At 46.7% G+C, this 232,969-nt stretch overlaps 5 protein-coding genes and 1 pseudogene across 16 annotated transcripts; 2 read left to right on the top strand and 4 right to left on the bottom strand.

Annotated features, from left to right (window-relative positions):
- Nucleotides 1-1,240: 1,240 nt before the first annotated feature.
- Nucleotides 1,241-5,486, bottom strand: Ghdc (GH3 domain containing). Its single transcript, XM_013126199.3, has 9 exons — nucleotides 5,364-5,486; nucleotides 4,898-5,232; nucleotides 4,510-4,631; nucleotides 3,887-4,388; nucleotides 3,250-3,442; nucleotides 3,090-3,161; nucleotides 2,881-3,014; nucleotides 2,431-2,516; nucleotides 1,241-2,195 (listed from the first exon to the last, which is right to left on the bottom strand). Exons 2-9 carry the CDS (start codon nucleotides 5,214-5,216, stop codon nucleotides 1,977-1,979), a joined length of 1,647 nt encoding a protein of 548 aa, XP_012981653.2. The 5' UTR covers nucleotides 5,217-5,232; nucleotides 5,364-5,486; the 3' UTR covers nucleotides 1,241-1,976.
- Nucleotides 5,487-13,090: 7,604 nt separating this feature from the next.
- Stat5b (signal transducer and activator of transcription 5B) lies at nucleotides 13,091-83,488 on the bottom strand. Of its 4 annotated transcripts, none has more exons than XM_040749709.1 (20): nucleotides 83,314-83,488; nucleotides 54,232-54,361; nucleotides 41,411-41,548; nucleotides 37,911-38,067; nucleotides 35,972-36,061; nucleotides 35,043-35,217; nucleotides 32,951-33,081; nucleotides 32,606-32,757; nucleotides 32,035-32,190; nucleotides 31,488-31,667; nucleotides 31,109-31,196; nucleotides 30,910-31,032; nucleotides 29,014-29,106; nucleotides 24,179-24,385; nucleotides 22,572-22,666; nucleotides 22,249-22,379; nucleotides 21,064-21,234; nucleotides 16,303-16,354; nucleotides 15,944-16,048; nucleotides 13,091-15,477 (listed from the first exon to the last, which is right to left on the bottom strand). In XM_040749709.1, exons 3-20 carry the CDS (start codon nucleotides 41,536-41,538, stop codon nucleotides 15,351-15,353), a joined length of 2,361 nt encoding a protein of 786 aa, XP_040605643.1. In that variant the 5' UTR covers nucleotides 41,539-41,548; nucleotides 54,232-54,361; nucleotides 83,314-83,488; the 3' UTR covers nucleotides 13,091-15,350. The 4 variants fall into 4 exon arrangements, with proteins under 4 accessions (XP_040605643.1, XP_040605642.1, XP_040605641.1 ...); XM_040749708.1 differs by lacking the exon at nucleotides 83,314-83,488 and adding an exon at nucleotides 54,476-54,688; XM_040749707.1 differs by lacking the exon at nucleotides 54,232-54,361.
- On the top strand, nucleotides 56,857-57,152 carry LOC101833818 (annotated as a pseudogene).
- Nucleotides 83,489-85,360: 1,872 nt separating the features above from the next.
- On the top strand, nucleotides 85,361-116,647 carry LOC101842510 (signal transducer and activator of transcription 5A). Its single transcript, XM_040749711.1, has 21 exons — nucleotides 85,361-86,087; nucleotides 87,898-87,944; nucleotides 93,294-93,434; nucleotides 94,179-94,316; nucleotides 94,606-94,762; nucleotides 95,895-95,984; nucleotides 98,653-98,827; nucleotides 105,569-105,699; nucleotides 105,893-106,044; nucleotides 106,457-106,612; nucleotides 107,003-107,182; nucleotides 108,316-108,403; nucleotides 108,496-108,618; nucleotides 109,969-110,061; nucleotides 110,592-110,798; nucleotides 111,375-111,469; nucleotides 111,566-111,696; nucleotides 112,124-112,279; nucleotides 112,851-112,902; nucleotides 113,138-113,242; nucleotides 115,221-116,647. The coding sequence occupies exons 4-21, from the start codon at nucleotides 94,189-94,191 to the stop codon at nucleotides 115,381-115,383; spliced, it is 2,382 nt and encodes a 793-aa protein (XP_040605645.1). The 5' UTR covers nucleotides 85,361-86,087; nucleotides 87,898-87,944; nucleotides 93,294-93,434; nucleotides 94,179-94,188; the 3' UTR covers nucleotides 115,384-116,647.
- A 1,432-nt stretch (nucleotides 116,648-118,079) lies between these two features.
- On the bottom strand, nucleotides 118,080-169,319 carry Stat3 (signal transducer and activator of transcription 3). Of its 8 annotated transcripts, none has more exons than XM_040749717.1 (24): nucleotides 169,107-169,319; nucleotides 142,322-142,472; nucleotides 140,254-140,398; nucleotides 139,577-139,675; nucleotides 137,156-137,251; nucleotides 136,942-137,023; nucleotides 136,544-136,638; nucleotides 136,243-136,394; nucleotides 133,941-134,099; nucleotides 133,757-133,849; nucleotides 133,113-133,172; nucleotides 128,854-128,883; nucleotides 128,669-128,762; nucleotides 128,520-128,567; nucleotides 126,884-126,967; nucleotides 126,108-126,281; nucleotides 125,885-126,020; nucleotides 125,511-125,563; nucleotides 125,177-125,271; nucleotides 124,928-125,067; nucleotides 124,183-124,392; nucleotides 121,285-121,327; nucleotides 120,887-120,949; nucleotides 118,080-120,322 (listed from the first exon to the last, which is right to left on the bottom strand). In XM_040749717.1, exons 2-23 carry the CDS (start codon nucleotides 142,447-142,449, stop codon nucleotides 120,925-120,927), a joined length of 2,241 nt encoding a protein of 746 aa, XP_040605651.1. In that variant the 5' UTR covers nucleotides 142,450-142,472; nucleotides 169,107-169,319; the 3' UTR covers nucleotides 118,080-120,322; nucleotides 120,887-120,924. The 8 variants fall into 8 exon arrangements, with proteins under 8 accessions (XP_040605651.1, XP_040605647.1, XP_040605650.1 ...); XM_040749713.1 differs by having other exon boundaries at nucleotides 120,887-120,999; XM_040749716.1 differs by having other exon boundaries at nucleotides 124,180-124,392; nucleotides 169,107-169,318.
- A 17,864-nt stretch (nucleotides 169,320-187,183) lies between these two features.
- Nucleotides 187,184-201,393, bottom strand: Cavin1 (caveolae associated protein 1). Of its 2 annotated transcripts, none has more exons than XM_005070165.4 (2): nucleotides 200,736-201,383; nucleotides 187,184-189,798 (listed from the first exon to the last, which is right to left on the bottom strand). In XM_005070165.4, exons 1-2 carry the CDS (start codon nucleotides 201,210-201,212, stop codon nucleotides 189,100-189,102), a joined length of 1,176 nt encoding a protein of 391 aa, XP_005070222.1. In that variant the 5' UTR covers nucleotides 201,213-201,383; the 3' UTR covers nucleotides 187,184-189,099. The 2 variants fall into 2 exon arrangements, with proteins under 2 accessions (XP_005070222.1, XP_040605654.1); XM_040749720.1 differs by lacking the exon at nucleotides 187,184-189,798 and adding an exon at nucleotides 193,002-195,029 and having other exon boundaries at nucleotides 200,736-201,393.
- Between the last annotated feature and the right edge of the window lie 31,576 nt (nucleotides 201,394-232,969).

A 232,969-nucleotide genomic window follows, 5' to 3' on the forward strand; every position in this document is an offset into this window, starting at 1 on the left:
CATGCTGCTCAGGACTAGCACAGCCTTGGCTTGGGAGGAGCTACAGGTCTTGGCCTCCTAGCCTTGAGACTTAGTTCCCTCACTGCCATGGGCACTTTCTGCAGGGAGCTTTGAGGCTCCTTCCTGCTGTGACACTTGGTGACTTGGAGCCTAGCTTCCTCCTTTCTCATCGTGGAAGTGATTTGTGTAGGCGAGGCCAGGAAAGAGCCCAGTGCTGAGGCAGGATGGAGAAACTGGGAACAAACAGCCCCTTCACCTTCAGACTGTGCCTGGATGGGAGGGCAAAGGGCATCTGTCTGCTTGGTCGTGTTAAGTCACAGTGGGAGCCTCCAGAAGCTCCTGTGTGCTCACACTCTTGGGACTAACCTAAGCCAGTGTACAGAGGAGGTAAAAGCTATGGATCTCAGGGCAGTGGGGCGGGGTGGCTGGCTGGGCTCCAGAGGGGAGGCCAGGCTATGACTGAAGTAGGGTGCCTGGGAACCCACATAGCATTCTCAAAGCAGCGGTGTCCAGAATCTGAGTATGAGAATTTTATTTGAAGGCCCAGAGAAATGACTCAACAGCCAAGAGTCCTTGATATTTTCATAGAGGACCTGCATTTGGTTCTCAGCACCCACATAGCAGCTCTCAACTGCCTATTGCTGTGGATTATGCTCGTTGTTAATAATAAAGCTGATTGCCGATAGGAAAGAGATTGGGCAAGACAGCCTGACACAGAGAGAATGCTGGGAGAGAAGGGCGGAGTCAGGGCAGTCAGAGCTGTCAAGGGAGACACCAGCCAGCAGCTGAGCAAGCAGGACATGTAGAAAATGAGGTAACAACACTTGGGAGGCAGAGGCAGGCGGATCTCTGTGAGTTCGAGGCCAGCCTGGTCTACAGAGTGAGTTCCAGGACAGCCTCCAAAACAATACAGAGAAACCCTGTCTTGGAAAACCAAGAAAAAAAAAAAAAAAAGAGGTAACAAACCACAAGTCACATGGCAGAATGTAGATTAATAGAAATGGGTTAATTTAAATATAAGAACTAGTTAGTAATAAGCCTGAGTTATTGGAAGAACATTCATAAGTAATATAAGCCTCTAAGTGGTAATTTGGAAGCAGCTCCCAGGACAGGCGAACTCTGCCTTCAGCCTGTAACTCCAATTCCAATGAATTCACTATTTTCCTCTGGCCTCTGGAGGTATTTGCATACACATGGTGCACACACACACAGGCACACACAGATAAAATAAATACATAAATATTTTTAAGAGTTTTATTTGGGAGTCGATCCAGGGAGCCCAGTGGTAAAATGGGCAAGGGAGGGACGGATGGAGGAGCTGGTAGGAAGAATATTAAACACTGGATCCCTCCCGTGGGCCAGCCTCATGCTTTCAGGAGACTGTGCAAGATATACCTCCAACCAGGAGACAATGATGCTGAGGTCTTTATTCATTTGCTCCTGCTCCTCAAGGAGCCACTCTGGGAGCATCACCCACACGTTCAGCCCATGCTGTTACTCTGGCCAAGCACATGAAAGGGGCTGAGATACAGGAAGCCACCAGGGTGCATCAGAGCTCCTCATCAGTGTCACAGAGTGTAGGCTGAGGGGGAAAGTTGTAGGGCACTTCTGGGTTCTGTTGTATGCCCAAAGCCTCCACCTTAAAACCGGCCAATGAGCCGGGCGGTGGTGGCGCACGCCTTTAATCCCAGCACTTGGGAGGCAGAGGTAGTCGGGTCTCTGTGAGTTCAAGGCCAGCCTGGTCTACAGAGTGAGTTCCAGGACAGCCTCCAAAACAATACAGAGAAACCCTGTCTTGAAAAAAACAAAAAACAAAAACATACAAAAAAACTAGCCAATGAGCCAAAGGCCTCCCTAAGGCCCAGTGGCTCTGATGGGCCAGTATTCTGTGATGTCTGGTCCAGGACTGAACATCTGGAGATGCCCCAGAGGAAAGGGCGAGGTGGCAGAGAGAAGCCTGGCAACAGCTGCCTTGGTTAAGTTATCACCCTCTTCTGCAGGATCTGCACCAAGTGACGAAGCCTGAGGACCCGAGGCATTTCAGGAGGGAAGGAGGAGGAGGGGCAGGCTGCTAGTGCTTCCCGGAGTATTCTGAAGCTCCCTGGTCTCACCAGATGGACTTTGGCAGGACCCACACTGCCCCGGAGCCGCAAGGACTTGTAGTGAGGGGAGGTTTCCTTCAGGCAGTTGTCAAGCTAGGGCAGAACAGTGGGGTGAGGCTACTCTGAGGTGTGAGATGTGTACAACCATGCCCGAGGCTACCCGCACCTAGGGCTTTGGTGTGGAGGACCTGCTCCCTTCCCAGATTCCCTGAAGAGGGGCCCCCCCTCCCTGGTACCCCTTTCTCTGCACTCCCTCATCTCCATGACAACCGGGGAGGGCTTGCAGAACAAAAGAGACTTAGAATCAGACCCTGGTCTCATCTTTTACCTTGTCTCGATTTTCCTCGGACAGATTCCTCAATCCTCTCAGCTCCACGAACACCTCGTAGTGCGGGGCAGAACCGTCATAGGAGTCTGAGGACAAAGCCACACACACACACTTCCTGAGGACAAGGCGGCTGCCAGAGCCAACAGCCTCTGCCTTTACTTCTTCCCTATTCTAAGGTTCACGGGGGAGGGGGAGAAACAATTCTTGGTGGCAATTAGCAAATAGAGGGAAAGCTAGAACCGACCCGTGGATCTGAGACTAGTCAGGAATGAAAATGCATGGAGACTGCAGTGGGTGGGATGGGAGTTACATAGAGGGAGGGACTTCTGTTAGCAACAGTGGAGAAGACTGAGCTGAATCTCCTTTCTGGAAGTCTCCGGTCAGGATGAACATGGGTTGGGGGATAGACAGACCCAAGACATGAGGTCAGGAGCAGCTAGGAAGGCTTACCCAGAATGCTGCTCTCTACACAGGCATGGTCCAACAGCTTGGCCCCTGGCCACTGCCCTACTGCTTGGGCCAAGGCAGCGGAGAACATCTTCTCATCAGTAACTTCTCCTCGAACACACAGAGTCTGTCCCAGCCTGAGGGAAAAAGGAGGAGAAGTGTACCCGAGGCACAGGGATGGCCCCTCCCTCGGCATCCCCAGGGTCGCCTACCTGCTGGTGAAGCTGACAACAGGACACTGATTGTAGGCACCAACCACCCGCACCACATCTCCCAGACGGCACCTGATGGGTGGGTTGGGATAGAGGAGTGAGCTCGTGTCCCCTCCCAAGGGCAGGGCACCAGAGGTGACAGAGGCCAGCAGGGGATCACCTGGTCAGGCCAGCGTGGTCGGTCAGCACTAGTTCATACTCTTCCTCCCTTTGGGCATCAGTGAGAAGGAGCGTGGAGGCTGCCTCCTCTTGGGTTCCTTCCTTGACTGGAAGCAGCTCAATAAAGGGGACCCCAGGGGGCAGAAGATAGAATCCTTGGGGTTGCTCCGGCCACAGGTTTAGGGCCATCACCCCTATAGGGAGCAAAAAAATCTTCTTGTTAACTTCGTGGTACATTCCTCTCTGCCAAGCAACAGCAGAAACCAATGCCTCACTGTGGACCATAAGCCCAGCCCCTCTGAGCATCTGGTCCTCCTGCTCCAGCTTTTCTGGATACCCCTAGGGCCAGCCTGCTCCCTCCTGGTCTTGACTGGGTAGAGGCAAGCAGAGATGCTGTGGTTCCACAGGGTCAGAGAAGAAAACAAATCCTGGTACCCCATGAGTCTATGGGGGATGCTATGTCTCAATGAACCTTGGCATACTCAGCTGTCAGGCAGAGCTCGTAACCCGTACCATCCTGGCTGGGCATTGAGAAGGATTCAAGATAAATGTGTATGCTGCTCAATGCGTGGTAGCTAGCTGGCTGCATGACCTCTGCCCCCAACCCCGCCTGCATCCAATCCCTGCTTCAAGCTGACCTCCAGAAGCAGCATAAGCAGGAGAAAAGAAGGCTAGCCCTTGGCACCACAAGGCCCTGAGGGCAGCGACAGCTTCTGCTTGGCCTCCTGCATCCAGGGTCACCACCACCTGCAGTTTTGGCCACAGCCGCAGGGCTAATCCCCGGGGCCCCTGCTCCAGGGCTTCCTGTAGTTCAGATGCTCGGCTAGGGAGAGGCCTTCCTAGGTTCCCGGCTGCTATGGCCTCAGCCAGTTCATTGCCCTCTGCCTCCAGGCCCACAAAGACATCCAGGAGCTCCACTGCAGTCCTTGCCTCCAGGGCCCTCAGCCCTGGGGATATCAGTGCCTCCAGCAGCAGGGTCCGAGAGTCCTTGGCTCCAAGGGGGCTTACCCGGCCCAGGGCATGCCTGAGCCAGGGGACAGAGTTGGGCCATGGGGATGTAGGGGTCACACAGGCCGTACTTCCTGGCGTCAGTACTTCTGGGTAGGCCTTGTTTAGGGTGACTAGACCCAGCAGGGTGGCCTGGAAGGATATAAAAAGGACTGGCATTCAGACTTCAGAATCTGACCCCAGATACTACTGTGGGTCTTTGCCTATCTTTCGAAAGGGTTTGTTGCTGTGGAGTAGGGGTGCCTCTGTTTACCTGCAGAGAAGCCTCTCCATGATACTGGGGTGAGGCAGGGGGCGGGAGCTTCTCTTCACTCTCTTCCTCCTTGGCTTGGCTGGTTTTGGTCAGTGGGCGATGACTCCGGAAGGTGCTCAGGTCTGTAACCCCCAAAATACCAGAAACTCTCAGGAAGTGAGAAGAATGTGGAGATCCTTGAGGAAGGAACCCAGAAAGGGCCTGGGAAATGGGGTGAAGGCTAGGACAGGGGAGGGCTCTGGGCCAGGCCACAGAGTACTGGTGGTAAATGAAGGGGCCGTAGGGGTCTAGAATCTGTGTGTGTGTGTGTGTGTGTGCACGTGCGTGCATGCGCGTGTGTGTTTTCTTCCTCTTTGGGTCACTTCCCCTAGGTGTCACAAACACACACCTGTGCTCCCCTTGGGGGGACAGCAGGGACCCTGGGCTTTCTTCAGACACCACTCGAGGGCCTGCTGCTGGCTCTGGCCCACGTGCAGTGTGCTCTGTCCCAGTTTCCGATGGTGCCAGGCGGCTGCCAAGCCCAGTGCCCCCCAGGCCACCTGGTGTTGGAGGCGGGTCAGCCAGGATGGCCTGGCATCCCAAGACCTCTGCTGCCGCAGCATGGCCAGTGGGGGTAGCAACAGCAACAGCAGTAGCAGCAGCAGCAGCAGCGGCAGCGGCCATTGCAGCAGCATTCTCCAAGTAGCTCCCGGGAGAAGAACCGCCATCCTCCCGTCCCTAGTCCTGTATGGGAAAAAACAGCCCAAACAGCTCCCCCTCAAACTTTACTTTCTCTTGGGATGTTCCCTGCCCTGGTCCCCTCCCCTCTAGAGCCCTGGATCTATGTGCACCCCACACAGCCCACTTCTGCCTACTTTCAGCACCCCAGATCCCTCGGGATCCCTCAGTGTCTCTGGTTTCTGTACACAGCAGGTCAGAAAGTTGGAGTGATAACTTTAAAGGGCAGGGTTTAGACAGGAAATCCGGCCTGACTGGGCGGGTCTGAGGGGGGGTGCTCTTAAAGGAACAGGTCACCTAAAATGTGACAAGTTGAACACAGGCTCAAGTTGGCAGATGAGGGAGTTAGGGCCAGAGTAGCATGATCATCAAGAAAGAGAAAGAAGCCGGGGTTGGTGGCGCACGCCTTTAATCCCAGCACTCGGGAGGCAGAGGCAGGCGGATCTCTGTGAGTTCGAGCCAGCCTGGTCTACAAAGTGAGTTCCAGGACAGCTTCCAAAGCCACAGAGAAACCCTGTCTAGAAAAACCAAAAAAAAAAAAAAAAAAAAAAAAAAAAAAAAAAGAGAGAGAGAAAGAGAAAGGAAGGTGTGTGGAAAGAGTGTTTGCACTCTGCTCTGGAACAGGTTCAGACTTGAGAACAACTGAAAACCAGAGCTGTGGAGGTGTGGTTGTGCACACTTGTCATTCCAGTCCTCAGGAATGTGGCAGCGAGAGGGTTGGGAGCTAAAGGTCATCCTCAGTTATGTAACAAGTTCAAGGCCAGCCAGAGCTACTTGGAGGTCTTGTCTTTAACAGGAAAAAAAAAAAAAAAAAGGAAATTCTCCAGGGTGCAGTGGGCACAAAGTGTTTGGGAGGCTGGGGAAGAATGGTTCAAGTACAGTCCTGGCTAGTCTGGGTCACACAGCCAGATCCTGCCTTAAAGAGTAAATAGCCAGACATCAGGTACGTACTTTTAATCCCAGCACTCGGGAGGCAGAGTCAGGTGGATCTCTGTGAGTTCAAGGTCAACCTGGTCTAACCGAGAGAGTTTTAGGACAGCTAGGCTACACAAAGAAATCCTGTGTTGAAAATTAAAAAAGAAAGAAAGAAAGAAGAAAGGAAGGAAGGAAGAAAGAGACTTTCATCTTTGCAATTTTGTTGTTGTTTGTTTGAGACAGGGTTTCTCTGTAGCTCTTGTAGACTAGGCTGGTTTTGAACTCACAGAAATCCGCCTGCCTTTGCCTCCCAAGTGCCGGGATTAAAGGCATGCACCACCACTGCCCGGTTCATCTTTGCAATTGCTAAACCCGAATGTAATATAGTTTCGTCAAATTTACCAGTGACTGAGTATACTCACTGACTTTATCTCAAGGAAAACATTTATTTAGCTTATATTTTATTTCATGTGCATTGGTGTTTTGCCTGCATGTGTGTCTGTGTGAGAGTACTGGATTCCCCGGACCTGAAGTTGTGAGGTGCCTTTTGGGGGATGGGAATTGAACCCTGGTCCTTTGGTACTGTGTGCAGTTTTTTGTTTTCTTAACTTTATCTATGTTCAGAAATGATAAGGACTTTTTCAAGGTTAGGCTAAGAAGTATTGTAATTTAATTTAGTTTTAATTTTAGTATTACTTTAAAGAAAATTAAAAGTTGTTTTTTTGTTTGTTTGTTTTTTGGTTTTTTTGAGACAGGGTTTCTCTGTGGCTTTGGAGGCTGTCCTGGAACTCAGTGGTCCAGGCTGGTCTCGAACTTAGAGAGATCCACCTGCCTCTGCCTCCCGAGTGCTGGGATTAAAAGCGTGCGCCACCAACGCCCGGCTAAAAGTTGTTTTTAAGATACCTAAAGGGTTGTTAAAAGTCAAAAAGGGGATCAATTTCCAGGCAAGTTTCCCACAAGGTGACCTGATGGCCTAGGGTAATCTAGTGCATAGTAAAGCTGGCTGGTTAGAGTAGTTACACTTCTGCACAGGACTAACAGGGTGAGGGGCAGTGGCCCAGAGGGGCTAGAAGGGTCAGTGTTCTAGTGGCTGGCTCACCAGCTAGGGACAGAGGGAACCCTGGTCCTTTGGAAGAGCAGTCAGTACTCTTAACCATTAAGCCATCCCTCCAGCCCCCAAATATTTATTTCTATTATGTGTTTCTGTGTCTCCAAGTGTGCAGGTTACTGTGGGACCCAGAAGGGTTTAGATCTGCTGGAGCTTGAGTCACAGGCGCTGTAAGCCACCCAACAGCGGCGACAGAAATACAGGTCTTTTGGAATGGCAACAGTTAAGTGGTGTTGACTGTTGGGCCATCTCTCCACGCTCCCCCTCCTGCCACTCCTCAAGTAGCCCAGACTGACTTTGAACTTGATAGTATCTAAGAATGACTTTGAGCCCTTGATCCCCCTGCTAATATCTCCAGAGTGCTACAGGAGAGAGAAAGGAATTTATTAGAATGTCTTACAGGCTGTGGTTCAGGTAGTCCAGCAATGACTGTCTACCAACAGAAGGCCACAGAATCCAGTGAGGCTGGATGTCTCTTCAATATACACTGGAGTCCCACAGAAGTAGACTCTAACATCAGTAACTTGCTAACGAGATGCTTTCCCACCAGGAGCGTCACGATCGCTTCCATGTTTTGTTCCTGATCTTAGGTGAGAGCATGAAGTTTTTCCCCAATGTGAGGGAACTGTCAGATTTTTGCATCTTTTGAAATGGCCATACTTTTTGTCCCCTCTCTCTCCCCCTCTCTCTCCAGGGCTTCTCAGTGTAAGCCTGGTTGTCCAGCAACTCAGTCTGTAGCCTCTGCCTCACAAGAGCTGTGATTAAAGGTGTACACCACCACACCAGCTTTTCTTCTTTTTTAAAAGGTGTTGGAGACAGCTCACACTGACCTTGAATTCAGTCTTTCTGTCTCAGTCTCCTGAATGTTAGGATTACAGGTGTGCACCATCATAGTCAACTCTTCCTATCTTTGTTCATTTGCTCGTTCCTTCCTTCCCTCTTTTCTTCCTTCCTTCCTGTCTCTCTTCCTTTGGGATTACAGATGTGCACCACCAAAGAGGCTCAAGTGTGTATGTTTGTGTGTTCATGAGTATGTGGTTCAGATGTGTGTAGTGGCCGGAGACCAATGTGGGGTGTTGTTCACCTATTATTCTCCGTGTGTGTGTGTGTGTGTGTGTGTGTGTGTGTGTGTGTGTGTGTGTGTGTGTGTGTGTATTGTCGGGGGGGGGGGGGGGTATGTAATATCTCAGAAATATGCTTGGTCCAGCCACAAATTCTAAGAGTTCAGAACTTCTATTATCTTTTAGATGCCAGCTGATTACCTCCAGTATCTGGCCCCAGGGGTGAATGGCTCCTATTTTGTGTAACAAAAGACCTAGGCCTGGGCAAGCCTATTCCCACCCTCTCACCCTGAAGGCTAGAGAACACGCTGATATGGAGGGCCTGAGGGCTAGAGTACTTGCTGCTCAGGAGTGTCTCTAAGGTTAGAGGAATATTTCCAATCAGTCCTATATGCATGATAATAGATGTCTTCATGTTTGTTTGGTTTTGGTTTTTTGCAACAGGGTTTCTCTGGGTAACAACCTTAGCTGTCCTGGAACTTGCTTCGAAGACTAGGCTGACCTCCAACTGAGATCTTCCTGCCTTTGCCTTCCAAGTGCTGGGATCAAAGGTGTGCACCACCACCCACCACCCACCCAGTCATCTCCCCCCCCTCCCTCCCCCCCGAGACAGGGTTTCTCTGTGGCTTTGGAGACTGTCCTGGAACTAGCTCTTGTAGGCCAGGCTCGAACCCACAGAGATCCACCTGTCTCTGCCTCCCTAGTGCTGGGATTAAAGGCATGCACCACCAACGCCCGGCTAAGATTTCTTTTTTTTTAAAGATAGTATCTGTCACTGAACCTGGAGCCCATAGATTGGACTCAGTTGTCTGTCCAGCTAACCCCATAGACCCTGTCTCTACCTTCCCAACTGTTGTTAAAATGTTTAGGTTTATCCAGTAAGGAGACACAGACTGCGACTCAACGATCCCACTTAGAGAGAGAGGGAGGGAGGGAGGGAGGGAGGGAGGGAGGGAGGGAGGGAGAGAGAAAGAGAGAGAGAGAGAGAGTATAAACGGGTAGGGGTCAGTCCTTTAAAGGGGTCCTTTGTACCTGCCTGGTTCTCATGGAACTCTGGGCTGGCCAGAGTGTTGCCTGAGCGCATCCTGCCAGGTAACAGGGCAGGCCAGAGTAATGCCTGAACCTTTCACCAACCATGGAAGCACAGCCAAGTGCACTATACCCATCATTTTGCATGGGTGCTGGGCTTCCAGACTCTGGCCCTATGCTTCTGCAGTAAACATTTTGCCAACTGACCCACTTCTTTAGCCTCTCCATCTTTTATTTCTAATTCTATTGATTCTCAAATAGACTTTCATACGTCAAGCTCATTCCAAATCACAGAGATAAATCTGACTTTGTGGTTGGTGATGTGCAGTTCTTTTTATATGTTGATGAATTCCATCTGCTAGCATGTGTGCAGGGTGTTTGTGTCCGTATTCATGAGTCATGTTGGTCTTGTGATGTCTTAGTCTGGTTTTGGCATTAGGACAACATTGGTTCCGTGGCATGAAAACTGTGTGGGGGTTGCAGAGGTGACTCAGTGGTTAAGAGCACTTGCTGCTCTTGCAGAGGGCCTGAATTCAGTTTCCTTTCGGTTCCAGGGGATCGGGCGCCTTCTTCTGGTTGCTACAGGTACGAAGCACGCTGTGCACTTAGACACATGCAGGCAAAACACTGCACACATAAGATTAAATAAATATTTAGAAAACAATGTTTTGATTATTATGAGGAGTGTATGTGTGTGCATGATGTGTCCTCCAAGCCCCCATGTCCTGGGGCAGGTTGGTCGGTGCCCTTGCTCTAGAATGGAGAGACTGAAAAACAACAAAACAGCCCCAAACTAGAAACAATATGTCCTTGAGAACAGCTACAGGGAGAAACCATTTCCAATAGAGGCTACTATAGCTCATCCCATGGTTAAAAAAAATGAAACTGGGCAGTGGTGGTGCACTCCTTTAATCCCAGCACTCGAGAGGCAGAGGCAGGCGATCTCTCTGATTTCGAGACCAGCCTGGTCTACAAGAGCGAGTTCCAGGACAGCCTCCAAAGCCACAGAGAAACCCTGCCTCGAAAAACCCAAAAAAGAAAGACTTTATTTTTGAGCAGAAGTTCATTGATGGAGAGAATAGGGTCAATCAGAATCTCATTTGACTGCCCGGACTTCCCCACTCCATCTCTGCTGGGTGTTTTTAAGCCTCCAGTTTGATGACATCCCCTCTCAATCAGGCTACTCTCATCATCTCTTCTAGATGCTATAAACTCCTGATTCGGTGTTTGCTACGTATCTGCTACTTGCTATTCATTCATTTACTTTCCCGTGCTCATTCAAACCTCCAAGTACAGCTGTTGTAGCTGAATAGTACAAAACACGGGGTCTCTATCCCAGGATGGACTCAAACATGTTAGTTCTGATCCTCCTGCCTCCACCTCCCAAATGCTGGCATTAGTAGCATATACCACCACCACACCTGGTTAGGTACTGCTGGGAATGAAACGCAGAGCCTCGTGAATAACAGGCAAGCACTCAGTCAATGTAGCTACAGCCTCAGTACACACTGAGTGTTTTTAAATGTATCCATACTCAGATCTATGCTCTGAGGCTTTTTGGTCACTTGTTCCCTTTCTACCTTGCCATGCTTTCCCATCACCCCATGAGAAACATCTGTCTAAGACAAGAAGTTTTTGTTTTTTTCTAATTCTTGTCACGGGGCTCGAACCCAGAGCCTTCAGCACAAGTTCTACCATTGAACCACAGTACCAACCCTTAGAGGAGCATAGAACTTGATTTCCAAGCCTCGAACTTAGAATGAGTCTAGATTTCAACCATCCTGCATGTTGGTTATTAAGTTTATGACTATGCTTCAGACCCATGGCCATGGGTCCCCGATAACACCATCTTCTCTTGCTTGAACTATTGAAATGGTCTCCCAGCTTTTCCTCACTACTTGTTCCATCTCCCTTCAAGCTACACATGCTGAAGCTGCAATAGGATTCTTTCTTTTAAAAGATGCATTTGTTTTTATTGTTTGTGTATGAGTGTTTGCCTACATGGATGTACACGTACCATGTGTGTATCTGGTGTCCATGGCGGTCTGAAGAAGGTATTGAATCTCCTGGGCCTGGAGTAATGGATGGTTGTAAGTCACCATGTGGCTGCTGGGGATTGAATCCAGGCCTTCTGCAAGAGAATAAGTGCTTGTTTTTTCTTTTCTTTTCTCCCTTCTCCCCCCCATCTCTTTTTCTTTCTCTTCCTTTCTTTCTTCCTTCCTTTCTTTCTTCCTTCCTTTCTTTCTTCCTTCCTTCCTTCCTTCCTTCCTTCCTTCCTTCCTTCCTTCCTTCCTTCCTTTCTTTCTTTCTTTCTTTCTTTCTTTCTTTCTTTCTTTCTTTCTTTCTTTCTTTCTTTCTTTCTCTTTTTGACTTCTCAAGACAGGGTTTCTCTGTGTAACCCTGGTTGTCCTGGAACTCACTCTGTAACACTCTAGCCTCAAATTCACAGAGACCCACCTGCTTCTGTCTCCCAAGTGCTGGGACTAAAGGTGTGTGCCACCACCATCTAGTCTTCCCCTGTTCTTTTTTTAAGATAAGGTCTCAAATTGCCTAGGCTGGCCTTGTCATTACCCAGTCAAGGATGGCCTTGAAGCTGGGCGTTGGTGGCGCACACCTTTAATCCCAGTATTTGGGAGGCAGAGGTATTGGATCTCTGTGAGTTCGAGGCCAGCCTCGTCTACAGAGCAAGTTCCAGGACAGCCTCCAAAGCAATACAGAGAAACCCTGTCTTGAAAAACCAAAAAAGTCACTGGAGAGGAGAAAGCCTCAACTGAGAAAATGCCTCAGTGAGATCAGGCTATAGGCATGCTTGAGGTATATTTTCTTGATTCATGATTGATGTGGGAGGACCCAGCCCATCCCTGGGTTGATGGTTCTGGGTACTATAAGACTGTAGGCTTGCCGGGCGCTGGTGGCGCACGCCTTTAATCCCAGCACTTGGGAGGCAGAGGCAGGTGGATCTCTGTGAGTTCGAGGCCAGCCTGGTCTACAAGAGCTAGTTCCAGGACAAGCCTCCAAAGCCACAGAGAAACCCTGTCTCAAAAAACCAAAAAAAAAAAAAAAAAAAAAAAAAAAAAAGACTGTAGGCTTTGCTGGGCGGTGGTAGTGCACACCGTTAATCCCAGAACTCAGGAGGCAGAGGCAGGTGGATCTCTGTGAGTTCGAGGCCAGCCTCGTCTACAGAGCGAGTTCTAGGACAGCTTCCAAAACAATACAGAGAAACCCTGTCTCGAAAAACCAAAAAAAAAAAAAAAAAAAGAAAAAAAAAAAGAAAAAGAAAAAAAAAGTAAGTGGTAGAGAGCTCCCTTAGCATGCATGAGGCCTTAGGTTCAAGCCCCAGTGGCATAGAAAAAAGGTGAAGAAAGGCAACCGGACTTACCACGACTTTCTGTTCATGTTCTTTTGTATTTGATAACGACCTGGGGTGGCAGGAACCAAAGTCTTGCCATCACCAGTTTCCCGACATGGTGCGAAGGCTCAGGGGAGGAATCTGAACACATTCAATTAGGGCTGGTTTTTCCATCAGGAAGAGTTACATGGAGAGTCTGAGCTGGCTATGGGTTCAGTTTCCCAAACATTTCCTAGCAGGAAGGTGGGAGATGCCCCGTCTGCCATCAAAGCCCATGACACATCATTTCAGGCCGTTGGCTCCCAACTAGTTCCCCTTAGGGTCACGCTGATGATTGAAAACGTTTTCCTGTTAAAGCCACCCTCCCTTGACACGTGATGGAAAGGAAACAGGACTCAACACTGCCCTTCAGAAGATGCCTTTATTGTAACATAAAATACACAATTTTCTGGCTGCCCCAATTTATACACAATACTTTTTGGTGGCTATATACTAATCTGACACTAAAATATGTATCTGAAATAAAATGTTAAAAAGAAAAATTATAAAAGAAAAATTTCACTGTAAGAGATAGCCACATTGAATCTCCTTCTACCCCTACGAAGCCCCACACACGCCACACCCTAAGCTGAGATCTCTCAGGACTCACGAGTGGGTCTGTGAGCAGGCAAGAGGCGGGCAGAGACCTGCTCTTGCTTGTCTCTGTGTGCAGGAGTGGGGAAGGAGAGAGACCAGCATGCAGATAGGGGAAACAGCTTCCAGTTAAAAGCCTGTCCCATCTCCAGACACAGCCTCAGGAAAACCCAGGATAGTGAAGCAACCATGAGGAAGCCTTACTCTTTGGTACCTTCTGCTCCAACCCAACTTGAGAGGAAGATTGGAACCTTCCAGGTGTGCCAGGCTGCTCTAATATCCCTATGCCCTGGGGCCATGTCCACAATAAATCGAGAAGTGTGTCAACTCCACGCCCTTGTGAGGATTACTGGGACAAACAGGCCACATGACAGGTGGGAAGAGTCCCTTAAGCCTGGATTCCTCAAGCACTTCCAGCTTTCTCCTGAGGGGGCAGGGAGGGGACTCACGCCTCCTCCAGCCAGAGAGCACCTGAGGCAGAGAGGCTACCACCAGGCGTAGAAAAATCAGTGTACAAAACCCAGCCAAGGCAAGCAGCAGCTTTTAAAAAGTCATCTTCCAATAAATAATTTACGACACAGGAGTATGTTCCTTTAACAGCAAAACACTGATAAATTCAGAAGTTATTTTTGTAAAAAAAATATGTTTATTTACTTGCATGTATAAAAATAAGGTTTTGGGGCCCTCCTCTCCTGGGTGTGGCTCTGCCCTTGCTTGGAGAGGAAGCCGAAGAGGGCTTTGCAGGCCTGAGTGGTACCGGTTTCTGCTTGCCCCTCTCCCTGCCTGCCCACTGCAGCCCCTTCCTTCCCTCTGGTGACACTACAGAGACTGTGGAAGAAAATTACACTGAGGCTTGTTTTGTTTCTACCAAACTTTCTAGCAAACCTGCCGACTGCATTTCCCCAACTCCCAACAGCACCCAGCACCCCATAGTGGTGGCTGCTGGCTGGCCCCAGGTGCAGGTCACAATTCCCACCAACTATTCCTCGGAATACTTTGTGACACTGAAGGGAAAAGAGGTGACCTGGGTACAGAGGACCCAGACCTGATGCAGGAAGAGAGAAATTTGATGTCAAATTAGGGTGCAAATGGGAAAAACATAAAAGACCTTGTTTAGAGACAATAACACCATTGGACATTTACAGAGAGCCATTATCAACAAACTTCTAGAAAAGCCTTGGGTAATGCAGGCACAGCCTTGCCACAGCACAGAGTGGGGGAGGGCCATGGCCAGTGTCTGGGGCCAGGACTGGGTACACCACACCATGCTGGCAGAGCACAGGGCATCACCTGTCAGCTCTGAGCTGGGTGGCCCCTTCGTCCTTTCCACATGAGTACATACACGTAAGCTGCGTGGCAATTCTAGAAACGAGATTGAGGGAGCAGAGGACAAGGAGCCAATGTTAAGATGGGTTCAGTGGTGGAAACGGCCACCACCCATCCAAAAACCTTTGCCCCAACAGTCTTTATACAGCTCCTCTTTCCACCCGCATGTGCAAAGGGGGCAGGGACATGTGAGGCACTGGCCTTCTTCATCAACAGACAGTCACCTACATTTCAGGAGACAGGCGGAGACAATGGTAATTTGCTTGGACTATGGACTGCCTGGCAGAGGAATGAAGGCTCCGTAGAGAGGAGGTGCCTTTTCCTCTCTCTGTCCTTCTTTTACTTGAACAGTCACGTGTCAGAGTTCAGCCACCCCTAAGACACATGGCCAGGTTCCAGGGTTCAGGGAACCAACTGCCTTTTTGTACAAGGTAAAAATAAGCCTGGCCCCTGCCCTGGCATTGCAGCTTAGACTGGACAGCAAGGGGTGGGAAAAACACAACGTGCAAACACACACACACACACAAACACACACACACTCTCTCTTCACTGGTGCCACTATGCACAGAAACACTAAAGTCACAACTAGTATTAACACTTCACATTATGAGTATTGTTTCCAAAGAGAAGCGATTCATGGAATTAAAACATCCACGAGAAGTTCCTCCACGAGGATGATGAAGCTGCAGGTGGTGAGGTCTGGTCATGATTGTGCGTGAGGGATCCACTGACTGTCCATGGGCCGGCCTAAGAGTTCCTCCACACGCCGTGCAACATCCATCGTGTCTTCCAGATCAAAGTCTCCATCGGTGTCAAGGACAGGGTCGGGGCTTCAGAGGGAAAGACAGATGATGAAGGGGAGGACAAAAGGTTATCAGAGGTCACTGGAAACCCCACGACCAATCAGGTGAGAGATCCGGGCTGTCCCTTCAACCTAGGCCCTCACTGGAAAGATCACCTGATATAATCAGAGGCCTTTGCTGGCTAGGTCTGCAGAGACTCAGCTCTCAGTACCCATCCTAGCTGCCCATACCCAAACTCCACCTAGTACTTAAACACAGCGTGGCAAATCTCCATCTTCAGAGAACACAAGTGGCCATTTGTTCATGGCCGCTTGAGGCTTTAAACATCGGATGGACTCTCCCTTTCCCACAGGTCACAGCCTGGGCCTAGGCAGGGTGAGGTCAGGTCCAGAGAACCTGCAGGTTCCTTTGATCTCCACTCCATGCCTGAGGAGGTCCAGCCCGAGGCCAAGGCCCTAGTCCCTCCCCATTTGTCCCTGGGAACATGACCTACTTCTGTGAGTACATGTTGTAGTGAGCCTGGGGGCACACTACTGGAGAGGGTGCCTGGTCCATATAGGTAGCGCCACTACCCGCATCTGTGGATGCGTTAGCAAATCTGCAGAAGGAAGAGGAACACAGTCTCAGCCATGTGGACTGAAGGAGGGGTTTGAGGACATAGGAGGTTGTTGGTTGGACCCCAGGGGCCTGGCCACAGCATGATGGAACTCAGTTCCTTCTCAAAGACTAAGTTGGGTTTACCAGGGGTTTAGGGATGTTGGACTCAGCAGCAGGGAGTTCTGGGTGCTGGGGGAAGGACACACAGTGGAGAGAGATGACCCAGGAGAACAGAGCTGGGCCCTGGACACTTACTCGGGGACCACTTGCTTGATCTGTGGCTTCACGTATCCATCAGCTGCTTTTGCTGCCGGGGAGAAGAGCAATGAAAACCAGAGTCCACAGAGACAGCTCCCTCATTCTTTTGGATTAGGACACAGCCACCTAATCATAACTCAGGACATGACATAGCATGTAGTATCTCTATCTGCTATGGAGGCCTGCTGGAGATGCGCAGCACTGAAACCGAAGATCAGTTGCCTTCAAGGTCAGCTGGCGAGACTTACAGCCCGCCCAGAAGAGACAGATACTTCCATGCACATCTAGTCAACGGCTAGTGCTGTTTATTTGTGAAAATACTGGTATTCTTTTTTTCCTGTGAGACAGGATCTCACTATGTAGGGCAGGCTGGCTGGGAACTCCCCATGTAGGATTCAGACTGGATTCAGACTCTTGCCTCTACCTTAGGGGTCCGTGACTATGTCTGACTCTTTTTGTCTGGTATCGGGGACTGAACCTAGGGCATACCATGTATTAGGCAAAAGCTCTATCACTAGGCTGTTTCCCCAGCCCTCTTTTCACTTTTGGTTTTGAAACAGTATCTCACTAAATTGCACAAGATGGCTTTGAGCTCACTCTCTGCCCCAGGCAGGTGCTGTACTTTGGATCCTCCTGCCTCAGCCTCCCAAACTGAGATTACAGGCCTGATTGAAAAATAAAAACTTCAAAATTTTATAGTTGGGCCAGGCAGTGGTGGTGCACACCTTTAATCCCAGCACTCGGGAGGCAGAGGCAGGCGGATCTCTGTGAGTTTGAGACCAGCCTGGTCTACAAGAGTTAGTTCCAGGACAGCCTCCAAAGCCACAGAGAAATCCTGTCTTGAAAAACCAAAAAAAAAAAAAATTCATAGTTGGAACTGACAAGATAGCTCAGTGAGTAAAGGCTTGTCATCAAGCTGGATAACACAAGTTCCATCCCCAAGATCTGCACAGTAGAAGGAGAGCGGTGACTCCTGTAAGATGTTCTCTTACTTCCACATCCCAACCATGGCATAGGTATGCATCTCACACACCACCCACCCACCCACACGCACGCACGCACGCACGCACGCACGCACGCACGCGCGCGCGCGCACGCACGCACCCACCCACCCACCCACCCACGCACGCACGCACGCATGCACGCACGCACACGCACACACACAGGAAAAAGGCAGATAGATTAGGTTTCTATAGAAATCACAAGTCTTTTCACTTGAGAAAACAAAAAAAAAAAACAGAGAAAATACTTTCTATATAAATATATGAATAAAGAATTACGTATTTTCTTGCGTGTGTAGACATGTTCATGTGTGTGCCTGTGACTGTGCATATGTGTGTGCCCATGTATGTGGAGTGAGGACAGAAGACGCCTTGGGTGTCATTCCTTGGGCACCACACACCTTTTTTTTTTATTTTTTGACACAGGGTCTCTCTTTGGCCTGGAACCCAGTGAGTCAGTGTGTAGGCTAGGCTGACTGGCCAACAAGCCTTGGGGATCCACCTGTTTCTGTCTCCTCGACACCAGGATTATGAATGTGTGCCACATTGCTGGGCTTTTTTTTTTTTTTTTGTAAGAGTGGGCTCTAGGTATCAAACTCACAGCAAGTACTCTACTTACTGAATGATTTCCTCAGCCTCAGGTAAGTATATTTTCTCTATAAAAATATATATCTCCAAAAGGAAAATAAGAAAGACACACAAACACGTTTTTCACGGGAAAAAAAAATCACAAATGCTAGTGGAAGAATCTAGGTTTAGGAGCTAAGGCAAGCTGAAAGCTTGTCTTGGCCATGTCCCAGTTCATGTGACCTTTGGCAAATTATTTTATTTCTCTGTGCCTCAGTTTCCTTTTACGTAAAACAAGAGTAACAGTCACACTTCACAGAGCTGGTCCAAGGATTAAATGAGATACTGTGGTGGTTTGAATAAGAATGTCCCTCGCAGGCTCATATATCTGAATACTTAGAAACCAAGAGTGAACTGTTTGATAGGACTGGAAGGGTTAGGAGGTGTGGGGGTCTGAAGAAAAAGGGCCCCCACAGGCCCACAGGTAGTGGCACTATCAGGTGGTGTGACCTTGTTGGAGTAGGTGTGGTCTTGTAGTAGGGAGCGTGTCGCTGGGGGTGGGCTTTGAGGTCCAGGGTGGCATTCTCTTCCTGCTGCCTGAGGATCCAGATGTAGAACTCTCAGCTCCTTCTCCAGCATCATGTCTGCTTATGTGCTGTCGTGTCCCCCCATGGTGATAATGGTCTAAGCCCCTGAACTGTAAGCCACCCAATTACATACTTTGCTGTGTAAGAGCTGCCACAGAAACCCTAAGACAGGAGATGTGGGCTCTGAGGTTTCAGAATTCCATACCAGGCCCCGTCTCTCTCAGCTCCTGCTCCAGTGCCACACATGCCCCCCCCCTTGTTCCTCGCCAGGATGACAATGGACTAAGCATCTCTGAAACTGCAAGTCAGCCCCCAAGTAAATGCTTTGCTTTATAATCATTGCCTTGGGCATGGTGCCTCTTCACAGCCATAGAAGAGTGGCTAAGACAGATACTATAGGAAACATGTTTAGGAAGATTCCTGGTACAACAAAGCATTCAGCAAATGCTAGCTGCTGCTACTATACATTACTCTGAAATTATTATCATCATATGTAAAAGTTACCTAGAATCAGAGAGATACACACAAGACCTATGATGTTGTTTCTGATTTTTGTTTGTTTTTTAAGACAGGGTTTCTGTGTGTAGTCCTGGCTGTCCTCAAACTCCCAGAGACCCACCTACCTCTGCCTCCCAAGGGCTGGGATTAAAGGTGTACGCCACCACTGTCTAGTTACTAGGTAGCATTTTTATGCCAACCAGACTGGCAGACATGAAATGGATGGCTATCCTGTGGTTGGCAAGAGGACAGAGAAGCAGCAGGTGCCCATCAGATATCTGTGGGGAAAGTGAGTTTGGCCTTAAAGGCAATTTTGGAAGGTGTGTCAAAAAGCTTAAAATGCATATGCCCTTTAGCCTAATTTTGCTTAGGAATATATTCTAAGGAAATAGCTGAACAAGATACTTGTGCTAGGTTATCTCAATATCAGTCATAAGTGAAAATGAAACAATTAAATAATAAGAATCTTAAGAAAAACAAACAAAAAGAATCTTCCTTACCTAACCCTGGATACAGCACAGAGTCTGTAACAGAATCCTGTGCAATCATGAAGATGATGGTGTGGACTGAATGCATTACTGACTTGTAACTTCTTTTTTTGTTCTTTTTGTTTTTGTTTTTCCAGACAAGGCTTCACTGTGTAACAGTCCTGGCTGTCCTGGAACTCACTGTAGACCAGGTTGGCCTGGAACTCACATTGATCAACCTGCTTCTGCCTCCCAAGTGCTGGGATTAAAATTGTGCACCACCGCCTTTAATCCCAGCACTCGGGAGGCAGAGGCAGGCGGATCTCTGTGAGTTCGAGACCAGCCTGGACTACCAAGTGAGTTCCAGGACAGCCTCCAAAGCCACAGAGAAACCCTGTCTCGAAAAACCAAAAAAAAAAAAAAAATGTGCACCACCCCCACCTGGCTCTGATCTGTAATGCTTGAGAGAGAGACAGAGAGACAGAGAGAGACAGAGACAGAGTGTGTCTTTGTGTGTGTGTGTGTGTGTGCGCGCGCGTGCGTGCGTGCGTGCGCGTGTGTGTGAAATCATTGTACACAGGACTATGTATGGTCTGACCTTTATCCCTGGCCTCTACTGCTAAGGTGAAGTGTGCTGGCCTCAGCTCCTGCCACCAGCTTCCTGCTTGGCTGGAAGCAGCCTCCTGGCTCTGGGGAGCTCTTTGGCCACCCCAGCTGTACTTATTCTCTCAGCCAAGGATGTTTGCTCTCCAGCTCTTTGCAAAGCCAGCTTCCTCACTTTGTTCAAGTCCATTCACACGTCACTTCCTCAGAACCTCCCCTAGCACTCTAGAGAAATGATGCCCCTTCCCCACACGTCTCCATCCCTTCTCTCTTGCTTTATTGCTCTTCAGTATCCACGGCTAAGCAAACACATGTTACTGTTGACTCTCCTGCTGTTGTCTTTCTCTGACCAGACTGCAGCCTCCACATAAGTTCCCAAGTACAGAGAGAGAACAGAACACACTGTTGCAGACCGTTGAAGACTGCCACTGAGTTGTCTACAGAGGCTAATTTCTAGATGTGTGTGATGCATTTCTTTCTGACAAATTTGTGTATTTCCTAACATTTTTTTTACAATAATATGGAATATTTTGGCCAGGAGTGATGCTGTACAACTTTAACGTGAGGCATCCAAGAGACAGAGGCATTTCCTTTCTCTTTCTTTCTTTCTTTCTTTCTTTCTTTCTTTCTTTCTTTCTTTCTTTCTTTCTTTCTTTGGTTTTTCAAGACAGGGTTTCTCTGTATTGTTTTGGATGGAGGCTGTCCTGGAACTCGCTCTGTAGACCAGGCTGGCCTGGAACTCACAGAGATCCGCCTGCCTCTGCCTCCTGAGTGCTGGGACTAAAGGCGTGCACCACAACCACCCAGCAGAGGCGTTTTCATTGACAAACACTGCATAGAGCTCACATCTGCACTGGGTATTTCTTGAACACCAGTGGAGTGCTGTTTGGGTCTCAAGCATGAAAGAGATCTGCACATCCACACATACATACATGTACACATACATGCACATGTATGCACACATACATACTATCAAAATTTCAAACAAAACCAAAAGTGAAGTCAGTACAAAATCCACCACAGATGGACACTCACCGGTGGCAGGCTCACATGGCACTGGCGTGTAGTACTTAGAATATACTTCATCCTTTGGCCGATCCGGAAACACATATATGAGGTAATTCAAGTCCCCCAAGCGGTCAGCCAGGGACCGGATGGAGAAGTCTCTAGTGGTAAAAGGCATCAGATTCCAAAACATTCTTTCCTCTAGAGCAATAAACAGAACAGTCATATTCTAACCATGATTTCTGAATGTGAGATCTTAAAATTCATAGGCCTAAAGTCCAAGCCCCTTATTAAAATCACAACAACAGAAATGCTCATCCCCATATAGCCACGGTTGTAGATGGGGACTTCTTAGATGTCTGGGTACATAAGCAGATATATACATCGCTTCCCTAGAGAGCCGGACATCTCAAGGGGTGCAAGTTCAAGTAGAGTTCTCCCCTGTCTAAAAGAAACAGCTCTGAGGCTGGAGAGATGGCTCAGCAGTTAAGAGCACTTATTCTTGCAGAGTACTGGGGTTTGATTCCCAGCACCCACATGATGGCTCACAACCGTCCACAACTCCAGGTTCAGGGGATCCTATGGCCTCTTCTAGCCTCTCGGCACTGAACACATGCAGTGCACAGACTTACATGCAGGCAAAACACCCACATACAAAATAATAAAATAGAATAAAGAAAAGAAGTAGCTCTTATGGACTCCAATTTTATTCTCTATGAAGCACACCCAGAGCCAAAGAATGCCTGAGAGTCAGTCGAGCTGGTAGAATCTTCAAACCACAAAATCCGTAAATTAGCAAGCTACCCTTCTTCACTGTAAGGGTTAGACTAAAGAAGGGACATTCTTGGGTGGCAATGCTCAGTGGCAATACCTTACATTAATTAGGGAATCATGGAGCTAGGGTATTGTTACTGTTCAGGGTGACTGGAATGAGCTCCAGGCTAGTAACAATGAAGCAAACATCTCAAAAGGGAAGTGGCTGCGACTGCCCGCTGCCCATTCTAAGGCTATACTTCAGCATTTCCCATAATAAGATTGCTCACAGATGGCCTTACGAGCAGCTGTGTCAGGGTTATGCTAGTGATTCCTGTAATTAGGACTGGCCCCAACAAACAATATGTTCTCAACAAGATGTATTAAAATCATTATTCAACCAAAGCAGCTAACTTAGGACATAAAGTCAAAAATGTGTCACAAAAAGGGAGAGGCACTCACGAGAGTCAAACTTCCAGGCAATGGTGATGCCTCCGATTTCGGAATCACTGAATCTCAGCAGGAAGGTCCCATCTGGCTTGTTAATGAGTAGGTCATGGGCCTGTTGCTTGTTCACGAAACCCAAGATGGCCCTGGATGAAGGAGTCAGAGGGACAGAGGCAGAGGGTAACAATGCTGGAGAGAAAACTCTTGTATTCTAGTACTGACTTAATAGATGACTGCAGTCCCAGCTACTTGGGGGACTGAGGCAGGAGGATTGCTTGAGCTCAAGAGCAGTCTTGGCAACACATAATAAAAAAAGCAACAGTGAGGATGATTCTCACCCATCGTTCCAGTGAGGCTTGAGATGCTTTTTTAACACTTCCATCACACCGTCAAACCACTGCCAGAAAGTGTAATTCCGTCCTGGCAAGTTCTCCTGGTTGGAGACACAACACGGAACAGGAAGAAAGCCAGGGTGAGCATTGGAACATCAGCGGCATGTATGACAGAGGCACTTCACAGACTGCTGTGAAGACACCGGTCCTGTACTCTGTAGAAGGGTCCTTCACATGCAGCCTGCTAAGGATCGGCTTGTTCTGAATTCACATCAACTCTAGATGTCACCCAGGAGGTATACAGACTCGGTGGCCTTGGTGTATGGGAACCCATCCTCTGTCACATAGAAGAGCGAGATGGCAAGGAGGGGAACAGGAGTCTCAGGGACAAGGCCAAGATGCTGGAAGCATAAGGCTGATCTCTGAGGACCCAAGTGCCAGAGGCTAGGACTGAATTCTGGGGACCAGAAGACTAAAACTGAACTTTGAGTTGGTTTAGTGCCTCTGTTCGGGTTCTCTATAAACATATGCGAGGGAGAGATGGGGAAGGCAGATTAAGCTCCAGTTTCCTAGACTGTCAGTCCTCTGAAGAAACGGAAAAGCTTTGAGTCCTGAGCTTATGGACAGGCAGCAAGGATGGAATACGGACAAACCTCTCCACTTCCAGAAGCAGGCAATGTCCCTGCCTTTCGCCAAGCGCTCTTACAGCCCCAAAGACAGACCAGAGCAAAGGGAGAGGCGAGGAGGGAAAGCCACGGCGCTGGTACCAACCCTCAGGGAACCTGCTACATCTCCAGCTACATTGGGCTATTTCTGATGTGCAGTGTGTGACAAACAGCATCAGTATTCCCTGGGAGATTCTGAGAAATGCACATTTTCCCAGACCCACCTCGGCCCTGCCATGAGTCACAGCCTACGCTCTAGCAAGACACAGGATAGGTTCATAGGGCTGACCTGAATTAGATCACACGAAGCCACAGAGATGCTGACGTCACACACACATTCCCAGTAATTATCAGCCAAGTACAGTAACCAGGTTCTGTGGGAGGCAGGGGGCTTCACCACAATGGTAAAGATAGGCCACTGAGGTCTGTTTCCCCAACCTCTGCTGATCAGCAGCTGCCAGCACAGGACCATTCATTCATTCATTCATTCATTCATTCAGAAGGCTTAGAAGCCACGAGCTCTCTGAATTAAGGGCATCTGAAAGTCTGGGGTGAGGACATACTGGGGGAGAAGTTTAACTGAAAAATCAAAGCTCTGACCCAGCCACAGATTTGACAGATGCCAGAGGAAATGTTCCCTTTAGCCATATCCCCGGAAGCCTGAGCCGGCATTCCATATCAGAGCTGCTGGGACAGAGCTGGGAAGGAGTCTGGCCCACATCTGCTGCACTGCCTCCTTCATAAAGGAAGAAATGCGCCAACCGCACGCAAGGTCTGGCTTGCCCACACCCTGACGAGACATGACTCCACGTGAGGCCCAGTTAACTTTCAAGCTGTCCGTCTACACAGATGTTTCTGTGACTTGGGGTAGAGTTTATGAGAACTATGAAGAACAGAGGCCCAGGGCAGACAAACACTGGGAAAGCCTGGAGTAAGCTGGCCACTCACCCGGTTGAACTGGGACCAGGACACGGACATGCTGTTGTAGTCCTCCAGGTGGCTGCTGCTGCTGTTGAACAGCTTCTGTGCCAGGAACACGAGGTTCTCCTTGGTCAGGCCCCGGTTGCTCTGCACTTCTGCCTTGAATTTCATGTTGAGCGCCTCACACAGCTGTGGCCACAGCACCTTGTCAGGCACGGCAAATGGCACCCTGCCCTGAGAGGGAGAGAAGCCAGCACGTAAGAGAACAGCTGCATGACTGAGTGTCTCGAGTGGCAGCAGTGGCTGGAAGGGGCCGGCAAGATCCGTCTCGGGCACATTCAGACTGTCACAGGCTGCCCCGTTCTGAGAGACACACAAGGTTCCGCTGTGTCGTCCTCATACACAACACAGCTAGAGGGCCACCTCGTGCTCAGGGCGCTGGCTTGGGAGCTGCTGACCCTTCAGTCTGATTCTAGTTCTGATAAATATCGTCAGAACAGAGTATAGTCACGTCGTGGGTCCTGGTCTAGATTCACTGGATGTTTAGATATTGAAAACATTGCCAGGCATAGCACTCGGGAGGGTCAGGAGCTCAAGGTCATTTTCTGCTACAGAGAGTTTGAGATCAACCTGAGCTACATGAGACCCCTTTAAAAAAAGAAAAGAAAGAAAGGGAGAGAAACAGACCAACCAGGCTGGCTTTCTAAATGAGTGCAGACAGAGAAAGGACAAACAACATGTGTGTCCACAAGTGTGACACCTGCCCTTGATCTCTGCCAAGAAAGCCAGCTCAGAGTAAAGCAACCTGGCATGGAAGAGTGGACATTTTCTAGTTGGCAACTTTATTGATAAATAGGTTAGCATATGAACTTTTAATAAATTGCTTCTGATTCCAGCCAGCCAGCTGGTCAATGGATTACAAAGGTGCAATTAGGCTGGAGGAATGCGGTCTGGTGCTCATAACACAGTATGTGACTGTAGCTGCATGTTTCTAAATGGCCAGAAGAGGGGACTTTCTAAACTCTTTCCCTTCCTCCTTTCTCCCTTCCCCCTCCCTTTTCTGTGGGAGTGGGTGGGGGTGGTACACATATATGGAGGCCAGAGGTCAACCTCAGGTGTCATCCCTGGTGAGATTCAAGATACTGTTTATCTGCAGGCAAGCTGTCCAGCTATGAATTTGTGAATGTAGTTATCTGCTTCTAAGATATGTGGATGGGACAGGGATAGATCTACTCCCAAAAGATGAGAAATAGAAAAAAAGAAGGGGATTGTAGACCTTGCATAAATCAAAACCGACAACCTAAGCAGTGTATTTTTTTTTTTTTTTGGCTTTTCAAGAGGCTGTCCTGGAACTTGCTCTGTAGACCAGGCTGGCCTCGAACTCACAGAGATCCGTCTGCCTCTGCCTCCCGAGTGCTGGGATTAAAGGTGTGCACCACCACCGCCCAGCTGTAAACAGTGTATCTTAAGGCTCAAGCGTAACTGGTTTTATTTCACATCTTGCCTTTCCTCATGAGCTTTCTACTTTTTTTTTTTTATTTATTACTGGGGCTGGATAGCTCAAGTGATTAAGAGCACTGGCTGTTCTTGCAGAGGACCTGGGTATGAGTTCCAGCACCCACATGGCAGCTCACAACCATCTGTAACTCCAGTTCCAGCGGATCTGATGCCCTCTTCTGGCTTCCACTGGCAACAGGCACAACATGGTACACATATATACATTCGGACAAAACACTCATACACATACAATAAAATATAAAAACTCAGGCCTCCATACTTACATGTCAAGCATTTTACTAAGCCACCTCCCAGCTCCCCTTTTAGTTTATTTGAAATAGGGTCTCATGGAGCCCAATTTGGTCTTGAACTTAATAGTAATACAAATTTAAGGATAACCTTGAACCTCTGATCCTTCTGACTCTACCTTCCAAGTATTAGGATTACAAGAGTGAGTTACCATGCCTGGTTGAGGGGACTGTCAATGTTCTTTTCTTTCTTTTTAAAAAGATACTTACTTTACTTTTAGCTATGTGTCTCTGTGTGTGCATGTACATGTATGTGTGTGTAGGTGATCACGAAGGCCAGAAAAGGGTTTCAGAGTCTCTGGAGCTGGAGTTAAAGGTGGTTGTGAGCCACCTGACATGGGCACTGCTAACTGAATTCTGGTACTCTGCAAGAGCAGTAACCACTGTTAACCTGTGAGCTGTCTCTCCAGCCCCTCAACCCTCAATGTTCTTTTTTTTTTTTTTGCTTTTTTGAGACAGGATTTTTCTGTATTGTTTTGGAGGCTGTCCTGGAGCTCTCTCTGTAGACCAGGCTGGCCTCGAACTCACAGAAATCTGCCTGCCTCTGCCTCCCAAGTGCTGGGATTAAGGGCGTACACCACCAACGCCTGGTGCCCCTCAATGTTCTTAACACAAGAAAATGATATATGTTCAGGAGATGGACATGCTAGTTACTCTGATCTGATTATTACACAATATATGTGTAAATAAAAAATGTAACAGTGTTCCCAGCACTCGTGAGGCAGAGGCAGGCAGATCTCTGTGAGTAGGAAGCCGGGCTGGACCGACAGCCTCCAAAACAATACAGAGCAACCCTGTCTCGTAAAAACCAAAACAAACAAACAAAAAAGTAACAGTGTATGCCATAAATATGTAATCTTAATGTGCCAATTAAACACTAAAAGGAAGTCCTTCCTCTTCCTTTCCTTTTCCTCCTTTTTGAAGAGAGGGTCTTGCTCTGTATCCTAGGCTGGCCTGGAATTCATTATCCTCTTGTCTGGGCCTCCCAGGCTCTGAGAGTGCAGGGATACACCACTTCCTGGCAAATTCCTCACTTTCTTCTATGGTTGCTAAACATTCTGCAACAGGGAAGACCAATATTTGCCAAGCCCCACCCATGGGCATCTATTTATCAGTCTCCCGCCCTTAGCTATGACAAACAGGGCCATAATGCACTTGTTACATAACATACACACAATATTTGTCCAGGATAAAATCCCAATAGAAGCCACATATTTTATTGTGTGTAGGTGTTCTGGTGTGCAGATGATGCACATTTATGAAGCCAGAGGTTGACATACAGTGTCTTCCCTATTTTTCTCACTGAATCTGGAGCCCTGTGATATGGTAACACTATCTGGCCAGAGCGAGCCATAGAGATCCTCATGTCCCTGCCTCCCCAGAGCTGTGATTACAATCGGGGCAGCCACACTGTTTTTTTTTTTTTTAACACAGTTTTTAGGAAATATGCATAGAAAAGAAGCACTACTGACTGAGCCATTCCTTAAATCCCTGTATTTATTTATTAATTTTTTTTGAGACAGGGTCTCATCATGTAACCCTGAATTGTCTGGAACTCATTATGTAGACCAGGCTGGCCTCTGCCTTCCAGGATTTAAGGTGTACAACCATGTCAAGCTTTCTGTATTTAATTTTAAATAGCTAGCATTTAAGATACCCTAGTCATTAGCTTAACCAAAACAGGGAGAATTCATATTATTTCGGCAAGATACCCTACTGATTGCACACTGCAGGGCACGTCAAGGTTACAGAGAGCTCTGTGGACAGCAGGGGCAGAAATGAAGCAATCTAATCCAGAAGACTTATGAAGGCAGCGTGCAGCGACCTTTCTTCAAGAGTCTAAACTCCGGGTTTGCAGCACACACACACACACAGGGAAGGATCTCATAAAAACCCTGCCTTTTCCATAAAGCATGGCCCTCTAAAGACGGCAGCTGGAGAGCCAGGAATCTCACGTCACGCACTGGAGAAGGACAGACTTTGATGAGCCGAATACCAGAGGTCCTTTTATCATACTCCTGTAAATTAAGTTCTACAGAAAATATGCAGGACAGACCTCTGCTCATGGGAATGTTTTGAAAATGTTCATTATGGGCTAGGGGTGTAGCTCAATTGGTAGAGTGCCTGCCTGGCTTGCACAAAGCTCTGGGTTCTATTCCCAGTACTTCATTAAAAAAAGATGGGTGTGGTTGGGGAATGCCCAGTGAATCCCAGTACATGGGAGGAGGAGGAGGCAGAAAGTCAGGGGTTCTTTGCCGCATAGTGAATTCAACACCAGCCCGGGATACTACATGAGACCCTGTCTCAAAAAAAAAAAAAAAAAAAAAAAGAAGGGGGGTGAGGGAGAGAGAGAAAGGGAGGGGAGGAGGCAGGCAAGGACAGAGGGGGAAAGACGGGGAGGGGGAGGCAGGCAGGCAGGGAGGGAGGGGAAGAAAGAACGAGCACAAATGCTTGTTAGTATGCTAGCGTAATTCTGTGTTTTGGGGGTGCATAAGCCCACAACATATCTGTCCCTCAGACAAAGTGTGTCATTCTTTTGAGAGCTGGGATGAATCACAGACCATGAGACCTAGAAAGAGCGTTGAATGTCTTCCTCATTTACTGGCAAATGACTGAGGCGTGTTCTCAGCTAAAGTAAACTCTAGAAAGGGCCTAGGGGTCCCCAAACCATCCAGGGTTGGGTTGCTCTAAGGATTCAAGTATTTACTGAGCATTTCCTGTGTTACTGAGCATAGCCTCTGGATGGCGCCATGGAGCAACGCAGTTACCTGGGTTGCAGGTACCAGCTGGAAACGGAAGCTCCTCTGAGCCCCTTCTTGTAGGCCAAATGAACTTCCCATGGTACCACACCCGGAGGAGGCCGAGCTGAGTTCAGATGTTGTCTGGACTTCAAGTCCTTCCTTGATCCACATTTTCTAGTGTCTCCCAAGGAAAACAGACTCCCCCACCCCCCACTCAGGGAGAGAGGGAGAGGGGGAGAGAGGGGGGGGGGAGGGGGGAGGGGGAGAGGGAGAGAGAGAGAGAGAGAGAGAGAGACAGAGAGAGAGATCCACTCACAGGCTCTGCAAAGGCGTTGTCCCAGAGGACAGTGGCTGTGGCATTGTTGTCCTGGCTGCCATGAACAATCACCACCACCGGGAGCGACAAGGTCTGGAAGGCAGAGAAGGATTGAGCATTTCAGTGACTTCCGTCCCCTTTTAGTCTGGTTCCCTCATCAGTACCGCGTTTTTCTCCCCGTTTCAGTGCTGCCTTCTAAGAGCTGGAAAGGTGCTGGCAGCAGCTTCAAAGGCTAAGATATCTAATCTACCCATCTAGCGCTCTAACTCTCTAACTAAGGGGCTAACTCACTTCCTTTTTGGGAAAAGATCTCACTTTGTACCCTCGGCTGACCTTCAAATCATTATATAGCCCAGGTTGGCCTCAACTAAAAAAAATTGTTTTTTGAAACATGAGTTCATGTAGCTTGCAGATACTAACTAACCTCAAATGCCCTATGAAGTGGAGCCTGGCCTTGAACTCCTGATCTCCTGCTTTTACTTCTGACTTTTCAAGTACTAGGATCACAGGCTACACTGCTGCTATACTCAGCTTTGATTTCAAACTCTTTTTTTTAGTTTTTCAAGACAGGGTTTCTCTGTGTCCTGGCACTTGCTCTGTAGGTAAGGCTGACCTTGAACTCACAGAGATCCGTCTGCCTCTGATTTCAAACTCTTGATTCCTGCCAAAGGCTAGAATTACAAGTATGTACCACAGTTCCTAGCTGGATTGTAGATATTTTATAGGTGAAGTTTCTTAGATATTCTGAAGGATGGGCCAACGTTCTCATAATTACATGAAGAATAGGAGAGAAAAACAGATATTTCTATATAGCTCTAATCCCAGCTCTGTACACTGAAGCAAGACTCCAAGCTCAATGCTAGCCTGGGCTCCAGGGTAAGTTTTAGGCTAGTGTGAGTTACACAGTAAGACCATATTTCAAAAAACAAGCAAAACCCCAACCCACTAAACAAGCAAATATAAAACTACAACCACAAAAAGTCCAACTCTAGTCTTTTCTCAAACTCATACTGAGTGGTTTCCCGTGATCATTTTTCGGGCATCTTCCTAGCTATTTCAGTTTGTTATTGAGCCTAAAGTGAATCTGAAAAGATACCAGCTCTAAAAATAAAGGTGTCTCCATTTTTCTTATCAACAATAAAAGGAAGATACTATGTGGTCATAATTCTTTTGGCATATAAACAGCATGCATAGATATGCTGTGTATACACTGCACAAACAAACACACATTGTACATGACACATTACTATATGCACAATACTACACATATATACCACACAAACACTGCACTCACATGCTGCACACTATATACACACTGCATACACAAATACATCTGACACATACTGCACACATGGCACATACACTGCATACTCACTGTAAGCATCCATGCATACCGTGAACATACACTATATGAAAATGAAGTGTAATAACTACACTCACTGTATACACTCACACATACTGTACACATTGTATATACATACACTACAGGAATACAGTGTATATACTGTATACCATATATGCACATATATACACATACACACCATACATACACGTTATACAAACATTGTATACATACATGGTATATACAGACTGCATATATACTGTTTATGTATTATGTAAACATGCATATGATATACATACTACACATATACTATGTATACTTATACACTGTATACATTTTATACACACTGCACATACACACCAAGCACATATGGTCTACATGCTGTGCATATGCATGCATACTGTGTACACACACAGCATTCAGTGGATGCACACTGCACACACGTATACATACACACACACTGCATACAGAAGATACATCTGCACACACACGCTGTGTACCATAGATACACACTGCACGCACACACCTACAGGCTGACGTGGAGAGGGCTTTACCTTGACTTGAAAGACCAGCTCATTTCCACCCACGCTGAACTGTGAGTCAAACAGGATCGTGAACTTCTCTTCCGTCACCGACTCTGCACCACGGCGATCAGACCTCTTGATTCGTTTCAGGGACTGCAAAGGAGAAGCAGGAGATGAAGAGGCCTAAGGCACTGAGGGAGAGTCCGCTGTGCCCCTCTCAAGTCCTCACCATGTTTCTGAAGTGGGCGCTGAGGGTGCCTGTGGCTTGGTGATACTCCATGACGCAGCAGTTGTTCAGGATCTCGCCGCTGTAATCACTGCAAATCGGATAGAAAACAAGCTGCCCACGACACGGGCCCAGAGAGCGAGCTGGAGCTGGGAGACAAAGCGGGCTGCCAGGGGCAGCTGCCACTGAGAGGAACTTAGCCGCTGAAACAAGGCAGCGGAGCACAGAACAGGTCCCTACCTAATGAAATGACACCATATACATGCTCTCAGACCCAGAAGAGCAAGAGGGAGAACAGGGGCCAGACATTAAGAAAGAATTTTTATCTTCCATCTCAGGGACCAAGGAGAGTGCCAAGGAGGGGACACTGAGGCACACTCACTTGCGGGTGTTCTCGTTCTTGAGCAGGGACTTGGCCTGCTGCTCACTGATGATGGTGGCCTTCACCTGCGGGGGGTTCATGTGCACGTTCAGCTTCCCACCCACCAGCAGGCGCACGGTGGCTGCGAACTTGGTCTGGGTCTTCAGGACCTGAGGAGGCTGCTTCTCTATGATGAATGTGCTGCAGGGGACACAAGGGACCAGACAGTTGACCAGATGCTGCTTCAGGGGAGAGAGCTGGGAGGCCAGCTGGGGGGAGGGCCTTCCTGTGGGGCTGCTAGGAAGGAAGACAGGCAGAGGAGGAGGGGCCTGGCCTCTGTTACCAGGGAGGACATGGGGGCTGGAGACAGAAGTGAGGGAGGCTGGACACCATGGTGTTTCCTGCAGTGTCCTCACCACACACTGGGCCAGGACAGCCACAGCAGCAGAGCTACTAGAGCCACAGTGGGCAGGGGAGGGGGAGGAGCAGGACTGGGGCAGAGCCCTCAACATGCCCACCCCCAGGAACAGCCACGTCCCTCTGAGCATGGCCGGGAGGCAGCAGTCACCTGGTGACCAGGGCTGAGATGATGTCTGTGATGGTGGCGTTGACCTCGGCCAGCATCTCCTCCACGGGGCCTGGGATGGGCAGCTGCTGGCAGAGGTGCTCAGCCCTGCGGATCTGCTGCCGGTTCTGCCAGATGATCTCGGCCAGCTTCTCACACCTGCAAGGAGCCCAGGGCCCTCAGAGGGACAGTGGCCTCTGTCCCAGCACAGGCCAGGGGAGGAGGCCGCATGACACTGTTCCTCCCTCCCAACAAAGCCACATCCCCTCCCAAGGAGCTGGTATTGGCCACCACTACTCTGTGCCTGTCCCACTTGCCAAAAGCAGAGGACAGACAGGGTGGCCCCAACTTGGAACCAACCAGCTCAAGAGTAGCCCTGCCCATTCCAAGGCACCACTGTCCCCTGGGGGAGGTGGCAGGGGACTGAGGAGCCAAGTCCCCTCAGGAGCCAAGACATTGATAGAGTGAGAGCCGTCAGACAGTGGGAACCTGCTCCTCAGGCCAACATGGACAGCAGAGGCAGCTGGCACCATTGCCCAAGCCCCCGCCCACCCCACCCACCTCTAGCCCTCACCAGGACTGCAGCACGTCCAGGCTGCCCTCGGGGGGACCCCCGTTCCCCGCCAGCTGCTGCCTCCGCTTCCACTGGATCAGCTCGTCATCCAGGATGATGGTCTGTTGCTTCCTCAGCAGCTGCAGGGTTTTCTGGTGCTTTTCAGCCAGCTCCTGCGTGAGGGAGGGCACAGCGGCCTGCTGGCTCCTGGGGAGCAGCCCACAGGCCCTCTCCACCTGCTCCACCTCACATGCACCCCAGGAAACAGGGGACCTGTTCTCATCTGGCTCTGTCCCCTACCTGGTGCCCTGGATCTCAGGTGACAGAGCTCCCTCCCAGGGGCAGAGGGAGGCAGGACCCACTAACCACACGGTACTGCTGCAGAGTCTGTGCCTCTCGCTGCAGCCAAGCCTCCAGGGACACTTGCTTCTGCTGGAGGGCTGTCTCCCGGCTCATGCGCTCCTGGGGGTTCAGCTGGGCCAGCTGGGCAAACTGAGCTGGAGGAGGGGACAGGGCACCCACCACCATCGTCTCTTGTGTCCAATGGGAAGTCTGGAGGATCTCCCAAACTCAGGGTCAGACACCCCATGGACAGTAAGTCAGGGTTCCTATTGACCAGGGGTGCCTCATGATGAAGGGGCTCTCTCAGAAGATCGTCTCTAGACTCTGACCAGGGGTCTCCTGACAGCCTCTCCTGGGCTGGGAGCAGGTGCTGGATAGGGAAGCAAGTCATTGGTAGTGCCTGCCTCCCACTCACCACCCACAGGGCGTCAGGTTTTACGTCAGACTGTGTGTACCAGTGGCCCTGTGGCTTACCAGCTGGCTGAACTTGGGCCAGTTTTCTACTTTCCTGTGCCCTAGTCTCCCATCTATAAAGAGAACCCTGACACCATCTTAGTGGCCTGCAGTTGAGACTAATACTCCCATGCCTCTTTTTCTGTATACTAGGGATCAAACCCAGGACTTGGTGACTGCCAGGCCAGCACTCTCCCAACTGAGCTACCTCCTCACCCTTCAGTACAGATGAACAGATCCTAAGTCACGATCAGGGGACAGAGACACGCAAGGAGTGCTTGCCCTCAGCCGCTCTGCTCAAGAAAGTATGTCCTGGGTCAAACTACCTGCCCATTACCACCGCTTGCAAACGTTCCTTGTTCCCCACTCCATGCCCAGAAAAAGATCCTGCTGGCATTATTGTTTCTTCCAGTGACCCTTGAGCAGCCCGGCATTCTTACTCAGGCCTTGCCAAGCATTTGTGCACACTGGCAGGTCTCATTTAAGTTCATGGTTGGCCTCGGAGAACCATGTCACACTGACCTGATCCTTGCCCCAGGGACATACAAGCTGGGACAGACAAAAGTAACATTAGACAGCCAGGGCAAGCCCACAACTAGAATTTATGATGGCCTCAGGGTACAGAACAAAAAGCCATGGTTCTTTCTCAATGATTTATAATCTGGGGAGCCTGGGAGTCAGTAAGTAATGTCAACACAGTGATGTGCTGTGTCTCTCACACATGCCCTTAGAAGACACAGGCTATGTGCCTGGCCGAGGGGGAACAAAAGTCTTCTGAGGTTCTTCCTTTTCAAGACTGTTCTTGGATTTATTTTATTTTATGTGTATGAGTGTTTTGCCTACACATGTGTCTGTGTGCCATGTGCACGCCTGGTGCCCACAGAGGTTGGAAGAGGGCATTGGATCCCTTGGAAGTGGGGTTACAGGCGGTTTTGAGCCACCAAGTGGATTCTGGGAATGAAGCCCAAGTCCTCTGCTAGAGCAGCCGGTGCTCTTAATCACTTGAGCCATCGCCCCAGCCCCTCTAAGAGTCTCAAACACACATGCAGGCACGGAGAAGAAAGTGCTAATGCTCCCTGTAGGGTCAGGAGGGAGTGCTGGAGGCTTTCTCAGGTTCTGTGCTCCAGAACCAAGGCTAGGGAACACTGTCTGTAAGGCACACAGGGGCATAGGAGGTCCCTTCTGAAGAACCACACAGAACACTACATGGTGGGCACCACAAATAGAGCTCTTCAGTGGAATGAAGCCAGGGCCTCACATGTACTAGGAAAGCACTCTAGGCCCCTAAATGGGATGTACTTCCCATTGATTAATTCAGCAAGTCTGCAATTATGAAATGCTTATTCTATATAATGTATTATGCCCTCTATATGCTATTTATTAAACTGAATACCTTCTTAAAAGGAAGCATCTTCCACAGCTACCCCAAACCTCCTGAGTGCAGGAAGTCTGAGTGAGAGCCCACACTCTACCTGTCAGGTGCCACGTGCTCTCCCTCCCTAAGCCTCACCCCTCCAATGCCTTCTTCAGTGTGCATGTTCCTATTTCACTCGGACACAGGCAAGGCTCAGAATTGAACCAGGTTCTCTTCTACTTCCTCAGAGCATGCTTCTAGAGCTCGCTCCCACCCCCAGAGCATCCTGGACCGTGATGCGGGCCTCACCTTGGATCCGCAGGCTCTCCTGATACTGGATGATGAAGTACTCTTGGGTCTGTTGCAGCTTCTTCAGCTCGTTCTCCGTGTCCTGTGTGATCAGGCGCAGCTCCTCAAACGTCTGGTTGATCTGAAGGTGCTTCTGGGACATGGCATCAGCAAGACTTCCAGCTGGAGAGCTCCCCTAGGGACAGACGGGGAGACTCAGGGTGTGAGGGCGGGAGGAAGCCTTCGGTCTTATTCCTTAGGTGAAGCTAAGACCCCAAACGTTAACCCTGAGGTCAGAAGAAATCCCAAATGATATGTGTGAGAATCGGGAAAGAAGGGGAAGTGTGGAGAGGGAGGTGACCTGAAGGATACCTTCTCGGTAAAAACTTCTGCTTCAGCTCTGGCCTCCACCAGAGTGTCCCATACAGGATGGGACACTCCTTGAGAGACTAGAACTCCACATGCCTCAGGGTCACCCAGTAGGACCCAGATTGTCCTACTGATGATTATGACCATGATTCCATAGTCATTCATTGTCACAATGCCAGGACTGTGGCTAAGTTGGGGACACACTGGAAACACATGGTGTCTATTGGCTGCCATCATGGATGCAGCCACACCTCTCAAAGGTCTCCTGAAGCCCCTCAGATGAAGTTATGGGGAGGCTCGCTCAAGGCCTCTGTGGATGTGACTGTTTGAGTGACTAGAAATTTCTCCTAAGGAATGTCACCTGAATGTGAGCATGCTTCAATGCAAACATGATTTGCTTGGGGTTAAATTATTTTGCACATGGTCACCTTGATTTATGGCTGGATTCTCACTGAAGTCACAGATCTAAGATCAGCTACCTGAAGAGACACTAGTGCATTTTGAGTCAACTCGACAAAGTGGGGTCCAAAGGGGATTGGATCAAGAAGGGCTCCCCAGCTCCCACACCCACAGGCACTCACGTTGTTGGCTTCCCGGACCAGCCTCTGTTCATTGTACAGAATGTGCCGGATGCAGCGAACCAGCTCCATGGGGCAGCGGTCGTAGGTGTTCTGAAAGAGCACAATGGCAGACATCCCTTGGTTCCACTCCACGCTGTGGGTTAATGCGACTCAGGACAGGGAGCACTCATGGTGGAGATGTGGTACTGGTGGAGGCATGGGCAGTGCTATTCCTCCCACAGGGGCAGGAATGAGAAAAGACATCATGGGAAATGCAATTACCGTAAAAAGGTAAGGCTGTTTTATATTCTGAATCTTAATGCCTAAAGCAGTACAGCAACGTTCTTGAAAATGGGCAAGTTTTTAAAAGGCCATAACAGACAAGAGGCAGGACATTGAGATCTCCTGCCAGTTATAATCAGAATTACTATCACAGTGAAAGGAAGGTGGGTATATTTTTTCCTCTGGATGAGGTACCCCAGAAGGACACAACATCAGTTATTTAGAGTTTGAGACCAGCTTAGACAGCGGTGTGACCCTCCCTCACATCGCTCCTAGAGAAGACTGAAGTTCAATTCCCAGAACCCATGGCAGGTGGCTCACAATCACGCGTAACTCCAACTCCAGGGCACCTGTCAGCCTGTTCTGGCCTCTGAGGACACCTGGGTGCGTGCATGTGTGTATGTGTGCGTGCGTGCGTGCGTGTGTGTGTGTGTGTGTGTGTGTGTGTGTGTGTGTGTGTGTGTGTAGAAGCAGGGCAGAGGAACTTGAGAGAGATGGTTAAAGTAACTGTTAGCAACAGGTGCATCTGAGCATATGTATCTAGGGATGTAGGGTGCTCTTCGTGCCATTGCTGCAGCTTTCTGTAAATTCAAAATTATTTTCAAATAAAAAGCCAAGGGAGAGAGTAAAAGTCATAGCGGGCAGTGGTGCACACCTGCAAGCCACACTGGGCTTGCAGTGAGGCTGATGCAGGAAGAATTTCAGTCAACCTGAACTGAGCAGTGAGGCTTTTTTCCCTTTTTAGAAATATTTTATTGTGCCGGGCGGTAGTGGTGCATGCCTTTAATCCCAGCACTCGGGAAGCAGAGGCAGGTAGCTCTCTGTGAGTTTGAAGCCAGCCCGGTCTACAAAGTGAGTTCCAGGACAGCCTCCAAAGCAATACAGAGAAACCCTGTCTTGAAACCACCCCCAATTTTTTAATTGTCTATTTTTATTCATGTGTATCTGCATGTCACATGTGGGTGGGTAAATGACCTTCTGTAGAGGTCAGAAGAGGGTACCCAAGTCCCTGGAGCTGGAGTTACAGGTAATTGTGAGTCCCCTGATGTGGAAACTGAACTTACGTCTTCTGGAATAGCAGTGTGCTCACTTGTTTTGTATCAACTTGAAATTAGTTGGAGTCATAAAGAGAAGGGAACCTCAATTTAGAAAATGCCACCACAGGCGAGGGTTACAGGCAAGCCTGTAGGGCATTTTCTTAATCAGTGACTGATGGCAGAGGCCCAGCCCTTTGTGGGTGGTCTTGGGAGCTATAAGAAAGCAGGCTGAGCAAGCCAGTAAGCAACTCCTCCATGTCAGCTCCTGCCTTGCTTGGGTTCCTGCCTTGCTTGGGTTCCTGCCTTGCCCTGACTTCCTCCTATGATGTGGAAGTGTAAGTCAAATAAACCCTTTCCCCCCACAAGCTGCTTTTGGTCGTGGTGTGTCATCACAGCGATAATAACCCTACGGCAGGCAGGAAGCACTCTTAACCACAGAACCAACTCTCCAGCCCCACAGTGAGACTCCCGTCTCAGAAGGTAACACCACGACCACAAAACCAATCAGAACCGTGTGCAGGGAACACATGATTTTATGGTGCTGGGTTGGAGATCAGAAAGCACGTGTCTGCAGAAGATTAAATGAAGGGGGAGGTCCCTCCACGGGACAGGGCCCGAGTGTGGGCAGCATTCGCACCCACCTGGAGCTGTGTGGCATAGTGCCCCAGCTTGATCTTCAGCAAAAACCCATCTTCCCCCACCTGGTGTTCTGCTTTCTTCTGCAGCTCCTGTACCAGGCCCTCCAGGAGCTGGGTGGCCTTAATGTTCTCCTGTGGATTATCAAGATCTATTGAGTCCCTAGGGGAAAAAAATTACACAATCTGTATACATACATGCACAGGAGCCTGTACACATGCAGTCTCTACATACTACATTTGTTCTGTGGGCTTTTTTTTTTTTTGAGACAGGGTTCTACACTAAATCATGGACTGGCCATGAACTCAAGTGTCCTGCCTCAACCTCCCAAGTGCTGGGAATATAGGTGTGAGCCCAAATCATGATTTCTTCTTCTTCTTTTTTTTTTTTGTTTTTTTTTTTTTTTGAGATAGGGTTTCTCTGTATTGTTTATTGTTTTGGAGGCTGTCTTGGAACTTGCTTTGTAGATCAAGCTGACCTCGAACTCACAGAGATCCGCCTGCCTCTACCTCCCGAGTGCTGGAATTAAAGGTGTGCGCCACCAACGCCCGGCCTACATGATTTCTTCTTAATATTGGTATGTGTTAAGAAACATCCCAGTATACATTAGCTAAATGTCTACATTGCTCTATTCTAATTACCTTAGCTGAACTGTACATTTCTTCATTTAAATAAAAAAATAACAGCACCCCCCCATTCTCTTTCCTTTCCCCATTCTGGCATTACCCCCACTTACTTCCTCGGAACGAACGGGAAAGGTTTTTTTCCTCCACTCTCAAGGGAATAAGGGGTCTGGTAACTTCTGGTTTATAGTCCCAGCTCCAGGGTGTAAGGGGCCCAAGGTCAAGACTGTTCTGCGTGTCCTTTGCAGCTTCGGGTAGTTCCAGGCCCCTAATTACTTCCCTTGGTAAGGAACCCTGGAAGGGAGGCTTCAAGACAGAAGGTGCCTACAAGTTTTCACACCCATGAGAAATTTCTGTCATCACTGCACACGTGGGGCTTGGAAGCAATGCTAGCTCTTCCAGTGAAGGCGAGAAGCCAGTCTACGGACCTCCTGTCAGGCAGAGCTATTCAACTGGTGACAGGGGTTGGGCGAACTTCCTCCTTATCTTCTTTTTTTTTTTGTACTTTTAAATTTTTTTGTCTACAAGTTAGGCAACAATTGCTACTGGGCAATACTTAAGTGACTTAGCACGCTGAGAAACCAAACAGCTGTCATGCTGAAATAATATCTAATTACTACTGACCAGGTCCCGAGCCAGGGAAGAGAGCCAGGGGCAGCTAAAAGACAGCCACCCGCAAATCCCTGCAGTTAATGAGCTGGTGGCAGACAGAGCTGTGCAGGGTGCACAAAAGCCTGAGGCTGTCATCAGGGACCACCCCACCTGTGTCTGGAGAAGGCCGCGACAAAAGCCAACATTTAGATACGTATGCTCTAAGCGTGGAATAAAAGATGTAGTAAATGATAGTCTAGAAGGACCGGAGGAACAACGATGTACCTCTGTTCTACTGGGAGCCCAGGATCTGTCTCTGAGTAGAACTCAGCAGTCTGGCCCTCAATTTGAACTCAACTATGACCTGTGACCTATGACCTATGAAGACAGACTTCATGACAGCTTTAATACGAAGAGCTGGAGACTCTTCATTGATATTTTTCTTTTTTCTTTCTTTTTCTTTTTTGGGTTTTCAAGACAGGGCTTCTCTGTGTACCCTTGGCTGTCCTGGAACTCACTCTGTAGACCAGGCTGGTGTCGAACTCACAGAGATCCGCCTGGCCCATATCTTTATTTTCTTATGAAAAACAAAAACTACTAAAATCCAGGTTTTCCTTAATGTCAACACAAATCTTTCAAACTTCTTCAGTAAGAAGACTACACAGGAGATCTGCTAGGTGAAAACCTATTTGCCTAGGACCGTCGTAAATTCCTGGGTTCGAGTAATTCTCCTGCCTCAGCCTCTCGAGAAGCTAGAATCACAGACATGCGTCATTGTACTCAAATAAAAACTTTGTTTTGTTTTCCTGTGGTGTTGCCCTTGTGTTTGCTGGACAATTGCTCAAACACTGACCTACATCCCATCTCCAGCCTCTATTTGAGATTTTAAATACACAGAAACTTCCTACTAATGTTTTTCCTAATTCCCCTAAGTCATTAAAACAGAAAAGAAAACGAAAAGGAAAAACACTAACCCAGGTGTGTTTGATGGTCTCATATTTAGCCAGCTTTTTTTCCCTCTTAATTACATGAAGTCGGATTTTTTTAATTGCCTAGAAAATTGCCTTTCTTCGGCATGCTCGTTTTTGAATAGAACCCTGCTAACAAGCTGTTGCAATTACTCTAAGGCAACATCACTGGTGGGTGTGGACAGCTCTCTCTCAACAGCACCGGGACTGGCATCTTCTGGGAGTCGTCAAAGAGGAGACCACAACCTGGTGAAAGCCTGAAATATATCAGACTGACTGACAGCCTGGGGGGGGGCACCCAGCAAGCTCCCTGCCCTGCGCACTGCCAGGCACAGCCGGGCCGAGGGGCAGCTCAGTGGCAGACGGGAAGCACATACTGTTCACTGCCAAGTAAGATGCGTTGTCACTGGACTGTGTTACACCAGTCTAACAATTTTAAAGCTCAAGTATGTAATTCATAATTTGGGAAGTAAAGATAAAATTGTTGGCTAAGCCAGGGTTTCACAGAGAGACCTAGTCTCAACCCACACCCCCAAAGAAAAGCGAGTTCAGGAGCTGGAGAGATGGCTGTGTGCTTAAGAGGGCTTTTTGCTTTCCCAGAGGACCGGAGTTCAGATCCCAGCACCCATACTGGGTGGCTCACAATCACCTGGGACTCCAGGTTACCTGGGATCTGATGCAGTTTTCTGGCCTCTGCAGGTGTACCTGCCTTCATACAGATACATACATATACACATCATTAAAAAAACTACAAAATTTAGCCGGGCGTTGGTGGCGCACGCCTTTAATCCCAGCACTCGGGAGGCAGAGGCAGGCGGATCACTGTGAGTTCGAGACCAGCCTGGTCTACCGAGCGAGTTCCAGGACAGCCTCCAAAGCCACAGGGAAACCCTGTCTCGAAAAACCAAAAAAAAAAAAAAAAACTACAAAATTTAAACTCCAAGAGTTATTTTATCTCCCTAAATCTTAGAGAAGGCCAAACACATTTTTGTGAATTACATAAACAGTTTTCAAACAGCTTTTCTTGGGTTCCGATCCCAAGGACTGACCCCAGAGCTTTGGGCACTCTACCACTGAGTTCCACACCCAAGCCAACACACACAACTTTTCAATTTTTTAAAATGATAGGGACAGGGTCTCACTTTATAGTTTAGGCTTGCCTGAAACTCACAATCCTTCTGCCTTAGTCTTCAAGGTGTTAGGATCATGGAGGTTACAGGTGTGCCCCTTACACAAAGCTTTTAAATTCTCAGAACATCTTTCTAATCAAAATTCAGTATCCTGTGCCTCTGAAAACAAGATGTAAAAACGGTGTTCACCTACCAGGCTTGGCTTTCAATCCACTGGGATAAATAGTGTCGCACCTCGATGGGGAAATGCTGGCCGTACAGGGCCTGCATCTGATGAAGGGCGTCGCCCTGGAGCTGCTGAGCTTGTATCCACATTGCCATGGTTCACAACCTGTTAAACAAAGTCCTTGATTTTCTTCTTTGTTTCTAGGCCCCCCCACACCCCATTTAAAGCCACTGGAGTAAATATGCACAGGTACGCTAAAGGTCAAGTCTTTAAAATTTTCTCCTTTATTATTGTGTGTAACACGTGTGTGTGGGTGCACACGTGCCAGGGTGAATGTGTGGAGATCAGAGGACAACTCTGTGGGGACCGTTCATGTGGGTTCTGGGGATCAAGCTTGGGTTGCCAGGTTGCTCAGCAACCGCCTTACCCCACTAAAACATCTCACCCGTCCAGATCAATATTCTCTAACTGACATAGAGCTTCATAGTGCTTTAAAGATACAGCCACCCAGCACAGCCCCGGGAAGGGGCCCCAGATGGGCCTACAAAACATTGACTATTGTGGTGCAAAAGGCAAAATCGTAAAAGCAGCTTCAGGGACAGCATGGCCAACAGCTTTGCTCTCCTAGTCCTGGTCTTCACTTTTGTCTGAAACTGCCATGGGTGCTAAGCAGGGTTTCCACAGTGGTCAGGAATGATTAGCAGAGTGATCAGAAGCGTAGCTTCAGACTTGCTGTTTGGGCTTTATGAGATGGAAGGACACGCTACTGTTTGAAAAGGAGCTGAAAGAGAGGCGAGAACATGGGCAGCAGACTGGGGCCTGCGTGTTATCTAAGTCAGCTTTGCAGCCAAACCTCTACCCAGAGCACAGGCTTATCTAGGCAAGCTCCCTAACGTTCACCCTTGGAGCTACTGCTAGGGAATTTGCAGAACAGTGTTCTGTTAAATTACAGCAATGTATAGTCCAACGTAACAGTGAGATATGTCAGCTAACAGGAGTAAGAAAGGACTGTTGCATTCTATGGTGAGGAGTGGGCAGGCTTTTGGTGGGGTTTGTTATTAATTTTGTAGTGGAGATCGAAGCTCTGGCCTTGGCCAGGCAAGTGCTCCACAACTGAACTGTATATGCTTAGCCGTCTTTTCACTTTTTATTTGGAGACAGCGTCTCACTCAGTTGTCTAGGCTGACTATGTACTCACTCTGTAGTCGGGGTAGGACTCAAACTTGCCATCTTCTTATCTTATTTTGGTTTATTGAGACAGGGTTTCTCTGTGTAGTCCTGGCTGTCCCATAACTCACTCTGTAGATCAGGCTGGCCTCCAACTCACTGAGATCCACCTGCCTCTGCCTCCCGAGTGCTTCGACTAAAGGTGTGCGCCACCCCCCAGGATGAATTTGCTAACCTAGGATTATAGACTTGAGCCACTAGACTCAGTGACAGGGATTTTTTTGTTAAAAGCAGGCTCTTGTGGTGGTGGAGCAAGCCTGCAATCCTAGAATTTAGGAGGCCAAGGCAGGAGGATCAAGAGTTCAAGGTCAACCTGGGCTTCCTGAGTCTCTGTCATAAAGAAACAACACCAAAACCCAAACAAACACCACCAAGCTTCAGAAAACGGCTTTATGAAACTACAAGGATCCTTTTCAGATAGACCTGAGACTTGAAAGCATTGGCAGTGACCTCCTGGGATGCCCAGATTGGAGAAGCAATATTATATGAGGAAGACACAAAACCCAGATCTTTCTCTAATGCTGCTGTCTGCAATGTGGGACTTGGCAACTTGAGTCCCATCTAAAAATGATTTAGCTACTGATTTGCACGAACCTCCTAAGGACTAGGTGACAGCCGTGGTCAAGCCCACTGGACCTGGGTTCTGTTGACTACCAGAGACTACACACATGTGCCAGGAAACAAGGATCTCTCCCTGTGATCGGTGGCTGTCTGATCAAGTAACACTGAGCTATTTATGGGACAAGTCAGTTAGCCAACAATGGGGAGTGGGGTGGGTGCCGGTTACCTATTTTAGATGTGTGTACTGCTACAGAACACTTGAATGGTGCATGGTTTAATTTGGGGGCTTTTGGGCTTTAGTGCTGGGACAATGGTGAGATTTTCAGTGAGTAAGAGGTCATCAGAAGAGAACTCAAAGAGCAATTCTACTTCCTAGTCAAATGTCTGGATGGCAACTGTCCATCTCCCCGTCAGAACAGCTCACGACTGTGGAGGAAGGGCAAAGGGTTGGGGATGAAGGAGACTGGAGATGGAAGGTTGTGGAAGCACAAGAGAGGAGTGCAGAGCAGGGCTCAGGAAGCAGTCTTTCTCAGTCAAGGACAGGGGCAGGGGTGCTGGAGAATGGCCACGTGGCCAGGAGCACTTGCTCTTGAAGAAGACCTGGGTTTGGCTCTCAGCACCCACATGATGACTCACAACCATCTATATCTCCAGTTCTAAAGGATCTGACGCCCTCTTCTGGCCTACAAGGCACTGCACACATGTAGTGCACAAACATACAAGCCTCCAGAACACGCACACACATAAACACATCTGGGAAAAAACAAAAACAAAAACAAGGACCATGCTAGGGAGATGACTCAGCCAGTAAAGTGCTTGCTGTACAAGCATGAGGAGCCAAGTTGGAATCCTAGGATTCGGGTGAAAATTCAGGCAGGGTGGTACATACTTCTCAATGTGGGAGAGGTAGAAACAGGTAAATCTCCAAGGCTCACTGGCCAGTCAACCTGACCTAGCCGTCCAACTCCAGGCCAATGAGAAACTGTCTTAAAAAGGGGGCGGGGGCTGGAGACATGGGTTAGTGGTTAAGAGCACTGGCTGTTCTTCTAGAGGACCCAGTTCAATTCCCACCACCCACATGGCAGCTCACAACAGTCTGGAACTCCAGTTCCAGGGGACCCGAAACTTCCCAGGGCAAAACACTAATGCGCATACAATTAAAAACTTAAAGTTAATTATGGAACATAACATCAGTATGAAATTCTAAGGTGTAGAAAGAATCTTCTGAAGTTAGCTCATCAACTACAACCGAATGACTTGGGTGAGTCTTGTGTGGGTGACAGCCTTGCTCTCATCACGCAAGCCTGTCATTTTTCTGCTAGTTTTAATTCATCTTTCCCCACTGAACTCCAATAGAAGAGGACACGTCTTACTGTCCTGTCCCCAAAGTACATACGCAGCGGCTCAGCACAGAAAGTGGTAAACAAGTATTGCCAAATCAGTGGTTCTCAGCTTTCCTAACGCTTGGACCCTTTAATAGCAGTTCCCCAAGCTGTGGTGGCCCCCAACCAAATAATTATTTTCGTTCCTATTTTATAACTGTAATTTTGCTACAGTTACGAATTGTCATGTAAAATTTTGTGTTTTCTGATGGGCTGAGGTGACCCCTGAGAAAGGGTCGATGAACCCTCCCCCACCCCAGGTGGTGCAACTCACAGGCTGAGAACCACTGTGCTAAAGGAATGAATATATAAATATTGCACGTGTCCTGTTAGCCAAGCATCTTACAGGAGTCTATTATTGTTTTTAAGAGAAAAATACAGTTCAATGTGGTGGTATGCACCTGTAATCACAGCACCTGATAAACTGAGGCAGGAGGCTGCCAGTTTAAGGCCAACGTGGGCTTACATGAAGTGCTTTATCTCTCAAAAAATCAAACACGTTTCTTGGGTTTTTGAGGAAGTCTCACTATGTAGCCCTGGGTGGTCTGCAACTTAACATGTAGATCAGCTAACCTTGTACTCACAGAGATCCACCTTCCTCTGCCTCCCAAGGGTTGGTATTAAAAGTGTGCCTAGTTTGAAAAATGCAAAACCAAAAACACAAAGATAGATCTGGGCATTGGTTGTGCACACCTTTAGTCCTAGCATTGGGGAGGCAGAGGCAGGTGGATCTCTGAGAGTTCAAAGCCAGCCTGGAGCTAGTTTCAAGACAGAAACCCTGTCTCAAAACAAAACAAAACAAAACACCCCAACAACAACAAAAGAACCCCCTCAGAAACCAAACAAACAAAAAAACCCAAAACCAAAACCACCCTCCCCACAAATATAGAAAACCATGGAGATGTGCCACAACAGGCAGCATGCTGTGTAAGTGCAATACCTATTTTAGGTTTTATGTTGGTTCTTTGTTTTTATTAAAGAGTAAAATGCTGGGCTTTGGCAATCTGTCAGAATATTTTTATGATTCCAATTCTGAGCATGTCATGGCCGTTATTTTTTTTTTAATAGCTTGCTACTTGAAGGGTAATAGCTGGTAAATATCAAGTGGTAATTGCCTTATTTTGATAAATGCAGAATAGTTTCACAACATAAAAGTGCTTTGACAGGGATAGAAAATAGAGCTACCGAGTACATTTTGCTTTCTGCCAATCAAGAATGTAAAGGATATAGGCAATATTAAGGAATCTGAATGCTCCCAGGGCAAATAAGTGATAAATGCTGACAATTAAGACAATTAAGCTGATCTGGTCATTATACATTGCATGTATGAAATAGCATGCCCTTCCCCAAATATGAAAACTTTGTGTCAGTTACAATTTTAAAAAATTATAAAATAAAACCCATAGTAGCCGGGCGTTGGTGGCGCACGCCTTTAATCCCAGCACTCGGGAGGCAGAGGCAGGCGGATCTCTGTGAGTTCGAGACCAGCCTGGTCTACAGAGCGAGTTCCAGGACAGCCTCCAAAGCCACAGAGAAACCCTGTCTCGAACCCCCCCCCCAAAAAAACATAGTAAATAGTAGTCATGTTCATTTTACTTTTTTTTTTTTTTTTTTTTTTTTGGTTTTTTAAGACAGGGTTTCTCTGTATTGTTTTGGAGACTGTCCTGGAACTAGCTCTGTAGACCAGGGCTGGCCTTGAACTCACAGAGATCCGCCTGCCTCTGCCTCCCGAGTGCTGGGATTAAAGGCATGCACCACCACCGCCCGGCTCATTTTACTTTTAAACCATGACTTTTATCTGGAATAGACTACGAGAGGCTGATGGAGATTACCATGTACCCATTATAGCCTCTGACCCTCTTGCCTCCTCTTCCTAAAAGATAAATACTCACTGCAGACAAAACTGCTCCAGCCCCTCATCTCTTTTTTTTTTGTTTGTTTGTTTGTTTTCGAGACAGGGTTTCTTTGTATTGTTTTGGAGCCTGTCCTGGAACTCGGTAGGCCAGGGCTGGCCTCCAACTCACTGAGATCCACCTGCTCTGCCTCCAAAGTGCTGGGATTAAAGGCGTGCACCACCACCGCCTGGCCCCCTCATCTCTTAAAATGCATAAGATCTATAGTCTAATTAGTGCCCTTTCTCATGCTTGTCAGAACACTTCCTTAGCCCCATTGGGAAGCAATGTGCACACGGGTGTAAGCAGGGGCCCTGCCCCTCATACCTACTGTCTATCCCTCCACCAGCCTACCACACGCATGCTCGTCTCTGCTTACTAAAAGGCAGCTCAGTCTTCAGTGCGTGACATCCTGACAAGGGAAGTGGTTTGTATCTCTGGTAAGGCACCACAGGGGCCACTCTAAACACTGGGAAATGGATTCGCCATTGTATTTTTAGGACAGTGTTGACAGCCAGCCGAGCTCTGTTGCAGTCACACTTGGGGAGTTAACAGCCTTCCAGAGCGAGCCTCGGCAGCTAGGCTTGGTTGGACAGAGTGCTATTCCCAGTAAACACACCCAGCACCGATGTTGACCCTTAACACCTGGACTTATCCAAGGGTGGGGAAGGTTAAACACAGGAGCCAGAGGTACCTGTTCATAAAAACCTCAATGGCTAATTGCCCACAATGTTACAGGCTTACTGAAAGCCAAAGGGAGGGATGCCTACTATGCAGGTGACAGGAATTATTTTGTATCAACAATAAATATTCTTTTATCATAAATTTTCCCTTTAGCAAATATATATTTAGATCAGAACATTATGTAGTTCAATGCCAGATCCTCCAACTTCACCCCCTGCATACTGGGATTATAGGTATGTTCTATTACTCCTGCCCTGGGGATCAAACACAGGGTTTTGTGCCTGTTAGACAAGAGCTCTACCAACTGAGATACACTCCCAGTCCAAAATATAAACGTTTGCAAAGAAAACCATTACTCTTTGAAGGATCTCGGAACACTGGAGTCTTGTGTTTTGCTGTAACTACCCTGGGCGGAAGGCAGGCGCTCCAGCTGGAAGCTTCCAGTGAAACTTTGCCAATGGACTGAACAGATTCTGGCTTGAAGAGTGATGAGGGTTTCAAACACATGTAGAGAGATTTGGCTTGTTGGATTAATTTTTATTATTTGGAGTATTTTATTACTGCTGAGTTTTTCTTCTTGTGTAGCACTGGAACTCAAACCAAGGGCCTCGTGTGGACAGTGAGCACGCGACCACGAAGACACATCACCCCAGAGCATCCTATAGTTTCTACTCTCCATACCAGCCCAATCCCAATGGACCCCATCACCCAGCCAAAACCTCTTAGAACGAGATTAATGTTCGCAAGATGACTTGGAACTCAGCTACTCACAGTTCTTTAGAAGATCTGCCCTCTAACGTCTCTATCCGTCAGCTTTCAAACTTACTGAGTGAGAAGACTATGTAGGTGTTTGGAGGGAGGTTGTAACAAACACGAGTTAGTGTGCATAAACGCCAGTGATCCTTTCACACTGAAATACAGAGCTTCCTTCTTCTCAACTCATCTTAACCCAGCAAACTTTTCCAAAGCCTATTCTTCGACAGGTGACCAGCCCTTGCTGTCCTATTGCTTAACTGATATTCCAGAGGATGGAATTAACCTTCTGCTAAAAATAAGCTATTCTTTTCCTTATTTTCATTGCATTTGTGTGTGTGTGTGTGTGTGTGTGTGTGTGTGTGCGCGCGTGCGCGCTCGCGCATGATCATGCCACACCATGCCTTTGGAGGTCAAAGAATAACTTGTAAGGGTTTGTTATTTTCTTCTACTATATGAATTTTGGGGATTGAACTTGGGTTGTCAGGCTTGGTGGCAATCACCATTATCTACTGAACCTTTTTTCTGATGCCTGCTACTCTGATTTTTTTTTTTATCAATTCACTGACACAAGGACTTCTATAGACAAGAATCACTGGCAGGGTGGGGGAGAGGAACTGTGAGTCCTGTTCTCCCAAACTGGAAGGAGAACACTGTGGAGGACAAAGGTAACAAGAGAATAGCTAGGCTCTCTCTCTCTCTCTCTCTCTCTCTCTCTCTCTCTCTCTCTCTCTCTCTCTCTCTCTCCCCCTCCCTCCCTCCATCTGTCTCTGTCTCCCTCTCTCTCTCTCTCACACAATTCCATCCATGGCATGTTCACAGTAGGCAAATTCATAGAGACAGAAATTAGTAAGGTTGGATGTTGAGGAGTGATGAAAGTGTATTAGGGTTGGACAGTAGTTCTGACTGTACGACACCCGAAGACACTAACTCCTGGCCGTCTTAGAAGGGTGACAGGGCCAGCAAAATGGCTGCAGGTAAAAGCACTTGTCATACAAATCTGATGACCTGACTTTGACCCCTGGGACCCAGAGTGGAATGAAGAGCAAATACCCAAAAGTTGTCCTCTGACTCCACAAGTATTCCATGGCACAGACACATCCACAAACACATCGTATCAAACACACAAATCAAAGAAAACAAAAAGGTGAATTTCATGATATGTGATTCTATTTCAATAAAGCTGTTATTGAAACAGAGGCAAAAAACAGACATGGGGGTGCACACCTTTAATCCCAGCACCAAGATGAAGAGGCAGGCAGATCTTTTTGCGTTATAGGCCAGCCTGATCTACATAGCAAGCTCCAGGCCAGCCAGGGCTACATAGTAGGACTTTGTTAAAATAAAATAGAGACAGAAGTATAATAGTGCCATCTCTCAGTGCCAAGAGGCTTGAGCTGTGTCCTGCCACCACTGCTCCACGGTGCCTGTGTCCTCAGGACTTGTGTGTGGTCATGTGACTCTCTGTACTTTTCCACATGTTGTCATACTTCAAAATTTGAAGAGAAAGAAGAAAATAGAATGAGAAACTAATATTGGGAGACTGATTTTGGCAAAGGCTAGGGCCAGCTGGCAGATAACTGGGTGTATAAACATTGTTTCTGATCTGAAAAGTTCAAGGCAAGGAGGAGCCAGCACTGCAAACTGTGAAGCCTCCCAGCACGCGCTGAGGACTGAGGGACCCTGGGAGGAGTACAAAGGGCCAGATCCCTGGTGTGGTTATGGTCTCACTGTCAGTGTCAACATTATTACTGTATTAAGTGGTGAGCGTCAAACAGGAAGGACTCTGAGAGACAGAAAATATTAGATGCAGTAACAGAGGATTAAGTTTGTGTTCATATTGGCCTGACATCAAGCAAAGTTAGAGTAAAATGACCACATCTAAAAGTAGGTCAATACCAGAGCCATCTGCCCTTTAAAAAACATACAAAAAACAAACAAACAAACAAAATCCCCAAAACTAAACACTGGCTTATAAGCAGCCAGGAAGGTGATTCTCTTTTAGAAAAATAAAATCATTAAGCAGATAGGAAGGGAAGGGGTGTAAAAGTGTTTGGTCACAGAGAAACAAACAAGGCAAACGTTACCCAGGCAACACAGATAATAATATTCTGGGAAGGCAATTGGTCATAGATCTTCACATCACTGCGGGTTACTTTGGGAAGTAGACAGTAATGAAGGGAAGGGACAGGAGGAGAAGGAAGGAGGGGGTTACTTGCTAAGTGCAGAAAGTAAGCCCCCACCGGTGGGCTCTTATATATCTCATCTAAATACACCAGGCATTTCTATTACAACATGCACAACCACAAGAATAAAGCAGGTTGAGCTGGGGAGATGGCTCAGCTGGTAAAGCACCTACTATGCTGTCACTAGGTTCTGAGTTCAATCCCCAGGAACCGAGTAAAAAGGCAGCATGTGTTTATAATCCCAGTTCTGGGAAGGAGGTGGTGGTGGTGGGTCCCTGGCGATTGCTGGCCAGTCTAGCCAGCTTGGCAAGCTTCAGCTTCACTGAGATACCCTGTCTCAGAAAGACAGACTGGAGAGCAATTGAGGAAGACACCCAACGTTGACCTCCGGCCTCTATACACACACACACACACACACACACACACACGACAAGGAGCATCACACGCATAGCAGGGCCAGACAAGGAGCATCTCCGCAGCTCACGCCATGGGTGTTGCCAGTCTCTGGAAACGGGATGTTCTGGCAGTTGCATGCTTCTTACTAATTCACAAAATGAAAAGGAGGCTGGAGACAGAGTCCAGTGGTAGAGCGCCAGCCTAGAATTCACAAAGCCCTGCAATCAATTCTCTGAACTTCAAAAACAAAACAAGTTACAAAAAAAAAAAAAGATACATCAGTAGGTAAATCTGGTGGATAATACTCATACACACTGGAGCAACGGAGACGATCCACATGGCCCCTGCACAAACACGAGAGAACGCACACGGAACACGCTGTGTTTCCTCCACGGGAAAGAAGCGGAACGCAGCGTTGGGGATGCTCTGCCGGACAGATGTAAATAAGAACTGAAGCTAAACTAACCCTTAAAGAAAAACGAGGACCAGACAAATCCCCCTCAAATCCAAATTATAAAATCTAAGGAATGGAGGGGGCGGGGACAACAGCAGAACTGGTTTAGAGAGAAAGGAGACAAGCATACAGAGACTAACAGTCAAGAGCTCATTAAAAGTAGACACAGTTGAGCAGTGGTGGCGCACACCTTTAATCCCAGCACTTGGGAGGCAGAGGCAGGCGGATCTCTGTGAGTTCGAGGCCAGCCTGGTCTACAGAGCGAGTTCCAGGACAGCCTCCAAAGCCACAGAGAAACCCTGTCTCGAAAAACCAAAAAAAAAAAAAAAAAAAAAAAAAAAAAAAAAAGACACAGGGTTGAGAGACGGCTCAGCAGGTAACACAATTATAGCCAAGCCTGATGACCTGAGATCAATCCCCATGACCCACATGGCAAAAGAACCAGCTCCTGCAGGTTGTCCTTTGATCTCTGTATGGGGCTCCTTTACACCACACACAGATGACAGATGGATACATAGATAGATTGATAGAGAGACAGAAAATAGATAGATGTAAACAGAAACACAGCTTTAAAAGACATTATTGAGACAATCAAGGAAAGTTACATATAGCCTATATATTGGATATTACTGGGTCTTGTGTGGCCTTAAATTGGCTGCATATAGCAGAAGGATAACCTTGAACTCCTGATTCTCCTACCACTGCTTCCTGTGTTCTGGGTGGGATTACAGATGTGGATCACTATACCTGGTTCATGCCTTGGTGAGGATCCAAGCCAGGGTCTTGTAAGCTAGGCAAGTCTGAGCATATTCCCAGCCCTTGAGTTAGTGTTACATTTCTTGAGAGTGAGGTTGTGCTAGAAGGTGCCCTAGTTCTCAGTGGCATGTACTCCAGCCTCTAAGGCTAGGGGGTCATGAAGCTTGTGTTTTAACCTTCAAAGAAGGGAAGCGTGGGGTGTGGGGGAGTGACAACATAGATGTGACAACTGTTCACAGTTGGTGAAATATGTCTGGAACTTGCTGTTCTGGTTTTTGTTTTGTTTTGTTTTTTAGCTTCTCAGGACAGTAACTTATTTACTTTCAAAATCAGAATTAAGAGCAAAAAATTCAAAAGGGAAAAACAAAGGAACAGACTACCAACTGGTGTCTCCCCTAGAACTGGTCCTGATTGGCACTGAAAGTCTGGACTTTTCAGCTGTGTATGTGGGCAGCAGGATGCCAGCATCCTTGCCTATGAGTTACTATCTCCAAGTCCAAATCTAACAAGCAACTTGAACAGCCATTATAGAAGAATTACCATTGTACCATTTTCCAGATGACTGCAAGCATTTTCTGGAGCCCATAAATAATGACATCTGCACTACAGAAAATAAGAAACATGTTCCCAATATTTTCTTCATTAAAATTCATTGCCTCTCTCTTCCCACTGAGAATTACAGTACTGTTTCCACTTAGCAAAAATTTGCTTTGAAGAGTGTTTTGTTCTAGGTCAACTCTTAGGGACAACCACTACATAAATAGTACAATATATTATGGGAGAAACTGGAAATAACATAAAATAAGGGAATGGGAAAGCTGTAACACATTAGCTGATGGAACGACGCATAGTCATTTAAGCCACGTATAGAGGCAACCATGCTGAAATACAAACAACATGTCGACACATCTTTGAGGATTAAGAAAAGAATGTAGTAAAAGTTTGTACAGAAGGTATACTGAAGAACCACCAGAGAAAGGTCTAAAGGAATATAAGCCCCTGCTACACTTAGGCCAAGGTGTTCCGATCCTTTTGTAGTTATTAAATTGTGTTTAAAACTTGAGAACTTGGGAGTGTGTTCTAGCATGAGTGAGGCCATAGGTCTGATCCCCATCCCATATCACAAACAAAATAAGCTTTTCAAAATATAACATGTGAAATATAAAATTAGTAACAATATACAACCACTGCTGAGCATCCTATGGAAACCAAGTTCAAAAGGATATGCAAACACATAAGAACAGCCGGGTAGAACAGCACAAGCTGTAATACCAACACTTGGAAGTCTGAGGTGACAGGGTTCCAAGTTCAAGTCCAGCCTGAGATGCACAGTGGGCCCCTATGACAAACACACACACACACACACACACACACACACACACACACACACACACCACAGAAGGGGGCTAGAAAAAGGGGCTCAATAGTTAGAAGAGACTGCTGTGAAACAGTGAGAACCAGAGTTGGAATCTCAGCACCTTGTAAAGTCTGTAACTCTTTCAGAGGGATCTAGTGCCTGCTGGTCTCCCACTCAAGCACCTGCACACACATGTGCACATATGAGCATGTACACACACACACACACACACACATGTTAATAATTAGTTTTTTTGTTTGTCTGGAGTTTTTGTTTGTTAGTTTTTATTTTTTTTGAGACAAGGTTTCTCTGTTTAACAGTCCTGACTGTCTTGGAATTCACTCTGTAGACCAAGCTGGCCTCGAACTCACAGAAATCTACCTGCCTCTACCTCTTGAGTGCTGGGATTAAAGGTGTGCGCCACCACACCCAGCTTAATTAACTAGTTTTTTTTTTAAGAAATAGGAAGAGACTATTTCCCAACATGTCAGTGTCCAGGTTATGACATTGCCTTCAAACTAGATAGTCCTGATTTAAGTAGGACATGAAATGGTAGTCATAAAATATTTCTTTAAAGGAATGCAACCCTATCACTTTCAGAAACTTAGCAACTTAATATGTTTTCAAGTAGTGGGTCAAGACTATTAATGGCTAAGATTAAAGTGGAACTGACGTCTATTTATATGTACTGTCAGCTCCCTTTTCACCTTTTGCGTAACCAAGAAACTTATAGCAACTGTAGACGACAAAAACCACAGAAAACCATTGACAACAGTACAAAAAGTCCTTTAAAAAAATCATACTTCTACCACGTGAATCACACACCTGGCCACAACTGACCGGCACGATGGCCCTGGATAGTGCCGATCAACAATCCAAGGCCTCTGGAAAGCTGCTGGGATGACGTGAGGCAAAAGAAGACCTCGGCTGTTAGCTTCCTCTCAAAGGCTGATAGAGCTGGGAGAAACAGGGCTGCTTGAGGTTTGTACCAAGAACCTATGTGTAGTCCAGAGTGGACTGCAACTAACCATGTAGCTCAAGCGGGCCTTCACCTTTCAATCCTCCTGCCTCAGTCGCTAAGTGTTAGCGTTGCAAGAGCGCACCCCCACATCAGCATCGACTCCCACTCAACAATCTTTGCCACCAACAGTCAATCTAGGAAACCAACTGAGAGAGAACACATTGGAAAAGCACACCTACCTACTGAGCCAAAGGCAGCTTCAAGTTGCTGTGTTGCGCACATTGACATGAATTATCATCCATTTTTACTTTGGGTCACAGACATGACATTTGAGTAAGAGCTTCTTGCTTAGGAAATTAAAATGTTTTCCTGCCAGGAAAAAAAAAAGGTTACAGGAAAAAAAAAAGATTATCCAGGTAGAAGAATCAGTGTCGTTGTCAGGACTTGTAATGATGAGATGAGTTGAAATTGTAAGCTGCCCACCTTCACTACCTCCCTAGCACTGGGACACTGCCATCTGCTAAAACTACTTTTCTGGCAACAGATCTCTCACTACGCAGCCACGAACACATCTAAACATAGCTCAGCACCGTGAACAGGGGCTGGGTAGGGGCTCCTGCTCCTGACCGCTTGAGCCTTTGGCAGCCGGGTTAGAGGCACAATTCTGTCTACACTCCTCTACCGTTCTCCGGCTACAATGTTACAGGAAGAAGCAAGAGCAGCGATTTCCTTCCAAAAGGTCAGCTGCTTCAGACAGACCAAACAGAAAGCTGTACCTTCTCGCCAACTTCCCCACTGCAGCTAGTACGCAATCACATTTTGTTTCCAGTAAAGCTCCCAAGAAAAACAAGCAAATAGAGAATCTCTGCCACGGAAGGGTCTCAGCTGCTTAAGTTGAAGGCAGTAAGAACATGAGGCCCCACGCTTTCTAAACAGCAAGGGAACCTTGAGAACTGCCAGCTCCAAAGTGAGATCGTATTTGGGAAGGGGTGGGGGGAAGGTCAGGAACCATCTTAGATTTTAATTGTTTGCTCGTTTTATATGTTTTATGTGTGGTGCGTGCATGGCATTGGGTAGTAGTCTGTTCTCTCCACCCACGATTTGGGTCCCAGCAATCAGACTTGGATCCTCAGGTTTGGTGACAAGTGCCTTTACCTACTGAGCCATTGCGCTGGCCTCCTCATTCCTATATTTTACATGAATATTCCAGAAATCTCTATCTAAAAAAATGACAGGAATCTGGTGATAAGAGTTACAGCGGCATTTAAGACCTCTAAGTAATTGACAAAAACAAAATGTCAGCCTTTTCTCTTCTTAAACTAAAGTTAAAACAGCCATGGGGCCGGAGAGATGGTTCGGTGGTTAACAGCACTGGCTGCTCTTCCAGAGGACCTGGGTTCAGGTCCCAGCACCCACATGACAGCTCATAACTGTTTGTAACTCCAGTTGCAGGGGCTCTGACACCCCCCACATATATGTGCATGTAAAACATTAATGCAGATAAAATAAAAACAAACCATTAAAAATTTCAAACAAAACAAACAACAAAAGCTGAGCCGTTCCTATGCCCAGTGTGCACTCAATGCTAGCACTCCAGAGACCGAACACACATCTTCCTGAGAGTCGAAATGGAGAAAAGACTGGTAAACTGATGAGCAAGAGAGGCGTAAAATCTTCTTCAGACAGTAATTCCAAATGCTTAAAATGACACTGAAGATTTTTGTGCCCCCCCCACCATAACATATCATCCTGGCTCAGACTTCTGTGAATTAAAAGATCGTCAAACTGCAGGAATTCAGCTCGCCTAGAGGCAGCAACACGAGATCCTTGCAAGCACAAGAGAGAAGGAAGAAAAATGAAGGTGTTAAAGGTTTGCTCAGTCAGATCAGTTCCTGACTTATGTCTTGCAAGAGAATGTGATGCACTAGACTGGGGACATAGCTCAGTTGGTAAAGAACTTGTCTAAAAAGCATGAGGACATGAGTTCAAATCCCTAGAGCCCATAGTGGTGAATATTTATAATTCTTGCAATGGCAAGATGGCAGACACAGGGTTGCTGGCAAGATAATATAGCCTACTTGATCCTACTTGATTTGAGGCCAATGAGAGACCCTGCTAAACAAGGAAGGTGTCTGAAGAATGAGACACAAATTGTCTTCTGACTTACACACACACACACACACACACACACACACACACACACACACACACCAGAAAAGAAAAAGAAAAATATGTGATGAGTCCCTCTGATAGGCTCACATACATGCCATCGGCTCCGTGTGGTTTGAAACTACTCTCTTTCAGGTTGTGGTGGCAACAGAGACACCAGGCTCTTTGTGGGAGGCGCTCTTCTACAGAAGCCGGGCTTTGATGATCCAGGGCTTAACCCCAGCCTCAGAACACCCAGCATGAGATAAAGACAACCGAGGGCTCCTGGGGTGAAAAAACTTGTTACATCGGCTAAATTAAGCTACATGCTGGAAACTATTTCATGTTGACACAAAGTAAGCTACTTAATTTCCACTCCTCTGTCTGCTTCACAGCAGCAGGGGGGTGGGGTGGGGTGGCAGGTAGGCGAGAAAGTGAGGCAGGAACACAGTGGTCCAAGTGGCAGAAGGAATAAAAAGTAACAAAGCCATCATCACCACAGCCATACACACCTGGTCACTCTGCATGTGTCCTTAACGACACCAGAGGTGTCTCAAACAGTATGACTCTATTACAGTCGAGGTGATAGGCTTAAGAGTTAGGGACTGTCAAAGACCCTAAGAGGCTTCACACCTAAGAGCTCAGCTATCCCACTTTGCTTATTAAAAGCCTTCACTTGGGCCTTCCTACTGGTGTGGTCTTTTGTGACTTCCACCATGGCGTACCGTGGCCAGGGCCAGGGCCAGAAGGTGATGGTGTAGCCCATCAACCTCATCTTCAGATACTTGAAATAGGTCTCGGATTCAGGTGTGGCTGTATGAGTGAATATGCGGATAGAGGGTTGGATTATTGGCTTTGATGAGTACATGAGCCTCGTATTAGATGATGCAGAAGAGATCCACTCTAAAGCAAAGTCAAGGAAACAACTGGGTTGGATCATGCTGAAAGGAGACAATATTACTCTGCTCCAAAGTGTTTCCAACTAGAAACTCAGGCACTCGAGAAGTTGAAGAGGAAATACGGTGTTTTTAAAGGTGTCTTCTGCTAGGAGCACAGTCCAAAACATTTATTCATATTGTTTTAATGGCCCTTATGCTATTATAAGGTGACAATAAATACTATGAGGTTATTAAAAAAAGAACCTTCGCTTGATTAATGGCCAATGAGATAGTCAGTTCAGTTCCGCCTCTTGCAATAGATCTCTAACATGCACACACACACAGTGGTGTACGTATGCATGCACACACATACAGAAAAATAAAAATTTTAAGTTAAAAATCTTCATTTAGCTGAAGCATACCTTTGTCTTTAGGCTGTCTTGGAATAGAAGCTACAGAATAAATTATCACAGAGTGCAACTTCCAAACAGACACAACCCAAAAGAAAGTTTTTTCCCCCTCTCTCCTCTGCACACTGGGTTTCACTGTGTAGCCCTGGCTGTCCTGGAACTCACTCTGCAGATCAGGTTGGCCTTGAACTCAGATCTGCCTATCTCTGCCTCTGCCACCACCCGGCTAAAAGGAAAGCTTTAAATCAGAGCCCTTCTGGAATCCTTCAAGCACAACCAGAGGAAGCCATGGGAGGACTTGGTGGTTCATCTTCATCCTTCTGAACCAATCAGAAGTTAGCTAAAAGCACAACCAGAGGAAGCCATGGGAGGACTTGGTGGTTCATCTTCATCCTTCTGAACCAATCAGAAGTTAGCTAAAAGCACAACCAGAGGAAGCCATGGGAGGACTTGGTGGTTCATCTTCATCCTTCTGAACCAATCAGAAGTTAGCTAAAAGCCTGAGGTTGTAAAGGGTAACAAGATAAGGACCATCCTGGGAGTAGGTAGCTCTCCGTTAAGAATAAAACCTTGGTCCTGACCACTCATGGTTGGAATGGGTAGTGAGGTGTGTCTTGGAAGAAGCAATTAGGATGAGCCAGAAGAGTGTGTTCAGTGGTTAAGAGCACTGGCTGCTCTTCCAAAGGACCCAGGTTCAATTCTCAGCATCCATATGGCAGCTCACAACTGTCTGTAACTCCAACTCCAGGGGATTCACACCTTCACACAGACATACACGAAGGCCAAACACGAATGCACATGAAATAAGAATAAACAAATCATTAAAAGCAATTAGGAGTCGGGCGTTGGTGGCGCACGCCTTTAATCCCAGCACTCGGGAGGCAGAGGCAGGCAGATCTCTGTGAGTTCGAGGCCGGGCTGGACGACAGCCTCCAAAACAATACAGAGAAACCCTGTTTCGTAAAAAAAAAAAAAAAAAAAAAGCAATTAGGATGCCAGCTGTGCTATTTGCTATTCATCATCAACACTAATCACAGCTCATGCTAAACTCTGGTTTCCTTAAAGGGACAATGTCATTCATACCAATGAGAAAACAACCCACCAACTATCTCAGGGGGCAGGATAGGATGGGCTGGTAGAGGAGGCCGGAGCTGGGCATCACCGGGGAAGCTGTTCACACAACAGCAATAATTTAGCATCCGTTTACCTAATGCAGGTACACCTAAAACCAAAGAGAAGGACTAAGGCAGTCCCTGTGCTAGTAAATACTAATTGGAAGATGTAGAAATAACCATGTTGCTATCTCAGTGTGCTTTAAATGGTAGTTGAGTGCCAGGAATGCTCAGGGTTCACCAAGCCATGTTACAAAGACGTAAATAACAAAAGACAACTTGTGGGTTTTTGCCATATGCATGACTCGTCAAGGGGGAAACTGAGGACAAGGACACCTGGAAATCCAAAGCCCCTAAGAAGGAAAGTCCCTTTCAGACTGTCACACCTTAGTCAGAAGCAGAGCCACAGCAATACTTATACTTGTGTGCTGTGTCTTTCATCATTTTGATCATCTCATTATTAAAGGGCAGATTGCATTACCTCTCCAGAGTTACATCTTAACTTGCACTCTGCTTGGTACATGGCAGGTATTTGATAATTGATTATTACCTGTAATTTCGGTAGATCTCCATGTTACAAAGGGAACCAAATTGGGAGAAATAGATGGTAGGCCAATTATCCCCTTCGATGTGTTATTTTTAACGCATTCTTTGGATCCTTATTACGGGAGTAACGGGAGTGAATCACATTTTATAGAAACCATGACGGAGGTTTCGACTCATCGCTCGTGTTAATCAACAGCTAAGCCATCTATAAATATCGTGACAAGTTTGTAAAATAGAGCTCACACCTCACTGCAGTGACTCCAAAGAGAAGAATGACATGGGCTGTGGCAACACCGATCTGAGGGAAAAAAAATCTCCTTCATCTCCATGTGAACAAAACTGTTTCCTTTAATGACACAGCAAGGAAAAAGCTGAGTATAAATGGAAGGGACAGCGCTCACGGACAGCAACAGCGCACTCCTCCAGTTACCACGCTTGTCACTAAATGCCACCCAGGAAGATTTATTACCATGCCAAAACAACGTGATAAGGTCTGACATCCCAATGCAGGTTAAGGCTAGGAGGGTGACTCAGGGCTTACAGCGTCAGCAACACACACAGAACCTATGTTATTTTTCTAATCTCCCAGGAGTTCTTCAACAATGACAATTCAAGATGACATTTCAGGAGAAACAGCCACTTTTGACTACCTTTGACTAAACAGACGCCTTTTAAATGTGAGATGTATTTCCATGGAGCATGGTAAACTTAGCTATGGATGTCCCCTGTCCCTGCCAAGAATGACAAGCTGCTTGCTCAAAAGCTGTCACTAATTAGCTGCTGCTGTAAAGAACACCAAAGGAAGTGCCAATAAAAGCATATTGAACTGAAGGAAGGCCCCATACCAAGGAGTGGGAAACAGAATCTACTTGTGGCTGGTAAGCTTTATACACACACACACTCAATCTAAATCCGGGAGAAGTGGGGGCGGGGCAATAACGGCTATAGATGCCAGTTCCTCTTTAAACAGGAAGGGTGGGAGGATGCTCCTAGGGTACCAGTGCCACTGAGTTCCACTGCTGCTGTTGCCACCTTTCCAGGATGACCTTAGCTCTGGGTAAGTCTTCACTGTTGGGTTCTCCATCTCTGGCACATTAACATCTGTGTTTAGAATATGGAATTCTAAAAGTGCTTTTCACCTTCTATTGGCTTCAGTTTAAACATTTATGGTTCTGGGGTTGAGCTACTGACTCCATGCTTTACAGGTCGAGAAACGGAGTCTAGGCAAGCAGTAGGGGTCTACCTGATGCCAGTGAAGAGGGCAGGGGAAGGAAGAAGCACCATGGTATGGCTTACGTTCAGGGTTTTGGTTAAGATTCCAGAGCCAGGGGCCCAAAAGGTTAAGAGCGCTCAGTGCTCTTGCAGAGGTCCCGGGTTCAATTCTCAGCATCCACATACTGGCTCACAACCATCTTAACTCCAGTTCCAGGGATCCCGTGCCCAATTCTGATTTCCATGGGCACTAGGCACACATACATATGTTCAGGCAAAAATCAATTGTACACACACAATTAATAAATCTGAAGAAAAAGAGCTCAGAGCTTGAGGCTGAGGAGATAGCTTCCTGCTCAAAAGTGTTCACTGCACAAGCACAAGGACCTGAGTTCGGTTCCCAGCATCCATGTAAAAAGCCATGCTTAGAATGCCAGCCATGGGGGCTGGGGTAGAGACAGGTGGATCCCTGAGGCTTTCTGGCCAGCCAGCCTAAGCTAATCAGTGCAGTAAGAGACTCTGTCTCAATAAATAAGAGGGGAGCTAGGAACTGGATCAATGGCTAGTGTTTGCCACACAAAAGTGAGGACCTGAGTTCACACACACACACATACACACACACACACACACACACCTTGTATACACAGACACATGCATCTGTACATACACATGCACTTATACACACACACCTTGTATACACAGACACATGCATCTGTACATACACATGCACTTACACACACACACCTTGTATACACAGACACATGCATCTGTACATACACATATGCACTTACACACACACACACACACACACACACACACACAGAGTCAGAACCAGAAACTAAGGTGTAGCTCAGTGGTAGAGCAATTGCCTAGCCGGCACAGGTACTGGGGTCCATCTCCAGCACCAAAGAAAACAAGATTCCGTCTGAAAGCTAAATTCAGATTATCATTTTTCTCTTTTTTGAGTCAGGGCCTCATGTAGCACAGGGTGACCTTGAACTTGCTATGTAGCGAAGGCTGGTCTTGAACTTCTGGTCCTCCTACCTCCATCCCTGGGTGCAAAGATTATCACATTTGGCACACAGTTAACTCTTCAAGTCATTCTCCAAGGCCGTCTCTCCTCTCCTTGTTTCTACCAATCATATCAATATATGTATCTTTTGGGTCAACAAGCAATTTCTGTCCTTTAAAAACATTATAGATAGGCCTGCCTTCGTTTTCAGGTTCTGACTTCTCTCTCTCCTTCAAGGTGGGCTCCTAGAGAGCTATGACTAGTTCATTTCTATTTGGACCCAGAGGGTCAAGATTGTCTCTGTATCAGCTACTCTAAAAAAAATGAGAATGAATAAGAAAGAAGAAGAGAAGGAAAGATGGGGGGAGAAGGATGGGAAAGAAGAGGGAAGAGAAGAAAGAAAACAGAGTAAGATGTGGGGAGAAAAAACCAGCAAGCATGGACACATGACTTCATAGTGCAGCCTCACCAAGCCTCTCCCGTTGCCGAGGCCCCCTGTGTGGGGAATGTCTGAATATCTGTATAAGCAATTACATCAATGTACCAGTAATTTTCCAGCCCATAATCAAGTTTAAAGAAGAACAATTTGTTTTCTGAAACATGGGGAAAGACTAATCTCCCACATTACTGTCGGTGCAGGCTTATCAGCAAGACTTGGAGGAGATAAGCCCACAGACACCCTGATTAGAAATTCCATCTTTAAAGGCTTAATACCCCCCTAGTGGTGTGCATTGACTTGTCTCTGGATCCTTGCTGTGTGTGCCTCACTGCCTAGGTCTGCACACAAAACAAGAACTGGATTACAAGGGAGGAGAGGATGGCCAGGTCCTCAGGGAGGACGGGAGAGGGTGCCAGTGACAAAGGGACACTCACTGTGTAAGTCCACTTATGTGAGGTACACAGAAGCGTCCAAGTCATGGAGACAGCAGACTGGTGGTGGCTGGGGTGAGAGGCACATGGGGAGTTATTCTTTAACGAAGTTTTTGTTTCAGATGACAGGGTGATTGCACAATGTGTGTGTCCTTAGTGCCACTGAACTGTACACTTGAAAAATAGTTAAAGTCAGGGCTGGGGGCGTGGAAGCTTGGTGACTGCTAGCCTTGCACATGAGCCCAGTACAGACCATAGTCATCTTGTGTCTGCCCCCAAAAGGGTTTTAAATAGCATGTTTTCTTATGTATTGTTACAACTTTTAAAACAAGGCAACCGTTGTATCTAGTAAACACATACTCCTCCCATCTTTAACTGAGAGGCAAAGGAAGCCAAGTGTATTGCCATCTCTTGCCTTTCTTCCACAGAAAAGGGCAAGCCTTCCTGAGAATTGACGGTCTCCGGACAACCCAGCTGTGCTGAGACTGAAGGGAAATAAATGGAATCAAGATGTCCCGCCACCCATCAGTGGTGTCCCTTCCTAGGTGAGCATCTGCTTGCCATCAATAGACAGAACTGCGGCACACCTCTCACAGAAACAGCAAGCATTTATTGGGCTCCCATTACATGTTAGGCTCAGTTCTAGAGACCAACACAGTGATGACTACAGCATTCCCCAAACTTGGACTCTAGTATCTCATCTCAAATGCTTGGAAGTTGTTATGCATACTTGAATTGTGCCTCTGCTATATTTCCTGCTATTGTTTTCCATTTTCTTCTAGTGGGGAAAAGAGGATACCACCTGATGGTAAATTTTACAGGTGAGCAACATAGTGTGTGTATCCAAACCAGTATTTGAAAAATAGTGTTTAAAGTCTGTCAGAAACATCAGATCAATGGGGATTCCTGACTTTTGTGAAGCCTCAACTGTGTGAAAGCAATTTCTGATAAAATGAGGACATCTGCCCACCAGCCAAAAGATGATCATCTTTACATGCCAAACAAATCAGGGTCAAGCAAGGACAGCCCATGGCAGAAAGAGTCCAGCCCTTTTTCTACGATCCAGTTTTACTGATGGGAGGATTTGTCACAATCAAACCAAATCCTCTTTCAAAGAGGCTCTTCAGATTAATCTCTACAAAGTACTAAAAACACAAAGCATGGAGTTAAATTCCATGGGACTGAAGGTCCTAACCACAGTACGAGGTGGCAGGCATTCCTTCTCCCCACAGAATAAGATGTAGGTCAAACACTAGCAGTACACAGCCAACATCGCCACGCTGAAAACACACATGTTACGAAAGTATGTGAGCTATCTGAGAATGACTGCTTGTTTCTTAATTCAGTTCTGTTGTGGAATCAACATAATAAACCTCAAAGCAAAAGAAGTAGACTACCTTGGTCCATGACAACTTTCACATAGGCTTCTAAATTTCCACCTTTAAGGAAACTTACTATTCTAAATTATGCTGTGATGACATATTTGGAAGGTGTTTTTCCCATTTATGGAAATAATTCCTCATTATTTATTATTTTATTATTATTTTTATCTTTTTGGGGAATGCACATGCCACAGTACCCATGTGGAGGTCTGTGGCCGACTAGAGGGAGTTGGTTGTCTTTCTACCATGCCAGTTCTGGGGATTGAACTCAGGGTGAGAAGCTTGGGGGAAGATGCCTTTGCCAGCAGAGCTGTCTCTCCAGTTTCACCCCTCATTTCTTTTTTCTTTTTTTCTGAGACAGTGTTTCTCTGTGTAGCCCTGGATATCCTGGAACTCAGAGATCTGCCTGCCTCTGCCTCCTGTGTACTGGGACTAAAGGAGCGCATGATCACCACTCTCCCTGCCTATTGCTCATTTCTATGGTGGAATAAATTACATTTACTACATTGCATTAAGATATTTTCAGGGTTACGATGAACTTATTTTGGCACCATACTAAAATAAACATCAGCTTAAAGCTCATCTTGTAGTAAAAGCTAATGAGAATTTTATTTGACATTATAATGTCCAACACATTTGACTTAGGTATGAGGCCACACTCAAAGACACACAGAAGTTTCATCCATTTCTTCAGAGGTTCCTTTCAGAATGAGGGACCTGAAAAGACTGTTAGGATAAATAAAGTAGGTCCAGATTGGGGGGGGGCACATGCTTGCAACCCCAGAACTTGGGCGGCAGAGACAAGACAATCATAAAAGTTCACAGGTTCAGGGTAAGCCTGACCTGTATGGTGAGACTCAGTCTCAAAAACAAAACAAAAACAGATGTGCCAAGTAGGAAGTGGGCTGAGGATGGAGAGGGCAGGGCTCAGGCACCACCTGGAGGTCAGCATCTCTCTGCCGAGGGCCCTGGAGCTCTCTGGTTGGGTCCTCATCCCTGCCTGGAGACACAGTTATCTCAGAGGCCACCACCTAACACCTCATCTGTAGACAACTGAAAATTACAGCTGTCCCTTCAGTAGCTCCCCAGACTAAAGCAACCACGGGGGAAATCTCTAGAGAAAAACAATTCTTCGTTTGTAACTAGATGCCGCATTTCAGACAACAACTTTCTGGGCTTTATTTTTATTATTGGGTATGTTCATGACGTGTGTGAGAATGCATGAGCCACAGCACGCGTGTGGTGGTCAGAGGACAACTTTGTGGGAGTTGGCTCTCTCCTTCCACCTCCACACGGGGTTCAGGGATGGAACTCGGGTCTCCCCGCTTGATCGGCAAGCGCCTTTTACCGACTGAGCCACCTCACCAGCCCCTCAAAGCAACAACTTTTGTCTCTTGTGACTAGAAGTTGAGTTCAAAACACGAGCACAATTTTGTTTTTCTCAGCAAACTCAGTTTCACAAACACAAGCAAGAAACCAAACCAAAACAATGTACAACACACATCCTGTAACGAAACAAAAATAGCAAAACCCCCAGCTGCCTGAAGGTGATTTGACAGCGAGGCCCACCTGAAACAGGGTGGCTGTTTCAGTCTCAGGGTGTGAAGGCTAGCAGATGACTAGACACAACTCAGGCCGAAGGATCACACCCTGCTCAGAGCTTCGACAGAATCACCCGTCCCCCGTGTTTCCCTCCCTGCCCCAGTCTCCTTACGGGTGGAACTGCACTCCAAAATTCACCTGCACACATGCTCTTGGGGACACGGAGCATTTCCCCTGCAGACACGTTATAAACAAAAGGAAGAGTCCTAGAGGAATGTCTGGTGAACCCCTGTTGCTCACAAAGTGACAACACCCCAATTACTCTCCACGCTTGAGGATTTTCTTTTATCTTACATTTTTATCTGGGAAGAGGTGCATCTGTCCCATGGCGTGTGTGTGGAGGCCAGCGGTTAATTTTAGGACTAGGATCACTCCTCCCACTATGTGGGCTCTGGGGATCAAACTCAGGTTGTCAGGTTTGTCGGTGAGGGCCTTTACTTGCTGAATCCTCCTTACCTGCTGCTTATTTATTTGTTTGTTTTTAGACAGGATCTCATATAAATCTCATATTATCCCGTGATTGCCTTAAACTCACAATTCTCTAGTCTGTCTCCCAGAACAGGGACAAGAGGTGTGGGCCCTCATTATCTAACAGTATTGCTTCTGAGGACAGACACTAAGATTGTAGACAGGAATAATGGAAATAGTGTTGGAACACCCACAGCAGTGTGTTCCCCTTCCCCACACTAACTCAGTTTCTCTGCTCCTAAGAAAGGGGAGGGACCCAGAGCTGGGGAAATACTGTGCAGACAGGAGACACTGAGTTCAGTCCCCAGCATCCACAGGAAAAGCTGGGCATGGAGGCACACACACCTGTCATCAGTCCCTGCTCTGGAGAGGCGGAAGCAGGAGGATCCCTGGGGCTCGCTGGCCAGTCAGTCTAGTAAGATCAGTGAGTTCCAGGTTCAGGAGAGACCCTGACCCAAAAAACAAGGTGGAGAGCAACGACCTCTGGCCTACACACACACACACACACACACACACACACACACACACACACACACACACACGCATGCACGCACACACACACCACCCCTACACCACACACACACACACCACCCCTACACCACACACACACATGTATGCACACACCACAGCTCACCTACAACATGCAAAAGGGGGCTGATAGTGGGAACGGGGAGGATGGGCACAGGGCTTCCATGCAATAGAGGCAACAGTTTCCAAACCAGAGTGCAGTTGGGGGTGTGTTTTGGGATGGGAGTCAGTGTCCCTTTGACAGCAGTGGCTCCAGTTTGTAAGCCAGATGCCACAAGACAGGAGGCAATTTGTATTCCATTTCACAGTTAACAGTGGCTTACCCTTGGGAGAGGCATTCTAAGACTCCAGTGGATGCCTAAGATCTCAGATAGAACCAAACCCTATAATGCATATATCCTATTGGGTATTTTCTCTATACACACACCCCTATGGCTACATTTAATTTTGTTTTTTTTTGGTTTTTCGAGACAGGGTTTCTCTGTATTGTTTTGGAGGCTATCGGTCCAGCCCAGCCTCGAACTCACAGAGATCCGCCTGCCTCTGCCTCCCGAGTGCTGGGATTAAAGGCGTGCGCCACCACCGCCCGGCTGGCTACATTTAATTTATATATTAGGCACAATAAGAAATTACCAATTGTCCTTGCTAGTTTACTGTCAAAATAGCATAAGCTCAAGTTACACCCATACGAATAGCCTGTGACCAACTAGGTGTTGTGGCGCACGCCTTTAATACCAGCATTCAGGAGGCAGAGGCAGGTGGATCTCTGAGTTCAACGCCAGCCTGGTCTACAAAGTGAGTTCTGGGACAGCCAAGGCTACATAGAGAAACCCTGTCTCGAAGAAAAAAAAAGTAGCTTGTAGACAAGCTGTGTGGCATTTCTTAATTAGAGACTGATGTGGGAAGGCGATGCCTACTGTGGGTGTGCCACCCTGGGCAGGTGGTCCCGGGCTGTATATGAAAGCAGCTTGAGCAAGCCATGGAGAGCAAGCCAGTGTTCAGTGTTTCTCCACGGCCTCTGCATCAGTGCCTGCCTCCAGGTTCCTGCCTGACTTCCTTCGATGATGGACTGTAATGTAGAACTGTGAGCTGAAATAAACCCTTTGCTCCCTGAGGTGCTTTTGGTCATGGCGTTCTACCGCAGCAACAGAAACCAGTAATAACTGATGAACTAGAATAATCATAACAACACAGTTAGGAAAGTTAGACATATCCTCTCTGAGTTGCTTACTGTACTGTGCTCACCCTTTGCTGCGAGGTCACCCATGGGATGAGAAGATGTGACGGGTGGAGGCACAGGAAACAGCTACGCATGGGTTACTATATGCAAACCCTGAGAGACTTGATCTGACGGTGGAGACTAGTTCACAGTGGCTAGCCTGCAGGGGGCGTGTTGTCATACACACTCTGGGAGAAGGGTGCCTCAGGTCCAGGTGGGACAGGACAGCAGGGTGCGAGACTTCAGGATCTTGAGAACAGTGTGAAGCTCAGGACGTGTGAATTTTTTTTCTGGAATTTTCTAGGTATTATTTTCAGACCACAGTTGATTGTGGGGGAACAGAAATCTCAAGACTTCGGAACCTCAGGTAAAGGTGGACTTCTGAGTTTCTTTGGCAGGCTTTACAGCTGCCCTGCCCACTGGGCAGTCACGAGACACATGTGCTACCAACCAAGCTCGTCAAGCAGAGGTGCTGGCGTTTACACTCTATTTTAATCAGGAAGCGCTGTGTGTAAGTAGTCCTAGTGCCCAAAAGGTAGGAATATCAAGCTTTCAAAGTTATCCTTGGCTACATAGGGAGCTCCAGGCTAGCCTGAGCTACATGAGACCCTATGCTAACATCCTCCCACCCCACCACAATGAACTAAAACAAAACTCATGTCCAGTTTAGTTATTGGAAAAACTTACAATATGTTTGGAACAAATTGGGTGAATATGTGGATCTACTTTACCAAATCAAAGTTTTAATGCCTTTAATCCTACTCAGGAGGCAGAGCTAAGTGGATCTCTGAGTTCAAGGCTATCCTGGTCTACAGAGCCAGTTCCAGGACAGGCAGAGCTACACAGAGTAACTCTGTCTCAAAAAAACTTGAAGAAAAAAAAGTTTAATGAAATCTGAACAGTTTAATCACTTCTGGTAAAAATTTTACATCTCAATTGAGATGTTATATAAGGGTGAAATACAAACCAATTTCTGAACTAAGTACAAAAAATGGAATGTAAAATATCTCACAATAATTTTCATATTGATTACATGTTGAACACGTAATTTTATATTTTGGGTTACACAGTGTGTGTGTGTGTGTGTGTGTGTGTGTGTGTGTGTGTGTGTGTGTGTGTGTGTGTTCTGAGACAAGGTCTCATTCTGTTGTCCTTGCTGCCCTCTCCTGCTTCAGTTCCCTGCGAGCCAGGATTACAGGTGGGCACTACCACGACTAGCTTAAAGTTAATCGTGCTGATTTTGTTGCCTTACTGATTACAATGATGACTACTATACAATCACATTTGCTACATATTAATCATATCATTCTATTTATAGTAGACAGTGCTAGTTTAGAACATAAATACTTAATGTGCTCACACACTTCGTGTTTGTAGTTTTCTAGTTCATAGAAACCTCACCCATAATATTGACACTGCATTTTATATTTTACTTGGAAAAAACCTTCAGAGCAGTTCTGGAGACGTTTTCCTGTATTTACTAAAATGTTAGACTGAAATTACAGTGTTTGAGTTCAAAGTGCAGGCACTATTTTTTAAAATGACTGTTCTGTTACATAGTCCCTGCAGAAAATGTCTAAAGATCTGGCAAAACTAAAAAACAAAACAAAACAAAAAAATCAAACAACTTTTTTGAGATAGAGGCTTGCTATGTAGCCTAGACTAGTCTCAAATAATAATAATTATTGTATATATAATATGTATATATACACATACATTAGTCATACAGTAACTGAGAAAACAGAATAAAATGTTTTAATATTTTTTTATTTCTGATTATGGGGGCATTGCACACCTGGGAGTGCAGCTGTCTGCTGAGACCAGAGGCATCAGATCCCCCTGGAGCTGGAGTTACAGGCAGCCGTGAGTCACCTGACATGGCTGCTGGGAACTGAACTCAGGTTCTCTGCAAGAGCAGTCCTTGCTGTTCATTGCTGATCTCTCCGGCTCCTCAAAAACAACGAAAACTTTTTGTATCATGTGCATGCGTGCTGGCATTGGAATGTGTGTGGGCACAAGCATACTATGGGACATGCGTGCAAGTCAAAGGACAGCATCGGGAATCTGCTCCCCCCTTCCACCTTCATGTGGGGTTTGTGCCAATCACCAGCCCCCCTCCCAATATTTTTTAATGCAAATATAAAGTTTTATTATCTTTTGTAGTGATTTTTTAATACGTATATCTTCACAACTAGACGGAGAATTAAACTACACTATATAATATTTTAGCCTTTTACACAAAGTTAAGTGCCAAAAAACAAAACTATAAGAAAAAATACATAATGCATAAAATAAAAAAGAGCATTGGGAATAATAGTACCATCATTGGATGGTAGATAATAAAAGGAAAACTGCAAAGAAGGAAGAAAACGGCAAAGGACTCTGGGAAGCGAGGACCAGCTTGCCAGAAACCAAAGCAATGCAGACAAATGCTTAAGTTTGGCAGAGGCATCGGCGCTCAGTAATGGAAACGGAGACACCTCGTCCTGTACCAGTTAATGGACTTCGCTAGTTTTTGGAGACATTTGTCACTGTTTATGCAAATGACTCAGCAGCTCCATTCTAGAACTTTCCGTAAAGAGAGTAGTCCAATGGAGGTTGGAAAAAAAAATCCACTTAAGCCAAGTCTCCACCACAACACTCATCAAATTAAAAAACTGGAAACAACCTAACCGTCTATTAATTATTATGTATTGTGTCACTCATTAGTGAGTTAAATATTAACATGATGGAGACACACAACGGAATGCAAACCTTTAAAACTCAGAACACTCATATTTATAGGCTTCTCCAGGGACACAAGTCCCTAAGTAAAACCAAACTGGGCCACTGTCAAACCTTCTTAAATCCCCTTAGCTCTGTTAGCTGCCCCTGTTAGACCCTGAATCTACGAACTCCTTAGACTTCAGGTAAAATTTTTCTGTATATTTCACTGGAACAGACAATTAATAGTTTCAATTAGAACCTTGAAAACATCTCCCTGGATTTTTGGGTTATTTAGTTTAATGGGTCAACTTGTCTACCTTGACCTTGAAAAACAAAGGTGATTGCACAGCCCATTCATTCACTGGTCACAAACATTAACTTGGTTCCGACTAAGTCACACTTTGCCTGATGACACAATTAACAAAAACTTTAGAGATAAATTGCTTACTTTATAAACATTGTAAACACATATACATACACAAATCCCCTCAAAAGGTCCATAGCAAGCAAGAGACAAAAAGTAAACTAAGAGTTCATTAACTTCCCAAATTAAGCTTTGTTTTTTGGACATTATGTATATGTATTAATTTTTTTATGTGTATGGGTGTTTTGCCTGAATGCATGTCTGCACACGAAGGGCATGCAAGTCCCACAGAGGCCAGAAGAGGGCAACAGAGCCCTAGGATCGGGAGTTATAGATCAGTTTGTAAGCTGCCACATGGGTGCCGAGAATCAAACCTGGGTCCTTTGGAAGAGCAGCCATTGCTCCTAACCACTGGGTCAGCTCTTCAGTGCCATCTCCCTCCCCATTCCCATCTTTTCTTTTCTTTTTCTTTTTCTTTTTTTGGTTTTTCGAGACAGGGTTTCTCTGTGGCTTTGGAGGCTGTCCTGGAACTTGCTCTTGTAGACCAGGCTGGTCTTGAACTCACAGAGATCCGCCTGTCTCTGCCTCCCAAGTGCTGGGATTAAAGGCGTGTGCCACCAACGCCCAGCCTTGTCTTCTTTTTGAGACAAGGTTTTACTATGTAGCCTTAGTTGGCCTGGAGCTCGCTATATAGACCAGGATGGACTTGGACTTACATAGATCCTCCTGTATCCATCTCCGATGTGCTGGGATTACAGGTGTGCACTACTTATACCTTGCCTCCAAATGAGGGTTTTTTTTTTTTTGGTTTTTAATTGTCTCTTGAATCTTAGATATACTTGAGCTCCTTTATTGAAGATTAAAAGTACAGAATTGGGAAAAGACTTGCCATTTCAGTTTAAAAAGTCATATAAATACTAGGTCTCAATCAAGTTGTTAGATCTAAATGAAGAAAGTGGCAAATCTGTTTGTTTGTTTTTTGAGATAGGGTTTCTCAGCGTAGCTTTGGCTGCCCTAGAACTCAGTCTATAGATCAGGCTGGCCTCGAACTCACAGAGTGTTTGGATTAAAGGTGTGTGCCACCACTGTCTGACAGCAAATCTTTTTTATATTAATTTTAAACCCTACAATTTACTGGTATCATATTGTAAAATATGTGATTTCAAGCTTGAGGTCCCAAATGTATATGGATTTTTAAAACCTCTCATGGTATTGTGAAAATGAGTCTGATACCTAAAAGGGGTAAATTATTCTAACTGCTTATCAGAGTGTCCTATTGGTAACCAAGAGCCCAACAAAAGCAGCAATAGCCGGGCATTGGTGGTACATGCCTTTAATCCCAGCACTCAGGAGGCAGAGGCAGGCGATCTCTGTGAGTTCGAGGCCAGCCTGGTCTACAGAGTGAGCTCCAGGACAGCCTCCAAAACAATACATAGAAACGCTGTCTTGTAAAACCAAAAAAAACAAAACAAAACAAAAAAAAAAGGCAATATGAGTCTTCAACACATAAAAATACTTGTTTTCATGTATTTTAATAATCATGGATTTAGATTTGAAAAGCACCAAAAGAAATGAATGTGATTTTTTTTATTATTGCCCAAATTGGATTAAAATCAGATTCTAGTATAGCAAATTCCATTACAATAAATTATAAAGCACAACCCAAGGGAAGGCAGTCTCCTAGTTACTTTAAATGAAATAAATAGATCTGCTAGGCTCAAAGGTATTTTCATACAGTTGCCACGGTATTCGGTCCATCGTGATAAGCCTGGGACAGCTGTGCTCCAGAATCCTTTAGCAACATCACCTTGTGAATTATCTTTAGTCTCCTCTGTAGTTCTTCAAAATGTTAAAAAAAAAGTTTTCATGTACAAAGTTACAAAGAAAACAATGTGAGTTTAAGGGAAAACACAAGCCTCAGGTATTGGCAACGACAATTGGCCAAGAGAGGCCCTTCTTGAAGAGGTGTCCCTTAGCAGACATTCCCAAGGGAGTACAGTAAACAGAGATTCCATTAGGCCTGACTGATGGAATGAGAAGAGCTGGCCAGCTCGCCCAGGTGTCATCGTGACAGGGAGAGCAGTCGGAGAGCACATGCAACACAATGCAAACATCACACAAGACATGGTTTCTTGAAAGCTGACAAATACAATACACTCTGCAGCACTAAATGAACCGCAGCGTGGCAAGAGACACGCACAGATAAAACAGTATCATTTATTATATTTACAAAACAGTATGATTCATCACTTTCTACCTAAAAAACGCAGGCCATTTCACCAAGAACAGCAACAAACTCTGTCCTCCGGTTCATGTTCTTATAATTCTGAAGATGTCAAATACAATGAAGATGATTTAAATAGAGCCCTCCACCACCGCCACCACCAACAAAAAGGCACACATTTAGTGGAAGCGCCACTACTCGGTTTTCTGCTCCTTCAAACTGAAAACAAAAACAAGTTTTATATTCTAAGATGAGTCAACATAGAAAAGCCATTTTTAAAAACCACCAACAGGAAAACACTGTTTGCTATGATCTGTCTGTTGCCAAGGGATGGAAGAAACTGGAAAATGCCCTGAAGCCCAAAGCTCTGAAATCCTACACCTCGAAGTCACTTTCAGGACTCTTGTTTGTGGTTGTTTTCTAAGTAAAACTGTATGTATAAAATTGTTTTATATTTTGAGTTTTTCACTTAATAATGTATTATGAAATTTATGTAATCATTAAATATTGTTTTATGACATGATTTGAAATAGCCAAGTGACATTACATTGTGTAAACACAGATGCGAGGGACAATTCTAACTCTCAGACACAAAACACTAAGGGGCCGGGCGTTGGTGGCGCACGCCTTTAACCCCAGCACTCGGGAGGCAGCGACAGGCAGATCTCTCTTGAGTTCAAGGCCAGCCTGGTCTACAGAGTGAGTTCCAGGACAGCCTCCAAAACAATACAGAGAAACCCTGTCTCGAAAAACAAAACAAAAAAACCCACAAAAAATAAAACAAACAAACAAAACCACCAAGGTGCCAGGCCCCCTCACCCCTACACACTATATTTTTGCAGTAATACTAGTCCTTGTAAATCTAACTTGAAAAAGCTTATTTTTTAATTAATTTATTTACTTTACATCCTGACTGCAGTTCCCCTCCCTCCCTCTCCCACCCTTTGTCTGCCCCCCCCATGTGTTTATTTGAATGTCCCATTGGCCATGTTTTTCTTTTGTTCCACTTCTTCATTAGGGCCCATGGTTCCCTTATTATTTATACAAATGATATAGACATCATGAGTATTAGTCTACAACCCTATAACACAGGTATCATTTTGTTCTTCTGCTGTCATTTTGACTTCTGACACTTGGAGTATGTTTTGTTTTACTATTTGTCTTTCTATATGTTTTCCTTTTATAAATTATTTTGTAAAAATCTACATTTGTCTTCTTCAAATGTCACTCGTTTTCACAACTTTTCTAGCTTACTGTCACTACCGACCTACAGCGTATCGCTGAAATGCCTGCCTTATATGCATGGAATCACGGGATCAATCATCAGCATCACACGTAAAGGATTAAAAAATGAAGTAGGACTTAAAACCACAAGCGGCACACTATTGGGGCAAAACACCAAGACCTGTGGTGGTGGTAGACTATTTTACTCACTTGCCCATCCCTTTAACATCACGTGTTCTGCTCTGGTATTACAAAGCCAGAGGGTCACACTTCATCGCCAGCTTAGCTTGTGAATTACAGCCATGTCATTCAGGAAGGCAAATATTTTCTATTTTGTTTTGATGTCTTCAACAGTTAGAAGGAGGGGCAACTGACATGAGCTACAACATAATGGTTATTAGTACCCAGTACTCAAACTCACTGCAAGATCAACTCAGCATGACAATACAAGCACATTCAGATTTTCCAAATACATTAGTTACAGACTAAAACAACAGTCACAGGAAAAAAATCAAAGGGGACATTTGCATCATATGCCTGTATGGAAAGTCTTCCATGTTGTCTGATTTTCACTATAAACAGGATCCTAAAACACTAACCTACAGGGGTAAACTGTTTCATTCTGTTAGACTGTATATTCTGGACACTCTCTAGTTTGCTACATTGCCCAATCCTAAAAAAATGACCTGGCCCTGAGAAAATAGCTCAGTGGTAGAGTACCTGATTTGTCTAACGTGCACTAATCTCTGGATTCAATTTCTAGAAACACACACAAATATATTAAACAAAACCAAAATATATAATTGGCTTGGATTCTAAGAGACGTGTAATAAGTAGCTCACTTACAGGGCTGAGCCTCCTACAAGCTGGAGGCTAGCCTAGGCTACATTAAGAGTATATGGTCAGCCTGGACTACATAGTGAGAACCTCCCTCAAAAAACAAAACAAAACAAAAACAACCAAATAAACAGAAACATTATTCCCGAGAGAACATTTTTGCCTATTTAAAACTGTAGCTCTCCTGCATATATTTTAGGACTGATAAAGTCCAATGTTTAGTAATTTAACAGATGAAGTGTCCCGAGATTACCTTCTGTTGCAAGCACATTGTTGTACTCCAATAGATTGTATTAGTGTAGTTTAAGACATTTGGCCTAGGATGGGATTTTAAAATCCTATACTTCCCCCAAACCATGCTCTATCATCTATAGGCTTTGCATTTTAGACAACATGAAGGAGTTTTCGCAGCGTTTCTAATTTACTCTCACCTAAGATGTTGGAAACCCCCACTGAAGGTTTTACAAACATCAGACACGGGGGGAAAACACACAAAGAGAACAGCTTGAGCTGTAGGGTCTCACTGCAGAGGGCATAAGGAAAGTCTGACTTACAGACATCTCACATTGAGGTTTTTTCCACTGACAATGTAACTTCTATCAACATTCAAAGAAAATTCAGCCCGGTCAAAGGTGCAGTGACAATCACAGGTGCTGACATCCTCTGTTTGTTTGAAGAGGGGCAGACTCTGCCTAGGGAGTTCAGATTTCCTCCACTGTGACTTGAATTCTTTAATTTATGTCACATTATTTCAGGGCTGTGAATTCTGTCTCTAAGATTTAATTTCATACCCAACTCCCAGCTTGGGGAACTTCTAATGGCCTTTGTTTTAGTCTAAATGTACATTAATTGGTTGAGCTCCCTCAAAAGGTGTCCCAAGCCGGGCGGTGGTGGCGCATGCCTTTAATCCCAGCACTTGGGAGGCAGAGGCAGGCAGATCGCTGTGAGTTCAAGGCCGGGCTGGACCGATAGCCTCCAAAACAATACAGAGAAACCCTGTCTTGTAAAACCAAAAAAAAAAAAAAAAAAAAAAAAGTGTCCCAAAAGGCTGGAGAGATGGCTCAGCAGTTGAGAGAGCACACACTGCTCTTGCAGAGGTCCAGGACTCCACCTGGTTCAGTCCCCAGCACTCATTCTTGCACCTCCAACCTCATGGATCCAGTACCTCAGGCCTTGGTACCTGCACTCACCTTTGTATCTCCACACACAGATGCATATATACATACTTTTAAAAAAGTTACCCCATATAAGCAACACTTTTAAATTGCTGTATTTCAGAAATAATTGAAAGCCCTAAAATCCTTTTCAAGAATAGAAGCCTAAGTCCCTTCGAAATAAAATTGTAAATATGAGCCAGACACTCTGTTCTCTGTAAGGAGGCATGTCTTACATAAACTACAGCTACTGCATAGCACAAAGCATCCTTCTGACTGTTTGCAGAGGCCGAGGGGGCAGCTTATAGCCCTTCTCCTATGAAAAGATAAAGAAACACAGGGTTACGGAAACCACCTGTGTCATTCCAAAGCTGCAGGTGTCTGCTGTCCCTGAGTGTAGGGGTGAGGATGGGTCAGGGTTTAGCCCGGGTCCTGTGGTTACTAGCAGTGTGACCTTGGATGAGTTGCTTAACTTCTCTGTGGTCATTTCTTCATTTTTATCTGGAGATAATATCCATTCCTCTGAGGACCATAAAACACAAAGCAACAGGGAGCTGGGGGTGACTCAGTGTGTAAAGCACTTGCCACACATGCAGGAGGCCCTGAGTTCAATCCCTAGTAAGAGAGGTGAGCATGGTGGTGAACATCTGTAATTCCAGCCCTGGGTTGGTGGAGAAGGGATGACCCACCCCTGGGGACCATTGGCCACACATCCAAACCCAGTGAGTAAGCCCGAGGTTCCAGTGAGAAGCCCTGTCTCAAAAGTTAACACCTGAAATTCACTTCTAGCTTATACATGACACCCTTACACACACACACACTTGTAACTGTCTGACTGACACACTGAACATGAACGGTAAGCATTAGAATTATTCTCATGCCAGGCGGTGGTGGCTCACGCCTTTAATCCCAGCACTCGGGAGGCAGAGGCAGGCGGATCTCTGTGAGTTCGAGGACATCCTGGTCTACAAAGCGAGTTCCAGGACAGCTTCCAAAACCATACAGAGAAACCCTGTCTCGAAAAACCAAAAAAAAAAAAAAAAAAAAAAAGAATTATTCTCATAATCTTTCTATAAATTTAAAGGCATTGGAACATTTTATTCAGTTATGAGCTTGGATATAAGTTGAAGTACTTTTTTTATTAATTTTCTGTTTATTTCTTGAAGGATGGCAAATAATTATAATTAGTGCATATACTTGTAAAGCCATGTTATACAATACTGTAACCCACAGTATTTAGTAATAATAATAGTAATAACAACAACAACAACAGTTGAGACAATCTCACTATGTAGCTCTGCTGCTTGGAACTCACAGTATACATCAGGCTGACTTCAAACACACAGAGTTCTCCCTGCCCTGTCTCCCTAATGTTGGAATAACAGATATGGGCCACCACACCTGGCCTTAAACAATTATTTTTTAATACAAATCACACATGTGGCTATGACTGGCAACCTTGGCCTGGTTCCCCAGATGCAAAGAAATCCCCTGTCAGGGAAAAACAAGCAATATCAGAAAACCCTGAGGTTTGTCCTATTATCGCTACAGAGTAGAGCCAAACTCGTATCTACTAGCCCAATGGGCATTGAAAATATTAGTCACCAAATTAATCCCAACAAATAACAATAATTGATTGGCTCATTGATGTATTTCCCCTTGTCTTCCCCAACCTTTCTATAACCAGTCAGAAAGGAAAGTTTTCATATTTTCTGAGAATCTCATTACTGCTCTCAAACCATGCTCTCTATCTTAGTATAATTTTTAAAATGAGTCAGTACAAGTACTTAAAAAAAAACCTAGCAGTACATAGAATATGCAGCTATTTCTCTTCATAATAGAAATGTGCAAAGAATTTTTAAAGGGCTCTTCAGAGTGCCAGAGGCAATGGAAGTATTAATGGAGAGTGAAGTGGTAATAGGTTTTGCAAGAGCACAGATGGAAAGAGACAACCGGTCCCTCAACCAGTACCCGTATTTTTCATCTTCAAGGCACAATACAAGAGGAAATGGGAGTAATTACTGTAATTAAACCCAAAGAAGAAAATACCCTGTGAGACAAATTTAAACCTGTTCTTCCTCGGACACTGGTATGGAGGAGAGAACAGGAGGTCAAGGCACTCCAAGGCTTGACTCTACTCTGTATGCAAATTTCACTATGCATAACCTTGCTTCATGCCAAGGTGCTTATTTCTTTTGGAGCTACGATCCAAAAGAAAAGAAAGAAGAGAGAAACTGCCTTGAAGCCACAGACAGACCAGTCAGTTCCAAGTCCATTTAGTCATTATGCTATTTAGAAAAAAGTTAGTGAAGAGACCGGGAAACAGAAACAACACTGCTTGGGTCCTTCTCCCCAAGGCTCTATGGCTCTCCAGAACCTGACAGCATTTGCATTCCCAGTGACTTGTAGAAAAGCCATTGAGGGCCTGGGGATATGGTGTGATGGGTAGACTATTAGATTCATCAAGCCCTCCAGCACTGTGTCAAACCAGGTCTGGTGGTACCAGCTTGTTAGCCTAGTGCTCCGGAGGTGAACAGAGGATGAGAAGTTCAAAGCCATCCTGAGCTACTTACAGAGTTCAAGGCCAGGCTAGGCTACACAAGGCCCTAGAGCAAGAGGTTCTCAACCTTCCTACTGCTGAGACCCTTTAATACAGTTCCTTATGTTGTGGTGACCCCAACCATAAACTTATTTCATTGCTACTTCAGAACTGTGATTTTGCTACTGTTAGGAACTGTAGTGTAAATATTTGATATGCGACCCCTGTGAAAGGACTGGTTGCCCCAAGGTGGTCTCAATCCACAGGGTGGGACAAGGGGGCAACCATCCTAGAAGACCAACGAAGAGCTTTCAGGCTGAGCGTGATTCCTCTGGAGATCTACTACTAGACCTGTATTTCCCCTGGTTCCTATTTCATCCTCGGTGATACAGCGTATCAGGAAAGCTGCTACAGTTGCTGCACAAGGATCTATGGCTTCCGGCCTGGGCCAGTTCCTCTTTAGCATCAACATCACTCTAACTTCACGACTCCATAACTCCCAGGCACCTGGGAGGGAAGAGCAGGCAACAGCCTCGACTCTTCACTAACTGTGCCTCTGTTGTTGTGGCTGCTCTGCCTTGAACAGAGATGGGAAAGGATTCAAGAATGCCTTGTGTTCCCAAATGGGTCTTGGACTGAGCTCGGTGATGCTGCTCCACGAAGCAGGACAATGAGTCAAAGACAAAGTCCATGAGAGCTGATGCTGGCCTTGTGTGTTTAAAGTAAAATCGTGACCTGACCAGAAGGTTAACATGTGGACCTAATTTTGAAAATATAAACAGGAAACACCCCCACCCCATTATTACCATTTAAAAGAAAAAAAAAAGGAAAGCAAACCTCAAAACTACCTTCCAAGGAAGTCATGGGTGTGACAAACTAACAAAAGTCATAAAATGCCATGTAAGACGCTGCAACCACCAAAGTGAGGGTCTCATAATGTCAGCTGAAGATCTGGTAACTGCAGTGTTCCCTTCTCTGGATGAGTAAAAACAGCATAGATTTTGATACACCAAGTCATCCCCAACACGTCTGGGTTTTTGTTGTTGTTGTTGTTTGTTTGTTTGTTTTTGTTATTGTTTGTTTAAAGTAGTAAAGGGTTATCCTTAATAAAGTATCCATTGTCAATATTTTACTTCAAACAAAGCCAGTATAATTGGGAACAAATTATTTTTTAAAAATTTCACCATGATGCTTATAATTTAAATGTACAAAAAAAATCTGCCTAATCAATGGAAACTAGATTGTTAAATCTGACTTTCCTATTCCCAGAAATAAGCACAGAACTGTTGAGTTCACACCACTCTAGAGGAAAAAGCCTCTTCTGGTTTTAGAACAGTTTTATTCACAAAATTCAAATTAAAGAAAAAAAAAGATGGAGGTAGACCTGTTGATTGGTGCCTCTAATCCCAGTAATTGGGAGACTGAGACAGAAGAATGCCACAAATTCAAGGCAAGATAGTACTACAGAGTAAGACCTTGTCTCAAATTTAAAAAAAAAAGAAAACCTATTCCTTTAAATATGATAGGTTTGGGAACAGCTGTTTGAGGCTGCTGGCACTGGGGATTGGACACAGAGCCACAGACACATACTGAAGTACCCTTCCCCCATTCTTTTTTCTTATATTGAGACAGATTCTTGATTATTAGCCCAGGCTACCCTCAAACCCTGAACCCTCCTGCCTCAGCTTCCCCAGCAGCCAGAATTATAAGCCTGCACCACCATGCCCCGCTTTAAGACACATCCATCCAAAAACCAGAGAAGGTGAGTGGAGGAGGAGGAGGAGGAGAGGAGAAGAAGACAGAAGTGCTTGAGTCAAAGGACTTTGATATTTTATTGCACAGTACGAGAATATTCTTCAGAAGAACTCAGTAATTGGAGGTAACTTGGAATTATTCTCAGGTAGTTAATTTGAGAAAAGTTCTCAAATGCTTAAACAACAACAAAACAACTGGTAGGGGGGTTGTTTTGTGTTCAGTATGCATGCTTTCTTGGTAGGAATTCTATGGTAATCTACACTCCAAAAGAAAGGCATGATGTCATTAACAACAAAGTCCACACATCCGAGGGAGCATGACTTTGCAGATACACACACACCCTGTAGGGTGCTAGGACACTGAGGCCTCCATTGAGCCCACTTCCAACTAATATCAGACTTAAACATGTTATTTACCTTTTTTTTTTAAACCACCTTCCTTTTGCTATAAGGTCACATGTATCACCTGCCTACATAAAAACAAGCCAAAGGAACTGCAGCAAGCAGATTTGTCTGTATAAACATGATACAAACGCAGACTAACTATAACATCATTGGGAGAGAAAAAATTAAATATGTACCAAAAAGCAGTAAGTGATCCTTTCAATCTTGATGTGGTCTTTGTGTATGAGGAGAAGGAAGAAGAGGAAGAAGAGAAATCAGTTGAGACTAAGAAAATGGAGGTGAAATGAGAAGTCAGAGCCAATAGGAAGTGTTGGCCAAAATATTTATGTTGTAATACTTCAAGCATTGATAGCACTTTTCCCTCTGCCTGTATGTATTATGAAGTTCATATTTAAGAAACACATCCATCTTAAACTCAACATAGCATACATTGATAGCTTCTTGGCAGAAACAAGAAATCAGGGAAGGTAAGAATTAGGGAGAAGGTGACATCACAGGGTCTACGGCAAAGATTTGTGGAGAAATTTAGCTCTGAGTTATGCAATCACCAGACTGCTAGTGACAGAAATCAACTCTTGTTTTTTGTTTTCTTCTGATGGGGGAGGGTGGAGAAGAGATGGGGAGACCTTTCCATTCCTTTGCTGTATTTCAACTTGGTGCTTGAAGTTACCATCCTCCAAAACCTACAGAAAACAGGCCATCCTCCAGTGACACTTGGCCAGAGGTATGGTGATGTTTTAACTGATGGACAGATGTCACCAAGGGCTGCGTGGTGAAATTTTTTCTTAAAATCGCCAGCCCCTTTCTCATTTAGCACTGTCAGTTAAGAATTTGTGTTCTTTCACAAGGATGAAAATTGCTACCAAACAAACACATAAACAAGCATAAGCCGAGGCCAATCAACAGAATTCCCCCAACTGAAAAGGTTCAAAACCAATTCAGGGTTCACAAATGAAAGTCAAGAAACAGGAAATAAACAACACACAAACGAAACCCATCCTATGGACAGTGAGCATCAAACAAAAACCACTGAACAATAGCAGCATGCTGAGGGAGGAGGCAAAGTCCTATAGTCTAACTGAACGCTAACATAGTCTAACTGAACGCTAACACAATAACGTAGACTCAACAGCTGAAAGGTTATTATGGCCCCGGCAGTTATCCAACGGATTTGGAAACCCAAGATATAAGCAGATGATAAATGCACTACTACAAGACTGCACAAAGCCAAAAGCCCAGTGACACACTAGGGATACTCTGAGGATACGCTAACAGACAGCCTATAGAATCCTACTTAGGCAAAGATCTGCTTCACCGCACAGGACAGGTCCTTGAGGATAAGTGTGCGTCCCTAAACTACTAAACAGTAACCTGAGCTGGCAACTAATTCCACCTCTCTGGGCCTCAGTTTCCTCATGCTTTGTTTTTTATTTTTTATTTTTACAATAAGAGAATGCAGTATAATCCTGGGGGGGGGTGGAGGCTTCCCAAATCTAAGATTCTATAACCAGTTTGCCACTATTTATGTAATGCAAATTACGACCCACAGCAAGACAAGCAGGAAAAATGGGCACAGGTCCTTGAGAAAGAGAATGGGTGTCTCTTTTTGCCTTTAGAATCCTTGTGGCTTTCGTTAATGCCAGCTTCCTAAGCGCTGGCGCTTGTTTTTCTCCGCCTTTCCCATCACTGCTGGCTACAAGTGTTTGCAAACGCCTCCTGCTCTGCACAAGTTTTTTGATCACCCTGACCATCTTGCCAGATTCCTTTAGCCTCAGACCAGCTTTTGTGATAAGACAGCTCTCCTTCCGACTCCCCCTATCTACCCCCGACACCAGGAGCACTTTTTTTTTCACTCTTCAACCCTGACTGGGGGCGGGGGAGGGGGAGACGAGAGAGAGAGAGAGAGAGAGAGAGAGAGAGAGAGAGAGAGAGAGAGACAGACAGACAGACAGACAGACAGACAGACAGACAGACAGACAGAGACACACAGAGAGACAGAGACTGGGAGGGAGGGAGAGAGACAGAGAGAGAGAGACAGAGACAGAGACAGACAGAGAGAGAGAGAGAGAGAGAGAGAGAGAGAGAGAGAGAGAGAGAGAGAGAGAGAGAGAGAGAGAGAGAGAGAGAACAGCCAGCATCCCACCACCACACGTACAAGCCCAGGCCTGGCAGGTCCTGACGTGGGATCCCGCAGCCCAGAGCCTTATCAAAATGTTTTATTTGTTGTCTTGACTCCTTATAAGGCACTATTTCTTGAAGCTTTGCTAATACCCCCCACCCCAGTGGGCACCTCCGGTTCATCCCTCTCCCCAGAGTCTCCGGAACCCCACTTTGGGGGAGGATGATAATAAGAAGAAGAAAAACTGGGAGAGAGCAGAGACTCCTCAGAATTGCAACAGGAAGGTGTGAGGCTGCCGGCAGCAGTCCCCCTCGCTCCCAGGGGATCGGCCCTGGGGTGTCTCTCACACACCCATCATGACACGCACGCGCCAACACTTTCCACGGCATCTACGGCGCCCCCCCGTCGCGGCCTCCGCGCGCCCCCTTGGCGCCCCCCGCCAGCGCCCTGGGCCCCTCCGCAGCCGCCCGGCGCGCGGCCCCCGCGGCCTCCCCACGGCCCCGGAGCGATGGCGGCAGCGCGGCCCTGCCCAGCTTCAAGGCAGTAAGAGCACGGGGGCCCCGCCCGTGCTCCCCGGCCCGCGGCCCCACGCCGGGTGCAGCTCCTACCTCGTTCTGCCCCACGGGAGCCAGCGGTTCCTCCAGCCCCACACGCTCTCTCGCGTCCGCTCGCTCCCTCCCCGTGCAGGACCTCCGTGCGTCGTCGCCGGCGCTCGGTCCCCGCCCGGGGTGACGGTTTGGGCCGCCGACTCTCCTCCCGCCGGGGCCCACGGGGGCGCGCGCGCCGCTCTCGCGCCCAGGCTCCGGGGACGCGCGCCCGCCCGTAGCCCCGAGCGCGCCCTGCTTCCTGGTTCCTCCCAGCGCGTGCTCCCCAGCCCCGAGGTCCTTTCGCGCCCCCTGCGCGGCCGCCCTGCGGGGCCCCGGAACCCTCTGCGCGCAGCGGGGCGCTGTGGCGCTCTCGCCCGGGGCCTGAGCTGCGCGCTCCCGCTGCTCGCCGAGCCGCGCCCGGACGCCCGGCACTTGCTGCTTTCTTTGGGTGGGGGCGACCACCGCTCGAAGGAACGGGCCGCTGTGATCGTGGCCATTGGACACCCCCTCACCCCCGCCTCCGCGACCCGCCCACCTCCCTCCCGCCGGGAACCAGGCCCGCGTTCCGGGTCCTCTAGCACTCAGGCCGAGGGCAGAAGTCCATGGTAACCCCGATCAATAATTATCCCGGGCTTGTTCCCCGGAGGGTGGCTTAAATCTGAGTCCCTTGTCGCACCACCCCGACGAGCACAAACTGGATCGGGCTGACTGGATCGGTGGACTTCTCCTGGGTAAATCTATGGGTCACAGGGGAGATGCCTTCTTCCCTGGGAATTTTTGCCGGCTACCACTAGTCAAGGTTACATGAGTGACAGGTTTATCCAGGGCCTTCTGTGTCCACTCCAGGAGTAGAGGGTCTCCATGATCTTTTCCCTGATGTTGGGGAGGGGGTGCTGTGTGTGAGAGAAGGCAACCTGAGTCTCCCATTCTCCTGAGCTCCATCTCCGGAGCTGGCCAGTGGTTTCCCTGGCAACCCTCCAAGAGCCAGCCGGGCCAGCCTGGAAGCAAGGCACATCGGAGGTACAGAAACCCAGCTGCAGGGGCAAAAGTGGGAGGACCCCTTCCCAGTCCTACATGAACACCCAGGACACCCGTTCTCTACAATTTGTTCTGCTCAAATTTTCCCTAGCCACGCACGACCAAGAGGCAAGAAAAACACCAGCTACAAAGGTTTTGGGGTCTCCAACTGATCACAAAGCCCTCTGCTCCTGCCCTACAAGATGGGCAGGGAGCCTGGAGCTGGAATAGGAAGCTGGATGGAAGCAGCGGCCGACCCCAACCCCAACCCGGCAGCCAGCTTATGATGTGTTCAAACTTCAGGGCACCTTTCTCCTTTCAGGCTCCATACCTGCATGCCGGCTGTCCCTTCTTCCAGGAACATACTCCTTTCTGTGTGAGGCTTGCTCTAGGGCAGTGGTTCTCAACCTTCCCAACGCTGCCACCCTTTCTACAGTTCCTCATGTTGTGGTGTCCCCCAACCATAGAATTATTTTCGTTGCTACTTTGTAACTGTAATTTTGCTACTGTTATGAATCCTAATGTAAACAACTGTCTTTTCTGATGGTCTTAGGCGACCCCTGTGAAAAGGTCGTTCATCCCCATAAGGGTCGTGACCCACAGATGGTGCTCTAGGGCCTAGACTGTTATTTTCCCATTTCTCACCACATGCCATGCCTTATCACCATACCTCTTGTATTGAAGAACAATTTCTTATTAGCATGTGTCTCCTCCAAGGGCAGACACAATATCCTGTTCACCTTTAAGTCCCCCCACCCACACCCAGCCCAGTGTAGACACCCAGTCAACATGCTATACCTTGGAAAAGGCAACTACAAGGACTATGTACACGTCAAGAGCACAAGGTTCAAAAACAGTCATACCATTGTGAGCATTTTTCTGCCTTATCTCTATTTTCACTACATAGTAATATCAATACTGTCTATTTCATGGCATCCTGAGAATCGAATGAGCTAAGAGGCGTGAGATGCCTCAAACACTGTCAAGCTCTGTATTTCTGTTAACTGTTATTGTTATTAACGAGAGCTAAGGTTTAAAGCCCTTTTTCTAAGACTGGATAAGGTCTAGGACTCAACTCAGCTACCACTCTACTCATGAAAACCATGGCATATCTCTGACTGCTCCCTAGGTAAGCCAGTTATTCCTGTGTTTGGAGACACAAAGGATGGAATGTTCTGTGGCTACCTCAACAAAACAGATGGCTGTCATTCCAGGACAGGAAGAAAAATCCAATGGCTTCCTCCCCGCTTGACAATTCAGATGAGTTTGGATACCTCTTCTTTGGATCATAGGACCACGCTTCTCTAAGTTGTGAGGACATCAATCTTAGGACCCAGAAAGTGCTGGAAGGAAATTGAACAGGAAAGTGGGACCCTGGAAGATTCTGGAAAGATACCTGGGGGTGCAGAGATGACCGCTGCGGGCAGCTCTCAGTCCACTCCAGCCTGAACAAGAGAAGAACCTCAAGGCCTGTGACGACACACCCTTCTGTTCTCGGTGGAGCCTCCTTCCCTCATGCTCAGGCTGCCACAGAGTACAGCTCCTTCATTTCACATCCTCCCTTCATAGCCACAGGGAGATCATGAGACTATCTTCTTGAAACGTAATTGAAACCACAACCATGATCCCCTTCAGCCAGAGACCCATGTTTATGTGGCTTCCCTCTAAAGACGGCTCTGGATCCCAGGAATCAGTCTGGCCCCGGGGAACCACCTGCCACACTCCAGCCAGGGAAGTGCACTCATGGGAATTTCCCTTCTTTGGTATGGGAAGAACAGGTCTGTAGAGCCAGAGAGGTGGCCAGACACTTGGCAGACAGGACACCAGAGACCCCAGAGTTCTAGGGCTGGCAGAAGCTGTCACAGTCGATGGCTCTGGTGGGATTTAGGATTGCTTCCGCTTAAGAGTAACAGTTAGACCCTCATCCAGCTTTGCCAGTTTATCAACCATGTGTCCTTGCTCAAACTACTCAAAGTCTGAGAGCCTCAGTATCCCCTCATGTATAAGTCATAGTTGGAGGGGGTGACGCAAATACAATCTTTCAGGGTACATGCAAGACCCTAATAACAGTGGGTGGGCCCCCAGAAGGTCCATGAAGAGCAGGGAAAGAGAATCAGTTATTCTTTATCCTTTTTTTTTCCCGAGACAGGGTTTCTCTGTATTGCTTTGGAGGCTGTCCTGAAACTCGCTCTGTAGACCAGGCTGGTCTCGAACTCACAGAGATGCACCTGCCTCTGCCTCCCAAGTGCTGGGACTAAAGGCGTGCGCCACCAACACCTGGCTCTATTCTCTGTCCTTTTGGACCTTCTGCCTCTTATTCCTTGAGTAGTTAGATGGATGTTTTTGTTTTTAAAGGAAAAGGTAGGCAATGTGCCTGGGTGTGCTAAGGCAGTCCTGTGATCCTGGTACTTGAGAAGCAGCGGCTGGAGGCTCACTGCAAGGTTAAGCATGGGGGGGGGGTCAGAAAGGCAGAAAGAAAGACAGACAGACGAACATGCTTATGAAACTAGCTAAGCATGTTGTCTGGTTTAAGGACGGCATGCGATAATGACACACTTTCTTTCATTCTCTCAACTTAGTCCCAGCCAGCTTGTGGGGTCAGTAGGGAGCAGTTTGTTTTTGTTTTGTTTTGTTTTGTTTTTTGCTGAGGGGAAGGAGAGGAGTAGGGAGGGGAGCAGAGTGATGGAGGTGTAGATCCAGGCAGGACTCACCACCTGGAGATTCTCAGGCACTCCTGTCTGGCACCTGTGTACCTCACCTATCTGGGCACCCTTCCAGGAATAGTTAAGGGGTGGCTCTCTGGAAATCTCAGGGGCCCCTGTGTCTCCTGGGACAGGGTCACCATGCCCTCTACACCCAGAGTCCTGGGGCAATGGTGCATTAACCAAGGGAGGGCGTGGCTGATGCAGAGGAAACAGTGCCAGCACAGTCAGTATCTTGCTGGCTTGCAGGGCAGGTTAGGAACTCCAAAGTCAGGTCAGCAGCAAGCAAAAATGCTGCTGCTGCTGCTGCTGCTGCTGCTGCTGCTGCTGTTGCCATGGGCTGGAAAGCAGTTCAGTAAGATGTGAGCAGGCATAAGCCAGGACTGTAAAAAGCAGAGCCCTTGTGGAGGCTCTGGGTTGGGGAGAATGATCTGGGATATGCCCTGAACTTGGAGTCTCAGGAAGCCCTGAGCTGTTTTGGGAGGCTTCTTATCCAACAAGTATGTGTAAAGCCCCTGTTCTGAATAAGCAGTAGGGCACAGTCCCCCCAAAAAACTGAGTAGGGCTAGAAGAAGGGTCACACAATCCACATAATGCCAGGCGCTATGGCTGAGTGTCAACTGGTTGGTTGCTGGTTTGAGACAGAGTCAACCCAGGTGGTCCTTGACTTTATTGTGTAGCTGAAGCAATTCAGTCTCAGCCTCCCAGATGCTACCATCCCCAGCCTTGTGACTGAGTCTTAACAGAAATCCTGACAGATGGGTCTTGCTGTCCTCCATTTTTGAAAGGGGGTGCTGGCCTCAGTGAGGTAGAGTGAGTTGCACAGGGCAGAGTCAAGGTGTGTGTCAGGTCTATATGACTCTAAAGATTTTGTGTTTTCTTCTAGATCACCCAGACTCTGTGAACAAATAGAGTTTCAGCAATGAGCTAAAGGTGAGTGGATGGGGGGAGCGGGGGTGGAGAAAGGGCTTTGGGTTGAAAAGGGTTGCAAGGGAACTCGGGTGACTGAAGTCCAGGGAAAACCCATGCTTGGGGCTGAGCTCAGCAGTACCAGGAGGCTGGGCCCAAAGCCAAAGCAGAGGGCTGGGGCTTGGGCTCAGCCTTCTTTTGATGTTATGGTCTCCATTTGCTCCTGGAATGACAGAGCCCTAGTTTGAAGCTTGGAGCACAGGAAGCAGGCAAGGGCCATGTGGGTGAGTTGGAGATTTAAAACACCAGGGAACAATGAGAAGCAGACAGTAAGAAAGCTACCCCTTGGAGTCATGCCGAAGGAAAGTGGCAGCGCGCTGGGGGGTGGCAGGGAAGGGGCCCTCTCTCACATCCCCCCAGAAGACTTGAGGTTGAGTATGGTCAAGGCACAAAAGAGTTCTTGTTGGGCTGGAAGGAGGACAAACTAGCTCAGCGGGAAGAGGGGCTGATAGCCATCAGGTGGAGGACACAAAGCCAGGCTGGACTGGCTGCTCAGAATCATGGCCAAACCCACTCCTGCCCATTCCACTCTCTCCCACCATGTTCCTGGCCTACACCTGCTGCAGGCAGGGTGTGCAAAGAACAGGTATCTTCCTGCCTACCTGGCCAGAGAGGAGATGGGCACCCAGTGTAGTATCTGCGTCCTCCTCTGTCTAAAGTACCGATCTGACTCCCTCTCCTCTGGGTAGGTGGGCATGGCAGCTGGGCAAAAGAAGCAAGATTCCCACTCTCCACCAAACCACCCAGGCTAGTCCCCCACCCCCTTCTATTCCCAGAAACAAAGGACAGTCACTGTGCCTCAGGCAGGGCAGCCTCTGTTCTCTTGGTGAGTTCTCCGTACACTGGCTTCTCTGAAGAATGTTAGAAACCAGGGAACAGAAGCAGAAGGTGGTTCACCCCAATCCCGAGGCCCCTTCCCCTTGTCAGCATCCACAGAGAAAACACACACACACTCCCCAACTCACACTCTGGCTTCATGGTCAGTAACAGAACAGCAATTCTACAGAGATGTGGAGGTGCTGAGCGCTGGTATGTGGCCAGGGCTGGGACTGGCTACAGCAGAACTCAGATGGTATGAAGGAGGATGTTTAAGAGCCCCAGGGGTGTCTGGTCTCCATTTCCAGCTACAGGACACAAACACTTCCTGGGACACCCTAATGTTCTTGGGAACACCCCTCTGGCTCCCAAGCAGCAGAAACTCTCCTTGAAGAGGAGGCTGAGCAGAAGAAACAGTGGTGATTTTGTTCCACCTGCCTACCCTGGGCACAGTGAGGCCAAGGGAGACCTCTACCTCCATCTATTCTCCCTAACTTTGCAAGCCTTTCAGACTACCCTGGGCTCCGAGGACAAGGCAAAAAGGCCACTTAGTATTACCTTTCCCTTCTCTATAAAGTCAAACCTACCTTAACACGACACATGCTAACACCGGCTCATCCTGTGCACTAAGCTCCACTTAGAGTGATGCAGGAGCTACTGTTAATACCATAGAACCATCTGGTAGGCCAGCCAGAGGAGACCTCCTCACTCTACAGGTGTAGCCTGGGCTTGGAGGTGGCACACCTAGGCATGGTCACTGAGACCCTACCCAACAAGCTGTTGGTGGTGGCAACCACATACAATACCAGACATATAGTTTCAGATAGGTCGCTTTCATGGATGAATCACTGGCATGATTCCAGCCCTGCTTTCCTTCCAAAATCATTGGCAGGCTTGGTTGAGCTACCTAGCATGTTAGCACATAATGTGTCATGATTCAGGTCAAGATGGCGTGGAGGGGGATTTGTCTCTGTGTGATATTTTGGGAGTGTGTGCATGTGTATGGTACACACATATATGGGTACATGTGTATATGGGTGCACATGTATGTATGTGAACACACACATGTGGAGGTCAGAGCCTTGCTTGTTGAGATGGAATCTCTCCCTGGGACTTGAGAAAGTTGACTATGCTAGGATGGTTTAGACAGTGAGCCTCAGGGACCCACCTAGCTCCACATCCCTAGTGCTGGGACTGCAAGTGCATGGCACCATATTGAGTTTTCATGTGTGTCTGTGTATTTGATTTATTAATCCCTCCTGACTCCACTGAATATTACAAGCCAGAATTGGGGATGAAGCCCAATCAGAGGGAAGAGGCCAGCCTCTACTTCCAGTTCCATCCACATACCAGTTTCTAACCTTCCTAATCCCTTTCCCCCAGGCCTCAGTTGTCTGCCCTAGAGCTCAGTCCCCGAAAACCACCAGGGTGCTTCATGGTGGGAAATAGCGACCAAACCAAAGGACTGAAAGAAAGAAAAAATGACACTTCTGGGTAGTTGTGTTACCCAGAGTCATAACCACAGTGATCTCTGCCCCCAAAACACTCTTCCCTCCTCGGCTCCCATCTTGGGAAAGTTATAGAAGTGTCCTGTATCCCACGGCCCACTGACAAAACAAGGCATAGAAAAAGTCAGAATCAAGCAGTGAAAGACACAAGCCGAACTGAAAAAATGTCTCAGCAGGTAAAGTCTCTCGCCAAGCAAGCTTGGCAACCCATATAAGGTTGACAGAGAGGCATTATTCCATGATTGTTGTCCCCTAACCTCCACACAAGTGCCACAGCATGTGCACACACAATAATTAAAGAAAAAAAGAGCCAGGCAGCGGTGGCACACACCTTTAATCCCAGCACTTGGGAGACAGAAATAGATAGATGATTCTCTGTAAGTTCGAGGCCAGCCTGGTTCCAGACAGCCAGGACTACACAGAGGAACTCTGTCTCCAAAAAGAAGAAGGAGGAGGAGGAGGAGGAGGAGGAGGAGCAGGAGGAGGAGGAGGAGGAGGAGGAGGAGGAGCAGGAGCAGGAGCAGGAGCAGGAGCAGGAGCTGGGTGTTGATGGCGCATGCCTTTAATCCCAGCACTCGGGAGGCAGAGGCAGGCGGATCTCTGTGAGTTCGAGACCAGCCTGGACTACCAAGTGAGTTCCAGGACAGGCTCCAAAACAATACAGAGAAACCCTGTCTCAAAAAACAAACAAAACAAAACAAACAAACAAAAACAAAAAAAAGAAGAAGAAGGAAAAGGAGGAGGAGGAGGATTTTAAAATAGGATTGTGTGGCTTAGAATGACCCACTGAGGAGAAGGCCAGAGACCAGCCAGGGAATGACCTGTGGGCCTGGGTGGGGTCTGGGGGGACATGAGTAGGCTCTGAAGACTCTTCTACTTGCTTTCCATTCTACTTGCTGGCACTGCCATCCTAGCTTTCTAGGATACAGGCCTAGCCACCATCTTCCCAGGAAGCCAACCCCCCCCCCAAGTCAGATGTTTGGTAGTAGCAGCAGACTTCTCTGCAGGTCCTGGGAGTGGGGTGTGGAGAAGCCGATGCCTGGAAGTGGGTGGGCATCTCCGTACTACCAGCTCCCAGGCGTTCAGATCAAGGGCATGACCGGCGTGGTTCTCTGCCTATAGAGTTAGTTCAGCAGAGAACTTGGGAAAACTAATGAATTAGATGAATCTGCTGTCACTTACTTCCACATTTGCCTGCAGTGAAAAACTGGTGGACACGGGTGCCAAGTGGGGTCCACCAAACATGGGGCAATGGGGTTGGATCTGCTGCTGATGGGTTCAAGACTCTGGCCAAGTCACTTCCTGTATCTGGCCTTTTATTCCCATTGGTAAAACGACCTTACCAGTCACTGCCAGCGTTGCCCGTTGATGTTCATCTGGAGCTGCAGGTATAATTGGCTCCCATCCAACCCATTGGACAGAGAGGAGGAGAAAGAGGGGGAGAAAGGACTGTGTTTCCTCCTCCAGAGCCCCTTCCCTACCTGGTTCCTGCAGAGCATCTGAAAATCAAGGTCCCCTCCCAATCTTCCTTACAACCCCCCCACACAAGTTTTCAATTCCTTTCCTCATGATCCTGCCAAGTAAAGTCACTGTGACCACACACAGAAGGTGGGGAGAACCCAGGCATTTCAACTTCTGCAGAAAAACTTCAGGTTTTCCCCCAACCTAAAGTAAAAAGAATAAAACTGGGGAGGTCTTAAAGGCCAGAAAGAGGGATTAGGAACTAGGAACACAGAGAAAAGATACAAGAAGGAATTAGTGAGAGAGGAAGCCAATGAGAAAGATTCCCCCAAGGCAACTGGGTCTTGGCCCAGATGGGCTGTGAGTAGGCAGTCAGGCTGGCCCCTCCTTTGGTACTGCCCATGCCAGCTGCCCGGCAGAGAGGAGGCCCAGAGGAGAGGGAAGCTGGGCAAAGGGGATGGCAGACTTCCAGCCTGGCCTTGTCCAACCCTTGGGCCTTGAGGGGGAACTCTTAGGGATGGGGACTCTGATCCAGGCAAAGCTCCAGGGAGCAGGTTGGCTGCCATGGCAAAGTCTGCAGGCAGATGTGAAATTGAGAAATGCAAAATACCCCTTCCTGGGCCTTTTATCAAGGTAGAACCAGCCTCAGATGGGCTCCTTCTAGGTGACGGAGGGAATGAATAGTTTATGGGTCACAGTCTGCTGATGAGGCCATGATGTGGCCACAGCGTGGTCCTGGGCAGGCCCCTTCTCTTCTCTGGATTGACATTTCTTACCTGCAAAGGTCGGAAAGGGGGTGGAAGGTTGAAGCATATGATTGCCAAGATCTTTCTTGGTCCTACTTCGAGGGGGAAGGTCACATAGTGGGAGTCATGCAAGGAAAGAAGTGGGGAGACCTTAGAGGTGGGCTTGGCTTTTCTGGAATCCCCAGTTTCTCTAAAGTTTTGACTCTGCAGGGTCATAGAAGCCACACCCACCACACCTGCTCTCTCTCTCTCTCTCTCTCTCTCTCTCTCTCTCTCTCTCTCTCTCTCTCTCTCTCACACACACACACACACACACACACACACACACACACACACACGAGTGCAAGCACACCATACTTTGTAAATCTACAGACAGAGACGATGACGACAGAGGCAGGTGGCATCCACAGGTAGCCTTTTTCTTCCTCCTCGTACTTCCCCCCCCCCAAGTTAACAAGATAGAACTGAGGCCCTAGTTTGGGATTTCCAGAGTTCGGGACTTCCCGGCACCCCTGGCTGCTCCAGCTCAGCTGTCCCCAGGACGCTCCCCCCCCCCTTGGAGCCGCAGGGGAGCACAAACCAGGGCTCCCGAGGGACCCCTTCGTCAAGGCGGTCCTCTGTACGGCGCCGCCCAGTCGGGTGGTCCGTCGGGTCCCCCCACCCCCCGTAACTGCAGCGCACTCGCTGGGGAGCAGGCGATCGAGGGCGGAGGCAAGGAGGGAGCGACGGCCGCTGGGAGGGGTGCTGGCGCGAGCTCGCGCGCTGTGTTTGGTCTATCGCAGGCAGCTGACCTTTGAGGAGGAAATCGCTGCTCTCGGCTCCTTCCTGTAGTAACAGCCGCCACCGCCGCCGCCGTCAAGAGCCGTCAGGAACCGTCAGGAGCCCGACCGGGAGCGACAGCTGCAGGCGTTCCGCAGCACCAGGTGGGTGGGTCGGTGTGGCGTCGCCCTTGGTGCGTGGATAGGGAATTTAGCCTGGGACCTAGCACCCTAGAGTCCCCTCCGGCCTGACACGGGACAAGCATCGGTCTGGGCTTCGAGTGGGAGCTTCAGAGGGATCATGGACAAGGAACCCGTGCAGGGGACAAGCCAGGGGTGGACGCACGCAGTGACACCGATACAGTCAGGCTCCACCTGGAGCGGGTAGACACTGGAGTGAAGCCCAGGGCTACTCTAAAGACAGTCGATCTCTTAGTCCTCTTTCCCTGACAGCCCCAGACACGTGCCTGAGGAGACTTGGACCTCGAGTGGCGGTCGCTGCATTGCCCTAACTTTTGGGTTGGAATAGTTTCCCTTCCCAGAAATTGAGAGTATGGGTCCGAGGCCGGGTGGGGAGAATTTTTGCAGTCGTTTCTAGTCGGGGGGACTGTGGGCTTCTGTCTCTGAAGTTTCTGTTTCGGTTTGTAGACCCCTTTAGTTTGGGGATGACACGATGGGATAAGGGGACAGAAGAGGGGAGGGCATCTGCCTGCCCAGATCCCCACGCCCAGCCTCGAGGGTTCCTTGTTGGAAGGGAAGGGTAGCCATCTCTCTTCCCGCACAGGAAAGCGTGCCTGGGGTGAGGGGAGGAGCCTGACCTCACCGCAGTCCTTAGGTCCTTTGGTGGCACTGCAGGGCACAGGCAGGCTAGAAACCTCTGCGAAACAAATAGCTTACCTTCTCCTTTAGGTGAACAGCCATGGCCGGCTGGATTCAGGCCCAGCAGCTGCAGGGAGATGCGCTGCGCCAGATGCAAGTGCTGTATGGGCAGCACTTCCCCATCGAGGTCCGGCACTACCTGGCCCAGTGGATCGAGAGTCAGCCCTGGTAGGTGTCCCATGCCCTGAACCTTCGCCTTCAGTGTGGGTCCCTGCTATCCAGAACAAAGGGTCTTCTCTTTGTGGTTTGGTATGACTCTGATTCCATCTGTCCTTGTGCGGAAGGGGTGGTGTCCCCGGGAAAGGGGAAGAGGGCAATGGGAGCTACCGAGGGGGAGACTTTTCTAGACTTTGATGCACAGCCGCCAGGAGCAAGCCTTGTGGGACTGCAACACCCTGAATCACTCTTGGTGCTTGATCTCCTTGGTACAGTTTTTCTCTCCTTGTGTTGTCCCAAGGGATGCCATTGATTTGGACAATCCCCAGGACCGAAGCCAGGCCACCCAGCTCCTGGAGGGCCTGGTGCAGGAGCTACAGAAGAAAGCAGAACACCAGGTGGGGGAAGATGGGTTTTTGCTGAAGATCAAGCTGGGGCACTATGCCACACAGCTCCAGGTGGGTGCGAATGCCTTCCTTCTGAAGGAAGGCCCCCTTAAGCTTTCTCTTCCAGCATCAGAACCCCTGGGATTTTTACTGGCTTGGCCACTGAGTCACCATGTGACCAGAAGCTTACTGGCAACTTTTCTTCAATTTCCCCAACCCCCTCTTTCTAAGTCAGACCTGTCAGATTCTTTTAACATTATTACAAAGCAAAAGGTGGGAGTGTGGGGGAGGGAGAAGAGGTTGTTTCAAGAAAGGGAGAGGAATGGGTGGAGCAGCAGTATGGACAGATCAGGCAGTAGAGACGGAAGGCAGAGCCAGGTGGACTTCTTCAACAGAAAGGAAGACTGGCAGAGCCCAGAAACGAGGGGACAAGGCAAACAGACATTCCCCTGGGGCTCATCTAGAGGCAAGAGAACTGCCCTGGAGCAAGAGTGGAACAAAAGGCTTTGAATCGAAGGCTTAGAAAGAAAAAATAAGCCCCCCCCTTTATATGGAGGAGGGCAGGGATTTTATGGAAGCAGGAAAGGGGTGTGGGTGCTATTCATGGTCAAGCATTTATCGGAACTCACTCGTATTTCTTAGAGAACCCCTCTTACATCCAAACAGCAGGATGCTAGGGAAATAAAAGCTCATCCCAGAAAAAGGGAGAAACAGCAGAAACCTGAGGGGAAGCACACTAGGAACCCAGGGCCAGGTGCCTAATGGAAAGTACCTTGATGTAGGCATCAGACACCCCAGTCTTGATCTCTGTCTGTCTGTCTGTCTGTCTGTCTGTCTGTCTGTCTGTCTCTCTCTCTCTCACACACACACACACACACATTTGCCTCAGGACACATACCTATCTGAGCATCAGTTTTCCCATCCATGACCTGGGAACAGTTTGAGTTTCTGTCATAGGCTTTCCATGCTTCAGAGAGTGAAGGCCGGTGGGAGGTTGGATGAGTTTTGTGTTTAGTGAGTTTCTAAGTCACCATAAACCGAGTAAGAAGTTCTGGGAGGGGAAGAAGGGCAAAGGATAGTTGGGGGAAACCAAGGGGTTTCCTGGGAAAAGCTGAGGCTGAAGGAGAGGAAGGGATGGCATTGTAAGGAAGCCAGCGAGGTCAGAACTAGGTGGCCATTGGTGGTTCCCGTTGTCCTCTTTCAGAACACCTACGACCGCTGCCCCATGGAACTGGTTCGCTGCATCCGGCACATTCTGTACAATGAACAGAGGCTGGTCCGGGAAGCCAACAACGTGAGTGTCTGTGGGTGTGGGAGAAAAGCTGGAGAGCAAACCATTTGACTTCCTCTCTAAATTCCACTTTGTTTATGTAACATGGATATGAGGAGAGCACAAAAGAAATAAAACACAGGGGTAGGTGTGAGAGGTGGTATATTTTATGCTGTGGTCAGAGTGAACCCCCCCTTTCGGGGCCAGTCCCTGGCTCCCCAAACCTCTATTTCTTCCTCTTTCATTTCCTTCCCTTTCTCTTCCTTTCTTTTTTTTTAAAGATTTATTTATTTATTACATATACAATGCACGCCTGCACACTAGAAAAGAGTACCAGATCTTGCTATAGATGGTTGTGAGCCACCATGTAGGTGCTAGAAATTGAACTCAGAACCTTTGGCAGAGCAGTCTGTGCTTTTAACCTCTAAGCCATCTCTCCAGCCCCTTTTCCTTTTTTAGAAATAAGGCCTATTTCTTTAACTGTGTGTGTTCAAGTGGGCAGGTGTCCTTGGAAACCAGAGGCATCAGATCCACTGGAGTTCCAGGCAGTTGTGAACATCTGATCTGGGTACTAGGAACCAAATTTGGGTCCTCTGCAAGAACAGTATACATGCTCTTCACCGCTAAACCATCTCTCCAGCCTCTCTTTTTTTCATTTTTCCTTTATATTCTCCCTTCTTTCTTTCCTGGATTCTAACAATGAAACCCGGGGTGGTGAACATGCTAAGCAAGTGTTCTCAAGATACATTCCCAGATCCCACTGCTGTAAAATGGGATAGTAATAATACTTGCATTATAAGATCATCATGAGGGTTAAACGAAACCATATGCAGGATAAGGATGGACAAGAAAATGAAATTTTAAACACACATATACAAAGAAATCTTTAAAATAAAATTTTTGCCAGGGGGTTGTGTCATATACCTTTAGTCCCAGCATTTGGGAGGCAGAGACAGGCAGATTTATGAGTTCAAGGACAGCCTGGTCTACAGAGTTCCCAACAGCCAGGGCTACACAAAGAAATCCTATCTAGAAAAACTAATAAATAAATAAATAAATATTAAAAAATAATAGCCAGTCAGTGGCACACATTTCTAATCCCAGCACTTGAGAATGTTGAAAAAGGGAGGTAGAGGCAGGTGGATCTCTGCGAGTTTGGAGCCAGCATGCTCTACATTGCGAGTGCCAGGACAGGCTCCAAAGCTACACAGAGAAACTCTGTCTCACAAACAAACAAACAAAAAATCAAAATAAATAAATAAATAAATGATATAGAAATAAAATAAAAAATTAAAACAAAGCAGTTTCCACCTAGAAGGAGTCCCAGCAAAGACCAGACTGAGTAAGCTAATTGCTAAAGAGAAGACAGTGCAGCTTAAGGTAGCATGCCCTGAAGGGGCCCAGGAGGAAAGAAGTAGACTTCTGTATCCCAAAGAAACAGCAGCATATGTGGGGGGAAGAAGGAGTTGGTGGTGCCTTATGGTTGGAGACTTGCAAGTACTTAATGGCGCTGGAGAGTGGAGGACCAAATGGGGTGTGCCAATGAACAAGGAGTCAGGAGCCAGGCACTGCATCTTCCAGATGCCCAATATTGCATCCCTGAGTTGTTGAAACTGCCCACATAAAAGACTCGAGCAGGGTTGAGAAACACACATCCACAGTATGGGGTTGAAGTACTTTTTTCAGGAGGATCTGCCACCAGAATGCTGCAGGCTGATGCAGCCTAGGTGCAGAGGCCCTGAGGCCAGCAGGCACCTTTCATGATGAAGGAGCAGATGTAGAAAGTGCATGTGCCTGCTGTGCTTTGGCCACAGGGAAACTAGGAGGACGCAGGCAGAGGCCACCTGTCAGGCTGACTAAAGGAGTTTGGATTTTATTTTAAGAACACTTAGTTGGAAAGTCCCCAACCACATGGTCCCTTCTGGACCAGATGTTCTAGGAATAATGAGATTCAAAAGAGGCATTCCTAAACTGAGCGTTGGTGACGCAGGCCTTTAATCCCAGCACTCGGGAGGCAGAGGCAGGTGGATCTCTGTGAGTTTGAGGCCAGCCTGGTCTACTAAGCTAGTTCCAGGACAGCCTCCAAAACAATACAGAGAAACCCTGTCTCGAAAAACCAAAAAAATAAAAAAAAGAGGCATTCTTGTTGTCTCTCCCATCACTTTATTTTGGACATCTCCAGGATGCCCTCCTCCCATGAGAGAGTTGCCTCTTCCCCTCCCTCCAAGTGTGAGTGAAGACAAAGGCTATGTGGGTCCAAGGGCCCTGCCTCCTACTGTGTCCCCAGCACTTAGCACAATCAGTGACGTTGGGTCAGTCGATAATGGTGGACCGAGGAGGAGGTGCAGCATCCTTGGGAGGAAGATCATCCACGTGACACCTGCCAGCGTTCAGTTCTAGTTTCTCTAAAGGAAATCTGATGGGCTTTTTCAACATTCTCAAGTGTAAAACCAGATCTGAAACAGAAATGTCTGCCTTGGAGTCTCCATTATTTGCCAGGCCACTCATTTCCCTTCTCTCTTCCCTTTCTACTTCAATTCGGGCATTGACTGTCCTGTGAACCTCCTTCTAAGCCTGCATTTGGAGTGTGGGGTGTCTAGTGTTGGCGCTCCCCACAGACTCAGGTTTTCTCCCCTCTTTTCTGTCTGGCACACTGCCCCTGTCACTTCTACTCAATCCATTCTGTCCCCAGTGCAGCTCCCCTGCTGGTGCCCTGGTTGATGCCATGTCCCAGAAGCACCTTCAGATCAACCAGACGTTTGAGGAGCTGCGCCTGATCACACAGGACACGGAGAACGAGCTGAAGAAGCTGCAACAGACCCAAGAGTACTTCATCATCCAGTATCAGGAGAGCCTGCGGATCCAAGGTGAGGCCCGCATCACGGTCCAGGATGCCATGAGCATCTTGTGGGCGGAAGGAAGAAACATTTTGTGATCTCCAGTAGGAAGGGAGGCTCACCATCCCTGGAGCATTTTGCCCAAAGCCTCATAAGAAACATCATGGCTTCCAGGGGGTTTGAGCCTCTGCTGTGGTCTTGGTTCTAGGCTAAGCCTTTGGCTTGCATAATACAAGGCACCCTCATGAGGAACCTGCAGAGGGCATAGCTTGGTGTCCCTGTTTTACAAGGGAAGTTTAAAGCGAACAAATAACTGGACCTAGGTTGCCTGTAAATTGCAGAATCAAACCTTAGCTACAGATAGGTCATAAAACTCCTGCATCTTCCTAAGCAACAGACTCCCCTTAGTCTAAGGCAGTCAGTAAAATGTGAGTGAATAAAAGAACATGGGCCAAGTATGCCCCAACCAGAAGGAGCACTTGGCATGGAGTCCACTGGTTGAGAAGGCTGAGAAGAGCTGGAATACCAGCTTTGCCCCTACTTGGAACTTTAAGGGGACCAGATCCTGGAGGCAAGGTGGCTGTAGAACTTCTGTCTCCTAGCTCTGTAATTTGTTAGTGGCTGCCACAATTAGGGTGTGGGGGAAGAGTTATCTCAGAAGGAATTAGCTCCAGGTACAGTGTGAGTTGTCTGGAGATTGACCCTAGAGATAGGCTGACTCTGATGTTCCATCCAGAACAGGCAGGGCTGTACTGCAGTTTCCTGTGCCCCTATCCTTGTTTCTTAGAGACGTAGTTATCTATTTTAATCCATTTATATGATTGAGATATATAAATGTACACTCAAAAGCCAACTACATATGCTTATATATACTTATCTACATAAAATATTATATCGGTCCCAGAAACTATTGGAAAGAGTGACTTTTATTTTGGTTGAGAGAGGTCTTGCAATGTAGCCCTGACTGACCTGGAACTCATTCTGTAGACCAGGCTGGACTCAAAATCATAGATATCCACCTGCCTCTGCCTCCTAAGTACTGAGATTAAAAGCATGGAAAGAGTACATTTTATTCTGTCTCTATGTATATTTTTCAAAGTTATAAATCTTCCTCTACAAAACTGCTTTATAGTCCCCAGCACACTTTCGGAGATGCTGTGTGTTCGTAGTGTTCACTTTGAAGTAGCCCTAATCTCTCTCATGATTAATCCTATTACCTGTATTTCATTTAGAAATGCATTGTTTGATTTCCATCTGTCTGCTATGTTTAGATATTGCACTTTTACTGGCTTTGATACTAACTTTTCATTGAATTCTACTTTGACTAGAGAACATCTCTTGTATGTTCCTAGAGCTTACAAATTTATTGAGACTTTGTCATGGCCCAGTATATGCTCTGTCATGGTGGATACATCTTGTGTGCTTGAAAAGAATGTGACTTCCATGGTTGTCTCTTTAAATAGCCACTACAAATTCAATAATATTAACATAAAAGGAAAATAAAGAAAAAATACCCTGTAATATATTTTCCAAAGCCAAATTTAGTGAGTAGAACATAAGCAGCTTTCATGTAGTCATGCCTGCATGACAATGTGCTGGTCAACAATGGAACGTGTTTATGATGTTCCATAACACATAGCCTAAAGTATGTAGTAAGCCATGATATCTAGCTTGTGAAGTATTCTGATATCTACACAATGACGAATCCCCCAATGATGCATTTCTCAGAATGTATCCACATCCTTAAGCGACTCCTGACTCTATTTGCGAATGTCTTTCGTGTGAGCCTTGATAAAACATAGCTAGCTGTGTGTTGCTTTCAATCTGGAAAATCCCACTGTACACTTGTAAGCTATCAAGAATGAAGGCTCAGGGCTGGGGGTGTGGCTCGGTTAGTAAGTTGCTTGGTAGTATGATGAGGTCCTGGGTTCAGTTTGTATAAATTGAACACGGTGGCCCATGCCTGTGATTCCAGTAACTGGGTGGTGGAGACAGAATGATCAAAAGTTCAAGGTCATCATCAAAGAAAGTTCAGGGCCAGCCTGGGATAAATCACATCCCGTTTCAAAAGCCAAAGGATAGAAGACTCAGGCTTGGTGGTGCCAACCTATAATCTCAGCACTGGGGTCAGAGAAGGGCTTGAGGCAAGAGGATGGGGAGTTTAAAGCCAGCCTGGTCTACATAGTGAAACCACACCCCCCAATCAAAAGACATGGCAGGGTAAATATGACCAAAATACATTATATACATGTGTAAAATTATTAAAGAGAAAAATCAAAATTATTTTAAGATAATAAAAAGTCATTATTACTCCAAATTAAAAACTTACCAGTTAAAATCTAAGATTTATTGGCAATGATTTTGCCCTTAGAGCAAATGTACAAGGAGAAAACTCAAACATTTTGTGAACAAATTCTTTTTGGCTGTATTGTTACACTTTTAATATACTATGCAAATTGACAAAAATTTCAAACAAAAGACAAAGCAAAAACTATGACAAAGCAATTAAGGTCTTCTGACTTTATGAAAAATGCCTTCCCTTTGTGGGTCTTTTCCGAGGGTCTCAGGCACTTGCCAGGGGTTCCTTGGATCACTTTCTGAGAACCATTGATCTTGGTCTTAAGATTTTTAAAAAAAATTACATTTACTTATTTATTGTGTGTGTTCATGCATGCTATGTACGTGCTTTTGGGTACATGCATATCATTGCAGGTCAGAAAACGGTGGGAGCTGGCTCTCTCCCTCTCTAACGATCCACCTCACCAGACTGATCTTTTTTTTTAGCTGATTGTTTCATCAGCTACTAAAAGAGAGCTATCATACACCCTGCCATGATTATGCAATTCGTTACTTCTATGACGCTTTTTGTAGCATTTCCTTTATGAATTTTGAAATTGTTAATAGGTGTGAGTATGAGCCGGGCGTTGGTGGCGCACGCCTTTAATCCCAGCACTCGGGAGGCAGAGGCAGGTGGATCTCTGTGAGTTCGAGGCCAGGCTGGACCGACAGCCTCCAAAACAGAGAAACCCTGTCTCGCAAAACAAAAAAACAAAACAAAAAAACAAAAAAAAAAAACAAAAAAATAGGTGTGAGTATGATTAGTATGCTTTTCTGATCAATTTATGATTATTCTGAATTTCTGGTCAGTTGCCAATCATTCTGACATTTCTGAAATGTTTTTCTTTTTTTAGGCTTTTGAGACAGAATTGTGCTATATAGCACAGGTTGGCTTTCAACTCATGATCCTCCTATCTTAACCTTCTAAGTGCCTGGATTGCAAATGTGCTTTGTCATGCCCCTTTCTTTCTCTCTCTCTCTCTTTCTTTCTTTTAGTATTTGTTTTAGTTTTATTCATGTATTTGTGCATCTGTGTGATCTGAAAGTACAGGCAGTTGTGAGCTAAGACATGGGTTTTGGCAATCAAACTGGGGTCCTCTGGAAGAACAGTAAGAGCTCTGTGGTGTTTTGTTTTGTTTTGTTTTTGTTTTTTCAAGACAGGGTTTTTCTGTATTGCTTTGGAGCTTGTCCTGGAACTTGCTCTGTAGTCCAGGCTGGCCTCGAACTCACAGAGATCTGCCTGCATCTGCTTCCTGAGTTCTGGAATTAAACGCATGCACCACCAACGCCTGGCCTCAGTAAGAGTTCTTAATTGCCCAGCGTCTATCATGCCTTTAAAAACAAACAAACAAAACAAAACAAACAGGACCTTACTATATAATCTTGACTGTTCTGGAACTAGCTCTGTAGATCAGGCTGGCCTTGAACTCACAGAGATCTGTCTGCCTCTGCCTCCCAAGTGCTGGGATTAAAGGCGAGCACCACTATTTAGGCTCATTCTTAAATTTCCTTTTTTTTTTTTTACTTCATCTTTTCTTTTCTTCTCTATATGTGTGCATGTGAGCCCTGGTGCCCATGTGCATTTCTGCATGTGGAGGCCAGAGGTTGATATCTTGCATCCTTCTCGGGTTTTCTCCACTGTAATTTTGGAGCTCGAAGCTTCAGAAAGAGATCTTCCTTCTCTGCCTCCTGCACCCCCTCCCACTCGATGCAACTAAGGTTTCAGATGAGCACCCTCATTCTGGGCTTTTATTACATGGGTGCTGGGGAAGCAAACTCAAGTCCTTATGTTTGCAAGTAAACACTTGAATCACAGAATGAGCTATTTTACTGGCCCCTTAGCCATGCTTTTAAAAAATTTATAATATATCAAGACTAGTTGTAACAGAGAAAGCTTTTTATCATGTATTGAGTTTTGCTTTGTATTTTTTTCTATTTTATTTTTAAACTCAGGCAGGCTCCAGCTTCACTATGTAACTGACAATGACCTTGAATTCCTGGTTCGCCTGCCTCAACCTCCCAAGTGCTGGGATTGCAGGCATGTGCCGCCAGCTACTGACAATCCATTTTTAATTGAGCTGTTTCCATTACCTGTGTACAGGTCTAGCTTTGGATTTTGGGTGAGGTTTGTATTTATATGTATGTGGTGTCAATTTGTCTTGTTTATCCTGCTCAATACTGCAAACAGAAGGTTGGAGGTGTAGTTCAGGAAAAGAGCATTTGGCCGGCATGCACAGAGTCCTGGACTTGATCTCCAGCGCTACACAAAACACGAAGTACTGGTCTGTTTGCAGAAGGGACGACCAGGTTACTCTACTGGAGCCAATAGTTGTCATGGATCTTTTGGCCTCCATCCCAGAAACCTGTGCAAATGGCCAAGAGAGACCTAAATGGAACTTAGAAGGGGAATCTGGACTAAGGTATTGGCCCTGCTGTCTTCAGCAGGATGTCGTGAGTCTGGACAGTACTCCTCCCACCCACCACACTGCAGGAAGATGGGAGCCGTATTCCTAAATTCTGGTTGGGAACTTGTCCTGGCTGTCTAATGCTGCTCTCGTCTGTCTCAGCTTGTGTGTCCCTGGGGCAAGGACCAGGTCAGTGTGACATGATACTGAGAGGTCAGCCAGGAACTTGAATAAGATCTGACAGTGTGCACAAATGCTTGACCAGACCTGAGTAAGAATTCAGGGAGGCTCAGGGGCCACTAAAGATAGTGATAAATGCCAGCATTCAGTGTCTTTTTAATGTGGGACAAGGGAGGGTTGCCAGCAGTGGGATAGACAGGCAGCTTCAACCCTCTATGTGTTTGATGTTGAGCTGAGCCAAGCTGCTGAGTTTGTTGTGTTCCTTGAATAACTGACCCATCTGTGTCTTGGGATTTCTTCTCAAATATAAGAAAGGTACTGGGCTGAGGGATGAGGATGTAGCTCACCTGGGGGAGTACTTTCCTCACATGAGGAAAGCCACTCAATTCCCAGTGATGGTTCCAGCACTTTCAAAGGCAGAGTCAGGAGAATAAATGCTCAATTATCCCCAGCTACATAGTGAGTTCGAGGCGATCCTCAGGTTCATGATCTGTGCCAACACCCACCCCCGACACACAAGTATACGCATACGAACATACAGACACACACACAGACACACACACAGACACACACACAGACACACAGACAGACACACACACAGACACACACAGATACACACACACAGACACACACACACAGACACACACACACAGACACACACACACAGACACACACACAGACACACACACAGACACACACACACAGACACACACACAGACACACACACAGACACATACACAGACACACACACAGACACACACACAGACACACACACACAGACACACACACACACAGACACACACACACAGACACATACACAGACACACACACAGACACACACACAGACACACACACACACAGACACACACACAGACACAGACACACACACACACAGACAGACACACACACAGACACACAGACACACACACAGACACACACACACAGAGAGTTAACCGTATTAGTACCTCTCTCGTCACCTGTTCCTGCCACTCATGGCCTTCCCAGCAACTGGTGGTGAGACACTGTCACCTCTTGTTCCTTATAAGAATCTTACTGATGGGATTCCAGGGAATCCTGGAAATAATTGTATCTGTCTGTCCATCTGTCTCTCCTTTCTTCTTAGTTGAGTGCTCAGCTGAGCCCAAGGTGACCCACCCTGGTCAGGCATCATGGGGATCATGCAATCCCAACTGCATTCATTCCTCCTGGGAAAACAGCTGAACGGAAGGAATGAATGTTTGAGATGAAAGATCCAAGGCCTCTGGATGGGGCTCCTGCGTCAGGGGTCGTGCTGAGGAAGGCTTGTCTCTGTGACCACTCATTTCTGTCATCTGTCCACCAATTAGGACCAAACTGCATAGAGCTTCCATGCAATAGGCAGTTCTCAGGGGAAAAATTATCATTTTTTCCATCTCCATAATAGCTCACTGAATTAGTGTTAGGATTCTCCCTGTTTTACAAATAGGGAAAGCGAGGCACGGGAAAGCAAGGTATTTGCCCATCTTAAGTCAGCTTTTAAACAGCAGGGCCTTCTGTACCCATCCCCAGTCCCTGTGGGGAGGGCCTGTTGACAGTCATGTGGGGCAGGCAAGGGCCACCAACCACATGGGACCCTCTTCTGTTTCATTCTGGACACCCACTCCCACTGCTCAGGGGAGATTCCCCCAGGAGGCTTGTGAGCAATTCTGAAGGAACATCACCGGGCATTCATGCCTGGTAGGAACCCTCCCTTGCCATCAATGGGATGTCTGACTCCGAGGAGCTCACTCCAGAGCATGAGTGCAGATCCTCCAGACTTCCCACTGGACACAAGAGACGATGGTGGTGGGTGCCCTGTCCCCTCCTCCAGCTCAGTTTGCCCAGCTGGCCCAGCTGAACCCCCAGGAGCGCATGAGCCGGGAGACAGCCCTCCAGCAGAAGCAAGTGTCCCTGGAGGCCTGGCTGCAGCGAGAGGCACAGACTCTGCAGCAGTACCGTGTGGTTAGTGGGTCCTGCCTCCCTCTGCCCCTGGGAGGGAGCTCTGTCACCTGAGATCCAGGGCACCAGGTAGGGGACAGAGCCAGATGAGAACAGGTCCCCTGTTTCCTGGGGTGCATGTGAGGTGGAGCAGGTGGAGAGGGCCTGTGGGCTGCTCCCCAGGAGCCAGCAGGCCGCTGTGCCCTCCCTCACGCAGGAGCTGGCTGAAAAGCACCAGAAAACCCTGCAGCTGCTGAGGAAGCAACAGACCATCATCCTGGATGACGAGCTGATCCAGTGGAAGCGGAGGCAGCAGCTGGCGGGGAACGGGGGTCCCCCCGAGGGCAGCCTGGACGTGCTGCAGTCCTGGTGAGGGCTAGAGGTGGGTGGGGTGGGCGGGGGCTTGGGCAATGGTGCCAGCTGCCTCTGCTGTCCATGTTGGCCTGAGGAGCAGGCTCCCACTGTCTGACGGCTCTCACTCTATCAATGTCTTGGCTCCTGAGGGGACTTGGCTCCTCAGTCCCCTGCCACCTCCCCCAAGGGACAGTGGTGCCTTGGAATGGGCAGGGCTACTCTTGAGCTGGTTGATCCAAGTTGGGGCCACCCTGTCTGTCCTGCTTTTGGAAAGTGGGACAGGCACAGAGTAGTGGGGGCCAATGCCAGCTCCTTGGGAGGGGATGTGGCTTTGTTGGGAGGGAGGAACAGTGTCGTGTGGCCTCCTCCCCTGGCCTGTGCTGGGACAGAGGCCACTGTCCCTCTGAGGGCCCTGGGCTCCTTGCAGGTGTGAGAAGCTGGCCGAGATCATCTGGCAGAACCGGCAGCAGATCCGCAGGGCTGAGCACCTCTGCCAGCAGCTGCCCATCCCAGGCCCCGTGGAGGAGATGCTGGCCGAGGTCAACGCCACCATCACAGACATCATCTCAGCCCTGGTCACCAGGTGACTGCTGCCTCCCGGCCATGCTCAGAGGGACGTGGCTGTTCCTGGGGGTGGGCATGTTGAGGCCCAGGGTCTGTCCAAACCCAGAGCTCTGCCCCAGTCCTGCTCCTCCCCCTCCCCCGCCCACTGTGGCTTTAGTAGCTCTGCTGCTGTGGCTGTCCTGGCCCAGTGTGTGGTGAGGACACTGCAGGAAACACCATGGTGTCCAGCCTCCCTCACTTCTGTCTCCAGCCCCCATGTCCTCCCTGGTAACAGAGGCCAGGCCCCTCCTCCTCTGCCTGTCTTCCTTCCTAGCAGCCCCACAGGAAGGCCCTCCCCCCAGCTGGCCTCCCAGCTCTCTCCCCTGAAGCAGCATCTGGTCAACTGTCTGGTCCCTTGTGTCCCCTGCAGCACATTCATCATAGAGAAGCAGCCTCCTCAGGTCCTGAAGACCCAGACCAAGTTCGCAGCCACCGTGCGCCTGCTGGTGGGTGGGAAGCTGAACGTGCACATGAACCCCCCGCAGGTGAAGGCCACCATCATCAGTGAGCAGCAGGCCAAGTCCCTGCTCAAGAACGAGAACACCCGCAAGTGAGTGTGCCTCAGTGTCCCTCCCTACTGGGTTTGAGTGCCATTTCTTTTGCTCAGGTGGGGTCTGTATGGGGGCATAGCTCAACTTTTATCCCTTCCAGGCATACCCAAGAATGCATTATGGTTCTCCATGATACACTCTTCTCCCTCCATTTGCTTTCCTAGCCTTGCTCATGTCTGACACTTAGTAGGGCAGCAAGATTGAACTGCCACATGGTTCAATCATTTGTGCTCAGCAGTAGGTACACCACTGTGATCCAAAGAGCACTGAGAACTAGCCTCTTCCCTAACCGGACCACTGACCTGCAGAGCACTGCATTCAATGAGCTGTGATTGAAGGCACAGCTGTATCTCTCTCTCTCTCTCTCTCTCTCTCTCTCTCTCTCTCTCTCTCTCTCTCTCTCTCTCTCTCTCTCTCTCTCTCTCACACACACACACACACACACACACGAGCTCATGTTGCTGGTGATTGGTTGATATTGAAAGCCTGGAGTGGGTGGGTTAGCCCACTCTTGTATTCCAGTTTTTTGGATGCAGAGGCAGGAGGATCAAGAGTTCAAAGTCATCCTCAGCTCCATAGTCAGCTGCTTGGATAACAAGAGACTCCATAAAACAAAACAAAACAAAAAACCAAAACCAAACCAAACCTTGACAAAGTCAGCCAGGCATGGTGGTGCACACCTTGATTCCAGTCTTGGGAGGCAGAGAGCAGGTGGATCTCTGTGAGTTTAAGTCCAGCCTGATCTACACAGTTTCAGTCCAGTCAGGGCTATATAGTGAGACTCTGTCTTAACAAATACACAAATAAAAATCCCTGAGGAGTCCTATCAGGTCAGTAGTTGGAAAGAGAGAGGGCTTGTCTGTTTGTTTGTGTTTCAGGCAGAACTCATATGTTGAGCTATAAGAGTGTAGAGAGACACATGAGACCTAGAGACCTGTCCTGAAAAGTTATCCATGAAGCTATGCATGAATGGAGGGATACAGGAGGCTAGTCCCATCTTTGATGCCCCCGTTAAAAACATGTCTCCCAGGCCCATAGACGTCAGCTATTGACGCATGCCTGCCTAGTGTGCAGAGCGCCCTGGGTTTCCACCCTGGCACCACACTGGAGCTGGGCTGCCCTCTTCTTGCAGTGAGTGCAGCGGCGAGATCCTGAACAACTGCTGCGTCATGGAGTATCACCAAGCCACAGGCACCCTCAGCGCCCACTTCAGAAACATGGTGAGGCCAGTCTGCCTTGGAGGGGAGGTCCTCCCAGGGCAGGGGCTCGGTGGCCATTTACCCCTGTCTCATCCTGGTTTCCTGCTTTGCAGTCACTGAAAAGAATCAAGCGTGCTGACAGGCGTGGGGCAGAGTCCGTGACAGAGGAGAAGTTCACGGTCCTATTTGAGTCTCAGTTCAGTGTTGGCAGCAATGAGCTGGTGTTCCAGGTGAAGGTGAGGCTCCAGCTACCATTCATGAGGGCCAGTCGGCTTAGTGAAGGGACCCGCCCAAGTTTACTCGGCTCCTGTAGGAAAGCTGCAGGCCGAGCTGGCTGTGATGGTATACACCTGTAGTCCTGCCCATCCAGAGGACCAGAGTTCGATTCCCAGCACCTACATGGCAGCTCACAACCCTCAGTAACTCCAATTCCAGGGAATCCAATGTCCTCTTCTGACCTCTATGGGCAATGCATGAATGTGGGGCACATACATGCTAATAGGCAAAAACACCCATACAGATAAAAATTTAAAAAAAAGGAGCTGGATGCTTCAGCAGCATGTAAGAGCATTTGCTGTTCTTGCAGATGACCCAGGTTCTGTCCTCAGCACCTACACAGGATGGCTCACAAACAAAATGTGCAGCTTGTAAGATAGTCTAGCTGGTGCAAGCTCTTGCTGTACAAGCCCCGACAACCTGAATCTGAACCCTGGAACCCACAGTAGATGAGGAAAAATAGACTCCTGAAATAGTTGTCCTTTGATATCCCCATGCATGCCGTAGTGCATTCTCTCTCCCTCTCCCTCCCTCCCTCCCTCCCTCTCTCCTTCCTTCCTTCCCTTCCTCTCTCTCTCTCCCTCTCCTGCCCCTCCTTCTCCCTATCCTTATCCCTCTCCCTCTCTCTGATACACACACACACACACACACACACACACACACTTACAATAATGATAAAATACAATTTAGAATGCAGGCTAGGAATCTATCTAATTGGTAAAATGTTTGCCAAGCATGCAGGAAGACCTGGGTTTGATCCCCAGAACCATATAAAACCAAGAATAGTGGTGTGTGCCTGTAACCCAGAGGTATAGGCAGGAGGATCAGAAGTCATCCTCAGGTGCTTTGGGAGTTCAGGGCCAGTCTGGGATACATGAGACCCTGTTTACAAAACAACACAACAACAAAAAGAATATCTGATATAATACAATACAAAATACCACAGGGCTCTAAGTCCTCTTGCCTCAGTCCAGTTGCCCTGCAACTGAGAAACTACTTGGATTCTGCAGGCACCATATTACTTGGGCAACAGGCTAAGCAGAAATATATCCTCAGCTCTGTTTTTGTTTTAGAGCGAAGTCTTGTTATATAGCCTAGACTAGCTTCGGCTTCTCAGTCCTTCTGCCTCCGTCTCCCAAGAACTGGGGTTCAAGTGTGAGCCAGCAAGCCTAGCTTGCTTTGTTTGCTTACACTTAGGACTGCTGGGAAGGCTTGTGGCTGAATGGTGGGTGTGATAAGGGTTAGGAGTCTTGCTTATGCAAAGGACACACTGTTGAAACCCTTCAACTCTTACTCTATGACTTCCATAGACGCTGTCCCTCCCTGTGGTTGTCATCGTTCACGGCAGCCAGGATCACAATGCTACCGCCACTGTGCTGTGGGACAATGCCTTTGCTGAGCCGGTGAGTTCTCTTGGGCCCTCCACCTTGGCCCTTGGGCCCTAGACTTGCCCTTGGGTTAGACCAACTGAGCTGGAGGGCGAGGTGGCAGGGTGAGGTGAGTGCCTGTGTGCTGGTCTGGCTGAAGGCCCTGGGTAGGTTTTGGGACTCAGAATTGACTGGTCTCCCCAAGGAAAGGGACTGGTTTCTGGACCTGGTCTTTGCTTTCCTTTTGTCCTGGGGCTAGGGTTCCTCAGTCCCATGGTCAGGGCCTTTGCCTCTGCTGGATCCCACTGCCTACCTCTTCCCTTCTGCTTTTCTTTCCCCTTTGTGTTTTTATATTCTTTCTGGATGATTCTCAGCCCTTTCTGTCCCTTAGTCTCTGCCTGTCTCGAGTGTGTGTGTGTGTGTGTGTGTGTGTGTGTGAGAGAGAGAGAGAGAGAGAGAGAGAGAGAGAGAGAGAGAGAGAGAGAGAGAGAGAGAGAGAGAGAGAATTTCTAGCATTTCCAGCTCCCTTAGCCTGCCTTTTCTCCTCATTCTTCTCTCCCTCTCAGGGCAGGGTGCCATTCGCCGTGCCTGACAAGGTGCTGTGGCCGCAGCTGTGTGAGGCGCTCAACATGAAATTCAAGGCAGAAGTGCAGAGCAACCGGGGCCTGACCAAGGAGAACCTCGTGTTCCTGGCACAGAAGCTGTTTAACAGCAGCAGCAGCCACCTGGAGGACTACAACAGCATGTCCGTGTCCTGGTCCCAGTTCAACCGGGTTAGTGGCCAGCTTACTCCAGGCTTTCCCAGTGTTTGCCTGCCGGAGTTTCCCAGCTACCTGCCAGACACCATCAGGGTCCAGTCACACTTTCTCTTATCGTGAAGTCAGGCTACCACCCTCTGAGGCTAGCATCCTACCCTCTGCCCCAACCATACTCCCTACAATCAGGAGAGATTGGCTCTCAGACTGCAAGGATGCAAGCAGGGGCCATGAGGCATCATGTCAGTGGTTCAGTCATGCGAGCCAAAGGAGGGTGAGCGGACCCCCGAGCAGCGATCCCCTCATGGGCTTCTCGCTGATTTTTAGGCCTTGTCTGTTCTTTGTGCTTTAGTTTCACCATCTGTCTGTGAAAGGAGAGGGCAAGAACGGCCCTGATGGGCCTTCCCAGCCTAGACGAGTCTTCATAGCCTCTGTCCCCACTCACAGGGTTGGCCCGTGTGCAGAAGCGTGAGAACTTGGGTGGGTGGGTGGTGACAGCACACAGCCTGCTGGGGAGAGCTGGGAGCAGGCATGGTGGGAGCTAAGGGCACTGACTCCTGGACTGCTGTGACTGGGGTGTCCTGGGGTTCACAGGAGAACCTGCCAGGCTGGAACTACACTTTCTGGCAGTGGTTTGATGGGGTGATGGAGGTACTGAAGAAACATCATAAGCCCCACTGGAATGATGGGTGAGGAGCAGGGCCCTGGGGGCAACGGGCGGGCACAGGGTTTCTGGAATGGTGTCATCTTACCCAGCAATGACATGGAATGTACCACACACCCAGGGCCATCTTAGGCTTTGTGAACAAGCAACAGGCCCATGACCTGCTCATCAATAAGCCAGATGGGACCTTCCTATTGCGTTTTAGCGACTCAGAAATCGGAGGCATCACAATTGCCTGGAAGTTTGACTCTCGTGAGTTCCCATCTCCTCATCCTACACCCAACCCCATGAGCTCTGTCTTCCATTTCCTGACTCCCATGTCCAATGAGGCCCCGTGTCCTTAGTAATCACCCACTTCCCGGGGAGGCAGGAACTGAGCTCAAGGTATGGCGGTCATTGGGAGGGGAAATGGCACCTCTTTTGGTCTCCAAGAACCTAAAAACCACTGATTCCACAGGTGTGGGACACCTGGAAAGTTTCTGCAGCTTCCCATGCCCAGTTTGCTGTGTAATGTTCCAGATGAGCTCCCCTGCCTGGAGGAGCAGGAAGGCTGGGCTTGTAGTGCATGGAGGCCAGTGCATGCTGGGAAAGGCCCTGCTCTTTCAGCAATCCTTCCTAAAACCCCACACCACGATCCTCTTGCGAGGGCAGCTCGTGGAATGAATTGTCCCTTTCACAGCCGACCGAAACCTCTGGAATCTGAAGCCATTCACCACGAGAGATTTCTCCATACGGTCCCTGGCTGACCGACTGGGGGACCTGAGCTACCTCATTTACGTGTTCCCAGACCGACCCAAGGATGAGGTCTTTGCCAAGTACTACACTCCTGTACTTGGTGCGTCCTGTTGCCAGGAGGGCTGGGCAGGGGCATCTCCCCTGTGGGCTTTGGGTCTCTGGCATGGAGTATTTCAGGGCTCACACGTGAGGTGAGAAAGTGAAACCTGCCCCCAGCTTGTATCTCTGCTGAGCAGAAAGCGAAGTTCTCAATTCTACATCCGTAGAGAGGAGTGGAGGGGGGGAGGGGACAGCCGGGGTCATTCCCATGAAGAGTTACTTGCCTGTCCCTCTAGTCAACAGCTCTCACCACTTCCCATGCTCTTGCAACCCACCCCAAGTTAAATAGAGGAGCAGAATGGACGGGCTCTCCTTTTCTGTCTGCCTGGTCAGTTAGTGGAGTTCACATCCTATTGATGACATTTGCTTGGCAGGCATGCAAATGGCCAGGGAAGAAACCAGGAGAGGGCATAGGATGGGAGCCAGGGGTCCCAGTGGCCCTCTGGCCGAATCTATCACCAGGGGTTTATCGGAAGTACTGGGGAACTTCCATCCCTGAGACAGCTCCAGGGTGGTGTGAGCAGGGGACTGATGGCGTGCTGTTCTCACTGTGTTTCCCCCCCCCCCCACAGCAAAAGCAGCTGATGGATACGTGAAGCCACAGATCAGACAAGTGGTCCCTGAGTAAGTGTCCAGGGCCCAGCTCTGGGTCTCCTATTGCCTCTTTATCCTTTGTTTGCTCTTCCTTCAATACCGGGAAATGTGGCTTAGCCCCTGAGGAGGAAAGATTCAACTGTCCTGAGATGGTACCCAGGACTCCTAAGCCCCAGACACCAAAGGGAACGCTTTGAGCAGAAGCCCCGTCCTGGTGTCACTGGCCTCTCTGGCCACTGAGGCTGTGCTCTGCTTCCTTTCACAGGTTTATCAGTGCATCTGCTGATGCTGGAGCCAACGCCACCTACATGGACCAGGCCCCTTCCCCGGTGGTGTGCCCCCAGCCTCATTACAACATGTACCCACAGAAGTAGGTCCTGTTTGCATGGGGGTCCATGGGGAGAAACTGGGGCTTGGCCTCAGGCTGGACGCCTGCAGGACTAAGGGACAAAGGAATCCAGAGGTCCCCTGGATTTGACTCCATCCAGCCGAGGCCCAAGGTTTAGCCAGTCAGGAAAACACAGAGCATTACAAAGTTAGACAACTACGGTCCTGTCCTCATTCTGGTACAGTTTGTGTGATCCTGAGAAAATTTCCTTGCATGCACGGTTCCCTCGTGTGTAAATTAGAGGTGACAGGCGCTCCTGCCCCATGGGATTGGGACAGGAATCAAATGAGATGGGGCCATAAACTTTTACACATAGAGTTGTCAGAAGGGCTTGAGACAGTGTCACTATTGTTGGGGTGGCTATAAGGTGGGGGCAGAATGGAGTGTTGAGTCCTTTCTACACTACGGTAGCCTCGGCTGGGTGGCTGGAACTAAGGAGGCACTCTGCAGTTGGACCACCTCGTAGTGGAAATCACAAAGAGATTCTTTTAGTTTTAAAGTGTGTGTGTGTGTGTGTGTGTGTGTGTGTGTGTGTGTACCTGTGGAGGCTAGAACAGGGCATCAGACTTCCTGCAGTTAGAATGACCAGCAATTGTGCACTGCCTAGATTCTTTTTTTGTTTGTTTGTTTGTTTTTTGTTTTCCGAGACAGGGTTTCTCTGTATTGTTTTGGAGGCTGTCCTGAACTGGCTCTGTAGACCCGGCTGGCCTCGAACTCACAGAGATCCACTTGCCTCTGCCTCCCGAGTGCTGGGATTAAAGGCGTGTGCCACCAACGCCCGGCGACTATATTCTTAAGTTTTAAAAATACATGTGTGAGGGGGTGGGGTGGAGGGGTGATAACTTGTGTGAATCAGTTCTCTTCTTCCACCATGTGATTCTGGGACTGAACCCAGATCACCAGGATTGATTTGTTGGCAAGTGTCACTGAGTAGTATCACCAGCTTCTTCCTTTTTTGTTATTGTTATTTATATATATGGTATATATCTATGTGTCTATGTGGCTCTATGCGTATGTGCTTGTGTGAGTGCACGCATGTGCAGGCCAGAGGTCAGCATCAGATACACTTCTCAATTACCTTCCACCTTATTTTCTGATTCTGTCTTTTAGTGAACCCGAAATGCATCTAGTTGTCTAAGCTGGCTGGCCAATGAGTTCCAAAGATCCTCCTGTCTCTGCCTGCCCCACACCCCAGTGCTGGGGTTACAGACACGCGCTGCCACACCCAGCTTTTATGTGGGCGCTGCAGATCTTAACTCGAGCCCTCATGCTTGTGAAGCAGTCTGCTAACTGACTAAGCCAGCCTCTTTTTAAAGTTCTTACTAGCAATATGCATTGTACAAAGTGATATTACATGATGACATTAGCATTCAAGAGCTAGGCTCTGATTCTACAGGGTCTATGTAGCCCTGGCTGGCCTGGAACTCACTAATGTAGTCCAGGCTGGAACTCACAGAGATCCACCTGCCTCCGCCTTACAAGTGAATGCTGGGATTAAAGGCCTGCACCTCCACACCCAGCTAAGACCGAGGGTCTGATTCCAGCTGCAGGTGGCTCAGAACAGGCTTCTTTGCTCCTAATGCTTGTCATAAGGTGATCTGAGGGTTAGCGTTAAGTGACCAAAAGCTACCACGGTGGCTTGGCAGGTGGCGTGGGAGTGTACGGAAGCAAAGGACATCACAGGTGAATGGTAGAGCCTGCCAGCCAATCACAGAAGAGCACAGGTGAGGGAAAATGAACTCCTTGAGATCATGACATGAAGCAAGAGATATGAGTGGCAGTAGACCATCTTCTCAGGAGCCAGTGACTGACTGCCCAGCCTGGTGGGCATTCCAGTCAGAATGCCACTGGGTCCATCCTTAGGAAACTCCAGTATTTGTGGGAAGCAGACTGAGGACTCTCTATGGTGGTTGGGAACCATGAGACCCGCCAGTTTCTCCAACATTCCTCTCTTTGACAGCCCCGACCCTGTCCTCGACCAAGATGGAGAATTTGACCTGGATGAGACCATGGATGTTGCCAGACATGTGGAGGAACTTTTACGACGGCCCATAGACAGTCTTGACTCACGCCTCTCCCCACCTGCTGGCCTCTTCACCTCTGCCAGAGGCTCCCTGTCCTGAACACCGGAATGCCTTGCTTCTCCCTGTCCTGAACACCGGGATGCCTTGCTTCTCTTGGCAAACCGCCTTCGATGTGAAGAGCCCATGTCAGCTGTGACTTATCTCTGTATATACCGACGGCTCTGCACCAGTGTGTGTGTTGGTGCAATAAGCAGTATGCTGCCTTGCCTACACAGTTCTTGGTCTGTGGTTAAATCAGTGGTGGACTTTTTGTTCAGGCCCCAAGGGCCCCCTGGGTCTCTCAAGAAAGAGCTGGACCTATCATTCCAGACAAACCTATTTCCCTGTGTACTTTATCAGTTCAATGGCTACTGAAGTGAAATAATTCTAGAAAAGGAAAGGAGGCAGGGTTAGGCACTAAGCTGGAGTTTTGCTACTGAGCTAGAAACTTCACCTGCATGGGTGTATGCCCGTCCTCTTGCACATGTGGTAGCCTAATTGATGCGCTCCCTCCAGAGGGAGATGGGGGTTCACTCTTAGCAACACAGTGGGCTGCAGACTTTGGAACGCCTCTGAGTGCTTAAGCTGCAGCCATGAACACAGCAGCCCTGGGTTAACCTGAGTCAGGGCTACCACAGCTGAGTATGTCGGTTCTTGGGCTCTTACCTGTGAGCCAGTGTAGACATGGGCTTCAAGTCCGATGGCCTTGTCCACATTCCCAACATCCCTTTCCCCCATCTAATATCCTCATCCTTCCATATGGACTCAGCTTTCTTGCTTTTTGCTTTTGTTTTGTTTTGTGAGATAGGGTCTCCCCATGTAACCCAGGCTGGACATGAATGATTCTCCTGCCTCAGCTTCTGGAATGCTAGGATCACAGGTATGCACGACTATACCTGGCTTCAGCCTTTCTTCATTTCCTGTTTGCAACCTTGCTTATTATCAGAAAGGAGGGGAATAATAAATGTTGGGGAATAGACCTGGGGAGGAAAACCTGTGGTACAAGAAAAGCAACCGACCAGCATTCCTAAAGGCGGCAGTGTGCAAGGTCAGGCAGAGGCACTGCTGGGGAGGTGGGACCTGGAACAGGCCTTGCACTGTTGCATCATGGGTTGTGGTCTAGGAAGGCCTCACCAGCTCCTCCCTCTGAGGCTCTGACAAGGCAACCAGGGCCGGCTGACTAGGAGTCCCTGGTTTTAGCCTCTCTGAAAGGAGCAGAGGTGGAGCAGAAGGATTCTTTTTATACTTTGTACATAGACCTCACATTTATGTAAACAGTGTTTTTGAATAAAAGTTTTGTTTTTGTTGTTGTTTTGTAAATTTACCAGTCGGCCTCCTGTTTTAGTGGACTAGCGATTGGGTAGGGTGGGGTGATGGGCTTCCCCAGTTTATCTTGGAGTCACCTCTACTCCCTTTGCTGTGACCTCAATGATGCTGCTGTCCAAGAACAGTGTCAGAAAGCTAAAGAACTCTGTGTGTGTGAATGAATGTGCGAGTGTGTGAATGTGTGTGAGTATGAATGTGTGTGTCAATGAATGTGTGAGTGTGTGTGAATGTCCGAGTGTGTGAATGTGTGTGAGTATGAATGTGTCAGTGTGTGTGTATGAATGAATGTGTGTCAGTGTGAGAGTATGTGTGTGTGTCAGTGTGTGAGAGTATGAATGTGTGTGTCAGTGTGTGTGAGAGAATGAATGTGTGTGTGAGTGTGTGTGTGTGTGAGTGTGTGTGTGTGTGTAGAGGCATACTCAGGAACGCAGGGGCTCAAGAGTTTGGGGAAAGATGTAAGAACAACTGGGAGGGGCCCAGGGGAAGAGCACAGCTACATCCACTGAAGGGTCACTGAGGACAGCGCCAAAGTGGCGATAACTTTCCTGTGGCCAGGGCCAGCAGAGAGCCTGGACACTAGCCCATCCTTCCCTGGCCTCTTCCCAGAGTCCAGCAGGTGGCACCATCCAACTGCTGTGGTGACCCGAGAGAAAAGGAAGCTGATCTAGTCCTAGCTGGATCTCTGGCACCCAGGACTAATGTCCAGGGCCTGGGGTTGGGGCCTTGGACTCAGAAGCGCAACCCTTTGGGTTGAGAGTTGGAGCACAAGGAACTGTAAGACAGGTTACCTCAGAGCTCAAAGTGAGCTCTCAGTTCACAGCCTGCCCCAGTGAGGCCCAGGGGCCCAGGGTGGCGGTGGGGTGTGTGTGGAGGGTGTCTGCCCCCTCTCCAGCCTCACTAAACACTAATCTCTGCTTCCATCTCTGCAGGGGACGTGCCAGCATCTCTCACAGAGGCTCTATGGGCTGGGTTCCAAGCACCTTGTGTGTGGCCTTTCCCCAAGTTATTACTGCTGACTGCCCAGGGGCCCTGCAGCCACCTGCCAGGGACGTGTCTGCAAGTTGTCCCCACTGATGGAACTGAGAAGAAAGCGATAATGAGACAACTGTGGAAGGAGAGGCCTGGGCCTACACCCCAACCCCCCCCCCCCCCCGCCCTCCATCAGGCAGCTTATCTGACTCTAGAACAAACACAACAGCTTTGCGAGGGTGGAGGGAAGAGGCCACTCTGACACTTTTTTGCCACTGGACTATGATCCTCGGCTCCTGGGCTGCCTCCTCTGAGGATTGCAGCTGATATAAAATTGGGGGGGGCTGGGGGGTGCTGCATCACCTCAGCAATGAGAAGCAAGCAGAACTGGACTGCTATCCCCTTATGAACTCCTAGCTTCCCAGAGCACAAGCGGAGCAAAGGCAGCCCCACTGCCAGCAGACAGTTACTATATAATCTTTATTTCTGGAAGTTAAAGTAGTTACAGCAATATACAAAAAACAAACAAACAACAACAACAAAAAACAACCCACAATAATATAAATTTTTACATTAGAAAGTATACATTGGAATTTGAATGCAGTGGCCAGGACTGAATACAAACCACTGCACAGACAGGCTAAGCAATCTGCAGGCATGGCTGGGCTAGGCTGGGGACAGACATGGTCACGAGGGAAGGTGGGCTGTTTTGAGGACTCCATGGGGAAAGTTTCTGCTCTCCTTGGAGCTGTCATTACAGCTGGTTAGCCCAGGCCAGCCAGGTAACTTCCCAGAACTGGGACCTTTACAACACCTGCCCCAGAGAAGTCTGAGCCCTTGCTCCCTGGGTCCCCAGGCTTTAAAGTCGTCAGTATGCCCTGAGCCTTGCCTTTCTAAATACCCTTTTGGCCTGGGACTTCAGTTTATTGCATACTAAAGAATATTCTGGGGAAGGGAGAGCAATAACTGTCTCAAAGCAGAAGGCCAGGGGTAGCCAAGGCAAGCAGTTGTCTTGGAGACAATGTCCTTACCCCTTTAATTCAGACACTGGTTAATTTGAGTGAAACAAACAGAATTCCAGACACTGGTCAGCTGAGCACGGTGTCTCCGAGTCACTGAATCTAGCCCTGCCTCTGTGTCAGAGGAGGTCTGCCTTGAGCCACTAAGTGTTCAAGCAAGTAGAGTGGCGGAGGCAAGCAGGTGACATGAAGGCCACGGTAGGTGCAGGCACCCTGTTCCACCTCACCCTGGGGCCCCAAAGAGGAGCACACAATCACTAGTCTCAGGGGAAGTCAAGAGTACACCTCTCTTACAAGGGGCCGAGCTGGCGTTTATCAGTCAGCTTTTGCCCTGTGGTTACAGGTACCCCTGGGAACCAAGCAAATAGAATAAGGACCATAATCCCTGAGCTTTGCTGAGGACCTGTAGTCCAACTCAGATTCAAAGCTGTAACTCAGTCTCTCTGATCACAAGGTCCTGAGGCCAGGATTCCCAATGCAAGCAGGATAGGGGCTTTGGGACATAGGAAAGAGACACACCACAGGCAAGGTCAAGTGAGAAAGGAAGCCAGGTTGGGCCTAGGTCCAGTATGGCACCCGCAGGACAGGCTGACCCTGAAACAGGGTCCAGAGTCTTGTGGAGAGGGCAGATGATAGAGGTTTTCAGTGCCCTTGGCCTAGCCTCATGCCTCCAACAGGGGAGAATACGCCTGGGTAAATAAAACCTGGTCTATGAAGAGTCTGGGATATCTAAGGTTCTCTCTAACCTTCGTGTTCAAACCAGAGGCCAAGCCACAGCCTCAGATGTCTTTTCCAGATTTCATCGGAAACCATTTCAGGGTTTTTACACTTAAAGCACCAAAGAGGCTAGGAACCAAATTTTCTTTGCTACAGAAAAGACTATGCTGTCTCAGTGTGTTTTGCCCTTTAATTTTTGGGGGGGGGGGTTCGAGACAGGGTTTCTCTGTGGCTTTGGAGGCTGTCCTGGAACTAGCTCTTATAGACCAGGCTGGTCTCGAACTCACAGATTCGCCTGCCTCTGTCTCCTGAGTGCTGGGATTAAAGGTGTGTGCTGCCACCACTGCCTGGCTGCCCTTTAATTCTTATTACCGTTTTTTTGTTTGTTTGTTTTGGTTTGTCTTGTTTTTAATTTAAAAAGAAACCTATGGACTTAGTCCTATCTTCCATTTGGACATTAGCAAGGTTAAAAGTGCAATGCCAGGAGTCCTCAGCTGCAGGCAGCCTGGGGTATCAGCTCACAGAAATGGGCAGAAGGATGCCGTGGGCACCAGGAGGCACTTGTCTAAACAAAGGACGACGACCATGAGCTGCTGAGGAAGGAGGGCGGGCGGGGCACAGAACACAAGGCGTTTGCTTTTCTCCCTCCAGCCTCCCGTTTCACATCCCCATCGTGGACTCAGAGAGCACTTTCTTCCCTCTTTACATAAAAGCGCATCACCCACACGCACTCATTTCTCTATTTTAAAAAGTGCCCAGATTGCTCAAAGATAGCAGAAGTAGGAGATTAAAAAAAAAAATCTGGAACCACAAAGTCAGGAGTCTCAGAAGAGCTGGGGTTTGACTGCTTAAGGGTGGAACCCGGGGCAGGCAGGGGCCTCAGTCATCTCTGCAGCTCCCATCTGCGGCTCCTCACATGGGGGAGGTAGCGCACTCAGAAGTCAGATCCATCTCGAACGTGAGTGACTCTGCAGGGACAGAGAATATGCCAGTTCAGCCCCCTGATTGCAGCCGCTTCTCACAAGCCCCTGTCCCTCTGCCAGGGGCCTCAGGCCCTACTGTTAGCCAGTCTGCTGTGCTCTCCGGCCTAGGCAAGGTCAGAAAAGCCACACCTCCCTGCTCGTTACAGTGCCTTGCCCTCCAGAAGGGCTCAGTCACCACATCAGGCCCGGCTCTCTATTTCAAAGGTCTGAGGCTGCACTGGCAGTGGCGGCCTTAGCCACACAGAGCCCCTGAGCACCTGAATCAAGATAGTCACAGTGCAAAGGCTCCGTAGTAGGAGCAGAGAAGGGGGAAAAATAGTTGGAGGTCTTTCTCTTCAGGTGCTAATAAAGTGTGCTGCTTATATAAGACATCAATGTCACTTGTCACTACTGTTTCTACTGTGGCTGTTGGGAAATTACACATGTATGGCATCTATTTCCATAGGAGAGCACAACTCCAAGGCAGCCCCCAACCAGTGCAGAGGGCCAGCTCTGGTTCTGTATAGGCAAGCATCAGACAAAAAGGGGGCTCACTCTCCAGACACTCACCAAACTGCCCTCCTGCTGAGGGCTCAGCACCTTCACCGTTATTTCCAAACTGCATCAATGAATCTAAAGTGCGGGGGGACATCGGCAGGTCAATGGTATTGCTGCAGGTCGTTCTGTAGGAAAGGGGGGCGGCAGGAAGGGGAAGGACCAGGTTGACAAGACACAATGGAGGGGGAAAAAAAAGAACAAAACACACACACACAAGCCATCAAACTCTGGTCTCCAACAGAAAAAAAATAAGAACGCAAGCTTTTAAAAACACACAAGGTCACTCTGAGCACTAAACAGCCCAGGGGCACCCAGCCCTTCACAGTGGCTCTCACCCCTTGTCCTCCTACTCCTGGGGACAACTGAGGACACTAGAAATGAGTGCAAAACTGAGAAGGGAAGCCACTTACGGTGTCACACAGATGAACTTGGTCTTCAGGTAAGGGGCAGCACCTGTAGAGAGGAAGCCCAGGCTTTAACTGATTGCAAACTGCTTTGACAACAGTGCAAGAGGAAGCCTCTGCCTCTCCAGATGGCTTGAGCCAACCTTACAGAGACTGCCCAGATACCTGTCTAGCCCTTAGGGCTGGCCTCCCTTGTCACTTGCTACTTGACATCCAAGGTACTCGAAGTTTAAAGTTTTATGCTTTCCACAGCTGCAGAACTTCTGGGAACAACTGTCCCAACACCTAGCCTGCGCCAACTCTTGGGTTTCCTTCCCACCTTGCCTGAGCGTTCAGCCGCCTTGGTGTGGTGTTAGGCTTCTACTGTGACCTGGCCATACTTGTGAATTGACTTCCCTATCTGGTGACCAGTCCAAACACAAACAGGACTGAATGTTTAAGCCAACAAAGACAGCTAATGCTGGAGGCTCCAAAGCCATTTCCAAGTTAGAAAACACATCCTGGTCACAGGGGCAACAGGACACCCAGATTGGAGCACATGTGCAATAGCCAGGGGACCTGGCCAAGGTGCCTTCTCTCTCATGTGTGGGAGGGGCGGGAGAGGCAGGGTTGGCTGTCCTCCATCTCCGCCATTTATGTTGAAAATGTGAGGACTGAAATGTTAGGCAAAGAAATCAGAAAGCCCTGAGGGCGCTGGCATGAACCCTTGGGAGTTCGGTTGAACAAAGCATGTGGCAGGCCTGCAGCAGCGTGGGTAGGCAGAGAAATGCAGAGACTAACACTGGGGCCTAGAAGCGGCAAGAGGGGCACATGACAACCACCTGGGAGAAGCCATTGCAAAGTGGCCATAGATGAAAATCCAGGTTCATTTTTGGCCAAGAAACAGGCTAACTCAGCACGCAGACAAAGGAATAACTGAGGCAATTGTGCTGCCTACAAATCCAACTGTTCTGGTCCAGAAGAGTTCTCTAGCGTGCAAACTCTCCCCCTAGAGAGACAGAGGGGTAAGATAAGATAGTTAAGTAAGATAGCTCGGTGCTAAAGTTGTCTGTCGGCAAGCCTGATGACCTGAGTTCAATCCCAGGACTTACATGGTGGAAGAAAAGAGCTGACTCCCTCAAGATTCTCTGACCTTCAACAAGACTCCCTCCATCTGCAATTCACAAGTATGGCCAGGTCACAGTAGAAGCCTAACACCACACCAAGGTGGCTGAACACTCAGGCAAGGTGGGAAGGAAACCCAAAAGAGACTGCGGGGGGGGGGGGGGGGGAATGAAGGGAGGGAGAGAGGGAGGGAGAGAAAATGAGAATTTGGTTCTCCAGTGATCAAGAGAGTAAGAAATACACATTGGGCCTGAGGTAAGAGTGTGAAACACAGAATTAAGAGGGAGGAAGGAAGGAAGAAATGACCTATGCCTGTCTGAATCTGGACAAGTTATTACTGAACTTGCTCAAATCCCCCCCCCCACCCCCTGGAGGAACACAGTCTGTGGTCTTCTAGCAGGCAAGGAAGACCTGGGTAGACGCTGAGTGATGTCTACACCATAATACTCTTGCAGTAGAGGCAGAGAAGTGGTCACAGCTCACCCCTCTGAGGGGCTCAATCCTCAGTGCACCCTCCTTATGCGCACAGGCAAACCCATCAGGTAACAGGTTCCTTGCTCATGCCCAGTGCCTTGTCCCTGAGGAAGGTGTCTGGGAAGTTACAACAGAGATGGTGATGGAGATGCAGCCTCAGACCAAGGACCTGGATCTTGAAAGCAAAATTGGTCAAAAGGGTCAACACTTGGACTTCAAAGTCCTCTGGGAAAAGAACAAAGAGGAGTGTGAGAGGGGCTGATAAACAGATCTCCCAACTGAAGGCAAGGTGGAGGCAGAGATAAGGGACAGGCAGGAAGCGAGAGCTGAACTCCTCCACAGAATGAAGAGAACTCAATACCAGAACAAAGGGAAAGGAAAATAACTGTCAACAGCCTGACTCCTCCAGCCTGAGAACTGGGCATTCCTCAGAGGACAGAGCCAGGGTGAGTTGGAGTATTTATGCACAGGTGCTTTGTAAACAAAAGCATTTGGTGAAAAGTAGCCAGGGCAAGTAGTCACATTACAGAGCTCAGCATGGCACAATGATTAAGAACAGTCACAGAAAACACCAGCGGACACACCAGCCTCCTCACCAGCATGCACACGGAAGACAGAAACAATGCAGCAAGTACTAACGGCTTCAGACCAGACGGCTCTGACTCTGTGTGCTGGGGACAGCCCCAGAGACTACAGATTTAACTCAACATAATTTCTATCTTCTTGTCTAATGTACACAGTCACAGCACTCCCACAAAATACAATGCATCTCATCTTGACAGCTGTACATTCTAAATGCCAACTCCATATCCCCTCCAGTCATCATCTCCTGCAACTGGGGCATTCCCCACTCTGCTGTGGGCCCTGCCCCAAGCTGCTAACAGCCACTGTCCCAGAAAGCCTTTCCTCAGACTATCTGGCACTGCTAACACATGAAAGAGAAGGATACTGGACTCAAATATGCTGCAAGTCTTCTGGAACCCACCATGTCAGAGAGCTGTCCTCATTTTCTCTTCCTGGTGTTTTGAGGGTGAGAGGGAGGGTGTGTGTGTGTGTGTGTGTGTGTGTGTGTGTGTGTGTGTGTGTGTGTGTGTGTGTGTACTTTTGTCTTCAGACTAACAAGCTCCCTGTGAGACCTGACTCTGCTCTTCTCTCGAATCCCATCAGTCACCCTGTCAAAATACCCAATAAGCAGCTCTTTCCTATAAGCTGGACTCATCAATGCCCCACCAGTCATGTCTTTGTCTCTGCTCCAACACTCCAAGGATCTGCACTTTTCCACTTTCCCTACAAATGAGACCAGAACCATGGAAAATCAACAACTACCTGGGTCAGCTTCAGGATGCTCCTGACTCTCTGGTCGACAATACTTCCCGAATGCCTCCTCCTTAGGAATGTCAGGGTAGAGGTAGACCAGCGGAGACACCAGGATGTTGGTAGCATCCATGATCTTATATCCCATGATGATTTCAGCAAATGACATGTTGTTCAGTTGCTGTTTGGTGTATGGCTCTACAGACTGGATCTGGGTCTTGCCTGTGTTGGGACACAGGAAGGAAAGATTATGCCAGTTCTAGTGCAGTACCCAGTGGCTTGGAACTATGGCAAAGTCCAGGCTGGCTTTTTTTTTTTTTTTCCGAGACAGGGTTTCTCTGTATTGTTTGAGGCTGTCCTGGAACTCATTCTGTAGTCCAGGCTGGCCTCGAACTCACAGAGATCCGCCTGCCTCTGCCTCCCGAGTGCTGGGGCTAAAGGCGTGTGCCACCAACGCCCGGCCAGGCTGGCTTTTAAAGAAGCTGTCGAGCTGGATCACAGGCAAAACACTTGCCTCAGATGTATTAACAGGGTAGGTAGAAAAGAGAATGTGGAAATAAGATTCAAATCACACTTTTCTACACAAGTAGCCAGTGGAGTGAACAAAACAGACCGGCAGGAGGCCATCCCTTTAGAAGGAGGCACAGGCCTCTCTGTCCTCCAGGGGGCAGTGTACACAGAACAAGGAGCAGTCAGGTGTTGGCAGTGGCCACCAGGTGGAGCACATGAGACAGGAGGGGCAAGTGAAAGGCCTCACCACTGATGTCCTTTTCCACCCAAGTGAAAGTGACGCCTCCTTCCTTGCTGCTCTCGCTGAATCTCAGCAGGAAGGTGCCCGGGGGCTTCGTGCTCAGGATGGCCCTCTCCCGCTCCTTGCTAATGAAACCCATGATGTACCTGGAGCCAAGGAAAACGGATGTTGTTTGGGCTCAGAAGGTTGTCCCTGTCACGGGCTTGCTGGGAGCAGGTGACTTAGTTACACAGTACAGCCAAGTTTCAACCTTACCCTTCATTCCAAAGGGCCAAGATATACTTTTTCACAAGGTCAATGATATTGTCTAGCCACACCCAGAAGGAGAAGCCCTTGCCAGCCATGTTTTCCTGGAGAAAAGAATAATGGGAAAGCCAAGTCCACCACCATCCATACCAGCCCTTTCACGCCTGAACCTCCCTACCCTGAAATATCCTTGGGCTCCTTTATCCTCAGGCAGCTCCTATTAGCTGCTGGAGAAAGAGGTCCCAGGCTTTCAGTATTCATGCCACCCCATAACTGCCTTACAAATGAGCATTCCAGACCTGCCTCCCGGGAGATACCCATAGGAATCAACAAGATCACTTACTTTGCAAAATTTAGCCCATGTGATCTGACACCCTGAGTAGTTTACACCAGGTCCTGGAGAAGAGAAAAGGACAACAGAGGAATTTCAACCTTGATTAGAGATTTTATTTCTCAAGCAAAGTTTGCAGACATTTATCCCATGGATTTGCTCTCATGTACTTGCAGGGTGCCAGACCCTGGGTTGGACCAGCACTGATGTCCTACTGGGCTCCTACTCTTCCTTGCCTTGTGTGGTTCTGAGGACCAGGGTCACCCACTAACAAACTGACAGCTGGAGTTAGATGGCACAGTGCCTGGCCCTAGGTAAACCCTGGGAAACCTTGCCTGAGTGGCCAACCCAGACCAGAACCTCATCTGAAGCTGTCAAATTCCCACCTAAGAGCTTCTCAGCCAGCGTAGTCAGCTGCTCAATGCTCAGCCCTCGCTTTGTGGTGGATGAGAACTGCCAGCTGAGCACCTCCGCCACTTGGTCCCAGGTTCCAATCGGTGGCTTCGTGAAGAAGTTCACGTTCTATTGAGAAGAGAGAGAGGAATGCTAATGACACACACCAGGGGCTGAGAAGCCGCAAGAGAGTCGGGGTGAGTTGGGGGCACTCACCTTGGGGTTGTTGGTCAGCATGTTATACCACAGGATTGATGCCCATGCATTTGGCATCTGACAGATGTTGGAGATCACCACAACTGGCAAGGAGTGGGTCTGTAGAGATGGGGGACAGGTGGGAAATGACGTAGCAAGATAGCTGTGCTCTTGCAGCTCCAAAAGCCTCTCCCCCTGTACAGCCACAGGTTAGAATTAGCAATTATAGCATACCAGATGCAAGCTCTAAGCAGGAGGGTGACAGAAGCAGCTGAGCACAGAAAGGAAAAGAATGGCCAGTCTGGGCATCAGGACTGGCTAACTTATGAATATAATCAGTGACTTACAAAATACAACCGATTCAAAGCTAGGCCCCTAGCCTCAGACTTTCCAGAGACCTGGAAGGCAACCTCCAAAACATAAAGTATCTGTATCTTTCCCTGAAACTGAGGTGTTAGAAATCAAACATAAGGAGCCCTGCTTTTCCAGGTCTAACTTTATAAGATCAAGAAGACTGGAAAGCAAAATCTAAATGCCACGATTTCCTGTATACTGAAATGGTGGCTACTAAGATTCACTTGCCCAAACTTCATCAAATTAATTCTAAGCACTCACTAAAGACAGATTTTGAAATCATGTGCTTAAGCAAGACTTTCTTCTCAGTGGGTGGCTGTCAAGAACTTTTCAGAGACAGATAGTGAAAACTAAATACAGGCTTAGCAAACAGTCACCATGCCACCAGACATTTTGTCCTGTCACCTCTGCATGCTCACTGCCTGGTTCTGTGCAGAACTCACCTCTAGATCAATCTTGAGGCCCTGGTGGTACACCTCAGTCTCGAAGGTGATCAGATGCAGCTCCTCAGTCACAATCAAGGAGGCCTACAACAGCAAGGTCATGTCTTCAGACAATGGCACTGAGCTCTCAGCAGCAACAGAGGAAAGCAATGAGCCACGGCCTCACTACACTGAGAAGGTGCTATGGACAGTGTCAGGGACACAGCTGCACCTTCTCTCTTCAGCACAAAGACCCTCCAGGTCAGGACCCCCAAACCTGATCTTTTATTATGTGTTACATAACAAATAATCATATTTTATAATATACAGTTTCAAGGTCCAAAGAAAACCAAAGCAATGCACATCCAAGGATACACCACATGAGTGTCCATATACAAACACAGGGAGGGAGACAAGCAAACTTATTTGAGTTTCTTCTCTTCCTTCTCTCCTTCCTTCCATCCACCCTGGGTTGCAAACTCAGGGTCTCATGCATGCTAAGCGCACTCCACCAGCGAGCTATAGCCCTAGCATTACCATTCCGTTTAAGGACAAGCTATCGCCACTGAAATTCCCCAGGCGATGGTTTTCCCCTCCTGAAATACCTCTGTGTCTTACGGTTCTGCTGTTTCCTAGCTCCTCCCAACCATGTTCATGGTTGTTTCTCCAAGCTTGTGATTTTTACATGGGGAGTCTGTGAACTCCACACATGTGCAGTCCTACTGTTAGTATGTTTTAGATGCTGACCCCGTCCCCCAGTGTGAGGTATGTCTGTGGTCATGTGTAGGTCCCACTTCTTCTGTCACAGATGTAGAGTATTCCACTGTGACTACACCACAGTGTTTGGAGAGTAACCAGTGGCTGTAATCATGTACTTGCCCTTGGTTCACCTATGTTAAATCCTGAAACTGGGACTGCTGGCTTACAGAGCATGCTCATTTTTACAATGCCAAGTTACTTTCCAAAGTGACTTTAACAACCTCTACTGCCACTAGCAGTCAGGAAGTGCATCCATCTGTTTGTACAAGAATTACTTGTATGTGTGTGTGTGCGCTGTGTGTGTAAGTATGTATGTATGGTGTGTGTGTGTGTGTGTGTGTGGTGTGTGTATGTATGTGTATATGGTGTGTGGTGTGTGTGCTGTATGTATGTGTATATGGTGTGTGGTGTGTGTGCTGTATGTATGTGTGTATGGGGTGTGTGTCTATGGCGTGTGCTGTATGTATGGTATGTGTATGGTGTGTGTGTGGTGTGTGTGTTGTTTTCTTAAGTTTAAGTCTGACTTGCTGACTTACCTTCTATCTCACCAAGGCACTGAAAATGGAGCCAACTGGCAGGTGGTGGCAAGGGACTTTGGGAAGCCCCAGGCAAGGTGGAAACTTTTATACCAAATGGGTGTGGGTAACAGCTCAACAAGGGACTTCCCACTTCTGAAAGGGGGGCCAACTCCCCAACTCTCAGGAAAGTTTTCCTCCTTGAGAACTACATGGCACCTGTGACTTCTGAACATGTCCCACTGGCCCAGAGTAACCTTTCTAAATGACAGCAGCTGAAACAGCAGGCTAAGGTCTTTCATTCTGGGCCAGATAGAGAGTTCTCTCTCTCTTTCCCTCAAAGAAAACACTCCCAGATAGTTCTCAGCCTGAACAAAACTTACGTCACAATTGGCACGGCCCCCATTCCCACATCTCTGCTCCCTCAGGGTCTGGAAGAAAGGAAAAAGTGTCATGTGTGGTGTCCCAAGCTCTCCCTCTGCCACTCGCCCTCTGTGCTGAGGAGTCTGCCCACCTCCAGCCTGTAACCTACCAGATGCTTGAACTCCGCAGACAGGCTGCCGTTGTTGGATTCTTCCATGTTCATCACTTTGGTGTTTGTGCCCAGGATGTTAAATTTCCGGGATCTGAATCGTGTGAGGAAACCAACACATGAGTGACTGCTGAGCAGCCAGAGGGTAAAGCTGGATGGAGCGGAACAAAGGAGGCAGAACTCACCCTCTGAGAGCAGCAACATCCCCAGAGTCCCTGTCAAGAACACAGATGAAGGTTAACAAAATGGAAGTCATCAACCCTGCTCCTTTCTAGAACCTACTTTGACGGGAAATGCCGTTAGCTGTCCAGGAATGTTTTAGGGGTGAAATGAAACTCTATATTTACTTAAACAGGAGCCTCAATTGGGCATCTACCCCACAGCTTCTTTGCCCTTTCTAAAAAAAATAAAATAAAACCTCCATTCTGTTCAAATGGGGTGGCAGAGCCCATCCCTACTTCTGGGGGAACCCTGATCACTGCATTCATCGGAACAGAGGAAGCCACAGAGCAGGTGAGGCCGGGGTCTGCCTTGTCTCAATCAAACCAGAGAAGGGACGGTGTCCTAGGCTTTCTACTCCACAGATGTGTGCGAGAAGGCAAATGGCATTTGTTAACTGCTTCTAAAAGACACAGAGCCGTGTGGAAGGGAACCCCAGTCTACAGGTGATACACTAAGGATGAGACGGAAGATTCTGGGTTCCTGAAGACACCTGTGAGTCACTGACCTCATCGTCAGGTACTTGCCCCAACTGCATTTCCAGTTACTCAGGTTGTAAATTTCCTCATTATTTAAGCCACCTGGGTTTTCTGTAAAGGTCTATATTACCAACAACTCACAATTCCTCCCATGATGCAGCGGAAGCGCTATCCCCATGTAATCGCTGCTACCTCTGTCCCTGACTATGCCATCTTTTTATATTATGATATTACTGTTTTTATAGTCTTCCTTTAGAGTACTATTTTAAAAGGTCTTCTCAGCCAGGCATGGTGTCACATGCCTTTAATCCCAGCACTCAGTAGGCAGAGGCCAGCCTGGTCTACAGGGTGAGTTCCAGAACAGCAAGAGTTACCCAGAGGAACTCTGCCTTAGAAAAAACAAACAAACAAATAAATAAAATTGCTTCTCCATTGCTATATATGTGCCTACAAATAGAATGTTCTGGTGGGATTGTAGAAGAAAACTCATCAGCTTTAAAACAATCTTTCCAGGTATTACATTTTCAAGTCAATTATCAGCTCTCCCTCATGTCTGAATTATATCTGTCTTTTTTATATACTCTTTTTGTATTAGTGTTTATTCATAATTCATCATCAATAAATTGTACAATCTAAAATGTAAAGCCTTATAAGTGTTATACACACCTATGAAATTGATCAGCATTATCCAGAACATATCCACCACCCCAAAGTGTCCCTAAGCTCATTTGTAATGCACCCCAATCCCATACTCTACCCCACCCTGAGCCCAGAAAAACCATTACTGTGTTTTCTGTCACTACAGATTTATTTGTATTTTTAGAAATACATACATACAAACAAACATAAAACAGGCGCTCTTTTGGGGGGAGGAGACCTGGTTTCCTTCATTCAATGTAACTACTTTGAAGATTTATTCATGTTTTGCAACTATTAGCAGTTCCTTTAATGGGGCTGGAGAGATAGCTCAAAGGTTAAGAGCACTGGCTGTTCTTCCCGAAAACCCAGGGTCAAATCCCAGCACCCACATGGCAGCTCACAACTTTCTGTGTAATTCCAGCTCCAGAGGACGCAATACCCTTACACAGATATACATACAGGTGAAACACTAATGCACATAAAATAAAAAGAAATAACTAAAAAAATAGTTCCTTTTGTTTTGGTGATGAACAGCATTCCATTGTATGACAGAGTGCAAACTGTGTACTTATTCCTGTTCGTGGGCATGCCATAGGTGTTTTTCATTTCTCTTGTGTTAATACCTATGAGTGAAACGGCTGTGTCATCGAATGGTTTACTTTTCAGAATACTATCAGAATTTCTTTCCAAGTGGTGGTGTCACTTTTCTGAGCCACTGCTACATTATGCACCTGTGTTCTGTGGGTGCTTTTGCTAACATGTAAATATAGTAAATATGCCTAGAGTTTATTCTAATGGTTCATAAAAGAAAACCCTCATTTTTCACTCTGACCCATTTGAAGCTGTCCAGCTGCCATTCACTAAGCAAGTTACCCTCTCTACCAACCTCATGAGACTCATTTTAACATGTACTGATCTCTTACATTAACCTCACATCTATTTCTTGACTTCAGACTTTATTACAATGATCAATCAACACATTCTTGTCCTGGTAGCACACCCATTTAACAACTGGAACTCTGCAATGTGTTTTAATATCTGGCAAGGCAGCTTCCTATACCAATGCCTCCTATTGTTTTTTAGACACTGAGCCATCTCTTCAGCCCCCACCTCCTATCATTTTTATTTGTATAAAAAACTCTTTTGGAAAAAAGGGAAGAAGAGCAGCTGTTCAGGATAATGATTCAGGTTTGCAATGTGACTGCATTCTGGAGACCTGCTGCTTAACAGTGTGACTGTCCAATGCCACTGACCCAAACACTTAGGAATGGATACGGGGATGAGGAGGTGGCTCAGTGGTAAAGTGCTTGTTTCACAGCATGAGAACCCTAGTTCAGATCCTCAGCGTTACAAAAAATCTGGGTGCAGCAGTGAGTGTCTGTATCCCAGCGCTGGGGGCTGCAGAGTCAGCGAGTGAGCTCCAGGTTCAGTGAGAGACCCTGTCTCAAAAACTAAAGTAAATAGTGATAGAGGAAGACACTTCAAGTCTTCTGCTCTATACACACACACACACACACACACACACACACACACACACACACACACACACACACACACACAGAGAGAGAGAGAGAGAGAGAGAGAGAGAGAGAGAGAGAGAGAGAGAGAACTAAATTATCTTGCTATCTTTGCTTATTTTTTTTCAACTGCAATATAACTTGGAAAGTATTATTTATTTATATCTTTCTCTTTTTTTCTCCTTTTGATTTTTCAAGACAGGGTTATTCTGTGTAGCCCTGGCTGTCCTGGAACTCACTCTGTAGACCAGAGTGGCTTTAAACTCACAGAGATCCGCCTGCCTCTGCCTCCCAAGTGCTGGGGTTAAAGATGTGTGCCACCACCGTCCAGCTACATCTTTTTTTGTTTGTTTTTGTTTTTCAAGACAGGGTTTCTCTTTGGCTTTGGAGGCTGTCTTGGAACTCGCTTAGGCTAGCCTCGAATTCACAGAAATCCGCCTGCCTCTGCCTCCTGAGTGCTGGGATTAAAGGTGTGCGCCACCAACGCCCAGCTTACATCTTTATTTATAAGGATGGGGATTCAACCAAGAGTCTTGTACATGCTAGGTAAGTGCTCTAACCTGAGTCTTTTATTTTCATTTTTGAGGCAAATTGATGAGACCCTGAAAGGTTCTCCTGCAGCAGATGGGAACAAATACAGAGACCCACAGCCAGACATCACACAGTGTGAGAAACCTTGACCCTAAATGGGATGGCTCCATCAAATCCCCCCTCCCAGAACTCAGGGAACCCTATGGGAGGGGAAGTGGGAAGAATACAAGAGCCGAGGCGATGGAGGACGCCAAGAAAACAAGGTCTCAAAATCACCATGAGCAAAGCTTGTATGAGCTCACAGTGGCATGCTCAGGCCTGCACGGGTCTGTACCAGGCCCTCTGAGTTTACACCACGGCTTTCCATTTAATGTTTTTAAGGGATTCCTGAGTGTGCAAACAAGTGGGTCTCTGATTCTTGTGCCCTCTCTTGGGTTCTTTTCCTTCTGATGGTTTCCCTTGTTCACCTTTGATGTGATAGTTTTTGTCTTATCTTGTTATATTTGATTTTGTCATATTAAAAAAAAAACCTAGCCACTAGGGTAAAAGATTAACAGTAGATTGTCATTTATACCTATTAGATGAGGGAAATCAGTTTTCTCCAATGGAATGACATGAGGTATATCAATCACTCCAGGGCAGGCCTCATGTTCAGTAACTGACCAACAAATAATGGACTCCACAGTTTTTTTATATGTACTTTAATTTGGTTAGTTTGGTGGGTTTTGGTTTTGTTTTGTTTGTTTCTTTTGAGGTATTGTTGTATTTTGTTTTGTAGGTTTGAGGTTTGTTTCTGAGAAAGAACTTAAAGTTGGGTGGGTGCGGAGAAGGAGCAGCACTGGATGTACTTGGGGGAGGGGAAGACTATGATAAAATTGTGTGAAAATAATAAAGAATACCTTTAATCCCAGCACTCGGGAGGCAGAGACAGGCGGATCTCTGTAAGTTCGAGGCCAGCCTGGTCTACAGAGTGAGTTTCAGGACAGCCTCCAAAACAATACAGAGAAACCCTGTCTCGAAAAACCAAAAAAATAAAATAAAATAATAAAGAATACTTACTTGTCAATGCACACTTTAATTTTAAGCTGATAATTCAACTCAGGAAATTTGACCAGCAACCTATTAAAAACATATAGTCAAGGATAGTTAGTAGAATCCTTTCCATGACCTCTAGTTTATAAAAATAAAAAAACCGTAATGCTTCAATTCCTAAGAAGTAAATATATTGCTGGATGTGGTGGTGAATGCCTTTGATCCCAGCACTCAGGATGCAGAGGCAGGTGGACCTCTAAGTTCATGGCCAGCCTAGTCTACAAAGCCCTCCACCCAGAATCATCTTTGATATTAAAATTGAACACTGACCCTTCAGCCAAGAAGTACTGAAAATATCTAAGAATGTGAACCAAGCTGTAAGAGACTCACAGAAAGGTAATAAAAAGCATTTCATGAGAACTATTGCATAAACATGCTTTATAACTAGTATTCCTTTGGTTAAACCCAAAACCCAACACAGCTATTTCTGAAGGAGATTTCACAGTGCAGGGGCAACCCTCCACCATGGTGATTCAAGGAAAAGAATTTGTGGGCTCCACCTCCAACCTCAGTTAGCCTATCGCTGAGCCTTACTCCACCCCTTAAAATCCTTAAGGAGAGGACTGAACATCTATAAAAGCTCCCCCTAAAGTGTGAAGACCAGGGCCCACCTGACTTTAGTAGTGAACTGGACACCAGTCTTGATGACGAGGGGCCGGTCAGGATGCATGGGCATGCAGGGCTGCCGCTCCACCACGAAGGCACTAGAAGGGGAGGGGATAGCGTGTCGTCACATGATGTGCTGACCAGGCTTCTTTCTGCTCCTGCTTCCAAGCATCAGCTTTATATGGTTACCTTTTCATTAGGTTTCTGAAGAGCTCCACGATCCTCTCCTCCAGCATCGGCCTGTGCTGCACAATAGGGTCTCCCTTGTAGGATACTTTTTGCTGCAACTCCTCCAGCTTCTTGATTTGTTGGCGGGTCTGAAGTTGAGATTCTGCTAATGAAGTTATCCTGCCAATAATGAAAGGCAGTTCCCAGTTACTGGAGTTACTAGGAGGCGGGGGCATTAATGGAGCCGTCACTGGATTGTAAATGAATTCAAGACCAAATATGAAGAATGCTCTAATTCACTTTCCCCATCTTAGGGTGTTGAGTAGGTTTGAGCCAGCACTGCCTTTCACAACCTGCATAAGCATGACCAGGTCCCTTCGCTATGTGATCCTTGAAAGAAGACAAGGGGTTGAGCCTCATCTAGAACCCATTCAATGCTATTCTTCCATGAATCATAAAGATATAACATGATACGTCAGAATGTTGATGATATGTAAACAAAAAAGGCGAGCAGAGGGGCTGGAGAGATAGTCCATGAATTGCTATCAGGGCTCTTGCAGGGGACTGGGCTCTGGTTCCCAGCACCCACACTCAGCAGCTCACAACCACCTGTAACTCCAGTCCCGGGGGTTCTGTTGCCTTCCCCTAGCCAACTTGGGCACTGTATGCCTATACAAAAGAGCAGACAAGCACACACTAATAATTTTTTGTCTTAGAAAAAGAAAACAGTACTTAAAAATTGGAAAAGCTATGCATGGTGGTGCACGCCTTTAATTGCAGCAGTTGGAAGGCAGAAGCAGGCAGATTTCTGTGGGTTCGAGGCCAGTCTGGTCTACATAGTGAATGAGTTCCAGAGCTATATAAAAGCAAACAATTAGAAAAAAGTAAAAAATGGGCAGAGAGGGAGACAATGCTGATTACTTCTGCCTCCAAGAATAGGGAATATCAGTGTCTGTTTTCCTTTTTAAATCTAATGTCTCTCCTTTATGGTTTGTCACTAGTTTGATAAAGGTAGAAAGGGAATGGAGGACAGCTGCAGGTGTCTGAGCTGCTGGCCTGTCCTTTCTGGCATCTGAACGTCTCATTCCCAGAACGTAACTTCTTGGAGCCCTGAACAGGAAATGAACTGCTTTCAGTAAATGAACACAGTGTCGGTGACAATACAGATGGGCTTGTCACATGGACCTGTCCTGAGTGTCCAGCTTCAAGCTCCATGGAGCGGGTTCCGTCCTGCCAAGCTTCTTCTAGTTTAAGGTGGTGAGGCACACTCACTATGGGGCCTTGCTCACAAAAAAGCAGGTAACAGATGAGCACACAGTGAACAAACTGGAGCACAGGGAGAGCTCGGGCTGAGCACTGGCCTTGTGTGCACAAGGCCACGTGGGCCATCCTTCCCATCGTATGGAAGGAAGGAAGAACATGGAGTAGTTGCTTTCTGAAACTGGATTTCTAGATTCACATGTATGGTCATGACAGATGTCTATAGAAATGATCGTCGCAGAGTCTGGTGACTTGCTGCTACCACTCAATAGATTTCAGTTTCTTCTTTCACTTTATTAATTTTACATATTTCAACTTTTTCCTGCTTAACAAAGAACATATGTTGTCTTAGATTAGTAAAATAACTAAAATGGAGAATTTAGTGTTAAATACAACTAAAAGTATTGTTTAAATTTAAAAATTAAATGTTTTTGGTTTTTTTTTTTTCTTTTTGGTGTTTTACGAGACAGGGTTTCTCTGTATTGTTTTGGAGGCTATCCGTCCAGCCCGGCCTCGAACTCACAGAGATCCGCCTGCCTCTGCCTACCAAGTGCCAGGATTAAAGGTGTGCGTCGCCTGGCCCAAAAATTAAATGTTTAAAATGAGTGATATAAGCATTTTTTATTTAAAAATTTGTTAAAACGGTTAACAGTTTTAACTCTTCGACTAAATTTGAGTGTGTAAAAGAAGCCACCTTAAGGCAGGCTTGGTGATTCATGCCTAAAATCCCAGATACTTGGGAAGCTGAGGCAGGAGGATTGCAAGTTCAAGGTCAGCCTGACTAGATAGTGGTTTCGAGGCCAGCCTATGCAGCTCAGTGAGATTCTTTCTCAAAGAGAAACAAAAAAGTGCCCAGCTTAGCAATAGACTATCCAGGGCTAGGAGTATAGTGTATGCAGTTCAATGGCTCTAGAACATTTGTCTGGCACATGTCCAAGGAATGGGGTCCACCCCCAGCAATAAAAAGGAGAAACAAAAGCACGAGCAAGGAAGGCCACTCTGCAGGCCTGTGACTGAACCCAGCTCTCTAGAAGGAGAAAGCAGCCTTCCTTCCAGCTCTTACCAGTTTTCCAGGCGGTCCAGGCAGATGTTGGGAGGGCCTCCAATGCACGCGATCTGCTGCCGCCGTTTCCAGTCAGCCAGTTCTTCGTCTGTGAGTGTTTTCTGCACGTACTCCACTGCCGACAAAAGCCCGGCCAGCTCACTCACAATGCTCTGGTTGGAAAGCACAACAGTCAGAAGACATTTCCCCAGAGCACGTTTAGCCACATTCTCTAGTCAGTTCAGAGAAGGGACCCTCAGGACCCAGTCAGGTCTTCCCACAGGAGGTATGTGGTGCTGGGGAAGCTGTCCAGAACGCTTACCCTGCGCATCTGGTCCAGTGCTGTGAGCATCTGTTCCAGCTGCTGCATCTTCTGCCTGGTCACAGACTGGTTGTTTCCATTCAGATCCTGCATGTCTGATGGGGGAGGAAAGACTCCGTGACCAGGGAGAATACTCAGGGCAGCCTTCTCAATGAGGCTCCAAACCATGTGTGCACACGCAGTCCCTGCTACTTGGAAACCTGAGGGAAGATGGCAGCAGGCTCAAGGTCATCCTGCACTACATGGTCAAATCCCATCTCAAAAACAAACAAAAGGTTGTCCCACTAAGTGCCAGAAGCTCCCCCTTCTCCTACCGTGCAGTCACATGAGTGGAGTCCTGAAACTCAATGGCACAGTCTAGCTTTCAACAAATCTTAACGTCTCTAACATTCACTTGCCTCCTTGACTCTTGAGGGTTTTATAGTTGAAATCAAAGTCATCCTGGAGATTCTCTACCATTTTCATTTTCTGTTCTAGATCCTGTTTAAACAAACAAACCACAAACAGAAGGAAAACAGACTTCTTTCAGGAGAGGGAAAAGAAAGTTTTGAAGACAAGGAGAATGTGCAGGAAGGACCACAGTCTGCAGCCCAGGCATGGTTCCCTGGTCACCTGCACACGCTTCCGGACATCCTGAAGATGCTGCTCCAGCATCTGCTGCTTCTCCGTCACCACAGCAGCTGTCGGGTGGTTGGCCTGGCCCCCTTGCTGCCAAAAAAGGATTAACACACGGTGAATTCATGGAAACCTGTCATCTGATTGTCATCCCAACTATTACCTGCCCTGTTGGGAAATGGGCAGTGATGCAAGAGGGGAGGGTGCTGGGAAAACCCTGTGTTGTTCAGTCTGTCACTGGCTTTTTACCAACAGGAAACACTGTGAACCCGTTCTGCATTAAACTAGGGGCCCATAGACTGAACTAAGACATTGCCTTAGTCTTCAAGTGCTCATGGGTAAATTGTCAAAAATTAATAATAATAATAATCCAGAAAGAATTTGGAGTACAGTTCAGTAGTAGAGATTATGCTAGCTAATAAATAAATAAGTAAATAAATAAATAAATTCAGAATAGCTGATGACAGCACAGTGCAATATAGTTCCATGAAAAAAAAATTCCCAGGGATTTTCAAAATCGTGTTTCCATAGCTTCTGTCAGGGAGGAGAGGTTGCTGCCTTGAGAAGGTCAATTAGGACACGAAATGTAAAATGACAGACTTTGCAAGGGACAGAAAGTGACATCTGATGATAGAAAAGACAAGTGAAAGCTACAAGAACAAGATAGTGCTTTTGACAGTGGCCCAAGGATAAAGATCGCAGTCTTGGAGAATGCAGAGCCGAGAGAGGTATTATCCATCCAGTTTTCCAAGCTAGAAATGTTCACGCCCTCAGTCTCCCAGTCTACACTCTGATGGCTCACATCCATTATACCTGCCAAGGGCTCAAATCAGGCCCCAGCTGCTGGTTTTGGTTTTTCGAGACAGGGTTTTTCTGTATTGTTTTGGAGACTGTCCTGAAACTTGCTCTGTAGACCAGGCTGGCCTCAAACTCACAGAGATCCTCCTGCCTCTGCCTCCCGAGTGCTGGGACTAAAGGCGTGCGCCACCAACGCCCGGCAACTGCTGCTCTTTTTACTTCTATTTTCCTTTGTCTCCTGCTCTTTAGGTTTATTCATTTTGTGTGCATGAGTGACTTGCCAGCATGTATGTACACGCACCTCATATGTGCCTGCTGCCTACAGAAGGATTCCCTGCAACTGGAGTTCTGGGTGATTGTGAGCCACCTCGTAGGTGCTGGGAACTGAACCCAAGTGTGCTTCAAAAGCAGCAAGTGTTCTTAACCACTGAGCCAGATCTCCAGCTCCAGTATCTGCTTCTAAGATCTCTCACTTCCAGCCGGTTCTCTTCACTACTGCCACAAGTCTCCAAGTTAGGACTGAACAGGCCAATTTTAGAGAGATATTCTTCTCAGTTCTCCTGGTTGCTCAAATCACAGAATACAACCCTCTTAGAAGAACTTAGGAAAGCAACCCAGGCCAGACTTTTCTCTCCATTATGGGAGAGACTGACTGATAAGAAGCAGAGAAGTACCATAGACAGAGACTTTGAAAGGGCCCAGCCCTGAAGCTGTGCCTCTCCCATCTCTACTTCCTACACTTGCCTGGGGCAGGAATGAAAGCCCAGTCTCTAGAAGCTTTCTGTGGTCAGCCAGCCTTGGTCCATTCAGATGCCTAAGGAGGCGTGCTCTGCAGACTCCCCAGTTCTACCTCAGGCAGAGGTCCGGCATTAGGAAGTCCCTGTGGATCAGGCATGGCAGCTCACACACTTGGGAGGCTGAGATAGGAGGATCTAGAGTTTCCTACACTGGGCTGTGTGTTGAGACCCTGTCTGTAAGCAAGTAGAGCATGGGGGCCCATGCCTGAAACTCAGTGTCTAGAGAAACTGAAGCAGGATTACCTTGAGTTTGACAGTCCAGCCTACGTAATGAGTTCTAGGTCAGCATGGGATAAAGAATGTGATTCCATATCAAAAAGAAAGAAAAAGAAAAACGAAGACACAGGTGTACGGGGAGAGTGGTGGCACACACCAGCCATCCCAGGACTCGGTGACAGAGACAGGAGGACTGTCTCGAACTGGAAGTCAGCTGTGCTACACAGCAAGACTCTGACTCAACAACAAAAGCCCAAGGGCTGGGGACACAGCTTCCACACTGTCTAACATGCACAGAGTCCTGGTTTTGTCCTGAGCACCACATATACAGGTTGTGGTGGTGTGTACCTCTAATCCCAGCACTCAGGAGGAGGCAGGCAAATCAGAGTTCAAGTTCATCCTCAGTTAGGGAGGGGGGTGGAGAGGCTTGTGTGATGGTTTTTGTGTGTGTGTGTTTATTTTTTTGTGTGTCATTTTCAATGTATATTTAAGGCTTTGATTTAGTTCACTGTTTCTTTCATATTAAGCCATTACTATTTACTACACTACATATACAGTTGCTTGCTCCCTGAGCCCCGCCCTACACATGATTTCTCCTCAGTCTCACCTGGGCTGCCGTGGCTGCTGTCTGGAGGAGGCGAGACTCTTCCCACAGGCATCGGGCCACAATCCGGGCGATTTCCATGGGCTTCTCAAGATACCTGCTCTGTAAGTAAGACAAAAAGAGGTGCGCTGCTGTAGCTGACTAAGGAGGTATGGACCGAACTTGGCTGACTTAGAACTCACTTCTGCAGAACCTCCATGAAACAGCAGACCAAAGGCTTCAGAGTCTGACTGGAGTCCATAGGGGAAGAAAGGGAGGAGAATAGCAGCCACAGTGATGGCAGAACCACACTAGTCCATCCTGAGAGGCATGTCATCTGGTTTCATAGGGAAGTGGTTGACTTCACCCAGGAGTACTCAACTAATGTCCAAACGTTAACACTGAATACTAAGAGTCGTGTGCCTATGATGCGGAGATGTTATTAGCATACTATTATAGCATAGAATAACATTAAGCCCTTGCTTTATTGCTTCAACTGTAACATGAGAAGTGAATTTCCGGTAATGGTACCCCAGGGCCGGAGCACAGGGAATTGAGAAGAAGCTAATGACTTCTCCTTTGATTGAGGCACAAGTCAGGCTCTCATCATTTAGCCAAGTGAGGAAAGAAACACTTCCGGGAAAGAACAATACCGCTCCACTCTGTGGGGCCAGTATCTCCCACTCGGTTTCCCATCGCACCTGCAGGAACTGCTTGATTCTTCGCAGGTTGTGCTGATAGAGGACATTGGACTCTTGAAGGAATCGGCTATACTGCTGGTCAATCTCACCCAAGAGATTATGAAACACCAATGTGGCATGTGACTCTTTGCTGGCGGCATATGCCCTAGGAAAAGGAAGTGTGTGGCATGAGTGATTTGGAGAGTCTGGTGCGATAGCACATATCTGCAATCATGGCTCTCTAGGGAGGTGGAGGCAGGAAGATCAAGAGTTCAAAGCCAGCCTTCCCTGCCTAGGGAGTTCCAAGCCAGTCTGGGAAACCTTGTCTCAAAAGCAGTAACAACAGGAATCTAAAATATACGCATACAAAAACCACCATTAAGGGGTAGCTGGAAGGACATGACAAACTGATGCTATAACCCATTCATTTTTCCTCCTCTGGTTCAGCACAACACCATCAACTGGTGGTGTAGCTCAGTGACACAGGCTTGCCTAGTGTGCTAAAGGCTCTGAGTTTGATACCCAGCACAGGGAGAGGGGAGAGGGGAGAGGGGAGAGGGGAGAGGGAGAGGGGAGAGGGGAGAGGGAGAGGGGAGAGGGGAGAGGGGAGAGGGGAGAGGGGAGAGGGGAGAGGGGAGAGGGAGGGGAGAGAGGGGAGGGAGAGAGGGGAGGGGAGAGAGGGGAGAGGGAGGGGAGAGAGAAAGAGGGGGGGGTCAATTGTCTGTTTGTTTTTCGAGACAGCATTTCTACGTGTAACAGCCCTAGCTGTCCTGGAACTATTTTTGTAGACCAGGCTGGCTTTAAACTCACTAAGATCCACCTGCCTCTGCCTCTGGAATGCTGGGATTAAAGGTGTGCACCACCAACGCCCAGCTTTGGCCCTTTTTTTCTATTGGTTTGTTTGTTTCATCTTATTCCAGTTTGTTTTGGTTTGTCTTGTTTCATTACTGCTTTTTAGTACCTGTTATCTTCTAATGAGAGAGATAAAGGGTGAGGATTTGGGTGGGAGGAGGATTGGGGAGGATCTGAGAGGAGTTGGGGGAAGGGAACCTAGTCAAAATATATTATATTTTTAAAAAATGCTGGACATGTTAGCACATGCTTGTAATTCCAACATTGATTGGGAAAACAGAAATAGAAGGTTCCCTGAGGGCCTTCCCTAATTGGTGAGATCCTATCTCAAAGGACCCAGAAGGCATTCCCAAGGATAAAACCTGAGATTGTCCTCTGCCCTACACCACGCATATACATACATACACACCCCATACACACACACACACACACACTCATGCATACATCTGCATCTATACAAACACATACACAAATACATACATACACACATGAATTTAAAAAAAAAAGAACAGATAAGGTTGTTTTGCCTTAAATTCTCCATCAACCCTGTGGTCAGACTGGTGTATAAGTTTTTTTTTTTTTTTTTTTTTTTTTTTAACTAAACAGGGTTTCTCTGTATTGTTTTGGAGGCTGTTGGACCAGCCCGGCCTCGAACTCACAGAGATCCGCCTGCCTCTGCCTCCCGAGTGCATTATCAGCACTGCCAGGCTGGACTGCTCTGTGTCACCTTTTTGGCCCTTCACTACATCAGCACAGGTATTCCTAGAAGTAGATCACATTAATATAGGCCTGAATACATTAAAGTGAGCTAAATAGCTGGCATCATTTCCTCTATTACTCCATTTCCCTTAACCGGTATTTCTTCTTTAACAGGGGAAAGCCACTTGTGGTGGACTCCAACTTAGCTATCTGAGACAGAATTCTCAGACTAAGAATCTGTATCTCACAGTTAGGGAGTCAAAATGCAGAAATCTCACCAAGTAAGTGAGACACAAATCTGACTTCCAAACAGCTACCAGCAAGCTGTCTCAGTGCACTGAAAGCCAGGATGCATATACTCTTCTGACACACAGAACATTTTAAGGGACTGATGACCTCCGCTCTCCTGATCCACCCCCTAGAGCCTGCACTCACGTCTTTGATGAAAGGGTTAGTAGAGTGTGACACTAGAAAAGGTCCAGTCCCCTGACTCCTCCCCAAACCTCCCAGTTTAGGGAGTTTCCCAAAGAGGATTTACCAATCTTGACTTTCAATCCAAGGCGCCAGGAACTGCCGAAGCTCCATGGGGAAGCTGTCGCTGTAGAGCTGGTGCAGCTGCTCCAGGTACCGAGTGTCCAGCTGCTGGAGCTGGTTCCATTGGGCCATCCTGACACAATCAGGGGGCGTAACTGTAAGCCAGAATATATGTAAGGTCACCACGAGCCCTCACAGAGGATAAAGAATCTGGAAGTAACTCAGTAGCTTTGAGAAGGATCTTGAATGTTGTTTGTAGTCTTTTGAATAATACACACACATTGACAATTCCTACCATCACAGCTCTCTCTGCCCCCAGATGCTGGGGATTGAACCCAGGACCTAGCACATGCTATGTAGTTCTCCACCACTGAGTAAATCCCCAGGCCCTCGATATTTTGCAACAGGGTCTCAGGATAGCCTTGTAACTGCTTGGATTTCAGGCATGAGCTACCACACATGGCTGTATCACAATTCCTTTTAAATTGCAATCAGGCGTGATTCCAAGTTCTAGAACCCATTCTCAAGCCAGGCACAGTGGCTCCTACCTGTAATTCCAGCACTCCAAGGATATTCTCATGGAGAGTTCAATACCAACCTGAGCTCTATATCTACATAGTAAGTTTTTTTTTTTTCAAAATAAAAAACAAAATAAAAAAGAGGGCAGGGGACGGAGCCCTGGCTCAACAGGGTAGCCAGCATACTTGTTACTCTTGCAGAGAACCCAGCTTCAATTTCCAGCACCTACACGGTGGCCAACAACTATCCATAACCCCAGCTCCAAAGGATCTGACACACTCTTCTATCCTCTGAGGGCAGCAGAAAGGCACACAGCACACATACATACATGCCGGGAAACCACTCATACACATAAAATAAAACTAAAAGAATCTTTTAAAAAACTGACCAAACAACAACAAACCTATTATCTACCAGAGGCAAGTGAGGTTAACAAATTGGTATGTGAAGCTGCAGGATTTCTTTCTTCTGGCTTTATATTTCTATTTCCTCATTTATAAAATGCAGATCATTACTTCTACCCCTCAGGGCCACTGAAGTAATATTTCCAAAGCCTTCGTGACTAAGAGCACAGCGCCCAGCAGATGTTCAACATGTGTCAGTTCCTTTCACATCACACTGCAGTCAGGCCATCTGTGAGGCTACACACAGTACCCTGCACTGAAATCAAATGCATTCTGGGTGCTGAGGAAGGACAGAGAGCTGCAGGTTTACGAGAAGTGGCAGGTGCCTGGAATTCGCCCACTTATAAAAGGAATTTTTAAAATAAGGATTCTAAATAGGGTTTAAAAAAAAAAAGGAGAACTAAATGCCATATTAAAAAGTTGATTCAGGACAAGTCCACTGAAATGCTCAGCTATAAGAAAGCAACCCAGCTAACCACTCATGAAAATGTCTCTCTAGAACAAGTAGTCTTACGATCTAAAAATAGCCATGAGTAAGAGCCCAAGATTAGGGAGTGGTATGCGCACAGCAAACACTAGCTGGAATAAAAGCACAGCCTGCCGGAGCCCATGTTCCAGCCTGAAGCTCTGTGACTGTCTGTGTGGTGCCCCGAGTAAGAAACCAAAAGCTATTAGGACTCTCTGACACAAAGACCATGTCAGGATCAGTGTCCTCACAGGTTAAAGGCATCACTGTTGTCCTGTGGTTTTCAGGACACGATTTGCATGCAATCCTCGACAAGCTGGAGCTGGGAAGATGGCTCAGTTGGAAATGTGCTTGCCTCACAAGTGTTGAGGAGCTGAGTTGATTCCCAGAATTCACACATTAATAAAAGCTGGGTGTGGTGGTATACGCCCATAATCCTAGTAATGGCAAGATAGGAGGTGGAGACCAGTGGACCCCTGGAGTTCAATGGCCAGCTAGTCTAGCCTGCTTGGCAAAGTTTCAGGCTAATGAGAGATACTGTCTCAAACCAAAGGCAAAAGAAATGACATCCACAGTTGTCCTCTGACCCAGACAGACAGACAGACAGACAGACAGACAGACAGTGTCCTCTGACCTGCACAGACAGACAGACAGACAGACAGACAGACACACACACACACACACACACACACACACACACACACATGCCTATACATGCATGAGCATGCACACAAAGATAATCTATATGCCAATTATGTCAGCACCACTGCACAGGACTGTCTTGAATCACAAGACTCCACTGTTTGGCATGAGAGATACCAATCACATGTGGCCACTGAGCAATGGAAATGTGGATGATTCACACCCGTATAGGCTACATCTGAAAACATAAGAGGAGCCAGGCGTCGATGGCGCACACCTTTAATCACAGCACTTGGGAGACAGAGGCAGGCAAATCTCTGTGAGTTCGAGGCCAGCCTGGTCTACAGAGCTAGTTCCAGGACAGCCTCCAAAACAATACAGAGAAACCCTGTCTCAAAAAACAAAAACAAACAAACAAACAAAAAAAAACAAACAAAAAACCATAGTAAGAGGAAGAATGTGCAAATATCAATGTTGAAACATTATTTTACCCATTTCTTTTTATGTTTAGTACAGCTACTAGAAAACTTAATAGGCTGTGCATGATAGCACATATCTTTAATCTTAGCATTTGGGGGCACTAATTTTGATGGCCATAGTGACATGCACCTTTTATCCCAGCAATCAGGAGGCAGAGGCAGACGAATATCTGTAAGTTCAAGGTCAGCCTGGTCAATGTAGTGAGTTTCAGGACAGCCAGAGCTGTTATACAGAGAAACCCTCTATCAAGAAAAAAAAAATTTTTGTATTTTTTCTTGGTCCAACCAAGATAGGCAATACTGTCAAACCATTTTACATGAAGGAAAATTATTCTGAATTAAAGGCAAAGAGCAGGTGGTATTTCCAGGGAAAGAAAGCGTGGGTGTGTGTGTGACATGGTTTAGCCCTTAGTGTCCAACAGCTATGACCTTACATGCTGCTTAGTTACAAACTGTGTTAATTAGCAGTCAGCACCGGGCAGTTGGACAGGATGTTCTTCACAAGAGCCACAGATCTGCTAGAGCTAACTAGCCAAACTGTCTAGGAAAACCACTGCCAACTGGCTTCCCTGTAATTGTTTTACTGGAAAACATTTAAAAGAGTCACTTTACAATCTCAATTCTGTTTTTCAAATTACAAACTGATTTAGAGGCTGGGGATGTTGCTTGGTGGCACAGTGCTTACACAGCATGTTCAATCATCAACACCACAAGCACCAACAAAAACAAAACGCCCAGATTAATCCGAATGACCCCACTAAGTTTTTTTTTTTTTTGAGCAGGGTCTGGCTTTGTAGCCTAGACTGGCCTTAAATGCCTGATCTCCCTGCCTCAGTCTCTGAGTACCAGGACTATAAAGGTATACCACACCAAGCCCAGCTTCCACTAAGTTCTGACTAAAGCATTTTTGTCTTTAAAATCACTTGAAGCCTGTACTTTATCAAATGCCAGAACACACAAAGTGATCTGCCCAACAATTTGAATGTCAAATACCATCCCGGATGCCAGAAGAGAAATCGTGTCACTGCTACAGTGGCTGGGTTAAAGCAGTACACAGGGTTCCTGCTCCGCTGGCTTTCATGAAGCTTCGGTGAGTAAATCATCAATGTGAATTACAAAGGAAGGAAAGGTAAGGCGTGTGTGGCACCTTGAATGAAAATGGCCCCCATAGGCTTGGATGTTTGCATGATTGGTTATCAGTTACTAAAACTGTGGGAAGGATTAAGAGGTGTGGCCTTTGAGGCTTTTAAAGCCCACATCAGGTCCAGTCTCTCAGGATATAAAGCTCTCAGCTACTGCCTCAGGGCCATGCCTGTCTACTTCCTGCTATGAGGACCACTGACTGACCCTCTAAAGCTGTAAACAAGCCCCCAATTAAATGCTTTCTTTAGTAAGACTTGTTTGGGTCCTGGTGTCTCTTCACAGCAACAGAACAGTAACTAAGTGTGAGTCTATTTTCTTTTTTAAAAAAGATTTATTTTATGTAGATGAAGATTTTGCTTGCATGTTATGTATCTGCACTGTTTGCATGCCAGCAAGGCCAGACATGAGCATCGGATCCCCTGGAACTGGAGTTAAGATGATTGATGAATGGCAGTGTGGGTGCTAGAAAACAAGCCTACAAGAAGAAGAGCTCTTAACTGCTGAGCCATCTCTCTAGCCCCTAGTGATCCTAGTTTCTATAACAAAAGAGAAAAGGAAAATGAAACATCACGTCACCAAAGACTTTCTAGACTGCTCAAAACAGGAATTTCTTAGCCCCTTGGGGATAACCTACCAATAGTAAGTCATAAGGAAAATAACTTGAGTCTAATGAGGAACTTCTTACCGGAAAGATTACCATTAAAGGAACAGTCTTCATTTGTATAGTTCAGTCAAGAGAAACCAAGGGAACTACAGGGGATTACACACAAATGGGGTTTTATCACACAACCTGGTAAACTTTCTAAATTAAGCCCTGTATTCCACATATAAGGACTTATGGTAGAGGAGATGGAAGATGAAGAGACAGACAAAATCAAATGTATACAAAAACTCAAAATAGAAAAGTGATACAAAGTAATTTCTAAAGGTGGGTGTAATGGGACTTGCCAGTAATCCCAGCACTTGGAAGGCAAAACAGGAGGCTCAGGAGGTTAAGGCCTGCCTCAGCTACAACAGTCATGTTTAGTGCTGGCCTGAGCTACATGGGACCCTGTCTTTTAAAAGAAAGACAATTCCTGCTCCATTTTTCAATGTGTCAAAAAATCTTCTTTAGAGGTCACGTATGTGGCCCTGGCTGGGTTCAACCTCACAAAGACTTGCCTACCTGTGCTTCCTGGGTGCCAGGACTAAAGGTGTGAATCACCATGCCCAACATGTTAAGGGGAAAAAACAAAAACTGATGTGTTATCCATAGCTGGTGTAGATGGAATATGCACTATATATGATCTTAAATATTTCAGATTAAAGGAACAAGAGCATAGAAAACCTTTGGGTTGAAAGTGATACAGTCAGACAAGCTTTGTCAACCACTAAGTCCATGGTTTATGTTCAGAGCCGCCTAAGAGTCTGAGCTCTGGATAAAAAGCAACAGGGGACTAAATTTGCATAGAGGTCACCTTCCCCAGGTTGTGATTCTTCCAGTCCCCCAAGCAGACATATCCCTCCAGTCCATGTGGTAAGAGGCAAAGGACCAGAGGCTTGGGTGTAAACACCATGTATGATCTGCGTGGGGGAACACAACTTGACGACTGAACAGGTCTCTGGCAGCCCTGGAAGGATGGCTCTAAATTTAAGTGACGTCATGGGTGAACAGTAGCCTTCCTACAGCACCAGGTGTTCAGTGTCCCTGTGCTGTTCCTTCTGCCTCTGTGTCCCTGTCATCAGCATTTAATGTGAAATCCATTCCCCAGTGCCCCAGGAAGCCCAGAAACCTACACCCCAGGTCATTCAGTTATCCAGATAATCCAGTTATCCTGAGATAATCACAGAGCTCTCCCTGTGCTCAATGGGAAAGCACATGCATTATATTGGACCCTTTTGTCATATCCTGAGGGAGGGAATTAGTATCTGGTGACCACATCTAAGGACAGGAGGGTTACTTTATCAAATCTCTCCACACATATTTTTCACAGGATAGCTCTAGGCTCTGAAACACACTAAAGATGAAAATGCAGCCGGGCGTTGGTGGCGCACGCCTTTAATCCCAGCCCTCGGGAGGCAGAGGCAGGCGGATCTCTATGAGTTAGAGGTCAGGCTGGACGACAGCCTCCAAAGCAATACAGAGAAACCCTGTCTCGTAAAACCAAAAAAAAAAAAAAAGAAATTGCATGCCTTCAACTCCAGCCCTTGGAATGTAGATGCACGAAGACCAGTTTAAGGTCATCCTCCACTAAATGATGTGTTTGAAGCTAGCCTGGGCTACATGAGACCCTGTCTTAAAATAACAATCACCATTCAAGACGGAAAAACTCACTAAGTACTATTCAAAACAAAAAGATGAAGGTCAGGAACCCTAGTAAAGAAGAATCCAGAAGCTGGAACTGCAGCTGGGTTGATGAAGTGATTGTCTAGCAAGCTCGAGGTACTGGGCTCCATTCCCAACACCACATAAAACTAGGCAAGGAGCACACACAAGCACTCAGGAGGGGGAGGCAGAAGGACCAAAAGGTCAGAGTCATCCTTGTCACACGGTGACTTTGATGGCAGCCCAGGCCACATGAGAAGGAAGGAAGAAAAAGAGGAGCAGTGGCTACAGCTAAATATTATGCTGGGCATTGTCCTGAGCATTGACATACATCTACTAATTCATCTCATCTTTGTGCTGACCTTGTGAGATAGTGTTGTTGGTTTATTACTATTATTATCATTACGTGTGTGTGTGTGTGTGTGTGTGTGTGTGTGTGTGTGTGTGTGTGTGTGTGTCCGTCCAGAAGACAATCTTCAGGGAGTCAGTTCTCTCCTCCCACTATAGCTGGTGGGGACCAAACATAGCCGGCGAGGCTCAGCAGCAAGCATCTTTATCCGCCAAGCTATCTCACTGCTCAGGATGGTATTTTTACCTTCATTTTACAGAGGAGAAATGGAGAAACAGAGTTTTACACAATCTATCCAAGGTCTCACAGGTAGTAAGGGCATGGAGCATCTCCCTAACGCAGTGTGCTGTCAGAAGTGTCGCTGCTCCCCTCCTCGGGGTTGTAGATGGGGATTTTCTAAGGAAGCTATGAGTCCAGCACAGTGCTAAGCCAAAGCAGTTTTCTAGTGTTCCAATAGACATGGTGCCTGAGCTAAAGGGTCTCTTAGTCTTGCTGTGCCTGGACACATCTGGGAGGCCACTGTAGTGGTGTAGATCACAATTTAAATGGAATTCTAAACCTGGCAGTGGTGGTGCAATCCTTTAATCCCAGCACTTGGGAGGCAGAGGCAGGCGAATCTCTGAGTTCGAGGCCAGCCTGGTATACAGAGTGAGTTCCAGGACAGCCAGAGCTACATAGTGAGGCCCTGACTTGAAAAAAACAAACAAGTAAACGTGGTTCCAAAAGAGCAAGCACACAGGGGTGAGCACATCAGTGGGTGAGGGGTACAAGTCTTGGACAAGACCGGGCAATAGCAAATGGCATTAGGAGAGAAAAAATAAGCTGCATCAGGGTGACTCTTCAAATATCTAGACATCTCTACACACAGATTAACTCCAGGGACTGGAAAGACAGGGCAGCACAGGGTAGGATGAGAAAAGAGAGAAGAGAGAGGAGGAGGTGCTGGGGGACTGAGTCAGACACAGGCTAATCTGACCGTGAGGGTGGGATCTGGTATCCAGCAGCAGAGTTCCTCAGAGTGGAGTGATCAGCTGAGACGGAAACCTGAGAACCCAGCAGAGACCCGGACTCTGTGCTGAATGCTCCCAAGAACCTCCAGAGGCAGCTCAGCGGGTAAGAGCGCTGCCAAGCAAGCATGAGACAGAATAGCTGGGCCTTACTGGACTGCAGCCTAAAAGAAATACAATGGTGAGCTCAAGTTCAGTGATAGCCCTGTCTCAAAGGGATAAGATGGAGAGTCACATGACTAGGGATGGGGTCATCATGAAGCAGAACAGAAATTATGACATGAGATGGGGCTTTTAAAAGATTTGGAAAGCCATACCAAGAAACAGGGATGCAGAAGTCTGGAAGGTGGTCCACATGAGTGACAATGTGACTCGCCTTACGGAAGGTCTCTCAGGTATAACCACAGTGAGAGATGGCATGAATGTTTTGAGGTGAACATCTACAGATGATGTAGGGGAGCCCAAGTTCAGAGTCTGAACAGCAAAAGTGACACAAAGAACCAGAGAGTTAAGAGGTAACCCCTTGGTTCCTGTTGCATCTGACACTGAGAAGGAGATGCCCTTCCTGAGAGGTGTCACAGCCATAGTGCAGACTCGGGGAGAGCAAGGGGCTGCATGGCCCTTGAAGTTTATTCAGCTCTACTCCCTCAAGACACTAAGATTGCTTCGGTGAGACAAAGCAAGTTGACATTTAACCAAAAAGTTAACCAAAAAGGGTCAAATGTCCAGAGTGCACGCCAGCTGACAGGAACTCCAATGTCCCCAGGGAGAGTCAAGCTGAAAGAAAAGTCAACCAGAAATCTGGAATTTCTAGAACACTCCCGGGCTTTTACACACAAGAGCTCTCAGCTGTTTCCTCACATCTGCCTGCATCCCCCCCAGGCCCTCTAAAAACCTGCCAGTGGCCTCCTTGAAGGCCCACTCACCACTTTTTGCTCTGAGATTAAAAAACATGTACTATGAAAGCAAGAGATTATAGATCCTGACTCCCCCTCAGAGATGCATGCTAGTTATCTGGCCTCCCAGAGCCTCTGCTTCCCTAAGCATACAATGGAAGTCAATTGTACTCACTCACAGGGTCACCATCAGACTGAAAGCATAAGCTAGGAGGATACAGCAAGCATGCATGGCAAGTATCTCGGAGTATTACTAACGCGATCAATGGCCTAGATGGCCCCCGCTCCTGTCTCAGCTGCACCTGCTTGCTAGCTAAGCTCCAAGCACTCACTCGGCTGTTCTTGCTCCTCAATATCGCCAAGCCCTTCCTTTCACAGATCCTCATGCATGCATGCCTTCCAGTATGTATGCACCCATGCCTTGAAGTCCTGTACTCAAAGGTCTGTGACAAGAAGAGCCTTGGCTTTGACTCACTAATTCAGCGTGCCCCTCCCCAGCATCCAGCACAATATCCAGTTCATAGCAGAGAAACAAAAAGTGTGTGTAATACGATGAATGAATCACGGGAGTGAATTATTTTGCATTATGGGACCAGATTCTCCCAGGTTAGGCCAAGCTCCCAACAAAAAAGTATTCTTTGAGAAATCCAGTTCTTCCTGTTTTGCTGTTTGGAAAACTCGAGAACGATCCTGTGGTGGTTTGGATCAGAATGGTCACATAGACTCATGTGTTTGAGTGCTTGGTCATAGGTAGTGGCATTATTAGGAGGTGTGGCCTTCCTGGAGTAAGTGTGTCACTGGGGGTGGGCTCTGAGGTCTCATATGCTCAAAGCAGGCCTAATGTGTCTCTTCCGGCTGCCTATGGACCAAGATGTAGAACTTTTAGCTACCTCTTCAGCACCATATCTGTCTGGGTGCCACCATGCTTCCCGCCATGATGATAATGGACTAAACCTCTGAAACTGTAAGCCAGCCCTAATGAAATGCTTTCCTTTATAAGAGTTGCATGGTTATGGTGTCTCATTATAGGATTAGAACCCTCACTAACACAGACCTTTTAGGGATCTTTCAACAGGAGAAAAGTTACTCAGTCCAAAAGCAACATTTCAGGCCTGGGGATATGGCTCAGTAATGGGCTGGCCACATGAGAAAAGGACCCATGTTTGGATCCCAGCACCCACAGTGCTTGGGAGGTAGAGACAGAGGGTCTGAAACAACGCTGATAAAGAAAATACAAATTTTGGAGTTTCAAAGTCAGAAGCCTATGATACAGATGAATACTACTTACTGGAGAGAAGACAGAAACTTCCCAAATTTATTCAGGTCACTTTCTCTTTAAGTGACTCTAAGGAAGTCCTAGTCACTCAGGCCAATGTGGGCTGAGAAAGGCAGGCAGGAAGGCCACATGCAGCCTCTTGATCACCCTAGGTCAGGCAATGGCTATGAAATGGAGAAAAGCGCTGCTCTTCAAGGCTTCCCAGCTGATACCCTAGATATCAAATAGCAGAGACAAGTCCCTTCTGCTGTGCCCACCTGAATTCCTCTGGACACAATAAAGCGTTTATCCCTTAAGCCACTAAATTAAGGTGGTTCATTGCATTTGTTGATTCCCATGACATTCTTGCCAACCTAATGACTGAATACGGTCTTTACAGAGTCCAACTTTCATGAGAAAATATTTCACAATTTTACAGAAACAGGTTTTGCTGTGAAAAGTCTTTTAATATAAACCTTCTGGTTTTTTTCTGCAACTCACTTTCTAAATGATTCATCCAGTCTCAGTCTTTCAAAACATGCTCGATATGCCACACTCCCAGCTCCTCACCTCTAGCCCCATCCTCTGTCGTGAACGCCAGACTCTGATGTCCAGCTGCCGCCTCAACACAGAGGTGACTAAGACTTTATGAGTCTGAGAGTAGCTGAGGCTGCTCAGAGGCTATCTCAGAAAAAGAAAAATATAAAAGAGTATAATTGAGGCCTCATAGATCAAAATGCAAAATGCATACCTTTCTCTGCGGTCTCCTAACTAATATATGGTTTTACGCCAGGTATAAAGGTCTCCATTGACTTGATGAACACTTGAGTGACTATTTACCAGGTGCCTTGCTAAGCCCAGAGAAACACAGGTAAAGAATCCAGAACTCTCAGGGGCTAGAGAGATGTCTCAGTGGTAAAGAGTGCTCTTTGGTTTCTCTTCCATAGGACCTGGGTTCAATTCCCAGCCCCCACATGGCCGCTCACAACTATCTGTAACTCAAAGATCTAACACCCTCATCCAGACATACATCCAGGCAAAATAACAATGCAGGTAAAACAAAAAATTAATTAATTAAAAAAAATCCAGAACCCCCACTAGGACAAGAATGAGTGCCTGAGAGGCAGCTTAATGTAGCATCTAATAAGGCAAAGTGTTCCCCCAAGGGGTATGCAACCTGGTTCCTACTGTCTAAGAGGTTCCTACTGTCTGAGATACCCATGGAAAGGCAGTCCTATAAACAAGAGAGCTACCTGAAAATGGGCTCAGTGCTACTTAGAAAGCCTGTTTCACAAAGATAGCAGGGCTCCAAGAGAAATGGCCATTCTGGAGAGGAAGGAGCAGCCAGTCTAAGTGGAGGGAATGACACGTGCAAACAGAAGTGACACATATCTTCTGGGTGATCATGACTCAAAAGCCCACTAACGTGACACATGGGTGAGAGAGAGAGAGAGAGAGAGAGAGAGAGAGAGAGAGAGAGAGAGAATTCTAGGATGCAGACAGTGCAGCGATGGTAACTGATGGGCCTGCACATCTCCTGTTGGATGAGAAGTATGATGTACAACCTCAAACTGCTCAAAGCTGCAGGTGGAAGGTACAGTAGAGGGCAGGATCAAACGTGGGGAAAAGCATCCAAAAGTCCATATAAGCTGGGGGTGCTAATACATGCCTGTCCCAGCACTTGGGAGATTAATACGGGAGAATGGTGAGTTCAGGGCCAGCCTGGGCTATGGGCTACAGTGAAACCAGGTCAAGGTGTGAGGAGATAGGGGGTGAGAGGACAAGGGCAATTCTTGAATCCTAGCATGATGGCCCATGCCTATAATCCAGCAATTAGAAGCAGGGGGATTACAAGGCTGAGGCTAGGCTGGGCAATTTATCAAGACAGGGAAGGAAGGGAAAGAAGGACAAAGGAAGAGAGGAAGGGAGGAAGGGGAGGACAAGAGAGGGAGATGAGAGGTGGTGGAAGGATTGGGTAGGTAAAGGCATTTTTAGGAAGTGGTGTGGCATGAGACACCATCCGCCACTCCAGGCCAGCTTCTGGTCTTTCTTTTGAGGAGACTCTTTGCTTTTGCATCTGAAGGTCTCTCTTTTTACTTGAGAACTTTATTTATCCAGAAGTTCTAGAAGTTTTGTACAGGAGTAATTTTAGCATCTCTACCACAGAAGGGACATGACAATCAACGGGAGTTGAGAAAACATGAATGGAAGCAGAACTATGAGAGAAGACAGGAATGGAGGACACGGCTAGATTTCTGGCTAGTAGCGTGTGGTGGTTTGAATGAGAATGGCCCTCACAGACTCTGTATGTTAGCATACTTGCTCCCTAGTTGGTGGAACTGTTTGGAAAGGATTGGGAGGTGTGGTCTTACTGGAAGAAGTACATAATAGAGGGGACGGTGGGCTTTGAGGTTTCAAAAGATTGGCACTTCCAGGCAGTGGTGGTGCACACCTTTAATCCCAGCACTCGGGAGGCAGAGGCAGGTGGATCTCTGTGAGTTCAAAACCAAGCCTAGTCTACTGAGTGAGTTCCAGGACAGGCTCCAAAACAATACAGAGAAACCTTGTCTGGAAAAAAAAAAAACAAAACAAACAAAAACAAAAGACTGGCATCCTTTCAGTGTGTGTGTGTGTGTGTCTCCATCTCTCTGTCTCTCTGTGTCTCTCTCTCTGTGTATCTCCCCCCTTCTCTCTGCCTTGTGGTCACATCTTGAGATGTGAGCTGTCAGCTACTTCTTCAGTACCCTGCCTGCCTGCCTCATGCTCCCCGTCATGATGGTCTCAAGCCTCTAAAATCATAAGCCCCAAACTAAATGCTTTCTTTTATAAGTCCCCTTGGTCATGGTGTTTTATCAGTAGCAACTAAGACAGTAGACCAAGATGTACCATTTATTTCAATGTTGGACTAAGAGAGAGGCTCGGACTTTCAAAGAGAAAGCCACAGAGTGTTCGACAGGCTGACCAGGAGGCAGGTACACACAAGGTACCCACGGGGAAATGTCAGGAAAGCAGCAGAAGGCAGGTGCTAGGAGCCCACAGGTGTGGAGGCTGCAGATGCCCAACTGGCAGTCATCATCAGGGTCATAGCCAAAGACTAAGTGAGCTGGGAACACAGCTCAGTCTGCAGAGTGCTAGCCTCCGTGAAGAACGCCCTGGGTTTGCTCCCAACACTGTAACATACACATAACACATCAGAGTAGAGTCTGAAATAATCTACAGAGAGCATAGGAAGAGAACCCCACCCAAAGAGGCCTAAGGCATTTGACCCTTTGAGATCAGGGAAAGGATGACAAGGAAGAACACCAGGAAAGGTCTGTAAGACTGGAGGGAAGGGGCTGGAGGGATGGCCCAGTGGTTAGGAGCACCAACTGCTCTTCCAGAGGACCTGGGTTTGATTCCCAGCACCCACGTGGTAGCTCACAACCATGTATAACTCCAGCTCCAAGGAATCCAACGTCCTTTTCTAGCCTCTGAGAAATGCATGCACATGACACAGACATACATACAGGCAAAACAGCCACACACATAAAGTAAAAATAAGTTTAAAATTAATTTAAAAAAAGATCATCCAGGACCCCTTGGAAAGCTATCTCCTCACTTTTCTCCTTTAATCTACCCACCAAAAAAACAGGGATTAAAAGGACTCCAAGAGGGTCAACAAGATGACCCAGCAGGTAAGGGTGCTTGTTGTATAAACCTGGTGACTTGAGTTTAACCCTGGAACCCACATAAAAGTGGAAGGAGAATCAACTCCACAAAGTTGACCTCTGACCTTTATTTGCATCCCCTCAAGGCATACATCATGCATATACAGTAATAATAAGTAATTTAAGTTAAAAGGGGGGAAAAAGGGCCCAAGAAGAACTCTAGAAATGAAAATTCTTCTCTCCCAAAAGATTATTTGTAGGTTGGGGATGTGGCTTACTGTCAAATGCTTGCCCAAGGTTACATCCCAGCACCAATTTAAGGCTAGTTTGTTCTGTATAGCTAGCTGAAAGATACATAACAAAATTCTGTTTCAAGGAAAAAAGCAAAAACAAAAAAACACTCACACAGAGGCAGAGGATTGTTTCAAGTTTAAGCCAGCCTGGTCTACATATTGAGTTCCAGACCATTGGGGCTACATAGAGAACCCTATATTAAGGAACCAAACCAGAACATAACAATGAAAAGTAAAAGTCAGCAAGGCTCAACAAGGTTTGGCAAGGCTCAGCAAGGAGGAGGAGTCAAATATAGGAGGAGCTGATCATAATCTGGGGGCCAGGTGGAGAGCAGAGACACCAGTCTAAACAGAAGTGTCAGCATCAAAGTGCATAGTCTGGACTAAAGCCTTATGCCCAGCCTTATTGAAACACAAGGGAGCTAAAGGTTAAAATTATAATTACCAACACCAATGGTGAGATACAAGTATTTCACTTCCTTGTCCCCAGTTCAGTAATTGCATGCTTCCCAGCATTAGTGTTTGTTTGAGATTGAAGTCCAGAAAAAGAAAAACAAAAAACTGTACAAAATGTTCTGAGGAGAAGGGCTGGGGGGAAAGCTTGGTCTAACATGTGTAAGATCTTGAGTTTTATGAAGAAAAAATTAAATACATACAAGGAGTACTGTGGATACAGGTCAGTGTTGGCACTTGCTTTGCATGTTGTAGCCTTAGCCTGCATGCATACATGCATACACACACACACACACACACACACACACACACACACACACACATGCGTTAGATGTATGTTTGGATATCCAAAATATACTGAGAACATTTTTTAAAACTCTCAACAATTAAAAAAAATACATATCTCAATTTAAAGCTGGTTGAGAGATGGGCCTATAAGTCCAGCTATTGGGGAAACTAAGGCAGGTGCTTCCTAACCAAGGCTATGTTCTGCCTGAGCTACAATGACACTTGCTAGCCTGGCCAACTCAGTGAGACCCCGGTCTCAAAAAGAATTTTGAAAAAGAACTAGGGATGCATCTTAGTGGTAGAGAGCACTTACCAGTATGTGGGACCCCAAATTATTTGTTGTTGTTGTTCGCTTGTTTTTGAGACAGGATTTTTATGTGTATCTCTAGCTATCCTGTAACTCACTGTGTAGACAGGCCGGACTCAAACTCACAGAGGTTCATTTGCCTCTGCCTCTCAAGTGCTGGGATTAAAGGTGTGCACAACCATACCCAGCTGTGGAACCCTGAATCAAATCCCCCTAGCACATCAAAAAGAAACAAAACAACTTAAAGTCTGAACAGACAGCGTATCACAGAGAACACACAGATGGCCAGGCATATGAAAAGAAGCATATCAGATGCCACCAGAAGATTGCAAATCAAAACAGTACAAGTAACTTCACTCATAACAGCCCAAACTAGGAAGATGCCGTTCAGGCAAATGGGTTCATACACCAAGGGAAAGGCCACATAAGACACTGTTACTCAGCAAAGGAGAAATGGGCACCATACCACCAAACACAAGGAGGAACCTGAATCCACAATGCTAAGTGAAAGAAGGCGAACTGGAGAGCCACCATACCTCTATCATTGAAAAGGTTACTATTTGCATGATGACACTTGTACTAATATTCTGGAAGACAAACTATGGAAATAGTATAAAAGATAAGCAATTGGCCAGGGCTGCAGGAGAGGTGGATAGGTAGAATATTTGACTTTGGAGAAGTGTCTACTTTAAATGATACTGTAGTGGTCACATGTTTGTGTCGATCCACAAAGTAGCCTGGCACAGAGGTATACATCTGTAATGCCAGGACTAGGGAATTTGAACTAGACAGATTCCAAATTGACCTTCACAATTGATACCATGTCTCTAACACTAACAAATGCCACAGAACAGGGAACAGAGTAAACTGTGATGGAAACTGTGTTCTTTGTTACTAATGACATACATCTGTTATTATCAGTTTCAACAAATATATCACACTGATTCAAGATGTTAACAACAGAGAAATTGAAGAGGGAAAGTAGGAGGTATTTTCTACCTCATGTCTCTGTCACCCTATCTGTATCCCAGCACTCAGGAAGTGGAGACAGGAGGACTGCCATGAGTCTAAGGCCAGTGTGGATTAAGGACTTTGAGGAACAGGTCCACCAGAGCGTAATAGCAAGACACTGCCTCAAACAAATTGTGTGTGTGTGTGTGTGTGTGTGTGTGTGTGTGTTTGAAATGGATGAATTTAACTTTATGGAAAGCTTAAAAAAGATAAGCTTAGAGTTGGGAATGTAGCACACAAGAGGCCCTAAATTCCGTCTCCAGCACTTGAGAAGTAGAGGTAGACAAATCTATGAGTTCAAAACCAGCTTGGTCTATAAACTGAGTTCCAGACCTTGTCTCCAGAAAACAGAAACAAAATCAAGGTCATCCTCAACTATACAACGAGGCCAGCCTGGGATAAAGACCCTGTCTCAAAACAACAAAACTTGGCATATCAGTCTAACTCCAGAAAGGTTATCTACACAAGATTTTCTATTAGGTCTTCTCAAAATTAAGTGAGAGCAGCTGGTCTCATCCATTAGCTCACACACAGCCATGGAAACGATGTGAAGTTAGGTCCGGCAGGACAGGTGTGGCTGCCAGGCCCACAGACCTACGCTCCTTCCTGGGACCCACACGATAACAGGCAAGAAGTGGCTCTTGATCATTGTCTTCTGAACTCCACATGGGGACACATGCACTCTAAGTAAATTAATTTTAAAAACAGGTTTCTTGTTCCTTTTTAAGAAAGGAATGGGGAAACTAGAAAGAAACACTACCCAGGTTTCTGGGAGAGCCTGTAACCTAAACTCTAAAACTCACACCCACACAGAATGTGGCCTGAAGCAAGAATTCTCAAGGGATCTCCCAGTCAATCACTTAGCCAGAGGGAACCCTGAGGGGACCAAGATAACATCAGCATGCTCCCAGTAAAAGTCATTCCATTTTAAAGAGAGGAACAGAAAAGTGAAGTGACTACAAGCAGATAAGATCTAACAAGCATCTTTTCCAATCTGTACAATCACAAAAAGAAAGAAAGTCTCCCTTTGTTTTAAGCAACAGTGAAAAGTTAACTTGTCTATATATCTGACTTAAGCCAACATATCTTACAACATTGTACTGTGTCAGAATGTGGTGGCACACGCCTTTAATCACAGCACTCAGCAGGCAGGGACGGAATCTGAGTTTGAGGCCAGCCTGGTCTATAGAGAGAGTTCTAGGACAACTAGGGCTATATAGAGACCCTGTCTCAAAAAAAAAAAAAAAAAAAAAAAAGGAAAGTGATCAGAAGCTATTAGTAAATGCTCCTGAACACCTGTTAGCAAAACCAGAGAAAACCCTGATCTGGTGATGGGCCGGTTTTGTCAACCATAACCAGCCCAAGATTCACTCTCAGGGACATAAATACCAGGAAAATCAAGATAAAAAGAAATCTCCAAGCCGGGCAGTGGTGGTGCACGCCTTTAATTCCAGCACTCGGGAGGCAGAGGCAGGCAGATCGATACCATCCTGGTCTATAAGAGCTAGCTCCAGGACAGCTTCTAAAGCCACAGAGAAACCCTGTCTCAAAAAACAAAAAAAAAAAGAAAAAAGAAAAGAGTTCTCAAATGCATTGTTCTTAGGACTATCTATTACCTCAAATTTTGAGGACAAAGTCTTGTTTACAGAGACCAAATATATTAGACATGTCTAAGAACATACTTATAATCCCAGCACTAAGGAGGCTGAGGCAGGAGAATTACTACAAATTTGAAGTCAGCCTAAAATATGTGAGTTATAAAAACAGAAAAACCTACTAGATATTATCTATCAATAGAAATTATATGCCTGACAAAGAGGCCCCACATCTGTAATCACAGCACTCTGGAAGCTCCCTATATTCAAGGCCAGCATAAGTTACAGGTAAACACTGTTTCAAACAAAACAAACAAAATTCATTTAAACAATCAACTCAATGCACATTAACATAAGTAACAGTGATATCTTATGAAATGTAACCACATTTTCTGAAGAGGCAGAAATTAGTGGAAAAAGTAGCATCACTGAAAGTTTCATAAATCTTGGGCTGGAGAGGGCTCAGCAGGGAAAGGTGCTTGCTTGCTGTGCATGTCTGACACCCCAAGTCCCATCCCCAGAACCTGCATAAAAGCGTCAGGAGAGAAACAACTGTACAAAATTGCTCTTTGATCACATATCACGCGCACACACACACACACACACAGAATACCATACTAATAAATAACGCATTTTTAAAAACAGAAGGTTTTAGAAATCTACTTTCTGGTTCAATAGAAAAATGTTAAAGCTGGGTGTGCTGTCTCAAGCTTGTGATCCCAACACTTGAGAGGTGGAGGCAGAAAGATCAGGTGTTTAAGGCTAACCTGGGCTACTACACAGCAAAAAAAGTGTGAAACCAGCCTAAGATGCATGAGATCCAAGGAGGGGAGGATGGGAAGGAGCTATTGGAGTCTCATAACTGCTTGCATATGTCTGTTGCAATATGTTGTTTTTGTTGAAGCATTCCAGTGAAAGCTGGCTTTGCCCAGATATGGCGAATAGCAAAGAGATTATTTATACAATCTTTCAAGGTAATTTGGAGTCTTTAATGCTACTCAAAAAATTGGCAGATGGTAGTTACTCAAAGGTCAAAAGGTATGAACTCTGGGGTCATTCACAGCTACATTAATATCCACTTTATCTTGTATTTTTCATAGACTGTCCCCCTATGTGCTTTTGTAACATACAATAGTTGCTTAGAAAACATTGGTTTTAAAATTTACAAACTTTCCAAATGCTAGCAGATTTTATTCTCCACCATCCAAAAAAAAAAAAAAACGCATTTGTTAATAAGAGTTACTTACGTTCATTAGTATCAGGAAACTATCAAATGGAGGTATGGGTTTTCTCAATTTTTAATTTTTACTCTTCAGCTCAATTTTTACAATCTTTTTCTTTTTTTAAATTCCAATTTCACAAATTGCAACAAACATTGCCAGTTTTTCCCCTTGGACAAATAAACAACTTCTCTCTTTTTTGAAAGTGTCTACCACACTCCAGCTGTCAGCTTTTCACAGCTTAGGCATACACTGGACCAGACTGCATCCCAAAACCCTACAGACCACTGCTGATTCAGAGGATCCCAGATACTTCTGCAGAAAAAGCAATCATTTTCTAATTAACAACTTTATTTATTATACTCATAGATAAGTTCTCACCCTGTAGCCCTGGCTGACCTGGTACTAGTTCTCCATCCCAGATGCCCTCAAACTCACCAAGATCCTGTTTCTGGCCCCAAGTACAAGGATTGCAGGTGTAGCCAAACACACTTAGCTTTTAGAACAGCTTTAGGTTCTAAGCAAAATTGAGCAGAGTACAGCATTCTCAATACCTCCTGGCTGGGCCATACCTGCAATGCCCCCCACTGTAGACACTGAACCATAATCCATGTGAGAAAAGAATCTCTTGATGGCTCCATGACCCTGAAAAATCTTCAAAACAGTCACTGGGGCTTGAAAGCATCCCACACGCAGAACACTCCCCATCACAGTGTCCTATATAGAGCCTGCCCTGATGAATGAAGTCACACTGGATTTTTTTGTTTTCACATGTAATTAGGAATAAGCATTAAGGAGGCTGAGGCAGGGGAATGCTGAGAGTTCTTTAGGCTAGAGAGTGAAACCTATTAAAATATACACACACACATATGCATTTATATACATGCATGCTGCAGAATGCTTTAGTTATCCCACCCCCCTTACGCATAAGTTTATTTTGATTAATGTTAAATAATTTGTTTTTCCTAAATATGCTGACAAAAAGAAGACCACAGCAAAACTGATTTGCCAGGGAAAGTCAGCCTTACATTAAATATTTATTGCATCTAAACCACAAGTAGAGAAAAAATTCAAAGGCTAACTATTTTAATGATAGCTCATATTGTTTGGTTTACAGGAAAGGTAATTTCACAGCTTACATTTGGGTTTTGAGGTTCTTTAGGATTTTGTGGGGGTGGGAGGGGGAGAAAAAAGGAAAAGTCTAATGCATTTAGATTCTGCCAGGAAGAAAAACAAGAGCTTGCTAAAAGCAAAACAAAATTAGCATTAGCTAAGATGTGGGAAAACACTCGTTTTAGGAAGCTTTCACCTAAGCAGGTGCAGAGTCCAGACTCTCATACTGAGAGAGAGCAGGAGGTTGGGACACCACAAACTAATCAAATCAATCAACCGTCGGGAAAGCAGGTGATTACACAGACGGGGCAGGGCTTTCCTTCCCTAATCCCAGTCAGTTTTCAGAAATGGCGTCTACAAAAACTACCCAAACATCCCCCTAATAATTTGCACCCCTCCTCCACAATAGGGAAGCCATTATTTATGAGAAGTTTTACTTTCTCTTTCAAGCGTGGCTGGTTTCCTCCTGCCCCACATGGGGCCCAATGGGTTGGATGGGTCCTTTCCTGTCTTCTCCAACCCGAAATTAAAGAGGAGAATGAATTTGGTTCTATGGAAGCCAAGGCTTTCTTACCTAAAATGAGTGTTCAAAGAAAAGTAACAATTACAGAAAAATAAAGCTTTACATGTCCTTACATGTCCCGAGAAGGACATCCATGAACATCTGCACATTCATACACCCACACATGCTTGAGCGCACACACACATACAGGTGTGAAGGGAGACGGATCAGGTGCATAGCACTCAGCAAATCAAATTCATGAGGGTCACTGAGGTGTCCACCTGATGCCTCCTTCTCTCTCCCTCCCCACAAACCAAATTCTACACTAACTTCCTGCAGTCCCAGCTACTCAGGAGGCTGAAGCAGGACCTTCATCTCTTTCTAAAATATAAAAGAAAATGTAAAAGCTGACCTATTTTCCTCACCTAATTCAAAACAGGACTCCTCCTGTTAGCTTCTTCCGAAGAAAAATTCAACCCTCATCACTCCTCTACACTTTAACTATTCAATAGGAAGGCAGAGGCAGACAGATCTCTGTGAGTTTGATGCCAGCTTGACCTGCATAGTGAGTTCCAGGCCTGCCATCACCAGAGCTACATGCTGAGATCCTGTCTCCAAATAAATAACTAAATAAAAAAGCAAACTAAAAATTTCAAATTTTATATGGTCCTGGAGACTGAACCCAAAGCTCTGTGCACAGTAGGTATGTGCTCTACCACTGAGCTGTATCTCTGGTCCTTTTTTCAAAAATCTGAGACAGGAATGTCAGCAAGTTCCAGGCTAGTCTCACACATCTGTCCGCCTCGGCCTTCAGCACCGCTGGGGTTACAGGCTTGTGTGTGCACACACCATGAGACACCATGTTGCAGGTATGGACATCAGAGGATAACTTGTGGAAATCAGTTCTCGCCTTCCACCACATAGGTTCCAGGAATCAAACTCAGGTGGTCAGGCTTGGAGGCAAGCACCTTTACCCACTGAGCAATGCCACCAGCAACACTCACCCACCACCACCCATTTCTCAAGACAGTGTCTCATGCAGCCCCGGCTGGCCTCATACTCCCACTGTAGTCCGAGAAGACCTTAAACTTTGGTCTTCTGTTTCCACCTCCCAAGTGCTGGGATTTTACAGGAGTGTGCCACTGGGTCAGGTTTATGAAGACCTAGGGATGGAAGCCCTGACTTTGTGCATGAGAGACACATTCTACCAATTCAGCCACATTCCCAGCCTGTAGCTGTACTTATAGCATGAAAAACTAACTCCAAGAGACTATTACTGAGTAGTGATCAACTTTTAATGTGTTGACTATTACTTAAAATAAATGGAGCATAATCATAGATCTTTGTAATCATAGATCTTTGAAGGTGCAAAGAGGCTTACCATAAGGGCCTCTGTGTAACAGGAATTCACAGTTTGCCATGTCTATATCTTTATGTGAAAGCCTCCATCTCCTTTACCACAGTGTAAATCCCCCGTCCCTATTCATTTAGTTTTTTTTTTTCCAATAGGTCAAAATCTCCCAATTACTCCTTCTTTCCTTCGGGTCACTAATGGTACCATGAATCATAACTTGCCCGACTTTATAGCTAGAGAGAGGCCGCAGATTTTAATAATAATAATTAATAGTATTTGAATGTTAGCTATGTGCTAGGCACTATGAAAGACACCTTATTACAAATTATCTCGCAAAAGTATAGAAAATAAGGAAAATGCTGTTTCAAAAAAACAAATTACCCGATTAGACTTCACAACTACTCTGGGAGTGGGCCTAGTGGGCAGTTCGTGAACAAAGAAATTGAAACTAGAGAAGTTAAAGCAACCAGCCTAAGGACAAAGAGGGGACCTGGCTTCACAGCAATTCTTTAAAATGCCACCAAAACTGCATACCTCAAAACCCTCAAGCACATTACCCAAGTGCTTGACACCATGATGGTTACCTTAGGAGGCTCAAAAGAGTTTAACTGATTTGTAATTAAAAGGTCAAAAGTCAGGCAAATTGTTCAGTGGTTAGGAAAGTCTTTCATTACCATAGATATAGTAGCTAACAGGAAGGAAAGTCAGGGTCTAAATATCATTTTCTTCTGGGGGTAGATTTGCCTTCCATATTATTTTGATGAGCTGTTAAAATTACTTTCAATGAGTAGACCCAAGATAAACGGGTAAACTAAAAAAGTATCTGGAGAAACACACGTTCAACTATTAACAGGAAAACAAGTTTAGCTTTTTACGACAGCATATATTACTTTTATGAGAACACAACTTACTAGAAGGACATTTCAAGGCAATTATGAACAAGGCAAGGGAATAAGAGATGTGGCCTCCTTCCTGTTTCCTTCTCCTAAATTGAGAGCGTCCACTTACAGCCCCCAATACACTGTGCTGTTTTAAGCTCTGCACATCCATGCATCTTCCACCTTGAATGCAACTGTTTACTGCTCTGCAGAAATTCCTATTCATCCCACAGGTACTCAGGAGGTCTCCTGCACCCTCTTCTTGCCCCTGAAGGGAACGAACCTCTCTTTTCTTGGACCTTTGTTAAGAACTTAGATACTCAGGGCGCTTGCTATGGACCAGCATGCTGTAAACATCCTAATGAATTCGCTTCATTTTGAGACAGGGTCTCCCTGTATAGCTCAAACTGACCCAGAACTCAAGGTGTTCCTGCCTCAGCCTCCTAACTGCTGGGATTTTAGGCACGTGCCACCAAGCTTGTCTCATCATCTTCCTTTCCTCAGATCAGAAAACTGAGGCTTATATTCTGACCAGGAAGCAGCCAATAATCCAGGATCCAAACCCAGATTTCTTTGCCTCTTGTAGCTTAGTCTTAAGCTACTGTCCAGTCCTAATTCTACAATTACAATAGCACATGTCCTAGTCCCCATGGGGTGGGGGACTACAAAAAAAAAAAAAACTATTACCCACTACTTCTTCAGTTGTAAAAAAACAGGAGTGAGATTTCAAATATTCATTCTCCTTGGATCCTGCCTAGCTTTGACTTTTTGTTGCTGTTTTGTTCTGGTTTGGTTCATAAACACAGGTTTCTCTACAGAGCCCTGGCTGGCCTGGAACTCAGTATGTAGACATGGTTAGCCTCAAACTTGCAGCAATCCTTCTGCCTCTGTGGGAGTGTTCTTTTCTTGAAACAGGGTTTTGCTATGTTATGCAGGACAAACTGACCTTTAATTGGTACTGGTCCTCCTGCCTCTGTCTCCCAAATACTTAAATTACAAGTATATACCATCATACCTGGATCTACCTAGCCTTTTTTGGTTTTGGTTTTTGAAACAGGGTCTTATTCTCTATACCAAGCAGGTCTAGAACTCACAATGAAGCCCAGGCTATCTTCAAACTCAGCAACTTTCTTGCCTCAGAACTCAGCCACACACTAAAATGACAGACATGAAACATCACGACCAGCCTCTGCTTAATAATGTTTTGCTTTTTTGTTTGTTTGTTTGTTTGTTTGAGTCAGGGTTTCACTATGTGGCCACCACTGACCTGGAACTCACATGTAGACCAGTCTGGCCTTGAATTCTTAGAGATCCAACTTGCCTCTGCCTCCCAAGTGCTTGGATTAAGGACATATGCAACCAGCATGGCTCATCTTTCTACCTCTGTACATATATGTGTGTGTGTATGTTCCTCGGTGTATGTATGTATGTGTGTACAGTGTGTGTGTGTGTGTGTTTGCTAACCTAAATAAAGTTACACCAAACATAACATTACATTAAAAATGAGAACCATAGTAGAAATTCATTCTTCCAAATCTTACTCCTTTAAACAAGTTATTCCCAAGAATTTGCCACCAAATACAATCTGTCATTCCAACTATCTGTGCCTCAGTAGGCCAAGGCTCCCAAGCAGGAAATTCTTTTCACCACCAAAGACAAGGCTATGTCCTCCTACTGTATCTCATTAAGGCTGATGCACAACACTGGGAGTCCTTCAAGACTTGAGGTTGTCCCTCAAGCACTTTTTTTTTTTTTTTTTTTTTTTTGGTTTTTCGAGACAGGGTTTCTCTGTGGCTTTGGAGGCTGTCCTGGAACTCACTTGGTAGTCCAAGCTGGTCTCTAACTCACAGAGATCCGCCTGCCTCTGCCTCCCGAGTGCTGGGATTAAAGGCGTGCGCCACCAACGCCCGGCTCCCTCAAGCACTTTTTAGATGATTAGTTTGTCTAGAACTTTAAAAAAAATGAGTTCTATGGCAGAGCACTTGCTTAGCAAGATAGGTTCCATCCCAACAAAAAGGGAGGGAAGGAGAGGGAGGGGGAAAGAAAAGTAGGGAAGGAAGGGAGACACAGGTGTGGTGCTTTACTCTCTTTAATGACATTAACTTGCTGTATTGGATGATAAAGCATTTATCAAGTTACTCCAATACACTGCAAATTCTACAAACAAGACACATCCTACTTTCGCCGGCAGTTTCCACAAAGAGAGTACATATCCACTGAGCTGTACAGCGGCTCAGAAAGCATTAGTAAAAGGCTGCTGGCTTGGTAATGGTGTTCACCACCTCTGCCCTTCTCACATTTGAATGTCAAGACATACAGAAGCCAAAAGCAAAGGAACTTTCGGCAGACAGAAATGATCACTGACCACAAGGCTCTCTGGCTTAAATGTCATTGAGGTCACAGCTACCCTTTACCTAAAATTTGCCTAAACATATCCATTAATAAATAGCTGGTGTTTTGCCAGGTGGTTGTGGCACTTGCCTTTAATCTAGCACTATGTGTGGGTGAGGGTGGGGGGAGCAGCAGAGGTAGGCAGGTCTCTGAGTCTGAGGCCAGCCTGGTCTACATTCAAGGCTATACTGAGAAACCCTGTCTTGAAAAACAAACAAACAAATAAATAGCTTCAGTTTGATAGTAAATCATGCTAACAAGAAAAAAAAATACTTCCCAAGGAAGAAATAGAACAAGGGTGGGTGGTGGTGATGCTTGCCCTTAATCCCAGCACTGTGAAGGTGGATCTCCGTGAGTTCAAGGCCAGCCTGGTCTACAAAGCCAGTTCCAGGACAGTCAAAGCTAAAGCTAGCTAGCAGTCACTAAGTATTTCCACTGTTGTAACACACTATGCCTTAGGCAAGTGTCTTGTCCTTTTGGCCTCAATTTCCTTATCTACAAAATGAGGTTAACAGTCTGTGAACAACCTACCTTACAGGCCCTTTGAAGATCCTCATGGCTGTGGATTATTTCTAAGTGGTTATTTGTCCCCCATGAACTACATATGAAAATAAAAGATTCATGAATCTGCTAACGTTTCTTTGTGGTGAGTGTGCGAACAGACAACCATTCCAACTTTCTTCACTGTTACTAGCCCAGAATTTCTTTCCAAAAGCCCTGGGTTTGATTCCCATAACCCACACGTTGTCACTATCTGTAACTCTAGTTCCAGAGGATCCAATGTTCTCTTCTGGCCTCCATGGGCACTGCACACACATGTACACACACATACATACAGGCAAAATACCCATGTACATAAAATGAAGGTAAGTAAAAATCTAAAAAGAAATTCTGCTAGTGTTCTGGTCTGGCACATACAATAATGAAACAAACATTTTTCCTCAAGGAACATGGACATTATTTAATATAAAGAGAAGAAAATGGCTGGCTCAAGACCTACAGTCAAATTCCACATAGGTGGAGATGAGTTATTGTTTGATAAATTCAAATCAATGCTTTACCTGCCAGCCCAGCATTTACAGTGAATTCATAGAGTAAATAAGTCCTTTAATGTAGAAAACAGCAGATATAGACCATATACATTTTGAATAAGAAAAATGACTAACCACTGATTATATAAACACACATATCTATTGATATAATAGAGTGATGTGGACTAGGTAAGTAAAGTGACTTCAGTGACTGTCTGAACTTGCTAACTTGCTAACTTACTAAGGAACAGCCACACACCCAACAGGTAAAGTTTACACAGAGCTCAGTCAAGGCCAACCAGTCTTTGTTTCCCTATCTTATGCATTTACCCAAGAGCTTGGCTCTGAGACAGAAAACTCCCACTCTTGATTGGCTCATTCTGTCCTGTGCAATTAAGCAACACCACAATCCAGTAAACGCAATGGCTCAATTATTTATTGTCTAGTCGAGTTTACCAGGTGTTTATGAGAGAACAATGTCAAAGAGGAAAGAGGTTTGCCCCTCTTTAGAGCTGGTTTGGCCAGGGATTTATTTTGAATTAAAAAAAGAAAAAAATGTTTTTAACAAGGTGAGGGGAAGCATAGTTTAACACAGAAAGTGGTTGGTGAAATTTTAGAAAGAACACAAGTTTGTCAATTTCCTAAAGGAAATATGATTCTTATGAAAAAAAAAATCGTAGCCACAACTAGCCAGCCCAAGAGGCTGTGTGGGTACGCCAGTTCCCACCTCCTAAGAGGTACCGCTGGCTACTGAAGGAGCAGAAGCAGGACAAGGCGAAGAAAGCGGCTCAGCACCGAGCCGCCAGGCCCAGCACGGGGGCGGAAAGGAGGCTCTTTCCAGCTCCCCCACCCCAACGATCTCCGCCGGCGTGACAGTGGCTCCGGTGGCCCGAATGTCCCTAGCCTCCGGGAGCAGGCATTGGAAGGCCGAAGTTCACGTCTGTCACCCTCAGCCTAGAATGCCCTCGCCCCACGGTTCCATCCCCGGAACTCCTCACTCTCCCTCCGCATCTCCCCCTCGAAACTTCCAGCGCCCCTTCCCTTCCCAGGCCGGCTCCTGTCATCGGTGGAGCAGTCCCTCCCGAGCGACCCTCTCTCTGTGTCTCCTCCTATCCTCCCGCCTCACTTAAGTGTCCATTCACAGCTCTAGGCACCCCTAAAGCCGCAACCGCGCGACGCCCCGCGGTGTTCCCCAGCTGGCATGCCGTCGGGGAGGTGGCCCCACCCTGCACCCCCTTCACCTGTCTCCCGGGCTGAGGCCCGACTGGCAGGACTGCGCTGGCTCCAGAGGCGAGCAACTGGGCTCCCGAGGGCCGCCTGGCCTCTCTTAGCCTACGCGGTCAGGCGACACCGAGCCGGGTTGTGCCTCAGAGATCCGGTTAGGGCTCGTTCCCTCCGCGGCGACGTCGGAACCCCAGGTTCCCCCTCCCTGTCTACACTGCAGCTCCGGAAACCGCTGAATTACAGCCCCTCCAGCCAATCCCCACCCAGCTCCCAACTGGCCAAGACACGCCTCCATGCATAATTAAAGAACGGCCAGCTGGCTAGGCCACCCTGAGGCCTCAAGGCGAGAGCAGCGCTTCCGAAGCCCCGCCCTCTGACCAATGAGAAGCGCCTCTAGGACAGAAGGTGGGGTCGGGAGACGTCTGGGCACGCCTCCCTGTGCTGGCTGTTCCGAGAGCTTCGTGCTCCTCCCTCCGCAATCAAGGGAAGAGCGGAGGCCTAGCTCACAAAAGCTCGGGGGGAGGGAGGAGACATTAGTGGAATGTCCTGCTGAAAACTCAGCTGAGTTCCTGGCAGTGCGTGACGTCAAGACACTTTAAATGCCCTGATACGGCTCGCTCTGCCCGCTCTCCCTTTTCCCGGCCCTTGGCACCACGTGGGGGCGAGAGTGTGAGCCTCTTACCACGTGGGAAACAGCCAGTTAGGCGGTCTCCGGGTATCACCCCACATAATGTATTTGGGTTTCTGGGGACATCAAAAAAGAACATGGGAGGCTCTTGACTACTCTGAACTTCAATTTCTGCGTGAGTCTGGACATACACCCGGAAATATGACGTGAAAACAGAGAAATTACTAGATTGCGTGGGGGAGAATAGTGAATATAACCCAGTGTTGTGTTCCATCGCTTCAATCACGAAACTCAACAGCAAGGCTTATGGGTCAGATCGCAGAAATGGAGAATGCACACAGAATGACAGCTGACTCAAATACACAGTATTTGCCATTTCCACGTGTCTGAGTTTTGTGTTGTTTTATTACTGTGTTATATAGACTCTTGAAATTCTGTAAGAAGAGATTTGATCAATTTGTTTCCATTAAAAGATTCTGATTTTAGTGGCTGGAGGGATTCCTCAACAGTTACAGAGCACCAGCTGGTCTTGGAAGATTCAGATTCAAATCCAAGCACCGACATGGTGGCTCTCAACCATCTGCAACTCTAGTCCCAGGGGATCTGTGCCCTCCTCAAACTTCTGCTGGCACCAGGGAACACGCATGGTGCACAAACATTCATGCGGACAAAACATCCATATACGTTAAACAATTTTTAAATTAGATACTGCTTTTTAAAACTAAAACTAACACATACACAAAAGGCCCATAAAATATCTCCTTGCCTTTAGGATTCATTGTTATAATTAATTAATTTTTTGCCATTAAGCTTAAATGTCCAATTGAGACAAATAGTTCTGAGACATTCTTCCACCAGGCAGTGGTGGTGCACAACTGTAACCCCAGCACTCAGGAGGCAGAAGCAGGTGGATCTCTCTCTCTGAGTTGGAGGCCAACCTGGTCTACAGAGGGAGTTCCAGGACAGTCAAAGCTACACAGAGAAACATTGTCTCAAAAAACGGGGGTGGGGTGGGGGTGGGGGAGACTGAGGTGGCAGGGGTAAAGGATAATACCCATTTAGCCTTGAAGCTCTTGAAGATGTCTTTCCCAACTTGTCTGTTGGGTGTGCAGATTTTACTGAGTTGAAACTGGCCGTTGGTGGTATTTGGATAAGCTTTGCTTTATGTAATAAAGGATGAACTTTGCATAGTGCAGAGATTTGTATGTGTATGTGATGATGCAGGCTTACAAATGTATCAATCGTGTTTGTATTGCCTGTGTTTAACACAAAGAGGGATAAAGATAAAATCTAAAAAGGGTTGTTATCTCACCACACAGATAACCCCAATAACTTTTTTTAACACAGATAATACATACCTAAACAGTTTAAGAAGCTTGACATTTGTGTCTTCCTTATTATTGCTATCACTTGAATTCTTGAGACAGGATCTCCTAGATTTTCTAGCCTCTCCCTCCTGAGTGGCCTGAGATTTCTGACATTCCCCACTACCCAGCTAGGTTGAGATTTTTTTAATAAAAATCTTCTCCTTCCTCTATCAGTCCTTGTCCCTAAAGGTAGATATTGTTATTAATTTCTAGTGAGAAAAAAATCAATGACTCAACCTTTCCTGGGTCAGGGATCCTTTTGGAAGACTGATGGAGACTATGAATCCTGGGCCCCAGGAAATAGACAGCCCACACTTTTTCTCACATCTACTAATAGCTTCCCAATGCCCGAAACCTTTCCAAAGCCTCCAGATTGGGACCTCAGATACCACCTCAGATCCATCTTTATGGGTGTGTAATGTTTGGAATAAAACCCAGGAATTTAGCCGGGCGTTGGTGGCGCATGCCTTTAATCCCAGCACTCGGAAGGCAGAGGTAGGTGGATCTCTGTGAGTTTGAGGCCAACCTGGTCTACAAAGTGAGTTCCAGGACAGCCTCCAAAGCTACAGACAAACCCTGTCTGGTAAAACCAAAAAAAAAAAAAAAAACCACAGGAATTTGAACATGCTAAACATATGTTCTACCACTGAGCTACTTCCTCAGCCAATACCTATTCTCAAAGTAAGAAGTGAGTGCCTCCAGGTAGGGTTGCTAATGATGGACTTATGTCTCCATTGCCCAGGAGATCCACGCCCCCCCATGGAAACTGTTATATTGACATAGGGAATTGTAGGGAGGGAAAGCACAAGCATTCATCATCACTGCAGGATATCCCATATATTACCTAATTCTTTTTGAGCTTGATAGTTCATGCAGTTGACTAGCTCCTGATAATGTAGTTTAATATTTGCTTAATGATTTCCTACTGAAAAAACACAATATATTCATTGCCCTTTTGTTATTGTCTGATGTTTTAGGCATACACCTTTAATCCCAGCACTAAGGCAGATATCTGTGAATTTAAGGAAACTTGCCTAGTCTACATAAAGAGTTCCAGGACAGTCAGAGCTACATAGTGAAGACCCTACCTCAAAACAAAAAATCAAAAAAAAAAAAAAAAAAGGAAGATTCAGCTTAGTGGCAGAGTTCTTGAGTTTGGTCTCCAACACTGGGAGACACACACACACACACACACACACACACACACACACACACACACACACACACACACGCTCGCGCTCGCGCGCACTGGGGAGGGAGCACAGAACACTCAGGTCAAAATAACCTGAGTGACTCAGCACTATGCCAACTGGCACGATTTTGTCTCCTGCAGCACAGCTTCATCTAACCACTCCAGCCCTGCCCTCCCTGAGTAGATCTTCCGTCACCTCATAACCCCCCACGAACCCATCTGTTCCATCTTGTTTGTTTGTTTGTTTTTCAAGACAGGTAGCTTTGTAGACCGGCCTGGCCTCAAACTCATGGAGATGCGCCTGCCTCTGCCTCCTGAGTGCTGGGATTAAAGGGGTGTGCCACCACTGCCTGGCCATCCGCTCCATCTTTAAAACCCTGTTCAAGTCCAGAATGGTGGTTGGTATATGGCTATATCCCCAGCACTTGTAAACTGAGGCAGGAGAACAGTTTGATGCTAGCCTGGTCTATTTGGCTCATCTCATTTTAAAAAATTAAATATATATATATATATATATATATATATATATATATTTAGAGAGAGAGAGAGAGAGAGAGAGAGAGCTGCCACTGGCCTTTCTCCACCTCTCCATGAAACCCTCTTGTCTAAAGGCTGTAGTTCTCTTTTTTTTTTTTTTTTTTTTTTGGTTTTTTGAGACAGGGTTTCTCTGTGGCTTTGGAGGCTGTCCTGGAACTCGCTCTATAGACCAGGCTAGTCTGTAGTTCTCTTACTACAGTACTTTGCCATAGGTCTATTCTCTCCTCTCTCTAGCCTAGCCTTCTATGCTGCCACAGACTTTATCCTAAAGGTTAAATAAACTAACATTCAGTATTTCACTGCTGATTTAAAAGGTTCTCCCATTCACTAATATGCTTACAGAAAAAAAAACTGCCCCCCCCAAAAAAACAGACTTCAGCTCTGATGTAGGCTTGGACCTACATCACAGAGACATGGATAAACTGAAAGGCCAACATGGTCACTAAATGCCAGACCCACTATAGTGCCTCCTTCCAGAAAATGCAGAAAATGTGGTGGAGAAAATTGAAATCCACCAGTACACCAAATATACATGCTTCTTCTGTAGCAAAATCAAGATGCAGACATGGGCTGGGTCACTGCAGTTCCTCTGTAAAAACAGGGGTTGCTGGGAACTCCCACCCACAGCATCACTTCTGTCATGGCCCAGTCTGCCATCAGAGGACTAAAGGAACTGAAAGGCCAGCAGAAACGTCCCCATCCCTGTCTTGCAATAAAGGCTTGATCTCTACAGCTAACAAAAATCAGAGTTAAATGTAGGTTAATGGCCACCCAACACAGAGCATACAGTAGGTGCTCAATCATGTCCCTTCTTTCCTGTTGATTTGACTCAGCAAATCCAGTCTGACCTGAACTGCAGCCTCTTTCCATGGATCCTAAGTCCCCGAACTAAATGTATCTCATCTCCCTGCTCTTGAGTGGGTCAGGTTCTCTGTAACTTTGTGTCTTTATGGTTGTTCTTTCTTCCAGCTAGAATACTTTCTCCCATGTGCTATGAGAAAACTATGATTCTTCAATAATCACCTCCTCTGGGTTTTCCTAGGTATTTTCAGAAAAGTTAATCTCTTCTGCTAGACTGCCTGGACAGGTCTCTTCCCATCTAGAATAATATCCATCACCTTGAACTGTAATGAATCCATTTGTTAGCTCACTTCCTTGTAAGTAAAATCAATGGTTAACATTTATTAACTAATATCTATGTTTCAAAAACTACACTGGGCATCTAACCCAGTGTGGCAGTTATTATAAATCTCGTCTTGGGGATAGAGTGTGAGATAGGGTCTTACTATGCAGCTCTGGCTAGCCTAAATAAACTACATAGGCCAGACTGGCCTCAAACTTTAAATGATCCTCTTTCCTCTGCCTCCCATGCTCTGGGATTAGAGAGGTATGAGCTACAATGCCTGTATTTTTTTTTCCTCCTGAGACAGTGTCTCATATAGCCCAGGTTTGCCTCCAACTTATTTTGCTTATTTTGCTGAGGCTGGTCTTAAGCTCCTGATTCTCCTACCTCTACCTCCCAAACAGTAGGATTCCAGGCATATAGTTCTTATTTAACAGCAGAGAAAACTAAGATTTAGGAAATAAAAGACTGCTCTTTTTTTTGTTTTGTTTTGTTTTGTTTTTACGAGACAGGGTTTCTCTGTATTGTTTTGGAGGCTGTCAGTCCAGCCCGGCCTCGAACTCACAGAGATCCACCTGCCTCTGCCTCTGCTGGGAGTTAAAGGCATGCGCCACCACCGCCCAGCAAGACAGCTCTTTTGTGGTGAAGCATACCTCTAACCCTGACACTTGGAGGGTGTCACCATAGCAACAGATGATCAGTTTATGCTAAGGCCTACATAGATAGCAATTGATGAGCAAAATTAACTGTTGCTTTGAATGACCAAATTTAGGAACGGGGACTGGAGAGATGGATAAGCAGTTAAGAGCACTTAATGAGGGTCTGGAGTAGTCACACATACTATTAATCCCAGCACTAAGACAGATGCAAGGTGTGTCTCTGTGAGTGCAAGACCAGATTGATTTACACAGCAAGTTGCAGACCATTTGCAGAGGACCCCAGTTGGATTCCTAGCATCCAGGTCAAGTCATATCATAATTGTATGTAACTCCAGCTCCAAGAGATCTGACACCCTCTTCTGGCCTCTGGGGGTACCACCTGCACGCCCGAAGCCACGCCCATAGGGTGTGGCCACCACCGAAAGTTCACTGGCAAAGCAAGATGCCGCTATAGGTACCAGCACTCATGTGCACATATTCACACCTAGACATGTATATGTACATACTAAAAATTAACAAGGGGTTCTGAGTTCAGTTCCCAGCATCCACATGGTGGCACATAACCACCTGTAACTCTTGTTCCAGAAGATCCAATGTTCCTCTTCTGGCTTCCTTCAGGTCACTACATGAACTTGATGTACATAAATACATTCAGGCAAAATACTCATATACATGAAGTAAAAATAAATAAATCTTTAAGAATATTTATGGGTAGCCAGGCGATGGCAGCACACACCTTTAATCCCAGCACTTGGGAGGCAGAGGCAGGCGGATCTCTGTGAGTTCAAGACCAGCCTGGTCTACAAGAGCAAGTTCCAGGACAGCCTCCAAAGCCACAGAGAAACCCTGTCTCAAAAAACAACAAAAAAAAAATTATGGGTGCGTGTGTATACCTGGAAACAAAAAACAGGTTTTTCTGGGAATAACCAATGTCTATAACCCCTGAACCATCTCTCCAGTCCATTTTTGTTTTAATTTTTAAAAAACATTACTAAAGCCAGGTGGTGGTGGTGCACACCTTTAATCCCAGCACTCAGGAGGCAGAGGCCATCAGGTCTGCAAAGCTACACAGAGAAACCCTGTCTCAGGGGGAAAAAAAGCAGTACTAAATTTATGGATAGTTCATCACAATACAATAGGTAGCCAGCCAAGTTAGTTTTCTACTTGTTACTTGAAAGATTCAAGAACTGTAGGCTATCTCAATAACTGATATTGATTCAACTTTGTAAGGTTCTAGAAACATTTTATTTACCCTCTATCTTCTTGGTCTCTAAGTAAAAAGAAAGCATGGTAAAGATGAGATTTGGAGGAGTGCCTTGAAGATGCTAAGTGGGTGATAAGTTGCCATAGTGATCCAATAGTACAAGAAGAAACTGGAGGTGCTGGGATTTTTTGTCCTTAGTATCACAGAAATTAGCAGATATATTTATTGAGGACATCTCAGATCATCCTGCAAAACAGTTGTCAGGCATTCATATTCGAACTTCTCACTTTCCCTTAGTCCAGAGAATGATCCTCCCCATTCAGTATCAAGGCCAAGGTTTTTTCCTGTATTGCTTAAACCATTATTCATACCTTGTCATTCTGTTCCTGCGGTGACTTCCTGGAGGGCCCTAGGATAGAAAGGGTTCTTTATTCCACCCTTCAAAGCCTTGCTTGCTGCCAGCCTCCCTGCTACCCACTGGATTCCAGCCAGGCCATTTCCCAATTCAGGGCCTCTGCAGATGCTCTTCCTGTCCCTTCCCTGGCTGTGGCATGGCTTGTTCCTTCTCACACTTGGCATCTTACTCAGACAGGTTTTATCTAAAGTTGCTTCCCACATCTTCTTCTCTTTCTGTCTGTTACTCTTTTGTATCTGTTCAGTCTTTTTTTTTAAAGATTTATTTATTACATATTATACAGTGTTCTGTTTACATGCCAGAAGAGGGCACCAGATCTCATTCTAGATGGTTGTGAGCCACCATGTGGTTGCTGGGAATTGAACTCAGGACCTTTGGAAGAGCAGTCAGTGCTCTTAACCTTTGAGCCATCTCTCCAGCCCATATCTGTTCAGTCTTATCTGTGTCTTCATCATACTGGTAGTTCCCGGGAAGTGGATGTCTGTTCATTTGCCTCCCTAGTGCCTAATGCAATGCACATCCTATGTTTTGTGCTTGATAACTAGTGAGTGAGGGCTAGGGGTGTAGCTCATTTGGTAAAATGCTTGCCTTAGCATGTATGAAGACCTAGGTTTGACCCTCAGCATCCCATAAAAGTGGTGTAGTGGCACACACCTGTTAGTCCAGTGTTTAAGGGGTAGAATAAGGAGGATCTGGAGTTCAAAGTCATCCTTGGATACTTGGTGAGTTCAAAGATAACCCAGGATCCATAAGACCCTATCCAGAGAGAGAGAGAGAGAGAGAGAGAGAGAGAGAGAGAGAGAGAGAGAGAGAGAGAGAGAGAGAGAGAGAGAGACTAGAGAAATGGTTCAGTGGTTAAGAGAGCACCATACTGCCCTTGCAGAGGACCCAAGATGGGTTTTTCTTCCAGCTCCAAGGGATCTGACACCCTTTTCTGACCTCTGCAGGTACCCACACTCATGTGCACATATTCATACAAAGGCACATACATATGCATAATTAAAAACTTATAAAATAAATATTCCAATGAATGAATGGACACGGTAGTGCTTGCCCTTAATCCTAGCACAGATCACTGTGACTTGAGGTCAACCTACTCTATGTACAGAGGTCCAGGTAGCTAGCTACAGCTTTGTAATAAGACCCTGTCCTCCTCCCCTCACCCCTTCAAGAAAGAATGAACAGCTAGATGAGCTGTTGGTCTCTTCTCTCCTCTCTTGACTTCCTCTTATTCCCTCCCTTCTGTCTGTCTCTGATGATGCTTTCTCTCTCCTGTCTTGGAAGCTGATATTTCCTCAAGTTGCCCTCCTTCCATCATGACCCCCGTGCCCTTACCGTACTTGTTTCAGAGAGCCTTCCGCTTTTTCTTATCTGTAGGACAGGACCCTGGCAGCCACCAGAAGCCTTGCTATCAGAGTTGATATCTTTTCTCCAGAATTTGATTTTGCTATAGAATCCCATACTATTAGTCATCTACATTTTCCCTCTGAGACATTCTTGCATCCCTTGACCAGCATAGTGATCAGTAGAAGCAGTTGCATGAACTTGAATGTTCATGTAAGAGAGACATACTAGGTTTGAATCTGGACTCTGACTCACCCTACACTGTTCCTTATCCTTTCTCAAGTTTTGACACCCCCATCAGAAAAGAGAGAATGTAATAATTCTTCCCTTAGTTAACTTGCATTAAGTTTCTATCGTTGGTGTAAGACACCAGTTTTTCTGTTAACAGAGGGTTTACCTAGCACACATGCATTCTTAGGTTCTATACCCACCACCACATAAACCAGCTGTGGTGGTACATGTCAAAAATCTTAGCACTTAGGAGTTGGAGGCAGAAAGATCAGGAGATTATTCTTGACTATATATCAAGTTCAAGGCCAGCCTTGGATACGGGAGAGCCATCTGAAACAAACAAACAAAAAGCATATTTTTAAAAGGAGGGCATTGGGTGGCAGAGCTCCCCCCAAGACCCATAGACCATCTAACAAACCCCAGCACCAAGCATGAGAAGCCCTCTTATGAGTTATTGGTCAGGGAAGTCCAAAAGACTCCCAAAACATTACAGGTTATTGCTGTTGTCCTTGATTGCCTCCCAGAGGTTGAGAGTAAGTACCTATGATGGAAGATACCACGCAAATATATGTCATATTTCTCTCAAAGAGAAAGAGGCCATGAATTTGAGAGAGAGCAAGGGGCAGGGCACATGGGAGGGGTTAGTAGAGGGAGGGAAGTAGAAAATGATGTAATTGTATTTTGGGTTTTTAAAAGACTTATTTATTTATTATGCATATAGTGTTCTGCAGGCACAAATGCCTACATGCCAGAAGTGGACACCAGATCTCTTTATAGATGGTTGTGAGCCACCATGTGGTTGCTGGGAATTGAACTGGAAGAGCAGCCAACGCTCTTAACCTCTGAGCCATCTCTCCCATCCCCATATTTTAAAAAAAGGTTTAAAGGAAAGAGGGAGGGAAGAAGCTGAAATTGGGCTCAAACTGCAAAACAAAGAGTTGGGCAGCCATACCTTGGGAAAGGCAATTCCAGGAACAAGAGTTTGTGGCGTGTCCCATGAAAGTCCTGCCATTGTGTCATGAACTGACTGAAAATAGGATCCAGTTCTACGACCTCCCACTCCAACCATCAGAGCCTGGAAGTTCATTCACCCAGAACTCAGCATCTACCCTTAACAGAGCAACCGAGGACAGGAGCAGGATGTCAGCTCATGGTCACGAAGCCCTTGAGGGAAGGAGCAGGGCCAATCTGAGCAAGAGACATTATATATCCAGCAGAGTGGCCCAAAGTGATGCTTATGAAAGAGTCCTGTACCAGCAGGAAGGTGTCTCAGCGTTCTATTGCTGTGAAGAGACACCATGACTAAGAAAATTTGCAAAAGAAAGCATTCAACCCAAGGCTTGCTCTGTTTCAGGAGGCGAGTCCATCATCCGCATGGCAGGAAGCACACCAGCAGGCGAGCAGGCAGGCATGGCGCCGCAGCAGAGCTGAGAGCTTTACATCCTGATCTGAACGTTGGAGGCAGAGGGAGTGAGACAAGGCCTGGCTTGTGTGGGTTTTCGAAACCTGAGAGCCCACCCCCAGTGGCACACCTTCTCCAACAAGGCCACACCTCCAAATCCTTCCCAAAACAGTTCTACCAACTAAGTGTCCTAGCATTCAAATATATGAACCTGTGAGTGCCATTTTCATTCAAACCACAACAGATGGCCTTCTCATTTCTGATCATGCACTTTTTAGGCCCATAATTGCCTAGAGGAGGACTGCCCTGTCTGTTTATTTGCTTGACTGATTGTTTGCTGTGCTGGGGATGAACCAACCTCCACCACTGAGTTACACTCCCAGACACTGTCTCTAATTCTACATTTTGCCCTTTTATTTTTTTCCTAGCTCCATCCTTTGACCAACTCATCTAATATCTAACCACTTCAAGGACAGCTTTCTTCTTCTTCTTCTTCTTCTTCTTCTTCTTCTTCTTCTTCTTCTTCTTCTTCTTCTTCTTCTCCTCCTCCTCCTCCTCCTCCTCCTCCACCTCCTCCTTCTCCTCCTCTTCCTCCTCCTTCTCCTCCTCTTCCTCTTCCTCCTTCTTCTTTTTCCAACCAAGATGGAGTTTCTCTATATAACAGCTCTGGCTGTCCTGGAACTTATTTATAGACCTCGAACTCGAACTTCCCCTGCCTCTGTCTCCTGAGTGCTGGTGCTAAAGAGGTGTGCCACCACTGACTGGCCAAGGACAACATTTTTTTTGGTTTTGTTTTGTTTTTTTGAGACAGGGTTTCTCTGTGGCTTTGGAGGCTGTCCTGGAACTAGCTCTTGTAGGCCAGGCTGGTCTCAAACTCACAGAGATCCACCTGCCTCTGCCTCCCGAGTGCTGGGACTAAAGGCGTGCACCACCAACGCCCGGCTTAGCTTTTTATTTTTATTTATTTAAACCAACTTACATGGCTGTTTCACAAATCCAAGCTTCTTCCTTTTTAAAATTTATTTTGTGTACAGTGTTCTGTCTGCATGTATGCCTGCATGCCAGAAGAGGGTGCTAGATCTCATTACAGATGGTTGTGAGCCACCATGTGGTTGCTGGGAATTGCTCGGGACCTCCCTCTAGAAGAGCAGCTAGTGCTCTTAACCACCAAGGCATCTCTCCAACTGGACAGCTTTTTATTGATCTCTCTTATGCTAAGTTTCATTCAGTTCAGAGAAATAACTTCCTGGGTTTGTAGCATTGCTATAAAATAAGCTGCTTTCTCTTCTACAAAACAAGACCTCAAATTGGTATGGTGGTATACACCTGTAATCCCAGCACTTAGGAGGTGGAGGCAGGAGGCATTTATTGGTCATCCTCAGCTACATAGTGAGTTTGAAAACAGTCTTGGCTACATGAAATCCTGACTCAAAAAAATAAAAACAAACACTGGGCATTGTGATGAACTTGGAAGCCAGAGAGACATCAAGATCTCTGTGAGTTTGAGGCCAGACTGTTCTACAAAAATAAAGATGACTTTTATACTAACTTTCTGTCTTTCTGTTACCTTTTGCCCACTGTTTGTTTTGCCTAGGGGGAGTCACCCTGCCTTGTCTCATTATTTTCATGTAATCAACTGTTTTCATGTGGTCAACACTTGTATCTTTTTTTGTTTTGTTTTGTTTTTTGGGTTTTTTTTTTGTTTTTTTTTTTTTTTGGCTTTTTGAGACAGGGTTTCTCTGTATTGTCTTGGAAGCTGTCCTGGAACTCGCTTTGTAGACCAGGCTGGCCTCGAACTCACAGAGATCCACCTGTCTCTGCCTCCCAAGTGCTGGGATTAAAGGCGTGCGCCACCAACGCCCAGCTCAACACTTGTATCTTATTAGCGCGCGCGCGCGCGCGCACACACACACACACACACACACACACACATCAAAAAACAAAACAAGATGGCCAGCATCCCTCAGGAAAAACACCAGAGGTTGTCTTCTGGACTTTTACACACAAACATATGCACACATCTTCACCTTAACACAGGAACATGTACACACATGCACAGATCCTATCCTCCTGGCCATAGATTATTAAATCCAGGGCAAACATCAGTGTTAACTGATTTAATCAAATTCTCTCCACCAGGAGTGTGGAACTTGAAATTGAGATAAAGAGCCTGAGAGCCGTTAGGCTGAGTTCCATTAATGTCAACACGTCAGAGAAGGCTGTCCATCAACCACATCTATAAGAGTCCCTGGAGATCCCCTGTTCCTACTCTTCCTGGTCTGTGCTCAGTGATTCTTTGGAGACCAAGGGCTATCTTGGCTGCTGTCCAACATGAACTATCCTTTCCCCTTTAAGCTAGCCAATGTCCTTTCTCTTACAGTCATGTGTCACATACCATTTTCAGCCAGTGATGGATGGCATGCACTCCAGTGGTCCCCTAAGAGCCTTACCTTCTGGTGATGTCAGAGCCTCTTGGTTTGTGTATGTTCTCTGTGCAATGCTTGCACAATGTGAAAATGGTCTGCAGACTTCAGCAGTGCATGGTTGTACTTTTAACCAAAAGTCTGATGCAATGGTGTTAAAGACACTTTTAGATTTGGTGACCTGATATCAGGCAAGAAACTAATTCTGCACTCCAGCAATGCTGGAATGGTTCCTGTGTTTAGAACAGCAATACAAAGACACTTCTCCTTTAAGTTTTCCATAGTCCCTCTGAGAGCATTGTCTTCATCCCTTGTGGTGTAGCAGCTCTTACTGGCTTTTGGAGCTATTTTGAACATCTGCCTCTACCACTAATTGCAAACCCTTTCAAATCAAGGACAAGAGCTTGTTGTCATTTTAGATTCTGGCTCTTAGAACAGAGCCACAGACATACAACTCTCCTTCACCCTTTCTTTTTATTTTTATTTAATTTAATTTATTTATTTTTGGTTTTTTGAGACAGGGTTTCTCTGTATTGTTTTGGAGGCTGTCCTAGCACTCACTCTGTAGACCAGGCTGGCCTCGAACTCACAAGATCCGCCTGCCTCTGCCTCCCCAGTACTAGGATTAAAGGCCACCCTTTCTTTCTTTCTTATTTTCCTTACCCTTCTCCTCTTTCTTTCCTCTTTTTCCTCCTCTTTCCCCTTCTCCTCCTTCTCGTTCTCCTTTTTTGTCAGTCTTTCATCCTCTTGTCCCTTTGTGTGTGTGTGTGTGTGTGTGTGTGTGTGTGTGTGTGTGTGGTTTTTGTTTGTTTTGTTTAGTTTTTTGGGACAAGATCTCTCTGTGCTACCCTGACTATACTGGAACTCTCTATGTAAACCAGACTGGCCTTGAATTTACAGAGTCTCGTTTGCCTCTGTTTCTGCCTCTGCCTTTGGAATGCTGGGTTGAGATAAGGTTTCATATAGTTTAGGTTGGCCTCAAATTCATTGTGTAGACAAGAATGACCTTGAACTCTTGATCTCCCTGCCTCTACTTTCCAAGTGCTGGGATTCCAGATGATCCCCCCAACCCTCTGTGTGGGGGGGGGCAGGCATGGTTTAGTTTGGTTTTGTCATATTGGCATTGAATGCAGGGCCTTCTTTACTCATTCAAGACAAAACACGCCACTGAGCTTACCTCCCAGTATTTTATTTTATTTTTTCCTTAGGAAAGGTTCTCAGCTTTTAATCCCAGCACTCAGAAGGCAGAGGCAGCGTCTCTGAATTTGAGATCAGCCTGATCTATAGAGGGAGTTCCAGGACAGCCAGGGCGGTTACACAGAGAAACACCCTCTTGAAAAAAACAACAAGAGAGAGAGACAGAGAGAAAGAGAGAGAGAGAGAGAGAGAGAGAGAGAGAGAGAGAGAGAGAGAGAGAGAGAGGAAGAAGAAAGGTTCTCATTAAGCCATTGCTGGCCTTGAACTTATTTATGTTGCCCAGTCAAGGATCTAACTTGCGATCCTCCTGCCTCAGCCTGCAGAGTGCTGAGATTACTGCTATGTGCCACCACACCTGGCCTCCTTCACTCTTCAGTCCATGTTTCAGGTTGGAAGGAAGGGGATCTAGAAATGATCACATGGTCACTATTTCATCAGAAGCACAGAAACAGCAAAGGGGCCAACGAGTATAATCATGTCTAACACTCTAGCTAAAAGGATCTGAAAAGTAGCCCCACCCCGGGATGCTCAGTTCCTAGGCCATAAGCTGCTGCTGGTCATCTACACCACCACATGGCAAGCATGTGTTTTATTCACAGATTAATGCATTGTAACGCAAGAAAAGATACAAGAGAGCTATATTTCCGGTTATATTTTATCAGAACCTGGCATAGTATCAATCACATCTGGACTCATTTGAGGGAAGTTTCTTTTTTTCCCCTATGTATTTACTTATTCATTTTATTTTGTTTTTATTTTATGCATATGGGTATTTTGCCTGTAGGTATGTGTGTATGTGTACCAGGTGCAACCCTGGTGCCCTCAGAGGCCAGAAAAGGGCATCAGATCCCCTGGAACTAGAGCTGCCACATAAGTGCTGGGATTGGACCCAGGTCCTCTGGAACAGCAGCAAGTTTGGTTTTTATTAAGTGACATGTGTGTTTGGGTATGGGTACATGCATACGAGGCTAGAGGCGCCACTGCAGCTGACGTCAGCAGTAGTTGTGAGGCACCCAACGTAGATGCTAGGAACTGAATCCAAGTCCTCTACAAGAACAGTATGCTCTCTCCTAACTACTGAGCCAACTCTGCAGTCTGGGAGTTTTCTATTACGGAAATCCCTCTGGGTATATTTTTCAGCTTCAGTGTTCTGTTTCCAGAGGGGAGTTTACAACACTTGCAAGACAAAGAATTTTGAAGTTCATCTACCCATTCAGTCAATATTTCCTAACATGAAGTTCTAAGGGATGTCTAAGATGATTACCATGAGGAAGATGGAACTAGAGAAGAGATCAGAAGTTTGGTTAAGAAAAGGCTGGAGAGATGGTTTAGTTGTTAAGCATGCTTGTTGCTCTTGCAGAGGACCTGGGTTCAATTCCAGCACACACAGCAGCTCACAAACATCTATAACTCCAGTTTCAGGGAATCTGATGCCCTCTTCTAGCCTCTGGGGGCTCTTACATGCACACACTGCATATAAACTCTTTTTTCCCCCTCTGAGACAGGATTTCTTTTTGTAGCCCTGTAGAGCAGGCTGGCCTGGACCTCAGAGATCCACCTGCCTCTGCCTTCTCAGTGCTGGCATTAAAGGTGTGCACCACCCAATGAGAGCATATAAGCTCTTAAAAGCTCACACACATACGCAGCATAAAAAATCTTTTTAAAAAGAAGGCTGATAGCCGGGTGTTGGTGGCACACGCCTTTAATCCTAGTACTCGGGAGGCAGAGGCAGGCAGATCTCTGTGAGTTCCAGGCCAGCCTGGTCTACAAAGTGAGTTCCAGGACAGCCTCCAAAGCCACAGAGAAACCCTGTCTCGAAAAACCAAAAAAAAAAAAAAAAGAAAAGAAAAAAAAAAGAAGGCTGATATAAAAGGGAAGATGTGGGAGTCTTGGAGTGTATCTCAGTGGTTAGGGGAACCCACCCAGCACATGTGAGGTTCTGGGTTCTACTCCAAGTGCCAGAGAGAGAGAGAGAGAGAGAGAGAGAGAGAGAGAGAGAGAGAGAGAGAGAGAGAGAGAGAGAGAGAGAGAGAGAGAGAGAGAGAGAGAGAGAGAAGCAGAAGGTAAGGTGATGGCACATACCTTTAATCACAGCACTCACGAGGCAGAGGCAGGAAGATCTGAGTTAGAGGTCACCATGGTCTACAGAACCAGTTCCAGAACAGCCAAAGCTATGCAGAAAAATCTTCTCTGGAAGAAAGAAAAGGGAGGTAGAGGAGGGAGGAAGGTAAACAGGGAGGAATGGATATGCCATTCCAGGGATGGTGAGTATCCCAAGCAGAGACCCACAGGCCTGAAAATGGTTCGTGTTTGACCAGCTGACTCCTCAGCATGTTGAGAAGCAGCAAAAACTGAGGCAGGAGCCAGAGTTTTAGGGAGTATATCAGCTATGGCCAGGAATTTAACCCACTGCTCACACAAAAACTCTCTCTCTCTCTCTCTCTCTCTCTCTCTCTCTCTCTCTCTCTCTCTCTCTCTCTCTCTCTCTCTGTCTCTCTCTGTCTCTCTCTCTCTCTCTCACACACACACACAGAGTAAGGCTATCTCAAGCACAAAGAAAAGATGAGTAAAAATAAAAGGGCTGGGAAAATAATAGTAGATGCTTGCTTTCTAAGCACAAGTCCCTGAGTTCAATCCTCAGTACTCTCATAAAAACGACACAGTGACATCCATTTGAAATCCCAACACTGGGGAGGTAGTGGGGTCTAGTGTAGCCTGGCTGGTGAGCTCCAGACCAGTAACAGACCCTGCCTTGAGGTGGGTAGGATCTCTGAGGATGATACCACCAAAGGCTATCTATCCTCCAACTTCCACACACACCCAGGTGCACATGCGCATGCACAAGCATTGTAAACAGAAAAATGAGGACTTGGAAGGTGTCATAGGGAGACCTGGCAACTCAATTTGAGGTTACAAAGGGACTAAGTAGGTCCACGATGACATTAATACCTTGGCAGACAATGTCCATACTTGATTGTCTCAGTGTAAGCATTGGAACTAATGCCAGTGAGGACAGTGACTTCATAACCATTTGGTGGAAGATACCAAGTAACTGTGGACCTCAGAATGCCATCCATTCCTACTAGTAGGCAATAGGATGCTTAATCCAATGCCTATGACTAGCTGCCCCTGCCTCACCATACTGAAAAGAAATCTTTCTGGTTCTGGAAGAGCTTTGGGGCACTGGGAGGTAAAGGAGGAATGCCATGGGGTGCCACGGTACCCAGGAAAAGGCAGCTAGTGAGAGAATCAGAAGTACACTTCACCAAGGGAGCGGCCAGAATGGAGCTGGGAACCATGAAGTGACTAGCTTAAAGGGAGGAGCTACGGAAGACAAGGAAAAGCTGCTGAGTGAGCAAATTGGGAATGGCTGGGTGTCTCAGGGGATACCCGATCGTACCTGGGCTCCTGGCATCACTCCCTGCTTCACAGATGCACATGCTCCCCCGGAATGGAGCCTTGGTTTGTCTCTCCTGGCAGATGGGAACACTGATGGTCTGGAGGCTCTGACATTTCAGTATAGAGTCCATTTCTTTTGGTGGGAAGCCAAGAACTCTAGACCTGTGGAACCTGCTGCTGGAGGCAGGCACAGAGAAATGTATGCACAGCTCAGAAGGACTCAACCTGTTTGAGCTAGTATCATGAAGGTGCGGTATAGCCCCAGAAATGGCATTACTTTTATAATGATATCCTTCCTGAGATTCTGAGACAGGCAGAACCCACAAGATGGCGAAATCCTATTGTTTCAGGAAATTCATAACCCATGGACAGGGTACATTTGCTCCAAGTAGAGGTGGTCACAGCAAAATAGGTGTTTAGAGCAGGGTTGCTGGGGAGTGTAAAATGCTGTGTGCATACAACTTGTGTGTAGACACACTCCTGTTCTTTTATTGACTTGCAGTCCCCTGAAGCAGTCTCTTGTTTCCCATCATCCTTCAGGCCTCTGATTGGGGTGGGTGACTGTCTGGAGGATGAAGGCCTTGGCAACTGGAAAGTAGATCCAGATGGGACCCAAATTATAGACTGGAACCCTTATGTGGCAGAGCCAGCTAGTTTTGCCACTTGGCTCCTGTGTGACCTTAGACAGGTCACTGTTCTCTACTCTAAAAGGGGAATAGTAATGATAGACCCTACCTTAAAGGGGTACTGCCCCTTTAAATAAACAGTTGCATGCCAAAATGCTAAATGTTCCAGCAGAGAAGTTTGACACATTTATCTCCGCCATCCCAGCCCACTTTAGGAAGCCAAGCAAATATATACCAAAAGTCTTCCTTCCTTCCTTCCCTCTGTACTTTTCCCCTTTTCACTCCTGGTTTCCCTTAGGCCTTCAACACCCTCAGTAATTGCTTTGGACAATATAAGCCCACACAAATCCTTTTAGAAAAGCAGGTTTATTGGTCCGGCTGCTCACCAGAACACAGCAACATGAGGGGCTCCCCCAGAGCCCACAGGAAACTGCATCTGCCCACAACTTAGGCCCCTTCAGCCCACCAGCACCAAGAGACCTCATTCTACCTCCCTCAGCTCATGTCTTCAATCATTTGGAGGAGGGAAAGGAACCAAGAAAAAAAAAGGAAAATTAAAAAAAAAGCAAAGCTTCTTATTGTATAAAAGGTCTGTGGTTTCGATCCCCCACCCCGCAACACACATCCCAGATATCAATTAGCTGCAATTCTAAAAAGCAGAGTAGGGAAGATAAGCAGTTGGGGAGAAGGAAGCAGCCTCTAGCCATCATTTGGGGGAGGTGTTGTCTTTGCTCCTGAATAGCCTTTAACGGGGAGGGGAAGGCGGGACCACTGTGTCTTCAGGAGAAAGCCTGGTCAATGATTACAGATATGAAGCCTCCAACAAGAAGCAGCACCCTACCCACAAACTTTCAGGTAAGGTGTCCCCAAAGGCAAGGAACTTAGGGAGGTCTTGGTAAGTTCTGCAGCTTTACACTAGGGAAGGATCCACACTAAAAGCTGCTGGGAGGGAGCTGGGGTGGGCTTCCCCGAGTGCGCTCAGAATCTCTGCTCCCTGCCTGGCCCTTAGCACCTTGCTCTCTCCCTATGACCTCCCTCCGGAACTGCTAGTTTTCCACAGCTTGCTGCTGCCCCCTGCTGGAATCCCGATTTTTGGGGATTGGAAAACTAGGCTTCCCAGAAAGCAATTCCCAGACCCTGGAAGAGAGGATCCAGTCCAGCTTACCTCTCTTTGGAATACACTTCTAGAACTGACTGCCCTCCTTCCTGTTCCTGAAACCTTCCTGCGCCCTGAGACCCTACCAGAGTGGGATTCTTGCTTCAGTTTCTTTGTGTTGCTAAACAGGGCATGCCTTTTTTTAAAATCCCATTTCAACTTTCTCCTCTATTTTCCCCTTTCTTTCCAAAACCATACTCATGTGCTCCTGCGTGCAGATTTTGTAGACTTGTAAATGGTCCCCTCCCCCCACACCTACCATCCTTTCCCGAGCTCTGCTTGCCTCCTGCTCACTTCGGTGGGACCTTTATCCAGGGTCTACGCACACTCTGCTTCCACCTCACCATATTGTCTTAGGCTCCCCCAAAGGCCCTCATGTCTTCCAGTGGGCTACCTCCCATAAGAGCAAAGGTCTCCCTAATCATATTCTTTCTTCATGGCACCTTGATTGCTGCCACCACCTTCTAAGCACGGGCTCTATCACTGATTCACCCCAGCCATCTCTTCTTATTTTGAAATAGGGTCTCACTGAAATACGCGGGCTGGCTTTGACTTACTCTATAGTCCAGACAGGCCTTGAGTTTTCAATTCTCCCGTCTCAGCCTCCCAGGTAGCTGGGATAGCAAGCTGGCACTAAAAAGCTGTCCCTGCAAGAGGTGTCTTTAGGATTCACTCTTTCCTCTTGCAGAAATTTTGGCTTGAGTCTCCTGGGATGGGGGTAAGGTAAAACGGCCCAGGAAGCGAGAGTGCTGCGGTTGAGTATGAAGCTATGGTGGAGAGGCCGAGTAGGAGGCAGATTCCCCCAAAGGGGCCTAACTGGAGAGCTAAGTTTAAAAAGCATCCGAGACCAGGCCATTCTTCCTATTTTCTACCCAGACTGTGTCCAAATTGAGACTGTCCATGGTGGGAGACCACCTCCCCTCGGCCTAAGGCTTGTGCTATGAAGGGATGCGCTTCCAGGGTGTGTTTTCAGCTTAGAAAAAGCTCAACCAGCATGGGGCTGAAGAGAATGCGAAATAGAAAGTTTGAAAAGAGAAAGGAGGTGGGCAGGGGTGGGGGGTCAGGGAGCGGCAGGGTCAGGAACCGGCCTCCAGGGCAGAGTCCTGCTCAGTCGCTGTCGCTCTTGTCCACTAGGACTGCATCTGACTCTTCGGTGATCTCCAACAGCGTGTGCACGTCGGGGCTGCTTCCGCGAAGCAGATCGGTGGCCTCGCCGCGCTCTGCGCCAACCTCGTCGTCATCAGGACCCACCTCCACCATCTCGGTGGCCTTCAGCACCTCTACCTCGCCCTCGCGGATCTTCTTGACGTGAAAGGTGAAGGGCGGCACCTTGTAGACGGCGGTCTTGGAGCGCGCGTACACCACGTGGTCGGGCGTGAAGGACTTGCGCAGCTTGTCGCGCGATGTCTTCAGCTTCTCGCGTCTCTCCACGGGGACCAGGCGCGTGCCCAGCTTGTTCATGCGCTTCTCCAGCGTGTGCCGCGTCTTCTCCAGGTTCTCCTTAGTCTTCAGGCGAGTCTTCTCCAGGTTCTCGCGCGTACGCACCTTGGTCTTCTCCATCTTCTCCTTGGAGAAGGCCTTCTTGAAGTCGTCCACGCGCCGCAGGCCACTGCGCTTGATGCGCTCGGCGCGGGACTCCTCGATCACCTCCTCCACTTCCACCGCCTCGTCCGACGACAGCTCGATCGCGGCGTCCTCCTCGGGTCGCTCGCCCTCGCCCAGCTCGTCACCCTCCTTCTCCGGCAGCGCCTCCGACTCTTTCAGCGACTTGCTCACGCTCAGTTTGGCGGGCAGCTTGACTTCATCCTAAGAGAACAGAACCGAGATGAGAGATGCCACCGGAGCTGGCAGAGCAAGGGCTGAAGGATGGGACCCCGGGCGAAACCGATTGGGGTAGTGGCGCTCCTGGGGAGAGCATGGGGACCTATGTTGTGAGGGTGAAATCCACCTGACTTGTTCACTCCTGAACACCGCAGTGCCCGGTACAGGGTGGGTCACAACGTGCGCGTTGGATGGTCGCTATACAGAGGAGGAGAGAGCAAAGCTTGTTCAGACGCTGGTCGGCATTATGATTGTACTTGGACTAAATATTCCAGGGACCCTCAAACCCTAGCACACTTATGGCTACCGCTACCCCTAGGATTGCTGTAAGCCATTGTGACTTCGGAAGGTACAGTTTAACTTTGTAAATAGCAGAGCGCCCTCTGGTGCCCTGGTTTACTCGCTGCCCCGAAGGACACAGTCGGTTTGGGGATGGTTAGAAGTTTGGAATGAGCTAGGGGTGACTTCAAAGCGAATCCCAGGTGGGTGGCTTTAAGCTAAAGTAAAAGAAGTGAGTTCTTAGGATTGAATCAGTTTTGGGGGAGGAGCGCTCTGCCTGCAGCCCCGCCTCCGTCCTTGACTTTCTCCTGTTATTAGGCTCCACCAGTGGACATCCCCTACCCCGACATGTAAGTTAATGGAGGAAAGGGGAGACGCTGGCTGAACGCCAAGTAACTGTTTTCTCCTCGGTCTGGACATTTCTTCTAGAACTGCGTTCCTTGCCCTGGAGTATAGGGGAGGGCTGCTTTTCTAGGCTTGCTTTGTTTTTCAGGCCAGAGCTTAAAAGCCAGGATTGGGGAAAGTGACGCTGGACTGCCTACAATCCCGGATCTCAAAGCTAGCTCTGAGCTCTCCTCTTCCTCTCAGAGAGCCTAGCACCAGTCCTAGCCTTGATTCTGTGGAGATTTGTCGATAACCTGACTTGGGATCGACATTTCTTCATCTTAGGATCCCCCAACACACTGCCACCACCAAAGAGTAGACGTGGGTGAGCTTAGAACTGAAAGGGTCTGGCCCGGATGATAGATGGAGGCTCCTATAGAGGCCCAGACTTGCTTTTGGTATTTAAGCCCAAGGAGTGGGGGGGGGGGAATGCACGTTTTTCTAAACTGTTTTCTCAAGGTCATTTTCCAGAATTATAAAATAATCCCATTCCCTGAGAAAACGGGGCAACATAGATTGGTTCTTCTCATAGAAAGATACACATGAGGAAAGATACACATGAAGAAAGAATAGACACACACACACACACACACACACACACACACACACACCTATTGGTAGGCTGCATGAAATCTTTATACCACCTGCTACAGAAATCCCTTCCCCACACCCAATCCCTTTCCTATTCCCTCCCATTCACATCCCCTAGGGCTTCCTGGTTTACATTAGAAACTAGGAACACCTCCTCCCAACTTCCTTCCCTCCTTGTCAATAACATTAGCAGGAACAAAGAGGGAACGATGCTTTCACGTAGTCTCCCAACTGGGCACTAGCTCACTGGGCACCAAGCCACCTCAAGCTATCTGTTACATTACTACACCTCCCAGCAGGCAGGGTAGCCTGAGCACAAGGCATGCTGGGATTTGTAGTCTCCACCTGCCATAAGTGGTGGACTCAGGTACTATCACCGGACTCCTAGGGCATGTGCCATCCTTCTGCCTCTTATTCACCGAGGCATTGAAGGAATGATTTTCTTGTACTGAGTGTAGGACGGTCCCAGCCTCTCCTAGCATTCCTTCTGACTTTGAGTCACTTGCAGTCATCCTGCCTGTACCTAGACACTGACATCATTGGGGTTTACACATCATTTTAAGACTCCCTAGGATTAAACTCTCTGCCATCTCTTCATGCATCTCAATCCAGAATCACCTATAATACCAGTATAAAAAAAAAAAGCAGCCGGGCATTGGTGGCGCACGCCCTTAATCCCAGCACTCGGGAGGCAGAGGCAGGCGGATCTCTGTGAGTTCGAGGCCAGCCTGGTCTACAGAGTGAGTGAGTTCCAGGACAGCCTCCAAAGCCACAGAGAAACCTTGTCTTGAAAAACTAAAAAAAAAAAAAAAAAAAAAAAAAAGCTAGGCAATGGTAGCACTCCAGAGGCAGAGGCAGGTAAAGCAAGTTCTAGGACAGCCAGGGCTACACAAAGAAACCCTGCCTTGAAAAACAAACAAACAAACAAACAAACAAACAAAAAATCACCTCTTAGACCAGTTGGTATTGGATGCCTTTTATTCCAGCACTCAGAAGGCAGAGGCAGATAGTTCTCTGTGAATTCAAGGCCAGCCTGGCCTACAAAGTGAGTTCCAGGACAGCCAGGACTACACAGTGGTACCCTGTTTTAAACTTTTTTCCTGCCTTAATTTAAAAAAATTAAAAATTTTGTCTATTTCTCATCTCCCACACTGAAAACCCACCCAGGTCTCACCAAAGAGTAGGAGAGAGAACCCCACACCCCCTTTTACTAAGGTCAAGCAATGCAGGCTGAACAAGGAATAGTCAGGAAACAGTCCCAACTCCTGGGTAACAAATGCCTGCCCCTCTCCTATACCCCCGACTGCCCCCACATCCCACCCCGATCCCCAGCTAGGTGGCCTCCCTGACCTCTTTAACTTTCTAGACATTGGTCTTTGCCAGCTGAGCTCAAAAAAAAAAAAAAAAAAACAACTCCAGGCTTTTCCTGCCTGCCAGCTTCCATTGCTGCAGTGTTGGGGCACAATCCCAGGGAGGGAAAGTCTATGCCTGGACTTTTCGGGTATGGTGCCTGAGAAATGTAACCCCCTTCGTGGTGGGCTTCCTCTGGAATGACGGCTTTTACTGGAGACACCGTCTTCTGGGTGGAAGGTTGCAGGGTGGGGTGAGAAAACAATTTGGCCCGAGTCCCTGCACATTGTCCTGTAGGCTGGTTCTGAACATCACCATTAGCTTTTCCCCTCCATTAACGGATTCCTCTTTTCCACCCCCATTTCCACGCCAGGCTTCCCTCATGACTCACAGCCTTGGAGCGCTGCCTTGGGCCCACCCAGTCCTCGTGTTGCTACAACAGCCACCAACACAATCCAAAAGGACCTCCCCTTACCCTGGGCACGCGGGTCAGGTACCTTTGTCTCACCCTTACTGCGCTGGCAGAGTGATTAGGGCCATGGAGGGGCCTCATGGAAAGAAAGAAGGGAGGGGTCTGCTTGTTCTGTTTTCCCGTTTTTATTAAGGGAAACCACCACTCCCAACAGGCTTGGATTCCAGAGTTACCTTTAATGACCAGGTCCAAACAAAAGCATGCACAGCCAAACACACACAGCTCCCCAAGTCAGGATGGATGTAGAGAGGCCCCCAGGGAGGTTCCCCCCCTTACACTTCACCTCCCAACCCTGTTGCGGAAAAGTAAGACCTGCTGGCTGAGAAAGCTCATTTTACAAATATTATCTAATTGAGCACCACTATGCCCTCAGCATTTCATATCTGTTAGAGAGAAGGAACAGGTACTACCCAGCTGTGGGTAGGAGCCTCTCTTGATTTAGTGCTAACCAGATCTGTCTACAGCTAGTGCTGAGGAAGACAGTGGAGATGATTCCAAGACCCAAGATCTGCTTAAGGAGCATACCAAAAATATTTAAAAAGCTGTGGGTGTGGGGGGGAATGCCTTTAATCCCAGCACTTGGGAGGCAGAAGCAGGTGGATCTCAGGGAATTTGAGGCCAGCCTGTCCTGGAGTTCAAGGACAACCAGAACTGTTACACAGAGAAACACTGTCTCAAGAAGCAAACAAAAAAAGAAAAAGGAAAAAGGCTGCATTGTGGAGCGGAAGATGCATTAGGAAGGAGAAACGAAGAGGGAGTCCTAAAAGGCCAGGACCTCTGCTTTGGGTACCAAAACAAGGAGATTAAAACATCAAAAGCAGGAAGGGGCTCTCTTCTGCTATAGCACCCTTTCTTGACAGGGATGACATTGTTCCCAAGAGGATGAAAATTGACTCTCAGAAGGTGGCAGGGGCCTTGGATATTAGAACGGTTGTGGTGCTCAAAAAAAAAAAACCTCCATACAAAAATAATCATATATTGTATATATAATATTCAGTTTTCGCCGGGCGTTGGTGGCGCACGCCTTTAATCCCAGCACTCGGGAGGCAGAGGCAGGCGGATCTCTGTGAGTTCGAGGCCAGCCTGGCTGGACTACCAAGCGAGTTCCAGGACAGCCTCCAAAGCCACAGAGAAACCCTGTCTCGAAAAACCAAAAAAAAAAAAAATCAGTTTTCATGAGGGAAGAAGATGGGGAAAAAATCTACAAGGGCTCCTTAGGGGGTGATCATAGAGAAAGAAATAAAAAAGGAGTTGAGAAGCCTTGTGCACTGGAGGCAGCTAAAATGTCCGCCCTTTGGGCCTCTCTGAGCTGGCAGCCTGTGGGTGCCCCACCCAAGGCAAGATCTGGCAAATATAAGGAATCCCTTTGCAAAACATTTTCTAAGAGAAAATGAAAAAAAAAAGTAAGTGCAAATGTTTTCCTCAGCTACAGAGAGTGGGTGAAGAGGGCACAGAGCAGCTCCCAGGCCTGGGCCTCATGAAGGCTCCCCTCCAAAGAGGTTTTGAGCCAGACTGGCCTGCCCCTGAGGGGAAGGGGGAGGGGAGAGGGGGAGAGAATCAGAAGACACACCCAGTTTCATGCAGCTTCATGCAACTCAAGTCTGACGCCAGAAGGGCTACAAGTTAAAAAGACATCAAGGAGCACAGTTCTGTGGTTGAGTATTTGCTTAGCGTGCATGAGGTTCCGGGGTCCGTGCCCAGCACTGGGAGAACAAAACATCGGCACCAAGGAGGAGAGGATCCCCCCTCTTTACCTCCCACCCACACTTCACGCGCCACATTTGCCCGAGCGCTGCACGATGCGAGCATTTTTCTAACACCCATTGCCAGTCCATAAGGAACAGCAGCTTAAAAGGACAGGCCATCGAAGCACTGGCTTCCGTCAAGTGATGGCAGCCGGGAGGAACTGGCCCCAGGGTCCCAGGAGACCCTACATGCTCCCACCAGCCGTTGGCTCCTCTGGGATGGGTCGGGGCCCAGGCTCTGGGTAATTGGGCAGTGGGCTGGGCATCTGCTCAAAGGCTGGGCGCTCAGGCACTGTTTCCGGCTTCAGGTGAAAGGGCTCAGTCTCAGGCAGAAGGTCAAGAGATGCAATCTTGGGTGTGGCGGGGCCGAAGGGTGCATTCGGCTTCTTCTTGGGCTAAGATGAGGAAAAGGGGTTTAAATGGCACTTGGGATGGATGGGTGCGGGGAGGTTGACAGAAAGCAGCCTCTGTGGCACTGCAGAGCTCTGTCTGGTTGAAGAGGGAGAGGTTCAGGAATGGGTTAGGGTGGGCCGGAACCACATTTGAAATGCTTCTTTGGGAGGGCCCTGGGGCTAGAAGGGGTGGGATGAGCCCAAGCCCATGAATTAATAAACACAGCTTTAACTGAACCCCTTCCACCTCCCTCCCGTCCTCTAGAATGTTCCTTGGTTCTCTTCTTGGGCTTCCACCTTCTACCCTTAGGATGCCCCTATCATGCACGAGATGACTGTGGCTACTGAGGGCAGGAGAGAAGGGGAGAAGAAGCTGCCAAGGAATGGAGAAGGAATATTTTGAGACCAACTGGTAAACTCTAACAGGGAGGCTCCAATGAGTGGAAAAGACACACACTCCCTTCCTTCTTGCTGTTCCTGGAGGCAGGATGGGCATGCGTGGGTGCCGCCCCGGATAAGGAAAGGGACATGCACAGAAGAGGGACTCTGGCTACTTTCCTTTGGCCATGATTCTTCCTCGTGCCTCCCTTGCTTAGAATATCCGACTCTATAACACAGGAAGAAATCAGAATATAAAAACAAACTGTCTTGGGGACAGGTGGGCTTGTAGGGTTCCCAGTGGCTGCTTCTGACCCTCTGAAGAGTTGAGCTCACACTCTTGTTTTGGGTGGAGACCTCGGGAGAGGGACAATTAGAGGGAATGGCAGACTTGGACAATAGTGATGTTCAGTAAGGCATGTATTCCTAAAACCCCAAAGCAGCAACAGGTCCCAGCATGCCAAGTACGGGCAGGAGGCAGAAGTGGCAGGGGGGTGGCGTGGAAAATGGCTCTCCCCTAGAACGGGAACCTAAGCAAGGGATACCCACGGCTGGCCTGGAGTTTAACCTTACACTGGGCACCTTTCCCCTCCCCACTGCCATGGGGCTGGGTAACCATTCTACTTCAGCACTCAGGAGCTTGAGCAACTAATGGCCATTGATATCCCACTGCTGGCCACTTGTAGCCAACATCGTACATGTGTCTGCACAAATACACGTGTACACACACATATCAAAGGGCATCCAGGCAATGAACAACATGCCCAGGTCCTTGCCCAATTTGCTAGTTGTTGAGTTGGTGTCTCATGTAGCTCAGGTTGGGCTCAACCAGGCTAGGTTCCCGAGAGTGACCTTGAACTTCTAATCCTACTGCCTCTACTGCCAGAGTACTGGGATAACAGGCACAGATCACCTAGCCAGTGTATGTGGTACTAGAGATGGAACTCTGGGCTTTAATGCATGCCAAGCAAGCACTCTACCAACTAAGTTAAAGTCCCATTCCCTACCGTTTGCATGTTTGGGTGTTGGTGGTTATCTCCCTAAGTAGCATAGACTGACCTCAAACTCACAATCCTGCTTCCATAGCCTCCAGAGAGCTTGGGATCCAGCTGTGCACCACCCCATTCAGCTGGCCTATTTTCACCCCTCATCCCTTAAGTGACGATAAGCAAGCAACTTCCCCCATTTGGGCCCCAGCTTCCTAAGACACACCATGGAGAGGACCAAGCTGGTTATCTTCTAGCTCAGAGGTCTAGGACGGAGTGATGAAATATTCACATTGATGGGATTCCAAAAACTACACAAGCACCCCCTCATCTCTGAGGTTGTTGCCTGCCATAATATTCCATTCCCTTTTGCTGCCAGTTGCCTGCTTTATGCCCTTTGTCTCACCTTTTTAACTTTGGCTTTTATAGCTGGGCGGTGATTGGCCCTCTCCTTTAATCCCAGCACTCAAGAGGCAGAGGCAGAGGATCTCTGTGAGTTCGAAATCAGCCTGGTCTACAAGAGCTAGTTCCAGGACAGGCTCCAAAGCCACAGAGAAACTCAGTCTCCAAAAACAAAAACAAACAAAAAAAGCAACCTTGGTTGTTTACAACAGTCAGATTTAACTTTTAAAAAGGGGGTAGGTGGGCATATGGTAGGATTGCCTCCTAAAAATACTCTGTCTGCTTTGCAGTCCAAGACCAAGAAAAACATCCCAAAGTCATCTGTTAGGAAGAATGGCATGGTAGACTCACTTGACTGTGATGAGATTTAGGCGGGGAAAGGGACCAGAGCAACAACCTTTGAGTATTTTTAGATTAAGGTTTAGGGTTCTTCCAGAGAAGGGTATCTGTGATTCACTTGGAGTACAGGAAGGAAGGAATTTAAGGTTGGGTGAAGGTTTGAGGAGAAGAAGCCAGCAAACCCTCATTCCAACCATACTGTCCACACCTTTAATGTCCGTGGGTAACCTAATCTCTTCAATACTTCTAGGTCCTATGCCCAGGCCTTTGGAGCAGATCTAATGGGTATCAGTTTTGCTGCTTCTGAACTATTCCACAGTCTGGGGATATGGGGCAATGGTAAATCACTTGCCTAGCATGCTTGAGACTGGAAAAATTACAACTTCCAGAAAATATTTGTTTCCACTTTATCGCCCCTTGTAGCTTCTAATATAGCTCTGAAAACATCCAAATCATCACTTGTAAAAATGATTGTGTGGATTTCAATTCTCCCAAGTTGCATGGTATTTCAGAGCAACTGCTTCCACCCAAACAATATGACCTAGACCTCCCAGAATCCCTCACTTTACCACCACTAGTAGAATTCACTTCCCCCCGTCACTAGCTGTTCCCTAGCTGAGTATCTCTCTACAGCACAGAATGAGATGCCAAACTGTTAGCTTTTGTTTATAGCCATACAAGGGATCACCTACCCTGATCCCACTCCTGTGATTTCCAGGCCCTCGGGTAACTTCTTCTACATCATGACCTCCCACATCTGTAGTGGAGAAGGTAGACTCTCATTTCCCTTCCCCCTCTAAAAAACTCCTATCGTCCAGGAGCCCTTTTCCAGCCACACACCACACCCTCACTCCCTTGCTCTCTGCCTGGCCATCTCCTTATCCCGAGTTTCCCATAAATGCTCGCCGCCCCCCGGTCTTCCCTATTAGGCCTGCCAAGACACATGGCTATTTTTACCCCATTCTTTTCCCAGACCGTGGACCTCTGCAGACCCAGGAAGAGAGCACGCTGCTTCCCTCCAACCCCCAACCCCTTCACCCCCACTTGGCACATCTGTGGGGCAGCGCAAGGAAGCTCTGTAAGCCTGAGCCCTGCCCCGTGCACCGTAAGTCAGTCCTTACCTCCGAGCTTGTCCCAGGGTCAGGGACTACGCTCTTAGTTATTCCCCCTGTGGGTTGGGGGGCTTGACTTAAGCGAGTCTTTCTTTCTTTCTTTTTTTTTTTTTTTGAGACAGGGTTTCTCTGTGGCTTTGGAGGCTGTCCTGGAACTAGCTCTTGTAGACCAGGCTGGCCTCGAACTCACAGAGATCCGCCTGCCTCTGCCTCCCAAGTGCTGGGATTAAAGGCGTGCGCCACCAATGCCTGGCGAGTCTTTCTTTCTTTTCAGATTGTGTGTGTGTGGAGGGGGGTTGCCTGTGTACACGACTGTGCTCCACATGGGTGCAGTGTACCTGCAGAGACAGAAGAGGGTGTCGGACCCCTCTGGAGCTGGAGTCAGATTGCTGTTGGCCATCATTTGGTTCCCTGGAAACTTGGTTCCCTGGAAGAGCAGCCAGGGCTGTTTACGACTCAGCCATCTTTCCAGCCTCAAGCCACTCTACCTCACCCACTGGCTTGGTTCACATGTACTCAAAGTCATCTAGTGAGTGTCCCCCCACCCCACTATTCAGATAGCGACGCCTGCCAAATGGAAGGAACAGCCCAAAGGGCACTGATCTCAGCAGAGATGTCCCCCATCCACCCAATACCAGTCATTTCTCTCAGCACAGGAAGGTTTTCCTACAGGCTGAAAATGTCCCCAAGTTGCACAACCTGGGACATTTAAAATAAGAAAGTCACTTATCCAAGTTCTTTGTGATAAGCCCAGGTTCTGAAGGAGAAAGCTACTTACTGTCTCAGACTGGATGTCACCTGTAAAGGACACACAAGTCCCCAAAACAACTCACAGGGCCCCAAGTCCCAAACTGCTACTAAACAGTTAGATTGCATGGGAAGCAAAAACTTTCTCCTAACAAACGGGTACTATAAGTGGGAGAAGCAAAGCGTTTTTGGTTTTAGACAAGGTTGTGTCATATGTCCCAGGCTGTCTTGGCCTCTGGAAATGATGGAGTCACGGGTATGCATCAGCAAGGCAAAACTTTGAAAAAAAAAAAAAAGAGCCTCTTGAAAGAGTCCCTCAGCAGTATGTAGAGGCAGGAGCTGGGAGCAGTCCTGTTTCTGCCTAATCCTACCCCAAAGTCCCAGAGCATATAGTAGGTTCCGTTCAACTCCAGACACTGGCTCCCATCTGCATCGCTCTTGGGCACCCTTAGGGAAATCATGCTAAGGACCTCATCTCACACCATGTGGTTACTTTAAAGCACCATCATCGAGCAAAGCTCAAAAGCAGTTAGTGACTACAGCTCCCTGATACAGTTTCTTGAAGGTGGGGCATGTGGGAAACTTAAGTCTTCCTTTTTCTTTCCATTCCCCTCGGGAGTATAAACTAACCCCCACAGCCCTCAGTCTAGGAGTGGGAGCATCAACCAGGCCCAACAAGGAGGCAGGGCTCAGCACATTTCCGTCTAGGGAAAGAACACCAATTCCTCACTCAGCTCATACTTAACTCTAAGTGGGGTCAGGGATGGGATGCGCAGGGGGCTGAATCAGCATTGAGACTGCCAGTTGCTTTAAGGGTGAAGATACAAAAGCTACATTTGTATCCAGGCAGGAGGAACTCAGAAAGGTGCAAAGAAAGCAAAGGATGGCGCCTGAGTGTGCCAGCCTCCACCCGCTAGCACCTTCACGGCTCAGGACACCGCCCCCGCAGTTATGCAGGGGAGGGGGGGTTGATTCACCGCGCCCAGACCGCCACCTTCACCAGCCCCACTTGCTCTCCTAACGCCCACCCCTACCCGCCCCACCCGCTCCCAGTAGAAGCTAAGGGCACCCGCACACCACGAGACACGGTGTCCCAAAGGACCTGAAAGTGCCTTGAGGCCAGGGACAGATGGCAGGCAGCAAGGGGACGCGCGTGGGCAGCCGAGGCTGGTGCGGGGGTGCGGGGTAGGGTGAGGGGGGCTGACGGTCGTGTCCCTTGCACGGCGCCCCCGCCGGTGCGTGCCTGAGCCCTGAATCACTCGCTATATCGGGCTCGTAGCACCGGAGGCCCCAGGCCCGGGCCCCACAGTCAGTGTCTGCTTACAGGGGGTCCCTAAAAGACCACCAGGGACCTCGGGTATTATCCCCACAAAACTTCCTTCAAGTGGGAAGACATTTGACAGAGACAAGCTGGGAGCATTCAGCGTTCCCAAGTCCAGCCTCTTCCCCCCGCCCCCCGCGCTAACTTTTCGACTAGGAGGTACACACCGCAGGGAGGGGCCTGGGCTCCAGGGAGGCACGAATGAGTCCCTTAGTGAGCCCCTCACTGCGCCCCAAGAATCCTCCACCCCAGGCACCCCACTCCAGCTGGGTTTGCAGGAAGGAGGGAGGAGTTCCTGACCGCTCCCACCGGACCAGGTTGACGGAGAGACGAACTTCAACTGGGTGTCCCTCACCCAGATCTCAGGGCCGGAGCTGCGGGTAGGATGGCCCCCACTCTGGACGTAGTCTGCCCACGGGCTCACCTGGTAGATCATGACTTTAAAGTTGCGGCGCCGCAGCAGCTCCGCCTCGTTGACCTCCAGCTTCTTTATCTGGCCCGCCTGGCGCTCCAGGCTGCCGCGCACCGTCTTCACGTTGACGCTGACCTTGCGCACCTTCTCCAGCAACTTGCTCACTGTGTTGCTCGTGGTGGCGTGCGCCTTGCCTAGCTTGCTCAGCTCTCCCTGGATGCTCTGCACGGCACCCTCCATCTCCGCCTGTCGCTCCTCCAGCTGGGCTTGGGTCAGCTGGATCTGGTCAACGGCGCCGATGATTTTATCCAGGAGGCTCAGCACTAGGACACCGTTTACCTGGTCCGACTTGATAAGCTCGTCAGAGCCGGTCCCCGACGGCTCCTCAGTGGCCGGTGCCTCCCCTGGGGTCGGCTCCGGGCCTTCGGAAGAGGCATCTGCATATCCGGAATACGGTCGCTCGACGATATGGAGCGTGACATCCTCCATGGCTTCCCGGAGCCGTGCGGGGCCGGCCGGGTGGAACTGGAGCGGGAGACCGGGAGAGAAGGAGGAGCGAGACAGGGGAAAGCGAGCAGGAGCCCAGAGCCGAGGAAACTCGAGCCACGTCCGTGCGCACCAGGACCCTGGCCAGAATTGTGGGGCGGGGAATCCGCGAGCTGCCCGACTCCCAGGCCAAACCCGGAGTCTGGTCGGCCATTGGCTGGCCCCACCCCAGAATGGGAGGAACCGGGGCAGAAGGGGAGACTAACCCGGGAGGGGAAGGAGAGGGACCCGAGAGCCAAACGCCCCACCCTGTCCAGGATGGTTGGAATAGTTGGAGCGGGAGTCTAGGGCCCCCTTGGCAGTGGAGGCTGCTGCAGCGGGACTGGGGCGGAGGAATGCGAGCTGAGGGAAGGAGTCAGGTCCTCCGAGTGTGCTCTACTTTTTCTCTCTTTTAGTTAGGTTTTTTTCCATCCACAAACCCACTCCAGCCTTTTAAGATTAGTACAGATGGAGCGTGATTAGGTGTAAGCAAACATTTTTGTCTATGCCCAGTGCCCTTGTAGAATTCTTATCCTATACAACTTTTTCAAAGGGATCTGAGGGTCCGCCCCACCACCTATACACCGAGCTACCACTGTCCCCAAAGCTCGTGGCCCTGTTAGTGAAGAGGAAGGGAGAATGAAGTCGGCCTACTAAGGGCCTCTAGGTTTCTCTTAGAATTGTCAGAACAGGGCAGGATTAAGGTGAGAAATAAAACATAGTGAAGGCTTTTAGTCATCTCTCTAAGAATGACCTCTCCCTGTGGACCCTCCAGCAGAAATCTAGCTGACTCTGACCTCAGAGAGTGAGTGTGGCATCAGACTTGTTCTTTCCTCGGGTTCCCAGAAAGATTAGGTGAGTATTCAAGGAGGTCATGGAACCCCAACCCCTTATCTAGCAGAGAAAGGAAGGCCAAGGAAGGCAGGTGGCTCGCCAGGGTTCATTCCAGGTTACTGTTAGCATTTGCTCTTAGCCCCAAGTCTCTGGACTCCAGTACGCAGAATCTTTCGTTGGGGCAGAAAAGGGACAACTATGGCGATATTCCCTAATGGGGAAACAAGCAGTCGTCTTCCTAGTGGGCACCAAGGCGTACTGAGCAGGCACAGAAGATTCCTTAGCACAGAGGTCTAGAAACACAAGCTGCCCTGCTCCCACATCTGGCTCCCACATCTGGCTCCCACATCTGGCGCTCAGCAATCCCTGGAGCCACCATAATTCCCTTTCCCACAGAGATTCTGAAAACCTTTTCCCTGCTTAGGAAATCAGGCTTGGGGTTCCCCGGCTGAGGCTCGGCAAAAGGTCACTTCTAGTCTGTTACCCACTATCATTAAGAGTGGGGACTCACCGGGCGGTGGTGGCACACGCCTTTAATCCCAGCACTCGGGAGGCAGAGGCAGGCGGATCTCTATGAGTTCGAGGCCGGACTGGACTGACAGCCTCCAAAACAATACAGAGAAACCCTGTCTCGTAAAACCAAAAAAAAAAAAAAGAGTGGGGACTCAAGTGTCAGCAATCCAGTCAGAAATCCAGTCAGAGAATTGCCAACCTGTGGAGCAGGAGATTGCCGTGTAGAATACAGAACTTTAGGGACCACAGAGTACAGCATTCCAATCGGTTTCCTCAGAGACAAGTGGCTTTCTCACTTTAAAGAGTGACCCTCAGCCGGCTGTGGCGGCACACACCTTTAACCCCAGCACTCAGGAGGCAGAGGTAAGCAGATCTCTGTGAGTTCAAGGCCAAGCTGGTCTACAAAGCAAGTTCCAAGAGAGCTAGGGCTACACAGAGAAACCCTGTCTCTAAAAAACAGAACAAACAAATTGATACAGCTTTGAGAAAAAAAGAGTGACAGAAGAAAGTCTTACTGGACCTTAAACTACTCCTATGCCTGTCCTTCCAGAGTGCGGGTACACTGAAGAGTTGGCTCTTGGGTTAAGAGCAGTGTTGCTGTTGCAGAAGACCAGGTTCGGTTCCCAGCATCCACATGGTGGCTCATGACCATTCGTAACTCCAGTTCCAGGGGGTCTGATGCCCTCTTCTGACCAGCCCTAGACAAACAAATAGTATACATACATACATGCAAGGAAGACACTTAATAAATGAAGACATCTTTTTAAAAATATTTATTTATTTATTTGTTATGTACACAGTATTGTGTCTGCATGTATCCCTGCAGGTGAGAAGAGGGTATTAGATCTCATTACAGATAGTTGTGAGCCACCATGTAGTTGCTGGGAATTGAACTCAGGACCTCTGGAAGAGCAGCCAGTGCTCTTAACCTCTGAGCCATCTCTCCAACCCGAAGACATCTTTTAAAAATTAAAAGAATTAGTTGCATACTCTGTGTGTGTGTGTGTGTGTGTGTGTGTGCGCGCACACGTGTGTAGGCACTCATGTGCACAGGTCAGAGGACAACTCTTAGGAGTCAGTTCTCTCTTTCTACTGTGAGTATTTAGAATCAAACTCAGATCATCAGGCTTGGTGGAAAGCAGTTTTACCTATCGCTCCATCTCAGCAGCATCCCCTAAGTACATTATGTAGCAGGCAAGGTACAGAATGAAAATAGCACAAAAAGTAATACAGGCTGGGTGTTAGTGGTGCACACCTTTAATCACAGTGCTCTGGAGGCAGAGGCAGGATCTCTGTGAGTTCGAGGTCAGTCTGCTCTACAGAGCGAGTGCCAGGATAGGCTTCAAAGCAATACAGAGAAACCCTGTCTCAAAAAACCGTAATACTGTGTGGAAGGAAGCCATTTGTTTTGTTTGTTGTTTTCTTTTGGATTATAGGCTTGCACCAACATGCCCAGCTATTCTTGTTCCTTGAGTCAGGGTCTTGCTAGCTCCAGCTGGCCTCACACTCACGGTCTCCTGGTGATTCTCCTGCCTCAGCCTGCAGAGCACTGGGATTATAGATAGACTCCACCATGCCCAGCTGAGGAAATTGTACTTCCTTTCCTATCCCAGCAATTAGTTTTTCTCCCTCCCAAGAAACCGTTGTTAGTATTTCCCTGCAGAATTTTCTATAGCATTTCTTTCCCTTTTTTTTTTTTCTTTGATAGGGTTTCTCTGTGTAGGCCTGGCTGTCCTGGAAATCACTCTGTAGACCAGGTTGGCCTTGAACTCCCAGAGATCGCCTGTCTCTACCTCCCAAGTGCTGGGATCAAAGGCATGGCAACCACCACCAGGCATATTTCTATACACATAAGTTAGATGTAATCATATATACCTGTAATCCCAGCTCTTGAGAGGCCGAAGCGAGATGATTATGAGTTGGAGGCCAACCTGGGCTACAATAGCAAGACCCTATTTTTCTTTCTTTTAAAAAAAAATTTTTATGTGCATTGGTGTTTTGTCTGAGTGTATGTCTGTGTGAGGGTGTTGGATTCCTGGAACTGGAGTTACAAACAGTTGTGAGCTGCCCTGTGGATGCTGAGAATTAAACCCAGGTCCTCTAGTAAAAGCAGCCAGTACTCTTAACCGCTGAGCCTCTCTCCAGGCCCCCTATTTTTCTTTTAAAAAGAAAAAAAGGTGGGTATGGTGACATACACTTTTAATCCCAGCACTTGAGAGGCAGAGGCAGGGAGATCTCTATAAAATTGAAGCTATTCTAGTCTACATAGGAGAGTTCCAAGCCAGCCAGTACTGCCCTGTTTCAAAAGAAAAAAGAAAGAAAGACATTTTGTGCACATAGAATCATATTATATATACACATACATAGTCCTTTTTTATTTTTTGAGTTGTTAATATTTAAGATTCTTTCCCACACAAAATTGCTTTATTTTCCCATGTATGCATGCACTATAACATATTCAACCAGTTCCTTATCAGTGGACATTTACAAATGACGTATTAAAGAGGAACATCTATGGATGATTCGTTTTTTGTGGCTACATGCTTGCTAAAGCAATCATTAAGTCAATGCCATTACGGCTTTCCCTGCAGGAAAGTCTTTGCAGTCCACTTCTTCAAAAGGAATGTGGATGAGTCAGGTTATGTCGCAGAGGGTAGCCCCATGAATACAGATCTGACTCATTTGATGCCTCCCTCCCTCCCAAAGAATTTTTGCAAAAGGGTCCTACCCCTGCACAGCTATGTTGCAAAAATATCCACATCAGCTAGCTTTTCTCTGGGGGAGGGGTGGGAGGTGGGGTGTCTTATTAAATGCCAGCTAGTTCCGACAGAGGGTGTGTTGAGCTCTATGGATGCTTTACCAGCCCTGACACAGACCTGGAGCCCAGCAGTCCTTTCCAGAAACTTCACTCCATTTCAGTGGAAATCAGCAGTCTCTTTTCCTTTGTAATTGCACTCCACACGCCATTGCCACCTTTCAGGTTTATCTTGGAGTTTGCCATTGCTCTGTCTGCTCGTTGAAATGTGTGCTGTTCTGTGGTGTGCTTTGGTTGCCGAGAATAGTGAGGTCAAAACAAAAGTTTCCTTTGGTGCAGGAAAGACACACACACACACACACACACACACACACACACAGAGAGAGAGAGAGACAGAGAGACAGAGAGACAGACAGAGAGACAGAGAGACAGAGAGAGAGACTTGTCAGCATCTAGACTTTCCCAGTGCTCTACCATACCTCCAACCATGCATCTGATTAATAAAGGGCAAGAATTCACCATGGGCCAGCTTCTGGGGAGAGTGGGAGAGGGCTTCCAGGATAGAGGACCGCCTGTAAAAGGAAGGGACCTTCACAACCCTGGAGACAGCATAAGTTATGAAAGTGGATGGTAAAAATAGCCAAGTACTGTCCATCTCATCATTTCTGTCCTTAGTTTTACTAGTTTACATTTAAGGAAATACAACAAAAGGTGTAAAATCTGTTCCGCTCAGCTTTGGATCCCAGCTGGGGCAGATCCCAGGGAGACAGTGTGTTTTGTGAACAATGAACAGTTGGGATGGATGATGTGTCCTTACATCAGAGAAACCAAGGCCAGCCCCTCAGCAGCTGGCTCACAGCTGCCACAAACAGCAGGCAACCCCACACCAGCTCTAAACTGTTTTGTTTCTCTGACGTATATAAAAGGGCTTTAGGCTGTTTGTATGTTTCTCCTCCTCAAAAATTCCTTGTCTCTTTAAAAAAAAATCAATATGTTGGCAGCTAGGGGTAGTGACACATGTAATCAGCATTGGGGAGACAGAAGCAAGAGAATCAGGAGTTGAAGGGCCTCAGTTACATAATGAGTTTGACGCCACTCTGGCTACGTGAGACCCTGTCTCAGGCAAATGAACAAACAGCAGAATAGATACTGGGATGGGATCTATTTTAGTGGAGTCACGTAACTAGAGTATGTAAGGCCCTGTCTTGGGTTCCATTCTCAGAACTGCAATACACGAATCAATAACTTTTTATTTCAAGACAGGATCTCACTATGAAGCCCTACCTTCCTTGGAACTTGCTATGTAGACCAGACTGGCCTTGAACTCACAGAGATCCACCTGACACTGCCTCCAGAATGCTAGAACTGAAAGTATGTGCCTCTACATCCTGCTTAAACTTTTTTTTGTTTTGTTTGTTTTTGTTTTTCGAGACAGGGTTTCTTTGTATTTTTTTAGAGGCTGTCCTGGAACTTGCTCTGTAGACCAGGCTGGCCTCGAACTCACAGAGATCCACCTGCCTCTGCCTCCCTAGTGCTGGGATCAAAGGCTGCACCACCAATGGCCAGCCCTGCTTAATTTTTATTGTTTTTTTTAAAAAGGGTCTCACTATGTAGCTGTCCTGGAGCCTTCTGTGTAGACCAGGCTGGCATTGAACTTACAGAGATCCACCTGTCTCTGCCTCCATAGAGCTGGCACTAAAGACCTGTACCGCCATGTCCGACTTACTTCAGTATTTTCAATAATTAGCCTTAGACTCTGATCAATTTCCCAAAAGCAAGACTCCCTTCTCCTATTCCTCACAGCCTACTTAGACATCCCACATTATCCAAACTCAACCAAGTATCTTTCCTGCAGTAGGAGAGTGAACTTATTTGTTGATGGTGCCATTATCCTCTCAAGTCACAGTACACTCCAAACTTGGAATTTCTTCTAGCTTCTCTCCTGCGCATCCTTCCCAAAGGAAGTGAAATCCCATGGTCTGCGTGTTCCTCCCTTATTATTGCTTCCCAGTCCTTTCCGTTCCTGAAGTCATCTTACTGTCATTCACAGATGCCTGCATTGCTACAATGTTCTCCTAGTATATTGTTGTATCCTTTTTAAAAAACATCTGTTTTAATTGTTTTGAAGATTTTTAGAATGCATTTGTGTGTGGTGTGTGTGTGTGTGTTTGTACACTGTGTGTATGCATATAATTGTATGAATTCCCCAGAAATATGGAAAAGGGTATCCAATTCCCTGGAACTGGAGTTACAGAGAGCTGTGACCCACCTGTATTGAGAACCACACTCTGGTCCTCTGCAAGAGCAGCAAGTGTTTTTAACTGACTCATCTCTTCAGAATCTATGACTTTATTTTTAATTATATGTAAACACTTGTGTCTGTGTGGGTATGTGTATGTGAGAGTGGGTGCCTTCAGGGGCCAGAAGAGGACTGGAGAGATGGCTCAGCTGAGAGCATTGGCTTGCAAAGGGACTCGGGTTTGGTTCCCAGCATCCACACGGCAGTTAACAACCATCTGTGACTCCTGTTCTAGAGGAGCCAATGCCTTCTTCTGGCCTCCTCGGGCCCTAGGCATGCATAGACATCCTTATGGAGAAAACAACCACACACATAGAATAAAAACATCTTTTTTAAAAAAATCAGAAAAGGGGCTCCTTGAGAGTTGACTCCATGGTTAAGAGCATTGCTTGCTGTTGTGAAGGACCTGGGTTCAATTCTCAGCACCCACATGGAGGCTCACCACCTTCTTGGGCCCCAAGCATAAATGTGGTGTGCAAATGTACATACAGGCAAAACACTCACACACATAAAATAGTAAAAGTAAATCTAAAAAAATCAGAAAATAAAAGGTCCTGGAGATGGAATTACAGGTGGTTGTGAGCCACCCAATGTGGGTGCTGAGAATTGAATGTGGGTCCTCTACAAGTGCAAAACATGCAGTCTTGTTGTTTGTTTACCATAAGTCAGCTTCTGGGGGAGGGGGCTCCTAGGCCATCCATCTCTCCAGTCCCTTTCTGAGCTTTAACCCTCTTCTCTTCAGTTCACACTGCAGGCCCAGCAGGACTGCTTAATTTTCCTGAAATGCTGCCTTGATTGTCAGCTCCCTTTGGAAAGGAGGAACGTTCTGTGGCTTTACCTTACTCGAGATGGTGGGGTCATGAGGCATTGCTGTGGGGTTTTGTCAGGCATCTAGCCTTCAGTACTTACTAATGATTGTTATCAGTTTCTCCTTCTTTTACATTAACCTCTTATTTGTCTCTTGCTAGTCCAGTTACCCTGATCCATCCTATTCCAAAGACAAGCCATAACCATCACATCTTTTGGTATCACTGTCATTTGTCATTACTTCTTTCTCTGTGTGTATTTGCTGTCTCCAATTATACCAGGACTTCTTTGACGCCTATCCAGTGGGAATACAGAGTGTGTGTGTGTGTGTGTGTGTGTGTGTGTATACATGTATGTGTGTACTAGCAGAGACCAGAAAAAGAGTGTTATATCCCCTGGAGCTGGAGTTACAGGTAATTATGAGACACCTGACATGGTTGGCTAGAGCTAAACTCAGGTCCTTTGCAAGAACAGTGAGCACTCTTAACCACTGAGTCATCTCTCTAGTCCAGAAGGAGGATCTTGAGTTCAAAGCTAGCTGGACTTCATGGCAGCATAAGAAAGACTGCCTCAAAAAATATGCTCCATCACAACTTACATCTCCAGCTCCAAACAACATTTTTAAAGTAATTCAGCTTTGGGATTGTAGCCCAGTCAGTAGAGTGCTGGCTAAGCATACACAAAATTCAGTTCGATCCCCAGCACCACAGAAAATAGGTGTGATGGTGCACACCTGTTCTCCCAGCACTCCAGATGTGGAGGACAGGAGGACCAGGAGTTCAAGGCTGTTCTCTGCTACAAAGCAAATTTGAGGCCAGTTTGGGTTGCACGAGAACTGGTCTCAAACGACAGCCTAAAATTAAACTTTGTTAGTTCTCAGTTGTACACAATCACTCTTGATAATGTTTCCTGGTTTAATTAGATTTATTCATTCTGTGATAAACAAATACGTCAGCTATTTATACTCATCCCACTATTGTGTATCTTAAATTTCCTCTGTGAAAAGGAGACAGAGAAGGGACAGCAAGGCAGCTTAATGGGTAAAGATGCTTGCCACCAAGATGACGATCTGAGTTCATCTTAAAGTGGAAAGAGAGGGCTGATTCCATCAAATTGTTCCCTGACCTCCACACATGTATACTCAATACTTATGCATGTATTGCATCACACACAATAAATGCAACAAAGCTTTTTTTAAGGAGTTGGGTTTAGAAGCAATTAGGAAGACTGGAGACATGGCTCATCGGGTAAAGGCTGGGATCACAACCAGAAATATAGCAAGATAGCTAGGAGATGTAGTAGCAGGAGGTGGGATCCTAGAGATGGAAAGACATGATCTGGGGCTTAAGGAGCTTACAGTCAGTTCTGGGAGCTATGCTTGCACCCAAATGTACCCAGCAAGTACAATGTAATGGAAAAACCACCATACAAAACAAAACATATATATATATATATTTTATGAGACAGAGTTTCTCTGTTTTGGAGGCTGTCGGTCCAACCTGGCCTCGAACTCACAGAGATCCGCCTGCCTCTGCCTCCCGAGTGCTGGGATTAAAGGCGTGCGCCACCAACGCCCAGCTAACACTAACAAAACATATATTTAAGATTAGGCCTACCAGGCAGGGTTGGTGCACTCCTTTAATCCCAACACTCAGGAGGCAGAAGCAGGCAGATCTGTGAGTTTGAGGCCAGCCTGGTCTACAGGACATCGAGGGCTACACAGAGAAACCCTGTCTGGAAAAACAAATCAGTCTATGGCCATACTACCCTGAGCGAGCCTGATCTTGTCTGATCTCAGCAGCTAATCAGGATCGGGCCTGGTTAGTACTTGGGTGGGAAAAATAAACCAGACAAAACAAAAAGACTAGGCCTGTGAGTTCCAGGCCATCCTGGTCTACAAAGGGAGTTCCAGGACAACTAGTGCTGTTACACAGAAAAACCCTGTCTCAAAAAACAAACTAAAGACTAGGGCTGGTGGTGCATGTCTGTAATATCAGCGTGTGGGAGGTGTGGGCAAGAGGCTCAGGAGTTCAGAGTCATACTCAGCTACATAGACAGTTCCAGGCCACCAAGGTGACACTCAGAATAACAGCAGGACTGGAGAGAGGGTTCAACAGTTCAGAACACTGGCTGTTCTTCCAGAGGATCCAGGTTCAATTCCCAGCAACCACACGCTGTAAGCATTTCGGTTGGATGGGGATAGGGATGGAACAGGAGTGGGTCAGGTATTCTGGCACTCGGGAGTCACAGAATACTGAGTGTTACACAGCTCAGGTGGAAAGGTATCCTGGAGCTCGGGAGCCAAGGACCACCACAGGTTGCAGTAAGCTCAGCTGCTTACAGCCCAGCCTCAGAGAAAGGCTTCCTCAGTGTATCAGCTCCATTCCAGCAGGACAGGGTCTTCCAGCTGGGGATGTTCACCCAGTGTAGCAGTTTTGCTGGGCAGGAGGTTTCTCGGGCGCAGTTGCTACCGTTCAGCTCTGCTCCCAGTGAGCAGAGAGCGGGGAACGGACGGCTTTGCCAATGGAAGGTTTCCCGGGACAAGTGTTAACAGCCCTGCTCGCTCTGCTCTGGCTCTGCCCAGGGTCTCCTCTGCTCTGTCGCCTGCCGCAAGAGATCTTCACCCAAAGCTCATTGAAGGGGTTTATTGGAAGGGACGAATCCAGGAGAGTGGCTGTCCTATCATGAACAGACACAAACTGAACAGACACAGGGTTTATAGGGCTTCCAGAGTAGGGATTGGTCCGATTTCAGTGCTGAGCTCAGATTGGCTAGAGCTCTGCTCCGAGATTGGTTACTTTTTACACAGGATTAGGGTCAGATTTGGCTCTGGTTTCAGGGTCACAGTGTGTTTCTTTCTCTGGTCCTTTTTAGCCTTTTGGCTCCAATTTTAGGGCCAGGGTGCATTTCTTTCACTGACTCTGATTCCAGGGACAAAGTGTGTTCTTTTGGCACTGGTTTCAGGGTCAAGATACATTTCTTTAGTTCTGGTTGCAGGGCCAAAGTGTGTTTCTTTGGTTCTGCTCAGGGTGTGTTTCTTTGACTGGTCCCTTTTCCCTACACACGGTAGCTGCTGGGAGCTGTCTATAACTTCGCAGGAGATCCAATACCCTCCTCTGGCCTTCTCAGACACCAGGCACATACTGGTGCACAGACACATATGCAGGAAAAACACCCATACAGATTTTTACATTAAAACAATAGCAATAATAACTAAGAATGTTGTAAGCATGAAGTATGTTCGTATCCATGAGGGACATGTCAGAACAGTTGACATGCATATGTGGCAAGCAACCTACATGGCCCTTTTCAGTTTCTCTTACTTGAACTAGTCAAGGACAATGTTCGAGTGTTCCTGACAAACTTATGCTATACATGAGCTGAGCCCACCCCCTTTCTTTTCATCTGTTTGGAACCAACACCCAACTTTCAAAACAAGACGTTCTCTACAAACACAGAAGCATTTAGCAGCTGTGCAGATTGCAGCCTGGTGTCTTTGGTGGAATTTGGCCCCTTTCCCAGGAAACAGTGTTTCCATTTCACAATGCAACAACAGGAAGAGTGTGAACCCCGCTTGGAATATAGATTCCAGTGAGGCCTCTAGTTTCCACATCTCCATTGTGCTCGGCTTGGGAGAGTCCAGCTGTGCGTTGGCGGAGTGACTCATGTTTCCCGCAAGACACATATTCCTGAGTCCCAGGGGCTCTGACTAGTGTGGAAGGGCAATTAGCAAAGACTCTGCTCCTGGATCCCCTCTGTGGCTTCCAAGATACAATGGTTTCCCCTTGGATGGAAATTGAAAGAGGTCTCTGAGCTATTTAGATAATTATGCACCAAATCTCGTAGCACTTATAAGTAACCCAGTGACTATGTGACAACTAGAAAGATACCCAGCAGAATCAGGCTCTGTACCTTTGGAGTGCCTAACAGCCACTTTAAGGAAATAATACACAAAAGAGGCAGGGTTTTTGTTTGCTTTGGTTTTGGTTTGCTTTGATTTGGTTTTTCGAGACAGGGTCTCTCTATGTGTCCCTGGCTGCCCTGGAACTCACTATATAGACCAGGCAGGCCTCAAACTCAAATATCTGACTGCCTCTGCCTCAAATTCTGGGATTAAAGGTGTGTGCCACCACTGTTAGTATTTAGGCATTTGTATTTGCCTGCCTTTGGGATTCTGACAGGATATGCCCTCAGCTGCAGCCACTAAGAGCACCACCTGGGCCTGTTCAATATGTTCCCTTTCAAAAGGACCCTTCCCAACTCCCATCCCTCTCTCTTTTTCTCTCCTTTTTTCTGTCTGTTCCTCTCTCTCTCTCTCTCCTCTCTCTCCCCCCACTGCCCCTGTCCCAGGAGGCCAGTCTCCTCTCCCCGTTCCCTTTTTTATGATCCTTTCCCCTTAATAAAAAACCCCTCTGCCTCATGGAGTCTTTTTCTCTAGAGCTGCTTTTTAAAAAATACAACAACCACCACCTGGCAAAAGTTTTAAATTAGCTATGGTGACTCATGCTTGTGATGCCAGCTCTCAGGGGATTGAAGCAGGAGAATTTCTACAAGTCTGTAGCCAGCCTTGGCTGCAAAGTGAGTTACACACACACACACACACACACACACACACACACACACTTATATGTATATCCATTAGGGCTGGCTGGAGACATAGCTCAGCAGTTAAAAACACTGACTGCTCTTCCAGAGGACCTAGATTCAATTCCCAGAACCCATATGGCAGCTCACAAGTGTCTGTAACTACAGTTCCAGGGAACCTGACATGCTTACACAGGCATACACACACGAAAACACCAATGCAAATAAAAATAAATAAATATTTTTAGAAGAGAGAAAGACTGTCTAAATAAACAACAAACAAGAAAAAGCAGACATTTCAGGACTAGAGAGATGGTTCAGAGATTAAGAACATGGCTGCTCTTCCAGAGGTCCTGAGTTCAATTCCCAGCAACCACATGGTGGCTCAAAACCTCTATAATGAGATCTGGTGCCCCCTCCTGGAATGCATACAAACACACAAGCAGAACACTGTATACATAATAAATAAATAAATCCTTAAAAGGAAAAGTAGATGTATCAAATAGGTGAGTGCCACACAGCATAAACAAATATATGAGGTAAGTCAATGTTTAGGATCTCCAGAATAAAAGGAAGGGACTATCTTCCTTTTATTAAAAAAATACAAGTTTGGCTGGGCGTTGGTGGCACATGACTTTAATCCCAACACTCAGGAGGCAGAGGCAGGTGGATCTCCATGAGTTCAAGACCAGCATGGTCTACAGAGCAGGTTCCAGAACAGGCTCCAAAACAACACAGAGAAACCCTGTCTCAAAAAACCAAAACTAAATAAATAAATAAAAGTTTGCTGGGGCGGTGGTGGCGCATGACTTTAATCCCAGCACTCAGGAGGCAGAGGCAGGCAGATCTCTGTGAGTTCAAGGCCACCCTGGTCTACAGAGAAAGTTCCAGGAGAGGCTCCAAAGCTACACAGAGAAGCTCTGCCTCAAAAACCAAAATGAATAAATAAATACAAGTTTTTGTTTTGTTTTGGAGGCAGGGTCTCATGTAGGTCAGGCTAGCATCAAGTTCAGTACGATGGTAAGGATGGCCTCAAATTCAGTACGATGGTGAGGCTGGCCTTGAGCCTCCACCTAAGTGCTGAGATCACAGGTTGCTCCCGCCATATCTGAGCTACAAGTTTCCATTTTTAAAATGTTTCATTTTTCAGGAAAAAAGTTTGAGCCAGGGTCTCACTATGTAGCACCGACTGGCCTGGACCTAGCTATGTAGACTAGGCTGGTCCCAAACTCACAGAGAGCCACCTGTTCCGGCTTCCTCAGTGCTGGAAGTTCAGGTGTGAACTATACATTCAGTTTATAATCCAACCCCAGGCCTTATTTGTGCTAAGTGAGCACTCCAGCGCCTGAGCTATACTCCAGCCAGATAGCTGTCTCTTTCAAGGGCTCCCTTCAACTGTGGGAATAGCTCCTCATTCTGCCCTCGGCTTTGATAGCCCAGACCTTTTGAAGGTTACAGGATACTTATTCTGCAAATGCTGCCCCTGTTTCCTTGACATTAGCCTCGGGGGATTTATCAGTAGCACAGATGGCATAAAGAGAGAGGCTGTATTCCTTTTGCATCTTATTAGGTGGATGAAAATTTTGATTTGCCCATTACTATGTCAGGATCAAGGATGTCATCTGCCAGCCAGATTTCCCAGTAAGAAATGACTCTATCTCTTTATAAACAGTAAAAAAAATTGGTTTGCTTTTTTAAGACAGGGTTTCTCTGTGTAACAACCCTAGCTTCTTGGAACTTTCTCTGTAGACCTTGCTGGCCTTGAACTCACCGAGATCCACCTGTCTCTGCTTCCCAAGTGCTGGGATAAAAGGTGTTCACCACCACACCTGGCATCAGTAAATATTTTTATAGGCCAATATTTTGAGATTAGTTTAATATTACATTTCTCAACAAAATTTTGTTCACTAGGTGTTTAAGAATGAATTGAAGTTTCCTGATTGAATTAATGAGTTCTATGGTAGCTGTTGAATGATAATTTTTTTAATTTAATTTTAATTTTTTTATTTTATGCATATGAATGTTTTGACTGCATGCATATATGTTTGTGAGCTGTCATGTGGGTGCTGGAAATTGAACCCAAGTCCTCGACAAAAGCAACAATTTCTCCAGCCCCAGAACGTAATTTTCTTTTTTTTGTTGTTGTTTGTTTGGTTTGGTTTTTGTTTGTTTGTTTGTTTGTTTTGTTTTTGAGACAGGGTTTCTTTGTATTTTTTTGGAAGCTGTCCTGGAACTTGCTCTGTAGACTAGCCTGGCCTCAAACTCACAGAAATCTGCCTGCCTCTGCCTCCTGAGTGCTGGAAATAAAGGTGTGAGCCACCAATGCCCGGCAAGGATGTAATTTTATAATTCCATTATTTCTTCTCTATTCAACACTGATGTTCCTACAAAGGAATCTCTCTCTTCTATTTTGTGTATATAAATATAGAGTCTTGGATTATCATTTTATTTAATGGTATATAATTTTTTTATTCTCATTATTTTTACTTGTTTCAACTAGGTCTTATGCAGCCCAGAGTGGCCTTAAGGTCACATGTAGCCTAGGCTGGACTTGAACTCCTGATCCTCCTTCTCTACCTGATTTCAGGCCTGCTTCATAACACTGGGCCAAGCATCATCAGTTTGATGCTCAAATTATCCCATATTTAGAAGTAGAATATCTTTGAAGTTAGTTTATGTACCATTTTGCCAAGTGCACATAATTTCTTTTTTTTTTTTCTTTTTCTTTTTCTTTTTTTTTTTTTTCTTTTTTTTTGGTTTTACGAGACAGGGTTTCTCTGTATTGTTTTGGAGGCTGTCGGTCCAGCCCGGCCTCGAACTCACAGAGATTCCTCCTGCCTCTGCCTCCAGAGTGCTGGGATTAAAGGCGTGTGCCACCATTGCCCGGCTGCACATAATTTCTTGAACACTCTCATATCACTTAGTGCAAGATGCCCAGTGTGAACTCTATCAGCTGCTTCCTGGCAGTGTGTGACAGCCAGGCACAGCTTCTCAGATTATCCAGCAGGCTCTGCTTGTCACCTGCAGTGCCTGCTGCTCTAGAACGGACCATTGCTAATCCCAAAGGAGGAAGGAAGGGAGGGCAGTGGAGGGAGAGTGGGAGTACAACTCAGTTTTGGAGCATTCACTTGGAACATTTGAGGTCCTAAAGTCAATCACTTTAACAGTCCTGAACTGCAAAACAAAACAAAACAAAAACAAAAACTTACCATCTTGGAGTATAAGGCCATACGAAACAATTAAAACTCGTTAAGTTTTTGTGTACAGATCAGTCTGGTCTCGAATTCACTGTAAAGTCTGAGATGGCTTTAAATTCCTGATTCTCTTGTCTCGGTTCTCGGGTTACAGGTATGCACCATCCCATCGTGTTAACCCTTTATAGGGAATCCGTTGGTGCACAGTAGGACAGCACTCTTGAAAATGAGCTGTACTTCCAGCCCTACAAGTCATAAACACATGGTTTAAAACGTCTTACCCAGAGAACACTGCTCAGGGATCACCAGGCAGTCAAGGAAGCCAAAGAGGACTGAATCCCACCGTCTCCTATTGTGCTTCTGGGAGAGCAGAAACCTCAGCCACAAGGTGTCCAATAATAATTATCAATAGCACAGCATGGACCCGGTCTTAGAGGAGAGTGGGGGTCCCCTACTGCAATCCTGCCGGAGGGGCGTGCCAGCTTCCGGCTCAGATCTAAATTATCCCACCAGGGGGCGCTCTTGTGCAGCAGTGAGTGTGTCACCTTAGGGACCGAGATGCTTCTCTGCCTGGGTCTCCTCTTTGAGCCCCTTTTCCTAATCCCTCCGTTGGGAATCAAAGCCCCGGTAAAGTTCTGGGGCACAGCTGCATCCTGGGGGGCGATTGAGGGAGAAATAATGACCTGTTTATGTTTTTTTTTTCCCCCGAAAAGTAGGCTTTGTCTGTATGTCTTGAAAGGTTGAGGACCTTGACAGCCTGTTAGGAACGGCACAGACACTCCTAGACTCTCCACCCAACCCTACTTCTGGAGAGACAGCAATGGAGCCCTGCGGACGGGAACACTCCTAGCCAGCCACATCAGCTCAAGGAACCCGTGGGATGTGACCAGATCATCCTTGTATCTTTATCATGTTTTTAAAACCAACATCTCCAAGAAACCTTCCGCGTGTCCTTTACTGTATCACACACTGGAAGCGAACCACCTCTTGGTTCTGTGTGCTACACAATCTTCTCCCATTTTGCAAACTGTCTTTTAATAATTAATCTTGATTTGGGGATTCCTATAATTCTTTTAAAAATTGTTTTGTTATTTTTCATATTAGGATATTTTAATTTTAAAAAAAGCCGCAAAGTCTCTGGGTAATACTCTAAAACACAGTAAAAACTAGCAAGAGTATTAGTTACACACCTTGCTGGCAGTGGTTTCTCCAGAAATTTCCAAATAATTTTGCACTATGTGCCCCTGTTTTTAGAAGTCCTTACTGAAGGACTTTTTTTTTTCCCTTGTAACAGTAAATTTTCTAAGAATTTGTTAATCCTATACAAATGTTTAATCTATTAAATCTTTTCATTATATTCTCTTGTCACCTTTATTTATTTATTTATTTATTTATTTATTTATTTATTTAGGTTTTTCGAGACAGGGTTTCTCTGTGGCTTTGGAAGGCTGTCCTGGAACTCACTTTGTAGACCAGGCTGGCCTCGAACTCACAGAGATCCGCCTGCCTCTGCCTCCCGAGTGCTGGGATTAAAGGCGTGCGCCACCAACACCCGGCTCTTTCTTTCTTTTTATGGTTTTTCAAGACATGGTTTCTCTGTGTAACAGTCCTAGCTGTCCTGGAACTCACTCTGTAGACCAGGTTGGCCTTGAACTCAGAAATCCACCTGTCTCTGCCTCACAAGTGCTGGGGAGAAGGGATGCTCCACCAATGCCTGGGTTTTGTTTTTTGTGTTTTAGATTTATTTATTTGTTTGTTTGTTTATATAAATGCTTTGTCTGCATGTACACCTGAATGCCAGTAGAGGGCACCAGATCCCACTATAAATGGTTGTGAGCCACCATATGGTTGCTGGGAATTGAACTCAGGACCTCTGGAAGACCAGACAGTGCTCTTAACTCCTGAGCCATCTCCTCAGCTCCCTATTTTCTATTATCTTTATTCACCACTTTCTTTCTCTTTAGCATATTTTGCGTTTTCAATTTCCCAAAATGAATATTTAGCTCATGAATTTTTAGCCTTTATTCTTTTCTAATATATTCAGTAGAGCTATAAATCTCTGTCTCTCTATGTGTCTCTGTTGTTTCTCTGTGTGTGTGTCTGTGTGTGTGTGTCTCTATCTCTCTGTGTCTCTGTGTCTCTGTGTGTGTGTCTCTCTCTCTCAGGCTGGCCTCCAATTCTCAGATTCTGGATCCTCCTGCCTCAGTCACCTGAATATAATATACTGGTACCCACCACATCTAGCCTTGCAAACCTCTTATTGTAAAATAAACGTGAGCCTACAGTTACACGAAAACAAGCATGCTTTTCACCCTGAGAAGCAGATGCTCCATGTAGCTGTTATCTTACCACAATTGCTTTATCATTTTCTGCACCCCCATCTCTATGTCACCCACCCCTTCCATCTCTCCTTCAGTGTAAACACACCACAGGAGGCTGTAGATGCTACGTCCTTTACCCCAAACACTACACTGCTGTTTCCTAACGACAAGAACACAGCCTCTTATGTAACCACAGCCTCTTATGTAACCACAGTACGACTGTTGAAATGAGGAAATTCGACACAGATGTGATACTGTCTAATCCATCACAAAATCTCATCAATGGTCCAATTATGGCATTTGTGAGATTTTTCTGGTATAGAATCCAGTTCAGGACCACCTATTGCAATAAATTGTCGTTTTGCTAATTTTATTTTTTGAAGATATTTTGTTTTATGTATAAGAGTGATTTTGCCTGCATTTTTGTATGTATACCATGTACATGCCCAGTGCCAGAGGAAATCAGAAGAAGGTTGGAAGGTTGTGTGCCCTCATATGGGTGTTGAGAACCAAACCCAGCCGGACATTGGTGGCACACACCTTTAATCCCAGCAATCGGGAGGCAGAGGCAGGCGGATCTCTGTGAGTTAAAGACCAACCTGGTCTACCAGAGCTAGTTTCAGGACAGCCTCCAAAGCCACAGAGAAACCCTGTCTCAAAAGACAACAACAACAAAACAAAAACAAACAAAAAATACAAGAGAGCCAAACCCAGATCTTCTGTAAATTCAAAGAATACTCTTCTTTCTTTTTTTTCTTTGTATTTATTTATTTATTATCTACAGTGTTCCACCTGCATGCTGGCCTACAAGTCAGAAGGGGCCACCAAATCCCATTACAGATGGCTGTGAGCCACCATGTGGTTGCTGAGAATTGAACTCAGGACCTCTGGAAGAGCAGCCAGTGCTCTTAACCACTGAGCCATTTCTCTAGCCTATTGTTTGTTCATTTTAGAGCAGCCTTTCATTGTAAAACTCAGCACATAGAGAGCACCACATGCCAAATGAAAACAAAGGCCTAACCAGTCAAAACCCATAGCTCTGGGACAGTCCTAAATGTACCAACCTTGCTTTTTGCCCTCTGTAGTTCTGCTTCTGGCTAACTGTTCTTGTTAAATGAATGAAACTTGTCAACCCAGGACAGGGTTTCGTATATAAAATTCCACCCTTAGAAAGGCTCAGGGCTGCACTGGGATCCCAAACATCCAATATAGTAGGGGTCAACTAATTAAAAGCCTTTCTATTGGCTTAAACTCATGCCTAAGCAATCTTCTCTGGTGGACATCCCATAGTGTCAGGTCATTAGATATGTTTTAACACACTAATTGCTTTTGCTGCTGCTTTAATTTTTTTTTTCTTTTTTTGTTTTGAGGCAGGGTTTCTCTGTGTAGCTTTGGATCCTATCCTGGCACTGGTTCTGTAGACCAGGCCGGCCTCGAACTCACAGAGATCCACCTACCTCTGCCTCCTGAGTGCTGGGATTAAAGGCGTGTGCCACCAAAGCCCAGCTTTAAATTTTATTGTTATTATTACTATTAATGTTGTGCACATGTGACACACCATGAGGACAGTAGTCAGAGGTCAACCTTGTAGGCTCAATTTTTCTCCTTCTTATTTATATGCATTCCAGGAATTGGACTCAGGCCCCAGACTTGCACAGTAAGCAATTTGATCTCCGGGGCATTTTTTCATCCCAGAGTAGGTTTTTGTTTGTTTGCTTGTTTTTGTAGCATGCGTGCCAATTTTAGTGGATTTACTATATGTTGTAATAAGATTTAGATCATGTAAAATCTCAGGTGGGGGGGGGTTCAAGAGGAACACTGAGGTAAATTGCCCTTTTGGATAAGAAGAAATTGGCTTTTGGAAAGACGGAAAGGCCGGGGCCCTGGGAGAGTCCAGGCTAAGCAGGTACCCTCCTCACATAGTCCATGGAGGCAGGAGGGCTCTTGACCTGTAGTTGATGAGCAGCCCACGTACGTGCTTGCAGTCAAGTCGTGTGATTTCTAATCAGCAGGGGAGGGGGAAAGTTCGGCCTTTAGTTAATGCATGTCCATCGTCCATCAGAGCCACTTGTAGCTCCCATAGTTTAGGACGCTTAGTCAGCTTCCTTTGGGGAAGCGGAGATTAGATGACTGCAGGCTGACAGGCACCACGGGAGGGTGTCTGCCTCTTCTTTTGCAGCAGCTGAGGGGAGAGAGAAACAGGCCTGAGCTGCCTCTAGCCCAAACGTGACAGTTTTGGGGGGTAAGGGGTGGTTTTTGTTTGTTTTGTTTTGCTTTTTTGTTGTTGTTGTTTTCTCTAGAATACAATTTACATGTTACATTTTCGTTTTGCTTGAGACAGGGTTTCTCTGTGTAGTTCTGAATGTTCTGGAACTCGCTCTGTAGACTTAGCCTCCAGGGTGCTAGGATTAGTCTTTTTTGCCCTCCCCTATACCTCTTTCCCTTCTCTTTCTAGTCCCTTCTCTCCAAATAGTCCCTTCTCCTTTCACTTTAACAACTATTTCTTTTTTTCCAAACCAAGTATTACTAGAGTCATTGCAAGATGATGATTTTCTAACTGCCATTCCTCCTACAACTAGCAGGCTCTCTACCATAGATGTACCAATCATCAGTGCTTACCAAGCCATCGTTCAAGGGATTGTAACCATCAAATTACTATCTTGTCATTTAAAAATTAACCACCAGGTTAATAAAGACTTTTAAATGTCTTCCAAGAAAACCCAAGACCAATGAGATGGCTAATCTGGTAAAGATACCTGCTGTTGGGCCTGAGGACTTGAGTTCCAATCCCCAGAACCCATGGTGGAAGGAAAGAACCAACCCCTGCAGGTTGGCGCACACACACACACACACACACACCACACACACACACTGCAAAGCATATTGAGGTATATATATTTTCTTGGTGTTTTTGCTTGTTTATTTTGTTTTTGTTTTTGGGGACAGGGTTTCTCTGTGTAACAGTTCTGGCTGTCCTGGAACTTACTTTGTAGACCAGGCTGGCCTAGAACTCACAGAGATCCGCCTGCCTCTGCCTCCCGAGTGCTGGGATTAAAGGCATGCGCCACCAACGCCTGGCCCCATTTACTTTCAACTTTACAATTTACAATGTCTGGGGATGGAGAGATGGCTCAGTGGTTAAGAGCATTGACTGCTCTTCCAAAGGACCAGAGTTCAGTTCCCAGAACCCACATGGCAGCTAACAACTCCAGTTCCAGAGGAATCCAACACTGTCACATCAATGCATGTAAAATAAAGTTAAATTAAATAAAAAATAATAATTTAAAATGTCTGGACAGCATACACTAGAAAGTTATTTTTTATCATTTCTGATAATCTGTGGTGACATATTATTTATGATTTATTAAAGCTTGCCTGCGTATTCAGAAAGCAAAGTCAGCCTCGAGCCATAGAAGCCAGGCAAACACCTTTAATCCCAGCAGCCAGAAGCTAGGAGGTGGTGGTACACACTTTTAATCCTAGGACTCAGGATTATGAGATAGATGGATCTCTCTGAGTTCAAGGCCACCCAGGGATATGAGATTGAATCAGTCTAAAAGAGTAACAGATCACAGACTTTTAATCCCAGCACTAGAGGGGTATAAAAGATAGAGGCAGGGTCTTCAGTATACGGTATGAGGCACTCGTTCTCCAGCCACACTGAGGAGAGGCAGCAGTTTGAGGCTTGGTGAAGAGCTCACGTGTGGATCAGCCCTTTCAGCCTGAGCTAGAGGTGAGAGCTAATGGCCGGCTGCTTTGCTTCCCTGATCTTCAGCTTGAACCCCAATATCTGCCTCTGTGTCATTTATTAATTCGAGTTACAATAATCTCTGTCCTGTAACTGCATTATCACCTTCAGTTATAATTATTTATTACTGTTTTATTATTTATCTATTATATTATTTATGAAATCAATTTAACATCATTTTATATTTTCCTATGTCTCCTTTGTTATTCTCCTATTCTGTTTTGCCATCTTACATGGAATTAATTGTGTCATTTTCAGAATTCTATTTATTTAGTGTGCATATGCCTGTATGAAGTTCAGAAGACAATTTACAGGTAATAGGTAATAGTTCTTTCCTTGAACTCTGTGACCCCAGGGATCAGGCTTGGAGACAAGTGCCCTTAACTGCTGAGCCATCTTGTCAGCCATAGAATTCTATTTAATTAAGTCAACGTATTTTTAAGTACATTTTTATTTAAATTAAAAACAATATATATGTATATTGGTTTTTTCGAGACAGGGTTTCTCTGTTTTGTTTTGGAGGCTGTCCTGGAACTCGCTCTGTAGACCAGGCTGGCCTCGAACTCACTGAAATCTATCTGCCTCTGCACCCCGAATGCTGGGATTAAAGGCATGTGCCACCAATGCCAAGCTTAAATTAAAAACAATCTTATTTTACATACCAATCCTAGTTCCCTCTCCCTCCAGTCCTTCCATGCCCTCCACCAACCTCCCATCCCAAGGTCAATGTATTTTTATTTTTTTATTTTTTTTTGGTTTTTTTCGAGACAGGGTTTCTCTGTGGCTTTGGAGACTGTCCTGGAACTCGCTCGGTAGACCAGGCTGGTCTCGAACTCACAGTGATCCGCATGCCTCTGCCTCCCGAGTGCTGGGATTAAAGGCGTGCGCCACCAACGCCTGGCTGGTCAATGTATTTTTTAACCAGGCACTTACTCTGTGGCCTTGGCTGGCCTGGAACTCATTATATAGACAAGACTGGCTGCAAACTCACAGAGAACTCTGCCTCTGCCACCCAAGAGATTAAAAGCATGTGCCACCATGCCCAGCCTGAATCTTTTATTTTATTTTATGAGTATGAGTGTTCTGCCTGCATCTATGCCATGTATTATGTGTGCATCTTGAGCCCTAGGAATTCAGAAGCATCAGAGTCCCTGGAACTGAAGTTATCAACTATCGTGTGCTGCCACATAAGTGCTGGGAATTTAACTTTGATCCTCTGGAAGAGTAGCAAGGGCTCCTAACCACTGACGCATCTTTCCAGCTCCCTGAATTATTGTTTCGTGAATGGTGTGTGCAGTTACACATATGTGGATTTGCAGAGGCCAAAGGAACGTCTCAGTTGTCATCTTCAGGAATGCTGTCCACTTCCTATGAGTCAGAGTCTCTCATTGGCCTAGAGTTCACCAACGAGGCTGGGTAACCAGCAAGCCCCAGGATCCTCCCGACTCTACCTGACCAGTGCAGGGATTTGCTGTGGCATAATCCGTTCTGTACACTGCGAATATGTATTACTATCATTGGTTTAATAAAGAGCTGACCGGCCAATAGTTGGACAGGAAGAGATTAGGCAGGAAAGCCAGACTGAGAGGACGCTGGGAAGAAGGGCTTCAGAGTCACGAGGAGTCACCAGCAAGACAGAGGAAGCCGGAGATGAATATGCTGTGCTGAAAAAGGTACCACCGTGTGGCAGAGCATAGATGAGAACTGTGGGTAATTTAAGTTGTAAGAGCTACTTAGTAACAAGCCTAAGCTGTTACTTTGGAAGCTGTCCTGGAACTAGCGCTTGTAGACCAGGCTGGTCTTGAACTCACAGAGATCTGCCTGCCTCTGCCTCCCAAGTGCTGAGATTAAAGGCATGTTCCACCACCGCCTGGCCAAGCATTTCTAATTAATAAGTCTCTGAGTAGTTTTAGGGGAAGCTGGTGGTCCTGATAAAACAAACTCCTCATACAGGCATTACAGCTACACACCACCAAGGAGAGGGGGAGACTGGCCTCCAGGGACAGGAGCAGTGAGAATGAGGAAAGAGAGGCAGAGAGAAAGAGACAGAGAGAGGGAGAGAAAGAGAGAGAGGGATGGGAGGTGTGCAGGGCCCTTTTAAAAGGGAACATATTAGCTGGGCGTTGGTGGCACACGCCTTTAATCCCAGCACTCGGGAGGCAGAGGCAGACGAATCTCTGTGAGTTCAAGGTCAGCCTGGTCTACAAAGTGAGTTCCAGGACAGCCTCCAAAGCTACAGAGAAACCCTGTCTCGAAAAACCAAAAAAAAAAGAAAAAAAAGAAAAAGAAAACACATTTATTTTCCCTCCCCTTTCTTCCCCCCTCCTCTCCTCCTCCTCCTGGAAGCATCAGTGGTCAAACCCGGGCCTTGTACTTCCACTGACTCTGTATCACCAGTCCCTGCTTCTATTCATGGATATTTTCACTGGATCTAGAATTTTAGATTACCATTTAGTTTATTTCAGCACTTTAGTAATGTGATTTCTCTATCCTTTGGGCTCTGTTGTTTGTGAGGAGAAATCAGTAGCCATTGTGTGCACCTGCACACACACACACACACACACATGCACACACGCTCACGTTGTGTGTTTCCAGCTAATTACAATGTGCATATGAGGGTTTTCTTTGTATTTGTTCTGCCTGCAGTTATGATGTAAGAATTTCTTGGAATCTTTTTTCCTGCCTACTTCAGTCTCTCCTTCCCACTTCCCCTTTCCCTTTCTTCCTCTTCCTCTTCTGCTTCCTTTCTCTCCCCCCCTCCTCTCTGTCTTCCAGTGAAAACTCAGAAATGAGACAAAGTCTATGTAGCTCAGATTGGCTGTGCAGCCCAGGCTGACCTCAAACTTGAAATCCTTCCACTAGGATTGTGAGAGTGGAAACTTCTTCCTCTCTTCTTTTTTTCTCTCTTCTGGGACTCCAGTGGCACATCGTTTTCACATTGCTGTGACAAAATTGCCTGAAGAGTAATCCCAGCACTCGGGAGGCAGAGGCAGGCAGATCTCTGTGAGTCTAGGCCAGCCTGGTCTACAAAGTGAGTTCCAGGACAGCCTCCAAAGCTACAGAGAAACCCTGTCTCGAAAAACCAAAAAAAAAAAAAATTGCCTGAAGAGAGCAATGGAAGGAAGGAAGAAAGGAAGGGAGGGAGGGAGGAAGGGGGAGGGAGGGAGGGTGGGGAAGGGAGGAAGGGGGAGGGAGGGAGGGTGGGGAAGGGAGGGAGGATGGGAAAGGGAGGGAGGATGGGAAAGGGAGGGAGGGAGGGGGAGGGGGAGGGAGGGAGGGGGAGGGAGGGTGGGGGGAGAGAGGGAAGGAGGGAGGGTGGAGGGAGGGAGGGGGGAGGGCAGGGAAGGGAAGGAGGGAGGGTGGAGAGAGGGAGGGAGGGAGGGAGGGAGGGAGGGAGGGAGGGGGAGAGAGGGCAGGGGAGGGAGGGAGAGGGGAAGGAGGGAGGGTTTGCTGGGTCTAAGGCTTTGATGGGATAGTCAGTCCCTCATAGCCGGGTGACGTGTGGCTGCTCACACTGCATCTACAGTCAGGAGCAGAGAGAGAGCAATGCTATTGTTCAGCTTCTTTTCTCTGTTTTTATTCAGTCTCCAACCCCAGCCCATGGATGGTGCTGCCTACATTCAGAATGAGTCTTCCCACTTCCTTTAAACCTTTCTGGAAACACCCTCATAGACACACCCAAAAGTATGTTTCCATAGTGAAGCCAAATCTACTCAAGTTAACAATGAAGATTAATCATCACAATGTCTTGGATATATTCTTTCACATGGTGTCTCACTATGCAGCCTAGGCTAGTCTCAACCTTAGTCTCCTGAGTACTGGGATTACAAGTGTGCATCACCATTTCTGTTTTTTTACATGTTAAACTTTTTTTTTCTATTTTGAGATAGGTTCTCTTACAGCCAAGGCTAGCCTCCAACTCACTATGTAGACCTTGAATCTCTGAGTGGGAGTACTGGGGTCATACATACACACACCACTACACTCTCCCTTTTCAAACTGTTCTTGCTGGTCATGGTGGCCATACCTACATAACTACCAATTCGGCACTCAGGAAGTTAAGGTCTATGAGAGTCTATTAATGTGAAAACTTCTATTCCCTGAGTAGAACATTTTCTACTTACTAGTAGTCGTCAAGGTCACAGATTATTTTCTCCAATCTGCGCTCAAATGTAGTCAGTGAATCTTTATTTTTAGCATTTCACTTTAATTGGCCATTTGTGTTTATGCTGCATGTACTCATAGAGGGCAGAGGATGGTATCCATTGTCTTCCTCTATCAACTCCCCTTTATTCCCTGGAGCTAATGTTCCTCACTCAACCTGAAGTTCCCTATTTCAACCAGGCTGTCTGGCCAGTGAGCCTCCCGTATCTTCTGGCCTCTGTCCCCCAGTGCTGGGGTTACAGGCATTCAAAATGAGACCTGGCTTTTATGTAGACGCTGGGTATTTGAACTCAAATCCTTGGGCTTGCATAGCAAGCACTCTTACCCATTAAACCTATCTTCCCAGGACCCACGCATCCCCCCTTTTTTTTTCTTTTGGCCTGCAATCTCCATTTCCAACCTTCCAGTTTGCAAAGCTATTTTTCAGTTTTTCTTTCTGGATGTTTTATTACATTTACTCCTGTTTTCTCCGTGGAGAAGTGGTGTGCGGATGCATGAGTGCTGAAGAGTGGAGAGGACCTGCTGAAGTTGGTTTTCTCTTTTCCTTCCACTGTATGGGTCCCAGGATTGAACTTGGGTCTTCAGGTTTGGCAGCAAGCACTCTCACTCGATGGGTTTTGGGTTTAGGACAGTTGTTGTTTGTTTGTTTGTTTTAGAATCAAGAAGATATAGTCTTATTCTGCAGTTCAAGCTGGAATGGAACTCATTATGTAGCTCTGGCTGGCCTCCAACTTTTGGTGATCCTTTTGGCTGTGCCTCTTGAATGCTAGATTCATAGGTATGAACTATCATGCCCAGCTTTTAAATTTGTTTTGTTTTATTGAGACAGGGTCTTATTATGTAGCCCTGACTGGTCTGGAACTTGCTATATAGACCAGGTTGGCCTTGAACTGACAGGGATCCACCTGCCTCTGCCTCCGGAGTGCCACCACTGCCCAGCTCACAATTTTTTTTTCTTTCTTTCTTTTCTTTTTTTTTTTTTTTTTTTTTTTGGTTTTTTGAGACAGGGTTTCTCTGTGGCTTTGGAGGCTGTTCTGGAACTAGCTCTTGTAGACCAGGCTGGTCTCGAACTCACAGAGATCTGCCTGCCTCTGCCTCTCGAGTGCTAGGATTAAAGGCGTGTGCCACCACCACCCAGCTCACAAAATGTTTCTTAAGAGAATAAAATTATCCAAAAGAAGAGGGCTGGAGAGATGAATTGGCAGCTCTTGTTGCTATCAGAGAGGATCCAGGTTCATTCCCACTATCCATGAAGCTGCTCACAACCACCTATAACTCCCATCCAGGGGCTTCAGTGACCTCTTCTGGCCTCCTCAGGTGCCAGCCACTCATGTGGCACATCTACATATATGCAGATAAATAAATATAAAGTAAAAATGAATACATCTAGAAAGCCTTGACATTGAGTAGCCCAGTTGGCAAAAATGATTTTCTAGCATCTGTGAAGCCCTGGATTAAATTCCCAGCACCACATCAATTGGGCATAGTGGTCCCTGTCCATAACCCTGGGCACTCATCGTATAGGTGGAAGCTCCACCTGGTCCCAATCCTCCCATTCCAGACCCCTGAGAAAGCCTGCCAAGGGGTGGCTCTTCCCCAAGATGCTCAAGACCACGCCTACAGGGTATTTAAGACCCGGACCATAGACCTGCCACGAGATTCCTCTCCTGCCTTTCTCAGAGTCACCTGGGAGTTGCTTTGCCTTATTAAACTGGGTCTTATTAATTCAGTTTGATTTGACTTATTGCATAGGCAGAGGAACCCTCAAACTGGAATTTTCAAAATACTTATCGATCATGAGGCAGGGACTGGAGGATGCATACACACTTATAGACATAGTGAAGTACAGTCCAGACCAAATTAGGCAGAGAGACACTGTTTCCAAATAAAAAAGCAAAGGTGGAGCTAGACGTAGCTCTGCTGATAGAATGCTTGCTTAGCATGCCTGAAGCCTGGATTCCATCCCCAGCACTGTACAAACCGGTGGCCATGTCCACCTGTTGGCCGAGCATTCAGGATGCAGAGGCAACAGGATCTGAAATCCAAGGCCACCCTCAGCTACACAGGGAGTTGGAGGACTGCCTGGGCTACGTGAGACTCTGTTTCATGAAAAAAGAAAAAGAGCTAAAGGCAACAGTGTAGCCACACAACCCCAACTCTCTTTATAAATAGAGACCCTGTCTCTGCCTGTTGAAAAAACCCAGAAGCACTAAAACTCTGTAACTTTGTACACACTTGGTACCCAGGGCCGGATTCTAATTAGTATTCCTCACAAAAAGGAAGCAGAGCTCCTTGGAGAAATAGATGACAGAACAGAAAAACTATAAAGATGGAACATCTTGTTCTGACAGAAGTTCAGCAAGTCCCTCTTGCATAGGATGGGAGCCTGTCCAGAGGGAGTTCCCTTTCCAGTAAGAGCTGAACAGTCCCTTCACAGGAAGCCTTTCCTAAATAAGAAGTAAATACTTGTGGATAAAGTATAAAAAGTAACTCCCTGAAGGCACCAGCAAGCATACAGATGACTGGAGATACAGTCCAACAGCTAAGGGCTGCTTGTCCAGAAGATACAAGTTTGGTTCCCAGCACCTACATTGGTAGTCACAACCAGCTGTAACTCTAGCTCTCTGAGACAGAAGTCCTTTTCTGACTTCTGAGGATACCTGCATACATGTCTCTCTCTCTCTCTCTCTCTCTCTCTCTCTCTCTCTCTCTCTCTCTCTCTCTCTCTCTCACACACACACACACACACACATACGAAGATACATTCGTAAGTAAATTTTTACAAGAAGGAATACATGGGAGGATGTATTTGGCAAAGGAAAAACACTAAATGCCCCCCAACCCTGACGTGCCACACACTTGAAGCCTGGTTCTCTAAACCAGGCTGGCCTTGAACTCCTGAAATTGTTGAGGATGGTCTTGAACATCTGATGAAATGATCCAGGTGAGACCATTATTGACTAACACCCAATTAAGCCAATTAAGAGTATTTAAGTCGAGGGCCTTGGTGGCACACGCCTTTAATCCCAGCACTTGGGAGGATCTCTGTGAGTTCCAGGCCAACCTGGTCTACAAAGTGAGTTCCTGGACAGGCTACAAAAACAATACAGAGAAACCCTGTCTCGAAGAACAAAAACAACAACAACAAAAAAGAGATATAAGTCATTTTGTTGTTTGTTTGTTTGGTTTTTAAAGACAGGGCTGTCCTAGAACACTCTTTATAGACCAGAGTGACCTTAAACTCACAGGGATCTACCTGCCTCTACTTCCTGAGTGCTAGGATTAAAAGCCAGCTGCACCTGGCTATAAATCCTTTTACTAGACAGCAACCAATGCAGGCTCAAGCCTCAGAATCTCTTGGTGCTGAAGCTCAGGGGTACAGCATTTTAAAATATACAAACCCCAGAACACTGTATATATAATAAATAAATCTTAAAAAAAAAACCAACCCACAATTACCACAGGTTTGAGGGGGTCAGAATGACATCGGTCTTTTGGCAGTTTAGCAGTATTTTCTAGACACCACATGACTTTAATCCCAAATGCTGGGATTAAAGGCTAGCACCACCACCACCCAGCTGAGTCCCTTCCTCCCTCCCTCTCTCCTCCCTCCCTCCCTTCCTTGTCTGTCTGTCTGTCTCTCTCTCTCTCTCTCTCTCCTTTGCTGGCCTTGGACTCACTCCGTACCTGAGCCTGGCTTCTGCCCCCCAAGTACTGAGATTACAGGCCTCTGCCACTACATCTGATTTAACTAAATATTTTTCCCCTGGAATTTTCCATGTTTTTCCTCACGCCAGGTGACTCAGAAGAAAGCCAACATGTTTATAAATGCTAAATTATCTCTTCAGTAACTGAAGTTGGTTTCTCACTTTCCTAGGGAGATGTATGAGGTCTGAGGTCATAGAGACCTCTGCTCTGTGTCCCTCCTCCTCCTTGTCCCTCATTCCCATCTCTAGCTTCCTCAAGCTCTCTGTGTTTCGCTTCTTTAATACTCCCCTGTGCATAGCATTCCAATCCCCAGGAGCTAAGGAACTTGCTGTGTCTGAGAGTCATGAGGGTTGCTGAAAATGTCAAATGCCTTAGGCTCATTCACATCTCCTTGTCTGTGTAATCATTAATAGAACTAAAGGGAAGTGACCCTAAGGCAGCAAAGTGTATTTTGAAAAGTTTTTTTTTTTTTTTTTTTTTTTTTGCTTTTTACCAAAAGACCTTTGTCTTAAACCTTCTTGGGCTTTGAAAGTAAAAGCTTGAATATTATTCTGGGAATCTCAAAGCAAAATTGAAAAGTAGGCACACGCTTCATCTCACTGGCCTTCCTGTGACTTCCTAACATTCTCTTTCTTAGATCCTTGCATCTGCTATCACTTTGCCTAGGTGGGGAAGAATTAATTAATCTTTGTAATTGCCCTTTAGGTGTCTAAGCAAAATCTCAGTTTAGAGTTGATATTTTTGCCTAAGTCTCATATGGAATTGCTGACATCTTTTAGGGCCAAAGGCACACTCAACAGCATTTTGTTTTACTTTTGTTTTGTTTTTATTTTGGGGAGAGGAGATCTCACTATACGGCCTATAAATTCTGGATTCAGTGATTCTACTGCCTCAGTTTCCTGTCAGTAGATTACAAGTGCTTAACTACACACCTGATCTAACAGCACTTACCTACCTTTGTTTTTTTTTTTTTTTCTTCTATGCTTGGGATTGAACCTCTTGTGTGGTAAGCACGTATTTTTATCTCAGAGCCACATCCCCTGCTTCAAAAGCATTTAAAATTTGATCTTGTTGGACCATGCCTCAGTTCTGCTGCATCTTCTGGTTATTGGGTGTATCTGCTACCTAAGGTTACTGTGAGAGTTAAATGAGTCTGTATGTACAAAGCATTTAGGAACACTCCTGGCACCAAGTATAATATTAATCATTGTACTCACCTTTCTCCCTTGCATTTTTTTTAATGTTTTGCAGTTCTAGTTGTCCTTGTGTTCACTAGGAGGAAATCCTCCTGCTTCAGCATCCCACTGCTAGGATTACAGGTGTGAGCCACTACACCCCACTTTCTAATAAATATTGGAACTGATTTCTCAAGATATTTCTCGAATGGGAAGTGTATCTGCTCCATTTTGCTATCTGTGGTTCCTAATATTGTTTGGTTCATAGTAGACTTCAACAAATATATTATCTATGAGGTATTATCTAGCAGGCAGAAATCCCACCATCTCTGACCATATAGCAAGGTGGTGGATAGAAAAATAAATATGAATCTTTATATAGGCACTTGAAACTGGAAATAGGCAAGATGGCCAGGAACAGAGCATGGAAAGAAAATAAATGGAACACTGGGAAAAGGTAGGTGTCTGGTAGGAGATGAAAGGAAAGAGAAAAGGAACTATAGGGCCATGAAAGATGGCTTAGCAGGTTAAGTTTCTTTCAGGCAAGCTCGCCACCTGAGTTCAATCCCTGGGAAACACATAAAGGAGAGAACCAACTCCCATAAAGTTGTCCTCTGACCTCCATGCCTGTGCTGTGAACAAATGCCCACAAACACACCCAATAAATAAATTATGATTATTATTTTTAAGGACTTCTGAGAGGATATACTTTCAGGAAAGCCACGAAAAAAGTTCAAAGGAATTAAAGTTAGTCGGGGATAGGCTTTCTTACAGGTAAGGTAGGAAACATTTGTGTTTGTGGTTAACAAGCAGCTGACTCTGAGGTTAGCTTTTTTTTTTCAAGTCTCTGAGGAAGGAAGTGACAGTCATTGTGAAATTGTTTTTTCTAACACTCCACAGGATTTCAATTGAGGGTCCCTGTCTGCCTTGCCAGCAAAGTTGAAGGAGCTGGGAAATGTGGAAATGATAAAGTCAGGTCTCAGAAATGCTCCTTCTCAAGAGAATGGTGATGAAGTGACATCTTCAATTACCTTATGCTATAGGAAAATTCAAATAAAATGTTCACTGTGTCCATCATTTTGTTCCGGTTTGCAGAATAGGTTTTGTAGTACTTTTTCCAGTCCCACAAAATTATTAGCATCAGTTTTTTTTGTTTGTTTTGTTTTTTAATCTGAAATATCTTGTTCACTACATTTGAATCTCAATAGAGTTCCACCACCCACGGAGACTGACTGACCAGTTCTCCGGGTTCCTCCTGATGATTCTGGTTATTAACATTGACTCCCTACTCCTCTCTAATAGTGGGGAGAGGGACTCTATTAATATTTGGGAAATGAGCTTTTAAAAAAAATAGGTAGGTATCATTTTGCATTCAAAAGATTTGAGGAACTGAAAACGCCTACGTAGCCAGATGGGTTGAGAGGAATTTACTAAGCAAGATAAAAATAATTATTTCCTCAACATATGGTCTTCTGGGTCATTGTCATTTGTATGAGTGTAAACCCTAGGCAGCTGCTGGAAGAATTAATCCTGTACTCGGTGTAAATTTTAAGTCGCTCTCCAATCTGGGGCTCAATTATTTTCAGGGGTCTAAGAATGACAAATGATGTATGTGTGTG

This window comes from Mesocricetus auratus, unplaced genomic scaffold, assembly GCF_017639785.1.
Source record: "Mesocricetus auratus isolate SY011 unplaced genomic scaffold, BCM_Maur_2.0 Super-Scaffold_100007, whole genome shotgun sequence".
In the NCBI taxonomy this organism is placed as follows: domain Eukaryota; kingdom Metazoa; phylum Chordata; class Mammalia; order Rodentia; family Cricetidae; genus Mesocricetus; species Mesocricetus auratus.

Coding starts and splice junctions, on each gene's coding strand:
- Ghdc (XM_013126199.3), bottom strand. CDS start 5,216: ATGGCGGTTCTTCTCCCGGGAGCTACTTGGAGAATGCTGCTGCAATGG. Junction 3,443..3,886: donor TGCTTATGCTGCTTCTGGAG/GTCAGCTTGAAG, acceptor TGCTCCCTATAG/GGGTGATGGCCCTAAACCTG. Junction 2,196..2,430: donor CCGAGGAAAATCGAGACAAG/GTAAAAGATGAG, acceptor GTTCTGCCCTAG/CTTGACAACTGCCTGAAGGA.
- Stat5b (XM_040749707.1), bottom strand. CDS start 41,538: ATGGCAATGTGGATACAAGCTCAGCAGCTCCAGGGCGACGCCCTTCAT. Junction 33,082..35,042: donor GGAGAGCCTGCGGATCCAAG/GTGAGGCCCGCA, acceptor CCCCTCCTCCAG/CTCAGTTTGCCCAGCTGGCC. Junction 31,668..32,034: donor ATCTCAGCCCTGGTCACCAG/GTGACTGCTGCC, acceptor TGTCCCCTGCAG/CACATTCATCATAGAGAAGC.
- LOC101842510 (XM_040749711.1), top strand. CDS start 94,189: ATGGCCGGCTGGATTCAGGCCCAGCAGCTGCAGGGAGATGCGCTGCGC. Junction 94,763..95,894: donor ACTATGCCACACAGCTCCAG/GTGGGTGCGAAT, acceptor GTCCTCTTTCAG/AACACCTACGACCGCTGCCC. Junction 106,045..106,456: donor CTGGACGTGCTGCAGTCCTG/GTGAGGGCTAGA, acceptor GGCTCCTTGCAG/GTGTGAGAAGCTGGCCGAGA.
- Stat3 (XM_040749712.1), bottom strand. CDS start 142,449: ATGGCCCAATGGAACCAGCTCCAGCAGCTGGACACTCGGTACCTGGAG. Junction 128,763..128,853: donor GATGTTGCTGCTCTCAGAGG/GTGAGTTCTGCC, acceptor CACACGATTCAG/ATCCCGGAAATTTAACATCC. Junction 126,968..128,519: donor GGGGCCGTGCCAATTGTGAC/GTAAGTTTTGTT, acceptor TTGCTGTTGTAG/GCCTCCTTGATTGTGACTGA.
- Cavin1 (XM_005070165.4), bottom strand. CDS start 201,212: ATGGAGGATGTCACGCTCCATATCGTCGAGCGACCGTATTCCGGATAT. Junction 189,799..200,735: donor TTAAAGTCATGATCTACCAG/GTGAGCCCGTGG, acceptor CTGTTCTCTTAG/GATGAAGTCAAGCTGCCCGC.